The 283,293-nt window shown below is 31.7% G+C and overlaps 32 protein-coding genes, 2 long non-coding RNA genes, 3 other non-coding genes and 1 pseudogene across 53 annotated transcripts in view; 21 read left to right on the top strand and 17 right to left on the bottom strand.

Annotated features, from left to right (window-relative positions):
• The window catches only part of LOC114421808, a 2,112-nt gene extending 1,234 nt beyond the window's left edge, over positions 1–878 (bottom strand). For both annotated transcript variants that reach the window (XM_028387885.1, XM_028387886.1), the window contains exon 1: positions 596–878. In XM_028387885.1, the coding sequence (XP_028243686.1) occupies positions 596–625 (30 nt within the window). In that variant the 5' untranslated portion in view covers positions 626–878. The remainder of the gene's footprint in view (positions 1–595) is intronic.
• Positions 879–5,875: 4,997 nt separating this feature from the next.
• On the bottom strand, positions 5,876–10,213 carry LOC114421809 (protein LSD1-like). 2 transcript variants are annotated; one of them, XM_028387887.1, is made up of 7 exons: positions 9,870–10,213; positions 9,459–9,572; positions 9,115–9,228; positions 7,211–7,323; positions 6,620–6,700; positions 6,449–6,520; positions 5,876–6,329 (listed from the first exon to the last, which is right to left on the bottom strand). In XM_028387887.1, exons 2-7 carry the CDS (start codon positions 9,568–9,570, stop codon positions 6,288–6,290), a joined length of 534 nt encoding a protein of 177 aa, XP_028243688.1. In that variant the 5' UTR covers positions 9,571–9,572; positions 9,870–10,213; the 3' UTR covers positions 5,876–6,287. The 2 variants fall into 2 exon arrangements, with proteins under 2 accessions (XP_028243688.1, XP_028243689.1); XM_028387888.1 differs by having other exon boundaries at positions 7,217–7,323; positions 9,870–10,210.
• Positions 10,214–13,805: 3,592 nt separating this feature from the next.
• On the top strand, positions 13,806–15,075 carry LOC114424384 (CASP-like protein 1B1). The gene is made up of 3 exons (XM_028391224.1): positions 13,806–14,103; positions 14,225–14,348; positions 14,643–15,075. The coding sequence occupies exons 1-3, from the start codon at positions 13,868–13,870 to the stop codon at positions 14,865–14,867; spliced, it is 585 nt and encodes a 194-aa protein (XP_028247025.1). The 5' UTR covers positions 13,806–13,867; the 3' UTR covers positions 14,868–15,075.
• Positions 15,076–21,567: 6,492 nt separating this feature from the next.
• On the top strand, positions 21,568–30,056 carry LOC114423396 (lysine-specific demethylase JMJ18-like). 4 transcript variants are annotated; one of them, XM_028390143.1, is made up of 12 exons: positions 21,568–21,946; positions 22,086–22,172; positions 23,451–23,522; positions 23,685–23,762; positions 23,850–24,362; positions 24,449–24,670; positions 25,542–25,703; positions 26,262–26,630; positions 26,846–27,908; positions 28,007–28,110; positions 28,929–29,126; positions 29,334–30,056. In XM_028390143.1, the coding sequence occupies exons 2-12, from the start codon at positions 22,131–22,133 to the stop codon at positions 29,694–29,696; spliced, it is 3,186 nt and encodes a 1,061-aa protein (XP_028245944.1). In that variant the 5' UTR covers positions 21,568–21,946; positions 22,086–22,130; the 3' UTR covers positions 29,697–30,056. The 4 variants fall into 4 exon arrangements, with proteins under 4 accessions (XP_028245944.1, XP_028245943.1, XP_028245946.1 ...); XM_028390142.1 differs by having other exon boundaries at positions 21,568–22,048; positions 22,140–22,172; XM_028390145.1 differs by lacking the exon at positions 23,451–23,522.
• A 2,427-nt stretch (positions 30,057–32,483) lies between these two features.
• Positions 32,484–39,692, top strand: LOC114421806 (subtilisin-like protease SBT2.2). The gene is made up of 10 exons (XM_028387881.1): positions 32,484–33,081; positions 33,362–33,521; positions 33,693–34,090; positions 34,578–34,673; positions 35,635–35,707; positions 36,191–36,473; positions 37,269–37,600; positions 37,997–38,267; positions 38,460–38,741; positions 38,929–39,692. The coding sequence occupies exons 1-10, from the start codon at positions 32,855–32,857 to the stop codon at positions 39,336–39,338; spliced, it is 2,532 nt and encodes an 843-aa protein (XP_028243682.1). The 5' UTR covers positions 32,484–32,854; the 3' UTR covers positions 39,339–39,692.
• Positions 39,693–39,799: 107 nt separating this feature from the next.
• On the bottom strand, positions 39,800–43,508 carry LOC114421805 (putative receptor-like protein kinase At3g47110). The gene is made up of 2 exons (XM_028387880.1): positions 40,728–43,508; positions 39,800–40,565 (listed from the first exon to the last, which is right to left on the bottom strand). The coding sequence occupies exons 1-2, from the start codon at positions 43,381–43,383 to the stop codon at positions 40,168–40,170; spliced, it is 3,054 nt and encodes a 1,017-aa protein (XP_028243681.1). The 5' UTR covers positions 43,384–43,508; the 3' UTR covers positions 39,800–40,167.
• Positions 43,509–47,291: 3,783 nt separating this feature from the next.
• On the bottom strand, positions 47,292–51,243 carry LOC114424055 (putative receptor-like protein kinase At3g47110). Its single transcript, XM_028390921.1, has 2 exons — positions 48,420–51,243; positions 47,292–47,915 (listed from the first exon to the last, which is right to left on the bottom strand). The coding sequence occupies exons 1-2, from the start codon at positions 51,076–51,078 to the stop codon at positions 47,554–47,556; spliced, it is 3,021 nt and encodes a 1,006-aa protein (XP_028246722.1). The 5' UTR covers positions 51,079–51,243; the 3' UTR covers positions 47,292–47,553.
• A 797-nt stretch (positions 51,244–52,040) lies between these two features.
• LOC114421803 (suppressor of mec-8 and unc-52 protein homolog 1) lies at positions 52,041–60,215 on the bottom strand. The gene is made up of 16 exons (XM_028387877.1): positions 60,057–60,215; positions 59,672–59,882; positions 58,386–58,538; positions 58,008–58,056; positions 57,724–57,807; positions 57,105–57,208; positions 56,819–56,905; positions 56,695–56,748; positions 56,098–56,193; positions 54,816–54,943; positions 54,017–54,143; positions 53,877–53,936; positions 53,662–53,769; positions 53,244–53,344; positions 52,902–52,953; positions 52,041–52,282 (listed from the first exon to the last, which is right to left on the bottom strand). Exons 1-16 carry the CDS (start codon positions 60,083–60,085, stop codon positions 52,184–52,186), a joined length of 1,542 nt encoding a protein of 513 aa, XP_028243678.1. The 5' UTR covers positions 60,086–60,215; the 3' UTR covers positions 52,041–52,183.
• Positions 60,216–62,230: 2,015 nt separating this feature from the next.
• On the top strand, positions 62,231–64,240 carry LOC114421802 (annotated as a pseudogene).
• Positions 64,241–64,359: 119 nt separating this feature from the next.
• Positions 64,360–70,617, bottom strand: LOC114421801 (UDP-arabinose 4-epimerase 1-like). 2 transcript variants are annotated; one of them, XM_028387876.1, is made up of 11 exons: positions 70,290–70,617; positions 69,325–69,485; positions 68,793–68,917; positions 68,220–68,333; positions 68,017–68,124; positions 67,817–67,908; positions 67,209–67,350; positions 66,986–67,080; positions 66,545–66,674; positions 65,437–65,581; positions 64,360–64,819 (listed from the first exon to the last, which is right to left on the bottom strand). In XM_028387876.1, exons 2-11 carry the CDS (start codon positions 69,383–69,385, stop codon positions 64,581–64,583), a joined length of 1,251 nt encoding a protein of 416 aa, XP_028243677.1. In that variant the 5' UTR covers positions 69,386–69,485; positions 70,290–70,617; the 3' UTR covers positions 64,360–64,580. The 2 variants fall into 2 exon arrangements, with proteins under 2 accessions (XP_028243677.1, XP_028243676.1); XM_028387875.1 differs by having other exon boundaries at positions 70,403–70,617.
• A 6,469-nt stretch (positions 70,618–77,086) lies between these two features.
• Positions 77,087–80,925, bottom strand: LOC114422947 (partner of Y14 and mago-like). Its single transcript, XM_028389513.1, has 4 exons — positions 80,691–80,925; positions 80,499–80,612; positions 80,249–80,404; positions 77,087–77,529 (listed from the first exon to the last, which is right to left on the bottom strand). Exons 1-4 carry the CDS (start codon positions 80,865–80,867, stop codon positions 77,386–77,388), a joined length of 591 nt encoding a protein of 196 aa, XP_028245314.1. The 5' UTR covers positions 80,868–80,925; the 3' UTR covers positions 77,087–77,385.
• A 954-nt stretch (positions 80,926–81,879) lies between these two features.
• TRNAC-GCA lies at positions 81,880–81,951 on the top strand. The gene has a single exon. It is a non-coding gene; the product is annotated as a tRNA-Cys (tRNA).
• A 1,189-nt stretch (positions 81,952–83,140) lies between these two features.
• Positions 83,141–86,576, bottom strand: LOC114421671. Its single transcript, XR_003668564.1, has 3 exons — positions 86,400–86,576; positions 86,154–86,216; positions 83,141–83,624 (listed from the first exon to the last, which is right to left on the bottom strand). It is a non-coding gene; the product is annotated as an uncharacterized LOC114421671 (long non-coding RNA).
• A 7,482-nt stretch (positions 86,577–94,058) lies between these two features.
• LOC114423823 (basic blue protein-like) lies at positions 94,059–95,085 on the top strand. The gene is made up of 2 exons (XM_028390720.1): positions 94,059–94,296; positions 94,682–95,085. Exons 1-2 carry the CDS (start codon positions 94,131–94,133, stop codon positions 94,879–94,881), a joined length of 366 nt encoding a protein of 121 aa, XP_028246521.1. The 5' UTR covers positions 94,059–94,130; the 3' UTR covers positions 94,882–95,085.
• Positions 95,086–102,143: 7,058 nt separating this feature from the next.
• On the bottom strand, positions 102,144–103,938 carry LOC114424412 (thaumatin-like protein). Its single transcript, XM_028391251.1, has 3 exons — positions 103,772–103,938; positions 102,556–103,219; positions 102,144–102,478 (listed from the first exon to the last, which is right to left on the bottom strand). The coding sequence occupies exons 1-3, from the start codon at positions 103,833–103,835 to the stop codon at positions 102,337–102,339; spliced, it is 870 nt and encodes a 289-aa protein (XP_028247052.1). The 5' UTR covers positions 103,836–103,938; the 3' UTR covers positions 102,144–102,336.
• A 393-nt stretch (positions 103,939–104,331) lies between these two features.
• LOC114421164 lies at positions 104,332–106,864 on the bottom strand. Its single transcript, XR_003668500.1, has 3 exons — positions 106,459–106,864; positions 106,228–106,297; positions 104,332–105,144 (listed from the first exon to the last, which is right to left on the bottom strand). It is a non-coding gene; the product is annotated as an uncharacterized LOC114421164 (long non-coding RNA).
• A 1,434-nt stretch (positions 106,865–108,298) lies between these two features.
• Positions 108,299–111,043, top strand: LOC114424298 (F-box protein At1g10780-like). The gene is made up of 4 exons (XM_028391138.1): positions 108,299–108,405; positions 108,923–109,669; positions 110,252–110,532; positions 110,612–111,043. Exons 2-4 carry the CDS (start codon positions 108,925–108,927, stop codon positions 110,846–110,848), a joined length of 1,263 nt encoding a protein of 420 aa, XP_028246939.1. The 5' UTR covers positions 108,299–108,405; positions 108,923–108,924; the 3' UTR covers positions 110,849–111,043.
• Positions 111,044–113,306: 2,263 nt separating this feature from the next.
• LOC114421799 (transmembrane emp24 domain-containing protein p24delta3-like) lies at positions 113,307–116,366 on the bottom strand. Its single transcript, XM_028387872.1, has 4 exons — positions 116,079–116,366; positions 114,344–114,556; positions 113,795–113,871; positions 113,307–113,693 (listed from the first exon to the last, which is right to left on the bottom strand). The coding sequence occupies exons 1-4, from the start codon at positions 116,280–116,282 to the stop codon at positions 113,549–113,551; spliced, it is 639 nt and encodes a 212-aa protein (XP_028243673.1). The 5' UTR covers positions 116,283–116,366; the 3' UTR covers positions 113,307–113,548.
• An 8,363-nt stretch (positions 116,367–124,729) lies between these two features.
• On the bottom strand, positions 124,730–131,677 carry LOC114421796 (phosphatidylinositol 4-phosphate 5-kinase 7-like). 2 transcript variants are annotated; one of them, XM_028387869.1, is made up of 10 exons: positions 131,432–131,677; positions 130,416–130,588; positions 129,232–130,299; positions 128,878–129,045; positions 128,119–128,284; positions 127,103–127,213; positions 126,759–126,946; positions 125,939–126,093; positions 125,373–125,541; positions 124,730–125,137 (listed from the first exon to the last, which is right to left on the bottom strand). In XM_028387869.1, the coding sequence occupies exons 2-10, from the start codon at positions 130,430–130,432 to the stop codon at positions 124,849–124,851; spliced, it is 2,331 nt and encodes a 776-aa protein (XP_028243670.1). In that variant the 5' UTR covers positions 130,433–130,588; positions 131,432–131,677; the 3' UTR covers positions 124,730–124,848. The 2 variants fall into 2 exon arrangements, with proteins under 2 accessions (XP_028243670.1, XP_028243671.1); XM_028387870.1 differs by having other exon boundaries at positions 129,232–130,293; positions 131,432–131,670.
• Positions 131,678–139,272: 7,595 nt separating this feature from the next.
• On the top strand, positions 139,273–141,994 carry LOC114421795 (13S globulin seed storage protein 2-like). Its single transcript, XM_028387868.1, has 4 exons — positions 139,273–139,380; positions 140,112–140,322; positions 140,691–141,423; positions 141,598–141,994. The coding sequence occupies exons 2-4, from the start codon at positions 140,127–140,129 to the stop codon at positions 141,752–141,754; spliced, it is 1,086 nt and encodes a 361-aa protein (XP_028243669.1). The 5' UTR covers positions 139,273–139,380; positions 140,112–140,126; the 3' UTR covers positions 141,755–141,994.
• A 3,819-nt stretch (positions 141,995–145,813) lies between these two features.
• Positions 145,814–148,367, top strand: LOC114421794 (putative transferase At1g60990, chloroplastic). 5 transcript variants are annotated; one of them, XR_003668580.1, is made up of 5 exons: positions 145,814–146,062; positions 146,360–146,525; positions 146,629–146,686; positions 146,771–146,896; positions 147,015–148,366. XR_003668580.1 is itself a non-coding variant. In XM_028387867.1 (4 exons), exons 1-4 carry the CDS (start codon positions 145,973–145,975, stop codon positions 146,812–146,814), a joined length of 282 nt encoding a protein of 93 aa, XP_028243668.1. In that variant the 5' UTR covers positions 145,814–145,972; the 3' UTR covers positions 146,815–148,367. The 5 variants fall into 5 exon arrangements, 2 of the variants coding, with proteins under 2 accessions (XP_028243668.1, XP_028243667.1); XR_003668579.1 differs by having other exon boundaries at positions 146,771–148,366; XM_028387867.1 differs by having other exon boundaries at positions 146,436–146,525; positions 146,771–148,367.
• Positions 148,368–148,901: 534 nt separating this feature from the next.
• On the top strand, positions 148,902–152,953 carry LOC114421793 (probable receptor-like protein kinase At1g11050). Of its 2 annotated transcripts, none has more exons than XM_028387863.1 (2): positions 148,902–151,315; positions 152,503–152,953. In XM_028387863.1, the coding sequence occupies exon 1, from the start codon at positions 149,110–149,112 to the stop codon at positions 151,093–151,095; it is 1,986 nt and encodes a 661-aa protein (XP_028243664.1). In that variant the 5' UTR covers positions 148,902–149,109; the 3' UTR covers positions 151,096–151,315; positions 152,503–152,953. The 2 variants fall into 2 exon arrangements, with proteins under 2 accessions (XP_028243664.1, XP_028243665.1); XM_028387864.1 differs by lacking the exon at positions 152,503–152,953 and adding an exon at positions 151,664–152,298.
• Positions 152,954–153,712: 759 nt separating this feature from the next.
• On the top strand, positions 153,713–177,844 carry LOC114421792 (UDP-glucose:glycoprotein glucosyltransferase-like). The gene is made up of 37 exons (XM_028387862.1): positions 153,713–154,054; positions 154,747–155,193; positions 155,292–155,445; positions 156,111–156,282; positions 157,327–157,400; positions 158,177–158,273; positions 158,394–158,506; positions 158,614–158,729; positions 159,188–159,245; positions 159,723–159,875; positions 160,012–160,110; positions 160,212–160,349; positions 160,452–160,520; positions 161,187–161,275; positions 161,412–161,574; positions 162,498–162,632; positions 162,726–162,825; positions 162,915–163,009; positions 163,151–163,263; positions 163,402–163,612; positions 163,881–163,949; positions 164,135–164,280; positions 166,114–166,215; positions 166,341–166,488; positions 167,558–167,614; positions 167,706–167,836; positions 168,379–168,467; positions 169,646–169,989; positions 170,117–170,206; positions 170,565–170,629; positions 171,247–171,349; positions 171,476–171,634; positions 171,797–171,937; positions 172,066–172,109; positions 172,182–172,296; positions 176,958–177,110; positions 177,233–177,844. The coding sequence occupies exons 1-37, from the start codon at positions 153,900–153,902 to the stop codon at positions 177,407–177,409; spliced, it is 4,884 nt and encodes a 1,627-aa protein (XP_028243663.1). The 5' UTR covers positions 153,713–153,899; the 3' UTR covers positions 177,410–177,844.
• Positions 177,845–182,550: 4,706 nt separating this feature from the next.
• LOC114424363 lies at positions 182,551–183,942 on the top strand. Its single transcript, XM_028391207.1, has 2 exons — positions 182,551–182,984; positions 183,242–183,942. Exons 1-2 carry the CDS (start codon positions 182,619–182,621, stop codon positions 183,833–183,835), a joined length of 960 nt encoding a protein of 319 aa, XP_028247008.1. The 5' UTR covers positions 182,551–182,618; the 3' UTR covers positions 183,836–183,942.
• Positions 183,943–188,146: 4,204 nt separating this feature from the next.
• On the bottom strand, positions 188,147–191,652 carry LOC114424364 (serine/threonine-protein kinase SAPK7-like). The gene is made up of 9 exons (XM_028391208.1): positions 191,302–191,652; positions 190,681–190,758; positions 190,313–190,411; positions 189,836–189,889; positions 189,641–189,733; positions 189,456–189,548; positions 189,094–189,198; positions 188,705–188,803; positions 188,147–188,570 (listed from the first exon to the last, which is right to left on the bottom strand). The coding sequence occupies exons 1-9, from the start codon at positions 191,422–191,424 to the stop codon at positions 188,379–188,381; spliced, it is 936 nt and encodes a 311-aa protein (XP_028247009.1). The 5' UTR covers positions 191,425–191,652; the 3' UTR covers positions 188,147–188,378.
• Positions 191,653–195,076: 3,424 nt separating this feature from the next.
• On the top strand, positions 195,077–200,938 carry LOC114421787 (transmembrane 9 superfamily member 1-like). Of its 2 annotated transcripts, none has more exons than XM_028387858.1 (12): positions 195,077–195,348; positions 196,771–196,969; positions 197,054–197,158; positions 197,977–197,994; positions 198,095–198,192; positions 198,278–198,430; positions 198,560–198,685; positions 198,810–198,976; positions 199,188–199,282; positions 199,400–199,773; positions 199,998–200,271; positions 200,427–200,938. In XM_028387858.1, the coding sequence occupies exons 1-12, from the start codon at positions 195,262–195,264 to the stop codon at positions 200,492–200,494; spliced, it is 1,764 nt and encodes a 587-aa protein (XP_028243659.1). In that variant the 5' UTR covers positions 195,077–195,261; the 3' UTR covers positions 200,495–200,938. The 2 variants fall into 2 exon arrangements, with proteins under 2 accessions (XP_028243659.1, XP_028243658.1); XM_028387857.1 differs by having other exon boundaries at positions 198,560–198,694.
• A 529-nt stretch (positions 200,939–201,467) lies between these two features.
• Positions 201,468–202,207, top strand: LOC114421788 (ferredoxin-A-like). The gene has a single exon (XM_028387859.1). It carries the CDS (start codon positions 201,525–201,527, stop codon positions 201,957–201,959), a length of 435 nt encoding a protein of 144 aa, XP_028243660.1. The 5' UTR covers positions 201,468–201,524; the 3' UTR covers positions 201,960–202,207.
• Positions 202,208–203,775: 1,568 nt separating this feature from the next.
• Positions 203,776–213,704, top strand: LOC114422264 (phospholipase D delta-like). 2 transcript variants are annotated; one of them, XR_003668656.1, is made up of 11 exons: positions 203,776–204,344; positions 204,477–205,439; positions 205,911–206,027; positions 206,229–206,423; positions 206,723–207,001; positions 207,093–207,161; positions 207,297–207,447; positions 207,877–208,025; positions 208,644–208,814; positions 208,919–209,022; positions 211,967–212,080. XR_003668656.1 is itself a non-coding variant. In XM_028388537.1 (11 exons), exons 2-11 carry the CDS (start codon positions 204,489–204,491, stop codon positions 212,884–212,886), a joined length of 2,574 nt encoding a protein of 857 aa, XP_028244338.1. In that variant the 5' UTR covers positions 203,776–204,344; positions 204,477–204,488; the 3' UTR covers positions 212,887–213,704. The 2 variants fall into 2 exon arrangements, 1 of the variants encoding a protein (XP_028244338.1); XM_028388537.1 differs by lacking the exon at positions 208,919–209,022 and adding an exon at positions 212,593–213,704 and having other exon boundaries at positions 211,967–212,164.
• A 1,063-nt stretch (positions 213,705–214,767) lies between these two features.
• Positions 214,768–214,841, top strand: TRNAR-UCG. Its single transcript has one exon. It is a non-coding gene; the product is annotated as a tRNA-Arg (tRNA).
• Positions 214,842–218,931: 4,090 nt separating this feature from the next.
• LOC114421786 (magnesium transporter MRS2-4-like) lies at positions 218,932–221,920 on the top strand. The gene is made up of 4 exons (XM_028387856.1): positions 218,932–219,420; positions 219,595–220,037; positions 220,572–220,856; positions 221,406–221,920. Exons 1-4 carry the CDS (start codon positions 219,075–219,077, stop codon positions 221,682–221,684), a joined length of 1,353 nt encoding a protein of 450 aa, XP_028243657.1. The 5' UTR covers positions 218,932–219,074; the 3' UTR covers positions 221,685–221,920.
• A 1,410-nt stretch (positions 221,921–223,330) lies between these two features.
• Positions 223,331–223,403, top strand: TRNAF-GAA. Its single transcript has one exon. It is a non-coding gene; the product is annotated as a tRNA-Phe (tRNA).
• A 3,868-nt stretch (positions 223,404–227,271) lies between these two features.
• LOC114421785 (uncharacterized protein At4g06598-like) lies at positions 227,272–231,858 on the top strand. The gene is made up of 5 exons (XM_028387855.1): positions 227,272–227,428; positions 228,818–229,559; positions 230,050–230,125; positions 230,244–230,370; positions 231,180–231,858. The coding sequence occupies exons 2-5, from the start codon at positions 228,838–228,840 to the stop codon at positions 231,383–231,385; spliced, it is 1,131 nt and encodes a 376-aa protein (XP_028243656.1). The 5' UTR covers positions 227,272–227,428; positions 228,818–228,837; the 3' UTR covers positions 231,386–231,858.
• A 1,381-nt stretch (positions 231,859–233,239) lies between these two features.
• LOC114421784 (ubiquitin-like domain-containing CTD phosphatase) lies at positions 233,240–236,527 on the bottom strand. Its single transcript, XM_028387853.1, has 6 exons — positions 236,173–236,527; positions 235,929–236,073; positions 235,740–235,854; positions 235,316–235,379; positions 235,053–235,218; positions 233,240–233,958 (listed from the first exon to the last, which is right to left on the bottom strand). Exons 1-6 carry the CDS (start codon positions 236,427–236,429, stop codon positions 233,716–233,718), a joined length of 990 nt encoding a protein of 329 aa, XP_028243654.1. The 5' UTR covers positions 236,430–236,527; the 3' UTR covers positions 233,240–233,715.
• Positions 236,528–237,389: 862 nt separating this feature from the next.
• On the bottom strand, positions 237,390–241,650 carry LOC114421783 (zinc finger transcription factor YY1-like). 2 transcript variants are annotated; one of them, XM_028387851.1, is made up of 6 exons: positions 241,385–241,650; positions 240,854–240,912; positions 240,176–240,375; positions 239,250–239,339; positions 238,447–238,590; positions 237,390–238,118 (listed from the first exon to the last, which is right to left on the bottom strand). In XM_028387851.1, the coding sequence occupies exons 1-6, from the start codon at positions 241,468–241,470 to the stop codon at positions 237,579–237,581; spliced, it is 1,119 nt and encodes a 372-aa protein (XP_028243652.1). In that variant the 5' UTR covers positions 241,471–241,650; the 3' UTR covers positions 237,390–237,578. The 2 variants fall into 2 exon arrangements, with proteins under 2 accessions (XP_028243652.1, XP_028243653.1); XM_028387852.1 differs by having other exon boundaries at positions 237,390–238,115; positions 241,385–241,649.
• Positions 241,651–251,011: 9,361 nt separating this feature from the next.
• On the top strand, positions 251,012–256,260 carry LOC114421782 (guanosine nucleotide diphosphate dissociation inhibitor 2). Its single transcript, XM_028387850.1, has 13 exons — positions 251,012–251,297; positions 251,387–251,449; positions 251,553–251,636; positions 251,778–251,885; positions 251,989–252,161; positions 252,679–252,790; positions 252,910–252,990; positions 253,093–253,155; positions 253,702–253,803; positions 254,048–254,172; positions 254,967–255,177; positions 255,254–255,328; positions 255,936–256,260. Exons 1-13 carry the CDS (start codon positions 251,211–251,213, stop codon positions 255,984–255,986), a joined length of 1,335 nt encoding a protein of 444 aa, XP_028243651.1. The 5' UTR covers positions 251,012–251,210; the 3' UTR covers positions 255,987–256,260.
• Positions 256,261–257,414: 1,154 nt separating this feature from the next.
• Positions 257,415–264,429, bottom strand: LOC114421781 (acetolactate synthase small subunit 2, chloroplastic-like). The gene is made up of 12 exons (XM_028387849.1): positions 264,099–264,429; positions 263,778–263,991; positions 263,521–263,604; positions 263,344–263,412; positions 262,646–262,729; positions 262,361–262,513; positions 261,733–261,819; positions 261,007–261,111; positions 260,774–260,896; positions 259,569–259,721; positions 258,595–258,660; positions 257,415–257,815 (listed from the first exon to the last, which is right to left on the bottom strand). Exons 1-12 carry the CDS (start codon positions 264,299–264,301, stop codon positions 257,732–257,734), a joined length of 1,425 nt encoding a protein of 474 aa, XP_028243650.1. The 5' UTR covers positions 264,302–264,429; the 3' UTR covers positions 257,415–257,731.
• Positions 264,430–271,408: 6,979 nt separating this feature from the next.
• LOC114421780 (integrin-linked protein kinase 1-like) lies at positions 271,409–276,888 on the top strand. 2 transcript variants are annotated; one of them, XM_028387848.1, is made up of 12 exons: positions 271,412–272,306; positions 272,854–272,928; positions 273,032–273,136; positions 273,737–273,822; positions 274,070–274,190; positions 274,269–274,348; positions 274,588–274,650; positions 274,767–274,888; positions 275,388–275,473; positions 275,988–276,112; positions 276,195–276,326; positions 276,591–276,888. In XM_028387848.1, exons 1-12 carry the CDS (start codon positions 271,881–271,883, stop codon positions 276,595–276,597), a joined length of 1,428 nt encoding a protein of 475 aa, XP_028243649.1. In that variant the 5' UTR covers positions 271,412–271,880; the 3' UTR covers positions 276,598–276,888. The 2 variants fall into 2 exon arrangements, 1 of the variants encoding a protein (XP_028243649.1); XR_003668578.1 differs by lacking the exons at positions 276,195–276,326; positions 276,591–276,888 and adding an exon at positions 275,699–275,817 and having other exon boundaries at positions 271,409–272,306; positions 275,988–276,115.
• A 6,398-nt stretch (positions 276,889–283,286) lies between these two features.
• LOC114421790 (G-type lectin S-receptor-like serine/threonine-protein kinase CES101) overlaps positions 283,287–283,293 on the bottom strand; it is a 3,538-nt gene continuing 3,531 nt past the window's right edge. Inside the window, exon 7 of the mRNA XM_028387860.1 lies at positions 283,287–283,293. This exon is cut by the window's right edge and continues 369 nt beyond it. The gene's annotated coding sequence lies outside the window, so the exon portion shown is untranslated.

Below are 283,293 nucleotides of genomic sequence, written 5' to 3'. Positions count from 1 at the left end.
ACCTATTGAAGAGGTTTCGCATTAATGTTATAAACAACTATAAGAGTTGCATGAAAGCTAGCTTGTGCACTAGTAAATGAAGAATTTTTCCCTTTACGTTTTCTAAGTTAATTATGTGAGTTTGGAGACTTTTTTGTTTTGTTTTTTTGTTTTCCTTTTCAACTTTTTGAAGAGTGGCAGAGGAGTAGTTTAACACATCAACGTTTTGATTGATGCGAGCGAGCAAGTGAGGAAAAAGAAATGTTGGGTACAATGTTAAAAATATAAATAAAAAAGCTCATGATCAACAAATCAAGAAAAATTGTAGGGACATTAAAAATCATCCATACATGTCAAGGAGCTGCTAATTAAACCAATATAACAGAGAAGAATAAAAGGAAATGTCTGACTATAAATAAAGTTAATTACTTTTCATGAGTGGTGGAGAAAAATCAACCAAAGTTCATATTTTTACTAATTTATTTCCACCAAAGTGCATGCGTTCATTAAACATTTTCATTTTTTGTAGAATAAATAATAGTACTCACAAACACACACAGATGCTGCAAGCTAGGCTCATGCATAACCACATACAACATTTGGAAACATGACTTACCTTGGTGGGTGCATCAGAGTGAGAAGACATGATCAGTCCAAGAAAGAGGAGGTTCAGCAGGCACAGGGCAACTAAGAATCCGTTTCTACCTCAGCTCCTGAGATTTTTCACAAAGGCCACCAAGAAATTAAAGCACCATTCTAAGTGTTTTGTGCACGTGACACTCCTCTTATTCTTACTTCTTGTTAGTGTTATGTTACTATTACCTACCTACAAGACTCAATAAGGCTAAGAAGATAGCTTCTGAAGACTTTGGGGGTTAATTAAGTTTTAGTTACTCAACTTCTTCGGATTCTAATTTTTAGTCTCCTAAAATTTATTTAACAACTTTTAGTGCTATGTTAATTTTCTGCGAATATTTTTAGTCTCTTATTTTTTTTATATATATTTTTAGTCTTTGATTTATTTTTATTACTCAAATTTAATTCAAAATATATAAAAAATGAGAAACTAGAAATGAAAAAAATAAGGAATAATCTTAAACAATAAAATAAATGAGGGACTAAAATGAAGAAAAAGAATTAAAGGACTAAAAATGTTGATGAAAATTAATGGATGACTAAAGTTTATTTAAAAACTTTTGAACGACTAAAAATTAGAATTAAAAAAAGTTGAGACACTAAAAATTTAATTAATTTTTTTTCATACCTCCCTATTTACCAAGAAGAAACTTAGACACGGTTGCTCTTTGAATTATTTTTCAATTAAAATTACAGTTCAAATAGATAATTCACATAATAAAGATTTAGATTTAAAAAGTATACATTATTGAGATACAACTTAAAATTAGAAAACGCCACAAATAACGCTTAAATTAACTGCATTTAAGTTTTGTCTAATTTAATATGCACAGCAAGGCAAACAGTGGCAGTTTTCGTTTTTTAACCAAACGTGTATACTTGGCTTTTTACAAATGTGTGCCAAAACAGGCAAAGAATCAAGTATCGAATATTCGGGTTTCCTGCCAATATTTCTGAATGAAAAAGATGCTGCTTTATTTTAGATTTTTTTTTTTTTGGTGAAAGAAAAAATGCTGCTAAACCTGAAACAATTAATCGTTTTTTGAAATTCAAATAGATACTCTATACTAATTTTAGTATAAAATTATTTACAAAAAAATAACTAATGTCTTTAAGCACTAATTAAAAGATTAAAAAAAGCTCTATTTAAAAAGGATATTAATATATTTTTAGGTGTGATTTGTAATGTATCTCTAATATGTTTTTTTTTTAATGAAATGTCTTTATTTATTAATTTGTAACCAATACCTTAACAATGCTGGCTAGCAAGACTCAGAATTATTTTATATGAAAATTTCATGAACTTTTCAAAAATTCATATATAAATAGTTTCAAAAAGAAAAAAAAAGATAGTGTTGACTTTGTAATCATTCGATTTTTAATATTATTAATATACAAAAAATATAAAATTAAATTATATGTGTATGTTGCGTAATAAATATTTCATTAATTTTTTTACTTAAAATATAATAAACATTACATAATAAATATGACCAAATTAAGACACTTTGTAACACTAGATAAGATTATAAGAATATTAAATTGAATGAAGAAGAAAAAAAAGACAAAAATAGAAAGAAAAAAATTAAGTACCAAAGTATAAAATATATTAGTAAGTTAAAAAACAATTGACCGGACATCGTTGATTCCGGTTGAAAAAAAGATAAATCTAATAATTAAACATATTGAAATTGGGTTTAGTTGGTTTGATTTAAATTGTTAGATTTATCGGTTCAATCCTTGAATACGATCCCTATTTAATTACTTAATAATTATTATTTTGACACATAAGAATTATTACATATGAATCTTATGCACACGTTATAGCATTTATCTCGTTAGTAATTTATGTAATAATTTTCTTCTCATTTATGGAGATCAAATATTTTGTATTTTTTTCTAGTATATTTTGTCAAGCTTAGTGACTTTTTTCTCTCATTTACCTTTTATTATTATTGTAAAAAATGATTGTAAAGCATGGCTAAAATCAGGGTTCTACTTAACTTCAAATGCCATTCGTTCGTTTGTTTACCTTTCCTTGGATTTCGGGTTCTAGTGCCAACCTGAGTTAGCTAGCATTTTGGGGTATGTTAAAAAAAAACGATGTAAAAAGGCAGGGAAACGCCTTTAAAAAGCTGAGCTTAGTTCTCTCACTTAACCTTATAGAAGGCTGTTGGAAAATATTTTCTTATACTTTAAATTTTAAAGTAATTTTTTTTTTCTCAATCAGATATCCCATATCTTTTAAAAATTGTGTTTGAGCGATTCTTTAGATTTTCTATCGGTTTTGCACGTTGAAGATTTTATTAAGTTTGTTAGTAATTTGTTGCTACACGTTGGGGTTGTTCTGTGAGCAGCACTCCTCCTAAACTTTTCCTATATATAGTGTGTGTTGCTTGCTGTCAAATAGAAGGGAAGAAGCACTAGTAAAATCACGTATTCAGTTTTTCCTTCACAGATATTAAAAAAAAAAGCTTTTCTCTTTCAATATAAAATTACTCTGAACGGATTTATTTTTATAAATAATATTTTTGTTGTTGTGTTCTATTTATCTCTTTTCTGGACAATACTAAATGCACAACAACACAAGACTCGTGGCATAATTATAGTAATACCCTTAAAAAAAGTATCTTTTCCTCCTTATTCCCAACACACATCAGAACGGTCAAAATAAAACTCTATTATGATATGCAAAATGAATGCACGAACGACACGAGTCAGTGATTTAAGTTCAAAACAAGTTAGGTGCTTCTGCTAATTTTTATTTACTATTTATTTTGTGTTTGGTGCTTTTGCCTAATTCATGCTAAAATTATTTTGTAAGTAACTTAGTTCGCGTATTTGACTTGTTTAGGCGAATGTTTTTGACTTTTTTTAGTTCAAAATTATTGATTTCGTAAAACAATATACTAAGGCGTGGCTTCAAAAAATTTCAACCATGGATGGTGATTTTGACTTTTCACATTATAATTATAATTATAATTGATGTAAAAAAATAATTTTGTATATCAGTTATAATCTTAATCAATAAAAAAAGTTATTTTTCTACCTTAGTTATAACTACGTCTCATATAAAAAGTAATTGTTCTAAATCGATTATAATCACCCTTAATGACAAAAGTTAAAATAATTTAATAAATAATTTTTGAAACCACTTACTTGGTTAAATTAAAAAAGTTGTAATTATTTCACTGAATATATAATAGGTTTGTAATTTTGAATAATACAAATCAATTACTATATTAAGATTGATAGAAGTACTAATTATTAAAATCATACAATATCTCATTTAATTTACTCTTTTTTTTTTGTGAGTATCTCATTATTTAAGTGAAATTGTCACCAAACATCATCACTTTTGGAGTAGTGGGAGGGAGTGCCTGTGTTGCGGTCTGTTAGAAAACTTCAATTTATGCGGAAATGCTGAACTCTTGTATTCAATTTTGTTTAAAATAAATATAAAATAAAGTTTCCCTACATTATTTTAAATAAGTGATAATGCTTATTAAATACTCTATAACAATAATTTATTTTTAGATTGCATAATGTTACTAATGAATTAATTTAAATAATATATTAAAAGTTATCATCCAATAATTTAAGTTAAAATTAATTTTCTGTATATAAATAAATCTTAAAGACAGCTACGTCAATAAGGCAGGTGCCTGGTAACTTAACATTTTCCTTATTATCTCATATAATATCCAAATTTGAAATTGTTTTTCCTTCAAATGTTATGATACTCTGCTGATTTATTTCTTTCACGTTCATAATTAGAAAGCACCCATTTATCTTTATCTAAACTACACATTTGGAGAGCAAAATAAAAACTATCATACATTTGCTTAGACTTTTATATCTAATATATTTTTTAAGGTGATATCTAACATTGTTGGACTATATAGTCAGTAAAGGTATACTTAACTGTATTTGATATCTAAACTCTACATTTTTGGAAGATCTGTTTTCTGTTTAATGGATCCTTGTGCTACTTGAGCCTAAATTTGAGAGCACAAAAGTGCTACTTGAGCATCATCTCATAAAAAAAATAATTAATAATTAACCTGTATCTCTTATTTATGTTTGATTGAGTTTAAATTATAAGTATTATTTTGAATAAAATACATTCAATTCAAATAAATCATTGTTATTCAATATTTATGGGAATAAAATGAGCCTGAGTACGGACCATCTTTGATTGTAGAAAAAGGAAAAAGATAAAAAAGAAGTTTTTTTTTCTTCCATTTTTTGCTCTCCAACCCCTAAAATGTGAAAAAAAAGATATTTAAATGAAAGATATCACAACTATGGCTTAAACCGTTACTTACTAATAAGGCTACAAACTTTTTTTTATTCACCCAAAAAAAAGTTTTTTTAGGGGAAGGCTACAATTAGTTAATTAAGCACAGTTAATGAAATTTGATGGTTTTGTTTTAAACCAAGCTTCAGGAAATTTTTGATGATGTAAAAAAAGTTAAATGAGAAATTATAAGAGGGTTAAATGTAATTAATCCTAAAAAATAATTTCTCTTAACGAACAGTATATTTTAATTTTATGTAATAAGCAATAACAGGGGCAAGAACAAAAAAAAAAAATAACGGGGACAAAGAGCCACAAAGTTATCTTAGATATTCAACGACACAAGCAACGATGCGCTTGATACCCTAACATTTCATAAAAATACAAATTAACGGTTAACAAGTATAAAATCTTAAAGATTTGGTCACATTTCTAACATGATTAGCACAACTATCCGTTATTCTCTTTAAAATATATATATATATATATATATATATATATATATATATATATCCGTTATTGATTTAGCATGTGATGATTGAAACACAATTTCAAAGAAAAACCACGATCTATGAAATACCATTGACGTGTTTCTACAAAATGATTTCTCCTTAAAGTTCTTGAGTAGTTTCATCCCCTTCCAGTGCGGAACTTTCTAAAATTGATTAATTATACAAGGGAGTATCCTGAAATTCATATTATTTGATTTTCTATTTTTGGATAATTAAAAAATATTTTTCAAAAAGAATTGTCAGCCAACAGGTAGGATTTGAGCACAAATAATGGCAAATGTCCAACATTTTCCTGGAAATGTTTTTCAACAGCTTATTTTATTTTTTTACCTAAAAGTAACATGAGATAATTGGTATATATCAAACTTCTAAAGCAGCCTGTGTCTTATCCAAAATTTTCAAATGACTGGTAAAAATTTATCATATCAGTCATTTTATGAAGCAATGCTTGCACAAGATCAAATATTACAACAGATGTAACTAACAGATCACCAAGAAAAGCACAAGCTTCACAAGCCATGAAAGAAATAGTAGCATTTACTAGTCTAGGACTTGGAAGTCAACATATTTTATCCGAATGAACCAATTGACTTGGGTATGGGTACCAAGCAAAAAACAAAGTAGGCTCTGGCAATCACACAAAACAGGTTTTATGGCCTTTTCACGACTTGTCCGCCTCATATACATTCATACATACATGATATTCGTCCAACTCTTATATTGGAAAAATATTGATTTCAATTAAACCATTGCAGGCTGCAATATCATATATATATTCATATACACAAACAATATCTTCCTGTGACAGCAACTGTGGTGATGCGTCATGACGTGAACTGTACCTTTTATATGTGATGATGTTATTTCTTATCCGTTGTAACGCCAACAACAACATTGCTCACCTGTAACATGTCACATTTATTTTAAGGAAAACTTGCTATGCTCAGAAGCAATGGGGACTCATATATATGCACAAAGAAAATACAAGTCTGAACTAAAAATGAAAAGCAATAAGTATTACCAATTTCCCACTTGAATCAACAGACATTGGATTTTCTACCACTACCGTTTGACTTTGAGATTGGGGCATTGACTGCAGGTAATGAAATAAGATGATATAATCAGAACAGAAAACTGCCAATACATCCTTACTATGAATAATTACAAAATAAAAAATAAAAATAAAACATACTGTTGATGTAGAAGGTAATGTTCCAGCATTGTTTGTCCCATTGGGTCTATGAACAGGGATTGGAAGCCTTCCATTGTTTGTCTAGAAGACAGGAAAGAGGAGCAAAAGAGAGGAAAAGGTATAAAAATCAACTCTGAAAAATTAAACATACAAAATAGATACACACATATCATATTCACAAGAAAAAGAAGTTAATGACAATCTCAATTAATATTCAGTATATCATAAATTCATAACCCTTTACAGATGCATCCAATGTTGAATGAGATCCTAGTAAGTTAGCCAAGAGGTAGGGCATATAAGACACGTTATAGGTTCCAATCTTTAGACTGGATCCCAATCTCTGATAGCCAGCATGAGATTACTCAAATGGTCATGCTTGTGAAGAATAAACAGGACACAGATGGTAATAATAAGACTAATACCAGAATAGCCAAATATAAATATAAATATAAATTATCTATATATGAAAGCCTTTCCTATTAGAAAACACAGGTCAAATATAAATACCTACACACAACATACACTGACCCTAACAAATTTTTAGCCTAAAAAGCCAATGATCACATAGTTCTATCAATAAAAGCTTACACTGACATTAGTAATAAAGTGACAAAGAGCACATTTGACTGAGGGAGCTCCATAAGGATACATGAGTGTTGTCCGGCAGTTCCCACAATGGACATGAGCCACTTGATTAGATGCTTTACAATGCAGAACCAAAGCCCATCAACAGATAGTCAGTAAACAATTAATTGAATAATAAGCATAGATTATTAAAATATAACAAGGAATTCATCATTGGACTGACATGAGTATAAGAAAACAGAACCAATTAGAGCAACATTGACCGCAACATTTTGTAGCATAAGCAAGTACGATTATATGCATATAAAGAGTAAAAAGAACTGCATTTATCAATACAAATAGTCGCCAACAATAAAATGGACAGAATGAATTAACACTAAATTTGGACTAAATGCAAGTAACTAATATGCAATTCAAAATTATTAACATTTGAATTGGAATTCCAGAATGACAATGAAAAAATGATTATGAAAGTATATCCTTTAATCAAAGAAATAAAACTCAATGACAGATTAACAAGTAGCTGGCTATAAATTATAACAACTGTTTCCCATTTATACTAACAGTCATTTTTTAATCTCTGTGATTAAGATTGTTCTTCTCCAGGCTGTAAGCAAAAAGAAATGCAGCAAGGACAAATGTTAAGAATCAACATTTTCATTGATTGATCATTAAGGAAGAATTGATTAATGTGGCTGCTGCTGCTGCTGCTGTTTTTTTGTGTTGGGAGAGGGGGGGGGTCTGACACAAACCTGTATTCTATTTGATTTGCTGGAAAACGAATTCACAAAAAGAAAAGGTTCCAAATAGCAATAGAGTTGTGATCACAGCTATTACATATAGTATATACCCAACATTAGATGCCATTTTTAATCTAAAAATGTCCCAGAAACAAGTAGATGATGGCAAATATAAAACCCAACACCAGCAGTAAAAAACAGGATAAAAACAAAGGAATTCTGAATAGATGAAATAACAGGAACCCAAGTCAACAAACAATGGTGGATCTTGATCAAATATTGTGGGAAAGCCAACATAGTTAAATGATATACTCGAAAGAACTCTCAGTCACCCTCCATCTCAAAGCCAAAGTCTCTGGAAGGAAGGGAGATGGTTCAAAGGACCCGTGTTAGGTGAAATTAGGTTTGAGTTTGGGTGAAAATAGGTCTCAGATCAGAGTAAAGAAGTTGTCATGTTAGTATGAGTATATGAAAAACTTTTGGGCTGGACTTTATTTTCTTTTTGCCCAAACCATCAGCATGTCTTTGGTGTAAGACTATGACTTGAAAACTCATGAATGAGTTCAAAGGGAAGCCACCATAATGTTTGCCCAAACCCCGGCCATTGCTGTGAATACAGTAGATGCTACAAATCATCCAGTACCACAGATAGATAAGTTCCAAGGGAAACCACCATAACCATTTTGCCACTAGAGTAATGTTCTTAGAAACTAAACCACCAAAACTAAGATCTCATTCTTTTCTAGCCTTACAACAAACTCACAAATAGCCAGATGACCCTATTACAATCTCCAATCCCACGTGAAAGGAATTTCACATAATTTTTCAATCTTATCTTCCACTCTATAGGAATTTGAACAAAGAGATAGTAAATAGGGATAATAGATGAGGAAGACTGAATTGAGGTTAAATGGTCATGACCTCCCTCAAAAAGATAAATCTTCTTTCTAATAGTCAAGTTGGTAGCAATCTTCTTAAGTAGCAGGCCAGAAGCATCCCAAAGGATACACATGAAATAAAACAAAAAACAAAAATTTGGCAACACCATTCATTTTTAACCATATTCAACCACCAAGTAATCCAACAAAACATCACCACAATTATAAAATAGAAGATTTATATTAACAAGCAAATTAACATGTCAGGCAACATACTAACATGTAGTACCTGGTGGAACAAGGTTTACAGTGTGACAGCAGGAACATCTCACACTTGTAGCTCCACGTGTGTACATTAGCAATGTCCTACAACCTCCACAATAAAGTTGAGACATTTCCATCCCTGCAGGGCCATTATTATGGCAAAGGTCCTCAGAATAAACATCAAAATGGAGTCTGACTACATGTAAATATTAAATCCAGCAGGCAACATGATATTTTTTTAGCTTAGTCTCCCACATTTGTTCCAAATTGAATAATTTGCATATACTACTAAATAGATAAAGATGGGACACACACCGTAAGTTTCTCAAATCTTAAAATTTCAACAACAGAAACAGCCAATGAGCTTACCAGGTGGAGGAACAGAGGTAATTGTGTTGCACAATGCACAACAGACATTGGTTGCTCCTCTTGGGTAAAGCAGAAGGCTCCTACAACCATTGCACACAACTTGGCTCTGCATAGCTGCAAAGTTAAAGACCGTTCACTTTAATCAATAACCAATTGAACCAAAATTCCCACTAATTTGTTTTGCAAGCACAACAGCAGAATGCCTGATCCAAATCAAAAACATGTAGCACCTGATGCGCAGACAAATATGACCAACCCCAACATTCGAGAATCAACATGTTCAATAAAATATGCTCCAAAACCAAAACCAGACACATATGTTCCATAACCAAACAAAACACACCCAAAAAAAACCCAAACAGAAAATCAAAACAAATAAAATAATAGAAATAACAAAGGATCTGACAATACCTGTGGCTCCCGACCCTGCTGCAACAACTGATTCAGACAACCGAGTCAAATAACAACAGGAAGAAAAATACAACAAAAAACAAAATCTTAGTTGTTTTTGTTTCGGCGAAAACGAGGATGTCAAAGAGGGGAAAAGAAAACAGAAAAGATTGAGAGAGGAATGAAGAAATCTGTAGATATGTGTGTAATGAGGATTGAGATTAGATTCTCTTTAGGAAGAGGAAGAAGAAAACCAATCCAACCCTCTCTCTCTCTCTCTCTCTCCAATTTCTTCTACCAATGTTTCCTCATCATCTTCTCATCCCACACACACTTTCGGAAATTTCTTCAGCGACTATTAATCTACGTTTCTTTTTTTATTCATTTTTAAATCATCATAAAAGTATAAAACATTGATCGCTTTATTTTATTTTATGGTAAAATAAATATTAAAAACTAATCGGTTGAAAATTGAAATTGAATTCAGTGTTATTATTTTATTTTTCATTACATTAATGAAAACAAAAGTACAAAACTACCTCATAAAGTTAAGGTGTTGTTATTTTTTCCACAACATGTACTAATAAATTGGGATGTACAATTATTTTTAGTATAATTATCTGTGATAATTATAATTATACTTACAGAATTATGTAAAGTATATTATAAAAACAATATTATGTTATAATTTAAATTAATAAAGTTATGGTTAAATTTATGAAAATATTTTTTTATATTTTAGCATCAATACTTCATGTGAATGATATATAGGCATACGGAAATGACAATAGCATATTGTCAAAAGAAATAAAAGAACATAATCCATACATAAATCAAAATAAAAGGGGAAAAAAGAAAAAGAAAGGAATAGTAGTAAATGTTAAAAGAATAATTACGTACAAATCTTTAGTAAAATTGTAAAACTTCAAATAAAATAAGACAAATGATTAGTAAAAAGGTTTTATTAAAAAAACATTACCGATGTAATTTTATCATGATTTTAGTGCAGTTTTACATAATTTCCAATATTTTATTTATTACTTTTTTTGAAAATTATTTTTTACTTTCTTAATACGTATCCTAACGATATTCATGTAATAAGGATATATTGATTAATAAGTAGCTTCAAGATGTAAACTGAAAATCATAAAATATATATATATTTTACTTGTTCGTAACGCAAATGCAAAATGACCCTTGACAGCAATACGAAGTCGCCATTATTTTTAGTCTTATCACAATTCACAAACCTTGTTGTTTATTATAGAATGATAAACATTTAGAGTATTCAAAAATTTAATTTTTCAAACTGTTCGAAATTAGCAGACTGGTCTTAAAAAATCAAAAAAATCTTTAAAATCGTGTGTTGAAAAAAATGAACAAAATTAAGTTCAATTTTTTGTTTTGTTTTGATGTTCAAAATATAAATAAATTAAACAAAACCATAAATATAGTAAACTTGTATTAGTTTCTTATTCTACCTTAAAATAAACTTGAATTTGTTTTAACTTTGTTTTGACTGGGAAGTTGTTTTAACTTGTAATTTTTAATTTATATCAAGTTATGGTTTGTGATGAAATTTAGTATCTGAACAAGTTTTTTATATTTATTATATATATAATTTTTATGTAATAAGTATTTTTCCTTAAATGAAAAATTAACTAATAGAGGAATTTAAATTTACATACCGGTTAAAAATTCTAATCTTATGAAATTTCGTTAGTTTATTGATTAAAAAAATGAAGAATTCTCCCTTGAAAAAATTATTTAATCAAAATTATGAAATATTATATTTGAATAATTAAATGTGACTTTTCTTTGTAGTATATGTTTTTTTCTAAATGATCAAATGGAATAAATCTTAACTTCAAAATCAATCTAAGCCAAGTCGTAAACCGCGTTGAATTTGTTGATATATTTGTTTAATGATGATGATGGAGAAAATAATAATAATAATAAAATTTGTTGAATTTGTTAAGAATAAAGTGTTTTTTTTTTTTATACGACGAGTAATTCAGTGGAGATGATGCATTTGTTTAAAATGCTCCTTCGTTGTCAATAGCGTTAAGTTAAAAAATAATATTCTCAAAAATTGTGTTGAAATTTTAAAACTCACATTTACAGTAGTTTTTTTTTTTTTTTTTTTATCTTGTTTACGGTGGTATCTAAATTCTAAAGTATAAACAGGCATTATCCTCATAATAAAAAAATATATAAACAAACATAAGCCCCGAGGTTGACACAATAATATAAACATATGTTTGGTTCACATATGATAAACAATATATTTAAAAAAAAATCGTATTCAACAGGACCGTGTTTAGAAATTTTAGGGCCTAAAAAGGCAAAACTTTTACTTAATCTAATATTAATCATTAATTTTTACATTAATCTTCTAATTTTTTTTGAGTTTTTGAGTTACAAAACCATTATCAATATTTTATATAATCAATTATAATTTTAATATTTTATTCTCAATAAATAAGATGACAGTTCGTTTAATCTATCTTACAACATATTGATCTCAAATAAAATCTAAACAAATTGATATCCTCAAAATCAGAATCCCAGAATTTGATTATTTATCTTCTTTACTTAACTGTACATTTTACTTATTAGTTGCAGCCACACATTTTTATAATCTCTTAAATGCCTAACGTATATATGTATCATTACTGCTTAAAAAGTTAAGCCGTGACATACTGATGGACCTAAGCTACTTAAAAAAGGGAACTTGTGATTAAGCTTTAATTTTTAAGGGATGTAACTCAATTGCCTTATCACAAATACCCTGGTATTTAATTCTTTTTGTGTGCAAATTTTATTAAGATATCAATAATTATGTTCGTAAGAGAAATTAATATCTAATCAGTGAGCTGGTGATATCATAGTCTCTTACATAAAAAAAGAAAAGAAAAAAAAACTATAAACAAGTATAGTAAAATGGTAATAATTATTTATGAAACTTTTTTTATTCATGGTAATTTTTTATTCCTTTATTGAAATTTTTGTATATTCAATTAATATATTGATCTAGTAATAAAATAAATATCAATTAATTTTATTTATATCAAAATATTCTGCCTCTTAGTTAAATTTAATAAGATTTTAGGAAAATATCTTCAACGTAGTGTAGATAAAAATATTAAACATAAAAATAATTCTTACATTGTGGAGAGAATGAGACATGGGAAGAAATCCAGAGAGTTCAAATCGTAAAATAAAACACACCGTGATTTCAAAAACAAAAATAAAAAATAAAACACACCGTTAAAATTGTTTATCTTACCCTCCAATAAAGTGACTTGCTCATTTAGAGAAACCGGTATAATAATAATAATAATAATTAATAACACACCCACCCCACGCACATCTTCATTTATTCAATGTCAAAGTTAAATTAGGCAAAGTTAATATAAAGTTTGAACCTGTAGCAATATGTCAATTTATTCATGTTACATGCTTATCGATTATTATTATTATTATTATTATTATTATCATTATTATTATTATTATTACAAAATAGGCATTTTGTGTCATGAACTTGAAAGTTAACTTTATGTATAGTTTTTAGTGGAAGTTAAAATAAAATAGTACAGTAGTTTCTAATAATTGAGATAAAAATAAAAAAAAACATTAAATGAGATTATTTTTTTATAATAATTATAAATTATTATTGTTGTGTTTAACTTCATACACGTACGGGTGTGTGTATGGTATATATGAAACACTACTTTATTTTATTTTTTAAAAATAAACAATTAATAGTTAAATTGAAATTTTGGAGTTGCAGCTACTCACATATTTCTCACCAATTAACAACAACTGAATGTAAGTTGGTTCGACAACCTTAAGAATTTACAGACAGAACCCATATTTGGCTTCTTAGACTTAACAAATGATATGGTTGATCAATTTTGCTTTATCCTATCTATAATAACTCATCCCTCTCCTTAGACCATTTGCATCATCTCCAATCATTTTCTGACTACGGTAATTAACTGGTAAATACTTGCACAATGGCCTCAGAAAATGGAGACAAACTAGAACTTGCTTTCAGTGTTGTTCCTGATCCCAAGCCCAAGAAGGATTGGGTTAATTTGTCCCTTAGGGTGGTCGCATTTTTGGCCACAGCATCTGCTACGCTTGTTATGGCATTCAACAAACAAACCAAAAGCATGGTAGTTGCCACCATTGGCACTAACCCAGTAACAATCACTCTTACTGCAATGCTTCAGCACACTCCAGCTTTTATGTTAGTTCTACAAACCATGTCTAATTCTCCTTTTTGTTTTCGTTTACACTTTTTTAACATTGCTATATTTATTATACTATATTATTGACTTTCTTATATTGTGTTATTTATGGTGAGGCAGATTCTTCGTGATAGTCAATGCAATTGCCAGTTTCTATAACATGGTGGTGATAGGAGTGGAGATATTAGGACCACAATATGATTACAAAGAACTTCGTCTTGGACTGATTGCAATATTAGACGTGGTACTGAATGATCCTTAATTTTTGAGTCACCTTCACTTTTACAAATTCTTTTTATTTAAATTAAGAATTTAATTAGAATTTACGACTAATGTTAAATATAAAAATCTTTAAGTGGTTATCTAATCATATATAAAGTCAATTTTGGGCCTGATCCAGAGAGGTAATGGAAGCAGCCTAGCTTTTTATTTTAAAAGGTTCAATCAGTTGAAATTGAATAATAGGCTCTTTTAATATAATTTTACACTGTTTTCATAAATAAATTAAAATGACTAGTTTCATTCTTTTGGGGTGAAGATGACGATGGCTCTAGCAGCAACTGGAGATGGTGCAGCAACATTCATGGCAGAATTAGGAAGGAATGGTAATTCACATGCAAGGTGGGATAAGATATGTGACAAATTCGAAGCATACTGCAACCGAGGTGGTGTTGCCCTCATTGCCTCTTTCGTTGGCCTCATTCTCCTCCTCGTTGTTACAGTGATGTCTATCACCAAGATGCTCAAGCTAAATCGCATTTAGCACCTTCATGCTTAGAACTAATGCATGACATTCATATCCTGCTTTCTATATTCACCTGTTTTAGTTCATTATTCCAGTGTGTGATATATATGTATTTAGTTGTGTCAGGACCACAAATAAATGCGTTGATTACATGGACTTTCTTAGTTTTGTATAAAATTAATGTTAATATGTTGGTGGCATGAATCTCCTCTGACTTTTTTGCCAATTGTCTTGCTCTCCTCTCTCAACTGCATTGGCTGTTTTGAAATTAAGTTAATGTTTTTTCTTGTCCATTATAATTCACAACAGTGATAAACTAGCCAAAGTATCTCCTACAGGATGGGATTATATATATATATATATATAATAAATTAGCCAAATACTAAGAGAGGAAATTACCTTAAATGAAAATGATGGGATGTCTGGAGTGAGAGAAAAAAATTAATAAATTTGATTCTTAGTGATCTAGGACTTAGAATAACAAAATAATAACCAAAATTATCATAATAACTGATAAAAGAATAACAAAATGATACTAATATTACTATATATTATTAATAACAACTGTAATACTTAGTCTATCGTATATATAAAAAAAAAAACAATTCTAACACTCAGTAATAACAAAGATGGTTGTAGTTATTTTAAGAAGATTACGGTGTAAGATGAGATCGATCTCCATAAAATTCAAAGAAGATAGGATTAGAATAATTTAATTACGAGAAAACATTTCCGGAAAAGTTAATAAAGATGAAATAAAATTATAAATTTCAAATTCGAAAAGGGGATGTGAAAGTAAGATTTGATACAATGAGATGTGGTAAATCGCCTATATTTTAATTTACTCCAAGTATTTTTTATTGTTGTTCTAGATTAATTAGTAACGAATTAATGCATTTAATGAGTATATTGATAATATATGTTTAATTTTTTGTGGATAGAAAGAATTTGAATTGACGACCTCTCTGTATCCTTCTCTCTTGAATCACAAATCAACTTATAACTTCATAACTATTGTAATATTAGAAAATGATATTAAGAAATAAGAAAAAAAAAAGAAATTTCTTAGTAATATTTTTATGGATGTCAACTCTAATAAAACTGACTATAATTATATCATAGTTGCTGGATGCATGTCAGAGATATCTTGAGAACGTTTACACATCATCACATGTTTATGTGGATCATCATCACATGTTTATGTGGATGGAGTCGTTGTGACTCTAGGTTGTGATTAAGGTGAATTATGCAAAAACGTTTTTGACGAATCACTACAGTTTATCCATTATCAGTGTAGTATACTATCCCATACCCAACACCTACTACAAGTGACAATTAATTTGCATGTTAAGGGTCGATGGAGTACAAGCTCTTGATCTTACTGCTCGATTGTTAGAAAGTTCTCCCTGAATATTAGTATTTGTGCATTCATTTATTACATTTATTTATTTTTTATCTGTAATTTGATATATTTGTCTTAATTAATTATTTTGTTATGATTGTATGCTAGATTAAGTCCAGCATATGTTATATTAGTATATGGTACCTTCTCCAACCCCCCAAAACAAGTTTATGGTATCTTAACTAGATAGTAAGCTCTTTATTTGTGTGTGTTTTTTGTTTAGTATTTGTTATTTATTTTTCTCTCTTACTTAAATGTTTGTCAACATTAATATAATTAGGGGTGGGTAAGTAGATAAACTTGTTTCACATAAGGTCTGTCCACGTAACTTCGTATTGGCAACAGGTTGGACTAGTCTGTCTCGTACTCTTACACGGACTTAATGAATTGGTTTACCTTTGTGGTTAGACGGATTGGTCCGTAGGCCTAGTTTTTTAAAAAAATACCATTTTAACAAAAAAACAACACAATCAAATTAAGTTCAACACAAATGTAAATAAAATCTCAACAATTAGTCAATTACATCAATAAAATAAATAATGTCTTAATAAAAGAAAATCTAAATAATAAATCTAAAATATGAAACTTAAACATCTCCAACAACAAATAATTCCATATTTGAAGTAGTTTGAGTCTTCTCCCTCTTCATCTTCTTTTCCTAAAACTCAAAATAATAATAAATATTAGAATTAACTCAAGTTAAGTGATTAAAAGACATATTTACCTTACACATCAAATTCTAGTAACCAATTTTTAGTACATATTAAGGCTTCCATGTTTGTCGGCAAGAAGCCTAGTTTGATATTTGTTAAGCACCCATGAGCCAATACTAAATGTCGATTTTGAAGCCACAATTGTAATTTGGATACTTAAAAAATCACAAGCCAACAATGAAAGATCGGGAAACCGAGTTTGATTGACCTTCCAATATTGCAAAACACCAAGATTGGGATGATATTTATTTGGAAGATTTGACTCTTCCAAATATGTATCTAGTTGAGATTTACCCACTTGCGATATATCTTCATATTCAAATTGTATAAACTCCTACATTAATTCCACAAAAATAAAAAATAGTTAGTCAAAGTAAACAAGAATAAATGATTGATAGTTAAAAAAATTAAGTGAAACCTTGACTTATATACATAACATCAACTTTAAGCAATACTTCTAGTACTAGTAATAGCCATGATCTCTTCTGATGAACCTTGACTTAAACCAACATTGTTTGTTGTTTCTTTGGAATACATTTGAACATACTCATTATATAAAGTATACAACTTCAAGACCAAGTTTTGAATAACACTACTTCAAAAGTTTAATTTTAAAGCGTGAATCTAGAATGCACCCAAAGAAAAACACGTTGCTATAATGACTCCAATATTTATCAAACTTTGTTTTCTTATCAATTATCATGTTTCTAATCAACTCATCTTCATTACTTAAAATTTTGAAGTAACAAACATTCAATTTTCCACACTTGTATCAAATACATATTAGATGTTGGGTGAGAGGAACCATATTATTTAAAAACTTTTTTTCATGCTTTTTGCAATAAAAATAAACTCCTTGAGCTTTTGATGTAAAAGTGTCTGGCCTAACTTTTTCTTAAAAGGAGAAAAAAAGTTCGGTCAAACATACTCCATATTTATGAAAGAGAGACACGGGTGGTAAGTAGGCTTATACGGACCTGCAAATTAAACTCACATAATCTGCGGATTAAATAGGACAGACCCAAAATAATGCATAACTATGGATTGTTAAAAAAAAAATTGGTCCATTATGCATGCAGAAATCAGTCTACTAAAAAACATAATATTTTACTTTTTTATTCTACAGTTTTAATAAACAACTTTTTTTTAAGAAATTTCTATTTTGATCTATATTTTAATATTTTTATTTTAATAATTGAAGACATTATTAAAAATATTTACAGCACTCATGCCTATTTAACTAAATAAGGTAGGTTCCTTATTAAAAATTTTATTGCTTCAATTTAGTTATAATTAAAAAACTGAACATTTAATATTAATAATATATATTACGTCAAATAATTACCATTAGTCACACCCTACCGCCTGTCTTGTTTTTTTTTTCTTTCAACCATATCACTTCTATTGTTACCTCAGTTATGTTTTTTTTCTTCCAATTTTCATATAATATTTTTACTTTTTATTTACTTTCTCTTTAAATCTTTCCATCATATTACATCACATAATTTATTATTATTATTGGTACATATAGAAATAAATTATTAAAATAAAAACATATAAAAATATAGATTAAAGTAGAAAAATATTAGAATACTTAACAAAAATATATATTGGTGTGGGACTAAAGTACAAAAATACAAATTTAAGTAAAATAATTCATTACATTTTTTTATTTTTATTTTTGTCTTTCTTCATTTTCTTATACTAAAGCACAAAAATGCACTCATTATTTACTTTTAACATATTATATTGGTGTGAGACTTTAGCATATGTGGGCTGATACTTTGCCACTTCATTTTTTATGTAACTTTTTCTTTTCATGGGATAAATTACATTTTCGTTTAATTAATGACTATATGTTCAGTTATGTCAATTTTTTCATTAAAAATTTTATATATTGTTAATCGGACAAACATGCCCTTCTTTGGGTTTATAAGAGTTCCAAGGAGTCAACAAAAGGAGAAAGACAAGTACTGCTCTCAAATTTCACAAAATTCATCAGAGGTTAGTTTCTTCTCACCTTAGCTTCAAAAATATTTCAACTCTTAAAACATTTCATGTCGCACATATTTGATTTGTCTTAAGAAAACTGTCACTTTTTTGTTGTGATTGCGATCATCTTTTTGTGGTTTTTTTTCTTCCATGCATGACTAGATTTTAAATATTTATTAAATTTGATTTTCTGGCATGAAGTGAATCTTCATCTCCAAACAAGATCTACAAGTGAAGATAACATTATTGTTAAAAGAGATCTGCAAGGTCAAGGTATGATACTTCTGTACTACTTTAAGAATTGAATTAATCTTTGTTTTTTCTTTAAAAAATATCTTACACCATTTTATTGTTGATCTTGAATTGCTTCAAAGTAAAAAGGTGAATTATATATATATAATTTATTTATTTATTATGTTGTTGATTCTTGATTTCTTTTGGATATAACTATGAAATGATAGACATGCTTGTGAGGTTTGGGAGGATATTCCCAAATTTCTTTTAGGGTAATAAAGATGTATAATTATTTATATAAAATTTCTCTTTAACTCTTTTCAGTTATATTGCATGTATTTTAAATATATTTTTGTGTAAAAAATTAAATTTTTTATTATATAATTGATTGTTCGTTCATAAATATATTATTAAATGACCGATCGACTAGGATAAGACATTACAAGTTAAGAAAAGATATTAAAAGAAATTATATTTCACTTTTTTTTTGTCGTATGTCTAAGCACAAGATTTTCAAATTAAAAAATAGACATATGAAATTTCATCAATTCTTTTTTATTTGCAGAATCATTGTTTATGTATTTATTTGTGCAATAAAAAAGGGGATCAGAATTTAGCATGAAATATCAATATGAACTTTAAACTAGATCAAACTTATAAGAAGAGTGGATGATAAAACATAGTTTTTAATCGCAAGTGATTGTAGATTGAAGAAAAAACAGTCGAGGGGGATTATAATTTAGAATCCAAGCAGTTCAGTGCTAATTAATTAATGTGAATTCAAAATTGACCCTATTTGTAAGTAGTCTTTAGATTCTACGACGCACACGTACTTCACTTAATAGTCTTATGATGGACTCTCTACATCTGATTGGTGCTCCTTGGTCTCTATTTTCTATGGGGGGATGTAGTTGGTTTCCTCGACGACGTCATAACTAATATAGAATAGGTCAAAGAATCGAAGTAAAAAAACTGTTTTCTAATAGTATATAGAAGTTGAGGTTGATGCTGATGGTGTTGCAAAGGATCCCCTAAAGAGAGAGGTAAATACAAGCATGAAAAAGGGACATTAACTCGTATAAATGAAAAAGTTTTAAGAGCAAAAATGAAAAAGGTAAAAACAATTATAGAGATTGTAGGGGACATATTAAACTCATGTTTAGATAATCCTTTTGAATGTATTCTTACATGTTGATTGTACTTTTTCTTCTAAAAAAAAATACTTTTTATGTATTTTATTTTGAACATATTTGGGTGTGACGGTTATCCAAACTTGGTTTTATCTGGCGAAGCAAAAGAGAAATGCTGCAAACGAGACAGTGACCAAGAAAGCAAGCTAGCGAAACGTGCCATTCATTCAGTTAAAATACTGCGCCCACTAAACAGTAAACACCTTCTTCACCTTTAGATTACTTTATACAACTTAGACTGCCAGGAATTTCATCAAAAATAAATCTACTGACAACTTTTTAAATTTCTGAGTATTTTTATCAACAATAAATCTACTAACAAATTTTTAAATATTTTTTTATTATTAGATGATATGCTGAGCTGACCCATTCTTAGAAATGAGATATAGATTATTCATAGAAATTAGTATATATATCTTTTAACAAAAAAATATATTCTATTATTAAATATTTTTTTTGAAGAGATATCTATTATTAAATATTAAGAATATGCTATTAATACTTTTTATTTATTGAAGATGATACTTTTTATGTACTCTGATAATAATTTCTCTTAAAAAAAATGTACTCTGATAATAATAATAATGAGAAGTTATGAAAACGGTTTTATTTTTGGTGAGCCGAAGTTATGAAAACGTGTAATGCTATTTTTGTGAGTTACTATGATTAATTTTTTATTTTATATATTATTGATGATGGTTGATAACTTGATATAAAGGTAATAGAGCAGCAAAAAAAGTGATAAATTAAATTTTAGTAAGACTTAAATTTAAATCAGTGATAAGAATTAAGACAACTCATTGCGGGTATAAGATCGTTTATCTACATTTTACAAAATATTATCTTAGAAGTAGATAATTAAGTTATTAAAATATATAAACGACAACAAATTTTATTAGAGCAAAGGTGTTCCAAGTACAGACAGCAGTTCACTTTCTTTTGTGTCCCCTTATTTTCCCAACGATATTAAAAGATTTGTTTTTCTTTTTCAGAATGATAATAAAAGTAATTTTTATTATTAATATTATTGTCGTTTATTTGGTACAAATAATTTATTATCATTATTAATGGAATTAAAATCTTTTTGTAGTGTAGTGTAACTGTGCAAGTGTAACGACTGTTGTTGGGGCTTCACCTGGGACTTCGTATCCATCCCATTATTTTCAATAATTATTTATTTAATTTTGTTTCCCATTACACCTGTCAAAATATATTACATGGTTTATATGCCCACTCTATTCTTTTGTTTCTATTTTTATCTTACAAAAAAGTGCCTCTGCAGCTATTTGATTTCTTGGGCATTAGAATTTAGAATCCAAGATTTGTAGAATTTTTATTCTTTTGCAATTTCACAACAAATTTTGGGGGTTGCTACATTCATTCATTGGTAGTACATACATAGATACAATAAATAAAATAAAATATATGTATACATGCAATTGAATTTACATTTGGATTTTCGTTTGATTTGTGAAGCAATTTCCGTGGTTAATTCTTTTGTACGCAACTGCTGTTTTTCCTTCAGAACCTGGAAACAACTTCTCGGGAAGAATTTTGCTGCATTGAGTACGTTTGTGTTCTGCATTTGTTGTTTTTGGGGTCAGTTAGTTGGGTAATAGATAGATAAGTGGGAAACTGCTTTGTGGAATGTCTCTTTGGTCTGATAAGGTTAGTTACAATGGCCTCTGTTCTGTTCTTGTTGCAGGCTCAATAACTTATTCAATTGGGTTTATCTTTCATTTTTCATTGAATGAAACAGTTGAAATTGGCTGCAGAAACTCACGCCAAAGAGGTTGGTTCTTTCTTTTCTTTCTTTTCTTTCTTTTCTTTCTTTTTTTCTCATTTGGTGATTTAAACCTTGACAATGTGGTACGTGTCCTAGAGCGCTTCTTATTCATGTGCTGCTACTCTGTTCAGATTTTCCATCCTCTGTTATTGTGGATCATCACAAATTGCAGATCTTTTCCTTGTTTATGGAATTTGAAAACTGATGTTATTTTTTGTGTATCTTTTCCTTCCTTCGTTCCTTTGTTTCTTTTTAGTCTTTTCTCATTCTGCTTAAGACGTTGTGATTGTGTGTTTTCGCTTGTGATAGCTATTGTTGTGTCATATTTGATATTACTAGTTTAGTTCCCGTGCTAATTTCTGCTCCCCTGAAGGATGATGTTAATTTACTCAGGAATTGTAAACCCTTAATTTTTTTTACTGTAGGATGGTTTTTATATGTTATATGACTTCTTTTGTTTTCTGGGGTTTGGAAAGATTGGAAATTTCTCACCCTGGTGGTGGACTGGTTTGTTTAGCTTTTTGGAATGTTTTATGTCTAGCATTGGATCACCTAATCTTTTGTTGGTTCTCGTTTTGTATTGAATTGCATTTACATTATTTGGTTTCAAGAGCATTGCATGCACATTTGGAATTTGAAAATATTAATCTAATGCTCTATCAGTCTATCTTATTAAAGCTTAAAATAAGAGGAAGGTTTTTTTGATTGAGCTATAAAAATGTGATTCCCTTAAATCTAGTGAGTCTTTTTGTAACTGTTTGAAGCGTTTTTTTTTTGCACTGCTGTTTGAAGAGTTTTTATTCAAATATGATGTAAGTAACCTGAATGATGCCAAAGTACGAAAATCGTTTTGGTTTTACATTTGATACTGAAATTTTGCTTCGTGTTGTCTTTGAATTCTGAGAGCTATCTCCAACCTTGCATCACCTGATGAATCAATACTGTTAGTTGAGGATTCAATCAAACTTAAAATCTGTCTCATGGCATACACTGCTGATACCTTACCAGCATAAGCAAATGAAGGGCATCAATGTTGTATAACTTGTTTTAGAAGATTAGATGACACTAACTGCATGATTGATTCACTGTTCTGCCTTTACCAGAAACTCCGTAATTTTTACATGATTTATAGCTGGTGAAACAACATAAATGCTTGAAATTAAGCTGTTACAGTGTTTGAATCAATCCTTTGGAAAAGACATTTTGTGTTAAACTTTGATGTTTCTCCCTATCAATTTTTATCGAGTCAACAAATTTAGCATCCATACATGTGATACTTTGCAGGATAATCCTCTTAGGCATAAGCCAGAAATGGAAAACACACTTGAGTCTCCTGGCAGTTCACGGCATAGAAAGGTATTTAGCATGATCTACTGTGCTGTGAATGTGTCTTGGTATACTCAATGAAGTCAGATACTAATTTCAGTCTTTTAAACATATTTCCTATACATATCAGTTTGGAAATTCAAAAGAAAAATTGATTTAAAAATGACTATGCATATTGTTGTCATGTTGCAGATATCAGCCAGATGGGATCCAGTTGACGCATGCCGGCCTATAGTCGATGAAGCACCTGTGTTTTATCCAACTATTGAGGTACTTATAATTATCATTATCATAGTATTTTTGGCGGTGGTTATATTGTATTTTGAATTAACTTTTTGTTTATCCTCTTCTTATCAGGAGTTTGAAGACACACTTGGTTACATAGCTAAGATTCGCCCCCAAGCTGAACTTTATGGCATATGTAGGATTGTCCCTCCAGCTTGCTGGGTACCACCTTGCCCTCTTAAGGAGAAAGATTTATGGGAAAATGCAAAATTTCCCACTCGTATTCAGCAAATTGACTTGCTTCAGAACAGGGAGCCCATGAGAAAGAAAATTAGGGGAAGGAAACGAAAACATAGAAAACAGTCAAAGATGGGCATGGGTAGGAGAACTGCCAAATCAGGTTCTGAAGCTAATGTTGCTTCTGAGCCTGAGGAGAAGTTTGGATTCCAATCAGGGTCAGACTTCACACTTAAAGACTTTCAGCAATATGCTAGTGTTTTTAAAGATTGCTACTTTGGATTGAATGATGCCAATGAACATGAAAAAGTTAGTGATAATAGTCACCAGCAGAGATGGAAGCCCTCTGTGGAGGAAATTGAAGGCGAATACTGGCGAATAATAGAGCAACCAACTGATGAGGTTGAGGTACTAATTGTAGTTCATTGATATTGTTAGTCTTACTGTCACATAATTACGCAAAAAAATTATATACTATTCTGTTGTTTTTGAAGGTGTATTATGGAGCTGACTTGGAAACTGGATCACTTGGAAGTGGTTTTCCTAAGATATCATCCTTAACTAAGAACGAGTCAGATAGATATACCTTGTCTGGTTGGAATCTGAATAACTTCCCGCGACTGTCAGGTTCTGCATTATGTTTTGAAGGAAGTGATATCTCAGGAGTTGTAGTTCCATGGCTGTATGTTGGAATGTGCTTTTCCTCATTTTGCTGGGTAAGTGTTAGGAATCTTCTCTACTTTACTAATTGCAACTAGAGGTAGAACAGATGCACACAAGAACCAACACAAGACAATACACGCAGAGATAAAGGATTCACTATTATTGATAGTTCTTTCACTCTTTACACAAGGAAGAACACTCTCTTCTCTTACAACACTGAGACACTTCTCAGGTTCTCTCAATACAATCAATTCCTTCCCCCTTTCTCCTTCTCTAGAAAGCTGCTATATATTCGAAACTACTAACTAACTTGCCAGCTGGCAGAGTCTAACTAACTCCCAACAATCTAACTGTCACTCCTTCTCATCTTGTTCTTTCTACTGTACCTAGCAACGGCTTAGCTACAGTAGATGATTCCTCTTGCTTAATAGTAAGTAGTGAGAATTACATTTTCTTTCAGTCTAAACCTATGCAAGAAACAAAGTTTAAGGCATAACAAATGATATTACTAATTTCTTTATAATCACTTTCTATATCTGTCTGTGGAGTTATAGAGTTTATGTTTTTTTTTTCCTTCATGAAAGCTAAGTTAAAAATTTTAAAATCTGTCTGTTGTATAAAAAATATGATTTAATTAAAGGTTCAGCAAAGAAAATAAATGACTTGAACTAGTGTTAGGCATAGACTAGAATCCAGATAGGGGTTGCTACAAACTGCATAATTAATCATGTCTAATATAATAGAATTCTCAGTATGCTTGCACTCACAACATTTTTGGTTCCACTTCTTCATGTTGATTTGTTTGAAATATTGAGCTATAAAACAAGTAATAATGTCTTGAATTTTGCATTGCTTTTGTTTCAGATCTTCATACTTTCCTATAAAGACTAACACATTTTTCTTGTTTCTTTCTCCTTGGAACAGCATGTTGAGGACCATCACCTCTATTCACTTAATTATCTGCACTGGGGTGACCCAAAAGTATGGTATGGAATTCCTGGAAGCCATGCTCCAGGTCTGGAAGATGCAATGAGAAAGCACTTGCCTGATTTATTTGAAGAACAACCAAATCTACTCAATGAATTGGTATACTACTCGCAATTGTACTTTCCTCCTAAATTTCAGTTTTTTGGTTGCTTTCATTCTGTTTCAATATAGAGATTTCATAAACACAGAGATTCTAGTTGATGCTAAATGAGTATTTTGTTGGAAGTTTGCTAGGAACTTTTAATGCACTTGTGAAAGTTAAGAAACTAAAACCATGATGAAATTTTGAAATCTTTAGACTTCAGAGTGTTACTTCATGTTTATTTAGTTAAAGGTGTGATGCTTTGATTAGTTTAGTGAATGATACTTTTACATGTATGATGCATTTGTCAAGTTACCCTTAGTTCTTTACAAGTCCATTAAAGATTTTGAAATTATGGTATAGTTATCTGTTTTATGACCTTACTCTCATTATGTAGTATGCTGAACTTTAACAATTCTGTTTCTACCAAAGCGTCACTATCTTATCTCTCCAGAACTCTCTAGCACATCTGTTCATCTCTCATACAAGTGTTAGATATTTTAGTACTCTTTGTGTAATACAGAGTTTGGGAACTGTATTATGATTCTAGTGGTTATGATTTAATCTTTGAGCAGGTGACTCAGTTATCTCCTTCAGTTCTTAAATCCGAGGGGGTGCCTGTACATCGCACTGTCCAGCATTCAGGGGAATTTGTTGTTACCTTTCCAAGGGCATACCACTGTGGCTTCAATTGTGGCTTCAACTGTGCAGAGGCTGTGAATGTGGCTCCTGTTGACTGGCTTCTGCATGGCCAGAATGCTGCCGAGCTTTACAGTTCGCAGTGCCGTAAGACTTCATTGTCTCATGACAAGTTATTATTTGGATGTGCTCAGGAAGCCGTGCATGCCCTTGCAGATTTAACTCTTCATGGAAAAGAAGATCAAAAATATATAAAATGGAGAAGCGCTTGTGGGAAAGATGGAGTTCTTACCAAAGCAGTTAAGGTAATATTCTTGCATACTCTTTATCTTTGATCATAACCCATTCCACCTAGTGGGATAAGGCGTTGTTGTTGTTGTTGTATAACCCATTCCACATATTTAGAAAGCTTTATAACACTTTGGTTGGCATTTATTATTTAATTTTAGTTCCCATGCAGATATCTGTTCTTCATTTCATTATTTTTTTTTCCCCATTTTGTTACCCTTATTTTTTACAGATAAGGATAACTATGGAAAAGGAGAGGCTTGACTGTATTCCAACTCATTTAAAGATGCTGAAGATGGACAGTAAGTTTGATTTGTTTGAGGATAGAGAATGCTTTGCTTGCTTCTATGACTTGCACCTATCTGCCGTAGGTTGCAAGTGCTCTCCTGACTGTTATTCTTGTCTCAAACATTCAAATTTGTTTTGCTCATGTGAAATGAACAACAGATTTATTCTGTTTCGTTATACTATGGATGAACTAAGTACATTGGTTGAAGCATTAGAAGGAGAATCGCATGCTATTGAAGTGTGGGCAAATAGAAACACTGTAATGGTTTCTGCTGATGCTGAGGATGCTTGCATTTATAAACAAGATGTGGAGAGTGCCATTTGCCAAACCCAGAGTTACAAAGAAGGGAAAAACTCAACTTATTGTGCAGGAACTAATGATAAGTCAAATTCAACTATACCTAGCAGTTCTTACAGCCAAATTTCAGCAGAATTGGTTCACTCAGAGTTTCACCATGAAACTCTTAGTGCACCATCTGACACTAAAGATTGTCATAAAGATAGTTTGAATGAAAAAGATTTGGCCATGGACAATAAAATTATGGTGGGCACAGGAGGTTCTGTGGATTTGAATATTGATGTTATGTCTGGTGAACCTGAAAATTATTTTCTGCATGCTGCTGATTACCATCATAATAAGGGTGTTCCATATGTGGAAAAAGTCTGCTTTGCAGAGACCAGAAAAGAACAAGACAACATGGAACCTGGGGCTGATTGTATTGCTTCCTTGGAGAAAGAATTTTCATCTTGTTCAAGGGATGTTCAAAATTCTTGTACACTTGATGGCTATAAATTGTTTGGGGTGGATTTGCAGATGCATTCTGATTCAGGAGAGCAACTCAACAGTGTATCTAAAATGGGCGTTGTCGAAACCTCCAATACAAGTATATCTTTGACAAACCAAAGCTCCTTAATGAATAACTTTGGTATTTCTGTTGAGCCTGTAAATTTGGGCTCTGTTATGTGCGGAAAACTGTGGTGCAGTAAGCATGCAATATATCCAAAAGGTAAGCTGCATTGGTAGGATCTTTTATGGGCTTGTATTACACCTTCAATTATTTTTGTGGGAGTTTAACATTTCATTTGTTTTGGTAAATTTATGAAGGATTCAAGAGTCGTGTTAAGTTCTTTAGCATTCTTGATCCACCAAGAATTTGTAATTATGTTTCTGAAGTCTATGGTGCTGGATTTCTTGGGCCTATTTTCAAGGTATCACTCCTGATCTTGTTTCTGTTTCATGTTAAAATCATATTGACTATTTTCTGCAACTAGATATATGTACTACACAACCTATTTAATAATATAAAATAGGAGTTAAGGTGTACAGAGCAATTCACTTGCTCATTTACAAAAATCAAGGGTATCTCTCAGCAATCTTTTTTTTTTTCCTCTCTCAAGGGGCTGTAGGCTTGTAAGTTTTTTTTATCAAGTCTGCTGTTGGCTAAACTGCTAAAATATGGTGCATTTGGCTTAAACAAAATGATAAACATTTTCAGAGAAGACTTTTATCTACACAATGTTTGTGGGATAGGTTGCTTTCTTAGGTTTTTGTGTGGGTTTCAGTTGATGTTTTCTTTAAAGGGGGAAGGGGTTCTCTTTCTAGCTTGCACAAGGATTTGGGAGTTGAGATATTATATTTTCATTTATTTATTCTGTTTACTTAAATTATTTTAATCACCCTAGAAAATGTCTCTTTATGATGCAGTGGTACTCCGTTTTTAATAAAGTTATAGTTGTTGCATTTTATATTGTTGAGATAACTATTGTGCTGTCTTCTTTTTTGCCTTTTTTTTTTTCTTGGACATTTTCTGGAGAAACTCAGCTGCTGCTTAATTTTCCATTGAACAGAACAGTTTATGCTCAGTTGCTGTATGAAAATTCATGGAATCTGACAATCTAACATAATACTAATGGAACTAAGTGATAATTGATTTCTTGTTATTTTATTTATAATTTTATGGTATTTGCATGGACATATTCTTCCGTTGGAATTATATTTCTTCCTCATTCGCTAAAATATATTTCAGGTTACCATGGAAGAACGTCCAAATGAGGCTTTCACAAACACCTCAGCAGATAAGTGCTGGGAAACAGTTCTTGACAGACTAAATCATGAAATCAAGAGGCGAAGGAGTCGAGGTGAAATAGAACTTCCACCCTTGGAACTTCTGCAAAGCATTAACGGTCACAAAATGTTTGGATTCCTTTCACCATCCATTATTCAGGTAATGCAAACTCATGAATTTTTAAGCTATTCACACCCTTGTTTTGCTAAAATTAATATCACCGGTGTATTGTTTTCTAATATAGACTTATATTCATATACTTTGGAAATTGGATCTTATCTTTTACCAGTTTTGTTGAACTAGCTTAATGTAGCTAATCATGTTCTGACTTTTGATGTTTTAATCCATTCCGAAAAACTTTTCCAGGCCGTTGAAGCTGCAGATCCCAAACATCAATGCGTCGAGTACTGGAATCACAAAGAAGTTGTCTCTGAGTCTTCAGGCAGTGCTATTGATGACTGTAAGTTCAGTCATGGTTCAAGCAACTCCCTAGGTGATGTCAAGACCAAACTTTTTGGTGCCGGTTTGATAAAGCAGGAGCAAGATAGCATCATAGGAAATTGTGATTCTTTTGAAGAGATGAAATTGGTGCTACAAGGATTCTTGAAAAAGGCAAGTCCCAATGAATTAAGTGCCATGCATAAGTTATTCAGCTCTGATGCACTGTTCACTCAGTGGAGAACAGCATTTGTATCACTGATAGAGGAAATCCAGAAAGCTTGTGCATAAAGTATAACATCTTAGCTCTATCTGACTTTGGATAGTCATATTTCATATTAGCCCTTAGTGAGGTCCTTTCTTTCAGTGACCAATTGAACTGAAGATGATGCTGGGTGAAAGTCAAGATAAAATTTTGCTACTTGCTCAGTGTCAAAGAATGACTTGTTTAGAGATGGATAATGCCATTGACCCATTCCAACTTTCCTTTTGAGTTTATATTTACTTTTGATAGCTTTTAGGTTTTACATCTTTCGTACTTAGTGATCTCCATACTCTTCAATTATGTATATAAACAGAAAAACATTTATGTTACTGCTATAAATGATGACAAGAGTAGGAACAATACTTGGAGAGTTCGAAATTTGGAATAAGTTCCTTCTTGCTCAGAATATTGAGTATCTGATCTTAGTTTCAAGCAAACAGCATGCATAAATCTTTCAGTATATTATGCTGAAGTAGTAATTATTGATCAATCATAATTGGACCAGCATGCAGATAAAAAAAAAAAATTTGAACCAGCACGCTGGACAGGAAAGTGAAGGAAATATTGGGCCAGAGTCATGGGCTGGGCTGACAGAACATTAGTAGTAGGGAACTACTATTCTCATTACCAATAGTGCTATTCACACTACCATTCCTTGTGAAATCCTTCTTTTGCCCAAATCCCTACACACCTTCCCCTCAGACTTCTCTCCCGCGCCACCCCACCCCAGCCTCTCCTTTGGGTTGCGCCGCATCACCCATTCCACCCCATCCAGATCCAAGTCGCCGTGCCGCCCGTCCGCCCCACCCTCTCTCTCCCACGCCACCCTACCCCACCTTAGTAGTACTGGATTTGTGGACACGAAAAAAAAGCTTAAATTTTACATAAGAAATAAAGAGTATTGAATAAAGTGACTAGGAAGAGTATTAAATTTTACATAAGCTTAAATTTTACTTTTGACATTTTTAGATGAGGTTTTAAAAATATTTTAGAATGCAAAAAAAAAAAAAAGCAAACTACCTAAAGATTGTGATTTGAAGGAAGGTCCAAAACGTTTGAACTTTGAAGAATAGAGTAGAATCCTGAAATTTCGGAACTTGAAGAGATTGATACAAAATTGGAAGGAACAGAATCTCACACCCAAAAGCCTTTTCTTCTGGTATTGGGGACACATGCATGCACAAGGTCATCAATCGAAATAGAAAAGAAAGCCGTACTGGTAGTAGCTAGAATCGGGTTCTTTCGCCATTCGAAGAAGCTCTTCAACAGATATTTTTAAAAGATATATTGTTCCTAAAGTGCAGAGAAAGATGGAATGATATCATGGCCTATCACTTTGACCAATGTTACCCAAAAAGCTAGTGAGTTTATTATTAAGTAATAAATAAATAAATAAATAAAAACATATATTTTAAGAATTAATAAATTATGAGCATGATATATTTTATTTTATTTACAAAAACAAAAATAGACTAAGAGAAGAAACATCGATCCGTTTGCTAGACTAGAAAAATCATCAATTTCAGTGAACATTTATAGTAAAATTTACCTCTTGCTTATCAACAGAAACATTTTTAATAATCGAACTCAAGTTACAACTAACATGAGTACAAGACTTGATGAGATGCAATAGAGATTAGTTCTTAGTTTCTAAATGAGATACTTTATAGTTAGAAAAAAAGAGGCTTTTTTTTTGTTACAAAAAAATGATTAATGTAATGGGAAGAGATAAGAAAGTAATATTATATAAAAAAACATTATATAAATAATATAATTGTCTTAAAAATAATCTTTATTTCATCAATCTTATCAAGCACGGGCATACACGACTTTGTTGGTAATCCATATTTTATCAGTTTATTACTAGTGGTCATTGCAATTTGCACCTCAACTATATTTTATTCACAACCAAAAAGTTTCATATTAAAACAGAAATTTGTCAAAATGTGGCAGTCTACTAGCTTCAAGGTCTCAAATAGCCACCAAAGAAAAAAAAATGAGGCATGCGTGGGTCTCATAATAATAACTAATCAACAAAGCAAAAAAAGATTCCAAAACATTGCAATTTTAACTTAGAATGCTATGAGATAACACTTTTTGCACTGGGTGGAGGTGCACTATCACTATGACATGTGCGCAAAGGCACTTGCACTTGAAATGCCACCGAACCATTATGTATCCACTTTCTTTGGGGCACAGCCAAAAAGCAGTGCCTTAAATATTTGTAATGTTAGGTTGAAGTCTACACGTACATGCCCCACTCACACCTTCCCTTTATAAATGTTATCTAGACTAGATTTTTAGTATAGGAATATTCAATATTCCATTGGTCGGTAATACTAAACCTATACTATTGAATAAAATTGCGTAATCTCACAAAATCTCATAATACCGACTCAGTATGCAGTGGATTGTGTAATCTTACAAAAACTCAATATAATTTACACTAAGTTTTATTAATATATATTTTTATTTTTTTTAGAACACAGCTTTTTTTTTCATTGGAAGTAAATCCATTCAGAACATCAAAATTCTCTCTCCAATATGTAACTGTATATCCAAGATTTAAATCTAATACCTCTAATTAAACTTGAATAATCCAACGTCAATTGATCTATGCGCTGGGTGGTTATTAATATTCTCTCTTGAGTCTTCTAAATACTTTTTTTTTATCAAATGATATTAAATATATGAAGTCCATTTTTTATTTAATAGATTTCATTTCAAATTAGTTAAATCCATATAAATTTCAACAATTATAGAGGATGCATGTTAAGGCTTCTTGTTGAACAAATAATTCATGTATGTATTACTATTACTATGCTATACTACTATTAAAAGCGAATGGATTGTTACCTTAAGAATTGGAAACGTCAAAATCCACACTTTCACAGCATCCGAGATAGTTTCAGATTCTCCATACGTACTTGACCTGTTAATTCCGAACCAACCTGCTTTAATATCAGTGTTGAGTTGGCTCCACTTTACACTTCCACTTCAAGCTTCAGAAAGAACAAGCTGCAAAATCAGACACAGCTTTTGTGTATTTACTCAACTTTCATAAATATTAAAGGTCAACAAGTCTTGCAGTTGAAGATGGACTTTACGTGCTGCTGAACTGAACAGTATTTGTCAATCTTGTTCATTCTTGGAGGGGGCTTTGGCTTTGCATTCCAAAACACAAATGGAAAACATGCATTGGCCACAGCATATACATTTAGTGGTACTATTTTTCTTGGGAATGGTTCTAATACCTTCCTCGTGTCAAAGTGATGCAACTACAACTGTGTACATTGTTACTCTGAGACAAGCTCCTGCTTCTCACTATCATCAACATGAGTTGATCACAGTGGGCAACAACTCTAGACATGGTTCATCTGGGAGAAGAAGAACTAGAGTTCACAAACCAAGGTACCCCTCATATTTGTTTTGAATGTTAACAAACTGTGTTCAAAGTGTATTAATTGTTACATTCCTTTATAGCTGAGGCTGAGGCTGAGGCTTCTTGTTGAAGTTATGTATTTGTGCTATGATGATAAGATAAACATTTGTTAAAATGATTGACATAGTATCTACACAACTCGTGGACAAGTTGTTCGAAAACCTTATCATTATAGACTTATATTATTTGTTTGGTAATTCTAAATTCTGGTACTTTGTACCATGTATGGTCTTTTTTGGTTGTTTTCAGACATCAGAATGTTACAAAGCCAGATAGGAAACGTGGTTCATACTTTTCCCGAGTTCACGACTCGTTGTTGAATAAAGTGTTTAATGGGGAGAAATATCTGAAGCTCTATAGCTACCATTATTTGATTAATGGATTTGCTGTGCTGGTTACCCAACAACAGGTATAGTATGGTTTTACTTTTCAATTTTCAAGATCTTGATTATGTCCTTATTCTGTGAAGAAACACGTGCTTCATTGTTTGAGTTGTTTCCATTTGTGCGTAGTTTGGTGTTTGTGTCTGTTTTGATAAACTTCTTCAACCAACAAGTTCTTGATTTTCGAAATATTGAAGGCAGAAAAACTGTCAAGGAGAAGAGAAGTGTCCAATGTGGTTTTGGATTTTTCTGTGAGGACTGCAACCACACACACTCCACAATTTTTGGGTCTGCCACAGGGAGCTTGGTCGCAAGCAGGTGGGTTTGAAACTGCTGGAGAAGGAATCACCATTGGGTTTGTTGACACTGGCATTGATCCTACACATCCTAGTTTTGCTGACGATAAATCTGAACATCCATTCCCCGTTCCTGCTCATTTCTCTGGCATCTGCGAGGTTACTCCGGATTTTCCGTCCCGTTCTTGCAATAGGAAGCTTGTTGGGGCTAGACATTTTGCTGCTTCTGCTATAACCAGAGGAATATTTAACTCATCTCAGGACTATGCTTCTCCCTTTGATGGCGATGGCCACGGCACGTGAGTTTTTCGTGTTTCCAAATGAGTCTCGTGTTCAATTGTTGTTAACCACAATTGGTCATTTGGTCCATTCTCCTCCTCATTTTGTCCATATCATTATCAACAAATCTGTCTTTCTGTTACTTTGTTATCTTTCTGAAGTTTATTTCCCTCTGCTTGAACTTTGATGAATCATTTCTATCTAGCTTCTGTTTATGAGAATTTTGAACTCATCAATTAGTTTTTTCCCTGTCCTGTCCAGCTTCAATAGTTTTGAAAGAAAAAATATTGAAAAATGGTCTGGAATTGCTACTGGCCAATAAGGTTATAGGCAATGCTTTAAAGTTTAAAATGAAGCTATAGATTCATGTCAGCCTATCAATCCTGTTTCTTTCATTCACAAGTTCGAAATATGATAGTTATTTTAATTAAGTGTGCCACAAAACTAAAACTTCATTTTACTTGCTTTTTCACTGAATGTCCATTCTGATATATCCATAACATACAGGCATACAGCTTCTGTTGCAGCTGGAAACCATGGAATTCCAGTGGTCGTTGCTGGGCAATTTTTTGGAAATGCTAGTGGGATGGCTCCTCATTCACAGTAACTAATCTTGAACTTTATTCAAGTTAAAAACTCATGTGCCATTATTGTTTGTGTGTCATTTTGGAAAATAATTGAAGATGAGATGAAATGGACCAATAGACTTAAGAGTGAGAAAAAAAAAGAGAAAGTTGATGTCTAGCGATAGAAAGATATAATTTATCAGAGAAACGCTTAATGCCTTTTGCTTTGCAGAGAAGTGCTCAACTAGGTGCTAAAGCTGAGTATCTACATAGTTAAAGAGGGGTTCCTTGCATTAACATAGGCTAACATATCGATGCAGTTAAAAATATTAGATCTCTAGATATTTATTACCTTGCAAGGGTCTGTGGCTCTATGTATTAAGTCAGTGGTCTGTGCATCTAGAAGATTTTTCCAAGTCATATTTACGAGATCGATTAATTATCATAAGTTCAGGATGTTTTAGAAAATTTAGGGTCCTTAAATAAGACTTGCAATATGATTTTCAGAAGTAAGAGGAAAATATTTCATGTCTCTTAAAGTTACATGATTTTCTACAAGAAAACTGAGAAAATTCCTTCAATGGCTGGCCCAAGTTCAGAACAAAAATAGGTATCTGTCGTAGGAGATGGACCACTCCAATGTCCCTGTGTACATTACCTGCCATTCATAATTAAACTTTTCCCACATTCTGTCATATGCTCTACTTTATTTACTCTGTCTTGGTCTCTATCACTTATCTCTTTTTGTTCCCTGTGGAATGCTTCAATTCCATAGAAATGGTCTCCACATACAGTAACCGACAATTTATGTAAATTTATTTGGCAATTGAAAAGACTAAAGAAAATTATAGTAACGGTGTATGTAATTCTTTTTATTCAAGAACAAAATGAAGAGTGGATCTGTTCTAACCTGGATTTCTAATAACTACATGCAAGCATAATTATTTTTTATTCTATGTATGCAACATTTGAATGCATTCCATTTCAATCTTTTACAGCATTGCCATTTACAAGGCACTATACAAGAGATTTGGAGGATTTGCAGCGGATGTTGTTGCAGCTATTGACCAGGTATGTGTACGTACTTTTATATGCCATATATGTGTTAGCAATATTTGGTATTTGAGGTCAATTGTTGGCATTTGATATATTTTCTTATTTTTTTATCATCTTAAAGTTATGGCTTCCTTCCTCTAGTACGTGCCGAAGTGATTGCTTGATTAACTAAATAATTATTCTTATCCATTTTTCAACAGCCTGTTTATTGGCTTCAAATAATTCTGATTCATTGAAGAGCATGTAATATAGATTGTCTTAGGATTCTAAATTTTAACCTGTGTGTTGATCCAATATCATTTACTTTTCATTTGAAGTTTGTTAATGTATTTATTCATTCATTTATTTAAATTTTCATTGAGGGTATGCATGGTCTTGAATTGAAGAGTTACTGTAAAGTACTTTCCTTGCATGTCTTCCTTTCAAAATCTGCTTACTAAATTGTATCCACAATTTTACATTTACGGTATGGCTTATAGTATAATCAATTGTTTACAGGCAGCTCAGGATAGGGTTGACATAATATGCTTGTCAATCACTCCTAATAGGCGTCCTTCTGGTATTGCAACTTTCTTCAATCCAATAGATATGGCATTGCTATCAGCTGCGAAAGCTGGTATTTTTGTAGTGCAAGCTGCTGGCAATACTGGACCATCACCTATGAGCATGTCCTCCTTCAGTCCATGGATCTTTACTGTTGGTGCCACCTCTCATGATCGAGTTTATATCAACTCCCTATGTCTTGGAAATAATGTGACTATACCTGGTGTTGGACTTGCACGTAAAATTCTGTTGCTCTAATCCTGGTTAGCTATACATGACTTTGTTTTAGACAAACTTGGCCTTTTGGCCTTTGTGGTGCATTTGATCTTGAAATTACCAAAGAAGTGCAGATGGGAAAGTAATTACTTTATATATGGCTTATTATTTTATTCTTTTAACAAGAAAGTCACACTCTAGCATTAATACTCACATTGTCGTGCTTCTTCTGCACGACTTGCCTGGTTTGTAAAAAAGAAAGTCATGGAACTTTCTTATTAAAAAAAATAATAATAAAAGAAAGTCACTTTTTGAAGCCACACACTTCATATGCGACTTACCTCATGTGGGTAATTACTTTCTTATCTGAATTTGTAATTTCAAAACCAAATTGCACCATCGGAGTCAAAAAGGCCCTCTTATACTTAGGGGCTCCTATAGTGCTTCCCATGCATAAGTTTAGCTATGCTTCTGTATTCTTAATTTCTTATTACTTCTGTATTGTTGGATGAGAGTACACTAAGTAACTGTTTTTTTGCTAGATGATGAATCCCAACCAAGAACAAAGAAATCCCAGATCTAAAATGAACACTACTCTAATGAGAACAACTAGTTTTTGTTACCTTTAAGACCCTGATCATGTTAAATTCGGGAAGTTTTTTTTTTTTTGGAAGGAATTACATAGGGGAAGTTCCTCGATGAGTAATAAAATGATTCAATTGTTAATGTGTGCAAATATAATTTGCTATATCAGTATGCCTATTGAGATTTATTAATACCCTATTTTTTTTCATTTTTCTTTAATTACTTCCCCCAGCTGGCACATACGAGAACACATTGTTTAAATTGATTCATGCAAGACATGCTTTGAACAAAAACACAACAGTTACTGATGATATGTATATTGGTGAGTGTCAAGATTCAAGTAAGTTCAGTCAGGATTTGGTCCAGGGCAACCTCCTGATCTGTAGCTATTCAGTCCAATTTGTGCTTGGGCTCTCCACCATTCAGCAGGCCTTAGAAACAGCCATGAATCTTAGTGCAGTTGGTGTTGTTTTCTCCATGGATCCTTTTGTGACTTCTTTTCAGCTTAACCCAGTTCCAATGAAAATGCCTGGCATAATAATTCCATCTGCAAATGATTCCAAGGTGCATTGTTCCTTTTCTCCCTTGCACATGTATGCTGTCTTTTTCTTATTTTCATGGGCTTGTATTTTATTATATGGAAGGATAAAATTAGATACAATTTGTTACGTGCTGTTTGTACTGTTGTTCAATCAGAATTGGAGTTTCACTTGGTAATCAGAATAAACATTTGATGCAAACATTTAATTATGCAAATTACCGAGTTGAAACTCCAATTCCAATTGAAGAACTGTGCAAGCAACACTTACCTTTGTTTCTCTCTTTAAGTATTTAATATCTTCATGAAAACCATGGCGTGGATTTGACACATGGCAACAGTCAACTTATTTCTATTCCTTGCTTACATGTGTGTGGGAATGACACTGAGACCAACTATTCACTGTTTTCTTAACTGTACAGATATTACTGCAATACTACAATTCTTCACTGCAAATAGATGGGGATTCAAATAAAATTGTTAAATTTGGGGCTGTTGCTAGTATTGGTGGTGGATTAGAAGCGAACTGCAATAATGAGGCCCCAATGGTTGTGTATTACTCTGCCAGAGGACCAGATCCAGAGGACAGTCTTCCTCATGAAGCTGACATTATGAAACCCAATTTGGTAGCTCCTGGAAATTTTATATGGGCTGCTTGGAGTTCTGTTGCCACTGATTCTGTTGAATTTCTAGGTTTGTCAATACATAAGGAGTTTTTTTTTTTTTTTACTAGAAAACAAAACATAAACAAGTTTAAGGTGTTTATTTGGTCTGTTCAAAGTTAAACATAACATCTTTTTAAATTATAATATATACTAGGAAATTGGAGTATATTTGATTTATTAAGCATGTCAATATAGTGATATGTGAATATCGTTCTAACAGGTGAGAATTTTGCAATGATGTCTGGCACAAGCATGGCTGCACCTCATGTTGCTGGTCTTGCTGCACTAGTTAAGCAAAAGTTTCCCAACTTTAGTCCTGCAGCCATTGGATCTGCACTTTCCACTACAGCTTCTCTGTATGACAACAATAGGAGGCCGATAATGGCTCAGCGATCCTATCCCTCCATAGACCTTAACCTATCTCCAGCAACTCCCTTTGACATGGGAAGTGGTTTTGTGAATGCAACTGCAGCATTAAATCCAGGATTGCTTTTTGATTCTGGTAAGTCTCACTTGACTTAACTAATAAACTTTTAAATCATTATAATATCCATGCAAGTTTCAAATGTTTCAAAAATTCAGCAACGATGTCTCACTTAACTAGCTCAAATTTATGAAAGCAGCTGCTTGATTAATAAACAAACCTGATTTCAGAATTTTCAAGTGTGTTTACACATTTTTCTTTGTAGGTTATGATGATTACATGTCATTCCTATGTGGTATCAACGGTTCAACTCCTACAGTGCTAAACTACACTGGTCAAAATTGCTGGACTTATAATTCAACACTATATGGCCCTGATCTGAACTTGCCCTCAATCACAATAGCAAGGTTGAACCAATCTAGAGTAGTACAAAGAACAATCCAAAACATTGCTGGAAATGAAACTTACAATGTTGGTTGGAGTGCTCCATATGGAACTTCTATGAAAGTGTTTCCTAATCACTTCTCTCTTGCCAGTGGGGAGAGACTAGTCTTGTCTGTGATCTTCAATGCAACCAGCAACAGTTCTGCTGCCAGCTATGGGAGAATTGGGCTGTATGGTAATCAAGGTCATGTTGTCAACATTCCTGTGGCAGTCATTTTTAAAATCTTATAACCAGCTAATTAACAAGGTTAGTGTCTTTAATTTCTTCTTCAGTAATTCATTTTGATTTTGCTTTGTTTTCTTAAGCTAGTCTTTGTTTTATTGGCAATGTATTAAGCTATTTTTTCATTCGTTATAATTAATAGTGTAAAGCTACTTATTAGGTCGTATAGTCTGGTTGCATACCGGACACAAATGTATAATAATAAATTGTGCTACACTACTTATTAGGTCGTGTAGTCTGGTTGCATACCAGACACAAATATGTGAGATGGGTTATTTTTGTCCGGTATGCACTTAAACGACACCCAATCCAAGTTGTTAACAAGGACACTGCAAGTGATTAGTGATAATTCTGAATTCTTATATGCTTTGTTAAATAACTGTTGTTCCATCTTTATTTACCTTTAAATTGTAGGGATCATGCACCTCTAGAGCAATTTGAGAGTAAAATAAATAACTTGTTTATCATGCATAACCAATTATAAATGTGTTGGATATCAATTGTTGCTTTTTTTCATGGACCAAAAATGGGTCACACTCTTAATCACACTCTTTTAAGCACACTCCTCCTTATATTTCTCTGTTATTAATAGCCTATTTAAAGGTTGGCGGCAGAAATACATCTCAATTTCTACCATACATGACTAGAGCGATTCGTTGGCCTAAAATAGTAAAGTATTTGATCATTACATGGTCAACAAAAGTATTATTATATTATATATTCTTTGCGCTTATTTGTCAAACATGGCTGCAAAGTGTAAAGGATCGTACGGTGCCAACTCTCTCTGACTCTTTCCTATCTCTACACAGTTCACTTTGCTGAAACACGGACGTAAGACTAGGTATCTCTAGTACTAGTAAGTGTAGGACTCTCATCAGACTGATTCGAAAGAGAGTCCCTAGCAGCTTTTAGTTGACGAACAGCTTCTCTAATGCCAATGCGTTCATCTGGGTTGTCTGCAGTGCAAGATATGCCAACTCCAACAATTGCGTCCACACAACTGAGTTGTACATTTGATCCCTCAGAAGGGTCATCATAAAAAATGAGGGAAAGCAAGTGAGGGTCAATCACTTGCACTGTCTTGTTTTTCAATGATGATTGCACCCATCTTCTTATGCTTAGGCCTCCTGTGAAACACTCATCTGTTGGACTTTTACCACAGAACATTTCTAGTAACACTATACCATAACTGTATACATCACCAGCAGCAGATGGTTTCTCTCCCCATCCATACTCTGCATTAAACAAGTAACAGTACAAATTATGTATTAATTAAAATTTGTAATAAAATTAATTAAAAGGTTCTTAAAGAAAGAATAGATAAACAAATTGACATATGCATTAATTTATTATACTATTGTTTAATTAGAGAGGAAGGAATCTATGAGGATGCTAACCTGGAGGTATGTAACCAATTGAACCCCTTAGGACACGAGTGGAGCTTATGGAAACTTGACTAGTTGATCTTTGAATCAGCAACCTAGCCAGTCCAAAGTCTCCAACCTTTGCTGTCATATCTTCATCCAATAGAATGTTGCTAGGCTTCAAATCACAGTGCACTACTGGAATTTCACTATCATTGTGGAGGTAGTCCAATGCACAAGCAACATCTAGAGCAATGTTCAGTCTCTCCATAAGGTTTAACCCATTTCCCTTTTCATGCTTTCTCCTCCCCTTGATCCAATCATCCAAGCTACCATTGCACAGGTACTCGTACACCAGAGCCAGAAAATCATTGTTTTTAAAGTCAATACTAGAGCATGATGTGATCAGCTTAACCAGATTTCGATGCCTTGAGTTCTTCATGGCCTCACATTCTGCAAAGAAACTCTTTAAAGAGCCAGTTCTTAGAGTGTCAAGAACTTTCACTGCAACAGTAGCTCCATGACTTAGATGGCCTTTATAAACTGAGCCAAAGCTTCCAACTCCTAATAAGTTTTCCTGGCTGAACTCCTCAGTTGCCAAACGGAGCTCATCATAAGAGATCATTGGTGCATGAGGTTTCAGCTGTTCAGATGCTGCTGCTGCTACCTTCACTTTTTTGCTCTTCATATATATTAGTAAGCCTATTGTGAGACACAGTATTAATGCTACCACGATGGCTATGATGATGTAAAGTCTTACATTTCTTCTTCCTTGGCCATGAGTCACGCATGGGAAGTTCAAGCAGAGATTTTTATTGCCTTCTAAATTGACGGCAGAAAAGTTTTGGAAAACTCCACCACTAGGAATAGCTCCTTCTAAATCATTGTACGAGAGGTTTAAGAGCTTAAGCGCCTGTAAATTTTGAAGTTCAATAGGAATGGCTCCAGAGAGTTGGTTGGAGGACAGGTCCAAAGCCTCCAAGCCTCTCACATCTCCAAGAACCTTTGGAATGGGACCTGAAAGCTGATTCCTGGCCAAAGATAATTTTTCCAAGCTGAGACAATTGCTGAATGAGCTGGGGATGCCATCATACAATTGGTTGTTGGAAAAGTCAATGGAGGCCACACCACTCAATCTCCCAACTTCAGGTATTGGTCCACTCAAAAAGTTCATCGACAAGTTCAGAACATTGCTCAAAGTTGGGAGATTGAGGATTTCCATAGGTATGCTCCCATTGAGTTGGTTGCTGGATAAGTCCATGTAAAGCAGGTTTTGCAAATTCCCAAAACTGGTAGGTATTCTCCCCACAAGTTTATTTCTTGACAAATCAACCAGGTTTAACTTCAGGAGATTACCAAGTATGCTTGGAATACCTCCTGATATCTCATTCCCAGCCAGAGATAGCTCTTGTAGTTCCTCTAACTGGCCTAACTCTTGTGGGATTTCTCCTGAGATTGAATTGTAGCTTAAGTTTAACAACTTCAAGCCACTGAGACGACCAATGGAGGAGGGTATGCTTCCATTGAAACGATTCTGTCCCATGTATAGTGTTGAGAGATCCTTGGAGAGATTGCCAATGGTTTCTGGAATCACACCTTCCAGCATATTTCCATCAATTGCTAGAAAGTTCAGGTGAGTGCTGTTTGTCAAAGAAGTAATGAAGTTTAAACCTCTTACTCCTGAACTAACTATCCTGTTATAACCAATATTATACATTTTAAGAAATGGGAGATTTCCCAAACCCGGTGGCACTGTTCCTTCCAAATGGTTGGAAGCCATACGAATGACCTGAATGTTGGTGAGGTTGTGCAAAGACCCTGGAATTCCACCTGTGAAATAATTGAAGCATATATTGAACACTATGAGTTTTGGAAGTTTGTGACCAACATCCTGAGGAATCTCACCCCAGAAAGAGTTTGAAGCTAAGGCAAAGTTGACAAGGGAAGATAAGTTGAATATAGCAGGTGGAACAGTCCCATTGAGATTGTTGAGAATGAGATCAAGCTCAATCAAATCATGGAGCCTACCCAATTCACTGGGAATCCAGCCAGTGAGAAAGTTGGTGCCAAAACTGATATTTTTTAGAGAAGAAATGTTTCCTAGAGAAGCTGGTATTGCACCATAGAGGCTGTTCCTTCCTAGTTTCAAAGCCTGAAGCTTTTGCAAGCTGCTGATGTCTTCAGGAATCTTGCTGACAATCTTGTTTGAGGATAAATCAAGAACCTGAAGCTCATTCAAGTGGGTGATGTTTGAAGGAAGCTTTCCTTCTAACATGTTATAGCTCATATTTAGAACTTTAAGACTTAATAGGTTGCCAATTTGGTCAGGAATCACTCCTCTGAATTGGTTATTCTGCAATTGGAGAGACTGAAGAGAGGAAAGGTTACCAACATAAGGGCTTAAGTGACCTGAGAGTCCAAAGCCTGAAAGATCCAAGCCAGTTACTCTTTGGCCAAGCCTGTCACATAGAACACCAGTCCAATTGCAAGGAGATGAATTATGGTTCCAAGAAGATAAAGGGCTAAGAGTCTCATTACTCAGTTGAGACTTAAATGAGATCAAGGCTTCTCTGTCTGTGGTGATGCTTAAAGTGGCTGATGATACACCAATCAAAAGGTTGTGTAGCTCAAGAGGGAGGAAAATGAGTAATAAGGCAAAATGAACAAGAAAATGAGAGAACAAGGCCATAGTTGCTCCTTTAGTTTGGTGATGGTATAAAATTCTTATGAAGACATGTATTTATAATGGTCCGAATGCTTGCAGCTCTAGCAGCACATGCGATGCTGGTCTTTTCTCTCTCTCTCTCTCTCTCTCTCTCTTTTTAATACAATAACAACGTAATGAACCATTACGGCATTTGCTTCCTTCTTTGCTTTTCTCTTTATTTAATTGCAAATCCTTTTTAAAAGGATTATTTTGTACACTAATTTTTATACAAGAGAGAAATAAAATAAAATAAAAATAGTAAATGAATACAGTTTTTCTGCCATGTATAACCAAAATGTGTTTTTCATATCTCAGTTTGACCGCAGTTTCACAGCGAAAAAGATATGTTTGTACGTGAAAAAAAGTCTTATTTTGTTTTTAAACGACAAAAAATGTTATGAATTTTTTTTTTCCTTTTAAAAACGGTGGGAAAACCCACTACAAAGTCATTTGTCATTTATATCAACGAGGAAAGACAAAATTAAATGTATATCCGACTTAAGATCAATCAACCAGGACCCTGTAGATTTAAATCATGCATACTAGTCAGCTACTTGGTTAGTTTTTCTAAAAATATGCTTCCAAAAATAAACTCCTCCTTCCTGGTATAAGCATATATGCTTTGAACATGAAATAATAAATGTTCATTCACATACAATAAATAATCGTTTTAATATATTTTAAATATTGCATTGAGTATTACATAAGACTTTTTCTACTCATGGAAAGGATGATAACCACTCGTACATTAAAAAAATTAAGACATTTATATATTTCCTGCTAAATAACTTTGATATATTTTATATTAAATTAAATAAAGTGTCTAGTAATCTACTATTGGTGATAAGGTTGATTCATTTACCTAAGTTCATAATTTCCTTAAGAAGTTTTCTTCACCGGAATACCATACCCGTTCACGATTTTAATAATAATAATAATATAAAATTCTTATAACTTTTTTTCCTTTTACAAATCAAATTAGTTTTTAATATAAAAGTAAAAATGTACTTACTATTATTTGCTAGAAAGAGTGAAATGTCTACCTGAAATCCTGAACATGGATTTCGATGTCAAAAGTGAAAAATGAGTTCATTGTTGCGTATATTGAATTGTCAACAAGAAAAATGGTTTTTGTTTGATAATTCTTCTGACTTAGCTGAGAATACGGTCCAGCAGATTTATGCAACTATCATTTTTCTAACATGTACGCGGAACGTAAAAGTCTCACGCTAATGCATTTCACTAGTTTTTTGTGGTTGGGAAATAGTTTAGACTGATTCTTAACATATATTTTCTCCCTCGAGACCAACTTGCCCCTAAAGTATGCATTGATTAACTAGTTATTATTTTTTTTAGAATTAATTTTGAAAGAATACTAATATTTTATAAATTCATTTATATTTAAAATGGTGTGTTAAATAAGTTTAATTTAGAAGAAAAATATTATTTTAATAAATATGTTTTTAAAATTGTATAATCTACCTCACATTTACATTAATTCTATTAATTATGAATTAAAATTTTTTAATTCTTTCAAAATGATTCTACTTAAAATAAGGTAAGTTAATTTTGAGAACTCAAAGATAATGTGAATATGGACAATCGCAATAGTATGCAAGAAACAGTAAGCAATAGTATCCAAGGAACACTAAACTTCTTGGATTACATAAGGAAAAAGTCAAATGCCGAACCCAAATTTTAGGGTGGATAAGTGAATTTGAAGTTAAAAGGAAAAAAAATGATAAGAATTTAAAATTTGGAAAGTTATAACGATCAAAGAATGTTTTTATCTAAAAATTATAATGTATATAAAAACTATATAAATATTTTTATTTTATTTTACCCTTTCCAGTTCCAGCTAGTTTAACAATCAACTAGTATTTTACCATATGTATATGTATTGCACATAAATAAATATATGTAAATATAAAAATTATAATATAATTAAAATCTGTAATAAATAATTCTTTAACATATAAACTATATTTTAGATTTATGATAAATAATTTATATTATGATATATTATTATTTTGAATTATTGATAATTTCTTTTTAATTATCTGAATAAACTCGGTTCTAACTTAATAAAAAAACAAATTTAAGTTAGAACAGAAAATGTTGGGATCTAGCTATGCACATTATTGTTGTGAACTTGTAATTATGATCTACATATTTTAGGAGAGAAGAAAAAATAATAAATGTAATTTGCAATATGATAATGAAAAGAAAAAAATGAGAAGCATTTAGGAAAGAGATAAAAATAATAAACATAATAGATTATAATAACAAAAATTTAAGAAATATTAGTTAATGATGCAGGGAAAATAGTTGTTGTTAAATAGTAGTAATAAAATTAAAATCTACGTGACAAAATATTACTTAACAATATATAGATGCGGAAGCCTGAAAATGAGTTCACCGTTTGCATTCGTAAATTGCAACAGTTCAGAAGAACCATGTTCATATTTTACAAGTTTCTTCACTTGGACGGTTGGACCATGCAAGATATATATGTTGCAACTTGCAAGTGAACTCCACAGTCATTAATATTCAAACATGTGGACACTAAAATCCAGGACATTTCTTGCTGCATACATCAGATTATTCTTTCCGTACGTCATAGGAGTGTTGCCGTGTTGGAAGGGGTGCAGAAAGTTTTAGCCTAAAATCCGTACCAGTAGTAGCAGTTCCACTGGGTTTTTTTTTTTTTTAATGGTTTACACCAAAAGTGTTCAAGTCCCCAATGCAATGAATAAGTCTTCAGGATATATAATAAATTTCAACTCTTATATATTCGTCACTGTGTGCATCTAAAATCATTTATTTTTTATTTGCCCACTTTGAGAGAGAGAAAAAAATATTTATCCATCCAATTTAAAGATTTTATTCCTAAGTTAATAGTGTAGCCAAACATCTCCTTACCCTTATATGTTGAGTTGACAGTCATTGGTATGCAAATATCCTAATAAGGTATATCGAAGGATAAATACTTATTTATATATATGGACTGATCAAACTAACAATATAATTACTCAAATGCAGATTCAGTAGGCAACGCTAACTATATATAGTTCAATTTTAATTTAATATAGTGTTCTCATCATTCATCAATAGAAAAAACTATTCATGTGAAAAACTACTTAAGAAGCAAATTGAATAGCAAAAAACCATAATAGTAAATTTTTGAAGACACACCCTTAAAGGAGGAGGTGGCTTAAAAGATTGTATGCAGTCTTCAAGTAACGAGGAAAAAATACGTACGTCTCTTATGGACACCAGATAAACAAGGAGTGCACTTCAAGTACAATGCCAAGTAACAGACCTTGATTTTACAGTCACTTATAAAAATTGCATCGTTCGCATAAGATGTATGGCCACGGATCAGCTCTCTCAACATCTTTCTAGATTTGAGGACCTGAATTCTGTATTACAAAAAGAGCAACATTTTCACTCACCAGTTGCTAACATTTTATCAAAGCATTTCTTAATAAAATATAAAAAATACTGCAGTAATTATAAAGCATTCAAGATCGATTAAACAAGGAGCTGTGATCTAAATGAAAGAGCTGCACTCCAATATGTCTCGATCGATCACTTGATCGTGAAGACAATTGAAGATTTTGTTTGGTTCAACTTATTATAGCTCCACTGTTTTATTGAGTTGAAAGAAGAAATTCTACGAGTAATTGCCAAAAAAAAAAATTATCAAAATATTTTCTTATAGAAAAATTATAAAAAAGGAATAGTTTTATCAAATATAAATTCTTTTATAGAAAAATTAGAAAAAGAAAAGGATGTTACAGTTTTCAATAATAAGTATATATACCATAAAAAATCCACCATTATTCTTTACAGTCATACATAAGTTTAACAGGTGACAATTAGCCGCAAAAATGAACATTATACTATAATCTATTATTAATACCCTATTTAAAGGTTGGCGGCAGAAATGCGTGTCAATTCCTACCATACATGACATGAGTAGAGCGATTCTTTGGCCTAAAAAAATAAAGTGTTCGATCATTATTACATGGTCATATGATTATAATATACATTCATTGCTTATATTTCAACCCCAACGTTTCAACTTGTTATTAAAACATGGAAGAAAGACTTGGTATCTCGAGTAGGTGTAGGACTCACATCATCAGACTAATTCAAAAGAGAGTCCCTAGCAGCTTTTAGTCGACGAACAGCTTCTCTGATGCCAATGCGTTCATCTGGGTTGTTTGTAGTGCAAGCTATGCCAACTCCTACAATTGAATCCACACAATAAAGTTGCAGAATTGGCCCCTCTCCCTCAGAAGGGTCATCATTAAAAATGAGGGATAGTAACTGAGGGTCAATCACTTGCACTATCTTGTCTTTACATGATGATTGCACCCATCTTCTTATGCTTAGGTCTCCTGTGAAACACTCATCTGTTGGACTTTTACCAGAGAACATTTCTAGTAACACTATACCAAAACTATATACATCACCAGCTGCAGATGGTTTCTCTCCCCATCCATACTCTGCATTGACAAGTAACAGTCCTAATTACTTAAGAATGTTTAAAAATTTGTAATAAAATTAGGGTAAAATATATTTTCGATCCCTAATAAATATCTAGATTTTATGTTCCTTCATAATTATTTTTGCGTTGAGTTCCTAATAACACAATAATTTTATTATTGACCTTTACATATTTTTTTATTTCATGATAAATTAATGAATTTTATTTTGTTCCCTAATAATTGTTTTTATTTGTTATTGGTCTTTTTCAAAGAAACTAATAACGAATTAAATTTTTTTATTAGGGAACAAATACAAAGTTTGTAAATTTATAGGAACTAAAAAAAAGGTGAAAGACCAAAAATAAATTTTTTGTTTTTTCAAGAAGCAAAAGTGAAAATATAACTTAGTAGAAAACAACACCAAAATCTGGATATTTATTAGAGATCACACTCATATTTTAACCATAAAATTAAATGGTTCATAAAGAAAGAATAGAGAAACAAATTGGCATATGCATTAACCTGGAGGTATGTAACCAATTGAACCCCTAAGGACACGAGTGGAGCTTATGGAAACTTGACTAGTTGATCTTTGAATCAGCAACCTAGCCAATCCAAAGTCTCCAACCTTTGCTGTCATATCTTCATCCAATAGAATGTTGCTAGGCTTCAAATCACAGTGCACTACTGGAATTTCACTATCATTGTGGAGGTAGTCCAATGCACAAGCAACATCTAGAGCAATGTTCAGTCTTTCCATAAGGTTTAACCCATTTCCCTTTTCATGCTTTCTCCTCCCCTTGATCCAATCATCCAAGCTACCATTGCACAGGTACTCGTACACCAGAGCCAGAAAATCATTGTTTTTAAAGTCAATACTAGAGCATGATGTGATCAGCTTAACCAGATTTCGATGCCTTGAGTTCTTCATAGCCTCACATTCGGCAAAGAAACTCTTCAAAGAGCCAGTTCTTAGGGTGTCAAGAACTTTCACTGCAACGGTAGCTCCATGACTTAGATGGCCTTTATAAACTGAGCCAAAGCTTCCAACTCCTAATAGGTTTTCCTGGCTGAACTCCTCAGTTGCCAAAAGAAGCTCATCATAAGAGATCATTGGTGCATGAGGTTTAAGCTGTTCAAATTCTGCAACTGGTGCTACCTTCACCTTTTTGTTCTCGATATATAGTAATAAGCCAATAGTGAGACATAGTATCAATGTTACCGTGATGGCTATCATGATGTAAAGTCTTATATTTTTTCTTCCTTGGCCATGAGGCATGCATGAGAAATGCAAGCAGAGTTTTCTATTGCCTTCTAAATGGACAGCAGAGAGATTTTGGAAAACTCCAGCACCAGGAATGGCTCCTTCTATATCATTGTACGAGAGGTTTAAGAGCTTAAGCCCGTGTAAATTTTGAAGTTCAATAGGAATGGTTCCAGAGAGTTGGTTGGAGGACAGATCCAAAGTTTCCAAGCCTCTCACATCTCCAAGAGCCTTTGGAATGGGACCTGAAAGCTGATTCCGAGGCAAAAACAGTTTTTCCAAGCTGAGACAATTGCTGAATGAGCTGGGGATGCCACCATACAATTGGTTGTTAGAAAAGTCAATGGAGGCCACACTACTCAATCTGCCAACTTCAGGTATTGGTCCACTCAAAAAGTTCATCGACAAGTTCAGAACATTGCTCAAAGTTGGGAGATTGAGGATTTCCATAGGTATGCTTCCATTGAGTTGGTTGCTGGATAAGTCCATGTAAAGCAGGTTTTGCAAATTCCCAAAACTGGTAGGTATTCTCCCCACAAGTTTATTTCTTGACAAATCAACCAGGTTTAACTTCAGGAGATTACCAAGTATGCTTGGAATACCTCCTGATATCTCATTCCCAGCCAGAGATAGCTCTTGTAGTTCCTCTAACTGGCCTAACTCTTGTGGGATTTCTCCTGAGATTGAATTGTAGCTTAAGTTTAACAACTTCAAGCCACTGAGACGACCAATGGAGGAGGGTATGCTTCCATTGAAACGATTCTGTCCCATGTATAGTGTTGAGAGATCCTTGGAGAGATTGCCAATGGTTTCTGGAATCACACCTTCCAGCATATTTCCATCAATTGCTAGAAAGTTCAGGTGAGTGCTGTTTGTCAAAGAAGTAATGAAGTCTAAACCTCTAACACCTGAACTCACTATCCAGTTATACCGAATGTTATACGTGCAAAGAAATGGGAGATTTCCCAAACCAGGTGGCACTGATCCTTCCAAATGGTTGGAAGCCATACGAATGACCTGAATGTTGGTGAGGTTATGCAAAGACCCTGGAATTCTACCTGTGAAATAATTGAAGCAGATACAGAAAACTATGAGTTTTGGAAGTTTGTGACCAACATCCTGAGGAATCTCACCCCAGAAAGAGTTTGAAGCTAAGGCAAAGTTGACAAGGGAAGATAAGTTGTATATAGCAGGTGGAACAGTCCCATTGAGATGGTTGAGACTGAGATCAAGCTCAATCAAATCATGGAGCCTACCCAATTCACTGGGAATCCAGCCAGTGAGAAAGTTGGTGCCAAAGCTGATATTTTTTAGGGAAGAAATGTTTCCTAGAGATGCTGGTATTGCACCATAGAGGCTGTTCCTTCCTAGTTTCAAAGCCTGAAGCTTTTGCAAGCTGCTGATGTCTTCAGGAATCTTGCTGACAATCTTGTTTGAGGATAAATCAAGAACCTGAAGCTCATTCAAGTGGGTGATGTTTGAAGGAAGCTTTCCTTCTAACATGTTATAGCTCATATTTAGAACTTTAAGACTTAATAGGTTGCCAATTTGGTCAGGAATCACTCCTCTGAATTGGTTATTCTGCAATTGGAGAGACTGAAGAGAGGAAAGGTTACCAACATAAGGGCTTAAGTGACCTGAGAGTCCATAGCCTGAAAGATCCAAGCCAGTTACTCTTTGGCCAAGCCTGTCACATAGAACACCAGTCCAATTGCAAGGAGATGAATTATGGTTCCAAGAAGATAAAGGGCTAAGATTCTCATTACTCAGTTGAGACTTAAATGAGATCAAGGCTTCTCTGTCTGTGGTGATGCTTAAAGTGGCTGATGATACACCAATCAAAAGGTTGTGTAGCTCAAGAGGGAGGAAAATGAGTAATAAGGCAAAATGAACAAGAAAATGAGAGAACAAGGCCATAGTTGCTCCTTTAGTTTTGGTTATGGACTTATGGTATAAATTTCTTACCAAGGCATGAATTTGATTGTATAATCTCTAGTATGCATTAAATATTTTATACAATATCTAATGAATACTGTATTTCTTCCATGTATGACCAAAGTGTCATTTTCATATCTGTTTGACTTAGGTTTCCTTGCACGAAACATTTCACAGTGAAATATTATTTTCACAGCAAAAAGAAAAAAATAAGTTTGTAGGTGAAAAAGTCTTATTTTCATTTTACACGGGGAAAATGGTTATGAAATTATGTCTTAATATATGTTTAATGTTGCATTGAGGATTACACAAGACTTTTTCTACTCGATAAAAAGACAATAAGTTAATAACTACTTGCACATTAAAAAAAAATACATCTTTATTTTTTATATATATTAAAGATATCTCTAACCAATACTCAAAAACTAATTCATTTGATACGTAAAGAACATCAAAGCAAATTTAATTTCTACTAACAAAAATTTCCATTTACATGACTAAACATCAAATCCTGACAAGATGCTTAAGTACTATATATACATGATATATTTTTTTTGTGTCTAGACCACATATATCATTCACCAAAAAGAATCTTATTCAAGCCGTATTGATACATTATATACCAGTTAGTGCTGATTGTGTTAATAAAAGTATATTCTAGTTACTTTTCTTTCATATCTATTCTTTGATGTGTTTCCAGGTTTCTTTATACTGTTCGGATCCAATCCTTTTAGGGATCTATTCACAGTATTGGAAATATATACTTGTATCATTCCTTCATGTAAATCAAAATATACAGTATACAGTTTCAAGTACATTACAAATACTTAATTAAAAAAATCAATTATTTTTTTAGTTTACTACTGCATATAATACATGAAAAAAGTATATATAATTATGACTTTCCAGAAAAAAAAAAAGATAGTTAAAAATAAAATAAATACTGAAGTAAAAAATGTAAATAGTAAAATTATTTTACCCACAATACATGAAAATTAAACTCCTGAATATATACATTGCACAAACTACACAGATGTTCATTTATGTTAACAAGATAGAATAGAAATAGACTTGAAGCAGACAAGATTCATGGCTTCCACAACTTCATTGTGCAGTCTTCACTAAAAGTTGCAACAAGATTCCTATGGGGATGATGAGTGACACCTATAACTTCCTTCTCGTGGACCTGCCATTAGCCAGAGAGAATTTCATTATATCATAAATAAATTTATATATCAAGATAAAAACCGCAGTAGAAAATAAGCACATTGCCTGGGAACAGAATACGAGAAAATAAAATCCCATTTAACCATACGCAATCCAGAGGAGGGTTGAACAACAGAGAATGCATAACGTATTATCTAAAGAAATGGGCTTCAATGCATAAAAAACCACCATGACAAGCGGGCTGATTCCAGTTCTGGTTAGTATTTACAAAATTTTACACGTATCCCCATTTTTAACAAAAGATGCACCAAGATAAAGGTGGTAAAGAGTTGTTATTTGTACAACTCAAATAACAATATGTAAAACATTTTTTGTCTACCTGTCTTTTCATTATATCATTTATTGCATTTCATATTTCTCTCTCTCTCTCTTAGTTATACAAAATGTTATATATATTATTGGACAAATAACATTTCTGGGTGATATATAAAAGTACCAAAGAAAGACACACTAATTCAAAACATTTAATTCAATAATACATATATAAAAACAGTATTACAATATTGATGGAAATTGAGACCAATTTGAGACAAATTTATAGATCTGATCTAACTAGCTCAATATACAATTATACATACCTTCATTAGATGCTCCAATTTGCCAGATTGATAGCTGAAGCAGTATATATTCCTGCATTCATTTTGCACGTCCCATGAAGAATATAACAATTTTTGGAAAGACAATTGGAGAATTAGAAATATTATTTAGAAAAAAAAAAAGAAAATTACTGATTTGGAAAATGTGGTCAAACTCACTTATGGTACTGCAAAATTAGGCCAAGTAATATTGTGCTTAAGGAATATGGGAAAGATCAACAATAAAGCTTTTGTGATGAAGCAGTTTACAAAATGTACTTAAAATCTTTGTCTACCAGATTAAACGAAAGAGCTTTGTCATATTATATACATAAATTAGGATACCTATCTTCACCAACACAGTAAATCCATTCTCCTTTAGGTGAAACACAGGCTGCAACAAAGTCTCCGCCTTCTCTTTTACCAGATGAGAAGCTCTTCACAACCTATCAATTGACAGACAAATAATGAACTCAAGTCTCATACCTTGCAATCAGATCCTAACATGCTGTTACAACATTTCATTGTAAGAACAAAAGAAAAGAAATGAGAAAAAGTATAGCCCAAGGTTCTCCAATCCACATGTAAGTAAATGTCCACATTCGGTCAGCATGAATATGCAGAATTACATATATACTTATCCTTGTCAGAACAGACAATTCATTATGAAAGACAATGGCAACATCCATAATACTAATATCAAGACACTAATTAAATAAATACAAACAAAATAACTTCCAGTCATCCACTATTTTCGGTATACCTGTCCTTGAAGTGTCATGATATATATGGATGACGTTTTGTTACAAACAACAATGTGATCAGTATTCTTGGGGAAAATGTGAACAGAATTGACAGAAGCATCACCTCCCTAACAGTCCAACGAAATCATAAATTAGGAAAATGAACAAATTTGCTGGGATGACATCAGAAAATGGAATAGCAAAAACCCATCATAGTAAATTTTTGAAGACACACCCTTAAAGGAGGAGGTGGCTTAAAAGTTTGTATGCAGTCTGTAGTCTTCACATCCCAGACCTACAATAAGGAGGAGAAAATACATCTCTTATGAACACCAGATAAACAAGGAACTTCAAGTACAATGCCAAGTAACAGACCTTGATTGTACAGTCACTTGAGGCAGTAATAACACGACTCCCATCATTTGTAAAAATTGCATCATTCACATAAGATGTATGGCCACGGAACTCTTTCAACATCTTTCCAGATTTGAGGCCATGAATTCTGTATTACAAAAAGAGGAACATTTTCACTTAACAGTTGCTAACATTTTATCAAAGCATTTCACAATGTTAAGATATAAAACATGCTGCAGTAATAAAGCATTGAAGATTTGAACAAGGAGTTGTGCTCTAAATTAAAGAGCAGCACAGAAATGAGTAATTTCATTTGCATCCCCTCCAATATCTCTAATAAGAATCATCTCACAAGCTCTAGTGCCACTGTTTGGAAGAAGAATGAAGAAGAGGCTCTGACGAATTGGAAGTACAGGAAAAAGGATATGTCTCACTTGAAGACAATGAAATGATGATAATATCAAGGAAAAGGAGGATCATTCATGTGCTTTCAGCTAGCAGTCTAACCTTTCCAGATAGTTAGTACAGGACAATTATACTTGGTAGATTTATTTTAGCAATTGAAAAGAAATATATTGCAACCAGTAACCACCGTGCTTTCCTCTATTGGCCGCAATGTCAACCCCACATTTGTATGGTGGATTTGCTTGCTACTATATACCAATAATAATGCCAACTTCTAATCACCTGGTCATTCATGCTATGCTTGTTAACATGTTAAGAAAACCTTTCAAGCCTAAATTTCATGTCAGGTGGCTAATGGTCTATAAACGGTTATCTCTAACAAAAAGACGTTAAATAAGTAAAATTAAATGAAAACCTTGCTGTGCTGTCAAATGAAGTGCTTAATAACTGGCTTCCATCACGAGAGAAGGAAACACTTGTGACACCTTGAGAATGAGCACGTTCAAGACGCCGCAAGCACTGACCAGTCCTAATACGCCAGACCTAAAATGAAATGTGAAATATACAGTTTTTAAGTTTTACATATTAACAGTTGAGGTGAAAACATAAACATTTCCAAAACCAGCAAGTCAGCAACTACAACATCGACAAGAACTGAAGACAGCAAAAATTCAAGGAACCACAAGATAATGAGACAAAGTAGGACCATATGAAGTTATAAACACAAATCATAGAGTGAAATGGAATGCAAGATGGCCCAACATGCACAATAAATAATTTATACCACATTCATATAAATGCTCATTTTATAAAAAAAATAATAAATTTATAAAGATGCCCAAAACTAAAGACATATTCATCATTAAAAAATAAAAATCAGCCTATACACAATTACCAATAATCTAAGGCTTAATTTATAAGTCAATAACAACAGTAAAGCATAAGGGGAGAAAAAGACAGCACAACTATCACCCATGAAAAAAAAGAAGCCATGCAAGACATGAAGGTGGGACTGACTAAGGTATGAAAATAGAGGTGACAGAGCAAAGACCTGAGTACAGAAGCTCTGGCCACCAAAAAAAAGGACAGGTTTGGCTAATGGCCAGAAAACTCTCAGGTTGTTGGGTGGTACTTGGTAGCCAGAAAAGATGAGAGAAGAATATGGAGGTGCAAATACGGGGTGAGGGTGGCTGGCTTTTCTGTACAGATGAAGGGATTCTAATCCTAAAATCCTACTGTTGCAAAAAATGGTGTAAAATCACAAATCTCCCTAAAAAATGAGTGGCGAATGCTGAAAAAGGGTGGACAAAATACGTGATTACGCCACTGCCTAAAGTTGCAGCCACTTCACGATTTTGTCCATAAAATACCACCATCTAGATTGCAATCAGAGCAAAGCAAAAACACAATGCAACCACAACTTAAAGCTGCCAGAGGCCAATCTTCCCCACATCATCACTATACTATAGTTGCACAATTTGATGCTATTCACTATAAACACCGGTGCTTCATAGCCATTACAATCTAAAATTCACCAAATGAATTCTGTTCGGTGGCTCAGTTCTATTTCACAGAAATATCAAAGTTATATGTGCAGTTCACACCTTGAAAATATAAAAATGTACAAAATCAAGAATACAAGAATTTCTTCTAAAGGTTAGCTCATGCAGCCTTAAATGCAGACAAATATTACTCACTTTAATCTTTCCATCTTGAGACCCAGATGCAAGCATTTCTGAATCTCTGCTAAAGTCTACACAAAGCACAGCATCATCATGCATCATGAACACTTCCTGCAAGTTCATAGAATCAGAAAATTTCTAAGGCATAAATCGATAATATTTAAATTCTTAGACAGCATAAATCAAGCAAATATGTTCATAACTTCATACACTTACTGAACACAGTGAAGAAGAGACAGATCACCAAAACAAGTCATCACATCATGAAAGAAAAGGTAATCACATGAGTAAAAGGTGTAATCTGTGAATATATATATATATATATATATATTACAGAACCACAAATGTGTACTTAATGTTACAGTCAAAGTTGAAATAGTTTCCAAAATGACAACAGAGATCTGAGTGAAATGTCTTTTCTACAGCTTTGAATGCAGTTATAAATGTAAAGGTACCAGAGTAACAAAAGTGTTTGGTAACCTTGGGGCTAAGTAAATCTTATCAAGGAATATATCAGCCAAATATCTATTTCCAAATTCAACATCAACTATCACATACAAGACATTTATTTATTCTTGGCAGGTAAAGCCATTCAAATAAAAACTCACTCACATCAGCCTGGTACTGTAGATCTTTCTTCAGCTTTCCACTTATGTAATCCCACACCTAGATATATGTCCAAAAAATCAGGAAGAAAACAGCTGAAAATGAAACTTTTAAGTCCAACTATGTATACCTCAATAAACCCATCAACTGAGCATGATACAAGAAACTGCCCATCTGGTGAAAAGCAAGCACATTCTGCATGACTTTTTGTCCCAAACTAAACAAGCAGACACAAAACATAAGGGTCAGATTATGCAAGCCTTCAAAAATAATACGACAGGGAATAATGATGAATAACAAATTTCATATGAAAGAAAAATAGAGAAATGGTCAGATTAGGCAACCTTCAATGTGATTTGGCAGAATAAAACTAATCAAACTGTGAAACAATGCCATACTGAATATAGAAAGTTTACCTTTATCGTGTGAGAAAGAGTTGTTGGATACATGTCATCCACATCTTGTTTCATAGCAGCTGTTCCACGAAACAAATCAAACTGCGTTCCTGGAGGAAGTAACCCTGAGAAAGCCCAAAGGAAAGCATAGCTCAATCAAGATGCAAAGATATAAATTTTCCTATAAATAGCATCATGGCAACCAAACATGCCTTATAAGCACTACTTAGGCAGTTATGCCATATCACTAAGCAATGCAGGAATAAACAAAGCCACACACGCCCAGCACAAAGAAGGTGTTGGAGGCTTCAATGAAGGCAGACTTAGAGTGACCACAATTAAAGCAGCTTTCCAACAAGAAGTTTCTTTTCTGCTTATTATTAGAGAAATGAAAGATGCATCATGCATGCATATAACTGAAATATTCATTCCTAGCATCTACAAGTTGCAGAAATGAAGTAAAGGCTTTGTCCTGGCTCCTGAACCAAAAGAAAAAAAAAGAAATAACACAGTGAATTGCATTAACACAACAAAAGAACTTGTAAGCAGATGACCGCAGTGACGATAAATCTTAATATTCATATAAAAGTTGATCATGAAAGTAATTTAATGTGGCATCAACATGTTACCAAGAAATTACCTTGATGCTGCTGCCACTTTAAAGCCTGACCAATTAAAGCCATCAATCGGGATGGTGGCACTACAGTAACTTCTGCTGCAAGAGCTGAAAATGCAATGAAAGAGAAGTTCTTAAAGTAAAACCCCCCAAAAATAGATCAATAACAAACTGTATGTCTGGATCCCTAGCAATGGAAGAAGAAAACTTTCATTTCCAATCAAGAAACAGTTGTTCATTACAATTAAAAAACAAAAAATTAGTATCAAAACTAGATAGTAACTAATACAAAAGTAAAAGACAGAAACCTTGGGCTATTTGTGCACGTCGCTTCTCTTTTGTTGAGTCTTGATAAGCCTGTCACATAGGACATAAATCATAAACCCTTGTGCAAAGAAACAAAATGAGGTCCAAGAAATATCAATCCTGAGGACATGGCTAGAAATAAAACTTTGTAAGTCGTAATTCATTCTATAATACTTATTATTCCAAGAACATATAATAATAAGTGTTAATGATTTTTTTTAGTCCTTGAAAATTTTCCATCAGAGTTAAAGCTGAATGATGATACAATTGTAGCAGAGTGCAGAAACAAAATAGTAAAAAGGGAAACAAGCGACAAGCTGCAAAATTTAGACAACAATCACACATGAAATTGAAAAAAAATTACAGGATGTATTTCTAACCTCATTTGGATCAAAATAAGTTCTAACTAGGAGATGTTCAAGACGCAAATATCTTTCAGGCTGCTCTTGTTTCATTACACCCATCACCTGTGTTTGCCTTAAAATAGCACGTGCAGTATCCAGTTCTCGAAGTTCAATCATTTCTAATACAATCTGCAATCATGTTAAAATGCAAATATATTTGAAAGTTGAAACATTGCTAACTTGACTGAAACAGACAACATTATTAGAATGTTATACACGTCAAGTGTGACAGTACAAGACAAGAGTTTATGAATAGCAAAAAGTCAAACACTGCTGAACAACATTTTACTTGTATTCGCTCAGCTCAATACTCTTTTAGCCTGATTTGATAGCATCACTTTCACAGTGATGGGGGAAAAATTGATTCCTAGAGTAGCCTGCCTCATTTGGCAACTATCAAGCCTTCTCCAAGATAAGTGTAAATTTTAAGCTTACTCCATTGACAAGAATTGAATCCAGATGTGGGGCACACAAAATTATTTATATCTACACTTCAAAAATGATTATACTTTTCCATCTAACAAAATTCTTCTCAACTCACTCTTAAAATATCATTTCTGAAAACAAATCATATTTTTTTAACCTTAATTCTTCCAAAATCAATTCTTTCAGCAACAATTTCTATCAAAATCAATTCTACCGAAAGTAAAACATCCTTTTATTCCACCCATGAGGAGAGTGGAATTAATGACTTAAATCAGTCATTGAAGTCCTCAAGATTCTCTCTTTTTTTAAATAAGTTATTAACAAATTATATTTTAGCCAATTGTGTGTGTGTTGGGGGGGGGGGGGGGGGATCATACATGACACAATTCTACCAAAGTAGAGGAGGTTAAACAAATATTGAACAGCACATAATTTGAAAATAAAAAATGATTATGCACTTATAAGCTAATGAACCAGGATCAACAACTCAATATCTAAAGGGCACCATGTCAGCGGCTACTACTTGCTAACACTGATCAGCAACAGTGTTAGGTTAGGCAGATTGATTAAAAACAACATTCAGCACTTCCTATGTCAACTGCATCACTATTTTGACCGTTGCCAGCCTCTATTTCAACATTTTAGCCTATCCTATTGATTTCAACAACTCCACCCAACCTCATTGCCCAATTAAAATTTAAAGCTGTTCATATAAATGACTGGGTTTAAAAGGCGTCAAAAAGCCCATACCCAGCATTGAAGTTTGTGATAGAGTGAACATACACTAAACAGTGACAATCCATAAACCAAAGTGAGTCACACGCAACACAAAATACCTGCTCGTACAAATCCTCCAACTTATTCCTGGGAAGCTTGAGTTGAGAAACTTGAGGCAATATTGCATCCCACCTTCCACTATTAATATCAGCAACAAAGGTCTCAATGCTGTCAACGGTGTTCAGAGAAACCTGGCATTCGTTCTGCAGCATCTGAAAAGTCTGATGCAACGAATTTTCTTTGCAAAACTGAAGCACAATCTTGATGACACTGCGAAGGGCAAACTTTAATTCAAAAAGAGGGGAAAAGATCTACTGTGCGAAAGAACCATTAAACGAGTTCCAATTAGACATGAAAAATACAAAATTGAAACATGTGAGATTTAGTAAACGAAGAAAATTAAATTTTCCCGATTTTCAAGAGTTGCCAAATGAAACTACTTACTCTCGAGCTTCAATTTCGAGCGTAGACATTGCTGCTATGTCGATTGGAGTTGCAAGATGTGCGCGTAGGGTCTTAGTGCAGATTCAACGAAACTCTGTTATGTTATCCCTTGCAACGTTCTTCTCAGGCCATAATCGCGGTACCAACGTTCTTTTTATTGGAACAAGTGTACAAACAAATCCTCTTTGCTCCCACTTGTGGATTTAACTGGGTCGGGTCAAACCCAATGACCCACATGGGTAGGGTTTTTAGGCCTTGTTCTTGTCTACTGCTAGACGGGCCTCACTGCCTTAGTTGGGCTGGCCCTAGCTTCCTGATGCTTTTCTTTGAACCACAAACCCTAAACAAAAATACTACTTTTTATACAAGAGAAGTGTTATTAATATATTTATTAGCACTCTCTTTATTATTAATTATAATTTGTTGATAAGAATGGAGTTCGTTAAATAAGAAGCGAGACTTCACAATTTTTATCAATTGTTTTTACAGTAAGAAAATCAAATCATTTTCATTTCAATAAAATGATGAATACAATGAGGTACTTCAGTAAGATGAAAACATGAGAAAAAGTAATTGATTTTAGAGGGGGGGGGGTCCAATACTAACCATTATCTTAATAAAAACATGTCAAAAAATAAGATATCCAATTGAAAACCATGTAGCAAATACTTAACATAGTCGATACAACTAAATTATAGTATGGGATATTTTGTTAAGTTTATTATTGTTTTTCTTTCTTTTTTTGCTGACGTTTGTTTTTATTTTATAGTACTGTTATGCTGTTTCATACATTTTGATTAATAATCAGTATTGCCTTTATGTGTACTTGTAATAACTTTTTTAAAGGGCAAGACTATTATAATCACCTGATCACACAGTAACAGATTTCCTTGTTATAGTATGTATAAATTCCTATTTTCATTTTATATTTTAAAACTAAAAACTGAAATTCATTCCCACTCCAAACGGGCCTAAATCAACTTAAGGGAAGAATATCCACGAAATTAATTGATAACATTGATTTCAATAAATAAATAAAAAATTGACATTTATCAATAGACATTTGCCAAATGTCAAATCTACGCCCATTGTTTATACGAAGGGTGAGAGAAAAGATAATAACCAGCAAGAAATATAAAGAAATTATATACATGATGGCATGATGCCAACTAGAGAGATAGATAGGTACAATAAACAATTGCATGTAGTTAGAAAAGTCGCGATTTGTGGAAAAGTTTGTCTAGTGTTATCTTTGTCTAAATCATGATCTGGGGAGAAGCTTTGGAAATAAGAAATATAAAAAATAAAAAATATAAAACACACCAAAGACATTAATTAATTACTTGGCAACCTATATCTAAAAGCAGTTCAACGTGCACTTTCATCTAGAGTTGTGTAGTTTGAAATGGACCTTTCTTGCAATTTTTTATACTAATTATAATTATAATTATAATCACCTTGATTGCATATGTATTTTGTAAGGACGAAGACTAGGTGGCAAGTTTAATGTGTATAGCATGCACATATACATTATTAGATAAAAATTTTAAAAAAATGTAAGATCGAGAAAATGAAAAAGTACCATTAATTATAAGGCAGTACTATAACATTTTTGTTTACTATAACAAAAGGAATAGTAAAAATTACTGGTACAACTACAATGTCATGCTTTAAAAATTGTAGTAAAACAACATGATTATATATTTTTTTATAATATTGCATTCTAAAGAAAATATATGACATTAACAAAAAATAGTTATTTATTTATTGTTTACAATGACAACAATGATAAATCATTATAACAAACAATTCTTTATTCTTTGTCTCATTTTCCAAAGAAAAATAGATCCATGATAGTATATGATGTATTAATCCTCATATATATAAAATATTTTATCAGCATCTATTATATTCTTATCACATCATATATTATATATTATATTTACAAAAAAAATTATGACATAAACTAAAACTCTTCATTTTAAACCCTTCATCAACATTTCTCATTTCTCTTTATTTCTCTCTTTCTATTACATCATAAATTTTATTATATCTATAATTTTCTTTCACTCTCAAAGTGTAGGATAACATATGGGCCTGTATCAAACATTTTCCTCGCTCTATAAAAAGGGTGTTCAACAATCAACATTTCTATAATACCATCTAGCAATCTTTTAGAACTTTGTAGCCTGAAATGGATTTTTCCATGCAATCTTTGTTACTTACTTTGCTCACCTTGGTTGCATCTATCTTTGTTTTGCAGGAAAAAAAAAAAAAAAAAAAACTAGTGCTTGGTGGCACTAAAAGCTTGCCCCCAGGTAGCTTTGGTTGGCCCCTAGTGGGTGAAACATACCAATTTTTGTTCAACAAGATTGAACATTTCCTTCAAGAGAGGGTTCAAAAGCACTCCTCAAAGATCTTCCACACATACATACTAGGAGAGCCAACAATGGTTCTTTGTGGCCCTGGAGCAAACAAATTTGTCTCCACCAATGAGACAAAGCTTGTTAAAATTTGATACATGAAGACTCAGCGCAGATTCTTCAACATTCCTGATCAAACACATTCACCTATGCCAAAACCAACACAAGAAGCCGCTGCATCTGCTGCTCCAGTGAAGACCTTGGGGATTCTGAAACCAGAGGGAATATCTAGGTACATAGGGAACAAGATTGAATCAACCATGCACCAACATTTCACGACACACTGGGAAGGAAAAAAAGAAGTGAAGGTGTACCCTTTGGTGAAGGCCTTTACCCTTACACTTGTGTGTCAATTCTACTTAGGCCTTGATGAACCAAAATGCCAGAAAGTTTGAGGACTTGTATTTTGGGATCCATTCTGTTCCTGTGAATTTTACAGGCTCTATATACCATAGGGCACTCAAGGCTGCAGCTGCAATAAGGAAAAAAATCCAATTTCTGATCAAAGAGAAGATTGATGTTTTGTCCAAAGGGCAAGTTGTGGATGACCTAATATCACTCGTAGTTGGTGCTGAGCAAGGTGGAAAATATGTGCCAAGACTTGAAATAAGCAACATCATCATGGGGTTGATGAATTTCAGCCACATGCCAATAGCTATTACTCAAGCTTTCATGATCAAACACATTGGACAGAGGCCTGCTATCTACCAGAAAATCTTATCCGGTAATTTAAGATACTAATTGTATATATAACACTGGACAATTTAAATACAGCTTCTTAATTAGCTACTTTTAGTGCAGCTCTCTAATCAGAATTGGAGTTCCACCTTAATAACTTATAGTCTTATACTAACTTTTTGCCTAAATCTTTATTATGCAAATTGCTGAGGAGAAATTCTAATTTTAATATTAATCAGAAAACAATACCAAAAATAGCTAAGAAGCTGCATCTAAGTTTTGTCTGTGTAAAATATTGTAGCTGTTTTTAAGGTGGTGTCAGATAAAATAGGATTTTGGGTTTAAGCCAGGAGAGTACAGTTTGTGTTTTTGGCTTTTCTTTTTGGACTTAAAATGCAAGATTCTGAAATAAAATAAGGTTGACATACCACAGCCAAAATATAAGTGGCAATAAGGCCAAAACAGAATTATGTATGTTTAGTTTTCCTTTCTAAAATAGGCTATATATCTTGCTTCATTTTCTTTGAATCAGAGTATGCTGATATTAAAAAATCCAAAGGATCTAATGCAGCACTAGATTGGGACAGCAGACAGAAATTGAAATACACATGGGTTGTTGCACAAGAGACCATGAGACTCTACCCAACTGCACCAGGTGCATTGAGAGAGGCAATAACAGATATCACCTATGAAGGTTTTACTATTCCAAAGGGGTGGGAGGTACCTTGATTTAAAGATTGTTAAGATATTAATTGGTAAATGTAAATTAGCTTATAAATTAAATTTGTCACTAACTTCTTTATTTACATTTTCACAGATATTTTGCGCATTTATTGGAACAAATAAGAATCCCAAGTACTTTGATGAACCCGAAAGTTTTGATCCCTCAAGGTTTGAAGGGAATGTTCCTGTTCCATACACTTGGATACCCTTTGGAGCTGGACCAAGAACTTGGCCTGGAAAAGACTACGCACGGTTAGTGGTCCTCAATTTCATTCACATTCTCATAACCAAGTTCCACTTGGGAAATTATACTTTTTCTCAGTAATGTCCAATTGACCAAAAGAACCGAAAGGTCAACCCACCACCACCTGTTGATTCTATTAAGGCACAACAATTACTACACCACGCCCTTGACAAGGAAAGAATTCAAAGATGAAAAACCATATAAGTAATGTGATATAAATATCATCGAAGAGAAAAAGTATAATAGAGCCTCTGCATTATATTATTGAATCATATTATGCGGTCAATACATGTATCAAATGGACTACATGCTCCCTAAGAACAAATTCCCCAATGGAGTAAAAGAAGAAAAAAATAATATCAACCCCTATTCTAAGATATCATAGAAGTGCAGCTGAAATGGATGCTGCCGGGGTTTCTTCTAGTCTTCTGCTGCTATGTTAGAATTCTATGTAATTCAAAATAATGCATTTGAAACCCCGTAACCATCACGATGAGATTTCTGCCATCTCCATGCAACCTTCAAACTCTGTTGAAGATCAGTGTGCTTAGCAACCCAATTCAATTCACGTTTGATCTTTGATGGGTCACTGTACACCTCAGCATAATCGCCCGGACGACGCGGAAGGTAGTCCACTTTAATGTCCACCCCTGTGGCCTTTTTACAAGCTTCCACAAACTCCTTCACTGAACTACCTGATAAACATAACACCCCTTGAGAATCTTGACACAACTAAGAAATGTGCTATGTTATTTTACTGCAAAGGTATGTACAAGGTTGCTTGGTTTAAGAACATTTTCCATTTTTATTTTCTGTTTTTACTTTATTTCTTGTTCTCGGATGTTAATACAGAAAACAGTGAAAACAATGTTTTATTGTTTTAGGGGGCATTTACTTGTGCTTTTATTTCTTGTTTTTATTTTTCAATTACAAAAAACACATCTTGCTTTCAAAGATTTATATAAGAAACAAAGAACAACTTTATTTTTGTTTTCTCTACCTCCAGTACAAATCTTTGAAAACAGTAAACAGATTTAAAACAAGATGGTAAGATTTTTTATATCTGTAGGAATTGAACATGGTAGCAGGGAGTTTACAACACTCAGACACCATGTTCAACTAACAAGATTACAAGTTTTGTAATTAAAAAGTGAAAACAGAAAATAACCCCCCCCCCCCCCCTCCAATATTTTCACTTTTTCTGGTATAAATTTCAAAAGGCAGGAAATAAGTGAAAATAGAAAATATTTTTTCCCTCAAAATTACACAACCCCTAAAGTGCTATATTCATGATCAAAGTGTTTTAACATACCCTTTCCAGTGCCAACATTGTAGATCCCAACATTACTAGGTTGTGCCTTTTCCAGAGCTTTTACATGAGCATCAACCAGGTCAGTTACATCAATATAATCTCGTACACAAGTTCCATCAGCCGTCTTATAGTCTGTTCCTCTTACCTGCAAAGTGGCAGCACACAATGAGCACACTTGAAAGTACTACATGAAATGAAATTGATAAAATTGGACAAGTTTATGACATAATCATCTAGACCATTCGTTTGAGCAATTTGTAAATAAAGTATAAGAAATAAGTTATTATTGACTCTCAAGATTTCCATGGACTTGTATGGCCAAATTCTTTTCAGATTCTGTATAGGAGCTTACAAACCTTTTTCTACCAAGTTTTCAGCATAAATGAAATGCAATTGCAACAACCTCTAACGGTTAAAAACCCGCAGATGTATACTCCAACGTGTTGGCAGGAAACTTAGGACTAAGCCAATATCTTACATGAATACTAAAGCAGTTACAAATTAAACACAAAAGAAAAGTTTTTCACTTGCAAGAAAAATATGTACATTATTCCTGATGTTGGAAAATTCAGTTAAACACTTATATTCTAGACAAAATGTATGGAAAAGAAAAGTAGAAGATTTATCAAGAGTTTGATGGCTCTGAAAAATATTACGGCCTAAACTAGTTGTCCCAAATTGGTTCCTCTGAAAATGCATTATATATGCACTGGAATCTACTTAAGAAGAGTGATTTCCGATTATTGTAATGAAGTGTAAGGAAATAGAATGATACTAGGTTCTATTGTTTGGTATTTGAAATAGAATGGGATGGAATGGAACTTGAATGAATGCATTTGAATCCATTCCATCCTATACTCCTGATTCTTACCCTATAATTAGGGGGGCAGGGGAGGTGTGTTATGTGGGAGAAACTAGGGCTTACTTTTTTCCCCATTCGAAGACATCTAAAGTCTAAACAATGAAATAATAACTTTATTCCATTTAAGCCAATTTCACTCCATTCCATTGTATTTCACTTATCATTAAATATCCAAACGTAGCCTGACTTCTATTGAGAATTCCTTTTTAGCCACAAGCATAAATGAAAATATCAGTATCGGCATACCTTCAAACCAGGTACAATACCACGAGCAGCATCAAAGCAGGCACCTGATATTCGACCTTGCTCTCGCAGTTCAGGCCTAGGAGCCTCACCCAATCTTCCCTCAGGGTCTGATCCAATCACGTTGAAGTATCTGATGGTATCCCAAAGAAAAGTTATCAATAATTACCAGCATAGATAATTCTAAAATATCATCAACTTCCAATGATTGGCTATATTTCATCTATAGTTAAACCTCAAACTGTATATGTATCAATAGTCCAAACAACATGAGATGGATCATTTTGCAAGGTCTCCATATATTTCAGATATAGTAAGAATCACTTACAGCTTTTGCAACAAAGGGCAAATGGAACAAGATATAAAAATCTATTTAAAATGAAGGGAAATGTAAATCCAAAATGATCTCTTCTGCCATGTCTGAGTTTTTAGAAAAATACAAACCTCAGAATCATTACTGCCATGTCTGAGTTTTTAGATAAATCAAGAATGATCTCTTCTGCCATCTTCTTGGCTTTCCCGTATGGATTTATTGGGACCTGATATATAGAAACAGAACATTAATTTTACTAAATCTACTCAAGCAGTAAAGTCGATTCAGGATGCAATGAAAAACATAAAATGTTCTCAACCAGCCCCCATAATTCAACTATCCTTAGATTCCCACCTGCTTTGTTTCTTCTGTAATGGGCATCTTCTCAGGTTCCCCATATGTTGCACATGTACTGGAATATATCAATGTCTTCACATCATGTTTAGCCATAGACTCCAATACCAACACGGTGTTTGATGTAATATTGTGATAATACCTAGCAAACATGTGAATTAGAAATAAATTAAATTTACAAAAGTAAAAGCAAAGTTGATCAATCCAACCTTAAATTACCATTCTCATAACAACAATTTGTCCAACTCTCAACAAAATCATATCTAATTACAAAGAATAGCAATAGCAATAGCATAATGCATTTCATAGAGTAGCAATAGCAAATATAGGTGCACTCAAACCAAAAATATCCTCTAGATAAAGATGATTTTTGAATGGTCCAACTTATCTATTATTAGTTTGGTATGCATTGCAAACATTACGTCGATAAGAACAACTACGGTTTGTCTTTGACATTCTTATCCACAATATTGAACAGTTAATAGAAAAGTATATTATCTTGTATCACAGTTTGTGTGTCTCAAAGCATGACTTTATTGGCAAAGCCAAGACCATAATAGAAATCTCTGCGCCAGTTCAAATAATGTTTAAAATCTAGAAGTGCTTACTTAAGAGGATCAGCAGTGCTTTCTCCCACATATGCAACAGCAGCAAAGTGCATCACGGCATCAAATTTGTTCTCCAAAAATATTTTATTAACCTGATAACCAGTCAAATAAACAATCTTTCATGGACCTTCCCCACATATGCCAATAAAATAACAAAAGTGACACCAAAGTATTTCTTGTAACCAAGAGTGTAAGCATACAGATTGTGGATCTCCCAAGTCAGCATAAATAAATTGAAGCCTTCCAGGTTCTGGAAATAAGTCTTGAAGAACCTTGACGGCCCCCAAATTTCCACGTGACAGATTGTCCTGCCAGAAAAAAAAATGTTATGAGAAATGTAGCAACCACACTGATCAGTGCATTTTGCTTTAACAGAGAATCATCTTTTTATGAATTGACATACTACTATGGTGACACGATAGTTCTCCTTCAGAAGTCGTAGAGCAGCATGTGAACCAATATATCCTGCACCCCCTGTTACTAAAACATGAGTGACCCCAGGTTCACGAACAGAAAACTGAAAAAGGGGGGAGAAACAAGAAAAAAAACAAATTAGCAATAGCTAGATGCATAAAAGAGAAAAAAGTATGGTTGACTTAAATGCATAAGAAGATTGAGTGAGAGAAAGAAGAGAATTATAACTGAAAACTACTATGCAGTAGGTCACTCAAATCTCAATGGCCTAATAAATGTCTACAGTCTCTTTTTATCTTTTATGAACACACAAATCCACAATGAAATAAAATATGAAAGATTATAGCTGTCAAGAGAAACATTGTATTCATAAGTGTAACAGGATTTATACCTACATCTCCCAAGTCTAATTGTTAGGTACAAATGTATTATAACATCAACTACAATACACAATATAATATAACCTACAGATTCAAGTCATACAGCAAACATAACCCATGCACTAGCATATGTAGGTTGACCATGGTAATGGTGAATGGTGTTTTAATGGTATAGGGATTACCGGGCTAGGGGAATTCAAAGATGGAGATCGCTTGATCATGATTATGCACAGTGTTGTTAATGCAGCAGCAAGAAATACTTTCCCAACAAAATTGCCCTTCTTTTTTGAATCTGCATAATCCATGCCTAAAGGACAGAAAACAGAAACTACATTTTCAAACACCAATTACATGATAAGTGGGAAAAAAATAAAAACAAACACGAAAAAAATTACAGGACATTGACAATTAATAAATTCAGAAACACCTTATGTGTCAATTCATATACCTGCACCCAGTCTATCCTATAGTCAAGTGAACATGAAAAAAATTACAGGACATTGACAATTAATAAATTCAGAAACACCTTACGTGTCAATTCATATACCTGCACCCAGTCTATCCTATATTCAAGTGATACAAAAGGTAAAGCTTTTCAATCCCATTTTCAAATTGATTAATACTTTAAGCAACCAAGATTCATTCAAGGGAAAAAAAAAATAAGAAAGCTGGTCATACTACCATTCATGATCAAATTAGCAGACAGAATCATACCTCCCATTGTTGTAGCTCTGGCTGCCCTTGACTGACTTCTGGACCTTCCAAAATTTAGCATTTGCAAAATCCCTATTGTTTAGTGTGTTGAATGAGATTTTATTCCTTAATATCAATAATCAAATCAAGCTCCACTCCCCAGACAGATCTTGAGAGACATCCTGCAGTTAAAATCACACCATATGAGATATTTTCTCCTCTAGAATGCAAAACAACCCAAAGAAGTCAAAAATAAAAAGCCACCAGGCAAAAAATTTAAAAAAACAAAGGGTTGACACCAGAAAACACAGTAAAGTAAAAAAAAAAAAAAAGGATAAACATTAAAGCAAAAATAGCAAAAAGGAGGGGGGCAAATTAAGCCAATGAAAGAACTGAGAATTCAAATACCCACAACACTTTTTGCAAATGAAATTGAGCCACTCCAATTCACAAACAAATTCAAAACTGAAACATGGTGAACCATGGAGAAGACATCCAGAATTCCAAGATCCACATAAACAAGTACAAGAATAGAACGCCTCTAAAAAAAAAAAGTACAAGAAAAGAACAAACCAATAAAAAATTTAAAACACACACACAAAGCTAAAAGTCAGGCTCTGCATAACTCATTATTCATTCATAACACTGACAAAAGACATGCAAACCAAATTGCTCCGCAGAGCATTAAACGCGAATGAGAAAACAGGAGGCAAAACGAACCCCCCCAAGAGGACCGCATTCCCATTTAATAACCCAAAGAGAAAAAGCTACAAATTTTGAACAACCCCAGAAGACTCCACAGTTTCAAGATCCAACACATGACAAAAGCGAATAAAAAACCATCATTGACCGTTTCAGCTCAGCCACACTTCAAAACAACCCAACAAACTAAAATTCAGGATCACACGAAGTTCTCCATTCCAAGAAAACAAAAAACGAATTCTAAACTTCATCAGAGCCATACCCAAAACGGCAATCATAATTACCTCGATGAAAAAGCGACGGAAAAAAAAAACGATCTTTCACTGTTACCCACAAGATCTTAATAGAAAAGGAAAGAAAAATGAAGAACTAAAAAGAAGAAGGGGAAAATGTGTACCAGATGAGACGGTGGAGAGAAATAGTGGAAAATGGAATTATGTAGAAAATGGGAAGAGAGTTGCACACGAATATGGAAAGGTCCAAAATTGAAGGGTGGTCTTGAATGTTGATGGAGAGAGAGAGAGAGAGAGAGAGAGTGGCGGAGAGTTCTGTGCGTGCAGTCCATGTTGTCGAAACGTTAGAGGGAGAGAGAGACCCAACCCTGAATCAAAGGAACAGCATCATAGGACATTTTGTTGTTTTTTTATTTATTATTTAACTATATTTGTTTTTAAATATTGACTTTAATTTCTGTAGAAGATTTACAGTTAATTAAAATTGATAATAAGAATGATTTTTCAGATAAAGTGTACTAATTTGATTCTTAAATAAGTTATTAATTTAAGTAATATTAAATTTGATTTTTTAAAAGGGTGGGTACTGGTACTTGAATTGCAACAGCTTTTTGAGCGTCCAATAATGTGGTAGCACTTGTTGAGTACTATGCGCGAGGAACGCGGGACGGTCTTATGTAATTACAATCTGCATGGCATCATATCGGACAGCGTTTTTCCCCCTTTGGGACCTACGTGTCCCGTGAATCTCAACGTTCTATCTCCACCGGTTTCTTTTCACTGCATCTTTGTTCATTTCAAAACATTATGTTTGCTAACCATTTATTTAATAAAATATCTTATGATTAATTTTTATTATGTGAAAAATTCTTTTGGATAGGTGCAGCAAAATCAATTTATGACTTTGTGGATTAAATGATACTTGTGATTTTTTACTCAAGGAAAAAAATTATAATCATATTTGCTTGTTTGTTCATTTTTCCACTGATTATGAATATTAGTATCTCCATTAGATGAACCTACAAGGAAAAATAACTTATAAAAAATATGGAAGTTTGGATGAAGAAAAATATTTGTACATCATAAAAAATTCTAACTAATTGAAGATGAAAGATTTTGATAGTAGGCTTAAAGTATTATATTTGATTTTTTTTTTTTTTTGAAAGGGGCTTATATTTGAATTTTAGTGTGACTATTATATGAAAAAACAACATTTGTATTGTTTTTCTCCCTATTGTTTTTACTTCAAAATTGTGAATCCCTTTCATTTTATCTGCATATGAAAAAAAAAACACAATGGTATGGTTGTTGTTTGCTTATTATTATATACTTTATGCATTTTTATTATTTATGATAATGAATTATAATATATCTATATGCCATCATAAAGTAAATTTTATCTTGTGTTTGGTCTAATGAAAGGGATTGATTCCTCGTAATGTAAGAACTAAAGTTTGAATATTTGATAAGAGAAAATTATACTAAAGAAGTTAATTTCTTATAATGTAATGAACTAAATTTTAATTTTATATCTTTATATGAAGAAATCTTATGTAATGTTGATTTCATAGGTTTTTTAGATGTGATTGGTTGACAAATTTTTTTATATGTATATATTTTTAATTTTCTATATTATTCATACGAGACAATCTTAACAAAGATGTATAATCATAATGAACATCTCTCCTATAACAATTCAATTAAAGTGGTTTGTATTTTTAGAGGAAACGAGGTTATTGCATTTCATTTATAATCTTAGGAAAAATACAAGTTGAAATTTGATAAAATAATTGGAGACGATCATGAAACCTAGAAGCTTTTGCTAGATTATGAGCTACTTGGCTTGATTGTCTTCTCACAAAACTCACAATTGAGTTTGGAATTATAGATAACAAAGCTCTACATCTAGCAACTATTCTATGAAATTCCATAGAGCCATTTTGGTTTGAGCAAATGGTGTCAACAAGATATTTGCAATTGGATTCAAATACCACATTTGATGAATTGGTGTCGTGCGCCCATTTTAGTGCATGAAAAAAAGCCATAGCTTATGCTTTATGTGGTTGAGGTATGCCATCCATGAGCATAGTTTGTTCTTTTACAAATTCGCCATTGTGATCTCGAATACATATTCCAAGTCCGAATTGTTATTGGTCATAAAATATAGATGCGTCAATGTTGTATTTGTGATGACCTTGTTGTGGTCTTTGCCATGGTTGTATTCAAACATTGATAGAACTTCCATTGATAGAACTTCCATCACCAATTCTTCATTTGACTCCATCCTTTACCAATACCTATGAAGCAAAGATACTACGCCATGTATAACTTGGTCTATGCCCTAATTTGACATCCAAGAATCCTTTGTTAGGAAAGTATTTGGCTTTGAAGATTTTAGTAACTATAACATATGATCTTGAAATAAAATTCCAACCCTATTTCCCTAGCATGGAAAGGTTAAAACCATGGAGATTAAGAAAGCCCATACCTCCATTCTCCTTCCTCATAAAAAGTTTATCCCAGCTGAGCCAGTTAATGTGTCTTGTTGTTTCACCTTTTGAACTCCACCAAAAAGAGTTCATCATCCGCAACTTTATACAAATTATTAAAATAAACTTTTGCTACATCACGAAGACTAGAATGATCTGTTACTAGACCTCCATCATCTCGAGCCAGTGACACAATGAAGTTCAACTTTTTTCAAGTAGTTGTAAAGGAGTGAAAGAAGCGAGAATTAATGTCTTCGTCCTTTAACCAAGAGATTTTCGCTCTCTATTTCAAGTAGAGTTCTTCTTGGGAAATTAAATTATTTAACTTTTCCCTCATTTTAGAGTAGTGAAAGGCAGATTCTTCATCAAAAGGTTCTCGTAACCTTTCCATCTCCTTGCGGCATTCGTCCACTTGATTACGATAAATGGCCTTGATTTGGTTATCTCAATCATGCATGTGCTTCGATCAAGAGTCCAATTTGGTTGACATCACCATCAGGAATGTTGTTCCAACCTTCACCAGTTAATGTCTTCTAGAATTGGCATCTAGTTTTAGTTGGATGAGTGAGTGGTCAAACTTGGAGGCAAGTACGTTGATGAACTTGAATTTTGGAAATAGTTGTATCCATTCACATGTTGCTAATGCTTTGTCTAACTTCTCCTCAATAGCATATGCTTTACCTTTTCATCTTGCCCAAGTGTAGGTGTAACTTTTTATGGGGAGGTCATGGATGTTACAGTCAGAGACAACTTCTTGAAAACCTAGGATCAACCAGTTTGGATGATCTCTATTTTTATATTTTTCATCATATAACAATAGATCATTAATGTCCCCAAAATACACTATGGGAGAAAGGATTGTCCTTCCTATCCATAAATTCAATCCCTATTAAAATATTTTTAAATGACATATGATCATACATAGATATAAGGTAAAATATTCTTTTTGGTCTTAGGTCAAAGACCACGGGATCTCCCAACCCACTGGGTCAAAGACTAATCTCGTTTGCAATAAGTTACTGTCACTAGTCCAATAAAATTTTACACACGATGAGAATCGAATAAAAATTCTCCCGCTAAATAGCTCATCCTCACTCATTTAAATGTAATGAGATCTTATATCACTGTACGTCAACCCTTTGGATTAAGACAAAATACTTAAAATACAATCGAATATTATTATTACCCACAAATTACTAAAAATATGGTCATTAAAGCTAGACTTCTTACACTATGGACTATTATTTTGTTCCATTCCTCTATAGAGTTATTTAAAAGTTAGTTAATAAAATTAACGAGATTCTACAAAAGGAAAGACTAATAATGAGATTAATGATAAATGTCTACTTTAATATTCCTACTACAGACATACAAATTGAAATAAATTAACATATAAAGGATTTTATTATTTTTCTCCGATCGAAGTAAACAATAAGGTGCCTTCTAATTTTTAAAGTATCCCACGTGCCAAATACATTCAAATTTTTCAATCTTTATTTTCTGGACAACTAAAAATATCACGCTCTCCCACCTTTTTTTTAAAAAAATTAGTGTGCAAAATACAACACATGGCCAATTAATTTACAGTGTTTTTTATTCAACAAAATTAATGCAGAATATAACAGATACAGAGCTTATTATATAATTGCTAGTTCATTAATTACTCCAAAAACTAGGATGGGAATTTTTGTGTGCCATTGGTCCCCCACCGTCCAATCTGTGATGGTTCTCTCATCTCTTCATCCTATATATTCCTATTAGTTTTTTGTTGTCGGTTACATACACTTTCTCCACCTCCTTCTTATGTAGTATATGTAAAGCCTTCATTTATTAGTCATCTTCTAATCAAGTATCATTTACGTAAAAAAAAGTCAACAGAAAATTTAATATTACCACAAGAATGTTGGTGCCTCATTCTCAATTATGTAAAACTAAATTAGCTTAGAGTATCATTAAGTCATTAATCGATATTTAAATTCGATCCCCATAATTAAAATTTTAAATTCATCTTGTATATAAAAAAACGTCATTGTAAGGAAAAAATTTATTAAAAATGGTCAATCAGATTTTATATCAAAAATTAATTTTCAAAAAAATTGATAAATATTCTATATCAATATCATAATAATAAAAAAATAACCTTTTAAGTTTCCTCATATATATAAAGTAGAATAGTCATACATAAATGATTTTGATTCATTTTTGTTAAATCTAGACCCATTCATGTAAGAAATTATTAGATAACTCTGGATCCTCTATTCTATTTTGGACCACCTAATAATATGCAATAAATTAATAAGCTCGTTTACTAAATAAAACTTATGAAATCAAACCAACTTATAAGACAGTAAAACACTTCCTTTGTGACAGTAATAGATGGCATTTTATTGCACAAGGAAGAAGTTTAGTCGTACAACTTGCATTGTTGACATCGTCATGAACTTGGGTAAATAGTCAACTATATGGAGAAAACATTAGATGAAACGCTACCTGGTGCTTTCCTTGTCAAATTAGGTGAACTTTGAATTTTTAAGATCAAGCTTTCCACCAAACACAGTGTGGAATTCAAAAGCACAAAGAGACCAATTAAGAGAACAGCGTGTAGTTAAGAGACAACTCACTTTAATTTGCCCCATATGCATGTTTTGCCTATGAATCTACTTTACTTTAATATGCATATATATAGTGATAGCAAGGTGAGTTGAATCATTCGGATCAACTTTCCTAACCCGTCCTTTTTTTGGGTTAGATTGTATATTAGTCCATAGATTTACTTAAACCATCTCGCACAATATTTGGATGTGGCATGTTAAAATTCTACTAATTAGGCATTCCTAATGGGTCAAAAGTAGAGATTCTTCTCTGTTACAATCAATTGATTATCCTACTTTCAGATAAAAAATTTAAAATTAAAGAATTAAAAAGTAATTGACTAACGAAAACAAGTTTGTTTGTTTAAATAGAATAGCTTCAAAGTGGAAAAGACAAGTTTATATGAGAATTGGATGGAGGCACATTAGTTAATTTTAATGTTAAACATCACAATACACTGAATAGCCTCTTGAGCTGCATATGCTCATTATTATCTGTAAGTTATTAATCTGATACTTATTTCTTCAAAAAAAAAAATGTTACTTATCATTATTTACTTAAGTTTTACTGTTTTATTGCTACGTTAGTAAATGGGTTATCTCTGGTCTTGTTCATTTTTTAAAGTTCATGAGGATACTATAACCCATTAACCCAGGCCCAGCATGCCTTCGACTCAGCAGAGAAAAATAAAGGCTGTTGCTACACGCACCTAACACAATTGCTGGTACACCCAGCACAACAATGTGATTCCCGTTTTGCCCTTTCATAAAACTGATACAGATTGAACAATCCATAAGCAATCCATATAAGGCTTACACATTGGACAATCCGTAAGCCTCATTTACAATCCGTATGTACGGATTATAGATTTTTGTAGGATTCGAAAGTGACTTTCGCATTATTAACATGATGTTCTAACCAACTGAATTAATAGGTCAATTATGTTATAAAATAATTAATGTTGCTATATATAATACTAAAATTTATAATGCATATTTAATGCACATGTAAATTTACATTTGTAACAATTAATTTTAATTTAATAATTAATTTGTTTACATATAGATTACGAATCCATAAGTTTTCAGATTACAAATCTATAAACTAATTACAAATCCATAAACTTACTCTTACGGATTACGAATCCATAAGCTTATTCTTACAGATTACGAATCCATAAACTTACTCTTACGGATTACGAATCCATAAGCTTATTCTTACAGATTACGAATCCATAAGCTTACTCTTACGGATTATGAATTTGTTTATTAGCAGAGATAATTTTGAAAAAACGAAAAAGTATTGGATGTACAAGAAAAACACTAGGTGTACAAAGAAATTCTCTTCAGAATATTATACTAACCAGGAAAGAAGATTAGCAGGGCTGAATGGCCCTTTTTGGGTTTCATAAACTGCCCTCAAGACATTTCTTGCAGCTGGAAGATAGATAGAAATGTACAAGTGAGAAAAGGAAGCATAATCACCGATTCAAGGAGGGTTTAAAGGGAGCTTTGGGGGAAGAATATGGGGGGTTATTGCAAGTGAAAGAATGAGAAAAGAAAAGATGAAGTTATTATATTAGAAGTTAGAACCTCAGAAATTTACAATAGCAGCCTCCATTTTATTTACCAAAACGCTTAAGTTTTTTAAATTTCTACAAGCTTCCTATGTTTAATGGAAACGACTCAGAGCTCGTGCAATTTTTCAAGTAAATATTAAATACAGATTGCAACTTGTTTTTGAAAACAAATGAAGTTTAAAGTTTAGTTTAAATAATCTAGTACACAGACAGGTAAAATAAATCAATCCTTTTACAAGTTAAAATCAAGACATATTTTTCAACATTTGGAGAAAATAGATGAGAGAATTGTTTTACTTCTAAATTTTCCTTTCCTATAACTTGTTGAAAAGTTCATCCAAATTCAGCCTGACTTTATCTGACAAGTTGCACACAAAAGATGGTGATTACAGGAAAATCTTTGGTAAACCTGTTTCCATGGAATATATCTTTCAGGAAGACATGGATAAAACTACACAACTTTGTCATGCTATTTCGAATACTTTGTTCATGATACGGTTGTTTCACCCTTCTCATCCTCCAATAACTTTAACTCCCTACGCCAATCTTCTAATTTTGCTAGCTTTTCCAACTGCTCTGGCTTCAGATCTTGCTCTGCACTTTTCTGCTCCAATGCTTCTGAAAGTCGAATCTGAATTTAACAGTCAACATATTAAGCTAGGAAAATGTGAAAGCACTATTTGAGATAGTTCTTTAGCAAGACGGAGAATAAAAACACATCCACCATGTCATCCATTCAAATTCTCTAGATGATGGCCAAAACAATTTTACCTTTAATTATTGAACTAAGTTGCTTAACCTATCATAGTATTATATTTTCTAATTCTGATATTCGTTTCTCTAATCACAATCATTTTGTTTATAAACTTTCCAATTGTCCTTCAAGTGTTTACTCTGACACAATCTCCTTGGTAAAATGGATATAATTATTTGATATTCTGTACATTTCTCATTAATAAAGACACAAACATTTGTTTAATGAGACAAATCAAGCAAAGTCCTAAGTGCTTCCCAGAAGGATTGCGTTGATGTGGATGCATGTTATGAGAATTCTTCAACTAGACTAGCTAAAATATTAGCCACATAAAATCATAAACTACTAGATTTTATAATAGTAACAACTGATGGAAAAGTATCCAATGCTCCAAAAGAACAAACAGATTCCAAAGAATTCATTCGGAACAACAATACAACATTCACTTTTCCAGCAGCCTACCTATATCAATATTTTGTGCTGAATCACACCATCAACTACGAAATTAAATATCTCCTATATGTATTGATCAAGATTCATCTCAGTATCATACTGCAACTTACAACAAGAGAGATGATAGCAAGGATCCATCCTTATGGCCAAAACAAACGAAGCTACCTAAAAATGGGACTAGTGAAACCTTTGCATCACTAACATTGTGTTTGGTAGAGAAAGAAAATGAAAGGGAGGGGAGGGATTTTGATAAAAATCCTTGTTTGATTCAAAAGTTTGGAAGGGAGAGGAGAGAAAATGAGTGGGCAAATGTCTCTCCCCTCCACTATTTGCCTCCCATTTCCTCCTCCTCTTTTAAACCAAACAGTCAATATTCTGTAAGTTCTATTGGATCTTGGGTAACAAGTAATACAGGATGATGAAAAAGTCATGAACCGTAATGGGGGTAACTATGAAGGGGCCATGGATATCATGAATAACAGCCGACTATTATAGGAATTACAAACAACCCATTGATGCACCATAATAGTTAATAAGATTCCCTTGAAACCTCCCTTTTTGACATAACTTTTCCACAATTTTCAACTTCTTTTTGGATAAAAATAGCCTTGTAGGATCATTAGTATATGGAGAGCTTTTCTCATTGTCATTTGCATCCAAGAAACAAGTGAAGTTCCTTCTTATATTTGAGTGTTCTTTCTTATATATCTTGAGTTTTCTGAGCCAATAAGATTTAAAAGTTCATGTGTAAAAAAAAAAAGATTTAAAAGTTCATGGAACACCATTACTTGAATATCTTCTTTCCTTCATTTGTTAACGGATATTAAGAATATTATAGAAAGAAAGGAGAGATAAAGGATCCTATAAATAAGGAAAATGTAAACAGAAAGCTGCAGAGGCTACAAAATGCAACAAAACTCATCTTCTATCCAATAAATAAAAGAGAAAGAGAGAGAGAGAGACAGAGACAGAGAGAGCAAGGAAGCTCTCCAATCTAGCGGCATATCAGTTATAAATTCCCTCAAGACAGAAGTGAGTAGCAGACACAAAACAAATCCTATCACATAAGGTAATGAGACACCCTTGAAAATATGGGCAATCCATGCCAACCTATACCCATGAAATTAAGTCTAATACTCCTCATGGCTCATACATAAACAATACTAGATAGACAGCAGCACCATAACCTATGAAGCACAACCCAAACACTAGATATGACATGGACAAAACTAATGTTCAAAATACAGGACAACACACACACATAACAGTTTCAACTGTACCATTCTCTTCCAATTTTGTTTCTATACATTAAGCAGTAAACACAAACTACAAATTTATAGATTTTAAACTGCAAAAGATGAAGCTGCCTGGCCCTGTACTTATATCAGAATTCTATAGGATCCACCCACTATTTCAAGCACAGATCACATCAATCATATATTTAAAGATTTGTTTTTTTTATTAGAATTCTTAATTCTACTATTTGGTGTTGCAACAAGAAACATGTTAAGGACCTCCATTTTCTTCGCAATAAATAATTGTGGGACACATTAGCAGGATAAGTCATAGCACACTGAACGACCAGGGAACTAAAGGGCAGGAATGCTTCCTACATTTTTAGGACATTTTTGCCAAATGGAAATCTTTGTTTATCTTACACAAATTTAAGAAAAAGGAATTGGCTGTTTATGAGTATTTAAAAGAACATAAAGGTTGTAGCATAGGATACAAAGAGATAGAGAAACTCAAATAAGGGAAAATGCTTTGTGGACACTTCAATGTAGCAGGTGATATGTGATAAAAGATCTAACTAACATAGTATTGTTAAATGGTGCGCTATGGCCATCATGGCCTGGCGGTTTTTTTGTCAACTGCCATAGGAAATTTGTGAAGGAAGTCCCACTATGGCAGCGCCATAGGTGCCATGGGGTGCAATGGCATGTTTATATGACAGAATTTCGGCCTTCCGCCATCAGTCATTGATAAAACTTACTAACATGACATGGTATGATTGACAGATAACTATGTTTGTTGAATTCTCAGGTCTGTGTGTATGGAAAAACACATGAAATGAATGTCTCTCACGAATGCCGGCAATCACTTGTAATACAAAAAAGTATGAATGAAAGCATAAATTGTGCACCTTCTTTTTGAGAGCACGAATTCTTTTATCAATATCTTGAGCTTGGGGCGAATCTTGCACAGCGAGCCGATTTACCTGCGAGGTCAATGCCTCCAGAGATTCCTGCTTTCCACTATCTTCAACTTCACTCACATTCTTTTCCTTTTCAAGCGCAGCCTGCAATATCATAACACATATAATTCGCATCAATCAAGATTTACGAATTAAACTAAGTAGAGCAATAATTTGATATCAGCATCAGCATACACACCTGAATGCGCTTTTCCTTCTTTCTCTCGTTCCTCTTAACGGACTTGGTCTTGGGCTTGGAATCAGCGTCTGGTTCGTACCCGGGAGGCCCAGCGGAGCCCATCTCCTTTTTCAACTGAAGAAGAGTCAGAGAAAGAGAAAGAGAAAGAAATGAAAAAAAAAGAAGAAATTAGGGAAGGGAAAGGGAACGGACGAGTGCTCCTTTGGGTTGGTAAATGGCGACTTCGTCTTGAGGGGTGTAGCCGGCGCGGATTCGAATGGGCTTGCGGAGGGTTCCGTCGGGCCGTCTCGTTGGGCCCACGAGCCTCTCTCCTTCTTTGAGGCTTTTGCTCAGCTCCGCTATTTGCTTCTTCCTTTCGTCGTCGCTCATCTTTCTTATGCTATGCTGTGTCTCTGTGTCACTCACTTTAGCAGTTAAAGACCCAACTAATCAATGGCACCTTTCTTATATATTATTAGTCTGTCTGTCACGGCCCCCTTCTATACGCACCGTTTTCTATTATTTAATTAATGCTTTTGCCAAATGGACTCACTATTTTATTATAATTGCAAAATAGTCCCTGTATAAGTAACGTTAGTTATGCTATTCATTTTATTCGATCCCTGTAACTTTTTATTTAAGTTTCAATCTCTGTACTAGAAAACAATATGTTTGAGTCTCTGTCTATTTTTTTTTCCAGCTGTTTAACAACAGTCAAAAGCTTCTGTAACAATTTTGCAGTGCTAAAAAGTTTTTTTTTGTTACTTGTTCGTGGCATTGACTAAAACTTAACCTTTATGTAAGTATGGACTAAAAATTAATTACATTTTTTTGGTACAAAGAAGACAGCTAGAATTTAGTGTCGGAAATCTCAACATGCTTTGTGATGTGATTAAAATAGTAGATGTAAATGAAAAACACTTTCTGGCATAAGAGTTAATTTTTGAAATTGAGGTAAGTCAAAATTTAAATTTTAAGATAATATTAAAATTTATTTTAATAATTATTGTTGGATTTATTCAAGGTGAATCTTAACTATAGTGACAAATGGATATCTTTTAATAGGTGAAAAAAAAATGTTATTAAGATGTTATAATAATAAAAAATAGAAATAAATATAATTTGAAATGACTAAAAGTTTTAAAAAATTACAAAGATAAAAATAACAAAATTTAAATTGCAAAACTTAAAAATATATTTAAGTCAACACAAAAAGAATTTGAATGTGTATAAGTGTATTTTACATTTTTTTACTTTAAGAGAAGAAACACAAAATATTTTATATGCGTTCAACCCTTTAGATGGATTTTCACTAATCAAATCTAGCTACAATAAAAGTGCTATAATGCCCAAAAGTTTAAATAAATATTAATATTATTTTGTGTTTTTTGAGTAATAATAAGGGTCCATAGCTCAGTGGTAGAGCATTTGACTGCAGATCAAGAGGTCACCGGTTCGAACCCGGTTGGGCCCTTTTGTGTTTTCATATATTTTCCTTTTTTAGACACTATTTTTTATTATATTTTCATGAAAGTTTTTGGTACCATATGAAATTAATGATTGACATTTATAATTTTTTTATTATTTAGTTTATATTGTTACTAATGTTTTGAAACATATTATTATAAATAAAACATATCTTTGTGGTACATGGATGAGCACTCGTTGTGCATAATCTATTTGCATGTTCATTAATAAAATTATTTTCTTATAAAAATAGAATTATTTTCAATAAAATTGTTTAATTAGTTATAAAGTAATTTTTAAAATAGATTTATTTACTATTTCTATATAGAATTGCACCCAAAAAGATGAAAAATAGTTTATATGCTATATTATTGACATGTTACTGCATTTTAATGATTAATAAAATAAAAATAAAGGCAGTATAATAATTAATATATATAAAATAATTTTTAATGTATAATTATTTAATCAAGAAATGGATATACATCAGTTGTCGAGAACTAAAGTGAAAAACATGGCTTGTACATTTTATTAGGCGGTTTTTCAACCCTTCACTTTTTTAAGGTTATGAGGGTACTCTAGTTGAAAATGGTTGGGAAGATAGTTCTCAAGGCTTCCCCATTACCTGTATCTTCATCCACTTGCGTTGCACAACACTGGCTTGTCTTCAGGTCCATTACGCCAAAGTGCACTAACTGACTGAACCATATATATGTTGGTGACTACTCGAATAATTAGGAAGAAGATACTTTGAACAAAATAATTTGCATAAAATAAGATTGTTTTGCTTGCCTATTCTTAAGGGCTACTTGTGCCTACATTCATAGAGACATGATAGTTTAAAAGTGTCTTAATTTTAGATACATGACTTTTTGTAGAAACAATTTCTAGGGTGCGATTTTCTCCAACTTCTCTTTCGCTTAAATTCCTAATTCGCATTGCAATCTAATTTATAATGCAGAAAAGGAAAACATCTGCTGTAAGCTATTTTTGCCTTTGGTTTTTCTAAAACGCTTGTTTTAGAAACATGACAGTTTTTAAAACTTGATGGATTTTAATTGGATGTGAAACTAGTTTCTTAATAGTGTGGAATTGTTTTAGAAAACAGTTTTTAAAACTAAACATTGAGAATACGATCAACAGGCTCTAATTAACTCACATCCTTCGGTTCAAAGTTGATATATATAAGACAATCATTATTCCAAAGTCTGCCGATTTCATATTGGTCTACAGTACTTGTCAAATCATACATGACTTCGAATCATCTCATAAAACACAACACCCAGTTCAATACATATTTTAAGTCTTGAGCAAGGCTCACACAAAAGTTTGAATTCAAAAAGTTCAATATTCAAAAGCAATAAGCCATGTTTAGAGAAACTTACAGATTCTCAAACATTCATGAAGGATGCATAAATGAACCCTCCTATGCAGAAGCATCTTCTGGTTTAAGAAGAATGCATCCAAGCCCTATTTCGTTACTAGGTATGAAGTTATTGACGTTATCGATCAATAAGACCTCTTCCGATTCTTGGGATGACCCGTTTGAGTTCCCGTCATTTTTCCACATCATCAGAAGTTGTTCATGAAACCTCCGGATTGATGTTATATCCATCTGCACTACCCGTGTGCGTTTCCTTGATGGGGCATTAGGATACCATAAACATGGATTTTTTCCGCCTAACAAAAATTAATCACTGTTAGAAAAATACATATAAGAAGCATTCACACAAGTATCATTACTTGAATCTGTAACATAGCTTGAACCATGAAGATTATTGTCTCTACCCTCTAGATTTTTAAGGTTATCAAGGTACTCAGGTTTCAAATTGTTGGGAAGATAATTTCGAAGGCCAATGCTTCCCCGTTAGGTTTATCTTATTCCACATGCGTTGCACAACTCTTTTCGGTCATGTAGAAGGTTTGGCAAACCAAAAAATGCACACTACCCTACCCATAAACCAATTAAAAATTATTCTTAAATAGTTGATAAAAATTATCGATTATATATTTCTTTTGGTGCCTACAGAAATTCATTAAACGTGTATTTACACGATCACTAGCAAACATAGGTAGAGGTAAACACATAGGAAATATTTTTTATAAACAAAACAAGGGTATATAATATAATATATAAAATTAATATTTTTATACAAAATGAAAATTTCTCTTAATCTATTCTTATATATAAATATATAAAAGATATAAAGTGTTTTGGTGTACATATATTTTTTTTCTTTTTACCCCTATAACTACCTTTTTAAATATTTTTTTTATTTCTATAACTATTCTCTTCAATCAACTCACAAGTTACATCCCACTTACATCCTGAAAACTATCCAATATTATTTAACTTTTATTATCTTGTTCATTCTTTTTAATTTTCAAAAATTATAGAGAGGCACAAAGTGTTACTTTTTCCCCTAGTCATATATAATAGTTGTTCTCAACACATGTTCCTTCACCTTCGAAGCCACTGACAGAGGTAGTAGTATGCATTCCAAGATTTTCTTTTGGGAGAAGCTATTAGTATCACAAAATCCTCTATGACAAAGTTCTACAATGATGATGATAGTATTTTGCAGGAACTATGGTTGCCATAGAAGGATGTTGTGATTGTCAAACCCCTAGCAGGGAAGAATATTAACTTTCTTACAATGAGTGATTGTCTGAAGACAATTTGGAAACCTTATTGGGGGGTAGATGTAATTGACATTAGGCTAGATTTTTCTTTTTTATGGTCAACTTTGATTTAGCCGAGGATAGAGAAAATGTTATTGGTGATTATCCTTGAATGATTTTTTTTTATCACTATCTCATTGTGAGTTCATGGATGTCCGATTTCATATTATCCAAGATGAAGATCAATAACGCCCAAGTCTAGATAGCGTTTCCCTGTTTAAGCAAGAAATATTATGATGAATGTTTTGCTAGCATTGGCTATATATTGGTTGGCCAATGCGAGTGGATATAATCATCATTGGCACAGTTAGAGGGAAGTTTGCCATGGTGAGTATGGAAATTAATTTGTGCCATCTAATAGTGGGGTACGAAGTTTTTTTAATAGTGGGATATTTACAACAGCTGGTTTAATGTTGAATAGGAAGGTGCACTAAATTTGAAAATGTTGCAATCTATATGGTCATGTGATAAGTAGTTGTGCGCAACAGAAGATGAAGCAAGTTTCACTATTGGCGACTGCCTAAGGTGGAAGGGAGATAAATTTAAACGATCGAGGGAGCATGGGTTTGAATCCGCTGAATGGCAATCATGTTAATCAAGTTACTGAAGATCTGTATAGGGATTGGTTAATAGTAAAAAAAAAAAAAAGGGAAATCGGAATAATAAGGTTTCAAATCATATACTTAATGTTCCTATTATTGTGACTTGAAACCTTATTATGATTAGAGTGTTCTGTTAAATTTAGTATTGGCAGATCATAGACTTTCTTAGAGAGTTGTAATAACTCTATTTTAAGTTATTCAGAGTATTCATTGGTTGGATTGAGCTAAATTCTTTACCCAACCAGATCAAAGTTCTACATGTTGGATTCAATCAATTTTGTGTAATTTTATTGTCAAATTCAAACTGAACCAATCCCTTATAAACATGCACATTGATTTAAGTTGAGTTAATTGGATATAAATATTTAAAATTATTATTTATTTTATAAAATTATAAATTTTTAGAATACAGTTTATTTTTGCCAAGAGTTTTACATCACATATATGGAATTGCAGAACGGATCACATTAATTATCACAATAATTTGATATTAGTACAATAAATAACTAAATTTCAATTAAATAAAATAATTTATTTATAATGCTTTACAATTATAAAATTATATATATATATATATATATATATATATTAATTTAAATATGAACAGTAGATTTTAGTATAAGTATATAGGTATCTTATGAATAAGGATGTAATTATTGAAATTGCTACTTTCGTGTGAGATTTTGACTCTGAAATCGTGTAAGGTAGAGGCATCTTTAGGGCTTTGTATTTCTTAATTTAATAATAATAATAATAATAAACTTATTTATGTATCATGGGTGGGGTTGGATATCATTGATTTAAAAAATATAACTGATGAGTTTGAACAACTTTGAATTAGGTTTGATCTGAATCTTCACAATAGTTTTAAAAAAAAACAATGAGCAGGACACATTAAAATTCTAAACACAAGAAGAGGACTTACAATCAATTCCGCAATGGAAGCATGGACCTTTCCTTTTCGCCATATCCATGAATTTCCTTTTGTCTTACAAATAGAAATTTTAGTTATTAGAAAAGCAACTCTACAAAATCCTTGAAATGAATTACACAACTAAAATAACAACAAAAAATTGTTACAGAATTCAATTTGTAGGGAATTGGGATGAAGAGAACAAAACTTCAGTCAAATTAAATTGCATACATGCATAAGCTTCCAGAACTTTCTTACCTTTCTTTGTGTTTACCTTGTGAGCCTTTTTCACAATGTCAGCAACTTAGCTTCTTCCCCGTCTTTTTCTTTTTTCTTATTTTTGTGATGGCTTCTTCACCTTCTTTCTTGTCTTTCTTTTATGTTCAGGTGATACTTCTTCTATTTTTCTCTCCATTCGGTTTTTCTCTCTTCTCTTTAATTGTTTTGTTCTTATGCAATTGAATTGTGCTTACTGAAATTTAAATTCAATGAAAAGAGCGACTAGTTGCTTACGTGCCCTGTAAATGCTTATCTGCGTCATCATATATAGGTCCAAAACGATGCAAACGTTACTTTTGACAATACCCATGAACTTTTAATACTAGATTAAAAATATATATTATAAAATTAATAAAAAAAAGAAAATATTATAATATAAAGGAGAGGAAGAAAGGTGGGGTAGAGGATTAGAGCTCTAGTTTTTTTTTTATATTATTAAATGTTATATATATATATATAATATAATATAATATAATAACTTTTAACAATGTTATTAAATGTTAGGCGTTTAAATATAATATAATAAATATAAATAATACTATTAATTTTTATATGCATATATTGATTGAATTTACTAAACGTAATATTAATATATGTATATTAAACGTATAATTTGTTAAATGAATAGAAAAAAATTATTTGTAAGAATAAAGATAATATAAAAAAATTTATATCAACTCAAACATCCTTCTTAGTGAATTGAGTTATACTCTGATCATAATGTTAAATGAATCGATATGCATGTATAGGTGTGTGCATATATTCATCAATTTATATGTAGCAGTATTTAATATTAATATTATAAATTTTGTAATTATTAGTATTTAATAAGATTTAATTTCTAGCATTTCATAAGAAATAATTAATAATGTTTTACTAGTACTTAATATTTAATTTAATATTTATTATAGAATTTAATATTTACTAAATTAAATATTAAATATTTTCTTAAAAAGTATAAATTACATTAATAGACTATTAAATATTAATAGATATTTTTTGGTATAAAAATATTAATATATATATATATATTAAAACTAATAATAATGATAATATAATATTAAGGCTTAAATAAGCTTTTAATTTCTATAAAATAGGATTTTTTAATTTTAGTCCTTTATTTTTAGTTCATTAAAGATTTAATTTTTTTACTTTTATCTCCTATTATCAAATAATAAGTTAGGTGACGATGATGTTGGCAGTATGTCATAAAAAAGTCTACTAAAATAATCATAAATAATAATTTTTTTTATAATTGTGACTTTAAATCTTCATCTATTCAAAACATTTAAAGATGTTATATTAGTTGATGAGAGATTTTAAAATACAATTTACCAAAAGAATTGCATGTAACTACTTTGGCTCCATGATGAGATAGCAAGTCATGAATGGGATGCTAGAAACTATTATGAATGTTATTAATTGATAGCATAACCTAACCACTGTAAATGATTAAAATCAAAGACACTATTTCTATAGAGATAAAAAAAACTTTTTTCATTAGTAAAAATTGAAGACAAATACTAAAATGTTTACAATAACTCACATAATACCTTCAAATTGAGAACCTATTTCAGCTTTAATATTAAATTATTATTGAGAATTTTAATATTATATATTAAATTATATGCATTAATGTTTAATTATTATTACATATTGATTAATTTATTAGTATTTAATATTTAATTTAGTAGATACTATTAAATGCTAATAAATCTTAATATTAAGTATTAAATACTAAGAAATTATAAATTATATCTTATGAAATACTAAAAAAAATCATTATTTTTTAGCCATCATTATTTTAAAATAATTATTTTAAATTTATAAGTTAATGAAACACTAATGTTATTTTCGAAAAGAATGAAAGAATTTATCAAAATAATTTTTTTTTCGAAAACATAAAAAATCAAAATAAATTTTTTAAAACTTAATAGATCAAAATAAAAAATACTAAAATAAAAAATTCCAAAATTAATGTTTTGCCTATGAAAAATTAAAGTAATTTGCAATCCATAACCTCGCGCTAAATTTTTAATCACCAAAAAAATAAAAAGTTGTAGTAACAGAAAAATGACTTTTAAAGGTCAACCAAAATAATGATGACTTGTTCTTCTTTTCAAATCGTATGTATTTAATTTTTTTTCTTTAGCTGTTAATTTAATAATTAAGATCTCATCTTCACATTACTGAAGACTGTAATATCTGAGTAAATTGAGTCGTTTTTTATTATATAATATTGGCCAATATTCATGAATCGACGTATGGTTAGTAAGTTTATACGACATTTACTATACTGAAATTATATTACAATGTTTTTTCTTTCCCTAGATTTAGCAGAAGAGGAAAAACTTCATTGGGTTTTAGATCCTATATAAAAAAAATAGTCATATATTGTATTAGAAAGTAAACGATTCAAAAATTGTACTTTCATATAGCATTTTTATCATGGGATTGGGTGGTTTAAAAACAAGTATATGATAAGGAAAAAGAAAAGCTTTGTAGGGCCCATGACAATATAATACTATTTCCAGACTCCGGTCCAAGATATAGTAAACATTGGATAAATTATTAAGATCAACGTGATTAAATTAATTTGTATCATTTAATTAATACTACGATAAATTAAAATTTATTTTAAAAACACCCTTAAGTTTAAATTTTATAAGTCATGATCATATTTATTTGCTTGTACTCATAATCTAACGAGAGTATAAAAAAAAATAACCATAAGTTTTAAAATCAATCATTATTTCTTTAGGACCAAAAAATACAATTTGTTTCATATATATATATATATATATATATATATATATATATATATATATATATAAGAGCAGAGGTAGTTATAAATAAATAAAATCTTCAATGGATTAATTTTATTTTTATTGACTTTTTATTTATTTTTTAAAATGGATAAAATAAATAAATTTAAAGATAATTTTGCAAATTTAATTAACAATAACTATTTTATAATTATATACGTTTGACTATTGAATGAGTGTCTGGTATGCACCCATCTAACATCTTCTTTTCAATCTAGTTGTATTTTGTAAGTAATATATTATCACATCAATAATGGATAGAAATTTTTTGAGAGAATGAATTGACTTTCAATTGTTTTCTTTTTTCATCAAGCTCGTTTAATTTGGAGATGGGTAATTGTGCTGAACTTTGTAAGAGATAAACAAAACTTTATTATTTCAGTTGTCACTCCCTTTCCATGAATGCTTAATTGCATGTTTTTCATATATATCTTTTTTAATTGTTTCTTGTAATGTTATGCTTCATAGATGTTGAGGAACTAAGAAAATATGTGGGGACATGCAGTTTTTGGAAGGAGAGGTATCAGGATAACAGCTTCTTCTAAACTTGGTTAGACTTAGACAGTTATCCTGGTTCATATGGTTAAGTTGTGATGATGCGGGATACAATGTAATATTATGAGTGTAATATTCTTCTAACTAATTGTGTGTAATCCTATGTTACACATATCTGCATGCATGTAATATTTACTTTTCAAAATGACTCAAAATAATAACTATTTCAAATTCTGTCATTTCACATTGATATAATGCAATTTTCGATAAATTCATGTACATGATATGACTAGTGATTATTGAATCTAATCATCTCATAAAACCCAACATCAGAGTGAAGAGACATAAATATGAGGCTTCTCTGCAAGACTCATCATACAAATGATTGAATTCAAGAAGTCCAAAAAACAACAGAAGAAACTAGATCGAGATCATGCACCATCACCATAGCACGTTTTGAACATATTGATGAAGGATACACAAATTAAATGAATCCTTTATGTAGAAGTGTCATCTGGTATAACCAGAACACCTCCAAAGCCTATTTCATTACTAGGAATGAAGTTATTGATGTTATTGAACAATAAGATCTCTTCTCGAGTTGACTCATGAGTTTTCGTAATTTTTCCACATCGGTGATACCATTATATATCCTCTTGTACATCACCTTTGAACGTTTATTTGAAGGAATCTTAGGACTTCATAAGCATGCATTTCTCCTACCTAAGAAAGATTAGTAACCGTTAGAAATGTAAGAAGCAATAGCACATAATTTTTTTTCCAAAGAAGTTAATTGTATATTTAGACAATGAGATTTTTTCTACCCTTCAAATCTTTCCTCGAGGCTTCTCCATTTTTCGTATCTTGATCCACATGCCTTGCACAACATTGCTTATCTCCTGGGCCCATTATGCCAAAATGGTGACTGACTCAACTAATTGGGAAGATGTTTTTTTGAACAAAATAAATTATATAAAATGCTTATTCTTCTAAGGGCAACATGAGCCTATATTTATTGAGACATGATAGTTTTGAAGTGTGAGAGATAATGAAAGGTTGTATCATTTAATATATATAAAAAAATGTCTCTTTTCATCAAAAGTGATAAGATCTGATTCTTCATCAAAAGTCAGAATATGCTACTCATGAGGTGAATCTCTGGAAAAAGTTACATCCCTTTACCAAAAACATAAAATGATCCATAAATGTATGCATAAAGATAGACAATGAAAACATTATGTAATACACTTATTCTTAGAATTCAAATCAGTTTTCTTTGCTTTATGCATAAATATAATAAAATAACCTATTATTCTATAAATTATCATTGATGTTATGCTCGATGTAAATTTGCAAACCATGTCAATGAACTCTATTGTATCTTGAAGGGATTAGCAGATAATCTTATTGGATCCAATTAATCTCTATAAAGATTGGTACGTAGGAACAAATTAAAATAACTAAAGGATTATCACCATCAATAGTTTTACTTAAATATTTATGTGAGACATCATCACTAATTTGCACCAAAATGAAGTGTCTTAATTTTGCATACATAATTTTTTGAGAGATCAATGATTTCTAGGGCATGTTTTTTTTATTTGTCTACATCAAACTAAGTATAAAAAATTTTATAACAATTTAAGTACATATTCAGCTAACTAAACTAGATCCCTGATGGGATGCACTTTGTATATTGATTCAAATGGAAATAATAATAATAATAATAATAATAATAATAATAATAATAATAATAATAATAATTTGTGGAAAAAAACACATATACATGGTTTTTTTTTATGAATACATATACATGATATATTCGTAGTTTCTATTTGTTTTGAATTACATTTAAAAAATGAACACATATGTCCGAAATACGGATATGTGCCTATTTATTTCAAATTCATAATACATGTCTTTCCATACAGGGACACAGTAATTCTCAAGAATATGGATTGCTTATCATAAATCATATTTTGTGATATTCCATAAATGTTTTGGAAAAAAAATCATTTCCACCCTAAACATAAGTCAGTTAAAAATTTAAAACAATTGTTGAACAAATAAAAATTTTCAGTAATATATTTGTTTGCAACCATAACTAGAAATACACTTAATTAACTATCTTTCAAAAGCACCACCTCATAGCCATTCTTACCCATGAATTGCATACCACCCGGATCTAGCAATAACTCATAGATAAAATGCAAAATTGTCAGTAATATATTTGCTTGCAATCAATTGGGTGCCTACAGAGAATATTAAACGTGTATCTACAGTACCATTATAAACTATAGAAGCATAGACAAAATGCTAAATATTATAAACAAGACAAACAATAAAAATATATAAAGTTACATAGAATAAAAAAATTTAAATCTTGAAGAAATTTATATTTTAAAAATGAGTATAAGTTTATATAAACATATTAAAATTATGAAAAAATATATAATTATTTTATAATCATTTTTCATTATATATAAAATTACTTACGTATCGACATCACGTGATGAACTTTAAAATCTATACTTTATTTCATAAATGAACACTCTTATATCAAGAGAGAATGTAATTATATCAAGAAATTTTCATAAATATATACGTCAAAGTATTTTATCTAAAACATTTGTGCACCTGTTAATTTTTTTCTCAGATATTAATATTTTTGCATTAATATTTCATTAATAATTTATTAAAAAATGAATATTCTACATGAAATTCCTAATCCGTTTTTTTTTTCATCATGAATATGTCACTTGAATTGAATTTGATCTTATTTCATATCAATTCCATGTAGCAAATATTTTTCTTTTTTGTCAAAATGTACCAAATAGTTGAGTGTTACAATATTCTTAAGAACTGTGGATTGGGTTCAAAACATTATAATACAGTAATAGATTCAATTCAGCACAGAAGGAAGAATTATCTTTATTTTTTAAAATGAAAAAGATAGAAATTGTGCTGACATAGAGGTTTTGATTAAATTACACTAATTTTCTTTGAGGTTCGATGAAATTAGACAAATATTCCTTACTTTTTTTTTACTCTTATACTAATTCCTCTTAATTTTTGAAAAAATATACTGACATCCTTTTTATGCATTACCATAAAATCTAAGACTAATTCGAATTAAACTACCAAAAATCGAGATTGAGAAACAAGCACGGATCGTGTTTTGAATAACTAAAAACAATTATAAACGTTAAGCTAACCGTAATTAAGCCTCATACAATCATCGCCTAAAGTGTCGTGCATGTGTGCTTCTCTCGCCTTCCATTAGATCTATCGTTGGAGTAAAATTCACTCAAAGATATAAATAGTAAATAATAGTATTTTTAAAAAAGGGTTGTAAGTTGTTGAATTTTTGCAGGATTGAACCATCCTAAAATTCGTCCCCCCCCCCCCCTCCTATGGGGCCAGATTATGCTTATCGTTTTCCTACGAAACTTGAGACTTTATTAATTTCTGCCGAAATTGTGGACTGTAAATTACAAGTAGCTAGAATTTGGTCGTGGTCAATTATCATTGATTAAAGGTATAACATTTTACAGGAAAAAGGGTGAGAAGATGGCCATGGTGGCAGGTTGACACAATTTGTTTGGTATTCCGTCTTAGTAGGAAATGCGTTAGGCACTCCTCAAAATTTCATGGCATGAAAAGTTAAAACAAAATCAAGTCAATCCACTTACTGACAATTTGGAATTTAGTATAGTGGAGTTTTAACTTTAACCACTATATGACATTTTTTAATTAATATCAAAGTATAGCAATCCTTAGCAACTTGAATTAAGGCGGAAAACACGTACATAAAAAACTAGTATTACGCATCGTGTAGAAGACTTCATCAATTTCTGCCCATTTGTGACATGACCCTGGTTCTTCTATGATACAAGTAAACTGTAATGCAGTAGAGAATGTGGACCGTCTGATTTCAAACGTAAATTGAATTTATCAAAATGATTTATGAATCACGAGATCTTATCAGATGATTCTCATCATTTGATTGTGTGAATGTGTATTTTTTTCGACTACAGAAAATTCGAAAAATCTTCACCTTATATTTGCTTTGAATTCTCAACATAAATTTATCATTACATAAGAAGATAGATATTTCTTACCCATAACACACTAAAAAAAAATGTAGTCTTCTTCTTCTATAGATAAAAAGTAATGAGCCTTGGCAGACATGTGGCATGGTCGCAATTAATTTCTCGTAAACGAGTCGTCCAGCCATGGTATTTAGTAATTAACCAACCACCCATTAAGGGTGTGGGCCTTCTCTGATTCTTCCATTATAAAACCTTGGTTCTTAGACACCGAATCCACTCACCTCCAAAACATATCTCCTTCTTTACTTAGTTCAACTCAACCCAAGGAGATAATTAATATGGCTCTGGGAAGAGGCAGTGCAGTGGTTCTACTACTTTGCTTCTTGGTGCTTCAGTCTGAGATGGCTCGTGCTGCCACTTATAGAGTTGGAGATTCTAGGGGTTGGACCTTTAACACCGTTACCTGGCCCCAAGGAAAACGCTTTAGGGCAGGTGACACACTTGGTTAGTATCTTTCACTATTCTATCTTTGTAAAAGATTTATTAGATAAATTCTTCTTATTCTTTTACTTTATCAATCTGAACCACCAACACATTTATACTTCAATTCTGAGTTTAATAAATAAATGGTCAAAATATAATTTTTTTTCTCGTGTTATTTTTTGGTTTTAGCTTAATCTTGGCTTACATGATAAAAGCCTATCTAATCTAAAGTGACATTTGACAATTTGAGAAGTGTCAGTATACTGACTAATTATATATGTATATATACACAAGTCTCTTGCATATGTGAAGAGTGTGTTAGTGAAATTAATATAAGTCTCTTAATTAAATACGTATAAGATATGTGGTGATACATTAATTAATTATTTGTGTATGGGGGTGGCAGCGTTCAATTATAGTCCAGGGGCTCACAATGTGGTGGCGGTGAGCAAGGCTGGGTATGATAGCTGCAAGACTCCAAGAGGAGCCAAAGTGTATCGGTCAGGGAAGGATCAGATCAGACTTGCTAGGGGACAAAACTACTTCATCTGCAATTACGTTGGTCACTGCGAGTCTGGGATGAAAATTGCCATCAACGCTGCATGACTTTCTTCTCTACTCATACGCATCTATTCTAACGCAAACTGCACCCCTTTAGTGGGAATCAACTTGTCTCCTTTAAATAAATGGATAGATATAGGACGTGTGTGTTATTTAAGAAAAAGGGTAGCTATGTGTGCTCTCCTATGTATGTAACTTATTATCTATTGATGATTCAGAATAAATGTCGGCAGTATATCATATCTCTCAGAGCTTATCACGTTTAGTAAAATACAAATTAAATATTGCTTTGGCCACTTTCATTTTCATATACTACTAAAAAATAACCTAAATCATTTGGTAATATTTTAACGATTATAAATAATTATATCATTTTTTGGATATATTAGATAGAGAGTTTAAGTGTCATATATGGTTGATGTAAAAAAAAATTATAATCTCAATCAATTAAAATTAAATTTCATGACTTTTAAGATGATTATTATAAAAAATTAAAAACTTATCATATATAAAAACTTGTTATAATTAATAATATAAAAAAAAGTTTACACCATAAGGACTTCAATTAAATTGATCTATTAGAATTTATACTTATATAATTTTATCATATATTTTTTTTATAGGCTTAATGAACTTTAGTTTCTATAAAATAGGAGTTTTTGTTTTTAATTTTTTTTAATTTTAATTCTTGCAGGTAATATCTATTGTTAAGTGTAAAGGTGATGATGTTATCCTGATACCAAATCAACAAATAATAATGTCTTTCAAAGTATTATGTCATCATAATAATATCATTAATGACCAAAATTAAAAAAATGACATATATATTTGCATATACTCAAATATAACTATTTTCATACTACTTAATGATATCTCTTAAAAAATATTCTTTAATTAATTGAGATTTTATTTTTAATGACTCTTTTTTCTTTCTTGATATAAAGCTTCAATGAAGTGATGAAAAGTATTTTAAGATTTTTTTTCTAAATGTGATTAGTAGAATTGAATGATATTATCTAATCTTATTAATTAGTTTAAATATAATTAATTTTACTTATATTTAAGTTTAAATACTTTATATTTGAAACTTTTGTGGGCTAATAAATTAACCAACAAGCCCACCAATTCAACTCATTTAACTTGAAAGTTATATAAATCAAGTCACATAAACTCTCAATTAAACGGAGCACTGTTTTTCATACTCAAACCCACAAATTTTCAGATTTATACAATTAGCTTGTGAATTAAAGTCCGTATATCTAACTTCAATGATAACTAAATTAAAATCATTATGACTATAGGGCCGGGGTGTAATATTTTTGTCCCTAAATCAAAAGCATTATGACTCTGGCCCAATCCATGGCCTTGAGTCATCATTTTTTAGGCAGAAGTGCCCCAGCACTCTTCAACCACCCCATTACAATTGGCCAGCATCTTTGGCTATAAAACCATAATTCTTATTACAACAAGGTATCATTTTCTGCTTTATCAATCTTTGTTATTATAATATATTGCAATTAAAACCATGACCCTGGGAAGAGGTATATAGTGCTTCCTGCTTCACTTTGAGATGGCTCATTCAGCCACCTACACAGTTGGCGATGCAAATGGTTGGACCTTTAACAATAACCCAGAATTAGAAATTTGGGCTAACGTTTGGGCTTATTTGTAACTTTATTTTCAGTTATGGACTTTGCTTGGGATCTAGAGAAGCTTAACTATTCTTTTATAATTTTAAATTTGAGATGTGATAGATGCAGGACTATTTATTCAATAATTTGCATAACATTAGTTTGTGTTTATCTTTCTCCATCATTATAATATGACATGTACTGATTAATGTGAGAGATAGACACGGAAAAAAAATATTATTATATTGTTGTGTGAATTGTCATAGAAATAAAATTTATTTTTAAAATATAAAAGAATGAATTGAAATAAAAAAAAATCACGGATTAAAATTATATTTTATCCAAATTATTTTGTGGAAATTATATATGGCTTATGATTCATTGTCCTAATTTTTTGGTGAATTCAATTTTCAATACTATATAGCGTATATTTGGATATGCAATACATTGGGCAGAAATCAATATTTTAACATTTATGGTGAAACAACTCTTTATTGCTTTCAATTTTTTCAATAACTCTCCACCATGAAATTTGGAGCTGAGATCGATTCAACAAATTATCCAAAAACGCTCATAGTTTTGGGCAGATTGTAAGTCTTCTAATGAGACAATTCTAAAGATAGGAACAACTCAAACCATGCAGGAATGTTGACATTGCATTTTTACCTATGTGATGCATTGTACTTGCAGTTTTCAACTACAGCCCCAGGGCTCAGAGTGTGGTGGATGCCAATGCTGGTTTCGAGCACGATTAAGATAGACGACTGCCTAGAGCCTCATATATATTTAAAGGAACATCAAATTTTTTATTTAGTCTATATAAATATTAAAATTTTATATGATATTATAATTTAATAATGAGCGTGAACTTGAAGAAATGTTTCTATTAAATATTGGATTGTAAAATGTTATGCAAAGAAGGATAACATAAGTTATGAACATAAAAGAAAACAATAAAAATTAATTTTTTTCTAAAACATGATAATTCTCTAGACTGATCTTTGATGTTACAGGAAATTAACCAAAAAAATTATGTTTTCATAATTATTGAAATATTATCCACTTTGATTTATATCTAATGCTTAACTAAATCTTATCCATTGGCCTAAAAAAAATCTTATCCAATGCAACACAAATATAGTTTTTGAATGCACATACCATGGAACTGCATCAATTCCCATCCGGGTATTACTATTCTTTATAGTTAGTGCTTAAAAATAAGAGTTTGTTTTAAAAGCAGTTAAATTTGTTGTTGGGAAGTGAAACAATTAACTTCATTAGGGATATTTGAATATTTAATATCAGATGGTAATTATCTTAAAACAAACTAATAGTAACTACAATATTATGAATAAGTCAAAGTTGTTCAAGTTATTTTAGGACTTTTATTTTAATATTCAATTTGCAACTGTTAATATTAATCCTCCTTATGTTTAGGAATAAGTTAAGGGATATTGGTGCAAAATTATCTATACCAAAAGCAGTGTTTTACTTATGTCAGCAAGGTAGATTAATTAATTTTTTTGTTTTTAGATAATTTTATATAAATTATTAATTATTTATGTTATCGTTAATAACAACTTTTGGAGTAATATTAATTATTTATATTATCAGTACTTTAAATGATTTTGATTATAAACGAATTATTAATAAATTTTGCAAAAAAAAAAAAATTCAAGACAAATAATATTTCAATAATTACGTGGACTTAATTTTTTTTTTCCCAGACACAAAATCTAAAGACCAATCCTATCAATCAATTAATTAGGTAGTAGTACCTACCATATGTGAGTACAAGGAATTAAGGAAGGTGTACATCTAATGTTAACATCCTTCCCTTACTCCTCACTAGCTATTACTTTTAAAAGCAACGATCCCTGGTTATTAAAGGATAACAACATAATAAAATAAATTAAGAATTATCTTCTGTGAATGATATTTGTTTTTTTATTGAAAAATTAAAATTAATTTAATTTATGATATTATTGAATGAGTAATTTAAAACTATTTTATCATAAACATATGTTTAATAAATGAATTTTAATATATTTAATATATATATATTTGCACTAAACCAGAGATTATAGGTGAATGTCTCCTAAATCATTAGCCGTTCATAGTACATTATTAATGTTGGTTTAAGAAAAATTTTAGACACAGAGAACATTAAATACAATTTCTCCTGCTAGTAATGTTAAACAAATATTAATCGAATATAACTTCTTCCGCTAACTTATTGGATTTAAACTAATTTTAGTTTAAAAATATCATCCATAATAATTTTGAGTAAAATTATCTCTAGCAAATGGTATTGTGGTTTATACCATAAATAAATTAAAACGAATTTAATTTAAATTTATTTTGTAATATATTAAAATATAATTAATAAATTAATTTTTAACATATTAAATGATTAGATGTAAATTAATTTTTATTTTCCATCTTATGAAAAATCCTTGGTTGGTGGTGGTGGGTATGCATTTTGTAGATAAGTTAGGGCAGGAATTGTGATTCCATTTGAAAACACTACAACTCATAATGGTGGCCTCAAACACAGCATTGCAAAGTCTAAATTAATTATACCCTAATGCTTCTAGGAATCCAATGCTCCAACCGCTACAATGGGGTAATCCAGCAAAAAAACCTAAAATTCAGAAAGAAAAAAAATGCTACAATGGATGTCATCAAAATATTTCTGCCAGCTAGCCAATGGATTTTGAACAAGTGGAAGCGCACATGAAATTATCCTCAACACTTTAGGTTTAATTAGACTTGTAAAAAGGTGCAACTTACCATCAAGGTATCAAAGCCAAGACAAAAGTTTAGGACACTAACAAAAAGGGAAGTTAAATACTGAAAGTATTTACCTATTCACGTTCAAGTTCGAGTTTGGTGGTTGAGTTAAGTTAACACACTAACAAAATAAAATAATAGGTAATGATCAATAAATTACGCTTCAGAGTTAATATTGATTCCCACCCCCAAGATCCCCTTTTCTAGGAAAAATAAAATAAAAAACTAAGTACCTTTCAAAGCATGGTTATTTTCTTCATCGAGTATTCTTGCTTCCTTTTGTATACGCACAGCATTTTCATCAAAGAAAAGGGACGTGTTTCTGATAAGTAGGAATCTGCAAAATAAAAACCAATTAGACGACTGAGACATATATATAGATATAAGAAATTGCACAGTGCATATACACCCGAGACCAAAATTAAAGACAAACGTAAATATTTTGTATAACTCAATTAACATGTGCATGGTGCGGAAGAAGAGAATTGAGCCCACAAGGGGTTTCTCAGAGACAGATTCACAGAGCCCGTTTGGCCTACTGGCCACCTCCAACTGTCACCATTTAATATTAGTGGAGGTGGACAGAATGCCAAAATGGCTATGGAATAAGGCCTCCGAGAAACCCTAGAGGCTTTATAGGGCAAAGGAAATGGAAATTCGATCTGGCTGAGATTTGAAGAAGAGATCATGGCTAGCTAGGTTTTGACTAAGCAATGAGAGGAAGAAATAAGTTAATTTCTATGATGGGTTTTTAAATAAGAGTGGCTTTTGTAGAAAGAAGGAGCATAAGCGTGCATGGAGTTGTACTATCTATTGGAATATTTTGGCCCCTTGGGGGCTTCTGTTGTTTTCAAAGACTTTCAATCCCTTTGTTTTGTCTGTAGAAGTTTGCATATATATCTCTGCTTAGGGTTGTACATTTATGACAAGAATATCTGCTTCTCATTTGCAATAAGGACTTTTGTGCCCTGAGAGTGCTGCTAATTATCTTGCACATGGTTGAAGATAGTGAGGCTTTCTTTGACCATGGTTCTTAAGTTGCTATTTGCTTGCATTGTGATTTCACTATTCTTTTTGACTTGCTTCTAAAGGTGGATGCAAAATGGCTGGCCATGTCTCCCACTCAGTTTCTAATTATTTAATTTGTCAACTCACTGTTTATCAGTTTAACCTTTGGCATCTATTGTAGTGCATATTCCTAAAAGAAAACTGTATAGTTACATCGTCTACAACTACTAAATGGCTTGTTTGAATGATATTTGGTCAGTTTGGAGCCTGAACTTCTAGACATAATAAGCAAGTCTTAAGACTTAACGGTGGTTGGTATATTTCTGTCAAAAAAAAAAACAGTGGTTGGTATATAAAATAACCACACCATGGAAAGAACGCTCACATTCTCAAAAGATTACTTCGTATCATTAATTTACTGTTCCATAATTAAATTATTAGCAGTAAGTTTTTTCTTTCTTTCTTATTTTAAAAATTTCAAATAATCACTTTCTAGTTTCTATTACATAATCATTACACACTATAAAGGAGTGTAAAACATTCTCATTCGTACCAAATCATAAGCCTTTGCGTCTAATATTTTTATTTATTAAAAGGCAAAATAAGATTTTCACGTATGAACCCGCAACTGCAAGTAATCAAGCACAGTTGAGAAGATTATCTGTCTCAAATGTTATATGAAACCAAAAGAAATAAAGAATATAAATATAATCAATCAGAGTTTTGTTTATTAATTGGTTCCACATATCGAATGTAATTTTAAGAAATTAATAATTATAACGTATATTTCAAACCTGATTTCTTCCTTTCCATCGGTTTCCAAATAGGCTATATATGTATAGTAATCCGAGCTTCTGATGACTCGGTAGAAGTTTGTTCACAGGGATGATTGCTGTTATCTTCTGTTCGTGTGCTAGCTTTCCTCTCTTGGCTTTGTTGTATTGGTTTGATTTTGATATTGTGAGTGAATTTTTTTTATATTGTTACAATTATAAATCACTACTTTTAAAGTAATAACTACAAAAGTCAATAATTTTTAATTATTATATAGCAATCCATGATTAACTTATTCGAATTAAATTATTGTTGAATGGAATGCGCGAGATAGGTAGTTTTAGCAATTTGGTATGGTTGGGGAACAGCCTTTTGGATCTTTTTCCTGTTTGTGGCTTCCCTATTGCTTGAAACAACATTCAACGTTGTTCACTCTTTCTAAGGAAATCAGGGTTATAAATGGAACTATATATGCTATGTATTGAAACTTGAAAGTGTGACCCCAATGGAAGACAATAAAATGTACTAACAAATCTTGGTTCATTAAGTTGCTTCCCCACCCCGTGCCTTTTCTTTGCAATTGCAGGTCCCACATCCCATGGGAAAAGATGAGTGATGTTCCATTGCATTAAATTATTGCATTTCTTTTGAAGGCTGGTTTAAAGAGAGAGGTATCTTCCGTAAGCTTAATTAACTTCGTGAGTATGCTTCTTTTGTGTATGCAAATAGCTTTCACATACATCCATATGAGTATGCAAATTGAACTTTTTAGATTCTTTTTTGGGTTTAAGATTGTCTGATTGGCGTAGCCAACTGCATTCAATTGTCCAGTTGATTATTTCTGTTACAATTCTAGTTATTAGTTGCTTCTTTTTCAATATTGTTAGAGAAATGTTCTTAATCCTAAAACTTGCAATGTGCTACATTAGCATTAAATTATCATCAATTGTAACCATTTGTATTGGTTCCAGTTCTTGGCAGGGGATTGTGTTACGCCCTCAGCAACCAACGTAAGCATGAATCACTCACGAGTCACAACAAAAAGATTTTGTTGTTGTATTAGTTCAGTTGTCTCACTCAGATGATATTCTGAGGCCTAGCTAGGATTGAAAAAAAAATATAGATAAAAATTTGAACTTCCAAGGCAGAAAATTCTTTACATCATGTGTTAATGCTCGAGGACATCCTCATGTAATCAATGTTGTTAAAATGAATTAATGATTGTAACAAAGAGAATTTCAACAACAACAAAAAAAAATTGTAACAAAGAGAAGTTCTTCAATTGCATAATCGGCTAAGGTGTGATCCTTAAATTGAACCCGTATGTCAATGGGAGGAGCATCAGGACCCACCAGCTCTGAGGTATGGCTTTATAGGCTTTATTTGGTCGATTACATACAACCTGCTTGTCTTGATAGGAACAAGCTGTCTGATTCCTGCATTCAAGAAGAATAATCAGAAGAAATATCTTGTATAATTCTATGATGTGTTCCCATTTGGAGACTAAACCTACCTTGATCCACAGAATATCACAACAAAGTCTGCTTTTGAACAAGTTATTAGACTTGTTGGGTCATCAAGTGCAAAACTATATGCTGCAGGGCACACTTGTTTGAAGATCTTGGAGTAGTTTGAAGCCAAACATGTTGCAGGGTTTCCATAAGTCCCTCTGCAGCAATAATCATCAGTATTGAAGACATCACATGCACTCCGGCAAGCAATAACTTTGTCATTGTCCTTAGAAGCAAGCTCTGAAGGGCAGTTCTGCCTCAAATCTCCATCACAGCCAACAGTGCTGCAGTTCCCTGTGCCATTAATAGCTTTCACTACTATAGGCAAGTTGAAGCCATCCACAAGGCTAACATCATAGAAATCAGGTTCACCAAGGGTGAAGTCAGCACTTGTTGCTGGAGGGCTTCCAGGGCCAGTGCAGTTTATGCTGGTGCCACAGCCACCTGTTTTGCACTTTCCATTGCCGTTGTTGTCAAAGTCGCAGCCTGTTCTAGCCCATATCCTCCCACTCCATCCATCTGGAGCAGTATATACAGTTGTTTGTCCTGATTTCAATGCGAAGCCGTCGCCACTGTGGTTGTCACTGCGCGTTATGCCAGGCCATATTGTCTCCTTGCAGTAATTTACTAGAGTGAAAGTCTTATTGCTTCCACACAGTTCAGGTGCTGCCAACCAACACATCAAATTAGCAAGCATAAAAGTAAATTTCCATCTAAGAGAGCCAATTTGTTTGTTTTTTTTTTTTTAATTTTAAAAAACTGAAGGAGCTCTTTGTTTTAAGAACTTAGAATTTGGTTCAAAACTCAATGGCGAGAATTTAGTATGCATGGCAATGGCAGTGGATTACTAGTTACCAAATTGTGTTAGTGATGAACCAAGAAAACTATTCAGTAGAAATATTTTTTTTAGTATATTAATCCAAATAGGAATATTGACAGTTGGGAATAGAGGAAACTCTACACACAGGACCAGTCTCATTTGTGCAAAACCCAAAAAAACATGTAGACTTTAAAAGACAAAACATGTTTTTTTTTTGTTCTCTTATTAGAGTTGGAATTTTATCTCGGTAATCCACATAATAAAAATTTATATATATTGAAGGTCAACATAGGTTACTAGGTGAAACTTAAATTCCGAATAGAAAACAACACTAAAAACATTTAAGGAACTGTATCTAAGTTTTGTCCGGCTTTAAATAAAGCTTAAAAATGAATTACCTGAGGCAAAAATGACAATGAAGATGGAGGTGAGTTTCAGCAGTGCAATGTGTGGATTAGCCATCTGCTAATGCCCTCAGTCACTTTGTCTCTTAGTTATGTGACATTTGATGTGGTGTGAAGGGTTGTGTTATTTAAGAGTAAGATTGAAGAGGACAAAAGGAAGAATACGTGAGGAAGAGAGTTTGTGTACACTGACAGCCTAAACAAGCTTCCTTCCTTAATCAAGCAAAAAATACCTTGCCCGCTTATGTCACCCTGATATCCTAAAAAATCATATGTTCTGCACCTTTACGCACTTTTCACTGATCTTACAAGCCTTTCCTTTTTTTCTTTTCTTTTTTATTCTATTTTTCTCTTGTTTTATAAGAATCAAATTTGCAACGACGCTATTTATTCACCGAGATGTCTTATTATTTGTTGTAGAATTGAGAAAACGGAGGGAAAAGTTTTGTTTTGTTTTTTTTATGTAAATAAAGGGTTATTATGTTTTAAATCACTTACTTGGTCAGATAAAAATCGATTTTCAATCTCACATATGCTTTCCCTTTATTTTATTTTTTTGCTTTTCCTTTTTCAATTGTTTCGCTAAAATTATGGGAAAATAGTGTATACTGCAGAATCACAGAATAGACATGAAAAAGAAAACATTAAAAAATTACAATATTTAAAAAGTTGAATGTCCCTGATTTCATTAGCACAAACCTTGTCTAATGTCTTCCCTTGGTGATGCCTATCTTGGAAAGGAACTTTTCCAGTTGGAACTTAGAACATAGAATCTCAAAGCAAAGCATCCCAAAACTGTACACGCCATGGATCTATTTGTTTCCTTGGGCCATGACTCTATATGTGGTCCATTCTAAGGTTCCAAACCTTCAAAGTCCACAGAAAAATAAAAAATGCCTTATCACAAAGCTTGTACTGAACTTGGCAGGAGCGTTCCTTTTAGAGATTTTGATCTTTCTAAATTCCTCAAAAGGGAGTTTCTTTCTTCTCATACTTTGATGACTTTGACACTATATATCTTTTCATGGATTTTGTTGGAAAGAAACCATCTATGTCTTCCTTCCAAACTAGATCATAGCGATTGCAGAAGTTTAGATTAATGAGGTGTACTTCTTTCCAAATTTCCACTTGAAAAGTTTCATGTCTCCATATTCTTTCCTGTACTTGTTGATTTCATCTTGATCCCACCCTGATGTTTCTGATGCAGATTCTGTATGTTCAATTATAATGGGCATGTAACAAGTAACGACAAAGCAAAGTCTAATGTGTAAACTTCTTTGAAAATGATAGAGATCTCTCTCAAGGACTGTTCAAGAAACTTCCATTATTCTATTTCTTCTCTACAAATCTCAAGAGCCCATGAAAGACTGTAAAAAGAAAAAAAGAAAACACCATTATCAGCAATTGTGTTTAAGAGTAAAACAAAAAGAGCATCCCCGGCCTTGTTGGAGCTGTAAGGTTGCTAATGTGGAGATCAAGGAGATAATACTCAAGCCTAGCTCAAAGAATCTAAATAGTGAAATGAGAATTTGGTAAAAAAAATATATATAATGAGAATAAATATGGAATTTATTTATCAAAATAAATTAATAGCATTTTGATAGATAAAATAAAATTTTAAAAATAATTCATATAAAAAAAAATTAATTATCAGTACAAATTAAAATAATGATAAAAAAATAGATTATTAATTGAAATTGATATTGATATGAAATTTAAATAAATAATATAATGATTATTTATATATTTATTAATATATGATATAGATAGATATTGATTGGTATTGATTTTGATATGAAATTTAAATAAAAATATAATGATTGTTTTTATTTATTAATATGTAATTAATTAATTATTATCTTTTGAATCAATTAGTACTTAAGATAATATCAATAAAACTATTTTTCTTTTTATCGTAAACTTGAATTAAAAAAAAAAGACATTTTTTAGTAGAGAGTGACACGGGTGCTGATAGTCAGTCAATAATCATCTTTTATATAATATATATGATATAAATCTAATCATTATCTTCATAATCATAATCATAATAATTAAATTGTGTAATAATTTATATAAAATAATAATAGTGATACATTAAATAATTGAATGTAACTAAAAATTTAGTATATGATTTCTTTATACATAATTATCATATATGCACATATAAATATTGTTATTATTTTTAATTAAATAAATGATATATATCAATATAATGGACATAAATAAAAAATATTTTCATTTTTTATAATAATTTTAAAATTTGAAAAAAAGTTAAACATCTTTTTACTAGAGCGTTACATGTGTGCTGACTATGCATGGCAACAAGGACAGTTTTTGCTAACCCTGCCCTCATCCTTGAAAATCGACTAGGCAAGAAATTTGTCCCCCCACCCCCACCCCTTCCTGCCCTGTCCTCCAAATACACTTAAAATATCTTGTTAAAAATTTACCTAGAAACAACAGTAGTCATGACATACAAATCGACGGGACCATATATTGGTGCTTCAAGCCTTCAACTTTCTGCAGCAAAACATGACAAAGTATAATTTCTAAGAAAGTTCATCATATAATAACAAATCAGAACAGAACCTAAATCATGGAATTGGAAGATCAATAAAAAAAAAAATTAAATCATCTCAAATAAGCCTAAAGTGCGATTCAGAGTTGAGACGGGAAAGTACTTGTGCGGTGGGCTGGTGGCGGCGTGCAAGTAGGGGGGCACGCGAGCATCGTCACGGCGAGAAGTGAGACGATGGTACCAGTGTGTGAATGGCGATAACAATGCAGTGTGTTGTGTGTGGTGGCAGTGTGCTATTGACGAACAATGGTGCGTGATCGTGAGAGGGAACAAGTGAAGTGAAGGTTTTGTGTCGTAAGTGAGTGGTGTGAGAGAGAAACTATACGAGAACTAAGAATCAAAATGAGAGTGAGAAGTGAAAATAGGATTTTCTTCTTATAATAGTTGTACGAGCAGAGCAGATATCAGCATTACCAAAATCACCCTTGCCCTCACCCCCAAATTTAAGATGTGGAGAAAATCTGAATCTAGTTAACTCGATTTTTTTCCTGTCAAAATCGAGAAGAATTCAGGCGAGTGCCCACAAATATGGATCCGGGTCAGGTTGCCATGCCTAGCTAGTGCAAACACACATAATTAACAACTATATCTTATACTGTATATAAATATATGATATAGATATAATCATAAACATTTGTATTATAATAATAATAATAATAAAAAGATTAAATTGTATAAACATTTACATAAAATAATAACAAAATAAAAATAATGCATTAAATAAATAAATGTAATTAAAATTTTAGTGTTTGATTTCTTTATACATAATTATTATAAATATACATTTAAATGTTGTTAATATTTTTAATTAAATAAATGATACATATCAATATATTTGTCATGAATCAAAAATATTTTCCTTCCTTTCTTATTATAGTTTAAAACTTTGAAAAAAAATGAGACATCCTTTTTATCATTGCATAACATATGTGTTTGCGCAATCAACAACTATGTTTTATATAATACTGCTGTAAATAATACTGGTGTAATATTCCATGTCTCTCATGGATTTTAGGTTTACAAATTTCTATATTATTAAATATTTTAATGTATTTGTTATGTCTTTTTATTTTAAATATATTTAGACATATGTCTTTCTGCAGTGGTGAATCCAATTTTTTTTTATTAACGACGATAAGAAATAGTTTATAATATTATAACACAAAAAATATCACCAATAATCACAAAATATATAATATTACGACAAAAAAAATTTAAAATACTTATTCTTTTACAAATTACAATTATCTTTTATGCATTTTCATACTTTGAAAATGTTTTATGATTTTTTTTATTATCAATACAATAAAAAATTAAAGAGATAAAAAAGTAAGATTAATACTAATTTATTTTCTTTTTTTATTTCTTATGGGGTAATCTCTATTTTTCTATGGAAGAATTTTTTTTATTATACATATACAAATATAAAAAAAATTGTGGAGATAATTGTCTCCATATCCTATAACTTGGATCCACTAGTGTTTGTATATGTGCTTGTGTATGAGGATGCTGATGCTTACAAGTATACTCACGAGTCTGCTCTTAATACTATTTAAAAAAAAAATATTAAATGAGAAGATATGTTATGGATTAGTTTTATATCTAACAAGACACCAAAGATGTCTCTCTAGTCAATCAATTTCACATTCTAAATTAAATAATTAATACGGAAATTATTTAAAATGATGTTATCTCAAAAATTAACTTTAAATCCAAAATTAATTTCTCAGTACTTGTTGGATTTTCACGGATAAGAAAGAGTTCTTAGTGTAGAATGAAAAATATGAAAATTTACCTGAAATTAGGTTAAGATGTGTTTCAACATTGAAAGGCAGGCGCAGCAAATTATTGTTGTATTTTATGTACAGAAAATATTTAAAAAATATTGTGAGGATATGGTTTTCAAAATTCAAAATACCGATATAAAAAGTATGTCTTCCTCAAACTCCCGCTCCTTCTTCTTCTATCTCCATCTCCATCTCCAATCAAGAGAGAGAAAGAGAAAGGGATTTCAGCAATCCCATCCAGATCTTCCCATTTCCATCGTTAGGTAAGTTCTTCAATTCTCACTCCCTTCATTCTCTCCTCACACATCATTTCCTCTTTCATTCCTATCTATTGCTTAATTAAATCTTATCCTATGCAACGAAACCATATAGTTTTTGAATGCGCATATGCTGGGACTGCATAAATTTCCATCCGGGCATTTCTATTCTTTATAGTTAGTGCTTAAAAATAAGATTCTTTATAAGTGTTTAGCTTTTTTGTTACCATAGTTAATCTAGCGGCTAAAGTTGTAAAATTTACCGTTTAATCCATGTCTTGGATTTTCTGGATGTTTATTTTGAGATTGTTGTTTCAGATTTATGGACTCTTCCAAAACTGTGCTTGGTACATAACTGCGTAAAAGAATAATCTTTGTTGTTGTGTGTTGCTTTCGTTACCAAGATAAGACTTTTGCTGTTGTGCTTGTTTTCATCACTGCTTGGTGTTGATTTTGAAAGATGGTGTTAAATCTACGTACACATTTAACAATTATCTATTTGATTCTTCATTCTTGCTCCCAGCTATGGATTCTCTCCCTGATGCCATTCTCCAATGCATCTTGTCCCGAATCACTAATGCTCGTGACGTGTCATCTTGCAATTGTGTTTCCAAGCGATGGAAGGACTCCACCCCCTACGTCAGAACCCTCTACTTTCCTCGCAGCTCATTTGACACCCCTTCTTCTTCTTCTGAGGGTGCTGACAACATCATCAAAAGAATGGTGTCAAGAGTGGTGAAGTTAGAGGAGCTAATTGTGTATAACCCCTTTTCCTCTAATGGCCTTGCATCATGGCTCTCACTGGCCGGGCAAACTCTTCTTCAGCTCGAGCTCCGAATGGAAAACCTCGCCGACAATCAGGGCTTCCATGAAAGCCCTTCCAAATTGGACTATATTGGTGCTGCTAAGAATTTGGAGTCTCTGAAACTGTGGGGTGTGTTGATGGTTCGTTCCCCCAAATGGGATGTGTTTCCTAACCTCAGGAACCTCGAAATTATCGGTGCAAGGTTGGAGGACCCTGTGTTGAGTGTGGTGCTTTGCTCATGCCCGGTTCTCACCAGTTTGTTGCTGCTTGGATGTGAAGGGGTTAGATCGCTCTCTATCGAGTTGCCATGTTTGGAGCAGTGTAAGCTGGATTTTTATGGGAGGGGGGACTGTTCTCTCACTTTGACTTCCCCCAACATTGAGTCCCTTGAGGTACAAGGCTGTAGCTGGATTAGGGTCCCTGAAACCAAGCATTTGAGGAAACTTTCCATATCCAACAGTGCAGGTAGTTAACTCTACTTAAGTTTTTGGGATTCTTTGTTCATGACATGGTATGAGAGCCTTTGGGATTAAGTGCGTGTTTGGTTTGGTGCCACTAAAAAATGGATTCATGTTGCTTGAAGCTGGAAGAAGTAGCTTATGCTTGAAATTATGGACAGACGTACATATAAAACGCACAAGCAAACACACTAAGTGGTGTAGACAATAGATTTTGATCCTTGCTTTTTATTGACAGTTCAAGCCCAAGGGCTCTTCCTTGAGTGGTGTATTAATGAGAGAATATTTGGGAATGTTGGTTCATGACATTGTCCATCTCTTTTTGTGTCCTTGTTTTCAAGTAATCTCCAGAGTTTGTCTTTGGACAAAACTTAGATACATATTCATATATGTTTTTAGCATTTTATTTGATTTAGAATTAGAGTTTTATTTTGATAACCTATACCGATCTTTAATGCAAATTTTTATTACATGTATTATTGAGATGAAACACCAGTTTTGATTAGAGAATAATACCCAAAGCATTTATGCTTATCCCTTTTTTTTTTTTCAGTTTAACTTACTTTCCTTTCAATTTATTTGCTTTCAGGGAGAGTGTATATGGTTGATTTTGGAAAACTTTCAGCTCTGGAGTATCTGTGTATGAGAGGAATCCAGTGGTGCTGGGATGCCATATGCAAAATGCTGAAATTGGCAAGTGAGGTGAAACACCTCTATATGAAGGTTGAATTCACTGGGGACTATGATGCACTTCAACCCTTTCCAGAGATTGATTTTGTTGACTTCTTCAACAGTCATCAAAAGCTGCAAAAGTTTGACATTCATGGAGCCATGTTTGCAGCTCTTTGCCAGAAGAACAGTCTCAAACATGTAAGTTCATAATAATATTACCCTTCTGATTGAGGGTGTTGTTTAATATTTCAATTCATCTAATGAGGATATTTCACAGGTGGATTCAGGATTTGTGATTCCGTTTTTGGAGGAAGTGGTGATCACAGTGAGGTCACCTCTAAATGCTGAACAGAAAATGAGTACTCTTGAATCATTGCTCAAATACGGGAAAAGTCTTAAGAGAATGGTTATAAAGATTCTTGAGATGAAGAGCTGCCATAGTAGTGCTGATGATTTTTTTGACGAGATTTGCCGGTTCAGATATATGAATCATAGCATAGTTCGAATAGAATAAAGCTGAGAGGTTATTACTATTATTATTTCTTGATGCCTTCTTAGTTTCAGACACTTTTTCTATGGAGCTAATTATTTGTTAACATTTTCTCTGGTGTACGATTTTGTTGTATTGGTTTTGAACTTCACTGGAAAATTGACTCCCGTTTTAGTAAATTTGGAGAATAAATTTAGCATCCCTTTCATGATTCCAAAATATTGCAGTTGCTTTAAAGATCCTAATGATTTTTTTTTTTTATTTCTGTATAAAGGATTATGCATTATTATTACATTACACCATTTTCAATTATGGAAGCTAAGATGAACAGTTAACTGTTGATGTGAAATGTTGTACATGAATAGTGCATATTATATATTTTTTTTCTGTGCCAAAAAAAATATAGTAGCAGCTAGCAGGTAACGAGTTAAATATAAATCACTTTATTTCTTACGCTTCATTCACCTTTATTCTCCCCACCCCCCTATTATATTATTCATCATATTTCTTATTTCCTCTTTATTCTTTTCTTTTTATCTTAATTTTTTATATCTATATTACATATTTACATTTCATAAAGGATGCGAAAAAAGGACTCGCAATAAGCAAGGAGCTTATGGTGATTATTAAAGTTGTCTACGCATTCAGCATTCATTGTCTTTAATAAGAAAAATTAAATGAAATATGACAAATTAAAAATCCTGCTTGTTTTGTTTGGTGTTTCATATAAAGTGTTCATTTATTTTAAAATAAGATCAAATTAATTTTGAATTACTAAATTAATTAAATAGTGTTTTTAAATTAACTTGTATCATAACTTTTATAGTTTTATATTAAAATAAAATATAGACATGGTGTGAGAAATTAGCATAAAACACGGGCCCGTATAATTCGTGTCAAACAATGAATTGAATTGAATTGAATTGTATTGTATTGGATATCATCCCATACAAATTGAACTTATTGAATGATCTTGCATTAATAAATATTATGAAAATGACATAGGCTTCCTTAGTTATATTTAAAAAATATAGGTTCCTTTCAATTTTTTTTTATAAAAAAAGTAGGTTTAATTAATTTTTTGTTTCTCTGATTTATTATTGATTAAATGTAAATTTCGTTCTTATTTATTTTCAAATCCATAATTTAGTCTTCCTATGTGTTAATTGAGACATTTAATCTCTTACTTTAAAAATATATATTTTAATATTTTTATTTTTTAATTGAAATATTTTATTTCTCACTTGTTTTAAAATATGTGATTTTATTCATCATTTTTAGTTTTAGACTTGATTATGTACTTTTTAAATTCTTTTATTAATAAATTAAATTTATTAGCAATTAAATGATTTTAAAAAAATATTTGTTGTGTGGGATAAATAGACACACATAGGTTAATGCTTACAAATTATATAGATTAACATTTGAAATCCGTCATTAACTAAAATTACAAATATTTTAAAAATGAAAGATAAAATATCTCAATTAAAAAATAAGACTAAAATCATCAACTTTTTAAAAATAAAGGATTAAATACTTCAATTAAAAAATAAAAAGACTAAAATCACCAATTTTAAAAAATAAAATAAAATAACAAAAATTACATTTTAGCTTTTATTACGTAAGTGATTTGATTTTTTAGTTTTTTTTGTTCAATTTAATTCTTTAATTGTTAAAACTGATTCATTTTTTTTAAAATGCGTATTTTGTGGTGATTTTAAATCACTCTATAACGGTTTCAAATTGTCACAAAATATGATTTCTTATAATTTAAACTAAAAAATCAAATTGAATTAAAAAAAATAAAGGATTGAATTAAATTTAAAAAATAAATCAAAGACTAAAAAACTAATTTAACCAAAAATGTATAATATAATGATTGAATGATAAGTTTAACCCTATGCTAAATAAAAATTAGTCAATTAGATACTTATGATGCAAAATATTCATTCAAGACAAATTTCTATTGATTAATATACTTTTTCTTAAATACTGATGCTCACATTTGGAGCGTAAATTTTGTTTACCTAACATTATTTAACTTTAGGTTAAAAAAAAAAGCAAGAAAAGAACCACACTATTTCAGAGAATCTTTTAATGATCAAATGAGATACAAATTGCCTTGGTATGAATTTGTAAGTTCCTAACGTTGTTCTTACATGCCTCGAAGTATTTCCCTGCCAACTTTAACATCTTAATGTTTTTTTAATTTTCTATTAAAATAGAGTTTACCAGACTTTTAGATTAACACCAAAAAATAAAAATTCTATCACGTTTTTTTTTTTTGTAACATGGTCAACAACTTTTCAACGAGTAACTAAATGCACACTACATGAAACAATCAATACTATGAAGAAGAAATGCTAGGAACTCACTCCCTAAACACAACCATGATTGAACACAATCCTCCTTAATGAATTTAATTTTATCCTACCCTGTAGTCCCCAACACAAAGATGGTAGCTAACAAGAACAAACAGGTATGAAGATCCACTTTTACCCAAGTATCATCATTCACTAAAATTCTTCCCCTTTTATCTGCAGATTTTCATATCCCAATCATACAGGACAATTCATTGTAATAATCATCTGTGGAAAAGAGATTTTGGAAACTCTACTTGTGGTATCAACAATTTCTGTCTACACTTGTAAATAGTGTTTCATGAAAATTCTTTTTAAGTTATTATATGTTTGCAGTATCACTAATCAAATTAAATTAACTAATCTATATAAGCTTCTTCTTCTGGAAGTACCGCTTCAAATACCACAATTGCAAACCAGAAACTGCAATGCACATAGCCAAGGACATAATGCTAAACCATGCCACTCTGCCATTTGTTTTTTCACTCACAATCCTCATCTCAGCTTCCCTGAAACCCAAAAACCAAAAATTAAACATATGAAAAGTTTTTTTAAAAAAAAATTGAAATAAACTATTTATAGGGGGAGATATTGATGTGATTGGAATTACCTGCCCTTAAGATAGAGCAAATTCTCATGGATGGCCTCTACTGCTCCCTCTAGCTTTCTCAGCTCAAGCTCAACTCCCTAGGTATCAATCACGTGTAGAGACAAAAATAAGCAAAGAGAAGCATTCAAGAGAAAAAGGTTTAGGTATAGATTTCAATTCAGTTTTGGATCATCTCATGTTCTTATGTTATGAGAGAGAAAGATGCAAAAGTAACTATAGTAATACACCATTATTTGTGTAGGGTCCATTAAACATTCTATAGTGTCTTTTCCACTCATAACTTGAGGGGAACATCAAATAAGGAACATGAGAGGTTCCAAATCTTTTCAATTCACACGCAATTACTAAATGATTTCAGCTCACAGTGCAAAACTACTTCAAGCAAACTACAAACCTAAGAAGCTCTTAAAAACTATTTTAAAACAGTGCCTGAACTCATTTCTTATTATACCTTGAGCAAATGTCAGCCCTTGATAGGTAAAACACTTAAGTTCTATCTACCTATAGTATAGGGAGATTCAAAATTATACATATCTCTTGGAAGTTTACCTCAATCTTCTCTTTTCTAGCAACTGAATCCCAATCCTTAGCTGCAATTCCAATTTTCCAATCAAGGTTTACATTAACCTCACCAACTCCTTGACTAGGGCTATCCACCCAGAAGCATGCAAGGTAGTTCCCAGCCTCTTGAGTTGTAAATGCAATACTACCATGTGTTGTGTTCTCCTTGTGATGAAGATTGTTTCCATAAGGTGATGTCACCTAAAGTAAACAAATTACTATTAGAAACCAAGAGACAAGTAATAGACCTCTATAACAGCTGATATCAGAAGGTTGTCATTCAAGAGCCAACCAGAATTACATCTTGATAACACAAACACAAGCAAGTGTAAACAACAGAAATTAAACTATTAATACTCAGTAGAAATGCAAAATGTTTCCAAGTACATGTTTTTCACAATCACAACTATTCAACATTATTTCTGTTCGGACTTGAAATCTTGTATATGAATTATGAAGTTATCATGCAAGGGATCCATGCCCCAGGTAGCTGAGGTATTTGATAGAACATCAATTGATAAATTAGTGGTTTTTTATTACTGAGTGTCTGAATGACAGAATTCACACAATACGGCAAAGGGTTGCTGTTCCCCAGTCTTATGACTCCTATTGTATAGAGATTATTCTCTGTCCAAACTTACAGAACCACGGCACAGGTAACTCCCTACTACACCACACTACATACTTCAAACATGACAGTTATTGTTACACTTATATACCTAATGATACATAACTTCTCATGACAGTTATTATTGGTTCCCGTGAGTATTAAAACGTCTCCAACTCTGCCATCTTTGATCTTGACAACTACTCAACATAGCAAGAATACTACTCATGCTGTAAGACATTTCCACCATTATGTCTGCAAACCATATTTTAAGATGTTTTTGCCTAGCCATTACCACCACATCTACAGTGGCAAATTATTCAATGAGCTCAATGGCAATGAAATTGGACCTCCTGGCTCATGCTTGTAGACTGACCATCCAATTATAACCGACTCACCGTATCAGATCACCGTCTTGGGATTTAAAGAAAGAGCTCGTGGGTCTTGAACCCTCAGGTCCAATATGAAAAGATTCTAGATTCTCCCCACGGATGACTAAGGCACCATTCCCTCGTCACATGTGAGGGAAGTACCATGCACGCCACTCCCCGAAATGGGGGAACCGTTAGAGAACACACTCTCATTAAATAGCTGTGATCCATCCGGGTTACACCAGGTCACACATAGTAGATGCTCACTAGGGTTTAGGACTCCCTGGCATGTGTGTTCTCTAGCGCCAACACCTAGACCATTCAGGCTCCACAAGCATATACCAACAAATTCCGAGAAGTTTTAAGCAATAAAAATTACATTCACTGATAAATACATGTAAAAACAAAACAAAGTTATGAAAATTCATAACATTATTATCACGCGAAATTTCATGACCAACATAAGATAATAGGATAACAAATTCCCAAAGATAAGACCCAAAACTAACATAGAAAAAACAAATTTCCACAACATGGTCTTCCAGCTAATCAGTTAAGAAAGCAGCAGCTCGGCAAAGTGTCAAAAACATATTTTTTACCTTTGAAATTACCAACACACACTCACACAGTAATTTCCCCAAAGCAAATCCAGGAGAAAACAAATCCGTCAACACGCAAATCAAGGAAGCAAACAGACGAATGAGTAATTGAAGAAGGAGGCAGTAGAGAAATCGCAAAAGGGTACCTTGACGGCGATGGTGAGGTTGTGGGCGTGATCACTGGGGATAACGACGTAGTCGGCCAAAACGACGACGTTGTGTTGGATTTCATCGGAGACGCACTTAGTGCCAGTGGTGGGTAACGTCAGCCAGATAGCAAGGGCGGAAGGAACCAAATTGGTCGAGAAGAAGAGGAGTAGTAGCAAGGTTAACATAGCTCTGTTCCCCATAGCAGCCTCTCTCTCTCTCTCTCTCTCTGTGTGTACACAACACAACACAAAAACTAACAATCTTTTTCTTTCTCTCTATGGGCTGCACTCTTTGGATCTTTATCTAGGCGGCCTTCTCTATGATTTCAGTTTTTTTTTTTGTTTTTTTTTTTTTACAGTACAACTTAACCTTTTTTTTATTCATTCTAACTTATTTATTAGCAAATGTTAAATAGTGTTATTGGGACATTAGTTAAGTAATTAAAGTAAAAATATTTTCAGTAGAATACTTAAAATCGTGCTTCTCATTATTTTTTAACACCTTTTTATGATTTTTATAATAATATATTCTTATTTTAATTCATTAACCAATATCTTTAGAACATCAGATATTCATATTCTTATTTATTTATCAATCTTAGCCTACTTAACTTATTTTTTACTCCATTGTTTTACGAATTGTCCTTATTTGATTAATTTTCAAAACTACGATTATGAGCACAATTTGAAAATTCCAGTTTAACTAGTTTGTCTTGATTCCTATTTATTCATTTATACCTTGACTAATTTTTTTATTCCATTTGTTTTCTAAAGTTTTCCTATTGGACTAATTTCCAAAACTAGGATTATAAACAAAATTTGGAATATCCAATTTAACTTTTTCTTTCTTTCTTGATCCTTATTTATTTATTTATACCATTTTTTTTTCTATTTGACTAGTTTTTACTCCATTAATTTTCTAAAGTGTGCCTATTGGTCTAATTTTCAAAATTATGATTATAAACAAAATTTGAAAGAAAAATAAAGTATTGCAATGTAAAAAGGACCTATAACTATTTTTTTAGATAAAATTTAAGAAAAGAGGATAGTATTCCAATCCAAGACAGAAAAGTCCTCCCTCAAAGAACGCTTAAAAGAGTTCTTATAAATGTAAAAAAAGAAAAACATTTCCGCTCAAAGGGAATAATGTTCTAATCCAAGGAAAAAAAAAAAGACTTTGTCTTTATCTACTAGACTAATCTCTTGGATAAGGAGAATAATTTTATTTCCCCTATATAACCAAATAAATTATATCACTCCTTTTATATACTTATTATAATTCCATTCATGCTTTGACCCGATACATGAAGCGCTTTTTATTTTAGATATAATGTAAAGTATTAACTTAAGCACCATGTTTATATTAAATGTTTCATCAGTTTTATCCTGTAAAAAAAAGTTTCATCAGCTTTATTTTTATTAAATTAGGCAAAGTCTGTATCAATTGAAACAAGTCTTTAATTTCTACTTTGACAGGGAGTCAGGGGTTGAATCACACGTCTCTTTCTACTTTTCTAATTTCTGTGTCTCAATTTTTATGCATGTATACAATTTAGGCCAGAATAAAGCCCAACTTAGGAAACTGCAATGATCACCTAAGCAACATTCCAAAGTTTATCCTAGACGCAGTTTTAGTTCAAACTTTCGTGAGTACCACAATAATTGTTAATTAAAATAGCAACTGTATCTTACTTTTGTGTTTGCAGTTCATTTAACAAACATTTCAGAATCGTTGAATTTAAGTAAAAAAAAATTATATAGTTATTTAAAATAATAAAAATGTGAAGATCGACATCGTGAGAATTTATGAAAAATCATATAAAATAATTTTTAATAATTCATGAAAATTACTTACATTAAATTGCCCTTAGACAAGAAAACCATCCTTCTCACAAAGTCTGCTTTTAGAGAAAGTTTAACCTAATCTTATAGATGAGAAGAAAAAGAGTTCCAACGGCTCTCTAAGCCTTTTTCACGGTATAATAAAGTTGAGTTCACTAAGAGGGTATTTGGAAGGAATGATGAAAATAATATTAAAAAAAATGTATTTTTATGTGCATACTTTTTATACACTAATTTAATTAAAATTTTATTTTTATTTTTATCTTCTAAACGAAACACACCCTCAGACACATTATCTACTTCGAAATACAGTGAGGATATTTTGGAGCAACATGAAATTCTTTTTCCTTATATCACATCCAAACAGAAGAGCTAATAATAATTATATCCTATACTATCTAACTGGTTTCACTGTCCCACAAGAATTTTCACTCAGATATGGTCCAACATGGGTTAGGAACCACGTGGCCCTACGGCAAATTTCTGCCATGCATGGAAGTGTTTAGATACTTTGAAGAAGAGCTTGAGAGAATGTCAAAAGCTGAAACTGCTGAGAGTGGTAGAAGAATATATGGGAAGTGTAGTGGAAAATGCTGCTTCTTTTGTTGCTTCCAAGAGTTGTATTGAGTTTGAGGCTGCAGTTAATTCAGGCATTGCTTCCAGCAATGTTCATCCTTCTTAGCAACTCTCATGTGGAATTGGAAAGGTATTGGAGTTAGACAAATATGATACCTAGCATACTCTTTTAGAAATCACAACTTTTTATTTAATTAACTTCACTAATATATTTTTCATAGTTTCTAATAAATTTTAACTTATATAAAAAATTAAAAATAATGATTTTCTCAAATTTGAGACAAATAATAATATACATTAACTATATAATAATCAGAAATTAAAACCAAAGAGCAACACAATCATGGAAAATATAATAATATTTATTTAGAAAATAAAAAAAATTAATTAAATTTTGATTCTCTCAACATTTTTAAATCTCAATTTTTAGTTCTTCAAAAGTTTTCTTAACAAATTTTAGTTCTCAATTAATTTTCATCAGCATTTCTATTCTCTCAATTTTTTTTTCATTTTAGTCCTTATTTATCTTTATTGTTCAAGATTAATCCTTATTTTATTTATTTTTAATCTTTATTTTTATATATTTTGAATTAATTTTGAACAATAAAAAACAATGAGAAACAAAAAATGCTGATTGAAATCAATGGAGGACTAAAATTTGTTAAAAAAACACTTTTAAAGGACTAAAACTTGAAATTTGAAAAAATTGAGGCACTAAAAACTTAATTAACCCAACCAAAAATTAAACAATTTTTTATCAAAAACTTTATAAATTTTTGTCTGAATCAATGCAATTACTTCCTCGAATATTCTCAGACGAACGTGCACCTTAATAATAACGACATTAAAGGGGGAAATGCAACACCAGTAGTGTGAAAAATAACAAGCAAGTTATTTATGTATGAGAAAAATTAATATAAAAAAAATTGTTTACTCCTTCCAATCAATCGTAGAAATTTCATGTCCTTTACAACTGAAGAAGAGAAGAAACCAATGAAACATATATATTCTCTGGTTTTGAATTTCAGTGAAGAACAACATTGTTTGGTGCAGACCGCATATAGCAAATGGTAACATAGCTTAGGGCTTAGGAGCCATGTGTATAACCCTTATGTATGAATAATACTATAAGATCGATATATATATATAGTCTCGTCATTTTCACCGCAAAATCCTAATTGTGCATTGGCTTAGACGACCACTTGCTTCAATCAATATTTATGGCTGTGCATGCATTCGATTAATGCCCGGGCAATTTCTTGGCAGCTCTGTGCCTCGTCCTCTTCATCGGACGTGGAATCGCTGGTGATGCCGAAGAAATTCTTGATGAAGTTGACTTTATTGAATATCCTTTATGGTTTCGGTCAACTCCTCGTTGCTCAGCCCCGCCACCAACCGCGAGCATCAATGTAGGACTGCACCGCCTCCATCTCTTTCACACCACAAGGTTCCACTTCTAAGATACCTTCATCCACCTTCATCCATCGTTTTCACCTTAACCAGCGCTTATTCTTCTTCAATTCTTCTCCTCCCTCTCAGGGTGTATCATTCTCCAATTTCTCTCCCTCCGCGATCGCAATCTTCTTCAATTTTTTCTTTCAGGGTGGCTACAACCTTGTTCGATTCTTCTTCCACCGCGGTTGCGATTGCAACCTTTTTTGGTTCTTCTCCCTCTGCTGTATGCAGCATTGGCATATTGAATGATTTTGTTTCTTCTCCCATGAAAGAAAGAGAAAAAGAGTGAGAAGAGACTTTGAGAAGTAATTTGACTTTAGATTTGGGGTGATACATAGGTGCATTTACAAGGAGAGAAAGGTGGCCTGTTTAAAATTTGGTTAAGACTTAAGAATCTGATAAATGAAAGTTATAACTATTAATTTCTCAGTATTTGGAATATGAAAAATTACATTAAAAATATTTTAAAACCATCCGAAATTATCTTTTAAATCTTTAAACCTGGAGATTCTAACTATAGAATTTCAGTATATATATATATAAAAAAAATCTAACAATAGGAACAAAAATATGGTTTTAAAATTATTTTTTTTTACCTACATTACATTAGAGTACTTCAGTAATCTCCTTCAAAAGGTGCTACACTTTTGAAGTCAGATATTAAACCAACTAATTTAATAATATAATAAATGATAATGAAAAGTTTTTTATTTTATTTTGGTGAATAATGATAATGTGGAAGTTGTTTTCTATCTTTAGAAGCAAGTACTATTTCCACTTCCTCTTTTTACTAATCCACTCCCCTTTCAAATTTTTATTCCTAAACTATCCCACAAAAGACACTCCCTCATCTCTTCCTCCCTTCATATAATCCTCTTGTCTCATCTAATTCTCTTCTGAAAATAAGAAGAAGAAAAAAAGCACAATTCACTACACATATATACAATTTGACAAATTAATTGTCTACTCATTGTAGCATTTCTATGATTGTCGGACCTCTCTCCAGTGGCTTCCTCAGACTTGCTTCTTCAAATGCCAACGGAGGTGGAGGCTTTTCAAATGGTGAGGGCGAATGGGGCAGCAGAAGGCTCCGTTAGGTGGGGAGTGTCACCAAAATCGGAGGTAGGATTGGCATTAAAAGCAACAAACTTGTGGCTGTGTTATTCGGTTTGGTTCTGATCCCATTTATTTGATTTAGCAAATTTTTAAGAGACTATCATCACATTGTACTGACAGCCGGTAATGAGACAGTGCTTTACTTTTTCAGGTTTTTTTTTTTTTTTTCATTGGTATCATATGAAATGAAATTGAAAGCTTGATTAGTATCATCTAAAATGTCGAGGGTGATGTATCTTTGAGTTTGCATCATCATCTAGTTTTGCATTATTTTTCCTTTCTTGGGGTTGGGGTCCATCCCCCCTCCCCCTTCCTTAGATTTCTCTGAACAATGAGAAAATTAATTGGGGGTAGCTTGCCACTTTACCAAACAGACTACCCTCGGATGTTAGATTTCTGTCGCTGGACAATCGGTACCATACGGCACTACCATGAAGGCTGTGTCGTTGATCCTCATCTCAATGTCATCGGTGATAGGAGTTGCTTCCATTCATATTGACAATGGATCTGTGTTTAGCAATTAGCATGTCGCTAGCCGCTAGGTTAATTGTAATCTAAAATGCCGAGGGTGATGTATGTATGAAACCAGGTTTCAATAGTGCAGGGGTTTAACGGGTGGACTAATAATTAGTTTGGTTTTATTTAATATATATATATATTAAAAAACTTAAATTATATATGTATTTATTATATATATAAGTATATAACTAACATTATTTGATTAAGAGAAATTCATTCATACTTTAAAATTCAAAATAACAATTAATAATAATGAGACATTAAAATAACATTTTAGAGGTGATTAATTTTTATTTTTTTTTGCAAAACCAGTCAGGTCGGACTGGTCCAACTGGAATCTGGTGATCTTATCGGCTGAGTTTGATGGGATCATCCCAAGTCAATTGCATGATCAATACAATAGTAAAATCGACCAAGTTAGGCTATCGAATCCTGGTTGGATCAGTCCGACTAGCCAGACCGAATTGGGTTTCATAACACTGATGTTATGTATTAATTATATTTTTATCTTTTTATATATTAATTGTCAGTGAGGGTGTTTTTCTTTTCCGAAAGAGTTAAATAGGGGGAGTGTGTTTTGTTGGCATGATAGTTTGGGAAAAACCAATGAAAATGGAGAGTGTATTAGTAAAATAGGGGAGTGGATATAGCAATTATCTCTTTAGAATTCAACTTCTCTTTATACATACCTTAATGGGTCAAGGATCCATGGGCTTTACTCGTGATTATCATTTTGGTTAATTAATGCTTAGTTGTTTGTTACAAGATGACGACATGATTAATTTTATATTAGTATACTACTTGGATGTTTTAGGTCTTGCATGGTCAAGATGTTCTTAGCCGATGTAACCTTTATTATGATCCAAAGGGTTTTACTTTTGATTATCATTTTGGTTAATCAATGTTTAGTTGTTTGTTACAAGATGATCGTATGATTAATTTTATATTAATATACTACTTCAACTGATATAACTCTTATTATGATCCAAGGTAGTCTATGTTTTTTGTGGTGCGAGAGTATTTAGATACTCGATCATCTTGTAACTTATGAAGTATTTTTGTAATAACGACTTTAAAAGTCACATGAAATATTTTTTTTAAGTCACAACTTTTTTAAATGCATTAATTTTTATCATGATCAAAATATTAAGTTGGGCTAATATTTGTGAAATAATTAGTTATCATATTTTGGTTAGAAAGAAACATAATATAAAGAGATGAATATACTAGGTATTAAACAAATAGGAAAGACTAGATAAAGATAATTTCTATTTAAATTATTAACTAGCTAATTGAAATTGGTTGGAAGTGATTAATTAATGATCTTTAACTTGCTCAAACTATAGAAATATTATTACTAATTTTATAAATAAAATTAAAATAATTTTTTCTCAAATTTGAGACAAGGAAAAATATGAAATAATTAAAATCACAAAATAAAACCAAAAAGAGCACCACAAATATGGAAAAAAATAATATTTATTTACAAACCTAAATTCTAATAATATGTTGGAATTGTCCAACTTACTTCAAGTAAAAATGGGAATTAAACAACCTTAAATGATTGATGCAATTTTTTTGTTATTTCCATCATCTTTAAGTGCACAAAAAATTACATGAATCATCTATCATAAGACTATTAACCATTGACCCTCATTTTTATTTGAGATAAGTTAAACAAGTCCATTATTTTTTTTCTAAATCAATACAATTTATTTAAATCTTGGACCAACATGTGATAATATATATATATATATATATATATATATATATATATATATATATATATATATATTAAAAGAACATATTCTATTAATAACGATATTAAAGAATAACAAGTCGTTGGTTTGAATGATCTTAGACTCAATCTCTTTAAATAAGGTTTCACATTTGATTGTTGTGAAAAAAAAAAAGTTATTGAAATAAAAGATCCCAATAAAAGTGATAAAGATTATTCATTGGTAAAACTAAAAGGTACTCAGCATTATTGATAAAAAAAACCACATTAAAGAGAAAAATAAAGTCCATTATGAAAAATAACACAATTTATTTATATTAGCATATATTTAACAACGAAAAAAAGATTGTTTCCAATCAATCATAGAAATTTCATCTTCTTTACAACTGTGAAGAAGATAACCCAATGAACATAATTCGTTGGTTTCAGCGAAGAACAACGTTGTTAATTTGGTGCATATCAATTGGTAACATAGATTACGAGCCATGCGTATCCCTTATATATGTATCAATAATACTATGAAATAAACATTATAATCATAGATTTCTCAAAAAGAAAAAAAAAAACATTATAATCATAGTCTCATTAACTTGTCCAACTCGTTTCAATCAATCATCATCAACCTCTTCCAATGCCCGGGCATTTACTTGGCGGACCTGTGCCTCTTTCTCCGGCGGCCGGCGTGGAACCGCCGGTGATAGTGAAGAAATTGCTGACGACGAACTCGACACTCGTGTTCTTGATCATGTCTGTGATGGTATCCATCAGGAGGAAGTTTCTTGTGTTGAGGTTGAGCTGGTTTGCAGCAAGGAGCAGTTCCATCAACTCCTCGGTGGAGCGGAACGACGACGTCGCCGCCATGAGCATCAATGAAGAACTGCACCATCTCCATCTCTTTCGCAATAAAAGGTTCCATCTCGAAGATGACATTATCTGACGTTTTCAGTTTAACCTTCTTTAATTCTTCTTCTTCTCCCTCTGCGCTTGTAACATTATTAATCTTCAATTTTTCTCCCTCCTCCGTGATCGTAACCTTCTTCAATTTTTCTTCCACGGTGGTTACAACCTTGTTAAATCCTTCTTAAAGAATCTTGTTAACTAATAGTGCTTTCTTTAATTAATGGGGATTTATCAATTAATTCATTCTATAGTGCTTATGGTAACTAAAAATGCAAGAGATTTTTTTTTTTTTATTTAAAGACCACATGTATCATTTATTGAAAACAATCCAATTTTAGAATTATATATAGGCACGCGGTAAAGCTCTCTCTCCGACCTAATAAATTTTTTTAACTATTAAGTCTTTCAAATAAATTGCACTATATCAATTAATCATTTTAACTGTTTGATGATTAATCTCTTGACCGAGTAGCAGGCCTATTCTGTAATGAAAAAGAAAAAATCTGGAAAAAAAATATATATAACTAAACCGAGAGTTGGTAAAACAAAATATTCTTCCTTAAGAACAATTGATTACAAAGAAGTATTAAACAAAAAAAGAAAGGTAAAATATACATATATTCAAGAAGTCTCTGGCTCCGGGAAAACTTTTTTCTCCATGAAATTGATGAAACGTTCAGCATATGTCTTTGGTTCCACCACTGATATAGTCATAGGGTCATATTGCAGTGATTTGCAGGCATGCTCAAGTTTCTTTTTCACAGTGTATTCTTGCAATATATCAATTATGCCCATGTATAGCACCACATCATAAACCTCAAAAAGCTCTACTTCTGATTCCTCCACCTTATCCCCCTGAAGTTTGCGTGTTGCTTGAGCCGGCATGTTTACTCCTAATTGCACCCTCAGCCTGAGCAACAGTCCATTTCATATTAAGACATGTGTTATTACAATGCAACACAACAAAGCAAATGATTTCTCTTAATTAGGACTGTTATTAAAGAAAGCGACATTACGTAGTGAAAGAAACAGAATGCACAATAATTGCTACATGCAACTGTTTATGACCAAAGAAGATACTTGCAAAGGTGCTAGATTAATGAATATTGAAAAGGAAACAATCAGAATAATGTTATAGAGGATACCTTGCAGTACCAGGAAGTAAAAGATCAACTTGCTTGTCACCTATGGAGTATGCCCTCAATGTATTTCCTCTAATGTGGGGTCCAGGTGCAGTGTTCACAAAGCTAGGTTCATGAGCAACTAATAACAAGCCTTTAGGAATAATCAACTGCTCCCCTTGTTTGTGTGCATCTAGTAAAGCAAAGCAAGTCGAAAAGTGCTCAATCAAAAGAAAGAAACTGAGGCACAAATGCAAGAAAATAGAGAGAATAGAATCAGTTTGTAGTGAACTTGTACAGTTGAAATACAAACTTGAATATACCTGAATTTATAAAATAAAAAAAAATAAAAAAAACAAAAGTGCACTGTATGAACTTATGGCTAATAGGAAGGTGCTAGATAGTTCAGCTGGTCTGTTCTTTTTGAGTAATTGTATGGATACATGGAAGGATTAGTTAATAAATCATGCTACCTCCCATTTTATAAGCCATTCTAATGAATGCTATTGCTAGGTGCCTTCTATAATCACTAATTTTTGAAAGAAGAATCCCATATCATGTTCTAAAATAACATCAGAGGAGGTATTTACCATCTTCAGAGGGTAAGCTATGTGGAGGCTGCATTAGTCTGGGAGGTTCCACTAAGGCCTTTAAATTCTCCGGAGCTCTAAAATGTAATCCCAACAGAAGGCTGTAATCAATTATGTGCTGAGACTCCAAGAACATGCAGTCTAGAGAAATTTGTCTGCACCAGAAAAAAGAAGTTCGAGTCATAACTAGAAGCTAAGTTATTAATCCTTCAGTCACAAATCAGAAGTGTGCTGGTAATAGATAAATACTTCAGTGCATATACACTCTCAGAAGTGTGCTAGTATGAAAGTAAATGAATCATAACCCAGAGGTGTCCCAGTAATAGATCGTTAGGTGAAATCCATTTAGTAATTATTTAATACATGAATTATAACCAGATATTGTTATCAGTAAAAGCTATAATAGCTGGATCAAACAAGAAGCTTGATTCAAACTAGAGATAATCCATTATATCTTTGCATTACTTGGAAAGGTAAGCTATTTCAATTATGGTGAGTAGACCAGAATTTCATGCAAATAAGTCCCATAACCTTATGGTTTCAGGGAACCAATGAAGCATCCTATCACAACCATGATCAATATTGTGACTAGTATTATTAATCCACTAATAAAGTAAAAAAATTTGCTGCTAGATGCCATAAGCATTTCTTAGAGCAAAAACAGTTTAGCATTTCCTCTGAAATAGGCATTATATGCTTTAGAGGAACACGATTGTTATATTCTGGAAATTTGTCAACAAATACTCCCTACTTGTACAGAAAAATAAATTGTATACCAATCACTTTTAACAGAAGTTGCTCTTAAAAAGTAGGAACTCACTTGAATAGGGATTCTCGTAATTTTTTATCCATATGAAATTCATATTTTAGATCAAGATCTTTCAATGTTGTATTGCTATTAATTTTATCTTCTTTTGTATATCTTCCTTGAGTAGACCCCTTCAGATCATAACGACGGTGGATATGAAGTTCTGTGCAAAACATATTCCCCATGACCACAAATCGTACCTAATGAAAACAATAATCAATGAAGAAAGAGAAATATTTATACGAAAATAAAAACAACAACAACCAACCATTTTCTCACCAGGTGGGGTGGAAAACAAGGTTATTTATATGTGTAGTACTAATTTAAAAGAAGCTAGAGACAGGTATTTGTTATACCTTTTTCCCACCTCTTAGTGTTATTCGATGGAGACCAAAGAATTTTGTAATAAGAGTATTCTCATAACTTCCTACATGATGGTAATATTTAGGAAGCATATTGAGCATAACCTGCAAAAAGAAAAAGAAATATATGTACATAACCACGATGTTTGGAATTGTCATTTAATAGGGTAAATCAAATTCATTATTTACTGTGACTCTGAGAGATGGAAACATAAGCAACCATTGATTTCTCAGTAAAAGTGACATTTTAACTAACATAAGAACCACTTTTCATCATACAAGCCCATCTAAAACACATTCTTGATTAGCCCTTTTGGCATTGGATTTCATGAACTTTGCCTTTTAAAAATTGTCATCAGATTATAGGCACTAGAAGTATTATTGGTGTCAATGTGTTGGAAAAGTCTCCTAAACTGTGGTGACCCTAGATAGAGCGGGTGTGTTGAAACATGGACAAAAGGAGACATGTTGAAGTCCCACATCAACTAAAGATAGTGCCAAGATAAACTATATAAGTGGGGAGCAATCCTCACCTTACAAGCCAGATTTGTAGAGTTGAGTTAGACTCATAATCCATTTTCTGACATGGTATTAGCGTCAAATTACTCGCACTAGCAAGTCCTACTAGTGTGGATGGATTGTCAAAGATGGACTAGTTATAAGCAATCATCTTTTCTCCATATAACATAAAAATACTTCTCTGCAGAAAAATACCCACCCAAATGGCCTCAATTAGCCATTTTGGCATTGGAATTCATTAAACTTTGTCCTTAAAATTTATCATCAGATTAGTGGCGTTATCAAGTATTACTGGTATTTATGGGGTTTGGTAATGGGTAGTAGGTATCAATGAAATTGTATATCAATCTATTGTCTACATGCCATCTAATAGGCTTATGTATCCAACTGCAGAAAAGTCAAATCCATATACTTGTTGATGAATTCAACACAAGATGATTAATATAAAAATGTTTCCTGATCCATGAAGGAAGAAAAAGGTGATTGCAAACCTTTAGTTCATATTTTTTCAGTGTCTTTATCACGAATCTATCATCTTGAGAAAGAAAGAATATGCTGCCACTTTTTCCAGGTGAAGATATATCCCTTAGACCAGAATCACCACAAATGGACATCATGTACTCTGCAGCATCTAATTTGAACATCTCTCTCAAATTCCTGGAAATATATGCTTATGTAATTATGCAAAGAAAAGGAAAAAAAAAGGATGCTAGAAAGCTACATGTAATTAATAAACTGAGAGGCATACATTAATCAAGTACATGAAACCTTCAATTCATTAAATGGACAAAATGTTAATTTAAAAATATGGGGTTGTTTATGTTGAGTCTGCCAATGAATACATCTTGAAAGATCATGTGCTTCTAACCATAATCCTGACTAAGCACTCTAATAGTAATATGCCACTATAATCACAAATTCATATTAGCAAGAATTCATGTATAGTATTTTGATAATGACTATGCTCACATTTAAAGTTGGACATATTTCCTTCCTTCATTTATACCTAAGGAAATGGGTTGGACTAAACGTCAACATTGATACTCCAGTTTGGAAGTTCTTCATAGGAAATAAATTATGACGCACCAACAGTTTTAGCAAACACAACAAATAAAATTAAGAGGAGATAATGCTTTCATGCCTTACAAATTTGAAATAAGTCGATCCTACTGTAGCCATATAGAAAACCTTCCAATAAATATTGCTAAACATATAATAACTCTTCAGGTGTGCATGTAGTTAATAAATACCTGAAGACCATAGGGCAATAATCCTTCCAATAGAAGTCTATAGAACAATGTGGAGGAGTCAACTGTGAACCCTCCTTGGGGAAGTACATCCTTATCCTAGCTCGATCTCCAAAATCAGATGACCGAACTTCACGTGCAGGCACTGGTGTAATTTTTCCAACAGTGTACCTGAGAATTTGGCCAAATTTCTTTAAATCAAACCTTCATATGAAACAAAATACCAAATGGTCTTGTTTTTAAAATAACAATAAGTATAATGCAGAAAAAAGAATGGTGATATTACTGGTAACAATAGATACTATATACGTTGTTCCAAAATAAGATAGAAGGGTGATGTTAGATCATATAATTTACCTGATGCCAAGCTGCAAATTAAGCTTCAAATAATAGCTTCGGCTGCCTCCAAAAATATCAATCCATGAACCCTTCTTAACTTGCTTCACACTATACTTATTTTGACGTTTGTTTTTATGTGGCATTTCAGAATAATTCCTAATTCTCTCCATAATTAGAACTCCCTGCATGTATTCCCTTTCGTAAACCAAAGAGTTAACACTAGTTGCCTCAGATTGACTTTCATTAAAAGTCTGCGATAATGTGGGTGAAGAATCGCGACATATGCAACCTCCAGCAGGATCTTGAAGGATACAGTTAGCATCTAATGATGAAGTCCTGTGAGATATTTGACGAGAACTTTTTGATCTACCACTGACAGAAATCTTTTCAGAAAAACTACGTGTAAATTTTTGTTTTGGAGCTGTATGTTTTTCCATATTCAATAACAAACGACTATCATCGCTGTTAAGAGAGCACAACTTCTTTAGAGATGGTTGTTTACTACCAGCAGGATAGAATGTTCCTTTTCCATCCTTTAGGCCCTTACTCCATGTCCCAATATAAAGCCCCCCATCAGCAAATCTATAAACTCCAGATCCATGTTTAAGTCCATTTAACCAACAACCGTCAAAAATATCACCATTAGCCCACTTCATAACCCCTCTGCCATCTATTTTCCCACTTTTCCAATTCCCAATATATGTATTTCCATTCTCCCAAGAATACCTTCCGCAGCCTTCACGAATTCCTTCTTTCCATAAACCTTCATATACATCTGAATTGGAATACTCCTTTCGTCCAATCCCATGATGAGCATCCATCCTCCAGCCACCTGTATAAATGCAGCCAGTAGAATGTGTAAAGGTGCCATGACCATGAAGGTATCCCCCAGAGAATTCACCCTCATACTTTGCTCCTGTTGGCCATGTAATCAGTCCTTTCCCCGTCATTTTCCCATTTACCCAATCACCTTCATATACTGCTCCATCTGACCATGTGTACTTTCCTTTGCCATGGGGAAGCATGCCCTTGATTTTACCAATGTAGACATCCCCATTTGAAAATGACTTTTCTTCAAACCTACACCTTACAAGAGACAGAGATGTCATTGTACATTCAAGCAGAACAGAATGCAAAAACAACATAAAACACAGAACACAAGAGGATGAATGAAACAGAGAAGGAGTTTCTATGAATATTACCTTTCACTGTCCTCCATGACTTGCAGGTTTTCAGTTTTCACTTATTTATGTTGATAACTCCAAGAAAGGTTTCATTTCCTTTAAAAGGTTAAATGTGCCAATCATTGATATAATAAGGAAATTCATCTCTGCCTTCACCACCTTTATGACACTATTGTGCCGTTCAGTGAACTCTGAAACAGGTACAACCATCATAATGAGTTTAAAAATGTAATAGAAGAAAAAAGTCACACACTGAAAAACCTTTAGCAGGTTTCTGCATTGAAGAATGTTTTTCGGAATTTTCCCACAAAATACAAATAACAAGGGAAAAAAACACTCAGCTCCTGCTTATGATGTAGTACTTGTTTCAATGGGAACAAAAAGTATAAATTCATATACTAACTGCAGAGTTTGGCATAAAGAGGGAGGAATAATTTATCAATGAAATAAAGAGGGAGGTTAACAATACATAATTTGTTTGTTTACTCTCATAATTTGCTACAATTAAAACCACTCAACCTGCATATAAAAAACATATAACAATATAACCTATATGTTCTTTATTTTTAAATCTAATATCCGGTCAATGCAAACACTGCATATGCTGAATCATTGTAAATCCTATAAAACTTACACCTGAAAAGATATGCTCATTCTTCCTAGAGCAGTGACAAACAACCCAAGAATTTTTCTGTATTCCTTGTCAAATGAGCATAATTGACATCACATCATAACTCGGCAAAAAAAGAAAACAGCGCATACCCCCATTGGCGCACTATGAAATATGAATAAATTCCCCAATAACATACTATGAAGAATGAATGAATACTCCATTTGCATTCCACTAGCTGCATAAAACAAGTAACTGACTAAACCCATATTCTTCCAGAAATATTATCTGGGTCAGTTCAATAAAAGGGCATCCAATCCAACAGCAGAATCTGCCGTTTATGTGACTAATCCACAACACACAACAAAATCCTAGATTCATTTCCACCACAACAAAAAATCAATATAAGAATCACTGAACTAACCTTAGATTAGATATATTGAAGTGCCAACGATCAATATCCTTATCCTGTGATGTAAAGCAAAACAAACTGAAAGCAAGAAGAAGAAGAAGAAGAAGAAGAAGTAACCTCCCCAATAATCAAACAAAACTTAAGCTAAGCCCTTTTTCTTTGTAAAACAGTTCGAGACAAAGCTCACGAATCCTTGTCCAACTGCCTTAGCCGACAACTGCCCCACCACCCAAAAAAAAATTATTATTCTATAAAATAGTTGCAACTGATTATACCTCCAGCTACTATATATATACTATGGTCTAATAATGACACGTCATCATCTATTTCTCTCTCTTATGTGTGTGAGAGAACTGAAAACTGAAATATATATATAAAGGTTAACACCAAAAAATATGACTTTTGTTTTTCTGCTTTAATAACTAACCAAAACATAAGTAGTACTAACTAGTGGTGGGTGTGGTTGTCCTTGCCATGCAAAGAAGAAAGATGCCCCTTTTAACTCACCTTAAAGAGCATTGATACCCGAACCACGAAACAGTGTCAACCTCCCATCCAACACTTGCATTCGTGGAATTTTTTATTGTAATTTTTATTGACTCAACATTATTATTATTTAAAAAAACTTAAAATGAAAAAGAGGGAAGCAAAAATAAGCCTTAAACTCTCAGTGCACTCATTCTCCAACTTGTTCCCAATCGCTCCCACTACGAAGCTATGACATACTACTTCTAAAGGTTGTTCAGCTTGAGTCATTGGAGGTGGTAGACATGAAGCTCTTGTTGTGGCTACTTTTGTCTCTTCACTTGAGGGTATAATTGTTCTTTTATATATGAGGAGAAGAGTTTGACCTAATTTTGTAATTTGGAATTTCTACTATGAATTGTAATTTTATGTATACAAAATGAAATATATTTTATTTAAACACATGTTATATATCAAGGATTTGAATTTGTGTTATGAATAAGTTAATTAAGTTTATAATAAACAACGGTTAACTATTCCTTAGTAATAGTTAACTTCAATCATTCTAATATAATTACTCAAAAGTTATTTAAACAAGAATTTGTTAACTTTAATCATTAAAAAGTCATTTGAATAAGAATTTGTTTGTATAATGTATGAAGGATTGTCTGAACTTATATGAAAAAAGATGCGTCATATATTTTGAGAATAATTCACCGTTAAAAGGCTATTGCGTGGGCATCATTTCAAGTTTCGAATCTGTAACACCTGGCAGTTCCTTACTGTCTCGGAATCTTCTTCTTATTTTGTGTAAAAGGAGTACAAGAATGTGGCAAGTGATCGATCAACCGCGAATTCCGTGGCTTCGTTTCATCGAATAGTAATGTTGGATTTTAAGGAATTAAATATGTTTTTAGGAAATTGTATCCAGAAATATTATTCATGAGTATGTTGGATTGAAATTTAATAATTTCAGAAACAATTAAAAATTCAAAGTGGAAAAAGATTTGTGAAAAAACGAAATAGAGATAAGTAGTTATCACAACATAAAAAGGTTCCATTTTTTATGAAAATGTACGATTCGTATCTTTTATTAAGGGAATTAAAAATTATAAACGATTTATATTTCTAAGAATCAACAATATTTCGGAATGTTATATATAATATATATACTAAACATTAAAATGTGATATTCTCAATTTTATATCTCGAAACAAACATAATCTAAGTAATTTCAGTTATTGAAAAAAAAATGCACTGAGAATGTAATTGTCAAACCAATGAACAATCATGATAGATTTTGTAAAACTTTTTATATGGTTAGTACATAGAAGATTTTCTTAAAATGTTGTCTATTGATATTTTAATATATCCATGATTTATTATGACCATATACATAGCAATATTAATAACTGATATTACTTTAAAAAAATTATTCATTTTAGAGAAGCCAAATGTTAATTTTATAATATTATGTGTACACACAGCTGTCCGTGATGCAAAGTAGTACTAAAAGTATCTATCACGAAAAGGATAAAGGCCCACTCAACTATAGGGCGTTGAATAACACCCTGTTGCAGCGGAGTTTTCTTTCATTACACACCAAAAATATTATTTTAATATAAAGTTTAGAGTTGTTTAAGGAAAACTAGATATGTATTCCTTGGATTACTTATCCCGTTATTGAGTAAAAGTAAAGTAATTTTAAAATCCTTTCTAAAAAAAGTAATTTTAAAATTGCCATATTAAGTCAATTATTTATAAATCAATCCATCAAGCTTTAAAAAATGGTTTAATTGCTTACAAATAATTTTAAAACTCAAGTAATTCTGTGTGAAATTAAAGTTTATGTTGAATAAATTGAATTGAGTCAAACATAATTGAAATATCAACCTTTTTATTGTTGCTCGAGTTGATTCATGGGTATATATCTAAAATTTAAGGAAAAACTTTGTAAGTTTATAATTATGCACAATTATAAATTTTGCATACCGTAAAGTATAATATTTTGTGTATTAATGTAAAAAAATTATTTTATTTGTGTAACATTTTTTTCCTTAGAACAACATATAAGAAAAAAAATTTGCAAATCAAATTATACAATAAAAATGTATAATGATGAATTTATTTATTTTTAATGTTGTTCCGAAAAATACTTGATAACTATGATAATCTAATTCAAAACATTTAAATAAAGTGTAATGTTTAACCTGTCATTTTAGGTCAATAAGAAAGTCATTTATACTTGTCAATCAAGGCCATTATCCTTGATGATTACACGTTGACTATTATGACAAAATTAAAATGTTCTATCGTATCCCCCAAATGTAGGCATGCCATTATGTTTATCTAGCCTAATCCTTCATGGGTTGAGTTATCTTTACAGTATAAAAATATTCTTCTTAACCCGTATTTTTTTAGGATATTAGATAAATCCTAATATTATAAACGGTTGTCGCCCGAAGACATGATCCATGGGTTCCAACATGTGAGGATTGAATGACAATTCAATTTAGAAGTATATACAGTCCCCTAGTCTCTTAAACACAAAAGAATATAAGAATCGATTGTGTTTCAAATCAAGATCCTTTAACCTCAAGCAACATATGTTACTTAAGTAGTTAAACTATTGGTTTAATTGTTTGAAATTTTGAGTGATAAACTTCCTTCCGCTAGCTTGAATTTTTCTTTTTTTAAGATTAACTGAATTTTAGATTACCTTTCTCAACTATTGAGAGAGTTGTCCTTAATTAACTGGAGTGTAAAAATAAAAATCACATGACTATCAATCATTATATTAAAAGGCTGAACATTTTCTTAATGGATATATCGATGTCAATCCACCACTTGATAACACAGTGTAAAAAGAAATTACATCAGCAACGAAATATGTAAATGTCTTATTCTGAAACTTAAATATGGACATGCATGAGTCAACATGAATACAAAGTGAATTAATTATCACAGGAAACTTTAGCATACAAGAGACAACAATAGAAAATTGCGCATGGAGAGAGATTCTTGCCCAAAGTAAGAGGTAGGAAGAAGTGGGGCAGTGTTACCAAAGCCAGCCAAACATCTGGAACAAATAATTAACATGGTATTTTTAAATAGATTGATTCATTTAGTGCCCCAAACTTCAAGTTACGTCGGAACCAATATTATAATTGAGAAAAATAAAGTGGCTAATCATGCCTGAATCGCCTTGGGACAACATTTTATATATGATCATATAATTAATTTATTGCTTGCTGATTCAGAAAGTTAGCTAGCAATCATATATAAACGTCTTTCTTTATCAATGCACAATACAACAACCGCCAACATAGCATCCTATTCTTCCACAATAGACAACTTTGATCGGATGCAAAGTTAACAAAAATATCTTTAACTAATTGATCACTAATTAACTATCATAACAAAGTGTATGTATGTGTCATCTTATTCTTTCACAATATATATAACTTTAATAAGATGCATAGATAACAACTATTTTTAAATCATTCGCTAATTAAAAATTGTAAAGTGATAAAAAATATATTTGATTAATTCACTAATTAATAATTTCATATATACCTAAAGAATTTATTCCTCGGGCCAAAGAAACCTCTGCTGAACTGACGTTATGAGATTATTTGATATTTTATACGTGTTTTTTTTTTAAAGAATATTTTATTCGTGTTAGTTTTGGTTTAATCTTTAAAACAACATTTAAGAAAAAAAAACTGGGTATATTATTCCCGTCGTATGAAGTAGACGTGGTTTGTCGTAGACCTTATCTTTCGGGCACATGATAGATTTAGATCCAACTGTTTCGTGTAATCAACTATTCTCTTAAGTCTTAAACAACGATGCTTATTGTTATTGGGCTTGAAACATTACGTGAGTAATGTAAACCATAGAGCATAGGACCAGCTTAAATCGTAAGTGTAGATTAAAGTCGATACTGGGTAAAAGGTTGATGAAATAATATCTCTATAACTGGTGGAAATATACATCGATTAAGAGCAAATTAATTTATTTATTCTGTCGTAAATAGAATAATATTGCTTAAAGGCTTATTTTATAGTAAGGTTTCCAAACAACACAACGGGCCTATTAGGCCCAAATGTTAGTGGGCCTATATATGTAAGTAGGCCGGACCGCCGGAGTAGTACGCTTTTGAACATGAATATTTGTTATTTTTAAGAAATGAACATTACTTGTGTAATAATAATAATAATAATAACAATAAAGCTTCTGTATTATATTACTAGATAGGTTTTTTACTCTTCTGAATAATTTATAAAATAAAATAATATGCAAAAAAGTTTAAAGTATTATAATAAGAATAAAGCTTGTGTATTATAACACGATCTGGCGAAGCCACCTGTTGACCTCCCCTCCGACAATAATAATAATCAAGAGTGACAACGTACGTGCTCGTCTTTGTCACTGGTGGAGGTGAACCTGTCACCCATTGTATGCGATTTATTGGAATGAAGGGTGTGACACAGAAGTCGTGTTATTGTGTATGGTCAACACTTTGGTACCCAGGTATCATGAAATTAAATGACGACGTGTATGTAATCATGAGACATGTTTTAAGATGTGTAAAACTAAAAAATAGGTACCCAGGTATCAAACGGATAATAATATCAATATCAAATCACCAGTACAAATTCAATTATCTTTTTTTAAATAATTTAAGATAAAAATTATAATATTTGACTCAGACCCGTACAGATTTGTGAATTGAAAATGCACGTGTTTGCCAGGCAGATCAAAAAGGCCAAATTAGAAAAAACAAACAATTGATTAGCGTTATTCCGCATAATTAAGTGATAATAATTCAAATTGGTTTTTACATCCAAAACTCACCTTATGATTATATATAGATATTTTATATTTAGACAAGATGTGAAACTGTGGAAGATTTTTCTGCTTCGTTTTAACTTGACTGCTAGTTTTCAATTCAAACTCTAAATACAAAAGGGTGTACAGCCTAGTTAGTACCACTAATTTAAATTTTAACCATTTAAAAGGAAAAAAAAAAGTTATTCTTATTTTTGTAACAAAAAGAAATGAGATGATATATATACGATGAAACGATTCATTCACAACCATTGCCAGTTGTTGCACTTCCTAAATTTCCCCATATGGAACCAACATTTTGACAATTCTTCTTTCTCGATCTTCTCTGTGCTGTTGACATGCATTTTTTAGTCACTGTTTCTTAGTTAAACCTCGCCCACGACTCATTTGATTTTACCATATCTAGCAGAAGAAACAATGTTGTCTTGAGAAAGAAAAAACAAAGGTTTTGGAGCAATGAACTACATCTGATGATAGTGATACCAAAGGACAGAGGAAAAAACTTAAATGAATTGTATGCAATTTCTAATCTTATTAAATGAATCTTATATTATATATGCATGATGGCGGGGAATAGGAGTATATGCATGAAGATTAGGTTGAATTCTCATTATTACGCTATCACCATTGAACATGATATATATGATTACGTCCTATATATGAGTGAAATAGATAAGTAAAGGACCACTTAGGATGGCCCCAATATCTGTTTGTTGTGATTATTTACTATCACTTGATCTCAACACAGTTGTACCATTAAAGTCGATCTATCGTAGTAGTAAAAAATTATTAGAAGAACAGTAAGCAATCATTTTTTACAAAAAAGTTTAGAAAAGTGGGTTTGGTGCTCACTAAAGTCACAGTAGGATTTACAGCTCATTGAATATTTACAAAGCTAAATATATACAAATTATCTATTAACGACTCAAGTCTCATAAACATCGAGATTTAACATCATCACATTTTATAAGATGTAAGTCATATCCTTATCAACCTTAATTTATTAGTTTATAAACAATTATTATGGTTTTAATTCTTTATATTAATGTGTTTTGAGCGCTCTTATTTATTTTTATATTGCTAATAAACATTTCTGGGGTAGATTAAGATGGAAAGAGGAGATAGAAAGAAAAGAGAAAAGATATATAAGTGATAAATATGATAAATAATATAATAAAAAAGAAAAGAAAATAGCAATCTGAAAATCAGATGAAAGAGCAAATGAGTGCATATTTATAATTTTTTATAATGATCGAGTAAATCAAAGTAGATTATTATTAATTTGATTTATAATATATTATTATTAATTTGATTTATATTATATTGCCATCGATCTGCATGTTTCTTTTTGTTTAATTTTAGGAAATTAAATGTTTTTCAAACTCTTTTCGAAAAGCTGCTGGATAAAAAACTATTTTTCCAACATAAATTAATCATAATTCAAAACACACACATATCTATTAAAAACTGAAAAGTAAATATAGTTTACCTAAAATTCTACTTCATTTAAAACAACCTTTTTCTATAAAATCTCCAACTGTAGGAAGAAAAATAATGACGGTTGTGTAAGAAAAAAGGAAAGGTGATGATGATTTTCTATTTTCACTTGGAGCGAGAGAATAATATTCAAGCTATCATAATTAGATCATGACTCGTTATCAGTAGTTATTTACTCCTAACTTTAATTACAACAATGAAATAAAAACTTTTTTTTTACAAGATAACGAAATAAAAACTGAAAAACTGGGTTATGATATATGGATATTTATTTGTCACAAACAATTATTTTACATTTTTTGTTTTTATATTTTTTTCTTCTCATACCAAACAAATTAGATGACGTGTTGATGCACCTTTATCCATAAAATTTACCGAATTAGGTTATATCTCAAACATTTAATTAAAAGTAAATGTTAAAAAGATTAGAAAACCTATTATAGGAAGTCACGGACGGAGCACTTTGGATAGATCCAGATTGTAAGTTCCAATAATTGTTGTCATTTCTTACTATCCCTGTCTCAAAATACTTGTGCTCTGAAAGTCTGTCGGAGTAATACTAAACAATTATGGCTTGTAATATATATGGCTTTTGGTCTTGAATAATAATAAAAAAATGTTATCTAAAAAAATAATTAAAAACACAATTATGGCCTAGTTTTTTAAGGCATGTTCCACGTTCCCTCATTTATTATTTTTATAAGAATTAATTATATCTTTTATCTTTAAAATTCTTATAAATTTCACTTTTAATTCTTAAAAAAATAGCATTTTTTCATATATTTGTAGTAATAATATTAATGGATGATATAATAAGTTAACAGTTTTGTAATTTATTGCATCATTGAAGAATTTGATAAGAAAATCATATATAATTTTATTTTTTATAAAATTGCTTCTTTAATTAGGTCAGCAAATAACCTGAGACGAGTTGATAAGAGATTAAAAATATAATTTATAAAGAAAAAAATACTATTATTTCACAACAGAAAATGAATATAGAGTAAAAGTATAAGGATACCAAATAAGAAAATAAGACCATCACCGTGCCACCATCATTCTAAACTCTATAAATAGCCCTCATTTTCTGTCTTTTGACGCATATCAGTTTCCAGTTCCTTCCATTCCTTTCTTCCGGATCACAGGTATGTATTTTAATTTCTACGTACGTCTCCTCGAATCTTCCGTTTTTCTTTCTTTCTTCACAAGATCACGTACGAAATATTTCTACACACTACTCTATCACTTACATTACACGCTGCAGCTTTTCTGATAGTAGGATGAACTAGCTAGATATATATGAAATTCCTAATTAATTTGATACATGGAAATGCAAACAAACTAGCTCGATCGATCACGAGATCAATACCGAAAAAGAATGAATGTCCTGATAGCTAGTCAAGGATATTCTTACCTTAATGACTTGCATGTGTAACTTAAAAATATCAAGTGTTTTGAAATTGTTTGTGGTGTGTTGAAGTGGTTTTTGGATCACTGCGGATTATATATATATTCACAATGATTAATATTTGTCAAATCCAGTTGATCATTTTTAATATAATATTTATTCTCAATTATTTATTTATTTTCATTCACACAGTACTCCAATTTGAGATTTTTCATTAAAAAAATGTTTCAATCGAACCAACGAAGCATATATGGTGTGTTGAATTGGTTTATATTTAGTACTAAGATGATTAAATAAGAAGAAACGCAAAGTGAAAATTTAAAATATGCATTCTTAGTATTGAATGAGTTATTTGAGAAAACTTATCAAAACAAATTAAAGCTATAGATACACTTTTACTCTATCCTTTTATAATTAATTTGTTGACTAAGGCACATATTTTATTTGAAATGCTTTTCACGAGCAAAGGGAAAATAAAAAACAATGGAGTTGGACTTGACACCAAAGACAGCAGAAGTGTTGTTTGAGGGAGATGGTGGAGGTTACTACACTTGGTGGAGTTCTAAAGTGCCACTGCTGGCCAAGACCAATGTTGGTGCTGGTCGGTTAGTGCTTCAGCCTCAGGGCTTTGCTATTCCTCATTATTCAGATATATCCAAAGTAGGTTATGTGCTTCAAGGTCAGAGCCTAATCTTATAGTAGTACTATTTTTTTTTCCCTTTCTATAACTAGACTTCTTAGTCTCCCTATATATATCATGCTACTATAAAATCAATTTTTTCATTTTTTTTATTTAATTTTCATGTACTAATACTACCAATATAAAGGGTAAATTAATAATAAAAAAACATAATTTTTAAATTAACCACCATATGCGAAAGTATGGAAGAACATCATTGTGTGTAAAGAAATTATTTTTATATTTGATCTCACATGATGATCAGTCAATTACTAAGGTATAATTTTACTGTGACTCGTCTTCTTATAAAGTAATTATCATAAGAATAAAAAATCTGACCTTATATAACAATTTATGTTTAAACACAGGGAACGATGGCGTAGCTGGGATGGCCCTCCGCAACAGTACTACTAGAGAAGAGGTGGTTGTGAAGCTTAAGAAGGGAGATGTTATACCAGTACCTATTGGAAGTGTCTCGTGGTGGTTCAACGATGGGGACTCAGATCTTGTCATTGTTTTTCTTGGAGAAACTTCAAAGGCTCTTATTCCTGGCGAAATTAGTTATTTCTTTCTAACCGGGCTTCAAGGAGTTATAGGAGGCTTCTCTAATGAGCTCACAAGCAAAATATATGGTTTGGACAAAGATGGGGTGGAAAAGCTCACAAAAAGCCAAAGTGGGGTTGTGATCATCAAATTAGACAAAAGCCAATCTTTGCCTAAGCCCCAAATGGAAATAACCAAAAAGCTAGTCTATAATATAGATGTTGCACACCCCGAAAATGTTGTGGAAAATGCTGGAATAGTCAAAACCTTAACGGAGCAAGATTTTCCTTTTATTGGGGATGTTGGGTTAAGTGTGATTAGAGTGAAACTTGAACCGGGTGCTATTAAGGCACCATCATACCCAATCAACCCTACGGTTCAGTTGATTTACATTGCTAGAGGAAGTGGCAAGATTGAAATTGTGGACTTTAGTGGGAAGTGTGCATTAGAGACTCAAGTTGAGGCTGGTCATTTGCTTGTTGTGCCACAATTCTTTGTGGTTGCACAAATTGCTGGGGAAGAAGGAATTGAGAGTTACTCTATCGTGACAACTACAAAGTAAGTTGTTGGGATTTTAAATCCTAGTCTAATGTTAATTAAATCCATGCAAGAATCCAAGAAGTAACACGTACGTGACATTTAATAACATGAAAAATAGTTGATAATGTTTTTAAAAGTATGAGACAGTATGCGTGCATAGAAAAATAATTAATTGCATTATTTGCTTTGCAGGCCTTTATTTGAAGAGTTGGGTGGAAGGGCATCAATTTGGAGCGCCTTGTCACCATCTGTGCAACAAGCATCTCTTCACGTGGATTCAGAATTTCAAAGCCTCTTCATATCCAAGATCAAGGAAACCACAAATCTCATTCCTCCCACTACTAATTAGTCACTTTGTTTATGCATATATTTATGTATTTTCAATGTATGATGTTGAGTGTTTACTTACCCTTGAGTTGCTTTTGGAGAAAAAGTCTGTGTTGCGATCAACCAGAAATGTTAAAATAAACCAAGTGTGACAACCTATTTCCAATAATTTCATAAAATATGAGTTTTATGTGCTAATAAAGTTGTATATGGATTGGATATACTTTTGGCCCAAATAATTTATCTCCATTTGATATCTATATTTTTAAAGTTTAACTTTTAATTCTTATACTTTTAATGTTTAGATTTTTATGGTAAGTCTTAAACTAGCAAAATAAATAGGTTTTATTCTCTAAATTCGACACGTGTTCAACTTCCAAAATTATTTCGTCCTGTTCACGAATATTATAATATAAGTGTTTTGATTTTTATTTTTATCCAACATCATTGCATCGTTGTCAAAAACATTTCTTCTAGTCTAGAAACATTTTAATCGTTTTGAGGCTACTCAGTGTTTCGAACATTAATTTAATTACTATCTGATCGATAATTAGATCACGCGGGGTCCAAAAACATCAATCATTCAACATGATAAATAGCTATTGTCTCAATCAAAGGAACAATTGTGATTGAAAATATTTAATGGGCCACTCAAGACATATATGAATATTTTCCATGAACTTAATTAAACAATTGTCGCCAAAGTATTTCCTTCATATAAATACAAAAATAATACAAGGAGACATAAATTCCATCCCTCGAGTGTGGAATTCTTAAAATTTTTAGAATTTAAGTTTAAACTTAACTCAATTCCAAAACTAATTATTCCTCATTTGTATATTCTAACTTTTATTTTTATCTTTCTTTAGCCAATGTGTGTGAGATGAGTTTTTTCCAATAAATCAACATCGAGTTAAGAATTCTTCATGCAGAAAGATAAATTTACAATTTTCGTGTATAATCCATTTATGTATATACCTGTGATGTGGAGGAGAAAAAATATAACGAAGAAGACTTTCCTCAACCCGTCTTTCTATTTGAAGATAAGTAATCCAAGAAAGAAACTAAGAAAAATCAGCAAACTCAGCGATAAGGGGGATTTAATTAGATGCATCAACGACCTGGCCGAGACATCAAAACCGAGATATCACTTTTTCTTGTTATATAAATACCAACGAAACAAACACCAATTAAACAAAATATATATGGAACTACGTACGAAACATGTAGATCAACTACCACTGATTATTTTAACTTCAAACAGTGGTCTTCAGTTCGAGTTTTGTATGCATTCGAGCTAAACAACTCCATATATATGTAAGATATCTCTTAAGTCTTATATGGCTAAGCTAAAAGGAAAAAGTCTTTGATTCTCCCAATGTTAAAATAGTGTTCTTCATTGTAATATTCGATCACGTATCATTCTCGATAACGTATTGGTATATCTTTGACTCTTTCTCAGGTAGAGAATTCATTATTGCACTCATGCTCGAGAAATTATTATAAAATAGGAAATGATGCATGCATATCTTTTTTCTATAAACAATAATTTGATATTGATTTATTTTTCATTGTTACACTATACATTATATATCATATTATATTTTTTAAATCATATTATTAATATGAAATATCTATTGATTTATTTAGTAATTAATCTCTATTAATTTTTTTTACTATAGATTAAATCTAATATCACTGGACCAATAACTTATGGATATATTATATTATATTTAATCCACTAAAATTGTTTAGTAAAGAAGTTTGGATAGTATGTATTAGATATTAGATTTTAATCTCGAGGCTACCATTATACACGAGAGAGAAAAAAAATCACATTTCATTTACTATGACCCTTTTTTTATTTCTTAATTTCTTAGTATTTGATGAGCATAAGTGTACAACAAACATTATTTTTATGAAACTTACCTAAATGAATAAAATATTTCCTCCTACAAACATGATTAAAATAGAGACATAAAATATTTGAAAAAGTAAATATAAACATGATTAAAATAGAGACATAAAATATTTCACCAGTAAAATCATCAACATATCAGATTTTTTCTATTATTAAATCTTCAGTAGCTGACAAATTTTTCACTCTTTGTTTTGATGGGTTTTTTTTAAGAGATTTGATACATTATAAATAATGTCATATTCAGAAATCAGAACAATCAACAATTATTCACAACTAAAAATTAAATATAAGCAAATTGATCTTATTATAAAATTGACAAGCTAACCTGTTTTGGATTTGGTCCTGGATTGAGTTGAGTATGGGCCTAATACTCTTTCTAATGTAGACACCTTAAGGGTCTGCATGTGTGACTCGAGGGGAGGAAGTGGAAATAGAAGTAATGGATAAAATTGGATTTATTTGGTACAATAGAAATAGAAAGGAGATAATTAAAAAATGAGTGGATTCCGCCAATAGTTTTCCATTATATTTCTTACGTATTTGCATTCATTTCTTTGTTAATACTTCATTTTTTTGTTAATACATTTTATTATATTACCTAATTTTTGTTTATATACATACATACCAACTCTGATATTCAACTGTGCAGCATGGCATAATCGAATATGGACATGACATATCGAATTGGAGCTGGAGTTGTGGCTTGGACAAAATCGAATGTGATTACCATATTCGATTAGTTGAAAACCATATGTACATGTATAGAAGATAGTGTTGAAAAGATCATTTTTAAGCTTTGTTCAATGACTCTTTATTTACAAATAGTCTTAGTTTTGTGAATAAATGTAATAACATATCTCAAATAATTTTTAAGATTTTCACATGGAGTCTGTTTGCGCCTTTAAACTCTACAACCAGATCAACGAGGTTCTCACAACGCTTGAGTGTCCGTGCAAATTCACACTCCCGGATCTTCTCATGCCGGATCCTCACCGAATTGACCTTTTCCTCAACTCTCTTCTCAATTTCTATCTCGATAGGTCACTCTCTTAACCTATTCGATTAATTGCCTCGCTAAAGAGAAAACTTAGTAATTATCAATTTTTTCGATTTCAAGGACGAGAATGAACTGTGTCTCAGAAATTATGGAGGAAGTGAACGCTCTGGAGGTGCAACGGATGGAGTTGGAGGAGAATATAATATTGCAGGTTTGTATTGGAATCTCAATGTCAATTTAAAGGATTATATGATAGAATAATTATGTTCTGTATTTCATGCTTTGCTAGGACATATATAGAGTTACAACAAAATCTCTTAAGATTGAATTATTGATTCTTCAAATAAAACTCTTAAGATTACGTCTAAACTAAAAATAAATTGATTTACATTATCACAGACTAATAATACGGGATAATATAATAATTGCATATAATTCCACACATCATGATATCGTTACCCCCCTTAAGTTGGAGCATGGAAATTATATATCCCCAATTTGCACAATTGCTGCAATATTGTCAGTGAGATACTCGTCGGGAATGAAATGTCAATCCACTTCGATGTGTTTGGTGCGCTCATGAAAAATCGGGTTCTTGATAATATGAAGAGCTGCTTGATTGTCACAATGAGATAGGGCTGAGAATGAAAGATACTAAGACTATGGAGAAGACTTTTAACCATTTCAATTTTCCTATCACATCCAGATACGGTTTGTCGTTTCTTAGTTTTTCATGAAATTGAAGAAGATCCAAGTAAAATAAACCATCCAATAAGGGACCTACGAATTAAAGGATATACAACCCAATTAGAGTCACACCATTCAGATAATTGCATGTTACAATCCTTATGCAACAAAACATCCTGTAGAGGAGTTGGTGACACTCACAACTTTAAACTCTCCTCAAAATCAAGAATGATATCTTAATCTCTTTCTTTTTAGCCAATTTATTAATAATAAATGAGTTTAATTATTACATGAAAAAAGTTATAAGATCAAGTATCAACTAATAAAAAAATTATTATTAGTATGATTCTTTAAATAATTATTAAAAAGCCAATCAACTTAGTTTGTAATTGGATGTATTTTCTTATAATAAAAAAATGCAGTAGAAAAAGGTTATTATATTATAAAATGTGTTACCGCATTCCCGACACCTTATAAGAAAAATAAACTCAAATCCTGAAGAGATTCTGTTATGTTGTTCATTATCTAATCCAAAACGACAACAACGGTGGTGCCAGTGGCAGCAGCAGCTTCAGCTATGATGGCGCCTCTCTCTATTGACCGGAAACGGTGCGTTTTGGTCCCACCATCATCTCATGAAGGAGAAGAAGCTAATATCCAAATCAATTCGCGCTCAGTCCTCACCTTTCGACCTCTCTCCTCCTCCCATCGACCATGATTTCCTGGTAACTTTCCAACACTTCTAAATAAGGAGTGGACCTACTCAATTTTTGTGATTTTCATTAAATTTTAGCCAAGATTAGAGAGTGTATTAAAAAGAGTGCGCTAGAGAATGTATTGTCAGCATTTCTCACGTGTATATGTATGTTACTTCCAAAGTAGTAGACTTTCAACTGCAATACCAAAACATAGTAATTCTTTTTTTCCTAATTGTTTTCCTCTTTTGCTGAAAGCTTAAAGACCTGCATAGTCTTTTATTATAATCGTGAACAAATTCTCTCAAATATATTTGTAATCTGTAGGTTGATAAGCAGCCTGTAACTTTAGGGGTTGGAAACATCATTTCTGAAGATGGTTTTTCATTACTGATGTCTCCAGGAGCTGCTCCATCCATTTGGAAAGCTATTCTTTCTCAAGGAGCAATCCCAATGGGTTCTAATGCATGGAATAAACTACGGTTTATTCGAGGTACTGAATTGTTTAGATTATGTGCATATTTCTATGTCTCTGTCATTGGTTTTTACAGTTGAATACTATAGCTTACTAACTTATTGTTTCTGTCGTAATTTAGGAGTTAGTCTACTATAGCATACTAACCTGTCTATGGAACTCGGTTTCTCTAAATAAGGGTGTGTAATTAGTCTTTTGCCACTACCCATCTGCATAAAATGTTGAAACTTGCTGAATAATCAATCTGATTATGAGTTTTTCAGGTTGTTACAAAGGACAGGAGACTATATCTAGGCTCATAACATGATGGAATCAAGCAGAGGTTATGGGGATCTCATCTTTCTGCTGCTGCAGAACCTGGCAGCATTATTACAGTTGATGAGAAAAAGGTGCTATACAATTTCTTTTGAAAAATATTCACTACTTTTTTCTTCGATCCTTATGTATTTGTTAAAGAGAAAGATGGAAATTTGCAGTGTAATACCCAGTTGAAACTAACGATGACAGGAACATGGTGAAAACTCCAGTTACAATGTTTGTCTGGAGAAACCCATCTTGTCAAAATAATGGATAACTAATAGTGGTTCCCTGAGTCAGTAGCCTAGTGCTTGTGATGTTGGGTTGCGTTCTGTAATCCTAATATTCTCCTTGAATGAGTTGGAAGAAAGTTGATGGTTGGAAAGTTAACCAGCTACACATCTGGAAGGAAGCAATCTGAACACTTTGGATTAGGTTACATCAAGAGGCGAGCTGCTTCGGAAGGAGACACTGTAATTGTCCGTGACAACATCAAGGGAACAGTGGTGGAAGCACCTTTTCTTTCGCAGCTGCGCCCACCATCTGCTAGTTGAGCTTCCTGTGTGGTAGCACTTATTGGTGTTGTTGAAAAAGCACATGCATAATAACTAGTAAATTAGTTAAACTGTTAGTGAAGGTGCTTGTTATCTTGATCATGTTTGCGGTGAATAGCATGTGGTCAATAGCATCAATCTTGGATGAGATTACATCTTTTTTCTGTTCTTCCTTTCTTCTTGGAGGTTGCATCTTGTTCCAAGGTACTCTCGAATGACCTTTCTACAGTCCTACCAAAAGAATTAGAATGAAGCAGCCTTAGTCCATTCAATATAGGAGTCTCTATAACTTTCCCAATTTGTGACCATGTCTTCTAAACCAACGGTGTTTCCTTTCGCCAATCTGGCTAATTTTCTCAATTTGACCAATTAAGACTACTGCAGCAGCCATTTGACGCACAATTTGATCCTTATCTCTTCATTCTCTAGAAATTGGAATGTTATCTTGTTGAATTAGAATACAAAATTTTGCTACGTTATTCATAGTAGAGCTTTGAAACAAACCTCCAACTAATTCAAAATATTACGATTAGTCTTGGGATGACCAGAGGCTTGCTTGCCTGAATACCAATCTTAGAAGTCACATGTGGACCTAAGTCATTTGTTATAAACGACCGATAACCAAATATTTGTTAACAAAATTAACTTTGTTATCAAGACACTGGTTTTATAGAATGAAATTAATTTCATGTCTGTCAAAATGTTTCTTTATGACAAATTTATATCAGTGAAGGTACTTTATTTTTAAATTTCTTAACGAGCTGTTAGAATTTAATTGAAAAGACGCCGAAAGAGACATTAAAAAAACTTGATTCTTAAGCTTTATACGTTGAAAAAGGATGTTTAACTTTTCAACTACTCGGTTTGATGAACTTCAATTTCATTCAAAGATATATCAAGCACATTAGCAGTGAAATGCGACTTGTTAATTTATGAACAACCTTTTTTCTTTTTCTTTTCTCTTTTTATGGAACCTTTTTTAATTTAGATACATATGAACAAGTGAACAACCTTTTATATTGTTAATAAATTAGTAAATGTATATATTAAGCACGACAGCAGTGAAATGCTGACTTTTCCCCTAAAAAATACAAAAGAAAAGTAAAGAACGAAGGGGGTTGTTGTATATAAAAAATCCATGGGTTATTCTTCATGCCATGTTTGACAAATCTAAAGAATCTTTCACGTGCTGCGTCTTGGTTGAAAACTGTATGCGGACAAATAGAACATGGTAAAATAAATAATGTAATTTTAGTGCTTATTATATAAAGTTTATAAGAATTTTTTAATGATTTACTTTTATTATATACACACAAGAATAAATGTAATTCGAGTGCTTATTATACTATTGAGTTGTAATTTTTTTATATAGTTTCTTTATTCGAATCAAAAGAAGACTTGACTCTTAGAATTGGGGTCACCAGCCTGACGTTTTGTGTTTGACTCACGGTCCCATTAAAAACCTGTGATATGGATTAATAAATACATCACACCTAACGTTATTAGAATTTTCTTGACACTTTTTCTTTTGAACAGTAAAACCATGCCCCTCTTGGCTTCTTCTCCACCCAAAGCAAGCCATAATAAAGACTTCTCATATCTTATCGTTTGGTTTGGTGATCTCAAACTACTTCTTGCATTTCTCTCTTCTTTTTGTGCCTCAGAATTTGTCATAACTTCCTTTGGTTTTAGGCACCAACATGGTCTTTGTTTTTGTCATATTGTTCTTAGCATCAACAAATAAGTGAGTTATGCCACAAAATGTTGGTTTAATAAAAAACAAAGTTTCCAACTTTACCAAACTAATAAATATTATGGAGTCCATTTTTGTGATTCTTCTGATCTTTATGGTGGCATCAAATCCATGCTCTGCGGCGCCTTCTCCTTCTCCCTCTGCCTCTCCCACCATTTCCACTACCAACAGTTCCACATGCCCAGTGTCCATGAATTATGTGCAAACAGTCCCTTGGAACAGCTCTTCCTGCCAAAACTTCCAACCCTTGGCATCACAATACCAAACAAAAACAAGTCCTTGTTGCCAAACTCTGCTATCCCTCTTTGGAATAGCACTTTCACAAAACCTCAAAAAAAGCTCTCTTTTCCAACTCCCTAACCTCCCTACCTCCAGCTCTTGTCTTCAACACTTCCAATCCAACCTCACATCTCTCTCACTTCCCAACAACCTTGTCTCCTCCTGCTTTGATCCATCTCAATTTGTCATCTCTCCAAACATCTGTGCTGGTATTCAAAATATTGAAGATTGGCACACTAGGCTTGGTCCTACACCAGAGCTCAACACTGCCTGTGGACCAGACCTCACTGACCCTAACCAATGCAGAACGTGTGTGGCTGAGGGGGACAAGGTTCAGCAGAGGCTTCTTTCTATTGATGGTAATGATTCACATTCCCTAGATTGCTTTTACTTCGCAACACTTTACCTGGCTGGAGTTGTCAATGAGCTTGGCCCTGAAAGCAAAGGTGTTATGTCTTGCATTTTGATTCTGTTGCTTAATTCACAAGTTGATTCAAGGGATGGCCATTATGCTCTTGTGTTGGGGTTAATTTTAGCTTCACTTGCATTCCTGGTAATCATATTAGGATTAGGATTTTATTGTTGGTACACAAAGAAAAGAAAAGTGGAAAATTTGCTAGCCTATGCTGATCTACAGGAACAAAGCTTCAGCCTAAGGCTGAGGCCAAATGCAGTGTTAACTTGGTTTGAATTTGAGGACCTTATGAGGGCCACCGACAATTTTTCACCTCAGAACTTCATTGGAAGAGGTGGGTTTGGGTTGGTTTACAAGGGCATTCTACCTGATGGCTCAATGGTTGCTGTGAAAAGGCTTGAAGAATCAGATTCTCAAGGTGATGCTTTGTTCTGCAGTGAGGTGGAGATTGTTAGCAACTTGAAGCACCGAAATCTGGTACCGCTAAAAGGGTGTTGTGTGGTTGATGAGGGGAATGAGAATCACAATTTTGAGTACAGAAGAAGGTATCTAGTTCATGAATATATGCCAAATGGTAGCCTTGAAGACCATCTCTTTCCAACCAAACTAGACAATCAAAATACAAAAAAGTCCCTTACTTGGTCTCAAAGGAAAAGCATAATCTTGGATGTGGCAAATGCTTTGGTTTATTTGCACTTTGGAGTTCAACCTGCAGTTTTTCACAGAGATATCAAAGCCACCAATATACTACTTGATGCAGATATGAGAGCAAGGGTTGGAGATTTTGGGCTAGCCAGACAGAGCAGTGAAAGTAGGTCACAGCTAAATACTAGAGTAGCAGGAACTCGCGGATACGTGGCACCTGAATATGCACTTTATGGTCAGCTAACTGAGAAGAGTGATGTCTATAGCTTTGGTGTGGTTATTCTTGAGATAATGTGTGGAAGAAAAGCCCTTGAATTGTCTCCATCAGGAACACCAATTTTCTTGATCACAGATTGTGTTTGGTCATTGATGAAATCTGGAAACATAGGAGAGGCTTTGGATGCTTCTATGTTAGGAGATGAAAATTGTGCTAGAAACATAATGGAGAGGTTTTTGCTGGTTGGAATTCTTTGTTCTCATGTAACGGTTGCTTCAAGGCCAACAATTTTGAATGCTTTGAAGATGTTAGAAGGGGATATTGAGGTCCCACCAATTCCAGATAGGCCACTGAGTCATGGGAACTATGTGTTGTACAGTGGTGATTGCTCTGGGATGAGCTCAGGATGTGGATTTGTGAGCTCATGAAAAGTTGAATGATTCATAAAATCCATCCTTGATGAGTTGGACAAGAAAATGCGGATCATTCATGAGGGAGAAGCTGGAGGATGTGAAGTGCAAGATACCAAGAGCCATGCCCTTTGGGACAAGAGTGCACCTCTTGTTGGAAGGTCTTGCTTGTGGGATATGTACGACAGATATTTGCCTGGAGGAGATTAAGGGGATTAAAGAAAAGAGTTAGACCAAGGTACAGCTCTATGGATATGCAGTTATAATTTTTTATTTGTAAGTTAGTAGAGCTACTAAACTGATTGTATCTATTAAAAATTGTAAAATTCAAATAAAAATGATCTTTCCTCCCTTCCAAAATATATACAGTTCAAGAATAGTTAAAAAAACAATTTGATTCATGTATAAGAGTAGAAGTTCTAGGATCAACCTTGTAATAAATGTTAAGGATAGGATTCCAAGTCTTATGAGTGTGTTGTATGCCTACTCGTGTTTTTCACTACCAGGTTACATTAGATCTTAAGATCTTATGGTGCTTATGTACACTCGTTAAATGCATATGAGAAGATACAAAACTTTTATGCAGACACTCGATGCTTACTAAAGCAGCCACGTGCAATTACATGATAGGATCATCAGATAATATCATCCGTGTAACAGACCCAGAGCAGGATCCATATGCCACTGCTGGAACAAAACCACAAAGTCCTTTTGATACGCCTTTAACCACAACCAAATGAAGAACATCATCTGCTGCCACAATAGCTCCAAATCAAACATTTTATCCTAAAAAATCATAGCTTTTCTTTGCTGCCAGATCTTTCACCAGAATTTGATGTTGTCCTGCAGCACATAGGCATTTTGAACAAAAGTGTTCCTTTTGAGATTGTGGGAGAACAGAGCTATGGCCAAAAAGATTATACCATCTCTTCCAAATAAGTTTAGATGCTTTACATGAGAAAAACAAATGTGATGCAGTTTCTTCTGACCCTTGGCAGAAAGGGCATGATATAAGTTATTTTCCTGCACTTGAATATTTCTTCTATTAAGGTTTACCTTAGTTGGTAGTCTGTTATGAAATTACCTTGGCCGGGATTTTGATATTCCACAAACTTTTGAAAATGTCCAGCTGCAATCTATGTAATGCCAAATATGTAGATTTAACTCCTGGCTTCCACTATGCAATCTATGTAATGCCAAATATGTAGATTTAACTCTGAATTTCAGTGAAGGAGGTTTTAGTATTATCGTTTTAGTATTCTCGTAAATGAACTAGTAATCAAGGATAAAATGTAGTTCAAGGTTGTTGGAGGAATCAGTTAGTTTGAACTTCCAATATGCCCTAGGGCTTTAATAATTAACAAGCACCACAATTGGATGAATAAATATATTTTAAATACTGATATTTTTATTTTGAATGTGCAGGATACATATTGACTATTATTTGACTAAATGCTCTCATATCATCCTACAAGTTTTTCAGCTTAAGACCATACACAAGCATTCTCTTATAAGAGTATCGTCCTAAGAGTCTAAGACCATCTTGAAGAATTCAAGTATTGACAGGGTCATTGTCATACCAAATAGAGACAAAAGGGCACATAAATCAAGACTTAAAAGAGAGAAATTGTCTTGAGCTCGACACCTAACACTAAAAGACAAGATGAGACAAGTTGGACTTTTGGAAATGTAAATCATAGGAATGGAAAGTTCTGCTTAATACGTGTTCTTGCCATACAAATGTACTATAAAGCATCTTTTTCAGTCTGCAATCCTAGCACAATGGATGAATCATTTATTGTAGTAACATTCTGAAGTGCTTTAGACTAAATTTCCCCTCAACATCTATCAAGCATAATTTAAATTCTTTCTTATATTCTTTTCTTTTTCTTGTCTTTACAATTGATATAAAAGTTGAGCATGTAATAGTATCGAGAATAAACATTCAAGCTACAAGATATAAATTGCTAACTTTTGTAATAATTATTATAAAAATCATATAGTATAATTTTTATTTAGTTGATGATATAGAAATCTTTAAGATAAAAGTAGTATCAAAATTAAACTCAAATTTTGATCAAGTTCTTGTACTTAACCAAATCCAGTAAAAAAAATCCAATTAAAAGTTATTTATAAGCTCAAATTCCTATTTTTTTTCTTCAAATATATGAACTTATTTTAAAAACTCTAAATAGTGAAGAAACTCACATATTATTATTATATAAAACTATAATACTACATTTTTCTGAATAACTTCTAATCCTATATTATCTTTTAAAACTTTTCATTTTTAATAGTTTATCAAAGCCGCTAAAGATATTAAAAAACTTCTTTTTGTTTTTTAGTAGCCAAAATGTGATTATTATCTGAAAAAAGTAGCAAAGATGTGATCACATTAATTATTAACCAGCGTGCCGTGCCCGTGCCTTGCACGGTAAAAAAAAAAAAAGAAACAGTAAATAAAAACAGAAAGAGAAAGAGTAAAAAGAAATTATATTGATAATACTGTCCAATCAAAACGTAACATATACTAGACAATTTATATATATATTTAGGTATAATTTTAGAAAGAACCTTTCAAAAAAAAAAATATTAATTATAATTTTAGAAACAACCTATGTAACATCAACATGGGATCGCTGCAGTAGTACTAACGTAGTGCAGTCGTCGCCTTTGGTCGTCTCTTCCCAAAAAAACCTGCGAGTCCTCGAAGTGAACACAAAGATCGAAACTTTCGAAGCTCCTCTGACTTCCTCAGCTGTCGGACGTGCAAACGGGGCATCAATTCTGAACCCACATCCATTCTCGCTCCACAAATTCAAATGGGGTGCCTTTGGAGATCTCGATGTCGAGTTCTCATTGTGTTTATGTTGTTGAATATTGGTTCAGCCTTTGCTGACACTCCTCAGAGACCCAAGAATGTTCAAACTTCACTCCGTGCTAAGTGGTCTGGAACCCCCCTGCTTTTGGAAGCTGGGTATGTCCTTCTTCTTCCTTTTTCAAACATTTTTTTGTGTTTTTGTAATGTGGGGTGGTGGTGTTTGTTAGTCTTGTTGAAATTGTTTTGAAGTACACGAATGCATGTAAATGCGTGTGAAAATGGTCCAACTCAATTTTAGTAGTGTGTGTGTGTGTTGGGGGGGGGGGGGGATTTTGAAGCATTATGTGATCTTCTCAAGTGTTTTATGGTGGGAAGAGATTGTTTAGATGACAAAAAGTTCATTAGATTTTTAAGTTTGGCACATGGTGCAGATCTTATGATTCATATAGAAGGATGTTGTTCTAGTGGCATGTGGAGAAATCTTGATTGAAGTTCTTAGTTCAGAAGCATGGTCTGGAAATATTCAGCTGAACTGAAAATCATGGAATTTTTTCTTTTCTTTTCATCACGTGGTTAATTATGAGGATGAGCATGAAATACTTTAGTTGCGTCATTCCCTCTTGCTGTCATGTACAACATGTATTGCTTGTTACTTCATATGCAGCATCCTACTGCAGCTTTTATTGTCTTCTACATTATCATACACTATTTTTCTTCTTTTAAATTTGTCTACAATTTTTAGCCAGTTGTAAAACTTCCATGCAGTGGAACATGTTTGTGGAAGCGGTAATACTTTAGCTTATCTACTTTCAATCTTGTTATAACTTCAATTTGTTGTTTGGAAACAGTGAATTATTATCTAACGAGAAAAAGGACCTTTTCTGGGACTTCATTGAGATTTGGCTAAATACTGAGAAGGATGCTGTTAGCTCTCGAACAGCTAAAGATTGCCTGAAGAAAATTTTGGAATGTGGGCGCCCTCTTCTAAGGGAACCATTAAAATCATTATTTGAATTGTCTCTTATGCTGAGATCAGCATCCCCTAGGCTGGTGCTCTACCAGCAATTAGCGGAGGAATCTCTCACATCTTTTCCCCTAGGTGATGAAAATTATTCAGATAATGAGACTGAGGAAAAGTTGCAAACAGAAAAGAAGATTGAAAGGAGAAAAGTAGATCCCCTGCATGGTGTAATCCTGAAAAGCCATGGAGGAAAATGTTGTTGGGTAGATACTGGTGAACACTTGTTTCTGGATTTTTATGAATTACTGGCGTGGCTTCAGGACTCTGCTGAGCAGTGAGTACTTTGTTACCATTAGTGTCCTTCTGTTTTTTTTTTTATAAAAATTTTCCAATGTTGTTTACTTGTTGTCAATTGTAAACTTTTGCCTTCAGGGTAGGTGATTCGTTTCAGAGACCTGAAATATTTGATTTTGATCACGTCTATTATGAGTTAAGCGTTGGAAGTCCAGTTGCTATCCTTTACGGTGCAATTGGAACCAATTGTTTTAAGGAGTTTCATGTTGCTTTAGTTAAAGCTGCCAAAGAGGTACATTCTTTAACTTTTATTTCTCGTTTTGGTATTAACTATTAGGATCTTGCTAACCAATGCCCTTTAAGTTATTCTAAATGCTTCTATTTACTTAAAAAAGCATGTGTGAAATGATTTTTGTATTCCCAATCTAATAAAAGCTCTTGTTTCCTATAAAAAAAATTTTATTTTTGTTTTCTTAACTGAGCATTTGCCTAGCTATTAAGAAATATTATATGATGTAGTTTCTGTTGTACAAGCCTCCAAAATGGATTCTTTCAACTATCAAATGATGTCAATATAATCCTTTTTTGGTAAAACCCCAGGAGATTTCAATGGAGAGAAGAATGTGAAAAAAATGTGTAAAACTGATAAAAGTAATGTAAATTATTTGAATTGCACCTGAATTATGAGATGTCCATCTTCTATGTTATATAGTCTCCTAGATATTATATATCTCTTCAAGTCAAGTTTAGATTGATATGTTATTTTTATAGTTGTATGCAACACTGATGTTTTTTGAAGATTTGATAATAGGCATGGAGTTTTGAAATGATGAAATCATTAAACAGATTTTTATTGTGGTCCCATATATTAAGATTGGAATATGGAAAAAAACCGTAATGCTTATCTAATATATTTCCCATGCAACTATATTAATATGTTGACTGTATAATTTTTAGGGGAAAGTTAAGTATGTTGTACGGCCAGTGTTGCCTGCTGGATGTGAATTAAATATCAATCATTGTGGTTCTGTTGGTGCTGGTGAATCAGTGAACTTGGGTGGTTATGGTGTGGAACTTGCACTGAAGAATATGGAATATAAGGCCATGGATGACAGTATGGTAAAAAAAGGTTAGAATGATTGACATGTTGAGTGAAGGCATCTAGTTCTCTTTAACTTTGCATATTGAATCACCTGTAGAAGAAAGTTAGTACATGGAATTGTGATTGCCTGATCATCCTTTCCAATTTTTTACTCTTTGTAATATTTAAAATGTCATATTTTTAGAGAAATTATAAAAAAAAATTTAGAGAAATTATAAAAGTGTTATTTCTTTAATTTTATTTGACTTCATGACCTCCATGCTTGCATTGCTATTCCTAGAATTTGATGATTTTGTTAATCCTTGTTAGGACCCAATTGCAAGGTATGGGGCAATTGGATCCTAACAATCCTCTTCATGTAAGTTTCTTTTACTTGCAATTTCTGTTTTTTTATTTCTGATGTCAATTGAAGATTTGAATTAAGAAACTTGTGACATACTTGAGTGATTAGCACTAGCAGATTTAATACGTGTGCACACACACAAACACTTTTGAATTAATTAATTGCATATTACATTTACAAGAAGAATAAACACAAGTGCAACTACTTAAGTACTTGAATTAAAGCACCATGCATGAATCTAAAAATTACATGAATCTAAGCTTTAAATGCAGCTATTCCCAATAGATTTCTTGCAGTTTCCAACAATTTCCTTTCATTCATTTTGCATGGTAATATGTACTAATTCTCAAGGTCTAATTCTGCTGTTTAAAGAATTTTTCCTTACCCTTTATGGTCTTTCTATCTGGTTGAGTTAGTTAGCGTTGGCCTTCTCCAACCTTACCTCAATGCATTGATTCATAAGTTTAACATTCCTTAAAGATTTTCCATCTTGTTTTTCTACAATGAGTTTCAGGTTTGAAGATTTTATTAATTATAACAGTATAACTTCAAAATAGATAATTGTAAAGTACATTTTCTTAGTGTTAAATTTTTTCAGGATTCACAAATTCTTTGGTGTTTTGTATATCGCTAATCCAATTAAAATGGTTGGATATTTATATACATCAAGAGTAGATTAATTGTGATTAAATGATTGATTCTCTCATTAACACAGCTGGGGATTGCAGGTGTGACTTTGGAGGATCCTCGAACTGAAGATCTTAGCCAGGAAGTCAGAGGATTCATATTCTCTAAAATTCTGGTTTGTAAACTCATATTTGTTTTTGGACATACATGTGATAACAAGAATTTTGTAATTTTCAATAAATTTAAACCAATGCTGATGAACTGATATGAAAAGAGAAATTACAATTGGCCAAAGAGTCTCTGATTACAGTCTGATATATATAGGCACAAAGACTCTAACTAGCTAGTGACAGTTGCTGACAACTGTACTAACTAACTGGCAGCTGTATTAACTAACTAAGGGTTAACTCTAACTAGTAGAGTTAACTTACAGAGATATAGCAGAGTATACACTCACAACCAATAATAGAAGATGAGTTAAAAAGAGTGCGCTAGAGATTGTGTTGCTAGCATTTATCTTTTTATAAAATAGTGTTAAATATGATAATATTATGTGCTTTGTGAGATCTAAAGTAAAGTTGTGTCCATTTATCTTCTCACTGCCTTTCAGCTTGATATATTTACCATAGGATATTATTTAAAGTCTTTTTATTGATTAATATGAAAGTTTTTGGTAGGATGAATGAATCTAAGATCCTTTGGCATTGCCCACTTTTTGCATGCTTATGATGTTATGAACATAAAAGAGTGCATACTTTTGAATCAGAAATTTATTTCCTGGTCTCTTTTGTGGGATTAATTTTTTTTTTTTTTGCTTCCATATGGTTGTCAACTCATATTTTTTGCTTCGGAAAATTTCATGACATTATAAAAGTATATTCATTGCCCGACCACAAAATTATCCAGACACTAGTGTTACCAATAAATTTACCTGTTTTTGTTTACTCACAGGTGCGTAAACCCGAGTTAGCATCTGAGGTCATGGCTTTTCGGGATTATCTATTGTCATCAACTGTATCAGACACACTTGATGTTTGGGAATTAAAGGGTATTTAAAATATTTTTCTCTTTTCCTTTGATAATTGGAAAGATTGGAAGCTGGATCCTATTGTAGTTGGCTTCGATGAACTGCTTTCTAAGTTTTCCCCCCTCTTTCCGATTGTAACAGATCTAGGACATCAAACTGTACAGAGAATTGTCCGTGCTTCTGATCCTCTGCAGTCAATGCAGGAAATAAATCAAAATTTCCCTAGCGTAGTTTCTTCCTTGTCTCGCATGAAGGTACATATTCTTGTTAATTGTCATTTATGTTAGGCACTCTCATATTTTTAGACATTTTCCTTGGAAAAAAATGTCTATTATTCTTATGGAACTGCTTCTCATGACAGCTTGAGGATTCTGTTCGAGATGAAATAATGGCAAACCAGCGGATGGTCCCACCTGGAAAGTCTTTAATGGCTCTAAATGGTGCTTTAGTCAATGTTGAAGATGTTGACCTCTATCTGTAATAACTTTTTTCCTACTGATTTCTATACATTATCTTGTGTTATTTCATGTTTGCACCTCATTATAGCTAGAGTTAGTATTATTCAATCCCCTCCAGCACATTAAGAATTTGTTGTCTCATATTGATGGTTCTTTTGATGTTTAATTAGTTAGCACTTGGCACAAGATTGGAAGAATCAAACCCAGGTCTATTTATATACCTAGGGTTTGGTATTGTTTTTATTTGAATTAAGCCTATTTAAAGTATCTTACTTATCGTATGGAATTCCTTTTTTATGTTGAATTAAAGTCATTTCCGATATATATTTGTATATGCTTTGTCAACTAATTGTTATTATTGTTTGGGAGAATTGTTTTTAGGTTCTAAGAATGTAATATTTAGCAGTTGTTTGATCCTGGTTTGGCTGTGCTGAAATTTTTGAATTTCTGATACTATTTTCTTGTTATTCTTTATAGGTTGTTTGACTTGATCCATCAGGATCTCTTGTTGGCTGATCAATTCTCAAAATTGAAGGTGAAAGCCATCTAATTTTCATTTTGTCATATTTTTTCTACTGCACGAATTTCTGTTTAACTGATTCACTGACCTAGTATTAATGGATAGATGAAAAATAGTCATCTGATGCATATTACCTAATGTTGTTTTCAAAAGTAACACTGGATGGTCTCCTAAGAAAACAATTTGTATTGAAAGGATGGAAAATGAGTGAGAGGTGAAGAAGTTAACAGTATTTTTTCCGTAGAAAAAATGGCATGATTACCTGTTTAGTTTAAGAAAATGTTTTGGTTTTCATTTCCTATTTTCATAAATAATTACCAAGGTGGCATTTTGCAATTATTTATGGAAACATAAATGTTTTGTCAAACTGGACAATCCCTTAATTTTTTTTTAAACTTCTATTAATTGCTACTATTTTTTTCTCTTTATAAAACTCAGTTGTGATATGTACATACACCTGAGCTGTATTGTTGATATTCTCACTATTTGCAGATTCCTCAAGGCACTTTGAAGAAATTGCTCTCAACTTCACCTCCTTCAGAGTCCAGTATACCTCGAGTTGATTTTCGTTCTAGCCATGTTCATTATCTCAACAACTTGGAAGAAGATGCTAAATATAAACAGTGGAGGAACAATTTGGATGAGGTGAATTAGTGTGTTTGGATTAGCTTTATTTTTTGTATTAAAAAATATTATAATCAAAGTGTTCAAGAGATTTTTCTGGCTGAAAAACGGTAAAAATTTAGCCCAACCTAACATATTTTACATTTGTTTTGCTTAGATCTTGATGCCAGTCTTCCCTGGGCAGCTACGTTACATCCGTAAAAACCTTTTCCATGCTGTCTTTGTTCTTGACCCAGCAACCCGTTGTGGTCTGGAGGCAAGTTTTTATTTCCTCAAGCTTAACATTTTCACATTATTCATTGTATATGTTTCCAAGCGAAATCTTAGTCACATGCTTTATTGTTTGGAATTTTGCAGTCCATTGATATGATCATATCATTGTATGAAAATGATTTTCCTGTGAGATTTGGGATTGTGTTGTATTCTTCGAAGTTTGTCACACAGTTAGAAAATCATGCTACAAAAGAGCACAGCGATGAAGATATTTCTACTATGGTAATTTTACTTTTTGTTGTTCAGGAATGTGTGATAAATGTCATAAAAATCTTTCTATATGTTTTATTGGCAAGTTTATGACACTTTTTTTTTTCTTTTCAGATCATATGTCTCTTCAGTTATATCAATGAGAATTATGGTGCTGAGATGGCTTACCAGTTTTTGAGAAATGTATGAGTGTGATACTTAGTCATTAGTGTCATCTTCAGTTCACTGTCTTTCCATGACCTTACTGACCTCTGCTTAAAAACTTTATATGCCAGAAGCACATGACTGAAATCCAAAATTAGGAAAGAAAAGTGGCAGATGCAGTTAATATGCTATGTTGAATTTTCATTTTACTCCACCCATCTTAAAACTAACTACATATCTATTTGATATCATTAAAGTTCAAAATTTGAACCTTCCAAGTCGCTTGATTTGACTCAACTTTGAATTGTCAACCATATGACTCAGTAGTCTTTTTTTCTTTTTAAATTCTCCCCTTGTCTATCACTATGCAAATTTGTAGATAATCACTTTCCTATGAATTCAATTATTTATTAAAAAAAATCATGAACCTAGTGTGCAAACATTTGACAACCTCTTAAGTGACTTCATCTCTTCCTCATTAACATGACAATAAAGGAAAAAATAAATCTCAAAGGTTTGTTTACAGGTTTTTATTTATATTGATAAAAATAAAAATATTTATGCTGCCAGAATTAGCATACATGATTAGAAAATGCTATTTTATCTTAGATTTTAATGAAATACATTTTAGCAGTTGTTTTGTGACATTTAAAACTAATCTTATTTTCAATTCAATTAAAGGAACTATATTGTACATTTTTGTAGGTTAACAAATTACACATTGAGTCAGATGGCGATGCTGACGAAGCTCTTGAAACGCACCATGTTGAAGGAGTGTTTGTGGAAACAATATTGTGAGTTTATAGTCCTTTTTGTTGATTAGTATGCTTCTGACATTTGACTAATGTAGTGCTTCATTTTTTTTTAGCAGTAACGATATGTTATAGTTTATTTTTAGACATGAATTAAATATTCTCTGTATTTCTATAGATCAAAGGTAAAATCCCCACCTCAAGAGATATTACTAAAGCTGTATAAGGATCAAAAGTTGAAGGAATTGTCACAAGAAAGCTCTAAGTTTGTATTTAAGCTTGGTTTGTCTAAGCTTCAATGTTCATTTTTGATGAATGGCCTTATTATTGATCCCACTGAGGTAATGATTTTTTGAACATTTTTCATTGCCTTATAATCTTATTTTTTCCTTTTTTTGTACTTTTTCTACAATTTTGCTCTCAATTCACAATATTTTATTTTCTACAAGGTGGTTGGCAAAGACATAATAAGTGTTGAGAGAAAGAAAAAATGAAAATATGTAATGAATTGCTGTGTATTAAAGAGCAAATTATAGAGTCAGAGTCTAATAAGTACAAGGATTTATAGTTACGTGACTACCATAATTAGATGATATGACTAATTACATAATCAACCTATAATCACTCTGTTTACATTAATTCTGAGAGAATTCAGAGAAAGAGAAAAATATTTTTGTAACTGAAAATAAACTGTATCATTGCTTCTTGTAAAAGTCAGTTACAACTGATAGAAGCTAACTATGGGCTAGTTGATAAGCTGGCCCAGACCACTAACTGAAGCCCAAAACAGAAAAAAAAATAAAAAATAAAAGTACAGTGCAAGCATGAGAGTTGATCTCTAATACTACTTTCTGTAATATCTAACAGTAATATTGTGGGCTTCTTTGTAAAATGAGTTCTTTCTCTTTTTTTTTTTTTTGTATGTACTTTTTCTTAATGATGGCAACCCAAAACAAAATAACATAAATAGCACAGGGTACACTTTATGGAGTAACATGCAGATGAGTCTCTTACAATGCACAAAGAAACTCAGCTATCTATGAATTTGTAAAATCCCCTTCACATACTTATCATTGGTTGGCTATCCAAACTGTTGTAGTATGCCTTTGTGTGTTGTTTAACTTTGGATATACTGCATGTGCTCAACTTTAGTTTCAGGTGCCTAATTTTTCTTTGTCATGTATGACAGTGATGTATTAATCAGAGTGATAGTAGAATAAATTTTTCCTCTACTTATTTCTATGCAATTTGTGTTTACTTCCAGGAAGCTCTTATAGATGCCTTGAGTGATGAGACTCAAAGAATACAGGAACAAGTATATTATGGACAAATGATGTCTGACACTGATGTATTAGCTAAGTTTCTATCAGAAGCTGGTATACAACGTTATAATCCTAAGGTATAGTAATTTAATAATTCAATAATGTTAAATTTTGGGAACCTTTATAATGATACACACTAATCAGTTTCTAATGCTAATCCTTTGGTGTAGATTATTTCTGACAGCAAACCTAGGTTCATACCTCTGTCAATGTTTACTCTTGGGGAGGAATCTGTACTAAATGACATTGTCTACTTGCATTCTCCTGGAAGTAAGTTGTTTAAACATTAGAATCTTTAAGTTCTTTTGTACAGTCTGTTTCTTTTGTCATCACATGTGGATTGTTTTGATCCAAACCAGCAATTGATGATACAAAGGCTGTGACGCATCTTCTTGCTGTTGATATCACTTCAAGGAATGGGATGAAATTACTTCAACAAGGCATACATTATCTGGTTAATACCAATATGCATTTCTTTTAAATATTCTTGGTTCTTTTAAAATTAATTTTCCTAATGCCTATTATGAGTTGGACCAACTTATTCGATGCTTTTAAGCATATTTGATGTTTTTGTTATTTGAACATAATGCTACAGATAGAAGGATCCAAAAATGCTCGTGTAGGTCTTCTGTTTAATGCCAATCCAAGTCCTAATTTGTTTAGCCTCCTATTTGTTAAGGTCTTTGAAATCACTGCATCCTTATATAGGTATTTGTTTGGATTTGCTTTTAATTCAAAAGCTGGTTGAATTTTAATAGATTGTTTGATTTCTATTCTCTGATGTCAATTCCTTTACAAAGTTGAAGCACCATTTTTATATCAAATGTTTGAACGCATGGTGTGCAGTCATAAGACAAACGTATTGGACTTCTTGGATCAGCTATGCTCACTATATGAGAAGAATTACATCCTTTCACCTGCTATGGAAGCTGAGAGCACTGAAGCATTTGTTGATATGGTTTGCGAGCTTAGTAAAGCTAATGGGTTACCGTCTAAGGGCTATAGGTTTGCCCTCCCAGAATTTCCTGCTGGTGAAGTGAGAAAACATTTTACTAAGGTACTTCTAGTTTATCTTACTATTTGGACATTTACTTTTAGTTCTTAACAACCCTGACACCCTCCCCTGTGCCTCATACTTTTACTTTTTCTATTTGATACTAATACTTGAAGGAAATGGTTCCCCACTGCTTTTATTTTCCATTTCTGTTCCTCTTTTATGCATTTCATTTTAATTTGCACTAGGTTAAACAATTTCTGAGTTTTTCACTATTATTATTTGTCTGTTAATCATGATAACTTGTATTTATTAATCGTCTTGTTATCAGGTGCAGAATTCTTTGTATAGGGTGCTTGGGCTTGAATCTGGTGTCAATGCTGTCTTCACTAATGGAAGGGTAATATTGTTTTGGTGTCTTCAGCTATTTCATAGTATAACTGATTTCTGATGAATAATTGTTTTCATTGCTTGTTTACAAATATATCTTTGTTCTTCTCTCTCAAAATTTGCCGATGGATTTTCATCAATGCTTAAATTTCCTTATTAATCTTGTGTTCTTTCCTTAATATCTATCTTTAATAGGTAACTTATCCAATTGACAAAAGCACATTTTTGACTGCTGATCTGCATCTTCTGGAATCAATAGAATTTAAACAAAGGACAAAGCACATTGTGGAAATTATTGAAGAGGTGGAATGGCGTGATGTTGACCCCGACACTATAACAAGGTTTCTTGAACTTTGCTGTTTCTGTTTGGCACACCTTTGATTTTTGATTGATTTCTCCATAGATAATTACATATATCGCCTTCCTATGACATGCTTTCTTTTAACTAAAAGATGTTGGAGGGAGGGTCTGGAAAATCAAAGCCTAAAAGTGAGGTGTTACATGATGTAGTTGGCACAATGCAAGTGCACAGATCGTGCAAACAATAAAGTGATGAGATGAGTATAGTTTCCCAATGATTGATTGAGAAACCATTGCTAGCTATAGACCAATTTCTGCAGAATTTATATTCAAGCAAATGAATATGGGAATCAATTGAATAGAAAGTAAGTTTAGAAACAAAAAAAAATAAAGAATTAGAAAGTGCATAGGTCAAGTTTTGGGAGGATGGATGGAGGGAGGATTGAGTATCACTTAAGCAGAAATACCCTACACTCTTCACTATTTCGAAGCAGCAAAATCAATTTATTCAGCGTATGGATAGCTTATCAGATGAAGGTTGGGAGTGGGATCTCAAATGGAGACGCGAACTTTTTGACAGTGAGCTGGATATGGCGGTGAGGTTTCTGGAAGATTTACAAGGTATCAGCATTCATCCGGAAAGACGAGATAAGTGGATTTGGAAGGAGGATGTCTCGGGTATATACACGGCTAGGAACGGGTAAAGGTTGCTCATGGCAAATCGAATTAATGAAAATCAGGATGGTGCTTTTACAGAGCTGTGGAAGGTCAAGGTCCCTAGTAAAGTTGCCCTCTTTGTGTGGAGACTCATCAGGGACAGATTACCCACTAAAACCAATTTGCGCAAGAGGAATGTGGAAATACATGATCCTACATGCCCATTTTGCAAAAATAAAGAAGAGGATGCAGCACACCTCTTTTTTAGTTGCAGCAAAATCATGCCACTTTGGTGGGAATCATTATCGTGGACCAATACCTCAGCCCCGTTTCCAGCGAACCCCCGTATGCACTTCCTCCAACAAGTGCTTCGAAATGGAAATGACACTAGCTATAAAAAATGGCAGTGCTGGTGGACTTCCTTGACATGGAGTATCTGGCAGCATAGGAATAAGATTGTTTTTGAAGAGGAAAGGTTTAATGACAGTAAGATCTTGGAGGATGCCATATTCCTCTGCTAGACCTGGTTAAAAAATCTGGTTAAAGGTTTTGACATGCCTTTTAATCACTGGTCCAGCAATATGAAGGAGGCTTTTACGGGATGAGGGGGGGATAATAATAATAGTGGGGGTAATGGTGACATTAGCAGATTGCTGGTACTATGGTTTCTTAATTCATGTTGTAAACTATGTATTAGGTCACCATAGTCTTACCTAAATCAGTCTCTCTGTAATCATTCAGTACAACTTGTACTGTTAGATATATAATACTATTATACTTTTGCTGATTAAAAAAAAAAGAAAGTGCATAGGTGATAGGTAACATGAAGCATGTTGGGAATCAGAATATAATATTCTGAATTCATTGTAATAAATGTAGTTTATAGACATAATCTCTGATATAGAGGAATCTGAATATCCTCTATTTATGTGTAATTAATACTATAAGCATAAATAAACTCTCATCAATGATGTATTCGGACAAGTGATTTCAATACATAGCGAACTCCCATAATGTGTATTATGTGATGTGCAAGCTCATCTATTCTTACATTTTTCTGCTACTACCGATTTATTGAGTTCTTGGGAAGTTTTGAAGAATGTTGGGTGTGTCATAAGTCCTCTGATTTGTAGTAACTTTAAACAGATTTTTTGTTCAATCACTTCTGTTTGCTGAATATTTAACAATTCATTAATGTTGTCTTATGTTGTTTGCAGCAAATTCATTAGTGATATTGTCATGGCCTTATCATCTTCAATGGCCAAGCGGGATCGGAATTCTGAAAGTGCTCGTTTTGAGATTCTGAATGATCAGCATAGGTTATTTTAATCTGTTACAATGCACTGAAACATTTTTTCCCCTTATGATTTAGTCATTTCTGGATTGCTCATTTATATGTATTATATGATGTCAGTATTTCTTTTTCCATCATTTTTCTGTGCAGTGCCATTATTCTAAATAATGAAAATTCAAGTATTCATATTGATGCGGTTCTTGATCCTTTAAGTCCAACCAGCCAGAGGTTGTCTGGAATTCTTCGAGTTTTGTGGAAATACATTCAGCCCAGCATGAGGATTGTACTGAATCCAGTGGTTGGTTCAAATCTATCTATAGTTCTGTAAACATAAATAATTATTTAATAATTGTCTTTCTATTCTTTTTAGGCATTTGGAATAACAAAAAAGATTGACATTTTTTTTTCTCTCTCATTGTGATTGGATGCGACAAGCCAAAGCATTGCCCTTGTGTTGTTGAACTGTGAACTTCCCCCTAATTTGGCTTTCATAAGGCCTTCTGTTATTCAGTCTTATGTTTGGGCTTTTTATTTTTGAGACAGAATATATGATTACTGTTAAAGAGAAAGAGCAGAGGCATATTGAGACTGAAACCGTGTGTTTGAATACAGCACGGATATGAGTTTATATAGGCTTATTGCACTAATTACAAATAAATGGAGAATATTTGGTTTCCTCTAAATCAGTGATTATGTGCCTATAAACTGTATTTATTACAATGAATGCAGATTGTCAATACTGATTCTCAACAATTACAAAGAATCAGGAGGTTAAGATCCTTCTTATAATAAAAAGGTAATACAGACAACAGAGAACAAAGAAAGCAAATGTACCCAATCTTTCAGAAACCATGTCAGCTTTCCACCAAGTAGAAACCAATTGTCTGATTGTATCCCAAAGTAGCTGCTTATCTAAAGAAATCTCCTTGATGCAATAGTTACACTTCAACCAAATGTGCATGTATCAGTCCATTCACATTATGATCAATAGGCTTGTAGGAGTTAATTCATCTATCCCTCATCTGTTCTACTATAATAATTTTTAGCTTGTAACCTGCCAAGAGCCAACTCTCCCAAATGCCTTAACTGGTTAGGTGAAGGCTCTTGATTAGTTTGATATCCATGATCCATCACACTCCCTCTTGCAAGATCCATTAATGTGAAGGCCCAATCTATCTTGTATTGAAATTTAGCTTTTATTTAGAAGAATGGAGCTACAAGGATTCAACTCCTGATTTCTAGTGATAGTCTTATGCGGGATTTTCTACAAGATATATTTCTTTTAATTTACCTCCAGCAAAATGTGTTGCTAAGTTCTTTATACATTTGCTAATTCGTATTGAATGCTGTTTTTCATCTTATGACAGAGTTCTCTTGCTGATCTTCCTCTGAAGAGCTACTACAGATATGTAGTACCAACAATGGTATTTCTTATTCTTTTAACTCTTAACTCTCTAAGATAATTCCAGACACGATATTTGATGTTAAGTTTCACAGGGTTTCTGACTCTTTCAGGATGATTTTAGCAACACTGACTCTGCAATAAATGGTCCAAAAGCATTCTTTGCAAACATGCCGTTGTCTAAGACTCTCACCATGAATCTTGATGTTCCTGAGTCTTGGCTTGTTGAGCCTGTTATTGCATTGTATGTAATATTTTAGGCTTTGTTAATATACTGATTCTTTTATCATTTTTTTGTTTGCTATTCTTTAATGTAACTGGAGAAGAGTAAATGATTCAGAATAAGTTACACTGGTCTTCCTCATTTCAAATTTATAGTAACCAACTAATGTAACCTATTCATGAAGTAGCTGTTAGACTTATTGAACCATTCTAATGTCAATGTTTATATGTTAGTCCAAATGTACCCTTGTCTTTGTTAATAAAGAAGCATGTTATAAATTTGAATTAATACCGTAAAAATGGTGAGAACATTTAAAAAGAATAAAGGTTTTTGCATCTAAACTTGAATGAGTCTCATTCTCATAATTAGTGACAGACACCAACTCTGGTAGATGAATAATCAAGTTAAATTGTTGAATTAAATTATAAACTTGAATGCTTTGTATTTTTCTGTCAAGTGAAGGCATTCCCTTTCAACTCTATGTAATACATTTCTGAGCTTATATATGCAATGACTACTTTTGTGAATTTTAATAGTCCTTAGTAATATCTCTTATGCTGCAGCCATGACCTGGATAACATTCTTCTTGAGAACCTTGGCAACACAAGGACATTGCAAGCAGTTTTTGAGCTTGAAGCTCTTGTCCTCACTGGTAAGATTGCATTTTGTTTATGAGAAATACAAGCTGGTGACTCCTAGTGTTTGTGATATTATTGTTACTAAATAATCATCGTTACTTGTTAGAATGCTAGGCTACATCTATTTGTGTAGTAGTCTGGGTTCATTAGCATAATTAACACTTTTTTTTTTAAGAAAAAAAGTTATAGAAGAACTTTTTCTTTAATAGACCCTCCGTAAAAAAAACAAAAAAGAACTGCCAAGAGATAACAACAAAAAAAAATGAAACATGGTTTCCCAACCTTAACAGTCCTGAAATTGACACCACTTTTAAAAGTTCCTGTGCTTTACAACTAGTAGAATTCAAATGCCTAATCTTATCCCAAAGAATCTGCTTGTCCAAAGGGATCCCTTAAAAGACAAATAATGCTCCAGCATAATCATCAAAGTGTAGCATAGATTGCTCATTACCATAAAAATTTGGCTTCTTTACTTCTACCATAACGATTAAAGCTAGTCAACAAAATCTAATCCATGGACATAGGGCACACCCTACACACTTGAAATGTGAAACAAACAATTTCATGAAGAAACAGATGCAGAACACTGTAAGAACTAAGAAAATGAGGAACCTACTTTGCTCATTACATGGCAGGGAAAATTAATATAGCCATTTGTGCCTGTGAACCTGCGGTATGTCACTGGTTTAATTTCTATTGAATACTTCTGTGCAATTAAGATGTTTAATATGTGTAGCTATGTCTATAGCATTAGCTTCTAATTTCTCCTTGATTAGCTCTTGTACATGGACTGTTTGCATACAAAACACAACAACAACAACAAAGCCTTTTCCCACTAGGTGGGATTGGCTAAAGCCTAAAGGGATCATACGATGCCATAAATTACTGTCATATGTTTAAGTGTAAATATGGACCATTTACCTCTAAATCTCTCTTAATGGTTTGACTTGATAGTTTTTCTTGGTCTCCTTCTACCTCTAACTAATGAAGTATCTTCCATCTGGTTAAACATCTTTATTGGTGCTTCTACGGGTCTTCACTAAACATGCCCAAACCAACTAAGAGAGGCTCTATCAATTTTCCTACAATTTCTCTAATTATCATATTCCTAATTCTGTCTTCTCTTCTATGTTAACAATCATTAATGAGCACAGTGTACTAATCTATTGTCACTCTTGTCAAATCTAATCAGGTCATTTTTCTGAGAAAGATCATGACCCTCCTCGGGGACTTCAGCTGATCCTTGGGACGAAAACTACACCCCATTTAGTTGATACCCTTGTGATGGACAACCTGGGATATTGGCAAATGAAAGTCTCACCTGGAGTTTGGTACTTGCAGCTTGCTCCTGGAAGAAGTTCCGAGCTTTACATTTTAAAGGAAGATAGTGAAGGAAATTATGATAAAAAATCATCAAAACTCATTACTATTAATGATTTTCGGGGTAAAGTATTTCATATGGAAGTAGTGAAAAAAAAGGGCAAGGAGCATGAGAAATTACTCCTTCTTGATGACAATGCACAAGATAATAAGAAAGTGAGTGCTTTCTATTAAAAATTGTTCTTTAAAAACATACGTTTTGAAGTAGAAAATGATAAGCACTATTATTGAAAGGAAAAAGCTAGTGCAATCCATAATAGATATCTTCATGAGATTTTTGTAGGGAAGTGGCTTGAATTCCAACTTCTTAAAATGGGCTTCTGGTTTCATTGGCAGCAACAAATCATCCAAAAAGGCTGAAAAAAGTCCACAAGTAAGTCTTTTATTTACTTGTCTGTTAGTTTTCCGCCCGTCTATTTTACAAAAATCATCATTTATTATATTTCCTTGAAAAACTTATTACTTTTCAGTATGTTAAATTACTGATTATATAAAAAGATTTTATCTGATTGATGTTGCTTTTATGCTTCGAAGCTTTAATTGATATAATGATTTGGCATTTTTACATTGGAATGCACAATTTCTCCGTTCAATATGGTTTAATGTGTTTCTAGACACACCCTAACAGATGGAACATTATTAAGTGTTCACCTTGTGCTTTGTCCTTCCATTTTTATTTTTGTATCTATCATTTCCAAAGTTGTAACAGATTGAACCTTTTTTCCATATAGGAGAAAGGAAAGGGTGGACGACATGGAAAAACTATTAATATCTTTTCTATTGCTTCTGGGCACCTGTAAGTGGTTCTCTTATTATAAGTTGTTCTTATAATTTTCCTTTCGTGTCTTTCCCTTTTAGTTTTGCCTTTTAACATATTTCTGTTCAAGTTCAATCCTTTATTTCAAATTTAAACAACGATTACTATTTGTAATGTATCATGTTGGAAAAATTGCCTTGTACAGAAGAAAATATCATTTATTGATGTTTTATGCTTCATGGAATGGGACCAATCATGTATGTTGATTCAGATTCCGTGGAATGGGATTTGGGGTTCCATTGCAGAATACAATTTTGGGTTCACGTGCCTTTAATTAATAGAAAATTTAGGGACGTTAATTTCAGTTTTACTGACCTCAATCTTTCAAACAAATGTTATACACTTCCAAATGCATGCTAACTATTAAACTCCATACTTGGAGGAGCTATAAGGTAGGTTGGGTGGTAAAAGGAGAAGGGAGGGAGGGAAAGGTCCTGGGTTCGATTCCCCTTGCTAACAAAAAACTAACATTTGCCTATAAAAAAAACTCCATACTTGGATTCTATAATATTTTTTCATATTTAGTTGGAGCCTGGTGGATTTTACTTGTCATCAGGAATGCAATCTTCACTTTGTGCTTCTTGTCAATTTGCCAGATATGAACGCTTTATGAAGATTATGATTCTAAGTGTTCTAAAGAATACTCATCGTCCTGTTAAATTCTGGTTCATAAAGAACTACCTCTCTCCTCCTTTTAAGGTTATATATCCACCCAAGTTATATGCTTACATTTTAATTCATTTATATATTGGAACGTTAAATGGTTAAAGTAGAATGATGAGTTTGCCTGACATCCTGAACTGTTTTGGTTGACTTAACATACAGGACTTGATTCCACACATGGCCCTAGAGTATGGTTTTGAATATGAACTAGTCACATACAAGTGGCCCACATGGTTGCATAAGCAGAAAGAAAAGCAGCGAAGAATTTGGGCATATAAAATCTTATTCCTAGATGTCATTTTCCCCCTTTCTTTGGAGAAGGTACCACAGTTTCTTCTTCTTCTGCATCAAGTTCCATGCTTTTTGTTTTTGTCTTTTGCACTATTAATTTCAATGTCACACTACACAATGCTGTGACAAAGATAATGAAGAATTAAAATCCCTTACAGGAAAATCTGTCTAAAATCTACCAATATTATGCAGGTCATTTTTGTGGATGCTGATCAAGTTGTTAGGGCAGACATGGGAGTACTCTATGACATGGATATAAGAGGAAAACCCCTGGCATATACCCCATTTTGTGATAATAATAAGGAGATGGATGGATATAGGTTTTGGAGACAAGTAAATGTCACTGTTGAAATTCTAATTATTGTTCAATTCCAATCCCCATGATACTCCTGATTTTCGTCATGCCCATGTAATTTTAATGCAGCATTGGCAATAAATAACCTTTTCTCCTTGTGTCATAGGGTTTCTGGAAGGATCATTTGCGGGGAAAACCATACCATATTAGGTTAGTGGCTACTTTTTATATTCTATTGCCAAATATAATTTCAATGCTTACTGTTTCAATTTCTGTTTTCAGTGCTTTATATGTTGTTGATCTGAAGAAGTTCCGAGAGACTGCAGCTGGAGATAATCTTAGAGTTATATATGAAACACTAAGCAAGGATCCAAATAGTCTAGCCAACTTGGATCAGGTAAGAGGTTTAAGTTTAATAGTTCCTTTAACCTGCAAATGAATCCTTACTTAAAAGAGCTTGTTGTTAAGCAAGTTTGACTGGTTTTTGTAGTCCCAATATAAAACGAAAACCCAGTACATTTTAAATGACTACTTTATATCAAAACTTTTTGAATATGCAACAACAATGAGTTGAAATTTTCAAGAATATAAATAGAATCCTTTCACAAGGATCTAAAATTTCGTCCCAGTTCTATAGGAGAATTTTAGGAGGTATTTGTCTTTCACTCGGACAAAATGATGAGTCGGGTATCGATACTTGTACAAGTGTTTACTATACTGAAATGTTGTGTGTAATTATCATACACACTGATTTATTTATAATCATAGGTACAATATAATTAAGGAAACAGAAATCCCTACATATCTGTACAGATATACCTAATTTCCCTATTTGCACTCAATCATATCAAATCATATATTTAACATTCCCCCTCAAGCTGGAGCATATATGTCATATTCAAACAAGCTTGTTACAAATATAATCAATGTGAGACCGCTTGAGATTTAGTGAACACATCTGCCACTTGGTCACTAGAGCTGACAAAGTCGGTGGTGATTTCTCCTAAGTGTACTTTCTCTCTCCCAAAATGACAATCTAGCTCTATGTGTTGACTGTTCATGGAAAACCGGATTTGATGCAATGTGAAGAGCGGCTTGATTATCACAAATAAGCTTAGTGCCTTGGGTGTCTCCAAATAAGAACACAATAGCCAGAGGTAGATCTTCTGTCTGTTGGTGATCCTGCCTAATCAGTATCAGAGTAACAAATGATTTTAGAATTGCCTTTGTCCTCATCTAATAGTCCGTTTTTCCGGTGAATTCTTGATATATCGAAGGATACATGTGACAGCATGCCAGTGACTATCACAAGGTGCATTGAGGAATTGGCTTATCACACTTACGGCAAATGCAATGTCTAGCCTGGTGACAGTGAGGTAGTTGAATCTGCCAACGAGTCTGCGATATCTTTTCGGGTCTTCCAGTAGTTCCCCCTGATCCAGAAGAAGCTTGAGGTTTGGATCCATGTCACATGGACGGCAGTCAACCATATCAGAATTTCCAGAGCATATTTCCTCTGGGAAATGACAATAACCGAAGTGCATTGAGCAACCTTAATGCCCAAGAAATATTTTAGCGGACCAAGATCCTTCATCTGAAATTGACTCTGAAGGTGATATTTGAGTTGGCGGATACCATCAGAGTCATCAACATTGTATCTCACACTTACAGGTCTGCTTCTTCCTACCTTCCTGTGTATGATTGTTTATGCCACTCATAAAGAGAGCGATGTTTCCATGATTATCAGCACAGATAACAACACTTTGAGAACTTTCTGATAAGGGTCATGATATTGTCACAATCATCACATTACTGGTTGTCAAGGTAATCCACATCACTAATGTATTCAGCAATAATTGTCATATCCTTGATTAGGTCATCAGCCCTCAACAGTATAACCTTCACATGAATCATAAACAACCATAAGGGGAGGGAATTCACCTCTTTTAGACATAGCAATGCAGTGTTCTATGGTGATCACTGAATTCCTTGGAAATAATCTTTATGCCACTGTTTTTTAGTGTGGCTTGATTCACAGATCTAGGAGCCTTTCCAGGCAAGTATGTCAGGTGATCACTGAATTCCATATTTAATGCTGTTAAAGCAGAAGCAAGGTCTCGGCAGGATCTTTTGTAGGAACAAATGGTAACAATCTCCTCTGTTTCTCATGTAATATCAGAGATTGTGAATGTTTCCGACACTTCTTCGCATCTCGAGAAGGACGCATGTCATTAGCATCACCATAACTTCTCCAAATCCCGAAGAAATCAATTATCTTCAAGAGAAAGTTCTCAAAGTCTTGCTATCTGAGCTGATAAGTGTGTAAACATCACTCACTTTATCAGTGGCATTGACAATCATATACAGGAAGGTAGGAAGAAGCAGAAGTGTGAATGTGTGAGATACAATGTTGATGGTTAATGCAAGGTTTTTTTTTTTTGTTGCTACTTATTAGATTTGAGAGAGTTTAAAGAGAGAGAATTCATAGAGGAAATTGTATTATTGAGAAAAAAATCAAATTGTACAAACAGTTTCACCTAGGGTATTTATAGATTTTAATACAGAGCAGCTAAGTCTAACTAACTTATGTTAGTTAGAAATGGCATATAAACCAGAACAGAGTGCATAGCTAAACTACTGCTGTACAAATATTGAAAAATAAGAAAATACATAGGAGTAAAACTATACTCCAATAACTAGTGATATTTCTAAGGGAGAGGCTTTATTATGATTATAATGGTCATGAGTATCAATACCTGACTCGTCATTTTTGTCTAAGTGAAAGACATAGGTACCTCCTAAAGTCCTCCTATAAATCTGGGACACAATTTTACAATTTGAGTTTGGACCTAATTTAATCCCTCAAAACCGACTTGTGAGATGAGGGTTGCACCCCCACTTATATACATTACTTTTTGCTTTATCATTAGTTAATGTGAGATCTCCAATGCACACCCCTCATCAAGGACTAGATATCTCGAGTGTGAAGCTTGCAGAGCTAGACATCTGCGGATGGTCTGTTAATGGTTTGATAGCGGGTGACTAGGCAGGTCTAACAATAAAGGCTAGGATACACTCAATATCATTTAACAATTGGATTTGGGTCTAACTTAACCCCACAAAACCAACTTGTGAGGTAAGGGTTGTCCCCCACTTATATACATTGCTTTGGCCTTATCACTAGTCGATGTGGTATCTCCAACACTTAGAATTTGGATTTAAGGTCTAACTCAATCCTGTAAAACTTGCTTGCAAGGTGAGGATTACCCAAACCTTATAAGCAATACTTAGGCCTTGTCTCTATGGAATTTGAAGCCCGTAGGTAGCCTTTTTTGGCTTAGGGGTGACTAAAATTAAGACAACTTTCCAACGCCTCCCTCACACCTAAGGTTATGCAGGTGGTCCAGCAATGAATCTAGGATAAACTCTTATATCATCTTAAAATTTTCGCTTAAGGCCTAAATCAACCCTACAGCCGGCTTATATAGTAAAGACTGGCGAAGCTTTATAAACACTACTTAGGCACTAACTCTAGTCAATATAGGATCTCAATCCCCTAAGAGCTGCATCCTCTCTACAATGTTAAACTTAGCCTTTCTGGTCAGCCCCTCTGTAGGTAGTCCTTTTTGGCGTAGGGATGACCACAATTAAGGTGACTTTCCAACAACTTCATAAGATGAAGGCATAAGGAACCACCATCTCTAAACCTTATCAAAGTGAATTCTTAAAGAACACGTAGCCTCTCTGCAATCCATTAACCAAAAATGAAAGGAAAATTTGGGGGCAACTTTATGATATGCTCTTTGAATCTGTCTTTGGTGTCTATTGATGAGTGATCATATTATAAATTTATAACAGGTTGTATAATTTATTTAGAGAATATTTAATTTGATTATTTCAGTATGTTTATACCCATTGATCAAGATGGTATTTCCGTATTTGTTGGAAACACTGATCACTGTCGGAAAAAATTTACAAGACTGCTCATGTACAGCATGTTCTTGTTAGCAAGGCTTACTATATGTTTGGCGGCTTTGTTATGGCTTAAAAGTTACTTTCAAGTTAAAGCCAAAAATAAAACTTGACAAAAAAAAAAGTTGTTCGGAAACCTAAAAAAATAAAGTTGTTCGGAAACCTAAAAAAAAAAAGGTGTTCAGAAGTTTTTATTTTTCTCACTTAAAAGCTCTTTTAAAGTTAAAAGTTGTATGGTAATTTTTTAAAAAATAATTAAATTAATTATCAAAGTATATTTATAAAAAAAAGTGTTAAATTAATTTAATTCATATTTAATGATAATAAAAGTAAATTAAAATAAATATTTAAAAAAATAATTTTAAAAAAATTGAAATTACTTAAATTAATAAAATTTTATTTTAGTGATAATTTGCAAACAAAAGTACAAGTTATGGAAACTTTCTCAGCAACAAAAAATATATTGTTAGAAAAGCATCGATATTCCACATAAAAGCTGCAGGGGCACGCTCATATAAGAAAGGAGGAACTGAATTTATTTTAGAAAAAGAAATACATGAAAGACCGGTAGATGGGATTCGAAGGAAGGTTGTTGCTAGAAAAGCTCCGCACAAGCTATAAAAAAGCTACTCCATGGAGCTCCTTATTTTCATCTTTTAGTCTTAAAAATAAGCTACTTATAATTTTAAGGACTTTTATATAAAGTGTGTTTGGCCCAGCTTTTACTTTTAAGGAGAAAAAAAGGCAAAAATAAGCTGGGCCAAACACTACCTTAGTGTTGAATCCATATCATTTTTGTGCTAGTTGGAATCTGGTCCTTCCTTCTTACCATTTGAAATTTGAAAAATTATTTCAGAATTTTTGAAAAAGAGCCAATTACATAAATTTTATGAATGGATAAAATTGGATCTTTGGGACTGTAAAATCAAGTTACTGGTTTCGTAGTATATTTCGTATTATTTTTTATGAAGATTAATCTTTATGTAGTTCCAATTTATTTCCCATTAACCTTCTGTCTTTTGAATGCATGTTTTTGTTATTGGTTTGAGGTGCCTTTTTGCTAAAATTTGCCCCTAAATGGTCTAGGATCTTCCTAATTATGCTCAGCATACCGTGCCTATTTTCTCTTTGCCACAAGAGTGGCTATGGTGTGAATCATGGTGTGGTAATGCTACAAAATACAAGGCAAAAACCATTGATCTGTGCAACAATCCCATGACAAAAGAACCCAAACTGCAGGTAAATGTTTTGCTGTTTTATGTTGTGTTCATGGAAACTTGTTTCACATCGCAGCTTATGTTTTTGCACTCCTCTTTGTCTTCTATGTCCATTTTTTTACTACTTTTATCTCGGAACATTAGGGTGCTAGACGAATAGTTTCTGAGTGGCCAGACCTGGATTTTGAGGCAAGAAGATTCACAGCACGAATCTTGGGTGATGATCAAGAATCAGAATCAATACAACCCCCTAATCAATCCAAGGACTTGAATAGTGAAGGTTCATCGAATGAGGACAGGGAATCCAGGGCTGAGTTATGAACTAGAGACAGATGTTGTGCAAGTTGAAATTTATCCAAGAAATCTATGATCCTTGCAGCAGTTAGTCACTGTCTAATATATCGGCATCCATATCCAAACACGTATATGATAACTTCTGCGAGTGCAATGAAGATTTGTAGTCTCAGCTGGCCAATTCCAAGGTCTCAAAAGGAGATCTTGATTAGAGGAAAATTTTAGTGAATTTGAATCCTACCTTAAAATTTTTTACTGTGGACATAGTAACCTATCAGGTCATCTAAATTCATTAATGTTATATACCAGCAATCAACCCCTCACCTTTTTTTTTCAGGACAATTGTTTAATACAATGGGGAAGAATGCTGGATTTTGTGAATGTCAAATATTACAGTGATAGTGTTAACTTGTTACAAGTTTTCTTTCAGCATCAACATAATTTTTGGTGATTATTCATGTGTCTCTCACACTGTGGGTGCTTGAACTTGCTGGTAATAGACCGGAACATAAGAAAACCACGTTACTTTTATGAGAAATTTTGAGAAGTAAATTTTGCTAAGCTGGTGAAACTAATGTGCAGATTAATGGGTGTTTAATTTTGACTTGCGGCTTCATTTTATAAAATTTCGCTACCACCAGCAATGTTTTACGTTTTATTGAGGAAGAATAACTTTGTTTACATAAGAAAATGTTAAATTGTTTGCATTTTTATCAGGAAAAAAAAAGCCTGATATTATATATTCTTCCTACTTTGGTGTGTCAATAACTAACCGCGGCTCTTGAAATTTTTTGACTGAATTCTGCCAAATTTCTATGGTTTTATTTTATCATTTTGTATAACTATGAAGCATTTTTCTGTAAGCAATTGTCTATGATATCTATTTATACAATTATGCACCTACAAGAATTTGTGGACCTCTCATTCAGTCAATTATTATCATTTTTTTACAGTAAGTCAATTGTTATCACATAACCACATCATATTATCTATAATTATATTTTAATTTAATTTGAAGGTCGATGAAAAGGTTTCACCTTATCATTTAATATGCTACTATTATATTCCTTCAAAAGAAAAACTGAAGTCTAATAATTAGCTCTCAATCTTTTCTTTCTGTGACCTGTGTATCTGTCTAGATGTCATAATCCTTCCGAATTCTTTTTCATTCATGCTCAAAACAATATAGTGCTGATGGACTTGTGCAAATTTTCCTATGAAAGTAGTTTTATTTCTACTATTCACTCACTCATTCCTTTTTCTATACTTTCGCACAGTTTAAAGTACTTTAACTTATATTCATAATTTTATTCATAAAGAAATTACGTATGAGGTGAAAACAGACCCAATATAACTGTAGCATTCATAATGAAACAATATAATCTTTTGAAGAATAACCAAAATTGATTGTTGTTTATTCAGATTTCATAGTATAAAAAAAAAAAAAAACTTTTTCCACTTACTGTAAGACAAGAGTAACTTTAATAAATCTTTGTACATACTAAATATTATTAATTCAATCATTAAATTACATTTTTTTTTATTGAATAGGTCAAATCTATAAATTTTAATATCATTTAAAAATTATCCGATACTTCATTATATAAATTTAGTGTAATGTATGCTTTTAAAAATATAAATGAATGTTGACTATACAACAACATATCTGGTGAAAAAGTCATGTTTATACAAAAGTGAGAAGAAGAATAAATCTGAATTATATAATTTATAATGATTAAGATTTAATGTCATGTGATAAAGTTAAAAAAAGTTATGATTTTTTTAAAGAAAAATTCACGTGATTTATATACTTTGATCTTGGTAATTTATAATCAAACTTAATAGTAAATATTTATCATTCTCACTTTTATATATATACATATATATAAGGTTCTCTTACTATCGAAAACGTGTGTATCTAATGTTGTTAAATGATGTGCGCATGAACTATGGAAAGTGACCATTACAAGAATAAGAAATACCTAGCAACAGACCTCACAACAATGTCAAAGAAAAGAAATCATATATAAGATCTAGACAAGTCAATTGTGTGGACACCAACAAAAACAAATCTACATATGAATGTTGTTATAGATCATCTAAATAAAATGAATATGGTCTTAATTTATGTGTCAAATCGAATCAATTATACGTAGAACTAACCACACACCTAGGACGACGATGAGTCAATATCAGAAATAACATCACTAAGATACTTGAATACTCTCAACGAAAAAGAGATTATAATTAAATGAGGGAAATATTCTTAATACAGGACCAATATCTATGAATATTTGATTTGGTTTCCTGCACCCTTAAAATCAGTTAAACTGTGGGAAAAAGCAATATATACAAGTGTTGTCCTTTCAAATAGATTAGTTTGATATTGCTTTGGTGCATTTTCCTTTCGTTAAAACTGAGCCATTCAAATGGCTATTCTTAATGTGTGCAATGATTTGGTGAAAATAAATCTACACAACAAAAAATCAGAGAAAATTGAAGTCAACCTTGATTGTTATTGCAAGTGTGAACGTCAATAGCAAGAACATAATGCGAACATAATAGTCATTACAAAAATATTACATATATTAACAAAAAAAAAAGTTGCTTGTCAAAAACAAAGACAAAGTTATTAATCTTAACACCATTAATATATGGTTCTGTACTAAATACACCATTAATATAATATTTATTTACCAGAAAATAAAATATAAATATAGATATTATATTGTGGGTGTATATAGTTGTATTATACTGTGGTATATAGTATTCCAATTGAGGAGGTTTTATCCCTTCTTTTAGGCGATGAGTTAGGCATTGTCGGTATTCGTAAGGGATGGTTTGTTTTGTTCTTGTTTTCACTGAATAAAAAAAAGCTACTGTCGTATATATTAATTTTTAATTTTAATTAATTAAAAATTATATTAATGGAATAAGCTTAACGGTCAATATTTTTATTAGTATATTACATTAGACATTTGTTTGTTGTGAAATATAAAGGACCAAAAAAGCCACAAAGATTAATAAGTTTAATTTGAGGATCACCGTTGAAATATTCCTTCTTATTCTTCTTTACAAGATAATATATTATAACAATAGATTTAAGGTTTAAATATTTTTAAAGTTTACCGTTATTTTTTGTCCTTAATAAATAAATAAAAAATTAAATTTTTGATATATTATAATTTTTATTTTGAGTCATTATTATCAGTTTGTAATGATTTGACATCATTATAATTATGGATAATATTTTGAAGATCAGTTTATAAGATGATACGATATTAGATGATGAGGATTTAAAATAAAATTTTTAATATATATCAAAAATTTAAAATAATAAAAAATTTATTAGAAATTTAAAATAAAATTCAATCATTTATCACCTTCAACATATTTAAGTCTAGATTTAAAATTTAAAATTAAACTGGATTGATGGAACCTTTGTATGAATTGGTCAGCTGATCGGTCCACATAATCTACACAAGAAGACCAGAGCCTCAAAGATCCAGTTAAATTAAAAACTGAATGAAATGATCAAGGAACTAGAAAGATGGATAAAGACTTATAATTTATTTAAAAAAATCAAATGGTGAGCTTGATTTTAATCTAAAGCTCACAATGATGTTGCGGTAGCAGTGTTGTACAAACATGAGCACATCTAATTACTTGTTGGTTCCATTGCATATTGACCTCCAAACATATGAAACAGTGAAGGAAGAAACCCATACGAACGTGATAATTTGTTGCTGGTGTTTAACGCAGCAACGTACGTGGACAAGTGTGAATGTGAATTCTTGAAGGGAAGAAATAAGAAAAATATTTTATGGACACTCGTGTTATGTTGTAATATACTTAGAGAGAGAAATATAGGTATTATAGAATTTTTTTTTCAAAAAAAAAAAAAAGATAGAGAAAAATAAAAGATATTATTGAAGTGTTTAAAATAAATAAATATGTATAAATTGTCACTGCTCAAGAAATAATAATAAGGATGAAGAGACTATTGGTTTCTTTAAGTAGACGAGGGATGCTGCAAAGGGCAAACTAAACTAAACTTATTTACGCGTTGGAGTCTATGCTGGTAGCTACCATTACTATACTCATCTCCGATGAATTACATTGTTGCCCAACTTATGACATTAATTCCTTCCTCCATCGACAAGAAAATACTTTGTGCTCATGCATCCCATTTTTGGGTGTACATTCACCATTTTCCGGAAATTTAATGCTTAGAATAATATATGTTGGGAGCTGAAGGAGAAAGAAGAATCTCCTATATATCTCCATTGTTATGTGCACATTACTGCCATCGCACAGAACCCTATTATTCATTTCTCTTTTGAGAAAAACCAAAATGGACTACCAAAACGAAAAGATGCTGCGTGCTAGTGCAGAGGAGGTTAAAACATGGGCCGAGAAGTAAGAGAAAATAAAAAAATTTAAAAGAAGCCTAAGGGAAGCACTTTAGACGCAAAAGCTAGCGAGCCAAATCAAATTAGAAGAATGAGAACCAGAATCTTAGTCAAAGTAGTCAATCTTGTATAATATCCAACAAGTAGAAGTAGCACAATCCAATCTCATACTGAAATGGAATAACAAAAGAAGTTGAAAAACCATTAAGTACGAGAAATTGGGGTGGGGGTGGGGGAACTATTTGTATAGTTTCCATAATGCATTAAAAATCCACAGTACTATTTATTCTTAAGACTATTTTCTTTTTCATTTTCCTCTTTCTCTCTCTTAGCATTTGTTCAATAGGAATAAAAAGTAATAACAGCATATTCCCAATCATCCTCTCCACTCTATAGGAAACAGCCATAATTGCACCCAACAGTAACTTTCACCATAAAAAAAAAGTTAGAATCATCCGAGAGCATTTACGATACATAGTTTTATCTTAATTTCATGGATTTTATAATTTCGCATAAACTTAAATATTTTATATAAAATTTATTTCAATGTTAAAATTATTAAAATAAATGTTTAAATTAATTCTGTAGGTCTTATAATGCTTTAAAAATATATTATTTATAATATAATCTTGTTAATCAATAATGTTTATATAAGCAACTTCATATTATGTGATTAAATAATATTAATTAAAGTTAAGTAACTTATGTAAGCACCTCATTAGAGGTGCTATGATATCCACTTTCTTGATTGCTTCATCTCTTTTCAACTTAGTCTTCCAATTATATAAATCTATCAATCTCCATCAACTTCCCTTCAACCTTTCATGATGAGTAGTTCTTCATGCACAAACTCCTCTGTCAATGGCTTCTACAACTTCCTCACTCAAGGACTCAATGAGCTTCACCAATCCTTCCTCTCCCATGACTTCATGTCAATCCAATTCATTTCAGAGGTCTTCTCATCCCTCCAATCCTTCCATTCCCAGTTAACCATTTTGGTCCAAAGGCTTTGCTTGTCAGTTGGAGGAAAATGGCTGAATGAATACATGGATGAAAGCTCAAGGCTTTGGGATATCTGCCATGTACTCAAATCTGCCATTTCTGGAATAGAGAACTATTCTTCAACTGGCTCCAATATAGCTTCCTCAGTTGATGGCTACCATAATTTGACTCCAGAGCTTTCACATCAGGTTGGTAGTATATACACACCTCAAATTCTGTTCCAAATTACTTTTAGTCAAAAGTTTAGTGTTTTACAAAACTAAATCAACTTTATTTAATTAACAAGTCTAATAGCGTGTTTGATTGCACGTTTCAGATGTGATTTTTCATGGTTAATCAGAAGCTAATAGTTATAGCTTTCATTGAGCTAAATTGATGTGATTTTTCGGTTTTTTGATGAGTTTCCAAACATACACTAAATTCTTCTAGCACACATATATTGCAGGTTATTAGGGCCATAAATATTTGTCAAAGGGAGAGTCTAGGATTGGTAGAGGAAAACAAAAGCTTGATGGAAACAAGAACGCAGGCATTGTCTCAATGTCTAAACCAAAACATGTGTATGGAATCAAAGTTAAACGAGTTCAACGGCTTCCGAGGTGTTCTTTGTGCAATGAGGAGTGTTAGCTCATTGCTTCTAATGATTTTGCTGTGTGGGGTTGCATATTGTTGGTCTTCCTCATGCTTTGACCAACAAGGGTATGAAGGACACATGGTTTTTGGATCAGGTTTTGTTGTTTCTATGGCAAGATTGCAGCAGAAAGTTGCACAGGAGATTGACCAGAATAATGGCCAGCAAGGGATTCTGCTTCTTGAATTCCAACAAGCAAAGATTTCCATGGAGGAATTGAAAGTGGAGTTAGAGAGAATGGTGGGTTATGATGCACAACATGAGATCCAAGCAAAAGTTGACAACTTGAAACGTTGCTTTGGATTGTTGAGATGTGGGGTTGAGACTATAACAGGGCAACTTGATGATTTCTTTGATGAAATTGTGGAAGGAAGGAAGAAGTTGTTGAATATGTGTAGTCATAAGTAGATGTATATAATTTGGTTTAATGAAGCCAAAGCAAATGTGGAAAAATACTGGAGAGCAAAATGAAGCTCTTTAAGGGGAAATAAAAAAGGAAAAATTATGTTGAAAAATGGAAGCAATGTCATAATTTTTTTCTGGTCTTCCCTTTTTTCATTATTTGCTGAGTTGATAGTCAATTGATTTACAAGCTGGCTTTGGTGTTGAGGCCTTGAAGAAGCTTTTCCAATTAAAACCAAAGAAAAGAGAAGAAAAATTGCAAAAGAAGAGAATGTGATGCTTGCTTTGAAGTAAAGCAATATTACTCTTGTCATACATGAGAAACCAGAATTTTAAGATGCCAATGCATTCAAGTATAAGAGAAACAAACGTCTTTCTATACAGAGTAGTAGTACTCTTTTCCTGTATTAGGTACATGGGAAAGAAATACAAAAAAAAAAAATTGATGCTTTTCCTTTAGCAATGGAGTCAAGTAGAATCTTTTGTCAAGGATAACTAGGGATCAATATGCTTCTACTATCTATCTGTTAGAGAATTTCCACTCAATATCCCAATATTGAATAAAAAAATTATATCCTGTAATATTGTCAATGTATTGAACTGATTCATCTTCATTTTATATTAGATATAAAAAAAATGTTAGAAAATAAGAGGAGATAAAATATTAAAGAGATCTTTGTTAATGGATCATGACTCAATTAGATAAGTAAATATAACACTTGTTTACTTAAAATCTTAAGGCATCATGTATATATATTTTTGTTACTTCATATGTTGTTCTAACCAATATGAAACTTTTTACTCTCACTTACATTCTACCATAATGCAAATTTTATCAATAAAAATCAATTAAATGTAAGAAAATTTTGGACCAATAGACTATAGTGCACCGCACGTTCATGTACTCAAACCATTCACTCTTTACTTGTAAAACCAGTTACCCGAATTTACATGCTCTTCTGCAGGTTAAAGAAAATTCTGTTTGTTAGATTTCATTCTTAAAGATCATAACTCGAATGTTTATGTTGCTATATTGTATTATTATCTTTAATTGGATTGTCTTTAAAGAAGAGAAACAAAACTATGCAGGGAAAATAACCTAGCCTTTCTGCAAAGGTTAACGGTATCTGGCATGGTTAAGACTTAAGTAAGACACAAAAGATAAAAACTTTCTCCAAGAATGACACCCCTACAAAGCCTAAAAAATATACTATGTGAAATAAAGCTCTCCAGTCCCAAGGGTGGTTGATAACTCAACAACAAGAACAGATCTTCCTCTGTTAAAGTTAAATTGATTGTCTGGGAAAAGAAGAAAGTAGATATGATAATGATTTATAACATAGAAAATAGGATTGTGCTGCCTACTTACTGGACAAAGGGAGAACCTTAGACAACAAATTTATATTTTAATGAAATAGCAAACTTTCTTTTTCACCTAGTTTGACAATCTCTTTTCACCTTCTTTTTGGATATCTAATTTTCTACTATTTCTCGATTAATTTCCTTACTTTTAAGTAAGGATGGCCTAGTGCTAATTTAATTTAATAACGTGACGGCGGGGGAAATCTAGTTTTCATATGCATTTATCATGTTTGAGGTGAACGGTTGGGGAATGAAAGAAATTTCTTCTCTAGATTTACCTTTTTTAAAGTGTAGGTTTACTTTAGAAAGAAAAAATCCCGACATCTTAATCAAAAAGAACGAGTCCTTATTATCGTCCACCTTGATATGGGATGAATTACTAACAAAAGTATGAGATGATTAGTAAATAAAATTATTTTTTAAATAAATGATTATAAATTCGATCTTGATTCAATGTGTATAAAAAATATTTGTTATAAAATATTAATTTCTTAAATGGATCTCCATAATTTGAGACAGAAGAAAGATAAGAACAAAAGATAAAAGGTGGACAGAAAAAAAAAAACAAATATGATAAATGATATTATATAAAAAGAAGAGAAAAAAATATGGGAAAAAATGGTGCGGGAATGAAATGGAAGAGAAATTGAATGCATATTTATAATTTTTTTTAAAATATTAAGTTTTAATATTGCATACATATAATAAAAATATTATAATTTTCTTTAATTTTTCATTCATAATTAAGATAGTTTTGTAGACATTAATTTTAATATATATTTTTTATCTTTAAAAATTAAATACAATATAAAATGACTTATAATACTCACACATATTATTCAATCAATTGAGTTAAATTTTTGGATAAATTTCAACAGCACCCACACTCTCTATAGATAGATGAAGAAAAAAAAATTAAAAATATCGTGCGTTTAATAAAATAGAGTGTAAAACACTAAAATATTGAAGCAAAGGGTGTGTGGGCTCTATTTTTTCAAATGCAACCACAATCAATACATGACTGAACAAAATGGTTATTGGATGCATGGTTGTTATAATATATTCCATTATCAATCAATTAGAAATATCTAATATATGACTTTTAAATAGATATTACATTATAAGATTACAAGAGCTAATAATCTTTTAATGCATAGTGAGTTTAAAAAAAATCTTATAATGCATATAGCAATCAATAATTAAGAATATGTTAGATTCCTATATATTGAAAACTACACATAGTGGGAATTCCAATGCACTTTAACATAGAAATAATAAAGGGGATGCTTCTCCAAAACTATGGAGTATAGTGAAAAACTACATTATAAATATATTTTAATTTTTTTTATAACTATCCCACCTTTAATAACTTAATAACCTCCTGTTTTTAAAGGCCATAATTTATTTCTCGTAATCAAACTTTAGTAATGTAATGCTGGAAAATCCAAACAGAAAAGTAAATTAACTTGTTTAAATCAACCACGAAACAAATGAACATAGTTTAGTATTTTAGCCCCAAGGATTAGGATGTTAATTAACGAGCTAGGCTTTCAATTTCGTTCGAGTGCGTCAAATAGTTTACTTAGTATAGTGTTTGCAATGAACATGATGATCTAAAGTCAAATCCTACCATATATATCTCAACATTTAGCAGGCAAAGATTTTGTTACGGGATTATAGTTAATCTTTTCCTAATTATTGCTAGCATGAAGCAAAGAGAACTCTCGTGTGTACAGTGAATTTTTTTTTTTGCTCCTTACAGAAATTCGAATTTAGAAAGCTATATAATAACTGAAGGTCTAATTATAATATTTAAAAATTGCATAAACGACTAAAAAGAATAAACTTGGGTTAAAGATAATCAAATATGAAGCATGGAAGAATAGATATGACATATTCTCTTATCAGTTATCACAAAGAGATCCAAGCATAATCCTCTTAATGTCGACTCCAAGATTCATTTGTAAATAATACGCTTGTCTTTATCAATAAGGGTCACTATCAAAGTCACGTTCGTGGCAGCTCCATTGAAAATAAAATGTAAAAAGTGCTTCATTTGCGTTGCAAAATTAGGAGCATTGGTGATCACTTTTCGTGAAAATACATTGTATTTGCCAAAGGAAGTTGACGTTACAGATGTCCTAACATAGTGTACCACCACCTCCCTTGTGTTTTTTTATGTTTCTCCCTTTTTATTTCTTGCCGTGAATTGAGATTAATCTTGACCACGTAATTACAATTTACGGCTTCTATGAAAAGAAAATTAATGTGTGACTAAATCACATACATTGATATATGGTAAGAATGATGAACACGTATATATAGTTGGACTAGCATTGCTGTCTAACATGGAGAAATATGCATGAATCTGAGAATAATGAGTTCAGGGGACAAAAGCAAGGTCATACTGTACATTTTGTTCCAAGCCAATTAAATTTTATGTTTAGACTTAAATTAATTGAATTTATCATCAAATACGTGTATCAATTGACGTGAAGTTATTTCAACTTAATCATATAAATTATCTTTAATAAAAAATAATGTGATTTAGAGAAAAGAGAAAAAAACTAAATTATTTTATAATTTTTTACCCTACTTAATCTAATCTGTAAGCTTTTTTCAAAAACAAAAAATCTAATCTTTAAGCTTTAGGTCAAGTCAGGTTATTGCTCGAACCTTCATCCACCTCTACTAATTCTTATACATGCAATGAGCAATTTTTAAGGTGTTGATTAAAAATTGAAAATCAATTTAGTTATATTTTGTAATTTCATGAAATTGTTCTGAAATTGTAATTAGCTCACTTCCAATCTGTGTTCATGTAATCATGTGTCATATTCATATCATAGCTCATTGCTTTGAAGACTGAACATAACATCATATTTAGAGGGGAGAAAACGAAGACCTCATACTTACAAATCACAATGCTGTCACAACTACAAACCTTGTACCACATCAACAAAAATGCACAGTTAAACTTTATGTCATAAAACTAAATTTGATACATAGATACAGGCAAAACATTCGCCTTAAGTTAGGGGGGAAAAGTGAGCCAAAAATCTAATTAAGCATTATTTTTTCTTACATACATTAATAGTTTGTGTTTCCTTGACTCACTTCTCATAAATGATTTCATGTACCTAATTAAGCATTATTTTTTCTTACATTAATTTCCAATCAATCTCCACTATAGATATGGACTGGAAGTTGCAGTTGTAGTTTTGGCCTCGTTGACAATGTTCATGATCTCTTCTATACTTTGAAGAGGATATTTTGTATTTTCTTCATTGTAGTAGACATCTTGAGCCCCGTCTCTCAATTCCTTAGGCAAGTTCTTTAAAAACCAAGGATGTGACTTGATTTCCTTCATGGTGATTCTCTGCAACATAATTATAAGGCAGAGTTACAATAACATACACCAAGTAATATCATGCTACAGTTATAACTTATAAGTGTTTTATTTTATAATGCTCCCTCCAAAAAATAATTAAATGACTATGTCCATATACATACCATTGCTGGATTTGCCACAAAAATGCGAGATATCAGATTTTTACTGTCTTGAGATATGTAAACTCTTTCAGGGAACTTGTATTGAACAGCCATAACTCGCTGGATAAAAAAAAATATACATAGGGAGTCAGAAAGAGTAGAAAAGACATGATGAATCTATCAACAGAGCTAGTTCAAAAATAAAAGTAAAATAACATATGTACTAATAGTGTAAAGAGATTAGAGATTTCAGTGTCTTCTCATTACAAATTACGACAAGTCCGTTGATTTCTCTAATGATTATTTTAAGTCATACTTATAATAATTTCTAATTAGTTGATACTTGACAGTGTAAAAACTTTTAAACTGATGGTATGTAAAAGTTATACTTAAAAATTAAAGCAAATTACTTTTATGGTTTTCTGGAAATTTTCGGTATCCTTTATGTCCTCAAATGGCAATGCTCCTACCAACATTGTATAAAGTATCACTCCACAGGACCATACATCTGCCAACTGAACAGGAACAAAACAGTAACACATCAGCCAAAAAATGAACAAAACTGGTATATATAATACCAAGAAAACTCATAAATTCAGAGTTAACTCTAAGGCATTTTAAGTGCTTCATAATATTCACTAAAATATGTTATTTCTATTTCACTCTAACTAGGAGATGATACTGTGTGCTAAGTGACTGCTGAACAATTGAATCAGTCTATAATAAAACATGAATCTTCTATTCTTTTTCATGTTAGAAACTGTAATATTACCTTTCCATCGTAATCTTTCCCGGAAAGAACCTCTGGTGCAATATAGGCTGGAGTTCCAATCACTGAATGGGGTCTCGAATGAAGTAGGTATGACTAGAAAAATTATCAAATAATGTGCATTTAAATTTAATTGGTTATTTGTTTAAAGCATCCATGGTTGGTATATATGAATTTCTCAATTGAACCTTAGAATAGCCGAAATCACAAATTTTAAGGCGATTAGCAGGGCTTCCATCCAATAAAGTATTCTCCAACTTCAAGTCTCGATGACATATTTCCTACAAAAGAAGGCAAAAAAATCATATTACTACCAACAGTCCAACACACACTGAAAACAAATTACAATTCGTTCTCAGAGTAATGTGTATTTCATTAATTACCTTGTCGTGGCAATAACTAACTCCTGAAATCAACTGCTGGAAGAAATATCGAGCCTGAAATATTTATAAGTCACAAGAAGAATGAGAAACAAATATGTCCTCATCATATTACGAACAGTAGCCACGACTTATGAACATTGGAATTTATTTATTGTATTATACTACTACTTTTATAGAAGAGAAATGCTTTGAAATTATCTAATTAATCCAATGTGTAAAACCTTTTTATACTCACAGAACATACCCATTAAACTCATTTTTTTAATCACTGAGTTATATACTTAATAAATAACTAAAAATTATTGAAAATCATAATGAAAATGCATTGATAATATGAAATAATATATATTTTAATAAAGAAATATTTTTATATTTTAAACATAACTTTTAAGATAATGATTAATAAAAATCCTTTTTAATAAATAATTAAAGTCCTTCCCTAGAAAGAGTGAGAAAGCAATCTCAAAGCATATATACCTCGTCTTCACGTATTCTTCCGTTGCAAACTCGGTTATACAGCTCTCCACCCGCTGCATACTCCATAACTATTGCAAGATGCGTTGGAGTCAAAGCCACCTGCAAAGTTCAAATTCCATATTAACAACGAGTGGTTAATGTACATTTAATATTATATACTATTGAATATTTCTTTTTTGAAGGAAACAATAATTGAATATTTCTAATCTGCATTATTGATTTCATTAAAAAATTTAACTTATTCAATATTTTACTTTTCACTTATACTATTTGTAATCTTACCCAGTGCGGCAGTACTATTATTTTATAATAATAGAAGTCTAGCAAATACTTTCAACGAAAAAAAGAGAGTAAAAAACAGACCATACCTCCTTGAACTGAACAATATTCGGATGACGAAGAGATCTAAGGTTTATGATTTCCCTTGCCACCTTCTCATCAATAATCTGCAAAAAGTATTAAATTTGCTTTAAAAAACACAAGGTTTATTAAAGTGAATGGATATTTGCATTTTTAAAAGCAAGAGATCTGAGGTGCGGTTTGTTTTACGAATTATTTCTTTAATTTTGAAAATATATTTTTTCAAAAATATAACACGAAAATATTTTTTTTGGATATTTTACAAGAATATGGGATGTATATGAGAATAGTTATTTATTACTTCATTATAAACATTAATAAACAATAAAAACGAGAATAATTTTTTCTAACTCATATTTTTAAAGATAAATAAATAATAAATTATTGATCTAAGTGACACTGAATTCGATCTTTTAAATAAGGTTTAGGGATTTGAGTATTGTGGATAAAAAAAAGTGATTAAAAATAAGAAAGTTTACTAAAAATGATTAATAGAATTCTAAAGAAAATCAATAGATATTACATAAAAATTCAAAAAACATAGGGCTCCTAGGGTTTATGATTTTCCCTTGCCACCGTCAAATCATTGGGAAAACAAAATACAAGTGTATACATAAGTAGCAACGTACCCTGTCTTCCCGTGGGATGTATTTGACGGCAACGAGATCCTTAGTTTCTTTGCAACGCATAAGTCTTACGACCGCGTCTCTCCCAATCCCTATCTCCTCATTCACTATCTCGTACTTCTCCATACACACACACACCTTCGTTTGTGTTTGTTCTTCAAAGTTCAAACACCATAATTAATCAGCCACTAACTACTAACTAGGCACTTGCGCAAGCCAATGATCGATCAAACCCTAATCGATGGATAGATACATAACCAAGCTGTTAAGTGATCAGAGAACGCGCGGGAGGAAAATCACTCTCACTTGCGCGCCTTAATTAGAGAGATACTTTTCAATTTAAGCCTTCCAAAGTGTGAATATAAATAGAAATATTATCTTTATTATTAGACAATGATATAACTTTATTGAAGAGGTGAGATTTTTTTAATTGAGACAAAATTATAAAGCTAAATTATTTAAAAACAGTTAAAAATATATATATAAAGAGAAAGAGGTAGGATCATACAAGAATAGTCATTTCAAAGTGAAATTAATAATGATCACCGTTAGATTAAACTAGATCTAACTTAAACATATTTTTAATTCAAATAAAAATATCATTTAACAATAAAATCTCTAAAAAATTAACTAAATAACAAATCAATATCTAAAAAAAATATAATTTATCACAATTTTTTTAAAGAGGTGACATTTTGTAATTGATTGACATCAATACTAATTATATCCTTAAAAATTATTTCAAATTCTAATAATTTTTTAAAATATTTTTATTACTTAAAATTATAAAATTTTAAATCTCACGCAGAAAATAATAATTTAAAAGTTTTCATGCCCATTTTCTTTATCTCTCTTATTTCACTCCTCACTTTTCATGTCTCTCTTCTCTCACTCGCCCTCTCTCTCTCCATTCATAGTTTCATACTATCAATCTATTATAATTTAATTATTTTTAGCAGGAAATGACCTTTGAGGCATTTAATGGCTACTTATATAGAATTTGCACTTAGTTTTAGAATATGATTGAATGCAACGTAAATTATTCCAGAAAAAAAATGGTTAGTTTATTTTAAAATTTTGGTGCATAATTCATTTTGAAAAATTTTAAAAATATAAGCAAGTAAAAAAATATTTAAAAAATATATATATACTGCTGATATAAAAAAATTGTATTATCAAATAATTTGAAATCACTCCAAAAGTAATAAGACAGTATTAAAAATCTTTGTAACATATTTAAATTAAATGGAAAAATCAATTATTTCTTTAGAAGTTAAAAATATTTTTCAATTATAAAACAAATTATATCGTAAGCACACTTTTTTTAATTAACAAACGCAACTAATGTAAAAAAAAATATATATATTTATGGATCGAAGCGACTTTTGAGGCATTAAATGGCTATTAAGTAGTAAATGAGGCTGTGTGTAACCAACAATGGACTTCATTGTTACCCCCACGTGTATCCTTCCTTACAACTATTCTTGCATTATGAGCCAAGTCCAACGAACTCTACTTCTAATAAGATTTAATACAAAAAAACTTAACAATTTTTTCAACAATAGATATTTTAGGATGGTTTGGATTCCTCATAGTCGTACACCCCTTTTAATAGTAGTCATTTATCACTTAATTGGATGCATCAAAAATAAAATAAACAAGGTCGTGTAACCTATTTTTTTTCCTAACGAACAACCAAATGAGTTATAATGTAAAAAAAAAAAGTGCATCTTCAATTTGCATAATAATAGCAACGTTTTTCAACTCAAAGGATTAATAACTTTGTTACATATAACATTGAATAAGAAGCATAGTCTTATTATGGTGTGTATTTTTTTTTTTTTTTGGCATATATGTCATGAATAGACACTAATAATAGTTGTTGCATCGAGATATTACAAGACTTTAAGTCAATTGGTTTTAGATTTTTCATTGATACAAACTTAATAGCATTTGAATAATACTCTTGTGCCACTTTTATGCCACACAAAACACTTACAAAAGCTTATTTAATTTTTTTTCTTTTCTGACAATGTATGACAAGTTAGAGGTAAAGAATTTCCCTCTAATTGTCAAACTAGCTCCTCTCATATTTCCATTACAACCAAATCTAGTTTAGCATTCACGTGATCCTTAATCTTGCATTGTATTAAACCTTCCGAGTATATAGTGAGAGATTTATGCGCTTTCCTCTTTTTTTTTTTTGTGTAGTCAATACATATGTATATCTTATACCTGTATTTATTATTTATACCAATACATATGTTTTTGCTGAGAAAAATAAAATAATATATATATATATATATATATATATATATATATATATATATATATATATATATATATATTACCACATACATTTTTCTGTATATTTTCAAAGTTAAAAAAGTGTTACCATATTTATGTTTGCTTGACGTTTAAGTAATGCAATGACACCAAAGAATGAATTAATAGACTTTTACATTGACATTTAATACGAATTATTTTCATAGATTTTTATCTTAATTAGTTTTATGCATTAATTCATGAAAACGAAGTTAGCATATCCCATAACCTTTCAGCTCAATGAAATAATCATATTATTCCTATGTATAAATAATGTTCAACTTTTTTAAGTTGCTCTGAAAAATACAAATCGTATACTTAAAAGATATTATTATTTGGTGTTCTCAGTACATTGATTAAGAAATAAAAAAAAAATGTGTAAATCATAAGAGAGTATATAAAATATTATGGAGGACACAATTTTTTATTTCTCAATAAAAATATTTATATATTAAGTTACTTAATAATACTCTTAAGATCCAGGTTACTATTTGTTATACTTAAATAGTTTCTTTGATTAACTAAAAATCCCTTGAAAGTTGAAACTTACCTAAACCATTTATTTTAAGACAGAGTAATTAACAGAAATTATATTAATTAAATAAATTAAAATTACTTTATTATATTCTTTCAATAAATGAAAATAATATAAAATGATAAAAAAAAAGTTTTAATTTGATTTAAATTTAAAAATAATAGTATATTTATAATAATAATAATACTATTTTAAAAACAGTATGATTTTAAGTTTTATAATAAACATGATTTAAGTTAAATTTATATTATAAAATAACCTATTCATAATAGCACAGATTTAAATTTAAAAAATCGTAAAATCTTAAAAATCTAATTTCATTCGCCATGCAAGAGAGAAGAGACAAAGTATAAAAATGAGTTAATTGAAAAAAATAAAAGAAGTATAAGCTTCATTCTTTAAATTAAATATTAAAATTTATAATATAAAAAAATTACTATATCAAGAAAATGTTGTTTTCCTCTGAAGGTAGAGATCACTTTCCTTCCCCAAAAAATATAATTTGGACCCATGACATGATGTCTGTTGTTTTATCCTTGCACCCCGCATTTGTTTTGTTTATTTTACAAAAACATCCTTGATGGAAATTAATTTCGGTTTGTCAAGATATTTAACGAAAACTAGTTTCTATCAAATTGGTGACATGTTGTGGAAGAAGAAGTAATGAAAGTGCAAAGATGCACGTGAAGAAGGAAGAGCAATGCTTGGAGAAGATGAAGAGGGTGCCTGCAGAGTGAGAGAGGTGGAGTACGAATTTAAAAAAAAAAAAAAGGTTTGTGAGTCATGGGCCAAAATTTGAGTCTCGTACGAAGCGGATCATAGAAAGTGAGAAATAGCCCAAGATGTAACTTCACCGTCTCAGTCACAGAACACAGTTTCACTCTATTACCCAAAAAACCGTAATAATAATAATGAAATGAAAGAAATTCCACTCATCGTCGTCATTCATTTCATTTCATTTGAGTGTAGTCCTAACGTAACCTTATTTTCTCATTCGTCGTCGACAACGTAAATTACCATTATAGTCCGTTCGTGCTTCCTCTGTTCTTCTTCTTGTTGTTGTGTTGTTCTGTTCTCTTTCTCTCTCTTCAAGCATCACCGCCATGTTCTTCGAATCCCGATCCCTCCTCTTCCCGCTCCTTTTCTCTCTCTTCCTTTCTTCCGCCTTCGCTTCAGACTCAGATCACAAGGTAATTCCTCATTCCCCAAACCCCTTTCTCTTTTTTCGATTCGATCTACTCTCTCTTTGCTGCATTAGGATTTGGATCTGCCTACCGCGTGCCTTTTCAGCTCTTACCTGCACTCAATTTCAATCTCTTAGCTTCGGATTTTCTTATTCCGGTTTTAATCTTGCAATCGTTGGGTTTTCCTAGTGTTAGATCTCAACTGGGTTTTTGCTTGTGCTCTCACCTAGGTGTCTCTGCAATGTGGGTGTTTTGCTGTTCATTGCTTGGCTTTTTTCCTTGCTAATTAATTAGATTCAATTTGACTTCTTTTTCCCCTGTTTCTAGTTCATGATCTTGGATCATCTGTTGTTTTTTTTTTTTTAAGGTTAAAATAATTAATGCTGGATTGCTGGGCTAGTTTTGGATTTGGAATTAAGCTGCTTCAGGGGTTTTGAAATACCGAGATGATGCTGTAATGTGAGTTGTAACTTGTTAGGGGGGAAGTGGGAAGAGCTTTACATTGTGATTAGGCTTTGGTGTGCATCAATTTTCAATGAAGCCATAGAAGGATCCATTAGGAGATGTGTGAAACGAAGGTTGACCGAAATTGGACAGAACAGAAAAGAATTTTTTTTGTTGTTTACAAGTCTTTGGTTATAATTGTGATGTCAGCATGGAAGCTAGATAGGTTTTTTTGTTGTAGACCATGCTATCTATCTGCAATTTTTTCAGTATTGTGAAGAATGAAGACTGATGTGGAGCATTGCAGCCCTATTTGTGTACCCCATTTTTTAGATAAGAAGTTTTTTAAAACAACAAGTTTAATAGTTGCTAGTCATATCTGCTGTTTTTCAGAACTGGAAAGGTTCCGATGAAAAAAATTGTCTTGTAAATAATTGAGTAATGTATGTACTATGTAGGATTCTCTGGGTGAGGTTGTAAATCAAATTCTACCCTAACATAAGAAGTTTTAATGGTTGATTAGTTTGATTGAGAGTACTTAAGTAATGTTTAAGATCAGGGCATCATCTTATGAATTGTGTTTTTTTTACTCTAATAATGTTATCTGGATCTCTGAACAAATTATTTTCTAACATAAATTTGAGATTGAATTGATGTGGACACCCATTACTTGTTTGCTAGAAGGTTTAAAATATTGAGCTTTAAGCTTTGCCAATGTGTAGTGTCTTAATATTTCTCCCAGAAGACTATCATAGATTATATAATTGATTATCATTCAGTGAACTGAAAATCTGAAATCAAATTATAAATCTTGTCAATAACTTAGTATATGTTCTTTTTTATCCCAACCCCTATACTATAACTGTTGTCCCAGAATTTTTCCCCACTGAATTAGTGAAACAGATTAAATATGTATATTTCATTTGTAGTGCCAAGTGGTGAACAACTTCTGTTTTTAAAAGAATGTATTTTATTTTGTTTCAGTATCAACACGATGAACCAGTTAACCTTTGGGTGAACAAAGTTGGTCCTTATAACAATCCACAAGAAACATACAACTATTACAGCCTCCCATTTTGTCATCCATCTAGTAGTGCTAGTGCTGCACACAAATGGGGTGGTCTTGGTGAGGTCCTGGGTGGCAATGAGCTCATCGATAGCCAAATTGAAATAAAGTTCCAAAGTATGAAGGTTTCTGTTGTACTATGTATTTCATAGAAGAGCCGTCAGTTGACAAACTGGCTTTAATGGATACTATTGTTTTCAGGAAATGTGGATAAGACTGTCTTTTGCCAGATAGATCTCGATGAAGCAAAGGTGAAACAGTTCAAGGATGCAATAGAGAATAATTACTGGTTTGAATTCTTCATGGGTATGTTTTGCTTTGTTTCTTTCACTTATTACTATGACAACTTATAGAATGATTGTACTTTCAAGAAATGTAGGAAGGTTGCAGAAAATTATTTCCTTGGCCATTACAGTAACATGAAGAATAAAATAAACACAAAATGAAAATGTATAGCGGAAGCAACCAGAGAACATCTAAAAATATATGGAAATTTCCAAAATATCTTGTGCTTATTCTATATAAAAATTATTATAAAAATTAGATCATATATATTATGGTATATAAATTATTATTAGTATCTAGCAAAAGGGTAATATTGTCATTTACATATATATTTTATACCATTTCCTAATCCACCTCAAACATAGCAAAGGGTAGCATAAATATCATCTAATAGATTATTTGGTGCACATCCAAACATTGAATAATATAAAAGCTTATTATGGTCTTAGCCTATCCTATTCTTATCCAATTCTTATATTTTATCTTGTCTACTGAACAAGCCCTTACAGTTTTTTGTAAGCATTCTAGAATACTTTATTGAGTGTTAATTTCCATATTATAGTCACTATTACAACTGAAAGTATTAAATTAAGAACTCTGTATGAAGTACTTTCTTAAGTATTTTTCAATAACTTAGTGTTAATTAATCATCGATATTATACTGTCTTGATTGTCATAATGTTGTGAGGATTTGTTCCAAAGGATGCTCTTCCTTGTATGTTTGCAATTAAATAATTTAATAATTATTGAATTCTCTTTCCTTTTTTAACTGAATTACTTACTAGCATCTGTTCTTATTTCTTTTGGTCTGCTATGTGACGCACTAAACACAAGTTCAGATGATCTACCTTTGTGGGGTATGTTCAGAACTGCCTCTTCTCCTTTCTCTTTATTTGATATGATTTTGTACTTCACATGTTAGTCATTTATCTAAGACATTTCTTTTTTCATTTTAAGGATATGTTGGTGAGTTACATCCTGATAAGAACAGTGATAATGGCAAGCATGTCATTTATACACACAAAAACATTATTGTTAAATACAACAATGATCAGGTTAGAAGTTATTTAAATATCTTATGCTATCTTAAGACAGGTTATGGATCCTTCAAGTTTCATATTAAGGTTTGTTTCCTTGCAGATTATTCATGTTAATCTCACTCAGGATATCCCAAAGCCTTTGGAAGTGGGAAAACATTTGGACATGACATATTCTATCAAATGGGATTCTACCAATGTCACTTTTGGGCGTCGCTTTGATGTCTACCTGGATCATCCTTTCTTTGAGCATCAGGTACAACTTTGCTTTTAAAATTGAAATGGTGTTGTTTATGGTTTGGTGAATTGCTATGTATTCATCCATGTTGGTCCTACCATATCTCTGTCACTGAGTATTTTGCTCCTTTGTTTTCTTTTTCCCTAGATTCATTGGTTCTCCATTTTTAACTCTTTCATGATGGTCATCTTCCTTACTGGATTGGTGTCAATGATATTGATGCGAACTCTGAGAAATGACTATGCAAAGTATGCTCGGGAAGATGATGATTTGGAAAGTCTGGTGATGGTTTCATGACTTTTATCTTTAATAATTTGTGGAATATGAACCTTTCTTCCTAGAGAAATCATTGTGGTTCTAATTGTCGAATATTTGGTCATTTCTTCCATGCTTACAGGAGAGAGATGTTAGTGAAGAATCTGGCTGGAAACTTGTGCATGGTGATGTTTTTCGACCGCCTCGCAACTTAGTTATTCTTTCAGCTGTTGTTGGCACAGGTGCTCAGCTTGCGTTGCTGGTTCTTCTTGTCGTCTTGTTGGCTATTGTTGGGATGTTGTATGTTGGGTATGTGCGTAACCTTCAACTGACTGAAACATAAGTCTGAATAATGAATTCATTGGATTCTAGTTGTGTACTAATGTTACTTTAGTAATAAGCATGTAGCAGTGCTTGCATAGTTGGCTATTTCTACTTCATACTAGTTGGAACACTTTGTGTTGTTTGTTCCTTTCTCTCTTGTTGATTGTCATGTAAGTTCCTTCATTGCTTGTCTCAGGCGAGGAGCCATCATCACTACTTTCATTGTGTGTTATGCTCTCACATCTTTTATTTCTGGTTATGTGAGTGGGGGGATGTACTCACGAAATGGGGGTAAGAATCTTCTTTAATTTTCTGTATTTTCGCTCCTAGTATGTTTGGGTGGCTTTGTCTCAGTCTTCTCCTTTTGGTTTTGAATGATTATGTAACTATTTTTTATCTGTTTGTTAGGTAAACACTGGATTAAATCCATGATTCTTACTGCTTCTCTGTTCCCATTCATGTGCTTTGGAATTGGATTTATCTTAAACACAATCGCTATATTCTATGGGTCTCTAGCAGCAATTCCATTTGGCACAATGGTGGTTGTATTTGTCATTTGGGCTTTCATCTCTTTCCCTCTAGCACTTCTTGGCACAGTTGTTGGAAGAAACTGGAGTGGTGCTCTGAATAATCCCTGTCGCGTAAAGACTATTCCTCGTCCCATTCCTGAAAAGAAGTGGTACCTTACACCCTCTGTGGTTTCTCTGATGGGAGGACTGCTACCCTTTGGCAGCATATTCATTGAAATGTATTTTGTATTCACTTCCTTCTGGAATTACAAGGTGAATCACAGCACTACTATGACTTGTTTCTGTGATGAAGTTTCTTTTTTACTTATTGGTCTGGTTATAAAAGTTATTCGCGTGTCATAAGAGCAGAGCATTATCAAGGAAAAAAATAATCCTTGAAACTGCTCTTTTTAAGTAAAAAATGTGTATATTTCAGTGGAAGCTGTGTGAACCTGCACATTTGGCTTATATATTTTTTCTTCCTTTGTGGCATACAGGTGTACTATGTGTATGGCTTTATGCTGCTAGTCTTTGTGATTCTTATCATCGTTACCATTTGTGTGACAATTGTGGGGACATACTTTTTGTTAAATGCTGAGAACTACCACTGGCAATGGACTTCTTTCTTTTCAGCTGCCTCAACAGCTGTTTATGTTTATTTGTACTCAATATACTACTTCTATGTGAAGACGAAGATGTCAGGCTTCTTCCAGACCAGCTTTTATTTTGGATACACTTTGATGTTTTCTCTTGGACTAGGAATTCTATGTGGTAAGTCGTCTTCAATTTGATTTAGATTTTCACCCTGCTTATGTGATTGAATATCTTATCGTGTGCCAATTAAGCCCCACTTCTTCCTATTGTCCTGCATAAAGCCTTGTGTCCTTATCTCCTGAATCGGGTTATAATGTTTCTTTAATGTGCAGGAGCTGTGGGTTTTCTTGGTTCAAATTTGTTCGTGAGGAGGATCTACAGAAATATCAAGTGCGATTAAGGTTTTGAGTCAGACCTGAGCACTTCCATAGGTTTGTTGCTGAAGACAATAAATTTTTGGAGGAAGCCTCTGGTCATGTGTGGGGAAACCTAACAATGTTTACAGGTGAATCCACAGGGTTTTGAGAATGAGGATGTATTATTTTTCTATATTGGGGAAGCCCTGAGATTTTTTTTCCCCGGCTGTAATTGATTGTCTTTATAATTTTAGATAAGTAGTACAATATTCAACTCTTGTGATTACCGTTTCATCCCCTTATAAAATAGGGGTCCATTGAAGAACTGGTGCCCAATTCCCAATTCCCCAACATGGGTTTCAACTATCAATATAAGTAAAGAGGGGGATCAAGTCTCGGAAATGAATTTTGTATGAAGATCTGAATATCATTCTTATCTGCTTCCTTTACACTCCTTTTAAATGATAAATAATTTTTGTAGTGTCTTTACCGTTTAGTTTATTATTATAAGATTATCAATGGTTCGATATCGTTGCTGCTGTGACAACCATGAGTTGCTATCTGAACTTTGTGGCGCTCGTTTCATGTGTACGTAATTCCCTGCCAGTAACTGAAGTGGAGTTTTGAAAACCATTCAAATAGATAGACCTCTTGCATTACATCCAATGGCTATAAACTTGTTCAAGTCAGAACCATACAAAATATTTGTTCCATATTGGACATTATTGGTACGAAATTATTATTGTTTGGAATAATAATTAATCTTTGTTAGAAATTATAAGTTAATATAAGATGAGTATTTTATTTTTTTCAACATGATCTATTTTATAATTGGAATTTGAATGTTGGTAATATTGAACATTTAGGATAAGAGGGTGGTGCCAACCACAATCTGAGTGGTGATAAAGGAGATAATAAAGCAACGCGTACAATGCTGCCACGTGGCAGATAGGGTTGGATGATACTTCACGTCGTTACGTGTTGCAAGCACACTATTTCCACAAGCCCACACCCTCAATAAGTTGTCACCAACACAAACAATAGTGCATAGCGTTTTTCATTGTGCATTATTCAATGGCCACCACAGCAGCTCTATCCGGAACCATGGTGAGCACCTCCTTCATGAGGAAGCAACCTATGACGACCAAGAGCCTAAAGACATTCCCCAACGCTCTTTTTGGTCTGAAAGGTGGACGAGGTGGTCGTGTAACTTGCATGGCCTCGTACAAGGTGAAGCTCATAACCCCAGAAGGAGAAGTGGAGTTTGAATGCCCAGATGATGTTTTCATTGTTGACAAGGCTGAGGAAGAAGGCATTGAACTTCCCTACTCGTGCAGGGCTGGTTCTTGCGTTTCATGTGTTGGGAAAATTGTGAAAGGTGACGTGGACCAGTCAGATGGTAGCTTCCTTGATGATGAACAAATAGAAAGTGGATGGGTTCTCACCTGTGTTGCTCTACCTAGGTCAGACGTTGTCATTGAGACACACAAGGATGGAGAGATCGAATGATCGATATATATCATAATGTAATCTTGTCCATTGCTCTTCTAATGCCATCTATCTATGTCGTGTTTTGATTTTGTTAGAGTGATTTGGCATTGGCTAGTTAGCTAGCTGAAATCATCGCGAGTTTATTAATTACTTTTGTCATGTTTGTGGAAACAAGTGAAATTGTTGCACTTTAATTAATTAGTTTGGTAATGCTTACTGTTTATGCACATGTTGTCTAAGACAATAATAGTTCTTCTTCATCTTTTTCTTTCCTCTTTGATGGGTCGGGGCTGAATAAGAGTTTAATTTTGATTTTGGCAACTGGCAAGTAACATGACAAGCCCCATTGTAATGTTTGTGCACGGGTTTTGACAGTAATTCAACAAAATATGGGTGAAACATATATGTGATAATTATTACTCTCTTTCTCACTGGATACATTCAATTATCTAATTTATTCTTCATCACTATGACATTGATAAGAATGTGACAACCTAAATTTATATTTTTTTTAATTATATTTTTTTATTCACAAAATTTAAACTCAAGATGTTATTGAAGAAAATAAAGTTTCAGAATAAATGTTTTAAGTTTATAATTTTTTTTTCAAACTTATCATTATTGTTAATATTTTTATCTCTTTTAATTATTTATTAATATATTCTCTTTTCTTTTGATAAAAATAATTAATATAAAAAATATTATAAATTCAGTCTTATAAAAAATAACTAATATTAATTCAAATTTGAGTATATAAATAAGAAATAAGAAAGTGGTAAAAGAAGTGATAGAACACTTTTTAATATATTATTTCAATTAATTCACATCTTCCGTCAATATGCGTGAACCATACTCATAATATTTCTTTGGTCTCCTTTTATTGTTATAAAATCATTTCAATAATTTATTCTTTTAAAAAATTAATTAATTTAGTTTTTTTATAAAAGTTAATTTAGTTAGTGATATTAAATTTTTCCACATTTTTTAACAAACAAATATATATATATATATATATATATATATATATATATATTAAAAAAATTAGACATGACTATATATCAGATTTCTTTGCTAACTTGTCAATGAGTTGTCACCATTGTTAGTTCATCAAGTTATTACGACTAAAATAAGAAAAAAGTCTTTAAGGATTTAAAATCAAAACAAAAATATTTAAATGATTAAAATAAATGAAAAAAAAAATTTAGAGACCAAAAGGTTATCTAAGCCACTCAAAAATTATATAACTTTTTTTAGAAATAATTGGGAATGTTCATGAACAAAATTGATTGATTGATTTTAAAAAGAAAAATCATTTGATCGTTTGACTTTTTTATTTCATCATTGGATGGATATAGTTTAAAATTTAAATCTGAGTTTATATAATCCAATTTAAACTTTAAAGTAATTTGGATTAAATCAAATCCATTAGTTTTTAGATTAATAAATATGTACAAATGAAATTGTTTCAACTTAATGAAAGATCTGATATTTATTTAGATAATATTATTTAAATATTTAGAGAGAAATAACTTTATTATCAATTTTGATATGAAAGACTAAAAGGTATTTAAATCTAAGAGTTAAAAGAAGTTAAGAATTAATTCAATACAATTAAAAACATAAATGATTAAACGTATATTTAGCTTATTTAAAAGTCGTACGTAAATAGGCAAGATTATTTTATCACAGTTTTTTTTAAAATCTCAATCCAATCTATTTTCTTTCAATTTCTGTTTATTTCATCTCTGCTTTATTTTTTTCTTATCTCTTTTTTTTATTAAATTAAATAATTTATTACCCTATTTTTATTTTCTTCCCATCTCTCTTGCTCTTCCATTCACTCCAAAATGGAGTAAACGTTCATATTTTTTCCTCGGGTATAGGAGAGAGATAACTAGGAGAGGGCACGAAGTTCCTTGGTTCCATGCAAAATGTCTCCAATTTCTCAATCTCTCCATCATCTTCCACCTCACCAATCTCTTTCTTTTTATATTTTTTTATAATTATTTTCTCCCATGCATGTTTTTCGTTTGGAATTTGCCAATTCAGGAAATGAAAAAAAAAAACAAGAGAGATGGGTTCCAAACTTGTAATTCCACGAGATTTGCCACCATTTTCGGCCTAAGAAACCTCTCTCCTGCTTCTTGCGGACGTGATGTTGGACCATGCTCTCTGAACTGCAACATTGTTATATGCATGAATCCATCTATGCACAAATTTCTTTTCTTTAATTTCCCCTTTTTTTACTTTTATTTCTTGTCATTAACTTCTTCTCCAGGTAATCGTTTTTCTTCTCCTCTCTTTGTCAAAGAGACTGGAACCTGAGAATTTGTTGAAGGGGCATGTTTGCCTTGTTACAACGAAAAGATGATGATGTGAGATAACTGAAAGGATCATAATAAGGTGATCAACAACATTCATATTACATTTTTTTAAACCATTTTCCATAATGTGTTTTGCATCTAGAATTTTTTTTATTTTAGCCCCTGAAAAAATAAAGTGTTCTAATTTAAAAAACATGCATTTTTTTTTTAGTTCTCAGTTGAAATGGATTGTCATGGTGGTATTTGCCAAAGCTCTCCAAACCGGGAGCATGAAGGCCTTAATGAACATGTTTTCTTGCATGGTGACTTGGATCTGTTGATAGTAGAAGCCAAGTCTCTTCCAAATTTAGATTTATCCACTGAAGCAGTTAGAAAATGCATCACTATGGGAAACATGTGCCATCCTCCATTTATAAAAGGACTTAAGACACACTCAGGAAAAGACAAGATGATAACTAGTGACCCTTATGTTTCGGTATGCATTGCTGGTGCTACCATAGCTCAGACTAGAGTCATTGCTAACTGTGAGAACCCTTTGTGGGATGAGCAATTCATTGTGCCTGTTGCTCACCCTGCACAAAAACTAGAGTTCCTTGTGAAGGACAACGATCTTCTTGGTGCTGAACTCATTGGAGTTGTGGAGATACCTGTTCAGAAGATAATTGCTGGAAACACTATTAATGATTGGTTTCCCATTATTGGTCAGTATGGAAACTGCTTAAAACCTTATCCTGAATTGCATATTTCTGTTCAGTATAGGCAAATTGGAGTGAACCGTTCAGAGAGTATCAGTAGTGGGGATGGAAAAGCTTTAGGAGTTCCTAAAACATATTTCCCTCTCAGGAAAGGAGGGAGTGTGACTCTATATCAAGATGCACATTTACCAGATGGTATGCTACCTGAAATTCCACTTGAGGGTGGAAAAGTGTTTCAGCAGAATAAATGTTGGGAGGACATATGCCATGCAATTTTGGAAGCTCATCACCTCATATACATTATAGGATGGTCAGTTTATCACCCAGTGAGGCTTGTCAGAGAGGCAACAAAACCATTGCCTTCGGGGGGCGAGCTTTCGCTTGGAGAGCTGTTGAAGTACAAGTCACAAGAAGGGCTCCGAGTGGTTATGCTGATTTGGGATGACAGAACTTCACATGACAAGTTTCTGTTGAAAACAGTAATTCTCATTACCCTGATCAGAAAAATAAACATGATGTCTATTGATTTCCTCATCAAATTCTAGGAAAGTTAGTTTTTTCTTTGTCCTGAATCAGTTGTTCTGCTTTCCAAATAAATCTAACTCATGAGACATTAAATTCATGATACTACTTTCATACCATAAAGTAATACAAGTAAAGGTCCTATTTAGGATAAAATTGGGTGGGTTCTGAAGTAAAAGATTGTGGTGATGTATCTTCTTTATGGGGGTGGATTTGCTTAGACTGTCTTGTATATGCACCATTTACATTCAGTAATGAGATGCTAGGCTTTTACGATTCCTAAAATATAAGTTTTAGCAGATATTTCCTTCATGGATTATTGTAATGTAGATATGGTTGCATAACAACTTTGTACTTACTCCTGCATCACAAGGATTTAGAGATAAGGTACATTATGATATTTGATTTTCTTGATTTCACTATTGCAGGATGGTGTCATGCAGACTCATGATGAAGAAACTAAAAAGTTTTTCAAACATTCTACTGTTCATTGTGTGCTATCTCCACGTTATGCAAGCAATAAGCTCAGTATTTTCAAGCAACAGGCACGGAGTTCTTAGTCTGAGTTTAGAATTATGTCGGATAAAGATACTAGCTATTTCACATCACCATCACTGTCATTATTTCTTAACTGGAAGACTTGCATTAAGTAATAGTCATAGATATAATGAAGTCTAGTTGTGTACTTTTTTCCTTTTTAGGTAAAACTTAAAACAATACTAATTTGATTGAATAATTTGGTCCAGGTTGTGGGAACCCTCTTTACACATCACCAGAAATGTGTGCTTGTAGACAGTCTAGGTTCCGGCAATAATCGAAAAATAACAGCTTTCATGGGTGGTTTGGATCTATGTGATGGTAGATATGATACACCTGAGCATCGGCTCTTTCGTGATCTAGATACAGTCTTTCATAATGATTTTCATAATCCTACATTTCAAGTAAGTGTTTATTGTAAACATTGAAGAATTCACAAGAGTACATCATGCCTTCTCTTTTATATTTGATCAACTTCATTTTGCTATATGGTGATTTGGCCTTATCAGAGTGTTCATATGTCATTGTAAAATCAATTATGTCAATGTTTATCTTCTATACACATAGTATATGCTATGGTTTGATATTCACGGTTTGGATGGGTGAAATAGAGAAGGAAAATAAATGCACACATCAGCACAAAATAAAGGAGGAAAAAAATATCACAAGGGAACTTGCTGAAATTGAGTGCTATATGAAACAGTTAAATTCAAATTCGTGTTCACCAAGGCAGCCATGGCATGACTTACACTGCAAAATTGAAGGTCCAGCAGCATATGATATATTGACCAATTTTGAACAAAGATGGAGGAAGGCCAAAAAATGGCGCGACTTCAGGCTCAAAAAGGTGACAAATTGGCATGATGATGCTTTGCTAAGGCTAGACCGGATTTCATGGATTGTCAAACCTTCTCCTTGTTCCAACGGCGATAAATCTGTCCATGTAACCGATGAAAAAGATCCTGAGAGTTGGAATGTGCAGGTATGGAAATATGTTGATAGAATCTGTGATGTACACGTGCCCCTGATAAAATCAAGTAAAGATTATGAACTAGAATTTACATTTAATACAGATATTTAGGTCCATAGATTCAGGATCCGTGAAGGGATTTCCAAAGGATGTTGACAAAGCTAAGTCTCAGGTGAGAACAAGGTTGCACGTGATGCCCCTTTATACTATTAGGTTCTTGTTATTTTCATTAACTTCACATTCAGGTGTGGTTTCAAGTGATATTGAGATAAATTAATCCTTAACTTTCAATATTAATTTGTTTCAGAATCTTTTGTGTGGAAAAAATTTGAAAGTAGATCAAAGCATCCATACTGCTTATGTGAGAGCAATAAGATCGGCTGAGCGCTTTGTATATATTGAGAATCAGTATTTTTTGGGCTCCTCCTATCATTGGCCTTCATATAAAAATAATGCAGGTAGATAAACTTAATTTTCCAATATCTTCAACTTTATAAGGCATTTGCTAGATACACTTGTTTTTTTTTTCAGTACAAGCAAGTCAATAAAGTCTACGGTTCATGTGCTAGATAAAAGGAGGATATAAAGGCATAAGTTTACAACCTTGCATTCATTTCCATGTTAGATTTCTTAATCTTAATAGTTTATTAGGTAAATATGGTGCACAAAAAGGTGTTTTGAAGGGCTTATTTTTTGTAATATTGTTTTCAAAATGCCTGCATACATTATACAAATTCATATTTCTTGCTAGCATTTTAAGGGAACTATATCACTCTCCTGATCCTAAGTTTCGTTAGCATTTGAATATTAAGGCAATTTGTGATGTACACAATGCTGTAGTTTTTACAAATCACTGCAAGTGTAAGGTTTATTTCTTATCTTAACAGGTGCAAACCACCTGGTTCCCATGGAGTTGGCTTTGAAAATTGCCGGTAAGATCGGTGCAAATGAACGCTTTTGTGTATATATAGTTATACCAATGTGGCCAGAGGGTGTTCCAACAAGTGCTGCTGTTCAAGAAATATTGTTCTGGCAGGTCAGACCAATTTCTATTCTGAATATTCCCTTGTTAAAATTGGCTGATTAACATTTTCAGTACTTTACATGTGAGTCTGTCTAAATTAGTGAGTCTGTCTAAATTAGGAAGTCAGTTTGGTAGAACATGTTTCTTCCACAAACTTATATTTATTACCTGGTAATGGATATTCTTTAAGGAAAATGAGTGCAATGTAGTTAACGAAAATGTTCTATTAATCCACAATCACTACAAACTTAAAGTCACATGCAACAGACTTATTGTCATTAAATCAGTTTTTAGTTCAAATTATATTGGCATACAGTTGTTTTATTCTTTCACCTTCAATTGGTTGAAGAAGATAAACTCACAAAGCATAGGTGGAAGGATGAATTCGGGATTTGATCTTCCCAATATTTAATGCATGTCCATGAGTTACACAGATTTAGGGATGTTCATTGTATCAATGTTTAAGACTCTTATTGTCTGTGATGTAGGTCACATTAGCTGAACCACAATAATATATGTATGCGTATTCTTTTCTTTTTTTTATCTCTGCATTTTTCGTTTATTCTTTGGCATAACATGATTGAAGAGTACTTATCACAACCTTTGTATTTTGAAATTGGATGACTATAGGGACAGACAATGTCTATGATGTACAAGATTATAGCTGATGCCCTTGAAAAAGCTGGTCTCTCCGATAAGTATCATCCACAAGATTATCTCAATTTTTACTGTCTTGGAAAGAGAGAACCACAGTCCACAAATATTTCACCAACACCAAATCCATCTGAAAACCGCGCTTTGGTATGCTAAACTACCCTTGTGTTTCCTCATTGCATGCAGTTTGAAATATTAATTGAAACAACACTTAGAATTTCTTGACGTGCTCATTGTGAAAACACAAGCAGTTAATTCTTGTCACACTTCATCATTCATAAAAAATAGTTACTGCAGCAGTTGAATTCTACTAATGGACAAGAACCTCGCTGGTAGTTTGTGCCTGCTTTACTAGGTATGAGGCTTGAGCTCAGAATGTCAGAAAATAAATCCTGAAGAAAGTTATTATTTATTGGTGTACAACGTTGTTTTCTAAATTATAATAAATAAATTTCTTTGAATAGACAAATTATATTTAAAATTTAAAATTAACCATCTAAATTATGATATAAAACTGTTTTTAAGTTTTAATAAAACAAGCCAAATTCAAATTACAAATAAGATAAAAAGATGACAAATTGAGAGGAATAAACATTAAGAAAATCAAATAAATCGGGTTCAAGAAAGTATATCCAAATAGGAAATATTAGAAACATATTTCAGTATTTTCCCTAAATAAGTCAATCAATCCCTAAGATTGAGTTTCCTAATTAATTTACAATCCGCCAGTATATTAATGCATGGAAGCATAAACGCTTCCATCATCTCCTTTCCAATGGCTTCTGCTTCCGATCCTCCAGAACAATCCCTGAGCAACAACACGTCGTCGTTTCAGTTTCCCGCCAACGCCAGCCTAACCCCGGAGAAGTTCAACGGCAAAAACTACTTGTCATGGGAAGGCTACGTAAACCTGTGGTTCAAAGGCCAAGGTCTCCACGACAACTTAACGATGAAACCCAACGAAATCCCCGAGAACGAAAGGAACCAATGGATGAGAATCGATAACCAACTCGTTCCTCTCTTGTGGCAATCCATTGATCCCAATTTATTGGTCCACTTTCGTTCTCTTAGAACGTGCTTCGATGTCTGGAACCAGGTCCGGAGCTTCTACTCGACCAACTTGCGACGATTTTACGATGTTGTCGTGGAGCTTCTGACGCTGCGAATGAGGGACCGCGACTTGCTCGGTTACCTCAACAAGGCGCTGGGGGTTGTTCAGGAGGTTAGGTTTTTTCTTGGCGGGAAGGCGCTGCAGGAAGTGCCGGAGAAGTTTGACACGTTTCTTATGTGCTTCGTGCTTCAGGGTCTCAGCAAGGATTTTGATGCCGTGAGAAACCAGATACTGTTGGGCTCTCAAGTCACCACCACGGAGGGTCTTTATAACCGTTTAATGCCATTTCTTCTCTTTAAGAAATACTAATCCTAGCCTAGCTGTTCATTTACCTCATTACCTCATTATGTCACTGGGGAAACCATTGGAGTGGATGGTTTTTTTTTATCTTATCAAATTAGGGTCCTTGTTCATAAAAATTCTTCTAGTATCATTTTATTCTCTACATGTCACATTCTCATCAATTAGTAACTGCAATATTCAATCTCTACAAAACTTCAATTGTTTTAAATTATTTCTCTTTTTGAAATGGAATATTTACTGAATTACCATGAATAGGACCCAACCATATTATGTATTTATATAAGATTCTTCTATTTCATTCATTCTTAAGCAACTTCGAGAGAGTTTAATTGATCAATGATTTTTGTTTTTGTTTGTTTCCGGATATTTGGAATTCTTTCTTGGGCATTTAGTTGAGGAGAAGTTTTTTCATATCCGATAATCATGATTATTTAGATAATTTTTTGGAAATCAGAGAATTATATAATATTTTCTGTTTATTTTAATTATATTTAATAAAAGTATCATGACATTTTTTTACAATACTAAAAGAGAAATTAATTTGCAAAATAAGATTCTTACATTCTCCTCTCAAAAAGTTAGTGAGAAATTAGTTAAAAAAATATTTTTGGAAAACATTCTTCCCAAAAAATATTATTTTTTAAGTAGATACTCAACATGGGAAACTAGGATTTTCAACCTAAGATTTCCAGGAAATTACAAATTTATCCCCTACCAAATGCCTCACGGTATTGGTATTTTGTTACTTTTGAAAAGATTATTTTGAAATGTTTGCTTCTTTCATAATTTTCATGCTGAAGTAAAGTGCTCAATTTGGTTAGGTGTTGCTCTGGGACTACCTAATAGTAATTTCTTTGAATTACTACCTAACGATTCTTCCTGTAAATAACTCAAACCAATCCCTAGGATTGAGTTTATCCCTAATTTGTAATTGGATTGTGTATTAATGCATGGAGCTATGAGTATCTCTAGGGTTCTCTCTCGAGCTAATTCAAACTAATCAATTGTTAGCATTACAGCAGTCACGTTGCTACATGTAAGTATTAAGATTTCCTCATACAGCATGATTAATGGGTCTGTCTTACCCATTACCATTACCCACGTATGATTGGACAAAGCACCAATAGGAATTACAACATAGTCCTAGTTTGAATTCCTTGATTGAATTCCAAGCACCAAATCTTGATGAATCCTTAACAAGTCCTGGAAATCACATGTCTGGGAGGTTAAGTGCATCTAAACATAGCAGTGAAGAAAATTAGCATATAATGTGAGGTTCTTATATAAATGGTTTTTATGTTAGCCAAAATACATATGTGATGAGTAATGAGTAATATGGCTCCTTCTCGTTAAGCAGGAATGAAGTTGGTGGAGATTAAAGTCCCGGCCTTCATATCTATATATCTGTGTGAAAAGTTAACTCAAAATATAAACAAAATATTGGTAAAAAAAAATATAAACAAAATAGACATAATCAAGATTGCCAGGTTAGAGAGTAAGTTAAATTTATAATATTTTTATTGGTCTTCTGGATCAAATTCCATAGATGGAAACAACGACTTCAAGGAAGAAATAAAAGAAAATCATTATACTTGTTTTCCTTCTGATTTTACCATTTTCAACACTTCACACATATATATTTCATGAGTTTGTATTAGTTTTGTCAATGAAATACATGCCTAGTGCCAGATGATCTGGATTATCTGCCAAATAAATATTTACTTAGTTTTGAGAAAATTATAAAAGTGTGTCAGCATTAATGGCCATTACATATTTACATTTGAGAAGTAATCAGTTGGTGCATGCAGTTCCATTTACAGACTTTTTCTGTTTATGTGCTGATAGTTTATGATCTTATTGTTATTTTTCCCCTTTCTTTAATCAGGTATCAGTTAAAAAATTCAGACGTTTTATGATTTATGTCCATGCCAAAGGAATGGTAATTGATGACGAATACGTAATTATTGGATCAGCAAATATTAACCAGAGATCCTTAGATGGTTCGAGGGACACAGAAATAGCTATGGGTGCTTATCAACCAAATTATACATGGACAGAAAAGAATGCTCATCCACGTGGCCAGGTTTGAAGCTCCAGCTACGTTTTGTTAATGAGCTAGAATAGTTGTACTAGCTAGGAAATGAGCATACTAATCTAAGATAAAAGTAAATATATATTGCTTAGCTTGTTTTATTTATATAGCACATATTGCAAACACACGAAATAATTAGACAGACCAAAAAGAAGTTAATTAACTAAATATTTGTGTGTATGAAAGTATAATCTTGAAGTTCAAATCTTTGTATCTGACCACATATGACATAGCCAACCCACCATTAAATAGTTTATATCTTTTGGATAAAGCATGTATACTACTTTATCAGAATAAATCATTGTAAGCATAATTGATGACATAAACTCAGATCTGTGAATAGGTCTTGGTTATGTAATTTAATCTTTTTTCTCTCAGTAATTGGCAATTTCCTCAAATTAAAGACTGTGTTGGTGTAGGTGTATGGATACAGAATGTCACTGTGGGCTGAGCACCTTGCTGATCTTGATCATTGTTTTACTGAACCTCACAACCTGGAATGTGTGAGACATGTCAACAAAATTGCCAAACAAAACTGGGACATATATGTGTCTGAGGAAGGGAATCGGATGAGGGGACACTTGATGCAATATCCAGTTAAGATCAGCAAGGATGGAAAAGTTAGTGCACTTGATGATTATGAATCCTTTCCTGATGTTGGTGGCAAAGTTCTTGGATCACCAAATTCACTTCCGGATGCACTAACCACCTGATTAACTGTTATGAACCAATATCCCCCCGACAGCTCAACATTCTCTAACAGATTCTGTTAGAGGGAATCCACCAGGTGCTTGATGATTCTGCTTTTGGGTCGTTGATTGGTGCCCTTAGTGGTCCTTTTGCTGGTTTGTTTTCTCCCTCCTAACATTAACCAAAGGAAGTCTTAGAAAATCCGCCTACAGATGTAACATTATGAAATGGTCCTAACTCCTAATGCATCTAAATAATTACCTTTTGTATGTAAATTTCTGTATTTGATAGTGAGTGCATAAATCTCTTTTAATATATATATATATATATATATATAGGTGTGAGAATGGGGCGGGTTGGGTACTATATATAGTACTTGTATCCGCATCCATCCCATTAAATCATTAATGGGTACTGTATTACAGTCAGAGAACAATCAAGAGGAAGATGGAGCTTGGAAAATATAGATGATGTGGTCACATTCTGCATGAGTGCTCTAATTTCTTAATTGAGTCTGCTTTTGACGTACTTGGTTGATAATGTGGTAGCATATGCACATAATGCCAAGGGTAAGCAGAGCACTAGATTCAGTTGATGCATGAAGTGTATTTTTTGGATCATGGTTTTCCCTTTCACGTGTAGCAATTTCAATTCAGTTGCTACTTTGGTGGCTTTTTAATATACGGGATGAAGATGAGGTTAATGGAAAGAGTTGGGAACTTATGATACATTGATTATGCATAACATATGGTTCTTGTATTTCTGTAGTCTAGATATGATTCTCATTCATTTTGAAGAACTTGAAGCGGTTAAGTTAGGATTTAATCTTTTTCGCGTTTCCTATCTAATGTTCAAAATTCAAGGGCAGCAATGTTATTTTACATGAACGAGAATTTTTTCTATATGTTTCGTTTAACCAAGGAATTATTATATATTATATTATACATTATATATTTTTTATAAATAAAAAAACCTATTGATACCATTCTGATTCTATTCTTGCCCTAAGATTGGAACAAAATTCTTATCATATCTTAGTATACTTTATCATAAATGTCACTGTATCTTAACATATTTCGATTATATCATATCATATCATATCTTCTGAGATTACTGGAACAAGATATGATAAAATCACGATCAAATAAAGGCCTATATAATGCTCTCTAGACCAAGGAATAATAAGGCAGAATATATTTGATGCTATACGTAAACAACCTCTAACATAACTGAGGAAACCCTATTCTTAAACATAATCTGAACTTTAACGTTATTTTGACCTATTATTATTCCAGTTCCACTTATTTTCATTATTTTAATTGCAAAATAATTATGTGTTTTATTTAGGAAATAATTATATTACAGTTAATATCTGAAACGATTTAAATATAAATTTAAACTAGTATTGTATATATAAAATATTAGAATTCATTGTATACAATAAGAGATTTAAACCGGTGAAAATAAAGTTTGTTTATGAGCATTACAGTGTATTAAATTTAGTTTAATAGAAAGATGGATATACATGCACATAGAGCGCCATTTTTTGTTTTTTTTTTCTTTTTAGGGAAGACAGAGCCTCAATTAATGATTATGAAATTAAAATGTTTTAATCTAACCACACCACTTTTCAACCTATGCTATGATATGTTAATTTAAGCATCAAAGATGTTAACTTAAATGTTTATTTGAGATCCTCCATTCTTTTTATTTTTTTTATATATATCACCCACCATTATTTGATTCTTTCTTTGACTCTCTTTTTTTACTCCCTCACCTCAATCATAATTTTACCAAAATTCAAGGGTCAAGGGTCATAATTTAGCCCCTACGCAGAGAATTGCAGTTCTTGTATTGTTATGTTATTTGTTAAATTAAAAATCTTACCCATAATTGAATCAAAGGACCGCATAGCGCAGTGGATTAGCGCGTCTGACTTCGGATCAGAAGGTCGTGGGTTCGACTCCCACTGTGGTCGACTTTTTTTACTTATTATAATTTTAAGATAATTTTTTAACAAATTTAATATAAAATTGGTTGTTTTCTTCTGATGTAAAAAAAAAAAAAAACAAATAAAGATAATGTAGAGATATAGATATGTAAAAAAAATAATGATTATGAATTGTGTGCATGCAATTATTTTATCATAAATACTAATTTTTAAGATGAATATTATAAAATTTAATAAATTGTAAATTTTTTAATATAAATTTTTTAATAAATCTATAACAATATATAAAGGGATATTTTCTTTTGGTGATTATTTTTACTTGCTTAATTTTATCCAATCAAGAAATTTCCCGGTAATATTCTTCCTAACTGCTTATGTATAATTGAAACAAATAGAATGCGAAGAGTGGTACAATAATGAGTAATCATACACTATTAAAGAAGTAGGGTAACCACACAATCATTCTCTAAATCACGCTCCATTATTTGTATTGTTTCATCTAGGTTAACATTTTGGTCTATCATTTCATCTCTCTCACTTTATCATTTTTTCGCTTCTTCATTTTTTCATTATATTCCCATAACATATGGAGTCATTCTCAGTATATTTTTTTTTTCAATTCATAAAGGTTTTTCATGCTGAATTCTGGAATGAAGATCCTATGTAAGTATTATTGTAGTCATGTCAACATCTCCCTTATTTTGCTATTCTTTTTCTTCTATAGTTTTATTGATCCATGTCATCAAGGTGCTTAACATTATTAAACTTTATATGAAAAACCCTCGGGTGTGAATAAGGTATTCACATAAAGCTTATACCTTGACTTTTATATTTTCCTCCGTGTGTACATGGTATTTAAGTATGAAATCTGCAAACATAAAGTTTATATTATGACTTTTGTTCTACTGTATTAAATATTACAGATCCATGTTCATCCTTTTCAATTGAACTAAAGTTTTAGGATTTTTTATTTACATTGCGATTCACCAAATTAAATATGACATTTAGATTTACTATTTATTCACGTTACTAGGCTTTTTATATATATCTTATAGTCTACTAATCTTTGGTTTTGTTTATATGAACTATCGGTTTTTCAAACTCAAAAGCTATCAATCAAGGCAAAAGAAGCTTCTTAGAATTCAAACACCATGAAATCATACCTGCAATTCAAAAAAAAATGTTTATTCTTCCATAAGAGTATGAATGTTGAACATTTAGGAAGAAGAGTATGCACATAAATGTCCTTTTCTAAAATTTTATTTTCCTGACTTTCCAGTATAATTAATTTCATTTTTCTTTTAACTTCACACTTCTTGGTGATAGATTAATGCAAGAGGAAGCTTGAAAAAGAAAGCTTGCTACAATCAGATAATGTTAATTGGACTTTTTAAAAGGGATCAACCATTATATTTAACAAGAGTATAACATAAATTAAAAGTGGTTTACGTATTTCTATTTTGAATCCATTGCATATGGCTTACCAAATTCTGAATTGTGACCATATATCATTTATGATGATTGCTTCTCTACACAAAAAAGAATGTAATGTTTGATTTCAATCTCCATCTCTTGGCACCTTTAATAAAATGAATTAAAAGGTTATGAAATTTAGAACAAAATATTTATTTATTTAACTTTCGTTACATTTAACAAGACAACGTAACATAATAACTACAGAAATCAAATTTCATTTTATATTATACTTTTTGTATTGTTTTAATAACTTTTATTTTATTAATTTCTCTTCATCTATTTAATTATATATATATATATATATATATATATATATATATATATATATATATATTCAATTTATAAGACTGTAATTGCAAATTGTTTGATGGGATAAAGAAGTTTTTGGTCTCACTGTTTTTTAAGGTCAATCACATAAACTACTAAACTACTGTTTGATAATTGTCATTTTTTTAAAATTTTTAAATTCCAATCTATCCTGCTACTTTCTCGGCTTTTCTAAATAAACATCTATCATTTAAAATTGTCATTTTTTTATTTTAAAATTCTAAAATATCCCCATTATTCTCTTTATTTATTTAAAACAGAGAAGAGGTTTTCTTTGGTTTCTTTCTTTCTTTCAATAATGTTTTTCTTCTAATACAGCCTGTCAATTAATGTGAACTACTATATTTCAAGGATCAATCACTTTTCAAGGATAAATATCGTAAATCATGATATTTAAAAATATTCTTTTTTTCTAATTTAAAATTCCAAGTTACCCCACTACTCCCTTCTTGACAAATTACTATTTTTTTTTATTTTAAAATTACAAATTACCTCTCTGCTCTCTAATTAGCATTTGTAAACAGAGCATATCATTGAAAAAGCATAACATTTTTCTTAGTTTCTTTAGGTGTAGTCATCTATGTCATTGAAGATGCTCATGTATATTTTATCTTCACCGAGATATGTGCTTCCTCAAAATGATGCTTGGCCGAAATCACATAATCAATTAGAGGGAGGCAAAACAAAATGAATGAATGTACGGTTCAAACTTATTTTATGGTTAAAGGACGAATTTTACTGATTTCCATCCATGAGCTATAACTCATTCACGTATGTGAGAGAGCATAAAACTAGACAATTTAATTGTCATCAACCTTCTCTACATAATAGGTAAACCATTAGAGTTAACACTGTCAGAGTTAGCACTATCAAACAGTGTTGCACATTATTGTGACTTTCTCCCTTTTAATTGGAATACATTATATCTATTGTTGCAAAAAAAACATGATGCTCATTGCAACCAAAAAATGAATAATTGGATACTCTGTCATGATAATATTTTATGTTCCATGTTTTAGTGTGCACATTTAAGAGATATACTCATATACAAGTGTACGTAGAAAGTGCAAAAAAAAATCCCAATACACCTTTACGATTCATTCACCATTGCAACAATCATGATTAGTTTTTCATTTATTTATTGATTCTAATGTTTTTCATGTGAAACCAGGCATATATTATTTTGTTATTAGTGTTGTGTTTTCTAAAATTCTCAAAGGAAAGATACCTTAGTTTCATTCCATGTGGGAATTCTAATCTGTCCTTCATTTTTTATTCAAAATTTATGCAAACCAATATGAAATTACAATAAATTTAGTTGCCTCAACAACCATAATTTGGAAAAGGGTGGACGATTCTAATATTTCCTTCTCTTTGTTCTGTTTTTTTCCATCTATTTAATCTTATATTATTTATTCATTTAAAACATAACTTTTCTTCTTCAAAATTTATGCAAACCAATATGAAATTACAAACAATTTAATTACCTCAACAACCATGTTTTGTAAAGAGTGAACACGCATTATAAGAATGGATTTAAGATAAGATTATCAAAGAAAATTGACTCAGTTTTTGCTTCATTTTGGTATTTTAATATTTCCTTCACTTATAATTATTGTTTTTATAACTTTTGTTTTATTCCTCCTCGTCTATTTATTTTAAACATTTATTAACACCTCTCAATTTCATTTTTTTACAAAATAAAAAATCTCTCAATTTTTTAATAATAAAATTCCAAACAAACCCACTACACACTATAAAATAAAACCATCTCACACTATTCTCTTCTGTTTATCTTTTATTAAACAACTACTTTTATAAAAAAAAAAAACTATCATTTTTTGAATTTTAAAAGTTTAAACTACCTCACTTTTCTCTTCAGTTTTTAAACTGTCCAATAATTTTAATTTTAAAACCTAAAATTAAAAAAAATCAAAAAATTGTTATGGGATTGATATTTACTAATTTCTTGACCAGATACAATAGTTTTTTTCCCAACTTTTAAAAGATCAACAATGTAAACTAACCAAAAAATCCAATGTAAACTAACCAAAAAATCCGATGTAAACTAAACTATTGTTATTTTTAAAAAATATTTTTTTAATTTAAGATTTAAAAAATGCTACACATAAACGATGCAGCACATGTGTTTCCTAGTTTAATATAAAATTGGTTGTTTTCTTCTGATTGTAAAAAGAATAGAAATAAAAAAGCAGTTATTAATAACAGTTTATTTTATTTCCATCCCCGTTGACTTTTGAATTGGTTTTGATCCGTGGGTCGATAATTAAAGCGTTATTGGTCCTCAGCATATAAAGAAATATGAAGTATGCGAGAGAGAGGAGTGTCTTGTTCTCGTTTATGGAGGATCAAAGCGGAGAAGCTGAAGGACAAGAACAACAAATACAACCTTCACTCTTTCATCATTTCATTATTTAATAACAATTATTATTCTCAATGGGCAAGACTCCTTTCTCCTTTCGTCGCTCCGCCTCTCGCCGCCGCCCCAAGAAGACCGCCGCCCCGCCCCCTCCTCCCTCTCCGCCGCAACATCCCTACGCGGCCGGATTCGCCGCCTCACCCGACGACAACAACCGTCTCATCGCCGCCGCCGCCGGCAGCAGCGCCTTGACGAAGGCGAAGAAGAAGACCGGCAACGTCCGCTTGTGGATGAGGTTTGACCGGTCCGGCCGGTCAGAACTGGTGGAGTTGGAGAAGAACGCCATCGTCCGCCACGCAGCGATTCCCGCTAGAGACTTGCGAATTTTGGGGCCCGTCTTCTCCCACTCCTCCAACATCCTCGGTATTCCAATCCCCCCCCCCCCCCCCTTTCATCCTTTTTCAATTTCATCGTGTTCTCAAAATTAGGGTTTCTCTAAATGAATTGAATCACGTGTTTTAAAATGTTCACCATCAGTATTATGATTATGGTGAAGAATAGAATTATATGTGTCTTTTTAATTATTATTTTTTGCAGCTAGAGAGAAAGCAATGGTGGTTAATTTGGAGTTTATAAAGGCAATTGTGACTGCTGAAGAAGTGTTATTGCTTGACCCTCTTCGGCAGGAGGTTCTTCCCTTTGTTGAGCAACTCAGGCAACAGCTTCCTGGCAAAAGTCAACCTAAACTTCTCGGCGGCACGGAAGAGCAGGAAGGCGAAATGCATGTCTCTAATGGAAGACAATGGTTGCCTACACCGGAGGCAGCCGATGGTTTGCAGTCTGAGCTTCCGTTTGAGTTTCAAGTTCTGGAGATTGCTTTGGAGGCTGTGTGTACTTATCTGGACTCGAATGTGGCGGACCTTGAGCGAGGTGCTTACCCTGTGTTGGATGAATTGGCTAGGAATGTTAGCACCAAGAATCTTGAGCATGTGCGGAGTTTGAAGAGTAATCTTACGCGGTTGCTGGCACGAGTGCAGAAGGTATGTTTTTGCACAAGTACCGTGTGGTTCTTCCTCTGATGTGGATAGTTAATTCGTTACTTATAGATGACTGTGGAAAATTGAAATTGAGAATAGAAGGATTAACCTTTGGGAAAAGGGATGTACTAGTCTGATTTCGTTCTAACTGATGTAGTTTGTTGGACTGGTCAAGACACCAGTTAATAGCCCATGAGATGTGCAAGCTAATAAAAATGCCAACAGATTCTTTTACAGTTATTGTGCATTGAGATGGTTGAAGATTTTTCAGAGAAGTAACATGTCATTGGACTGCAATCTGCATCCAATTCTGCAGTCTTTGAATAAAGAATGAAAAGTTATTTCTTGCCTAACTCTGTAATTGTTGAGTTTCCTTTGTTACATTGTTCAATAGTCATTTATTATGCTCTTAGATTGAGGGTTTTGTTCACTATTATAGATCGAAAAATTATTGCAGGCTATTTTACCTTGTATGCGATGATGCATCCCTCATCTTTGAGATATCATACTTAAGAAGTCTATGACCCTCTTTCACAGGTGCGAGATGAAATTGAACATCTGTTAGATGACAATGAAGATATGGCACAACTATATTTGACAAGGAAGTGGTTGCAGAATCAACAATTTGAGGAGGCTCATTTGGGTGCCACAACCTCAAATAACTTTCCTAATACCTCACGTTCTGTTCGTCAACTTGGTTCTATCAGAAGTGAAAGTCTTGTGACCAGCCATTATGAGGATGATAACAATGTGGAGGACTTGGAGATGTTGCTTGATGCATATTTCATGCAGTTGGATGGAACTCGTAACAAAATATTATCAGTATGTATTCTAACACCATATTCTGGTCAAATAATGTGTCTGTCAAATTTTGAAGATTGAAACTGTCGTTTTCTATTTGGATTCTATCATCTATCTAATTTATATCACACTCTTGTGCTTTTAGATGATAAATTTCATATATTTCATTTGCATACGTGACTCAACCACATAAACTTTGTTGTGACTTGTGATACTTATGTGGTCCTTTTGTTCAATTATGGGTAACATTTTTTATTTAACAACTAACATAACAATACAAGAACTGCAATTCTCTGCGTAGGGATGTTGGTTTTCATTTCTTGATTATAACTAAATGGTAGAAAGTCTATAATTTTAATGTTGAGGGGGAAGGAAGTTAGTATATGTTTCATGGACCAAAATATTGGGCTTTGGGGAGCATTTGTGTTGTTGAAATGTCAGCTGATTTTGGTTATTGTTTCTGGAATGCCAAATATTGTGATAATTTGACTGAAATTTTGAATGCTGTTTTAATTTATTGTTCTTTAGAAGTGGTAAGGGTCTTACTTCTTTATGGTTGCTGGTTTGCAGGTTAGGGAGTATATTGACGACACTGAAGACTATGTCAACATCCAACTTGATAACCACCGAAATGAACTTATTCAGCTGCAGTTGACGTTGACTATTGCATCATTTGCTATTGCTATTGAAACTTTGATTGCTGGTGCATTTGGTATGAACATTCCTTGTAACTTATATAACATTGATGGAGTATTTTGGCCCTTCGTTTGGACCACGTCTGCGGCTTGCGTATTACTTTTCTTGCTTATTTTAGCATATGCAAGATGGAAGAAGTTGCTGGGATCATAAGGCAAGGCTGTTGTGTGACAATTGGCAATTTGAATCTCCGCAGCGAGTGATCTGAAGAACAGACACAAATGTGTCACCGGAGAAGTGGCTTAGGAAGCAACTATCTTAATTTCTGACAAAAATTGTAATAGTTGATGTATAGGATGTTCCAACATTGCTTTTAGCATCATATATTTTATAGCCGATACTATTCACAGCATCTTTTTTAATTTACAAAGTTTATGGTGTCATGTGCATGCCTCACAAAAAAAAAAATGGTGTCATGTGCATGCGTGTGTGTTGGCCATTTTGTTTTTGGTCCGTGTGTGCATGGCAATCGAAGTTGCACAAGGAAAAAGGACATTGTGGGGGCTTGATTTATATGAATAGCCAACCACATCGTACAAGAGGGTTCACTTTTTAAGCAGACAAATCGACAACTATCAAGAAATTTGGGATCTTCTCAATTCTAATGAGGAAAATTTTTGTACTTTTGGTAGAGTAGTCGTTGTATATGTCTGTCTCAATACTTCTAGTCTGCATTGAATTTTTACAAAACATTACAATAATCTCTAATATTATGCATGAAATAAATTGTTAATATTTTTTGTGATGGGAATTTAACTGATATTTGATATTAAAAAAAAAGAATTGAAATGTATTTTATATTAGAAATGCTTCTTAAATTTTGCAAATAATAAATAAATAGAAATATTCAAAAAAAATCCGACAATAAAAAGGAGTATATGTTATGTATAATCTAATTTTCCCAATCTCATAAAAATATCTTATATTTCTAGGACACATATCATGGGTGAGCACTGAGCATGACTCAACCGGCCTGTTAACCTGGCTTGATGTATTTTAAGAATGTGTTAGATTTGATGTCTTACATTGTCAAAAGGTACTCCCTCTCATCCAATTATGAGGTTTGATTAATTTATTTATTATGATTAAAAAATAATTAATTTAATTGATAACATTAAATTGTTTTTTCAAATCTATCAACAAAACTACTAACAAGTATAAATGAGTTATATTTCTATTATTGTCATTTTAAGATTGATTTCAATTTAGGATATTTTTGTGAAAAAATAGTTAATGCATCAGATACTTTTAGATTGAACCTTATAAAAATATCAAATCACACTTTTAATTTGAATCTGATATTAAATATTTTTTAAACAAATGTGTATTAATATTAATAATAATAAATTCATATAATACATACAATTTTGTATAACGTATTATATAATATTTATAATGATAATTTTTATTTTAAAATATACTTAATTTAAGTTTTATTTTTTTTATTCTATAATTTAATTGTACATAATATTAAAATCAATATTTATATATATATATATATATATATATATATATTGTTAAAATGTCGAGTTAAGCCGTTCTTCTCACATATATTTCAGATCTTAATCGCACCATATCAACTTAAATAAATAGTTCTATAAAAAATTCAAATTGCTTTTAAGTTTTAATAAAAGATACCTGAGGTTTATACCAAAATACCCATGAAAGCGTGATAACTCCATTAACGTCTGTGTGGGCAATGAATATCGACTTTACGGTTTGTTTTCATTATTGTATTTCTCTTTAGGACAACGATAAAGATATTTTATTTATAAGCAAGCTGATAAATATTTTAACAAGCGGGGATAGCTCAGTTGGGAGAGCGTCAGACTGAAGATCTGAAGGTCGCGTGTTCGATCCACGCTCACCGCATAGAAAAATTATAGTATTCTTTTGTTACAAAATCATATAAATCATTCTTCTTCCCCACTCTTCAATCTTTTATATAACTTTATGCAACATTTTTTTTTATATTCCATTTAATTATTTTTTGCATTAGTCCTTATCATTACTAAATTATCGTCAACTGCTGAGATGGTTAATAGAAGGCCACTTCAACACATTAGGATGTAATGAGATGTTATTTTTCTTAATTTTTTTTAGTCTCTCTAAATATTTTTCTTTTAATTTTATATGTAAGTATTATAAATGAAAAATAATAACTAAGTATTAACAAAACATTTTTAAGCTAATTCATTCCACAAAACTCAAAGTAGTTAGAGTTTAATATACATGTTTTAAATATAAAAAACAAACAATTCAATTTCTCAAAAACTCATACTTTTTTTTGTGAATATAAACTTAAATATTGTTATAAATCACACAGGCGCTTCAGATTTTCAAAGAAGAAAAAAAAAAAGAAGAATGAAAACTCTATAAAAAATAAAAAGAAACCATTAACGTATGTTTCGTTTCGCTGCTCTGTGAAAGAAACAACATATATGTATATGAACAAAGCAAGCAAATTACATTAAATATAAGACACAAATATTATTGTCTTGTTATCATTTTCTTTCTTTAATTTCCTTTTGTACTATTTCTTTATTCGGTTAAGAGAAGAAAATCATCATGTGACATCCAGCATACATTTTGCAGGCAACTGTACAAAATCTAACTTCTTCTCCGTAGTTCAAAATCTAGCGAATCATATAAATTTTATTATTGATAATCATATTAGTAATAATATATTACAAATACATTTTCAAACGAGTATTGTGTATTTAAACTCTTAATAATGTATTTATTTTTAAATAATAAGGTTCAATTTATTTTAATTTTTGGTGTAACTGATTTTATTAAAATATTTTTTAAAATGTGATTTTATTACGAAAATTATTATTTCAATAAAGTAGAATTACTTTAAAAATAAATACTATGCCTATTAAACTCAACATTTCACTTTTATCAAAATCAGTTACACCTACTACAGAATCAGTTTTATTTACCGTAAATCCAAAATCCATGATAATAATAAAAAAAAAAATCAAAATCAACCCGACATCTATTATACAAAATTAATTTTATGCAGTACAATCGATTTTAAATCACGGTGGCCTCTAAAGTATTAACCAAAACAAGTACCGACTAGATTCGATAATAAAAAAGAAAAGTTTTCCATTAATTACATTTATGTATTATCTTTCCTTATCACAAAGTTAATATTATTATTATTCCTTATTAAATTTTTTAATAATATTATTATTCCTTATTAAATTAGTTCTAATTGATTAGACTTTTGAAACGTTTATAAGTTTTTTTTAACCCACTTAAAAATAAGATTTTTAACTGAAATTAGTACACAAGTTTAATTTAGTAATTTAATTTTCATAAATTATTTTATGAAACTAAGATGCTTGATGTAGCTTGTAAAAAATAAGTTATATTATAAGCTACTTATAGTATATATAAAAATATTTTTTTTCCTCTCAATTATATCCTCACCAATTTATTTAAAATTCTATTTTATTATTTTATTTAATTAAAAACATTTTTAACTAATTTAACATTTTCACAAAAATTAGATGGCATGTTATTTTTTAGATATTATGAAACATGAAATTTAATCTTTTTTTATTATTTTGTTTAATGTTAATCTATTTATTTTAATAAATTAATATATTGGTTATTTTTTATTAAAAATTGCTCACTAAACAAAACTTGATAAAAATAAAAATTATAAAGAATAAAAAAAATTATTTTAAAATAATAATATTAATAAAATAATATTTGGAAAATTTGATTTTAAGAGATATAATTTTATATAATTTAATTATACTTTTTAGTTAAAACCAGGAACAAATTCAGTGGAGGCGGGCAGTGGCTATAGCTAAGTAGCTAGCTCCTCTTTCTCTCATAAGTTCTCATATATATATATAATATAATATATTTATTAGAAATAAGACATTTAAATAATTAAAAATATAAGAAATAGCCACTCCTAAATAAGCTTTTAGACTCGTCCCTGTTAGAATTTAATTGTATATATTTATATAGGGCTAATTGGCTATAACTTAAATTTATTAGTTAAATCCAAACAACCTCATAAATATAAACTTACACACATATGAGATAGATTAGTTAGTAATTAATTTTTCCATAGATATGTTTTTATTTGATATAAATATAATTTTGTTTTAGTTATATTGTTTGCAAAAACTGTTTTTTAATAGTTTTTACTATTACTTAATATGATTTTTTTATATAAAAAACTAGCATAATAAATAATATTTATAAATATTTTTTTAAAGTTAAAATAGTGGTTATATTTTTTTATGTATGAAAATCAAAGACCATTTAATAAACATCTACAACAATTTATGCATGATACTCAAATAACTAAACTAAAATAAAACTATATTTATAAATTATGCATAAGTCATAAATGGTTATTGTAATTAATGTGACCATTTATATTCCCTGTCATGACAACAGATAGACACGGTTAATGTGAAGTTTCGTGACGGCCTCTATATTACTAGTCATGACATCAATCACGATTACTTGGATCAAGTTTTTTTTTTTGTTATAATAATTGAGTTTAATATTTGTCCATGCTCAGTATAAAAAAAAATATTGTAAAATTAATAAATTTAAAATACAAAATAATTTATGATAAATTAATAAATTATAGTATAAAAGATATTTAGATTGTTAATACATATACCTATTAATTATTCACAATAAAAATTATTATCTAATTCAATAAAAATTGGAAAGACTTAGTGAAAAAATTATATCTTGATATAAGTATACCATTTTTTAATTACTAGTAATAGAGATGAACTAAAATGAGTTTTAAACAATTCCTGAGACAAAATAAAAGAAGATAATAGTAAGACTTAAACAAAATTTAAAATTAATTAAGAGATGAAAAACTTGTTTTTTGTTCAACCACTACGCTTTTTTAGCATAAAATATTTACATTTTTTTGTATTAGTTGATTATTAAATAGAATAAAATATATACGGTTAATTTTTTTCAATGCTTACATTGTTCCATTTTTATTTTTATTTTTGTTTCTAAATTAAACTGAATCTGCCATAGTCATTATTTTAAAAAACTACTAGCTAAAAAATTAAAACGTGCATTTCCATTCAAATAGGATGCCAGGTCTCACCTCAACATTTATGCGATGAAAAATTTAGAACTAAGTTAATCTACAAAAAAAATACGTTTTTTCCATAAAAATAGTAAGAAATAAGACATGTGAGCCACCACACTCTCTTTCAAAAGAATGTAAAAAAAATACATTTTTTCCATATATATATATATATATATATATATATATATATAATTAACATTTCTCTAAAGCTTTATATGATAATATATAAACAGCATTTCCATATGTCATTTAGATGAGCATTTAAAAATCAATAGTTTTAATCATAAACATTAACATTATTAAAATTTTGGCATCAAGAAGGGTGACCCAATGTGAGTGAACTAAGGAAAAGTCAATTTATTTTCACTCCAATTTCCAATATCTTGTTACTGGAATCTTTCCATGTTATGGATTTTTTTTTTATATAATAACGAATTTATGGTTCTATTTTGCCATATCTTTAGACAAGTTGGACAGCGATACAACAAGGAGTATTATTTTAAGTTGTTGGTAGGCCAAGGTTGTTGTTTTTTTGGGAATAACCGAAACTTAAAGGGGTGAAAACGTTAAATAGCAAAAGTTTTAGGAACAGTATTTACTTATCATGGTTTTACATTTCAGCCCCATTTCCCAGCTTCAACAAGAAGACAGAGAGAAGAGAAACAAAGAAAGAAAGAAAGAGAGGGAGGTGGTTGAAGAAACGAACCCTAAGAGAGAGAGAGAAAAAAAATCTTTGCTTTGATTTCAAGCTCCTTTACCATTGCATTTCGGGATCTCGAATCTTCAATCTGCAAAGGTTTTCTTTTCCTCCTTCTTTCCTTTTGGTGTTGTCATAATTTTTTTGTTTGCCTGCGAAAACGAATCTGTTTCAATTTTCATTCCCAATTCGTTCGATCAGCTTGAAATCATTGCGTTGTTGATGCCACAGTGTCGCACATTGCACCGTGTTCGGGTTTTTAAATGCTAATTTTGAATTCTGTCTTGATCCTTTTTTCCTCTTGTTTTCTGAATGCGAGTTTTGGGCAGATTCTTTGGGAAAGGTTGAAAAGTGAAGTTTCTATCTTTGTTTTTCTCCCCCACGTCTGGGTCCTGAGGGAATGAAAGTATAAAACGGAAAGTTTGGAAATTGGGTGCTGCGTTTTATTTTTCTTATTTTTTTTAATTTATTGTGGTTAAGTTTTTCTTTGTGGATATGATTTTCTTTCCCCTGGCGAGTTTCATTTGGCTTCCAAGTTTTGAAGTTTTGTTTCTGACTTTTTTTTTTTTTTTTTTAAATGATGTTATTGAGTATTCTGTTACATTGCTAGTTTACTGTTGCGTTGCCAGGCTTGTTAGATGCATGTGTTTAGGTTTGATTATTTTTATTGAAGAAAATTTAGCTGGTAATTTGTTCATCAGTATGGCACTGATTTTAACTTAAAGCATTGGTAAATATTATGTCATTTATGTGTGATGGGATTGCTATTGTGCTTGGTACTATTTCATACGAGTTGTGCATTGCTTATGATAAAAATGTAATGGACAATCTTGGTGTGATGCTCCTGTACTGTGAGGGAAGGATTGATAATGTTGATCAACTATCTGAAATGATCAATAATATATATGTAAAATGAAAATTTGAGATTGTTTGTGAGATCGGTGGACAAATTTCAGAATTGTATTTGGGCTAATAAAAGAAAGAGATAGATCCTTAAAGCTGCCAACCTGTTGTGGACTTTTATTCAATGAAATATATAGTATCAGGGAGATCCGAGATATTTAGTTTTTAGGCTTTTTTCTCGATGAAGTATGCAGATAGATTTACTCATTTTATGGTTATTGAGATTACTGAGATGCTTTATTTTTTTCCAAAGTTTCCTTGGTTACATTACATGTGGATTCTGTGATACTAGTGCAGTTGCTCTTTTGGTGCTGTGAGTATATTTGCATATAAACCAAATTTCAATTTTTTTAACATTTTCAAGGATACTATGCTAGTGGTTTATAGGATCTTTTTACTGAGTAACATTTATTTGTGGTTTATTTTTTATAATTGAGAGCATGTGCATATCAGATCATCGTTGTTGAATCATGGATTTTATGTTTAAATTTTTCATTAGAAGATCCTTCTAAAATTTTCTCTGTTGTCTTTATCTTTTAATTTATTCACATGACCACATTCTTTGGTAATTTATAAATTTGACAGGTATTTTTGATTCTGCTTCTATGGCAAATTCAAAGGGCTCATCGAGTTTCAGAAATTTTATGTATCCTGGAAAGCATCCTCTACTTCCTCCTAAAAGTCCGTTTCCTAGTGTTTCCCAAGCATATGCTGATTATGTCCCAAATCCCGCTGTTGGTTTAAAGGCTGGTAACAGACCGAGAGATGGAAACACACACCACCAACGTACTTCATCTGAGAGCCTAGTTATAGAGGAGCAGCCTTCATGGCTTGATGATCTCCTTAATGAGCCAGAGACACCTGTCCGAAGAGGTGGACATCGACGTTCATCAAGTGATTCTTTTGCGTACATAGACACTGTTAATGCATCTAACCTCAATTATGCTAGTCAGGACGAATATAAATATAAGAATATGATGTCTATTCCACCTTGGTCACCTCAAGATTTTGACTGCAGCAAAGATGCTCGTCATGTGCCTGTTTATGCAGAAATGAACTCCACAAAACAGAAAAATAGGTCATGGGACTCTTTTTCAAATGCCATGACAAATCCAGTTGGTGTTCCCTCAGGCAAAGACAGTGCTGCTTTTCAGAGTTCAGGATTGCAATGTACACCACATGAAGCAGATGCTCTTCCACCAGCTGCAAGTGAAAAGCATGATTCAGTAGAATTGGGTTTACAGGATGCAAAATCCTTTCCTGAAAAAAAGGACATTTCACATGCAAAGTCATCTGCCTCTGAAACTGATACAAAACGTGCTAAACAGTATGCAGCTATTTTCTTGTTTTTATGGATATTACAGTGATTGCTTGATTTTATGCCACTAATATCTAACTTGGGGGATGCTAGTTCTGAATTGTTTCTTGTAGCAAACCCATGAAGTAATGTCATGCCCATTATTGACCCTTTTAAGCCTTTACCAAATAGGCTGGATATTATTATAATATCAAATCTAGACTATACTGATATATACTACCTGCGTGCCATATGGCATCTTAATCTTAATAATATACATAGAAGGAAAAAAGATACAAGTTATATAACAATTATTTGTGGCACAAAGTGATGTCTGTGTTACTATAGCTGGTATACTAACTCTCATGTAGAAAAAGCAGTTAAACCATGCTTCTCATTATATGATGAATGTAGTGTGTTTTTTCTCTTTTTGTTTTCTATTTAATTTCCAGAAGTTTTTTTGAAACCAATCAATTCATATATGGAAAGGAAAATAAATTCTGAAACACTTGTAATGCAGGCAATTTGCTCAACGTTCACGGGTCCGGAAACTTCAATACATAGCGGAGCTGGAAAGGAATGTACAAGCTTTACAGGTAGGTTTCTGCACAAGGCAATATCCTGCATGTTTGCAGAATGACATAGTATGAAAGTGTACGTAAATATGTAAGAAACTCGAAAGTTCTTATTCTGTTTCTTTCTATGTCAACATAGGCAGAAGGGTCTGAAGTCTCAGCCGAGCTTGAGTTTCTTAACCAGCAGAATCTTATCCTGAGTATGGAGAATAAAGCACTCAAGCAACGTCTAGAAAATATAGCACAAGAGCAGCTTATCAAATATTGTAAGTTTCTACTATATGTGCATTGGCCATTTTCAAGTAACACAAGGTTTTTTTTTTTACTTGGAAATGTCAATCTCGGTACTGCATATTTCAAGGAAATTGTGTATAGATGCGTAGATACCTCAGCTGGTGAAATCCTTATGAATTTATGATATATTGTATTGTATAGATTAATAGAAAAGGAACACATTAGGTTTATCTAAGTTTTTTATTATATCAATAAGTGGCAAGGAAGTAGAAAGTTCAGGTTCTATTTTCTCTGTGCTAGAGCATGATTGCTAGAGAATTACTGTAATGAGATTAAGGAAAGCGAGGTTTGATCTTTTAAGGGTTGTATTCAAGTAATTTGGGGAAAAATCACAACTGTAGCTCGACGACTTCAAAACCATGGGGAAAAATCCATTCTTTTGTACCTTTTTATATTAGAAGAATCTAGCAATATAGGATAGTGATGGAACTTAGGAATTAATATTTTGACTTCAAGAAATATGGTGGGGCTCAGTTGACCACCTAAGCTACCGTGTGGCATGTGGGGAGCAGACTTTTCCTGCATTGCAGGGTTCAAATTCCCCTGGAAACACATGGCCAGAGCCGTGCTACCAAATATTCGGATGAGTGAATGGGGATTTGTCTGGCTCCCAGAAAGGTGGGGGGACACCTTGTGGGAGACCAAGAAAACATGAATTGAAATCCTTGCCCCTTGAGTTCTCTTTAGGCCCCATGAGTTCTTTTTTTAAAGCATGATTAGTTTCATTAGATGTCACAGGAACATGTTTTGTACACTAAAATCTATGCAATGTGAAATTCAGTGGAGCAGGAAGTACTGGAAAGAGAGATTGGAAGATTACGTGCATTGTATCAACAGCAGCAACAACCACCACAGACACAGCCACAACAGCAACCATCTGGTAGTCACAGACGCTCGAACAGTAGAGAACTCGAATCTCAGTTTGCAAACCTTTCTCTAAAACACAAGGACACCAATTCAGGGCAAGACCCTGCTCTCAGAATTTAGATTTGCAGTAGCTGTAGCCTTGTTCGGCCTCTACATTCAACCGGTGTTGCCACACCCGCGATAGAATTGTTTCCTTCCCTTCCCATGCATGGGATTGTGCAGAGATTTCCATCCTATGCCCTCTCTCTGCCTGCCAGCTTTGCTGATTTCATCCTTCTCTTAGTCTTTCCGTTTTCTATTTACTTATATTATTACCATTTAATGTGCACCTGGTGGTCATTGCCGAAATCTTATTCTATTTGTCAGTTGACCTACCAGAGGTGGTAACCAACATTTCCAAGCTTTCAACCCCCCACTGTATTTTCAGTGAATATGTAGCTGTATACCCCCTCTTGTGAATCTCCACTATTGTGGAATTTGGCCCAGTGCAAATAGCAAATATCTCAGGGCCATTTGAATGTGCCTTATTTGTATGGATAATGTTTAGCTAATGCTTGTAATGTTATTTTAATGAAGTTAATGTTTTCTTAACATCTTGTTTGGTAGCAATGAGAAAATTGATCTAGGACATTATTTAAGTCATTGATTTCTACAAGTTTCGCTTTCACTTGTAGGTCTAGTTAAAGGTTATTTATTGCTTTTAAATTTTGTAGGGTCCTACAAGTCAAAGCGATTTAACTTTTCATTTGATGAGCTAATATGTTGTTATATTAAATCGCATCTTAGAAGATATGTACTTTATGGGCTTTTGCCACTATCCTTGGTGAAGGGTATTCGGCCCATACTCGGCATCAGGGTAGGATTCATACCGTGGGATTCGGGCAACACGTTCGTGGTTCATGCTAACGTGTATATATTGAACACCGTTTTACTTGCGGGTTGTGTTGAATTAAAGGCAAAGTGTGATTGACATAGTCAATAACTAAAGGGTGATGCTAGGTGCATCTAGTATTTTAAGTAAATGGATAAAAATGTCTTTTACTCAAGATGATTTGTATGAATCATACGGATCAATCACAAACTCACTTGAAAGTAATTTTGAAATTAACAATAAATGTTGGGTGTACAAGCAATAGAGTTGATGCACCTAACATTACCCATAATTAAACCGATAGTATCCAGATAAACCTCCAAAATCAGAAGTTAAAAAATCAATATCTAAAATAGATGAGTTGGTTGATGGTTAGTGTTTATTTTAATTTTAATTTTAAAAAAATTACTTCGAACAAAAATCAATACTTCCAAAATTTAATGAAACAAAAAACTATAATTAGCTTAAACATATTTTTTATTTACAAAAAGTAAAAATTTATAAAAATATATAATATCTTATTTTATGACATTTTATATTTATGGTTAAATTAGTTTATTGTTCTTTAATTTATTTTTTAGATTCAATTTAATCCTCTAATTTTTTTAGAGTTTAATTTGATCTATTAATTTTTAAAAATAATTCAATTGGATCCTACTGAATCATCAGTTTTAGGATATTACACTAAGACATTATCCTTTCTGACAGTTGCAATCAAATAAAATTAGTTATAAAAATTAAAGAATCAAATTAAACGTAAAATAAAAAATTTAAAAATAAATTAAATCTAAATAATAAATTAGAGAATAAAAAACTAATTTAACTTATAATTATCAACTAATTCAAAGACTAATTTTATCAAAGACTTCTAGGTTAATGTACTAACTTATAATTTTTTTTTATTTTTAACTAATCCGATACTTTTGCTTAGTAAACCCATAACAAATCATTGAGTTATTTAAACGAACAGAACCATACTCTCTTTTTTTCAGTCACTTTAAGACGAACCAAATTGGATCTTTCCTATGTTCTCTCTACAATATTTCTCTTATAATCCAAATGGAGTTTCACACAAAAATTGCCCTACGTAGAACTTCGAAGAGGATCACTAACAAAAGACAATAAAATATATCATGAAGCATAAAATCCAAGAACAACTTCAAGTTTCATTACATGATAGGCCGAAAAACACTAGAGAAGGAGATTGAACTTCCATGTTCAATTGATCACTTTGGAGAATAGTTACAGCCATAGGTGTCACACAAATTATCCATCTTTATACCCTTTCCCAACAAATTATGAAAGGATAGAATATTTTTCATTCATCAAATCAAATTCTGTTCAGGAATTGCTGGATAGAAATTGCATAAGCAATATTAGTCCTCTTAGATAACTCCATACAGCTGCTACAAGAAGTCCTTTCCTTTTGTCATTCACCCCGTCCAAAGATATAATTACTTGATATAAAAAACTGAAATCCTCTGGCTGAACAATGTCCTCATAAAACTGCATATTTTTGTAAGTCTAGAAGCTGCATCTTGCTTACCAGATTCCAGTTATTGCATTCAATTATTATTTATCAGTGCCTACGCCTTTTAGTGTTGTCCTCTGTGAATAACTCCCAATTATTATGTTCGAGGTTGCTCAAGTCATCAAGCTCTGCAATGGCTAGTAAGTACTGGGTAAGTTTCACAAGCTCCTGATCACTATCTCGGTTGGCATGAGCCTTCCTGAATGGTTTAATTGTCAAACCATTCTGTGGGTTCATCACAAAATTTCTTCTAAGGTCATCAAACATGATAGTATTTGAAGCATTGTAGAACTGAAATAGAATAAGAAACCACCATCAAGACAACTAGATCATGGGCATGGTTGACTGATGCATAAAATTCAAACAGTACAGAAATAAATGAAAACCAGATATAGATTAAAACAATTTAGAATGTCAAATAGTTTCTTTTTGCAATTTTATCTTACTAGAATCAATAACTCCATAACCTGCCTATGTTTATCTCACTTATGGCTTATGATTATACTCACAAACATGAACATCTTTTTAGTTTTTCAGGAAGACTAAGTTACAGCAATAGTCCTTTTGTTGGGTTTTTTGGACTCTCTTCCTATGTGGAGTAAAGGCTCAAATGAGAAAATTCATTTTGTCTCACTTGTTTAAGTGGAGAGCAGTCGGATTAGGGTGTAAGAGAAAGGCTCATTTGTGAGGAAAAAATAATTACAAAACATTGAGAGAGAAAGGAGAGGAAAAGTCATTGTGATTTTTGCACACCCACCAGAGAGCGTTTTTCAGATTGCAACTGCGAATTCGTTCACCGTTGGATCGGACTGATTTTTGGACAGTAAGTTCTACACAGGTGATACTTCAAATTGTCCGGTTGAATTGTCAAAACGATATCTGGAGTGGGAGATGAGTGCTTTGCATTTCCTGCTCTGCATTTGGTGTTTTCTATCTTCTTGTTTCTCTATTGTAAGCATTGGTGCTTGATTTTGGTTTGACTGTTTTCGGTGTACTTGTTGGAGACTCTCTTATACCTTTATTGATTATAGTGAAGTTATTTTTTTGGTTTAGACGACCGTGATTTTTATCCTTACATTGAGAGGTTTTCCACGTTAAATAAATTGTCTCTTCTGTGCTTTGAATTTTTATTTTACGCTCTATATTTTATTGGTGTTCATGATAGGTTCTTGCAAGTTTACGGGAATTAATTTCTGTTGCCTATTCCTCTATTATTGAATTTGTTATTGTTTGGCCTGTTTTCCCCACCACATTTTTGGGTTTCCTTTCTCTCCGCTATTCATCGGTAGACGGGGGAGTGTATGATTGAACAAATATGCTAACATAATTCTATTAACTTTCCATTAAGAAAATAAATGGCGTGTTATTTTATTGCATAATATTACCTCAGGGAACTTAGCCCAGATCAAACCAAGAGGCTTGCAATCAAAGACCCCACGAGAAGAAGTCTGAACCGTGATCATTGCCATGTGGTCAAGAAGTGCGGTGATTTTGTAGTTAGGATTGTCCAACACCCCAAGTTGTTCCATCTTGACTTTAATCCACTTCATGCTGCAGGAAGGCATTTATTCCATTACATAGATACCTTGAACCTCTTGTCCCAAAAGAATAAGAATCAGGCAGGACAGATATAGTAAAATGACAGTACCTGGTTGCCGACCATATCATAATGTCATACTCAGAATAAACTGAAGTAAGAAACTCGTGAAGGTCTGCAAAAGGGAGAGATAAAAAAGGGACAAGTTAGAAACAAGCGAAAGGAAAGAAATAATATCGAGTTTAACTGTCTGCGAAAATTCTTGTACTATCAACCAAGTTCTCATACATAAGACCTGTAATGACAGCGTAAAAAGACATTTATAATATCAACGCCTTTCAAATAAATTCAATAATAATAGATTAGTTCATCCGCATTGATCAATTTAATTCCAAAAATTAGAAAAATTTCATTTTAATCACTAAAATTACAAAACTAAGGACTAAAGATGCCAAGATTCGATAATTTCAGTGATTAAAAATGGCATTTTTGAATGGAAATGCTAAGAGAGAGGGAAGGGGGGAAATGAAATTACAGGGTCTCATGAGTTGAAGAGGGTTCTCAGCAGTGGAGCGGTGATCAAAGAGAGTGTAATCAATATCCAGAACAAGCAGTTTCTTCCCTTGGCGACAGGAATTTTGAAGCTCAATCTGTAGATAGGTATTGTTTGTTACAAAAGAAACAAAAAAAAAACAAAATGAAAATGCGGAGAAAGAAGAAGAACCTTGAAGTGATGAATGCGTCTATTCAACTTCAGCTTGTTGACTTCCATATCTTTGATGTCAACAGCTTCGTCCTTGGGAAGCTCCAAATCATCGAGGATCTCAGGGGACTCCACGGGATCCACGAGCAAGTCCTCTTCCGTAGTACTGCAATTCATTCATTCATTCGACTGAGTAATGATGTAATGAAAGAAAACCCTAAAAGTAAAAGTGTGAAACGAAACGAGAGAGAGCGTAGTGGCGTACCCGATCATGGTCATCTTGAGAGAGGAGTTGAGGGGGAGCTGGGAGAGGAAGAGAGAGTCGTCGTTGAGTTTGGAACCGAGTTTGGGGTACAAGAGCTTTTGCCGAAGGGGTAAGACGTTGGTTAGCTCGCAGATTCGGCGCTTGAGTTCGCCCACGGTGTCGTCGGCGCAGACTCTGACGGTGTACTCGTTGCCGATCCATTTCACTTTCAGCGTCAGTTCCTCCCACGACGCCGAAGCCGTAGCCGTAGTAGCCATGCCTCCTCCGTCACTCACCCACGCTCTTCCTTCCTTCCTTTGCAGCAACAACAACAAACAAAACAAAACTTACTCCGTAGATTTGGATAAAAATCTCTTTCTCACTTTCTTCTGATATTTATTCACATTATGATTTCTCTTTCTTTTTTTTTCTTGATTTGCTTTCAAATTATTCTAAGATGTTTAATTTCATCCCTAAATTTTTAAAAGATTTATCTTATTTTTTTATGTATTAATTTAATCATTTTGACTGTTTTTATTTACAAAAACTTAGGAATCACATTGATAATTAAGTTTATTTTTAACTAATTAAGTTTTAATTTTCTAGATGAACTAGAGAACTAATATTCAATTAGGTCTTACTCGCACTTAAAACTTATTTATCTATTAAATACTAGTATTAATGAGTGACAACTTATATAAAGAAAATTCTTAAATTTTGTATAATTAAAACATAAAACATTTAATAGATAATTAATAGCTTTCTCTTTCATTTCATATTTTCATTTTCTTTTCATATCTCTATTTATTTTGCTACGACATCACTTATGCTTTTTAATATTAAAATATTTATTATTTTTATTTTTTAAATTAAATAAATAAAACTTAAATTTGCACAATAGTCATATTTGAAAGATCAAAAGTTCAAGTAACAATGCAGTAATAATATATAAAAAAATATTATTATATATAGCATGTTGAAATCGGCATTGTAAGTACAATACTAAATCTATCCATTTGTATCGTTCTTTTGGACTTTTATAAGAATGAGTAACGATTAAGAATTAAAATCTTTTAAAAGATTGGTGTTGTGACCTTTTAAACATTTAAAAACGAACCTAATGATATAATATTTTGAAGTATAGCTGTGACAGGATGACAGAATTATACCTCCATTCAAAGGTTTATCCAAAGTCTTCAAAATTCAGTCAGAATCTTGCGGTGTCAACGGATGACAACTGAACCAAGAGCATTTTAAATCGCATTTTATTTATATAAATTCTTCCTAATGCTTGTAACAGCCAACACACAGTTTGACAAGATGTCATTTCCAAAGCCAAATAAAAAAGCGACAACCCAAAAAACAATTGTAGAAGAGAAATATACTTCTTGAAAAAGGTAAGTTCCATAGAGGATGCCATAACTGATTCAGTCTTCATATTCTGTTTCTTCATCATCATCTTCATTGTTTCCTCCTGCATATCTCCAACCATCTTCAACATTGTCACGATCCTCTTCTGTTTCTTCACTATCTTCTTCATCGAAAGGTTCATCTTTCACGGGCCAAGAATTTTTATTTACAGTTAAAGTGGGAGTGGAGACTTTGCGTTTTGCAATTTTGGAAGGAGGCAACTTGAGGTTTGGTTTTGGCTTACTCTGCTTCTGAATTTTACCATTTGACCGTTTCGCAACATAGGCATCATGGTCACTTGCTTCATCCATTTCATTGCCAACATTAGCCTGAGCATGCTCTGCATTTTCATCAGCCATAAGCCCCGGGTGCTCCCTCTTCAAATGGAGTCTAAGCTTGTATTCATGGATGTATGCCTTTTCACACCCATCATAGGGACATGCATAGGGACGGTCAGATGATGCAGAACCGTATGCCCCTCCAGATGGTTTAGAAGTTTTTGTTTGCTTCTCTGGAGGTGGAGTAGTGTACTTTGCCACATCCAAGGGTGCATTCTGCTAGATAAGGTTGAAATTCCAAATCAAACGGTTATTCAAGAAATGTTAACAGTTTCAAAAATTTGTGAATCACATCCACTGGAGTAATTCATCAGTTTCGAATTAGAGACATCTTTATAAAGAAATTCACAATATACATGAGAAAAATAATACATATTTGTACTGAGATATACTAACAAACCAAATGAAACTATTGCAGAAACACCAAATGGATGGATTAAAAGAACAGAGATGCTTTACATGATAACGTGCATCATTAATTAATAGACTGAGTGGTAAAAAAATAAGGAAAGTGTACCAGCTACACAAATAGGAAACACTACCCAACCTTTTCATGATGAGATGCAATGTGATTCTTTAGCTTGTATTCATGAGCATATCTCTTTCCACAATCTGGATATGGGCAGATATGATAGTTCTCTTGAGAATGTGTTTTCATGTGAGACCTTAAGTTGAAATCCAGGGAGAAGGCCTGCAGCAGATTGACAAATTTGGTCACTAAGATGTTGTGATTACAAACATACACTCATAAAGACATTATCCAAACTCCAAAGCGAAAGACTGAAATAGTGGATAAAATTGAAGATAATATCATACATAAACTAATTTATCCACTCAAAAGTGTTCTCTCTATCTCTCTCTCTCTATCTATCTATCTATCTATCTATATATATATATATATATATAGAGAGAGAGAGAGAGAGATTCATGAAAATAACAACAATGATTTAATCACAATATAGTCAACTATAAAACAGCATTTGGTCTATATTGATTCAACTTGAAAATTTTACAAATTCGTTGGTTACCCTCTATATCAACAATTTAATGACTATGTACAAATAGGTCTCACAATCAAGAACTCAAGCTTTGCTGCTTGAATATCCCTGGTAATTGCAAATTTCCATTGAGAAAACATTCCGACCAAAACAGATTCAGAGTGGACAGTAAAAGACTGAAGTCATGATTGTCTTTGTGATAGGAAGAAATAGATGGCAAGCATCAAGCTAAATGGAATGTCACAAATCCAAATATGTAAACCATAAAGAACAACACAGAACATGTAACACCAACTAGGGAAAGGAAGCCATCATAGAAAACAACAAACCCTTAATTGGATCGGACCATCACCTTACCACAGCCTTCATGAGGACACACAAAATCCCTCTCCCCTGTATGAATGAGAAAATGTCTTTTCAACTTTGAGCTATCCAGAAATTTCTGCAATGTAAACAAAATACTTTCAGCACTGCTAAATAGACCTGCCATTAGAGTAAACCACAGCAAGCTATCGCATCTTGATACATGGCATTAAATAAATAAATAAATAAAGTGTAATTAACAAAAATATAAACCAATTAGAAAAGGGTCTAATGATTTGTTTTAATTAAGTATGCTCCAAACATGCAACATAAATGCCAATACTTAAATAAAAAGCAGTTCTTAGATCACTTTACCTAACCCTGCCCCCCAGAGTTGCATTGTAAACATTATATAGTCCCATGAAATTTCCTTTCCATGTTATATGATAAGCACCCAAGTACTTGGGGAACCCACCCTTAAAAGGTAGTTGTTAAGGGGGGAGAACCAAATACTCAAATACTCCACTGAGAATCCCATACTACTCGATGTGGGACTTAGGCACCCCATAATACCCAAGTCCCTATAATGATACTTATTGGACATACACATTGGAAAAATAAGCATCATTTATTAAAATGGAATGACACACCCAGGAGATCCAGACAGAAGCTAGAAGATGAAATAAAGAGGGAATGATAGACATGTAATATCTCAATCTAAAAGCAAACACATGCAAAAACCTATATTCATGGCATGAAAGAAAAATAGAGTTTACGAAGCGAGGGCTCAACACAATGTTGCATTAAAGCTATAGGCTACTCACTGGATAAGAGACTGGTAAAAAAAGTGTAATTTGATCTGCTTTTCCAGCATGTAGTAATGTAAATTATCATTTCACAACTTGGCAATACAATGGCATATATATAATAAATGCTGGTGTATGGGTGTGCATCTGTAAGTATTAAAATCACTACCTTTCCACATCCATCGTAGTGACAAACATATTGCCTCTCTCCATGGATGTGAGAATGTTTCCTCAACGCACCAGCATCTATGAATGTCTTTCCACAGCCATCATAGCTGCAAAGAAAAAGTACTTCAGTAGTTGGCTCTGGTTCTGGCTCTGGCACTGAAGGCTCTTTCACCTTTTCTTTCAAGGTCTTCAAGGTATCCTCTTAGGAAAGTAATACAAAGAGAAATGTAAGATACAAAACATGATATATTAACATCATCATATGATACAGTGGTCTCTTAACAAAGCACCTAAACGTCAATTTTTTGCATGTTTTACAACTATATTGTTTATTGAATTAGTATTAAGTATTAAAAAAGATACTATAACTCCTATCTCACCAGAAGTAAAAACTGTTACCTGCTCTCACCCAACTTCAGCAAAAAACAGCCAAACAACTGATTATCTCATGTCAACAATGCATACTAGCCATTAGGTTAAACCATGTTAAATTTTGTCTTAAATCTTGCTTCACCTTATTTTCTACCAAGTTTTGTATCATTATAAAAGCTAAACAAAACATTAGCATCAATTAATTTTAAAAAAAATAAAATACACAGATGCAAACAGACACAGAATGGCCAAATGGGGGCAGGAATGAGCAAAGATGTAAGCTTGCTGGATAGTAAAAAAGACCAACCTGTTACCCATTTTAAGATCATGCACTTCCCTCCCGTCGTCACAAGATCTTGGGGAACCCTGGCAGCAATATTGATCTGATTATTAGCATAACACTTAAACCAAATGAAATATGAAAAGAATGGAAACTGCACATGACCAGCTAAAACATTATAATCTGATCTCTCCATCTATAACAGCAACATGGAAGGACTAACCTTAAACACACTCTATCCTTTCATTCACATTCCTAAACCGAGAAAATTACAAAACGTTTATAAAAACAATAAGAATGATAGCAAGGTCCCATGATAATCCCTGATTATAATTTCATTCCACTCATTCCAAAAAAAAGAAAAAAACTCAATTAATGAGAAAGCTTGGTATAAACATAAAAACCAAGCAGTTTCTCAAAGTTAATTCAATAAGCACAGTAATTAACAATAACATAGAAATTGAGCCTCGTTACAAACAAGACAATTTTCCGCGATACTGAAATCCCTAAAACATAGGTGTATGTAAATTATGAGAGGCGTGAAGAAATTAGGAATACCATTCTTTGACCCATTTAACTGGGGGAGCCTTGGACTTGAGGATGGGGCGCCTCTCGAAGTAGCTGTTACTGTAGTGAATCTCCATCTCCGCTACGCTCTTTCCTTCGCAAATTCTGAGAACCTATTTCGCGTTTTAGGGTTTGGTGTGTTTCAGGGACGGATTTTCTCGCCAACCGTACTTGGATTTGGATCCTCTCTTCCTCTTCACTTACACGATATCGCTAGCGGCTTAATGGGAGAAGACACTGTTTTTATTTTAAGATTGAATTACTCAATTCGTTCATATGGTTTTATTAGTTTTAGTTATTATAATTTTAAATTTTAAAGTGATTTTTTTAACTTTTATAGTTTATATTTTTATTTTTTTATTTTTATAATTTAAAAGTAATTTTTTTATTTCTTATAATTTATATTTTAATTCTCTTTTAGTTATTATAATTTTTAAACTATAAGAATTAAAAAAAAATATAAATAATAAAATAAAATAAAATCACTTTTAAATCATATGAACTGAAACGTGAAATTATGGAACTTAATTTAACTTTATTTTAAATAAATAAATACTAATAAAGTCTAGGGGTTTTTTTACAATAAGGTAAGTAGACGTTTGTTTTATTGATTATTTTGTTATACTTGAGAATACAAAAACAAAAGAAATTAATTCATGTTTTTTAAAAGGTCATAAAAATGAATTTTGTTAATTAGTATTCCTAGGAGATTAAGCTACGAAACTAAAAAGTATTAGTTAAAGAATTAAAAAAATTTACTCCTTTATATTCTTAACCAATGTCAGAAGAATATAGCTAGCGTTGACCTTAAAAAATATTAATCTTGAATATATTTTATTTTCGAAAAAAATATGATCTGGAGTTCTACTAGCATGTAGTCCCGAAGAGAAAAATTATTTTTATAAGACATGAATATCTCTTCATGCATATATACTCTCTTATTAATCACTACTACTCTCTCATTTTGTTCATGATATATGCTTAATTTTTTTTAATCCCGCAATTTTTTTCATGTCAATTAATGTTTTCGCAATTTGATTTACTATTAATTTCATTCCTATATCTTAGGATAATTTTTCTTTTTCCTCCAATGCTCATTTTTAACAAAATCTTGTTGTTCCTCTTTTAATTTAATTGTCGAACACATGGAGAGGGAGTAAAGGGTGTATCGAGAGTTTTTGTAATAATAATATTTTAGTAATTATAATATATATTCCTTGGAAAAATAAATCAACCAAACACATATTTTAATCATTTATAAGAATATAAAAATAAGGGGAATGTATTAGATTCGGATTTCAAAAAAAAATAAAAATCTTATAGTATAAATAAGTCTTATAGTATATAATTAAGACTTTTAAAATTTCATAAGGAAGACAATAAAATTTGGTGATATACAAATAATATTTTTTATAACAAATAAAAAGTCTTTGGATATTCAAAAATATATAAATTTTAATGGGTTGTTTTTTTAGAAGGATTTTGAGAGATTTCATTGGATTTTTTAAGTATAAAATATCTATCAAACAATTTTACTCAAATCATTAAATTTTGTTTGACTTTTTTCTTTTTTCTTTCTATTTGTTACTAGACTTTTTTTTTCTCATCACACATATCATTTTCTCTCTTTAATATTTTTCAAGATACATGTATCATATAATTTCTCTCTTTTTTAAAAAATAAAAAAATGTCAAATATACTTTTTCTCTGTGCACTTTTCCCTTTATTTTTAAAATTAAATTAATGTTTGTCTTATTTGTTAAGCCTAATCATGTTTTCTTTATATTGATTATGTTAATCACATGTTCAACACAATGTTTTCGTAATTGTCACTCTTAATTTTGTCATACAAAAAACTCACTAACCCTATGCTAATTGTTCACCTTCACTGCTCCTTACTAGTGTATCTCATTTAAACATGCTGTTAGATTTATCATGAATTGTAGTAATTAAAAAAAATCAGAAATCAACACATAATTTTAAATCTATTGTTCAAATCCAAATGTGAGGATGAGAAGTTATTATTACAAGAAATGTTAGTATAAGAGGACAAAACGTTAGAATTCATATAGCTATTAAAAAATTATATTGGTTTTACTTTCTTATTATTTTTTTCACTAACTCTTGTAATTTTAAATGTTTTTAAAATTTCATAGAATCCTTTCAAATTTTATAAATATATAAGGTCCTTAGGGAGTGTATTGGATTAGGATTTCAAATGATTTAAAAATATATATTTTTTTTATAAAAATCTTGTGGTATTCAATTAACACTTTTAAGAATGTTTAAGGAAAAACAACAAAATCTGATGGTATTCAATTATGGTTTTTCTTATAACTTATAAAATGTCTTTTGATATTTAAAAAAATACAAATTTCGATAAATTGTTTTTTAAAAAAGATTTATGTGAATTTTATTGGAATTCTTGATATATAACATCTATCAAACAATCTCATCCAAACCCTTGAGATTTTGTTAGACTTTTTTTTTATTGGTTATCAAACTTTCTTTTCTCTCACCACACATGCTCTCTTCTCTTCCTAATATTCTTGAGATTGAGATGTGTGTGTCATATATATTTCTTATATTTATTTGTAATAAAAAAATGTTAAATATTTCCCACTACACTTTTATCTTTGTTTTCTAAATTAAATGAATGTTTATATTATATGTTAAAACTAATTATGTTTTTCTCATATTGATTATATTCAATACACGTTCAGCGTAATATTTCCATAACTGTTGCCCTTAATTTTGTCATCCAGGTAACTCATAATTCTCTTGTAAATTTTCTAACCTTACGACTCTTGTCTAATATACACTTATTATTATATCACATTTAAATATGTCATTAGATTTATCATGAAATAATTGTAATAATTTAAAAAATGAGAAAATCAATATATAATTTTAAATCTATTATTCAAATTCATTGGTGATAATGAAAAAATGTTATTACAAGAAAGGTTAGTATAAGATAACATAAAACTAAAATCAATATAGCTATTAAAAGATTTAAAAAAATATTGGGTTTATTTTTTATCCAAAATTTTTAATTTCTTATTTTTTTTTCACTGACTCTTGTAATTTTTAATGTGTTTTTAAAAATTCACAAAATAATTTCAAATTTTATAAATCTATAAAATCCTTTCAAATTCCTTTATTTCTTATGATATAAACCTATTAACATCTAAACTATCATAAAAGTCTTGTAAATAAATCTGACAAGTTATAACATTTCTACATAATGTTTAAAATTTATAAGATTTTTTTATGCTAAAATAGTATTTTAAAATCTCAATATACAATACACCCTCCCTTAAATTTGTATGATATAAATCCATTAAAATTCAAACTATCATAAAATTCTTGTAAAAAAATCTAATAAGTCATAATATTTTTAGATAATCTTTAAAATTTATAAAACCTTTTTATGCTAAAATAGTCTTTAAAATCTTAATTCAATACATCCCTCTAAGAGGTTAATGGTCATGCATTGATGATGTAAAATAATTTTACACTGTCATTCAATCATAAACGGTCGATATAACTTTTAAAGTCAATATCATAAAAATCAACAATTTTATTATATATAATGAATATGATTAGATGATGGTGTAAAAATTTTTATACGATCAATATATAATATTTTTTTTTCTAAAAATAATCCTAATTAATCATTTTTTTAATAATACCTAAGAATAACATCACAATGTTATATTGTCATAAAAAAAAATATTTCCTACACTGGAAAAAATATCAATGAAACAAACACACCCTTATGGATTTGTCCCACTATAAAAAAAAAAAATTGACGTTAACTCTTATTTAAAAAAAAACATTTGATGGAGTTAGTTAGTTTTAAATTGTTGAAATGTGTACTAAAATATTTTTTTAAATTTATCGTAGATTTTGCATTAAAGTATTAGTAAATAAAGCATGTATTGGTAATGTAAGATGTCTTTTATATTATTGTTTAATTACACATTGTGGTATATAATAGATTTATTGATTTTAATAATTATTATTTTAAAATTTATATTTATTATAATTTCTATTTAATTAATAATGTAAAAAAACACAGTAGCAGTGTATAGAAATTAAAGTATACTAAAATATATACTTAGTAGAAGAAATTATTTTTTAAGGTTATATATATATATAATTGACAATTAGTTTCATGTTTTTGTTGATTATTATTCATATTTAATTCCTCTAACTGATGAGTTTTATCTTTTTATTATTTTGTTTGAATTTTATAATTTGATATCAACTTCTCTATTTTTAGTTTACTTAAATCAATAATTATTAAATAAGGGAGTGTGGGTGCTATAAACTTTCTTTTGATATCGTGTTTAACTCATTCAAATTTAAAAAATTATTATTATTATTTTACTCAAATTCTTTTATGTGAAACAACACTTTAAAGTTTAAACCCATAAAATTCTTTGATGTAATAAGTAACCCATCCAAATCGTGCTTAAAGAATAACTGACTTATTATCATTTGTTTGTGTAACTTCACACGGGTAACCATTTTACTATTTTACTATTCTTTATAAAAACATCAGCATCCCCTTATGCACAACAATAGATAAATAATCCTACTCTATCTTTCCTGCAACATAACTACATATCACCATTCCCTCCCATATAACCGTACATTATCTTTCCTCCCACATAACCGCATATCTTCCCTCAAATGAAACATGATATATTCTTTTAAATTTCCTCTCACTTTTAATTTAATTATTTTCTCCTATCTCTATCATAAAAATATATATAGTTTTTTTATCAGTAACAACTTCCACACTTCATCTCGCATAACTCCCATTTTTATCCATCTTTCCTCTCATAAAATTAGAATTATAAAACAGTATTATTATATTAGTTATTTTTTCATTCATTTATACTTTTATCTAATGAACTTTGCGATTTCTAACATTACTTTATTAGATTGATACAAATGCAGTCATCCACGTTTAATCCAAGAGACTGGTTTTTCAATATAGATGTGTTTTTATTTTTTTATTTTTTTTTAAAGCATTTTTTTCTGGTGCAAGTACACGGTTTTGAAGCATTTTTATTTGGTTTTATTATTGTTGGATTAAACATGGTAGGTACTTCAACTTTAATCTCTTTCCTCAACTTTCTCTTTCTTTGTTTTCATAGTTTTATTGGTCTCCTACCTTAGTTCTAACCCAGGTCAATTTTGTGTTTAGATGTACATATGGAACAATATAGATAGGTTGGGTTGAACTGATAAGCATCCTAAGACCCGAAGATCTACTACATCTATCTTTGGGATATTGTACTTAAATTTTTTTCTCTTGCCATTTGAACCACCATCTCTCTTTGCATCTTATCATGTTGGACTTACTGTTCCCAAATTTTTAATTTGGATTTAAGGTATTTTGTTTTACTCCCCAAAAGGAGAATTTGATTAGTCTCTATCTCATCTATTTGGACATTGCAAGGAATGGTGAAAATATCCTAAGCAAAAGCATGTCTAAACAACGAAAACAATCACGTTGAAAAAAATGAAAGGTGTGTGCAACTTTGTTCTATATTTAAAAAATAAAATAATTTTTTTTTGCATTCTGAATTAAAGTGAAAGAAAGAAATGCATATTGGTTTGTTAAAGAAAACAAATGTTCCAAAGAGTCTTTCAATGGAGATAAAACAACATGGATCTTGATGGGCTATAGAAGAAGAAAGTTGGAATTAGAATGATTTATAGAAAAAATAAAGATGTGTCACTATACTCTTTTTATTATTAGTTTAATTAGTTTTTCTTTTTACATTCTATTTTTGTTTGACACACCTATATGTAGTATTAAATAATATCAAAATTAGTATCACCTTATTTGCTTTGACTTGACATGTTATTAGTATCCAAAATAAACCTTTGAAATGCAACTTAATTTTAAACCAACTTTTAAGAATGGATTTTTTAATTTTTATTTAAAAATGAAAATCATGATTTTAATTTTAAAACTGAATCAGGATAAAAAAACTACCTCGATCCAGTTTTCAAATTTTAAAATTTCCTTTTAAAAAAAGTAAATAAGTTTTGAAAATGCATACTGATAATTGTTGAAGTGAATAATCCACCATTTTGATTAAATGAAAAATATTTTTAAAATAAAAAGTAAATTTAAAGTATTGAATTCTTTTTAAAATTATGATATTTTTTTAGAATAAATTTAGAAAAATAAAAGCAGAATTATTTTTTTTATTATTTTGATTTATTTTTAAAAAAATAAATTTTATAAAACTAAAAGCAGAAAAAAACTCTGAAAATGCCACATAATTATAAACCTATTTTTAAAAATGAATTTTTATAATTTTAAAATCAACAGTAACTAATAATTTAAAAAGTAAAATTTTTTATTTTAAAAATTCTCATATTCCGAGAAAAGAAAAGAAAAACAAATCTTCATATAAAAAGTAATAGCAAAATAGAAATATGGATACACAGGCCCAACAATGTTTTTGCTAGTTTTTATAAATTACCTAGACTAACTAAAAATATGTGTAAATAAAATAAATTTGAGCATAAGTATTAATATTACATTAAAAAAACTAAAGTGATACTTATTAGTAGAAAAAAAAGATTAATATTATATTAAAAAGTTAAAATGACAGTTTATTTTTTTAAAAAAACTTATTATTTTTATACAAAATTTATTATAAGATAAAGATAATAAGCAAATAGAATTTATGTTAAATTAGAAGTTTGGTCTCTTAGTTTTCCAAATCCATAATTCTGATCTCTTGACTTTTAATTATAACATTTGATTCCATAATTTTATAGCTAACAATTGTGATGGTTATAGATATTAAATTAACTATAAATTAAATAAAATTATTAATCATTAAAAAAACAATATTAATTCTGTTATGATATTATTGTCGTTAGAGTCGCGTGACAAAAAAAAGGCAGAAGATGTATTTGTGAAAAAATGACAAACATTTGTGAAAAATTAGGATTAGTATTTTTTTTTTATTTTTTTAATAATTAATCGTTTTAATTAATTTATAATTAATTTAATAAATTAATTATTCATAATTTTTTATTAATAATCTATCGAAAAGATAAAAATTATTAATTTATAAAACTAATAAGACTAAATGTTACGATTAATCTCCAGAGAGAGCAAAATGATGACTTAAAAAAATTAACAACCAAAATTGTAATTTACTGTACAGAATACTGCGTGATAGTGTGTTATAATACAGTTATTGTGCGTAATATGAGGCTGTGAAAATTTGCATTATGATTTTTGGGTTGTTGGATAGTAACATGTTTGTTCTCTTGATCGTTGGTTCGATATGTACTGCTATTATCCGTGGAGATGTCTCATGACATATATTTCATGTAATCCATTGAATATTGTGTTTGGTGGGTTTTACATCTATTGATTGTGATTTACTACTGTGAGACTATCAATGCTTGGAATTGATTTTTATTATTATGCAAATCCTAGCTAGAACTGCCTGTCTCTTTCTAGTACTATAATTCATATATCTCAACCATTTTTTTTTTCTTTTTTCCTTCTGAATGTGAGATTCTTGTTGAAGTATTCAAGAATAATTTTTCATGCTCAACAACAATGACGAATCACTTTTCTCTTTTCTTTTTCCTTTTTTTTTTTTTCATTTTTGAGGTCAAAGTGGTAGTGAGGCTCATTTGTTTTCTTTCCTAGATGAAACACTAATCATCTGTTTGGATTAAAGAAAAGAAAATGAGAAAGGAAAGAAAAAAATTAAAATTAAAATTAAGAGAAAAGAAAATTTAAAATTCTTGTCTCTACCGGTCAACTTTTTCTTCTAATTTATTTTCTTTTTCTCTTCAATAAAAAATACATTAATGTTCATGTTTTTCTTTCTTTTTATTTTCTTTCCTTTCATTCAAACATATAATAACATTCTTTTTTCATTAGATACAACTATCTTTAGGAAACTAGTAAATATATATTTAGATACTTGTGATGTATTGCTCAAAATGTATTTTAAATAAACCACTATATTTCATTTAGATTTTGTAAGTTAAGTCTAGATTTAATCATGATTAAGTTAAGCTAAATAACCCAAATTTAATTTATGCTCGTAAGTTAAAGTTGAACCCTTATATTTCATCTAATAAATTTAGGTAAAGTTAATTGCGGACTGCCCACCAAAAGCTTTATGAGTTCGAACAAAAAGTTGATATTCAAGTTAGACTTCTAAAATGCGACTCAAACCCAAATAATGTTGCCTGGGAAAAGGTTTTTTGTAGGCCAAGTTTAATTTGGATTATGATTGAATTGAGGTAAAAAAAAATACATTTAATTTGTGTTGAAAAATTTATAGATCGATCCCTTATAATTTTGCTTTTTTATTTGCTCTAAGGTTATTCATTACATGAGTGCATGTTTAGATTAAAATTGGGAGATTTTTAAGATGCTTTATTTATTTATTTTGAAAGTAATGCTGTTTTCTTTTTTACTTTATTTATTATAATTTATTACTGTATATTGGAATTCATAAAAATGTTTTTCTAAACTTTAATCCAAAAATATAATAACTTAGGTTGATTTTCTTTTGTTTGGAAAAATATCAATAGATTGTGCAAGATATGATTCCATGTAGCTGGTTGACACTTCACTCCTACATATCATTACTTGCTTAAAAAGCAACTTAAGATACTCTAAACTAAAGAAGGGAACAAATGTACTTTGTTAGAACCCTTAACAACGAAGTTCACATTATTATTACTTAAAGAAATCAACACTTGTTCTTTTACTTGTAAAGCTTCCAGATGTATTTTTTTGGGTACTTAACTATAAAAAAAGGTAGAATACTAATTCTCGTTAACCGAGTTTTCAGATCAATTCAAGAAATGATTAGGACTGTCGTAGATTTGTTTATTTGTTTATTGTCCATGAAAGCGACAGAGGTTGAATGGGTATATATTTCCATAAATTTTGAAGACTGTTTATAAAATAGAAGGATAAGTAAAACAAAAAAAAAGCAATAAAAAAATTTGTATAACTTGTCTGGATAATTTGTTTACCCAAAATATATAAATCACAATTGCCGTCTCAATAAAAAGTTTTAGTAACTGTGATTTTTAAAATAACTATTATAAAATTTATAAATCTATCACACATTATCATCTTCTTTAATTTTTTTTCCTAACAGCGTTATGTTAATATGAATGGAACAGATAGCTTTTTAAGGTAAAATATTGTATTTGAGTATTTAATTATTAATTATACAAATCCCTAATTTATATTGAAAATTTTGGCTGACTGACTCAGTGAGCTTTTTCATTCCAATTTTTTATTTACAAGATTTAAATTGAGGACTTTATTTAAGAATTTAAATTCATTTTCAATCAAACATTTTATTTTGTTGACAGAAGTTTCGCTCAAACTAATATATGTTAATCTTCACATTTATAATAATCGGTAGCTACTAAGTGCATAAGATTAATTGATGGTGTTGTTTTAGGCTTCTAGCTTAATTAATGGTCAAAAAGTGAATTTTGTGTCCTATAGTATTTATCGTTTTTTACCTGGCTTGAAAATAAAAAGGAGTAAAATATATATGCGGTGATGAGCGAAATTAAGGTGTCGCGTGATACCATTTAATTTCACAGCGATTAATTATTTATAGTTAAGTGTGGAGTGCAGTGCAGGTCAAGGCCTGAGATTCGGTTCTTTACTTGTTGGGTTGTTCTGATCTTCTCTCATAGCAATCAAATCACACTCCCATCTTCTCATCTCGTAAACCCTAAACCCCGTTTTCAGTGACATCGAGATCGATCGAACATGGATGAGGAGTACGATGTGATCGTGTTGGGCACGGGTCTCAAGGAGTGCATTCTCAGCGGTCTTCTCTCCGTCGATGGCCTCAAGGTACGTACTCATCACTTTCCTATTTCTTTCATTTTCTTTTCTATAGATCCAATTCTCTCATGCTAATTCCTATTTCTTGTTCGATTCAGGTTCTGCACATGGACAGGAATGACTATTACGGAGGAGAATCCACTTCGCTCAATCTTATTCAGGTCTTTTTTCATATTTTCTTTCTTATCTTTCATTTCTGCAAAAGAAATAAAATAAAATAAATATTTGTCTGCGAAATGATGATTTCTCTGTCCTCTTCTTCAGCTTTGGAAGAGATTCAGGGGAGATGACAAGCCTCCTCCACATTTGGGAGCTAGCAGGGACTATAACATCGATATGAACCCTAAGGTCTTATAATTTATTTCACTATTTTTATTTTAGTATGCTAAATCGTGATGGATATTTGATATATATACTTACTTGATGTAGCGTAGTGGTATGATTCTTCTCAATTTGTGTGACATTATTTGTTCATTTGTTTTCTTCTAGTTTATTATGGCTAATGGCAATTTGGTGCGGGTTCTCATACATACTGATGTTACTAAGTATCTCTCTTTCAAAGCTGTGGATGGGAGCTTTGTGTTTAATAAAGGAAAGGTATGTTTGTGTGTTGGTGTTACTCGTTTATTTTAACGGAAGGTTTCTTTTGGTTTAGATGTTAGATGTCTTAATTAATTGTTTTGCTTGTGGGTTGGTGCAGGTTCATAAGGTGCCCGCAAATGACATGGAGGCCTTGAAGTCTCCACTTATGGGGCTATTTGAAAAACGCCGAGCACGCAAGTTTTTCATTTATGTGCAAAATTACAATGAGAGTGATCCCAAGACCCATGAAGGGATGGACTTGACAAGAGTGACTACTAAAGAGTTGATAGCGTATGTGTACACTTGTTTTCTTGCCGTGTTCATTATTTATGCAGATTTTAACGTCTCAGGCTCAGCATTTGCATTGCTTTCATACTCTGCATAAATATTTTGAAATTGGTTTAGGAGTAATTACTGTGGCCTTTTCCATGTCCTTATCGATAAGGTCATGAAATTTTGATTTATTTATATTTTTATGGATTTGCCTGAACTGCTACATGAATCAGTCATGTAAAGTTGGCAGTAAAGGTAAGTATATGGTTTATGGTCTGTTTTGTAGTTCTTATATTATATTATCATATAGAGTCAATATGTGCTTATTCGTCCAAATTCTTAGCATGTGATGATTTGCTCTTATTTGGCATCTTTTTTGTGTGAATATGTAATCTAATTACACACCAAATTTATTTTGCATGCCAGGATGGTCATATGTTTCTCTATATTAACGTATAGATCTCTTCATCCCTGTAATGATAAGAAACAGGAGTATTTTAAAGATTCTTTTTCTTTTTTTATTGATCTGTGACAGAAAATACGGTCTTGATGATAACACTATAGACTTCATTGGTCATGCTTTGGCGCTTCATAGTGATGATCGCTACTTGGCTGAGCCAGCACTGGACACTGTGAAGAGAATGAAGGTAAGTTTACTGGGTTATTATGCACTTGTAATTTATTCTCAGTCGTGGATTCTTCTTAATTGAAAATTTCTTCTGTTCCATTTGGTTCCCATTAGCTATATTTTGTTTCCTACTTGTAGTTATATGCAGAGTCTCTTGCACGCTTTCAAGGAGGGTCACCTTACATATATCCTTTGTATGGTTTAGGAGAGCTTCCCCAGGTATCCCACTTTCCACATGTCTACCCATCTGCTTCATCTCTTTTCTGGAATGTACTGTTGGAATTTGTTTTGCTAAAGGTTCGTTAATTTTCTTTTGTTCAGGCATTTGCACGGCTTAGTGCTGTTTATGGTGGGACATATATGTTGAATAAGCCTGAGTGCAAGGTATATACTCTATTATTATACATACATACACACATCTCTCTGTCTATATCTCTCAATTGACACTAGTGTAAGACTTGGCACTCTTGCACAATTACAACTTTAATAGTTTTTTTTTATTAATCCAGTCTTCAGACTATCATCATTATTTAGATCTTGAATGCCATATTTTTGAAAAATTTGAAGAAAATCATGTTGTCAAATTGTCATCAAGTAGTTGATGTTTTAGTTTCTTTGAAAAATATATTAAATGCTAGTTTGAAGACACTTTTATTGAGTGGAAAACAATATTTGATTATGTGAAAATTATGAGTGCTAACTTTGAAAAATTTATTCATTTGTGTATGATTGATTATGAATTTGATATACACCACTGTCAGTAGATCCTAACCCAGTATATATAGCCTCTTAAATTATTGAACTTGTGCTTATTTCCATCCCTATTTTTGTACTATAATTGCTATGCGATTTTGATTTGTTTTGAAGTTTAAACAGCATGGTGATATACATTCTTACTTGTGGAATTTTTATTTTTTGCTTGAATGCCAGGTAGAATTTGATGAGGAAGGAAAGGTTGTTGGTGTCACATCTGAAGGGGAAACTGCAAAGTGCAAAAAAGTTGTTTGTGATCCATCATATTTGCCCGGCAAGGTATTAGAAACCAACCTCTAGTTTGACTATTTGCAACCAGTTCAGGTGATGGTGACAGCGAAAAATTGTTTGCTTATAAAGTCTAGGAGCCATGCTATGTAAAAAGTTTTGTTTCTGAAGGATGTTTAACTACTGTTGATAAAAAAAAATTAGTGGCTAATGGTGAACTGATATTAATTTCTTAAATGACTCTTGATGGGAAACTGCATCCTTCTTTAAAACAAAATTGTAATCATTTCAACAGGTGAGGAAGGTAGGTAGGGTTGCAAGAGCAATAGCCATAATGAGTCACCCAATCCCCAGCACTGATGATTCCCATTCGGTGCAAATTATTTTACCACAGAAACAGTTGGGTCGGAAGTCAGACATGTAAGTTTACATGCAGCATATTAAAAATATATGTATTTAGTTAAATTTGTAGAATATGTTACAATACAGATATAGCATGGGCAGTGGTTTCTTAACTGAAGTTAAAGTGTTCTGTTTCATCTGAATTATCAAACAGTTCCAGCATGAAATAAGTTTGCTTCTATTTTATTTATTTTGGAAATTGCTTATAAAATAATTTAAAAAATTTAATGAAATACAGGTAAAATCACTGAACCGTCAAGCTGACGAGTGAAAAATATTAGTATGCTTCTATTTTATTTGTAACAATTTGAGAGCTTAACAAGCTTTAGCTTACAGAGTTTTAGAATATTTGGATTCTTATGTTCAGAGTTTCATGATCTTAACAGTCCTATTGGGCCAGGGTTCTACTATTTGTATTGCATTACTACTAAATTGACCTAGACTATTGGTATAAAATATAAATGACCATTAGGTATGTGTTATGTTTTACATATCAATATCAATCTCCTGTCATGTTGTCCTTTGGTTCTCTTTTCCTCCTTTCTCAGCTATATATATTTTCACCAACTATAAATGTATGATGTTAAAACTTCTTATTAAACATAGTAAACAATACCATAAACATCATGATCTGGTTAGGCCTGTTAATTTTGCAATCATTCACAATACAAAAGATATAATAAAATTCTAAAATGATTTGATATTTAAAACTTGGAAAAATTTCTATAATGTTTTTAGCATGTGATGTCCAATCAATTATAAATCGTGTATTCCTCTTTAAATTGAATGCTCTATTCTGTTCTGCTGGGCAGGTACCTATTTTGTTGTTCATATACTCACAATGTTGCTCCAAAGGGAAAATTTATTGCATTTGTATCAACCGAGGCAGAGACAGATCAGCCAGCAATTGAACTAAAACCTGGAATTGACCTTCTAGGACCTGTTGATGAGATATTTTTTGATATCTATGACAGATATGAACCGGTCAATGAACCCACTTTGGACAACTGCTTTGTATCAACAGTGAGTTTACTCTGGTATTAATATTTGTGCTATATGTTGATAGGTTGACAATACCGTATTTAAAACTTTTTGACAGAGTTATGATGCTACTACTCACTTTGAGTCGACCGTGGATGATGTTCTCAACATGTATACATTGATAACTGGAAAGGTAAGTGTTATGCCTTGGTTACCACTTGTTTCCACTTCTTGAATTAATTTTTGAGCCACAGATAGTGACTGAGATTGTTCTACAGTAATACTGTATTTTATAATATCATATCACATATTTATAAGTCTACATACTGTAGGAATCGGTTATTCTTAGGGCCCTAATTCCTATATGGGAAAATAGTTGCTTAGCTACAACTAAATGCTATTAGTTGAACCATGTTGGCCATTAGTTTCACACTGGCTTTGGATTTTGATATGGCTTTTGGTTCTTGTAAATCAATTTTCTGCAAAAAAAAAATGTTTTTTGTATTTCAGTTAATAAAATGAGAACAAAGTGACATTTTGGTAATTGAAAGTGAAAATAAGAAATGAAAACAGAACATTTTCTCAAAGTAGAAACATCCTTAGATTCCCTTCTTCCCCACTCCCAAAAGCTAAAAATGGCTTAGATCAATTTTATTTAATCATTTTAGAATGAGTTGGATTTCTTATGGGTGGACTAGCAACCTGTTTGGGCATGGGAAATCTTGATTGACGATTGATGATATTCTCTGATAACTTTCTTCTTGGTAATTGGGTAATATTGTACTCATAATTTTGAACAGGTTATTGACCTGAGTGTGGATCTTAGTGCTGCTAGTGCTGCAGAAGAGTAAAGAAAACTCGGTGATGTCCTTCCTTCATGATCTGTTGCTGATGGGATCCGTAATGGACTTGATAATGAATGTTATTAACGTTTATAATAAATTGATATAAAATATTTCTTTTTTTTTAAACAAGATTTGTGTGGCTGGGGAACTTTTTCCCGTCCAGAAGCTCTGTTGTGCGTAACATTTTTATATGTAGACATACATTGCCTTCTGATGCAGTGGATTTAGTTTGGTAATGTAGTGTTCTTTTCATATTGTTAATTGCACGGCCCTTCAACCATTTCATCCCCCTGGCAATTCGTGTTTGGATACTTTTTTTTCATTAGTTGAAATTCATGTGGGTTTTATTAATCTAGGAATGAAATTTACCAAATAAAGAATGAGACTCATTTTGTGGGATTTAATTGAATTTCATTTGATGAAAGAGTGTTGGCATTTCTTTGTAAGAATTTTTCTTAAATATTTTACACATGTTTGTGACATTAGATAAATTTCAGTAAGTTATAAATTCTTCCAAATGGTTTTTTTTTTTAAACTTTGAATAGGATCACTCTGTATTTGTAATAGTGGTTTGTATAAATATGAATTTTAACAAATTAAAAATTTAAATTTAAAAAGTTATGAACTGTTTTTTAAAATAAATCATATATTAAGTTATTAATTTAATTCACTTGTACATATTTTTTAACACATCATGCAAGCTATTAACCTCATTTAATTTTCAAATACGTAAAAAATTAATAAATAACAAGGCTTTAATAACCTTATAGTCTTAATAAAATAAAATTTTATTTTGGTCATTTGAAGATTTTTGTTTTGATTTTAGTCATTTTACTTGATAGCAAATACTAAAACTAAATTTAAAATCTTAAAAGGTCTAAATAACAACTTCAAGAACTAGCCAAAAGATTATTTAAGTTTAATAATATTAAAAAATAAAAATAATAAACATTAAAGTGCTATATTACTTTTACTTTTTTTAGTGAAAATGTGTATTGTTTTAACTTTACATTTAATTATTATTTTATTATAATTATATTTTTAGTAATTTAACTTATTGTTTTTTTTTGTCTGTTATTATCATTCTTTTTTGTAAATTTAATTTTTTTCATTATTTATTTTCTTGAATTTTAATAAGTCAATAATAAGTCATTAATCTTATTGATTAAATAATGACGAAAAATTACTCTAAAGGACTATCCTTGATGTAAATTGATCCCACGTCTAATACAAAATATATTTATATTATTACACGCAATCTAATATTTGACCCAGGATTACATTAAAATACCGTGTGAACAAAAGCACAATAAAATAGTGCAATGTTGGCAACTTGGTATTATCATAAGAAATCAATACGAGAAAATATTACTATATGTTTAAAAACATCACAATTGGATAAGCAATAAAATTAATGTCCTAATGCAAGCAACATAGGATTCGACAGCATTAATATAAGGAATTTAATTTTGAACAGACAACATCCAAGTAAGAAACATAAATATTTTGACAAGCAAAAAATTTGTCCCTACACAAAATAGTAAACTGTAATTCCACCAAAAAATGAAGCAAAGTTGAGGAGAGGAAAACCTTTTTTTTTAATCTCAGATGTCATCCCAAGCCTATATTAATCACAGAAGGACTTATTAACATTATAGTTCAGAAGGCAAGAATCCGTAGGCAAAGTTTAAGAGAAAGTACAAGCTCTAAAATCCTAAGATTTTGATGGTTCTTCGACCCAGGTGAAGTGATTACAAAGGATAAGAGTATCCACGCAAGTACTTGGAGTCCACACCTGACTCACGGACTAGAGCAATTCGCCCAGTTCGTGCCACCTGAAACAATAAGAAACATCAGAAAAACTGGATTAGAAGTGGAGAGTGCTGGTGCAATAGGGTGCATGAGCAAAAACAAGGCTGAACCAGCCAGTTGTCCGATAACATGTTTAGAACTGCAGAAGCCTTGAACTGGTGATAACTGGCCGGATCAGCACTAAACTGTTGATCCAGCACAGGCTTGGTAAATGACAGTGTTTAACAGTCTTTTCTTTAGTCCACCAGAGGATGAACAATAGGAGTATATCACATGCTATACTGGCCACCGTGCATGCTATATTTTTCCTTTTTTCTGATGTATTTTGTTATTTTTATATTTTAATAAAATACATATACTTCAAATTCTGGTTGAAATGCAATTCTTAACCCTCTCCTTTGACTGTTATACTCCCTAATTTGGTTTTTAAAATAATGGCTACTGGTGTGCTTTGTAGATGATAAAAAATGAACATCAACGTGTAAGAATGACATGCCAACTGCGTGTGTAGGGGGCTCATCCTCTACAGAGCATCAAAAGAAAACAAGGCCATCTAGCCAAGACCATCAAAACTGACTTCTTTCCTCTGGTATGAATATTCTGACCCGTGAAACAAAGGAAAACCTCAGAACAAAATAATAGCAACTGAGTAAACAATCTTGGACAGAATCAGGAGATACATTTGAGGAAGCAAATGCACCAAATTCGGTTCTGGAGATTTATGGAATAAGGAATTTAAACAAGTCAACTGTCTCAGCAAAATATCTACTATGGTAAGTGAAAGAAAACTTATAAAACATACCTCACAAATGCCATATGGTTCTAACAATCTCTGCAATGCAACCATCTTGTCCAAATCTCCAGTAAGCTGGTTCAAGATCATATCAATTAGATAAAAATTGAAAATAATAAAGGATCTGCCAATCTGAAGTCATCATGGCAGACATTTCCAAACTAGCAAATACTTTGAAGCAAATAAATAAACATAAAAATCAAATATCCGATTTTCTGTCATCAGCATAACCTTATTAAGAAAAAAGCAGTAACCTGCTGTTTTAATAACCATAAGCCTAGTCGGAAGGAAGAAATAATGAACTTAGAAGAAAAGCAAAGAAATTTGCACCAATATGGTGTCATCAGTTGTTAATTTCTACTATTTTTTAGGAAACATGTCATCTCAGTGCCCCACTTTTGTCATTAATATTAATGTGGAAGAAGGATAAATAGAGTTACTTACAAAGGTTAGGATACAATTCTTATTTAAATCTACAATTATATTTGTTAAGATGAGAAGAAAAGCAATTCTATTGCTGATAGCTTATCATCTCAATGAAAAAAAATAGATGTGGAAAGCTGCAGACAAAGTGCATCACAGGATTCTTAGAATGTTAGGATGCTGGATAAATAGCTTTTGTTATCTATTTTCATGACCGAGAAAAATCTTTATGATAAACTGAGGACCAGTTGGGGCTCTAGTACCCTGCCCAATTGGTGGTGGTTTCGTTGAATGTTGGAACAAAACTTGATGCATGATCCAACAGATATTAAACTGGCAACAATGCAGGATCCAATGAACTTGTAGCAAAGTAACAATGTAACATTTAGCTAATTTAAATTGGTTTTAATGTAAATTTTAATTACACTATTGTCACTAAATTCAACATTCTCTCTACAGTATAGCTGTATCCAGTATCCACCATGTTTATGAGTATCAATATAAGTTGACATTAAATAAGATGCCATATCACTTGGTTGAAAAGTCTACATAAAATTCACCTCCAGAGTTATTGTGTGACCAGATACATCAACGGCTTTAGCCCGGAAAATGCTAGCAATATCAAGGACATCACGCCGTGCAGCAGCATTTACAGCAATCTTTATTAGCATCAATTCTCGCTCAGCAAATGGCAAGTGGGTGATATCACGAACCTGAACAAATATCAGTAATCAGTTTAAATACAGAAGAATGCAATGGCCAGATTTTTTAAACATTTAAAATGGTAAAATATTTATGCACTCTGTATCAATCTCATTCGCAAGTAAGAGATTTGATAAGAAAGAAAAAGAAGATAGGAAGATAAGGATTTACGCTTCAAGTAAGAGATTTGATAGAAAGTTTTTTGATAGGAATTCCAGAACTATACTATAGAGGAATGTCAGGGCACCCAAAAACTAGTAAGGATTCTAAAAATAAGACTAGTGCAAAATCTCAAGTTTCAGAATACTCTTTTTATTATTCACATAATAATAGGAAACAGAATCTGCTAATATTTAACTCTGCATTTAGGTCCCAACAAAGGCTTTCAAGAAAATGTCCTGTGCTAGTCATGTCAAGGTGCACAAACAAAAAAAGAAAGGAATTTAATGTGGTTTGTACGGTAAACTAAAGGCAAAAACAAGAGGGAAAGTCACTATGATCAATGAAGATTTCAAGGATTACATACTCAATGTTGAAATCTGTAGCTTAGAGAAATAACCTAACAACTTTGACAAATTCCTTAACCTAATACACCTAAATCCTTACTGTACCTGCAATTTAGTACACTCTGATATAACTACTGATTTTACAACATAATAGGATTATAACATGGAATTACAGTTTCAGGCTAATCAAGCATTAGCCTGTTCCTCCTCCACTTCAACAGTTTCAACACAAATTGCAAAAAAAAAAAACTTAGTTGGGTTACATTGTGGACTACTCAGGTTCACATGTTGGGCTACGCCTGATATGTCAAATTCTGTATCCACTAGGACACTGGTGGGAGATCTACACTTAGTTTTTTTTTTTCAGAAACATTTTTATTTGATACTTCTCTCAGGAAACTGGCAAAAGTATGTGAATATTTCTCCAAAAAAAAACATAAACAGGCACTCAAAGTGCTACAGGACACTGCAAACAGAAACACTAAAAAAATATATTACTCAAAGCAAATAATTTATGTATAGGATATGATGCATTTTTTTTCAAAGAGATTTTGAACCTCATGTAGCTCTACTAGCTTATAGAGTTGCTGCACCAACTTGCTAATTGACTCATCTGTCCCAGGAACCACAGTCGTAAGTCGAGAAAGTCCTTCAACTTCTGCATGTCCTACAGCTAAACTCTGGAAATAACAAAGCAGATTCAAGAAGATGAGAAAACAGAGAAACCAAAAAGGATTGGACTTGTGTGCTTGCAATTTGTACACAAATATTATAAAATAAAAAAGCAAACCTGAATGTTATAGCCTCTTCTAGCAAAAACTCCTGTAACAATGTTTAGAACTCCAGGAGCATCGTTCACCAGCATGGATAAAGTGTGTGATCGAATTCCACTAGTCTGAAGGCATTATCCCACCAACAGTAAGACATGTCATTCAGAAAATTGATGAATATTACATGCTAATGTACAATAAACATAGTAGTGAAGGCACAGGAGAGGGAGAATGGTACCTCTCTGATACCATGTTTGAATTTTGGGGATTTAGGTATTAAGGGAGGAAGAAAGATAAAAGAGAATGAAACACTGATTGATATTAACTGAGATGTATTTATAATGTATTCATGTGTTGATATGTTCATAAAACCTAAAAGTACCAAGCCTTATTTATATTAATCATAATCATAACCATAATCAATTAAGGAAACATATTATGATAAAATAAAGAAATATGGTAACTAATCCTATTAGGTAATAAGGAAATTGGGAAACTATTCTCAGATATGATAAAATATTTTTTTGGATATTTCCATATATTTTATAACAAATATATTCAAATATACCAAAACCTCAAATAGAAACGACATCACTATTTAAATCAAACTCTAAAGGGGAAACATCAAACAAAAAAACACTAACAGAAACTGCAAATGAAGATAGTATACGTATATCTACAATGCATTAGAAGGAAACAAGAAAAGGGATACATTTAACGACAATAAGCAACGACAAACCACTTACATCTTCTTCATTGAGGACACCCCAGTGAGCATCAAGTACTTGATTGACTGTAAAACCATCTGGTGGCTCTATAGGATAAACATCTCCCTTCACACAAGCAAACATGTCAAAAGAAGAGGTCAGACTATATTTGAATTTACTAATGAGCAAATAAATCAAAGAACAGAAGGGAGGGAAAATATCAAACACGTAATGGAGTGCATTTATGCCAACGTTAGCTTCATTCTTTGCAATAGTTACTGATTTGTTCTTCTTTAGTCAATCATTGAAATTCTATAAACCAAAATATTAGAACAATTGATGTTAAGAAAAGAGCGAAAGACAACATAAATCTAACAAGAATATAATCCAAAGCACATGGGACAAACGGTGTTCAGTAGAAAAGACCATTAGCTGTAATATCATTAGGGTTTGAGATATGCATAAGTGTTAAAACCATTTTGCAATATTTGTCTAGCGTAATTTTACTTTAGGAAACTAAGCTTGTTTGTGATTTCTAAATTTAACACTTTTGATAGGATATGTCAATTATTTAATTTCAAGCTACTTCATTTAAATTTTCAAATTGAAGTGTTCAAACAAAGGTTTAAAAGGATATGGTACAGTTAAAGAGTAAATAAGATCATACCCCCACAGGTGTATCAGGTTTGGCAACAGGTTTCATATTTTTTGCTCCCACCATGGCATTCACAGGTGTTCTTCCTTCAAGATCTGGATAAGAAGCAGCTGAATACCGCCAAAATGGAGCAGATGCACCCATCTTTTCCCTTCTTAATGCAATCTAAGTATAGTTACATCATCCAATAATAACGAATTAGTAAACTTTGCACAGCCTTACAATATAATGCTCAACAAAGTGGACAAGATACAAAAGTTAAGGAAATTTGTTGGGTACTCAATTGAACTTTCCAACCTTTCCAGTTCTGGCTATCTCTTTAATTCCAAACTTGCTGAAATTTCTTTGAACCGCAGCCATCTTCCCTGGATCTCCAGTGACCTGTCACATTAGCAGGAAAAATTCACTCAAAATTATGACCTGATTTTATCTCCAAGAATATCTAATGACAAATTGCAAGTAATGATGGTAATGATTGTGACTAAGTAATAGGTAGATAGAAAAGAAAATAATCAAAATATGAAAGAAACACTAGCACAAATAAGGTTAAAAATATCTACCCAGCTCATATCAGCACACTATTTATTCCTGATATCATTTAAAGAGGAGCAAAATCCTATTTGTGTAAAAATGAAAGACTCCTATCAAGAACAAAATAATAGCATAAAAACAGCCAGTCCAACAAGTTAACCACAATACAGTCATACTCCAACCTTAGTGACCAAATTATACCATTACTATTTATGCAATGAAAGGAAAGAGTATATGAATACATATAGTATGTTCCCAAAATGAGCTGTTTACAAGGCACTGTACCACTCTCATAACACATTTCACCTCCAATAGTAAATAATTATCTTAATGAAACAACAATGATATTTTTTCCCCACTTTACAAGTACAATCCAATTGATTGTGAGTACATATGAATACAGAGCATGCACTAAAACATGGAAATTAAAAAATAAAACATATTTAAAGGTGTCCAGCAATAACCTCAATTGTCACCGAATGTTGCGAGATATCCACAATCTTAGCTCTGAAGATGTCCACCAACCACTTCAACTGAGAATATTCCAGCAAAAATAAACAAATCGAACAAAATAAAACAGGCACATAACATAACAGATGCATGCATGCGTAAACAACAACCACAAACCACCAAGCAGGTACCTCCGCATGGTGCTTCGGATCCGCATGCACTTTTATGAGCATCAGTTCACGTTCCACCTGCGGTTCCCTCGAAAGATCCTCTACCTAGCAAGCAAATAACACAAACAGCATCAACCAGTCAGTGCACGTTTCCTTCAAATTCATTCTCTCAAAAGTTTCACTATCAAACACTTTCTTCAAATAGCATCTCACAAAAGCACACAATAAAAATGCTAGTTATACGGAATTAGCATGTTACAAAAAAAAAAACGGTGAACCTTTAAGACATTGACGAGCTTCTGAAGCTGCTCCATGACTTGGCGCAGCACCTTATCAGTCCCTGACACGACGATGGTGAAGAGCGCCCTGTCCTCATTGAGGCCAACGGCGAGCGACTCGATGTTGTATCCTCTCCTCGCGAACACGCCAGCAATCCGGTTTATCATTCCGCTCTCATCGCCGACGAACACGGAAATCGTGTGTCGCCGAACCCTGCATTGTCAATGGTAGTAATCATCAATTAGTAACGAATCGGAACAGAACAGTAACTAACCGGACGCAGAGGACTGAGTGAAAGGGAACAGAATAGGAAGACGTGCTTTGAGCGAGCAGGGGAGGGAGGAGAGGGAGGGCCGTTGGTGGAGACGGTGGCGGAGGAGGTGGCGGAGGAGACGAAGAGAGTGAGTTTATCGGCGCGGAAGGTGAGAGGTGTGGAGATGGGAGGCGGTTTGGGAGAGAAGAGAGGTTTGGGATTGGGAGAACGGAATTTGAGGGTTTGGATTGGAGATAGAATGGTTGCCATTCGGAGAGTGAAAGCAATGGTGGTGGTGGTGGCGGCGGCGGCACCGGGAGTGTGAGTGTGAGTGTGAGTGTGTCTGTGAGCGTAAGTCGTGCTTTCGTCTACTACTACTTTCACTGCACTGTGGCGGCGATTTTTATTTCGTTTTTTTTTTTTGGAAATGTTAGAAAAAGATTTTGTTAATGCAATTACTTCATGTCATAATGTTTATAAAGCTTTAATTACGTGAAATTTTATCACAAATTTAATGGGAATTGATTTATAAATAAGTTTTACTTATTTTGTTCTCCCTAAAAAAATATTATTTTTTTCCTGATCACGAGTCTCTGATGAACATATTAGGTTAGAAATTAATTTTGATTCGCGATAAATCCAAATTTAAATGATGATGCAAAACACAAGGTAACTTATAATTTATATTGTCGTTGATTTAAAAAATTGTACACACAAAAAATCATACATAATTATCTCCAATTAATTATTCTCTACTTATAAAATACAACGAAACCTTACAAGTCAAACTCAGTTTAAATTAGTTTATTCAGTATGTAACACTTTCCTTTATTTATAAATATTGGATTTTGTTAATTCAAGTCTTGAACTGAGAATTTATTTCAAGAAAACAAGTTCATAAATTTTTTTTATAAAATTTCAAAATATTTATTATTTTACAAATTAATTTTAATTTAAGTTAATATGAGTGCCAAAAACATATTTCTAAAATAAGTGTATCCGTTCCCAAATTTAATTATTAAGTTATTACAATTAGTTAAAAATACTACTTTATAAGAATCGTAAGTTATTTCTATTAAAAAAAAAAGAATTGTAAGTTATTTTCGTAAGTTGGAATAAATTTGGTAAAAATTATTTTTGAATACCTTTTAAGTGCCATAAATTAAAAATTACAACCCCTATCCCCAATTACATTTATAAATGTATAACGTGGAAATAAAAATTAAACTCTAACCCTATCATGCTGCTTCTTCCTTGTCACCATAGATTCAAAGCAGGGGGTTGTCGGAAATTTTGTAGCAACGGTGAGCAAATTATTCAAAGTTGTTGGAGTGAATTTTGGCAATTTGAAAGTTTGAAGCTGGAGTTTGGTAGTGGCAATGGCAAAGGAAGTGACAACTGAGGACCACTCATGTTCACTTGTTCAAGTATCATATTGGACTTTCCAATGACATTTATAGTGAATTAGTGACACATGTGCCTTTGCTTCTTTTTATTTTTTTTTATTTTTTATGGTAGCTTCCTCTTCTTTTTTACTGAAAAGTTCAGGTGAGTTTTTATGTTAGCATAATTTTTACTCATCAACTTTTATTAGTTGTTAATCTTTTATTTTAATGCTATTTTAGTATGAACACTCAATTGTATTTGAGTAAATAAAAAATTAAATTAATAATTTGTTCCTTATAATTTTAGGAATCTTAGTTTGAAAGTGTTTTTTAGTCTTATAGTTTAGATTTTAATTCTTATTTAGTCATCTAATTTAAAAGTAATTTTTTTAATCTTTATCATTTGCATTTTAATTTTTTTTTGGTCTCTATAGTTTAAAAGTGATATTTTTAGTTTTTATATTTTATATTTTAATTCTATTTTAGTGCTTATCATCAAATATGAGTAATATTATCAATTACAATTAATTATAAAAATATTAATAAGTAATTCGTAATTAATTTATCGTAAGATAATTTGTAATAAAAAAATAGTTGATAATTTATAACTAATTTGTAATTATATATATTGTAATAAGGACTAAAAGGTAACTCAAATATAAATTATAAGAACTAAAAATATTACTTTCAAATTATAAGAACTAAAAGATAATTAAAATATAAATTATAAGGATTAAAAAATATACCTAGATTTTAAGTTGAATTGTTATGCTTATATTAAAGAAGAAAGTTGTTATGGGGTAGACCCAACAAAAAAAAAGGAACCAAATACAAGGTAGATAATTTTAGACTAAATGATTTATTTGATTATTTATCTTTTTTTATTCAATTTTATTTTTTATCTTTTAAAAAATTTAATTTAATTATTTATATTATTTTTTGTTTGAATTTAGTTTTTATGTTTTAAAAAGTTTAATTTGATGTTTTATCTTATATTTTAGTTCAAATTTAGTCATTTATCTTAATTTTTTTTTCAATTTGATCATTTAGTCTATTTAAGATGAACATTGTTAATCATTTAAAAATGAATTTTTCTTATAAAACATTTTAAAAGATAAAAGATGAAAAAAAAATAACATGACCAAAATAAATTCTTATAAAATAAAGGAGTAAACTGAATAAAAAAAATAAGATAAATGATCAAATTAAACTTTTTAAAAGATAAGAAATAAAACTCAATAAAAATATAAGATAAAAAATCAAATAGATCATTTGGTCATGATTTTATAATAAAATATACATTAACTATTTATTTATAAGAAAAAAATCCAAAATTTAATAAAATGAAATTTGACAAACACCTTGTACAACTCAATATTTCTTTTTATTATATTATGCTGTTGGTATGAAATATTTATCGACTTTATCAATAATTAATTTTTATTGAAAAATCTAATTATTCATCTTTATTAGGTCTTATTTTTCAATCACTTTTTTTTTTATTATTCAAGGCTCAAATTTAATATCTTGTTTGAGTCCACTGGTATTCAGACCAATAATTTATTAATGTACAACTTAATATTTAATTTATTTTTTCTAAAATCAAAGTCCTCAAATAAAAACAATTAATTTAACATTATACATTAAAAAAATGGAGGTACCGTGTTCCACCTCCGGTTACGAGTGTGGGAGGAATGTTTACAGGATGACTTTTTTTTTTTTTTTACTAAAATAGATTATTTGGTAAAAACATGTTTCACAAAACTATTTATCTAACATAGTTTTGTAAAATACCCACTTTCATAGATTAGTTTTGCAAAATAATTTATTTTGGTAAGAAAAAATTGTTTAGGAATTATTGTGGTTTCTTGTGCCTCTAATATTGACTTTTGTTCAGTTGTGTATGCAAAACCAGGGCAATTTCCAATGGGATTGTTATAACATGGAATTATAAGGATGAATTGATGGTTGAAGGGAGAATGAGAGTTAAAGGAAGAAGGAGGAGGGAATTTCCCCATTAGTAATATCAACTACTAACATTTAGCTGATTAAAAAACCATAGAACCGTGACTTCAAACAATTTACCGTGGAGTTGGATTCTCAGATGGCCAAACCAATGTGAGTAAAGTTGTTTTTTAACAACCATATGACACTAATGGCGGAGAAATGATTACGCTGAATATATTATTCATTGCTATGTTTTTAAATTGCCAGACAACAAAAAAGGTCAAGTATCCAAATATGCATTTCTGGCAGTGTCTTTTTGGGGACACATACAATTAATTCATCAAAACAAGTTGATTAAAGGCAAAAATAGTAGAAAGTTTTTTTTTACCAATTTGAGAAGAAAGTTTAAGTGAGATTATTGGTCAAGTATGATATTTATATCATATCATTACACATCTCACTAAAAAATCATACAAAATCTATTAAAAATTTGTATGTTCTTTTAATATTAGAAGATTTTTTTAAATTATAAAAATTTTCAATAGAATATTATCAAATTTTGACACTTCAAAAAATCATGATTATCTTGATGAAATACTACGGTATTTATTTATATTATTTAAAAAACCAGCAAAAAATTATATTATTTAAAACCTTTGGTCGGATACCAAAACTTTTTTATGACAAAAAATCTTTTAAAATCTTTAAAAATCTCAATTCAATTCATACCTTTAGTCTTTTTAAATAGTATAAGTTTTTATCATTTTTTTTAATATTCTGTTATTCAGAGACACGTATAAACACTTGTTGACAAGACGAGTAGCAAATTGATAAAAAAAATTAAGAAATAAGAAAATTATGAAGATTAAATTATACAATTTAAAAATGAAAGATGAGAGGAGAAATTCATAATATTTAAATATTTTTTTAAATTCATGTTTAAGGAATTAGTTTACTCAATATCTTTTTGACATTGGAATGAGATAATATTCCTGTACAATTTTATTTGTAAATTCAATTATGCATGACTTTAACTAAACTATGTTCCACAAAAAAAATATGCACTATCATTATAAAACAACTGAAACAAACAAAATATTATGTTATGAAATGAAACATCAAACATTCAAGAGAGAAAAAGTTTACGCTGACACCTTGAATTAATGCGTGTTGTGTGTTACATTTCAATTGGATAACATGCATGACTAAAGAATCCATCTAGCATAACTTAAGTGACACTCGCACAAAATGACATTTGCATATGTTTCCATCTTCTCTTGTCTCTTGCAAAAAAGAAAGGAATTGAAACCTTCAAACTCTTTAATGATTTAGTAGGGGGTGGCCTACAAGGACTATCGTGTGGCTATCTTTCTATATTTTAGGTGAGAAGTGATTATTTTTTTAGGTGAGTAGTGATTAATGTAGGCCACATTTAGATTAGAGGTATTGCACAGATAGAAGGAATAATATAGTATGATTGATAAATAATTATATATTTTAACAATGTAGTTTAAAAAAATGGTTTAAAAGGTTCGTGTATATATATATTGGTGAAAAATGTAACTTAAATGGATATTTGTAACTTAAAATATTATTCTTTAATTTTAGTTGTGAGATACCGTAAGCACTAAACAATATTTAATAAAAAGCAGGTAAAAAAGAAGAGAAAGATAGTCACGTATAGAATAAATGAATAGAAAAATAATTAAGTGAACAATGGAATAAAAAAAAAGAAGCAAATGGTTAAGGAATAAAAATAGTTTTTTCTCCATAAAAAATGTTTTTTTTTTCGTTAAAAATTGATATTAATACACATTTACTATGTTTTTCAATATATTTCTAATATAAATTCCAATAAAAAAAATTAAATTCCTCAACAAGTATTCCAAAGACATTGGTCGCCATTCAACAAGATTCAATAAAACCAAAAACAAAAAACAAACTAGAATATCAATATGTACAATAATTATTACTTTTAGACACACCTTGATCTGTAATCCTAAACCAAGTGATGGAGTAATGTATAATCCATCAAACAATCTAGACTGACACTCCAATCGTTCCAGATTATGGCACTTCAAAAATAAACATTTTAAAGCATATGTTATTTTATAAAATCAATGCTAAATTATTTTTTTTCTAAAACTATAATTTTTTTAAAAAAATTATTATTTTTCAAAAAAAAATATAATTTTGACTTAAATAAAAAATTTATGAGACACTTGCTAGTTGAAATATAAAAGATACATTTTATAATTGTTTTTCTTAAGTTGATCATAGCCATACGACATATAGGTAAGGGAAGACTTTGAATCCAGATGTAGTTTTTTTTAAAGGAAATCCATATGTAGTTAGTCGTTTTATAACTAATTTGTCTTATCAGCATTCCCTGCGATGAATTCTTTCATTGTAAGTTTGAAAGCGTGTTTAATTATAGTTCTATTAGAGACTTATTGTTATATTTGCAGCAAGTTAATTGTGAATTTAAATTACAGTTTCATGTGCTTTATCAATCAATTAAAATTTAATTACTTTAAAATATATTTTTAAAATAATGTTACAAAATCAACAAATACAGAACAATACATAATTAAATGAAATGTAAAACATCTCTGTAATTGTTAGTACATTATAATTGAATTCTTAAAATTATAAAAAAGTATATTATTTACGGAGTTTATTTTAATAGTCAGTGTAAAAGTGTGTATATTTTTAACTGATTAAAAATAAATTATAATATGAATTTTAAGGTAGTTATATTGAAAGTTAATAAATTTATTATATATAATTATCATGTGATTAAATTTGAAAATATCTTTACTATCCAGTAAATGTAAATGCATGTATTAAATATATTTGAGATCTTTGATATATATCTAATTTTTATTTTAAATGTTTGATATATTAAATTTTTTATTTTAATTTCCATTTAACTGACTTGATATCATCTTAATAACTCTATTAATATATATTAATTATCAAAATGATATCATGTTATCACTTTGACTAACAAAGATCTAAACTAAAACTTTCAATACATCGAAGATTCAGAAAAATAATATTTTTATCAAGAACTAAAAAAAATCAAATATATATCAAAACCTAAATGTTATATTTAAACATTATTATATTATGAAAAAAAATAATTATACACCAATAACATGAAAATTTTGTCATATATAATAAATTTATTAAATTTTTAAATAATTATTTTAAAACTATTCAAATGATTTGTGATTAAATTTAAAGTTTTTAAATCAGCATTTATATACGAAGTTACGAACTGATCGAATTATTTAATTTTTTTTGTCAAGTTGGCTGGAATGAGTCAAACTGCGGGAATCATGGAGTCAGAATTATTTAAATTTTTTTGTCAAGTTATCTGGAATGAGTCAAACTGCGTGATCGAATTATTAAATTTTGAAAGATGTACCCATCTTTTATAATCGTTAATAAAATCAGTATCTTACCATAAAAAAAAGCACTTTCTTATTAAAGGTTTTCTGTACTATATAAAATTTAAACTCAAAGTCTTACTGTAAAATATCATGCATGCTAACATGCATCGCTTAATGTAAATAATTCCATTAATAAATTAGTCAATCCAACTTGTGAATGAACAATAATAAAAAAAATCCAATTTGTGTGTCTTTTATTAAAGAAAAATACAGGAGAGATAACGTAAGAAATGGTGGAAGAAGTAAATAAATAAATAAAAAATCTCCCAAAATGAGAATCAATATTGCTACTACATAGTGTAATAAACTTCTATAGTCAATTGAAGACAAATCGTATGAGTTATTTTATAATTAAATTGCGGGATCCTAACGGGTTGCTTGACTTCAAAGTTTAGGATTGAAATCGTGTTTAAAAATAAACAAATGGACAGTCAATATTGGAAGTTTATATTCAAATTTTTTTAGCAAGTTGCTACTAGCATCAAATTTAAGAGAAATTATCAAACATTTATTAATGTTTAACTAAATAATTTTCCCACGAGCCTTATCCTTTAAAAACAATTTTATTTGAAGGAAAATGAAACATTAAACACCTGTTTTTAGGAAAGTAGCTTCTTCCATTAGACCTGTATGCTAACGCAATTATGAATGTTTTAGTTTTATGTTTTAGGGTAGGGAAAATTTCATTTTTCAGAAAAAAGAAAAACTCTGGAAAGCAATGAAAGGAGTCTCCGTAAGTCAACCGAAGCCATGGACGCACCAGCTGGTATAATTGAGAAGCAGTCAAAGAAGAAAAGAGATCCGCGCCATCTTTATCGCAATCGCGTTTAAGCCAAAAATAAAAATGAAAAGGAATTCCTATTCTTATTCTCATTCTCGGCGTTAATATTTTCCCTCCATCCCTGGCGCGATTCATTTTCTCTTTGGAATAAGAGAACAGAACCGAACCTGCAAAGGGTTGGTTCCATTCCAACATGTAGAGCACGCTCTTTGTTCTTTTCATTTCTGCCAAGTTTTTTGTTGTTGCGTTGCCAAATCCTTTCTCCTCGGGGCGCCGCCATGGAAAGCATTGCCGCGCAGCTGAAGCGCGGCATCTCCCGGCAGTTCTCGTCGGGGTCGCTGCGGAGGAACCTCTCGCGCCAGTTCACTCGCCAAGCCTCTCTTGATCCCCGGCGTAACAACCAGCGCTTCAGCATCGGCCGCCAGTCCTCTCTCGATCCTATTCGCCGTAGCCCCGGCCCCGTCCAGCCCGAGCTCACCGTGCCCGAGAACCTGGACTCCACCATGCAGCTCCTCTTCATGGCCTGCCGCGGCGACGCCAAGGGAGTCGATGATTTGCTCAACGAAGGCATCGACGTCAACAGCATCGACCTCGACGGCCGCACCGCCCTCCACGTCGCCGCCTGCGAAGGCCACGTCGAAGTCGCCAGGCTCCTCCTCACCCGCAAGGCCAACCTCGACGCTCGCGATCGCTGGGGCAGCACCGTAATTTCACTCTCTCCTCTCCTCGCCATATTAATTTACTATTATCTTATCTTTTTATTAAAAAATTTTAGTCACGAATAATAATTTTGTTAATTTTATAATAATAATAATTATTTAAAGAGAAAATAGTTTTACAACTCTGTATGCTGAAAGTATAAGGAGCGTTTATATTCATGATGACAGTATACACCTATAACGTATGAGTATAAGGAGCGTTTATACCGTCATTCAATTAGAAATAATGTTAAGTATAACTTATTTTTAAGTTTTAAGGTAGTTTACAGAAAAATCATTAACTCATACCTATGATTACCATAAAAATCATCCGACCTTTGATTGGTTGATTATATAAAAAGTGTATGATGATTAAACTCTATTATTATTAAGATGAGTTTAATTGTAAAGATTAAACAAATCAAAAGATGATTTTTAAGATAGTTATTATAAAATTCAATAAACTTTAACATACAAATCTTTGAGATTGGATGAGAGTGCAAAATTGATTTGATTTTCTGTGTTAAGTGGTGATGGATGTGTGGATGTGCAGGCGGCCGCCGATGCCAAATATTATGGAAATACAGAAATTTATTACATGTTGAAGGCTCGGGGAGCGAAAGTGCCGGTATTGTTCTATCGTTATTTGTTTGTCATGGATCAATAAGTAAGTGTAAATATGTTGGATTCAATTTAGGGACTTACTGATTAATTATCTTTGACGTGGTTAGAAAACCAGGAAGACTCCAATGACTGTTGCAAATCCTCGTGAAGTTCCGGAATATGAACTCAACCCGTTAGAGCTACAGGTTCGGAAGAGTGATGGTATTTCAAAGGTATGTTTCTCTTTCTTTCACTTGGTTACATTTGATTTGGTTATTCAATAGTTATGGCTTTTTTTGGCTTATTAGATAGCTTGGATTCCACCTGGACATGCTATTTTGTTTTGTTCATGGAAATTAAGGCATGTTGATACTTGCAACTGGCACAACTATTCTCACTCTGAGGGAGCATTGTTGCTTTCAAATTGGTCAACTGAGATACTGTGCTATAACATTTTTCTTTAGTAATGTAATTTGCATGACTAGTAATGTGTCATGTGATGTTTTCTACTGTGCATTAAATATTTGCATTGCCATATTTCGCGACCTATGCACTGGGCTTCCTTTGATGACCAATCTTATTATTTTTTTCCCCCAAATCTTTCATTTTTCCTTTTATATTTTGTTGTTTGGGTTTTATTTCAAGTGAGTACCAGCAAAATGGTAATTATTAGTATCTAATGTGCTGATGCTTCATGTGTAATAAAAGTTGGTGATACTTGTGGGAATTGAGTTCATGAATCTATAAACATCCAACATTATTAAGCTGAATGATGATGCATGTTAAACTTTCTTGTTTAGTTCTTCATTGTTGTTTGGTCAATCTGTTTTCAGGGAACATACCAAGTAGCTAAATGGAATGGCACCAAGGTTGCAGTGAAGATACTTGATAAGGACAGTTATTCAGATCCTGATACCATGTATGTATACAACTTAGCAATTGAAAATGTTTGTGTGAGTTTCTGTATGATATGCTTCTTGCCAATCAACCGGGTTGTTTGATGCCGGTTGGCTATGATATAAGTTCCTGTCTGAGTAACTGCATATATCACTACTTTTCACTTTGATTTCTGGTCAAGTTGATGATGGTCTAAATTGGTGTTTGTTTCTATACTTTATTTACTCAACATTGGCTCTAAATTTTGACCTTTTCAATAATTCACCCAGAAATGCTTTCAAACATGAACTCACATTATTAGAAAGGGTGCGGCATCCGAATGTGGTCCAGTTTGTTGGAGCTGTCACCCAGAATATACCCATGATGATTGTGAGAGAGTACCATTCTAAGGTAGGCTTACCCTCTCTGTTCCTCTGTATCTTTGCAAAGTACTCACCTTTCTTTGCATATATCAATGTTGATTTTCAGGGTGACCTGGCAAGCTATCTTCAAAAGAAAGGGCGCTTGTCTCCATCAAAAGTTCTACGGTTTTGTCATGATATTGCTAGGCAAGTAACCATTTTCAAGGGACTATGCTGTACGAAATCTCTGTGAACACACCTTTGAAAAACTTTCATGTCTTTTTCTTACTTCTATTATATCTTTCTTATATGGTCATTGATTTCTGAAAGTCGCCTTGGTCATTTTCTTGGCTTGCTAAGCTTACAATGTACCAAATGATTATAAATTTATTGGAGATTCTACCAGATTGTTTATATAAGATATCTTGATAATTTTTTGTTATCAGGGGCATGAACTATCTTCACGAATGCAAACCAGATCCGGTTATTCACTGTGATTTAAAGCCAAAGTAAGACCACTTAATACAATTTGAAGTTTATTTATGACTATGAGTGCGTTTTGAATTATATTTTTTCTCATGGGATTACTGTTCCTTTAATATATGAAATTTTGGTAAGGTGCCAGAAATATTTTGCTGGATAGTGGAGGGCAATTGAAGATAGCTGGATTTGGCACTGTGAGATTTTCACTAATTTCACCTGATGAAGCACAGCTGGTACAGCCTGAGCCTAACATTGATCTTTCAAGTAAGTTTTTGGGTATTTCCAAAAATAAAATCTTGGATTTTGTCTCCTTCCAAGTTGATTTGAAGGTTTTTATTTTCCAGTGTCCCATTTTCTTGCGTTAAGATTCAGCTTAATTGTAACTGGTTCAACTTATAAGTTTTGCGAATGCAATAGGAGTTTCCGTTTCAAGGATGAATTAAGTATATATACAAATTAACTGCCTTTGCGTTTTAAAGATTCATTGACAAATTACTCAACACTTGTAGAGTAATTTTCTCCATTGATAGCTCAATACTTGTTCTGTCTTTAAATTGATAGCTTGATGGTCCCTCCCCTGGCCCTTCAATGCAAATTGCTTGAAAATCCATACTTGAAAAAAATAAGTAAAGAAATGAACAAGCATTACAAGAAAGATTGTGATATATATTATTATATGTCAATCTAATAAAAAATTTGAAGATTAGAATTGCTAAAAGTATCTTTCATGGTTCAATTAATGATTTGGCTGTATTCATTGCAGGCTTGTATGTGGCACCGGAGATTTACAAAGATGAAGTTTTTGATAGAAGTGTGGATGCATATTCTTTTGGTCTCATTTTATACGAGGTACCATATTTTTGCATCATCCATGATAATGTTAATCTGTTATGATGTTTCATATATCAGATTAATTAGCTTTCAAATTAGTTTTTTCTTTGTGAGATTCTTGTTTTTATTGCTTTGGGTCAGCTTCTTGTTGCCTTCAGAACGTGAGTTTAAGTTACACTGAACAGTGATGCCTAGGCTAATGCTCTAAAGTGGAAAATGTTATGTCCTAACTATTAGCTATAGTTTTTAGCCAAGTCGTAAGCACTCAATCTACAGAGCTGAGATCACGAGTTGATGCTGAGAAGGGCATGGGCAGGGGGGGAAGGATGAGGAATTTGACAACATTGTCTTGACATTTCTTCGTATGTTTTATCACATTGTAGTTCCCTAAGATTACTGATGCACTTCAATTTCCATGAAAAACACTCTGTAGCTTTTCCAAAATCGTTTAGATTTTTTAAATTTATCACTCTAATCTTCATATATTAGTTGAAATTCAACATTTTTTTAAATATTATCTTTATGGACCCAGATGATAGAGGGTACACAGCCCTTCCATCCGAAGTCCTCAGAGGAGGCAGTTAGACTGATGTGCTTAGAAGGGAAAAGACCAGCATTCAAGATCAAAACAAAACATTATCCTCCGGAGTTGAAAGAGTTAGTCTATTTTAAAGTTAAAATTATGTCTTCAAGCTTCAGTTTAATTTTAAAAATGGTCTAACTATCATGGTGTATGCAGGTTGATTGAGGAATGTTGGGATCCAACACCTGTTGTGAGGCCAACATTTTCTCAGGTCATTGTACGGTTGGACAAAATTGTTGCAAATTGCTCAAAACAAGGATGGTGGAAAGATACTTTTAAACTCCCTTGGTATGGTTCCTTGACGGATATCCTTATAAAATTTTAGATTCTTTGGTTGAATTCAAAACGGTGAAGTGTAATACCTTGAAATGCTAAAATCAACCATCCCTTGTGGTTTGTGTCTGGGATAGGGATGTTTTACCTCGGGCCATTTTAGTCCGATTTGAGCAATGCTAGTTGCAAAAAGACTGATATTACTGTTCTACTTGTTGATGAAACTTCTTTGCTGTTTTCTAAACTTGGCTTTACCATGATTCATTTCAATGTGTGTAGGAAATAAATAACAAGGTACATACCACGTGGCAAGGAAGACATCAAGTCCAGGGTTGCATCCTCAAAACCAATTTGGGAGCTTCATGTTGGTGTACTGTTAATAGCCATTGCAATTAATAATTTTGGAATTCGAATAATATTAACTTGTGCGTGGAAATGAATATGCATGGTTCGTCCTATGTTCCCTATCCACTAGAGGGCCTGGAACAGCTCCTCTCTGTACAAAGTACCATAAACGACATATAACATTTATTCTCAGAAATTTTCTAATAAAAATGTGTTTCTATACTTATGGATAGACTACCATGTGCTTCTATTCGTGTCTTTTTCCACGATATTGTGTGGCTTATATCGATTCCCCACTCCCCCCTTAAACAATGCTGTGACATATGGAATCTGGTTTTTGGTCCCTAAATAGTCAAACTTGATGCTGTTTGCTGTGGCACTCGCTGAACGTTTAGCATTGTGTTTGGTCAAAGCTGATATGATTAAACTAATTTAAAATGTGTGAAATTAACCATTTAACTAATGGATAAATGTAAATTAGTAATAAATAGGAACATTCAATTCCTTAGTGAGAACTTAACCATTTAGCTATATATTTTCAAACTAATTTAAAATGTGTGAAATTAACCATTTAACTAATGGATAAATGTAAATTAGTAATAAATATGAACATTCAATTCGTTGGTGAGAACTTAACCATTTAGTTATATATTTTTAAACTAATTATAAATTATATAAAGACAACTTCAACTCGCGTGAACAACAAATGATGGGTAGTAAAATGAATAATACCATGAATAATATGAGAAGTCTAATTCAAGTTAGTTTAAGGTATGAGGGTTATCCCTCACTTATATATTCTAATGTGGGATTTTGATATTTTCCAACATTACCAACAATATTTAATTTACATCATGACATTTTGATATAATATTTCATTAAATGCACCAATCATTAAAATATTAAATCATAACCAACAATATTTGAATAATTTGAATAGACTATCTTTATTACTTTTAAATAAAGAATAAGTAAATTGGCCTAGAAATAAAAATTAAGTTCCATCTAATAAAATTGTGAGCTCAACAGAGAAAGTCTTGCCTATACACTGTCCTAAAACTTACGAGGTAGCACAGCCAATGAAAGTTTGCCAGCGTATTAAAATACTTTAAAAATTATCATTAATTAATAAATTAACATAAAATAACAAAAGCTGCACTTCTTATCTCTGGATTGCTTTTCTTCTCCCTAACCCTTTTCAAGTTTCACGCGGATTACTACCAGCGATTTCCCTTGGTGTGGATCTTCACCTGATCTGAAATTTTTCATTCCTTTTCTGGACATACTGAACAATTTGGTCTTCCTAAACTGTTTTTAAATGAATTTCTTTTTGTTGGTTCATTTTGCCAAGATGATTTGTGAAGAGGGAATGAGTAGTATAGAAGGTAATACAAAAATGTTGTCATATCATAGTGTTAGAATAGAAATTTGTGTCCTTTGGTTTTGGTAGAGCTAGGATTGGGGGCTTTCTTGATGAAAATGTTATAAATATAAGTATGCCATGAAAAATCTCAATGGTACTGATATGAAGTCCTTGCCAATGGTGATGTTGGGACATCAACAACATACCCCTTCTTGAAAATTCCATACAAAATGTGTAGCATATGCCGCATGGGAAGCCCACCAATTCGTGTTTAGTCAATTTGCAGTCCCTCACCCTTGCTCAGTAACCCAGAAGAGAGGGAGAAGGAAGCATATCAAATTCCAGAGTGAAAAAAAATGCAGCTTTTGTTACTTTATTTTAATTTATCAACCAATAACCTTTTATTGGCTGTGACTACCACGTCAATTTGAGCCTAGTGCCTAGGCAAGACTTTCTCTAGAACAAGGCTTATTACAAAGACACAGCTAGCCTTCAAACAAATGTTTTCTTTTTCTTCAAGGCCAGAAATAGAACCAAAGCACATATCATGCTGACAGCGCCTATCGCTGCAATAATTATCCACATCCACGGATCCCTGCATTTGCATACGGCATTTACAGGTAAGCGGTTATGTAAATGTGAGTCTTTGTCGGATGGTTTAATTTGTTTGTTTGTTTTTTTTTTTTTTTTAAATAAATAGTCATCTAAATTAAATATAAAATAAAAATGTGATTCAATTTAAATATTATATTAAATCTAAATCAAATCAAATCAATTTTTTATCATTTGATTTAATTTGGTTTCACAGTTTTTTTATTTTTTAATTCATTATCATAAATTAAAGTTTTTCAATTAAAGTTATATCATTATTATCCTATATTACTTTTAAAATAAATTTTATTTATTTTTAACATTTTTAAGTTAAAAATTACTATTTTCTATATATCTTAATTATAAAACAAATGAAAAGATTATTCAATATTTATCGTGGATTTGTCCGATTTAGTTTATTTTTTTTAACAAAATTAAAAAACTAACCAAACCAAAAAAAAGATACGATTTTTTTTTATATTTTATATTTTTATGATTTTTTATTTTTTTAATGGATTTTACGATTTACAAACTGTTTTGATTTGGTTTTAAAAGTTCCTAATTGCATATCTATAGCTTTTACTTATTATGTGACAAATTAAGTTAAACATTATAAAAATACATGGATACTAAAGTACAAACACTTATTTAATAAATCAAACATGGAAGTGGTGAAATCAGAGTGGAGGTTACGTTTGTGATGGGTGTTGTTTACCAAGTAAAACTCATCCCCCCACGTGCAAAATCAACACCTTTCATTGAATTCCCATCCAAGAATGGGTCATAACTCGATTGTTTTCGAGGTTTAAATTGACGTAACCTTCCTTGAGTTCAAATGCATAACCAGGATGCCTGCATGCATGTGGGTATTTCCTCCATCTGTGTTGTAACCATAACACGTATCAGCCCTTCCAATAACTTCTTTGTTCTTATCTATCAACCGCGCCCAGTTTTCATTACCATGCCGCAATAGGAAGACATGCAATAAGTTCAGGGTGCATCCTCAAAACCAATTTGTCAGCTTCATGTTGGTGTACTGTTAATAGCTATTGCAATTAATTATTTTGGAATTTGAATAATACTAACTTGTGCTTGGATAATTAATTTGGGCGTGAAAATGAATTTTCATGGTTCCACCTTTTTTCCCTGTCCCCTAGGACACTCCTCTCTGTAAAATGTACCATAAACAACATATAACATTTATTGTCAGAAATTTTCTAATAAAAATGTGTTTCTAACTTATGGAAACGACATATAACCCTTCTATTAGCGTCTTTTTGCACGATGTTAATTGGGTGACTTATATCGACCCCTCACAAAAAATGCTGTAACTTATATGGAATCTGGTTTTTGGTCCCTCAATAGTTAGGTCCTTTATACGTAAAAATTTCAATGATAAGAAATTATTAAGAAACAAACTTTAAGTCTCTTAGATTCAAGATTACTAATATATAGTTTTTATAAGTAAAGTTTTTGTAAAGGTTATGGAAACTAAATAGAAAAAGTTGCAGATTTCAAGCTAGAGTACATGTGCTCAAAGAAAAACTTAAAATTCTCAAACAAAATTTGAAGTGGTTGAACAAGACTTGTTTTGGGAATTTAGAAAATAGAATTGATAAAGCAAAAAAAACACACGAGTCTTTCTCATGAAGAAATTCAAAAAAGATTATTGGTATGGGTTAACAACTAGAAAAGTTTGATATAAAGACGGAACTTAGAGATGGAAACAAAACATCTATATTTCCGTGTCTGTCCTTATCTAACGTTTTCAGAGACGGAAGCTAGAAACCAAAAAATTCATTCAGATGATGTCACAAATCCGTCTCTAAGTCCGTCTCTGGTTATCAATTATAGGAAATTAAATATCCTAATATGTTAGAGACGGATATTAAAAATTCTAATATGTTCTTAATAGTTTTAAGCCAGTTTTATGAAGCTAGGTTCGACCCAAATTAAACCTAAATTCTAGTATCTAAAGTTGAATAGTTTAAGAATTTATCATATTATTATCTTATCACGATCTTGTTTAATTTTATTTAACAATTTAACTCTCATGTCTTATCTTGTGGCCTTTAGAATGTTGTACAAACATAAACAAAAGAGAGAGCACATCGTGAACACATCAAACTATGCATATAAGTGGAAATCAAAACACACAGATGGAGACTCTCATAACAAGGTATTACAACAGTTCAAACAAACTCCTAACTAACTATTATTTAATCATACATGCATACTCATAGCACTGACCATTAATTAATACTATATGCCATTAAAGTATCTCTAGTCAAGGTTTCAAATTGCGATTACTGTTGTAATATACTCCCTTGACGTTGCAAAACCTTTGATCATAGCCTAACAGTTCAACCTTTAGTTGGAGGCTTCTTTGCTGCATAGGTGTTTGTTGTTGCCACGTTTGGTGGTTTTGGTTTATGTATATGTGGCGCGGAGTATCGAGTAATTTTTGGAGGAGGATGAGGCCTTGGGTGTACTGAACCGTGTACTGGACCATGGGAAAGGGACGAGACTGCCAAAACCAATGCTATCAACAACACTAGCATGTATTTGGGAGACATTTTCAAGCTCTCACGAATTTCAATATGGTTCACAAACAACAGCTTAGGGGCCTTTTATAATGTCCTCATCATACATTAATTATCTGTCTTTTATAATGTCTTTTTTGTCTTTGGGTCACAAAGGACATTTGTCCTTCAACTTATTAAAAATTTTACACAGTAAAAATTAAACACAATTTTTCTCATGTAAACATAATAAAATCTTTATGTAACTGCACCAACCTTTTGGGTTACACTAATTGTCTCTTATTTAATTAGTTTTATCAATTAAATCCAATAATTCATAATATTAGAGAAAACGACTAAGATGCATGAAATATTACTGTGATAGTTCTTTTCAGGTGACCCTCCTTCATAGAAAAAATAGAGTTAAAAAAATAGATTTGAATAAAGTGTTGTGTTTTTTAGTGACCATTCTTAATAATTGTCTTTATAAATGATTTTTTGATGACAATTATATGTTATAGTCATAAATAATTTTGTTTAAACAATATAATATTAGTACTTAATTCATAATTGATATTGAATAATTGAATAATTACAGCAGTAACTTTAAAAAGGAATAGCAGTAAAAAAATTAATTGCCACTTAAAATATAATTATATTTGGTGTAGTGTAACTTTTCTTTTTAAAGTTTTAGAGTTCCTTTCTCTAACAACGCGTTCCATGATGCGAGTTTTTCATTAATTATGGATAAGCTCTTCTTTCTGAAGAGAAGGAAAGATCTCTCTTATTAAATTAATTGAAAGAACTGAAGAATAGTGATAATTTGATTACTAGCTGGTTCTTACATTGATGATAAGATTAGATAATATTAGGTATATAAAAGAGTAGCGCATTAACAGCAGAAAGCCATCGAATTTTAATAATTAAATCTTTCTTTTAAAAATAATTGCCCACAAAAGCCTTTGGTGGTATAGGGACCTACTTCTTTCGTTTCTTGTCCTTTTTGAGCAATCAATTTTTGAGTTTCCTTCTCATAAAAAAGGAGTCTTGCTAGCTCAGTTGGTAATTACAATACTTTGTATACTTTTTATATGTAAAATAATTCGAAAAATATCAACCTATTAAATGTTATTATTGTTATTATATATTTTGTTGTTGTTGATCGTTCGTCTTATAATAATTTGAATGATTAATATCATTAAAATATAATGTTACATATTTTACGAATAAACATTGGTACAAAATCTAGTTATTCATGTAAAATGGAAGATGTTACGCATCATGTTAATGAAATTATCTATAGAATGACTGGCCTTTTACAAATGCAAAAATAATTGAATCATATCGAATTCAATAATTTGTTTCATAAAAAAATACACTGCGCAATGTCACAAATTTCATAACTAACAAGCAAAATGCATGTTAAAATACAAGCAAACATTATCAGAAATTTGAGGGAGATATCAAACATGATAAGCATTATATATTAAATAAAAGTTTGTTGTCAAATCATTAAAAGTATATAAAAATTGATTAGAAAATAGAAGCGTGTCGGAATCCATTATAAATTAATGATATAGAATTAAGAGTCTTAGTCTTTCATATTATTAAGGAGTGTTTGTTAGGAGAATTATTTTAAGGTTTTTAGGAATCTTTAGTTGAGATTTGAGAATGTTAAATTCTTATGTTTGATATGATAATTTAAAAATAATTTCAAGCATCTCATTTTTTTGGAATTTTAATTGTTTTTTAATATATTTTTTTTCATTATAATAATTGCATTGTGGCCTCACATGCATGTTTAAATATTATTCCAACGATTCCCCACAGTGTAGGTAACCTTATAAAATGTGTTTAACCTTATGAAAATAATAACTTATACTAAAACAAGTTATAGCTAAGAGCACAAAAAATCTTTAAATAGAGACTAATTTAGAGATTGAAAAAGTCTTTTTTTTTTAGGGGAAAAGATTGAAGTCTATTTACTTTGCTCGAAAGATTCTAACTAAATAAACCCTTGACTTGTGTCACTCAATGCCCTGCTCCCCATCACATATGTAGTACGACTTGAAAATCTGACATCTAATGCTTAGTAATTAAAAAAAATGTTGTTTCGTTATCCTAATTATATATATAAGTAAAGGAATCTATTTAAAGGAAA

Source organism: Glycine soja, chromosome 8, assembly GCF_004193775.1.
Source record: "Glycine soja cultivar W05 chromosome 8, ASM419377v2, whole genome shotgun sequence".
In the NCBI taxonomy this organism is placed as follows: domain Eukaryota; kingdom Viridiplantae; phylum Streptophyta; class Magnoliopsida; order Fabales; family Fabaceae; genus Glycine; species Glycine soja.
The sequence above is the reverse complement of the archived record's forward strand: the minus strand, read 5'-3'. Positions and strand labels throughout refer to the sequence as shown.

Excerpts from the sequence above, each read along its gene's own strand:
- LOC114421792 (XM_028387862.1), top strand. The coding sequence starts at position 153,900 with ATGGGGTGCCTTTGGAGATCTCGATGTCGAGTTCTCATTGTGTTTATG. Across the intron at positions 158,274-158,393 it reads TGATGTTTGGGAATTAAAGG|ATCTAGGACATCAAACTGTA; the intron begins GTATTTAAAATA and ends CGATTGTAACAG. Across the intron at positions 166,489-167,557 it reads GGATTGTACTGAATCCAGTG|AGTTCTCTTGCTGATCTTCC; the intron begins GTTGGTTCAAAT and ends ATCTTATGACAG.
- LOC114424055 (XM_028390921.1), bottom strand. The coding sequence starts at position 51,078 with ATGGCCTTGTTCTCTCATTTTCTTGTTCATTTTGCCTTATTACTCATT. Across the intron at positions 47,916-48,419 it reads AATTGGTTACATACCTCCAG|AGTATGGATGGGGAGAGAAA; the intron begins GTTAATGCATAT and ends TTGTCAATGCAG.
- LOC114421780 (XM_028387848.1), top strand. The coding sequence starts at position 271,881 with ATGGAAAGCATTGCCGCGCAGCTGAAGCGCGGCATCTCCCGGCAGTTC. Across the intron at positions 273,823-274,069 it reads TATTCAGATCCTGATACCAT|AAATGCTTTCAAACATGAAC; the intron begins GTATGTATACAA and ends TAATTCACCCAG. Across the intron at positions 274,191-274,268 it reads TGAGAGAGTACCATTCTAAG|GGTGACCTGGCAAGCTATCT; the intron begins GTAGGCTTACCC and ends GTTGATTTTCAG.
- LOC114421806 (XM_028387881.1), top strand. The coding sequence starts at position 32,855 with ATGGAAAACATGCATTGGCCACAGCATATACATTTAGTGGTACTATTT. Across the intron at positions 36,474-37,268 it reads ACCTGGTGTTGGACTTGCAC|CTGGCACATACGAGAACACA; the intron begins GTAAAATTCTGT and ends TACTTCCCCCAG. Across the intron at positions 38,268-38,459 it reads TGATTCTGTTGAATTTCTAG|GTGAGAATTTTGCAATGATG; the intron begins GTTTGTCAATAC and ends TCGTTCTAACAG.
- LOC114424384 (XM_028391224.1), top strand. The coding sequence starts at position 13,868 with ATGGCCTCAGAAAATGGAGACAAACTAGAACTTGCTTTCAGTGTTGTT. Across the intron at positions 14,104-14,224 it reads CAGCACACTCCAGCTTTTAT|ATTCTTCGTGATAGTCAATG; the intron begins GTTAGTTCTACA and ends ATGGTGAGGCAG. Across the intron at positions 14,349-14,642 it reads TGATTGCAATATTAGACGTG|ATGACGATGGCTCTAGCAGC; the intron begins GTACTGAATGAT and ends TTTGGGGTGAAG.
- LOC114424412 (XM_028391251.1), bottom strand. The coding sequence starts at position 103,835 with ATGGCTAATCCACACATTGCACTGCTGAAACTCACCTCCATCTTCATT. Across the intron at positions 103,220-103,771 it reads CATTGTCATTTTTGCCTCAG|CACCTGAACTGTGTGGAAGC; the intron begins GTAATTCATTTT and ends GTTGGTTGGCAG. Across the intron at positions 102,479-102,555 it reads GTGATATTCTGTGGATCAAG|GAATCAGACAGCTTGTTCCT; the intron begins GTAGGTTTAGTC and ends TCTTGAATGCAG.
- LOC114421781 (XM_028387849.1), bottom strand. The coding sequence starts at position 264,301 with ATGGCAACCATTCTATCTCCAATCCAAACCCTCAAATTCCGTTCTCCC. Across the intron at positions 262,514-262,645 it reads AGATAGCCAGAACTGGAAAG|ATTGCATTAAGAAGGGAAAA; the intron begins GTTGGAAAGTTC and ends AACTATACTTAG. Across the intron at positions 260,897-261,006 it reads GAAGAGGCTATAACATTCAG|AGTTTAGCTGTAGGACATGC; the intron begins GTTTGCTTTTTT and ends TGTTATTTCCAG.
- LOC114421786 (XM_028387856.1), top strand. The coding sequence starts at position 219,075 with ATGGGCAAGACTCCTTTCTCCTTTCGTCGCTCCGCCTCTCGCCGCCGC. Across the intron at positions 220,038-220,571 it reads TGCTGGCACGAGTGCAGAAG|GTGCGAGATGAAATTGAACA; the intron begins GTATGTTTTTGC and ends CCTCTTTCACAG. Across the intron at positions 220,857-221,405 it reads CTCGTAACAAAATATTATCA|GTTAGGGAGTATATTGACGA; the intron begins GTATGTATTCTA and ends GCTGGTTTGCAG.
- LOC114424363 (XM_028391207.1), top strand. The coding sequence starts at position 182,619 with ATGATGAGTAGTTCTTCATGCACAAACTCCTCTGTCAATGGCTTCTAC. Across the intron at positions 182,985-183,241 it reads CTCCAGAGCTTTCACATCAG|GTTATTAGGGCCATAAATAT; the intron begins GTTGGTAGTATA and ends CATATATTGCAG.
- LOC114421796 (XM_028387869.1), bottom strand. Across the intron at positions 127,214-128,118 it reads TGAAAAAATATGAACTAAAG|GTTATGCTCAATATGCTTCC; the intron begins GTTTGCAATCAC and ends TTCTTTTTGCAG. Across the intron at positions 125,542-125,938 it reads TAGCTTACCCTCTGAAGATG|ATGCACACAAACAAGGGGAG; the intron begins GTAAATACCTCC and ends TTGCTTTACTAG.
- LOC114421785 (XM_028387855.1), top strand. The coding sequence starts at position 228,838 with ATGGCAAATTCAAAGGGCTCATCGAGTTTCAGAAATTTTATGTATCCT. Across the intron at positions 230,126-230,243 it reads GGAATGTACAAGCTTTACAG|GCAGAAGGGTCTGAAGTCTC; the intron begins GTAGGTTTCTGC and ends ATGTCAACATAG. Across the intron at positions 230,371-231,179 it reads AGAGCAGCTTATCAAATATT|TGGAGCAGGAAGTACTGGAA; the intron begins GTAAGTTTCTAC and ends TGTGAAATTCAG.
- LOC114421801 (XM_028387876.1), bottom strand. The coding sequence starts at position 69,385 with ATGCTAAATTTTGGAAGGTCCAGAAGTCAGTCAAGGGCAGCCAGAGCT. Across the intron at positions 65,582-66,544 it reads GTATTGTACCTGGTTTGAAG|GTAAGAGGAACAGACTATAA; the intron begins GTATGCCGATAC and ends GCCACTTTGCAG. Across the intron at positions 64,820-65,436 it reads CAATGTTGGCACTGGAAAGG|GTAGTTCAGTGAAGGAGTTT; the intron begins GTATGTTAAAAC and ends TATGTTTATCAG.
- LOC114422264 (XM_028388537.1), top strand. The coding sequence starts at position 204,489 with ATGGATTGTCATGGTGGTATTTGCCAAAGCTCTCCAAACCGGGAGCAT. Across the intron at positions 207,448-207,876 it reads TTCATATAAAAATAATGCAG|GTGCAAACCACCTGGTTCCC; the intron begins GTAGATAAACTT and ends TTATCTTAACAG. Across the intron at positions 208,815-211,966 it reads CATCTGAAAACCGCGCTTTG|GTATCAGTTAAAAAATTCAG; the intron begins GTATGCTAAACT and ends TTCTTTAATCAG.
- LOC114421805 (XM_028387880.1), bottom strand. The coding sequence starts at position 43,383 with ATGGCCTTGTTCTCTCATTTTCTTGTTCATTTTGCCTTATTACTCATT. Across the intron at positions 40,566-40,727 it reads AATTGGTTACATACCTCCAG|AGTATGGATGGGGAGAGAAA; the intron begins GTTAGCATCCTC and ends TGTTTAATGCAG.
- LOC114424298 (XM_028391138.1), top strand. The coding sequence starts at position 108,925 with ATGGATTCTCTCCCTGATGCCATTCTCCAATGCATCTTGTCCCGAATC. Across the intron at positions 109,670-110,251 it reads TTCCATATCCAACAGTGCAG|GGAGAGTGTATATGGTTGAT; the intron begins GTAGTTAACTCT and ends ATTTGCTTTCAG. Across the intron at positions 110,533-110,611 it reads AGAAGAACAGTCTCAAACAT|GTGGATTCAGGATTTGTGAT; the intron begins GTAAGTTCATAA and ends GATATTTCACAG.
- LOC114421784 (XM_028387853.1), bottom strand. The coding sequence starts at position 236,429 with ATGGCTACTACGGCTACGGCTTCGGCGTCGTGGGAGGAACTGACGCTG. Across the intron at positions 235,855-235,928 it reads GACGCATTCATCACTTCAAG|ATTGAGCTTCAAAATTCCTG; the intron begins GTTCTTCTTCTT and ends ACCTATCTACAG. Across the intron at positions 233,959-235,052 it reads TCTGGGCTAAGTTCCCTGAG|TTCTACAATGCTTCAAATAC; the intron begins GTAATATTATGC and ends ATTCTATTTCAG.
- LOC114421788 (XM_028387859.1), top strand. The coding sequence starts at position 201,525 with ATGGCCACCACAGCAGCTCTATCCGGAACCATGGTGAGCACCTCCTTC.
- LOC114421783 (XM_028387851.1), bottom strand. The coding sequence starts at position 241,470 with ATGGAGATTCACTACAGTAACAGCTACTTCGAGAGGCGCCCCATCCTC. Across the intron at positions 238,591-239,249 it reads CTCATGAAGGCTGTGGTAAG|GCCTTCTCCCTGGATTTCAA; the intron begins GTGATGGTCCGA and ends AATCTGCTGCAG. Across the intron at positions 238,119-238,446 it reads TTGCATCTCATCATGAAAAG|CAGAATGCACCCTTGGATGT; the intron begins GTTGGGTAGTGT and ends AACCTTATCTAG.
- LOC114421803 (XM_028387877.1), bottom strand. The coding sequence starts at position 60,085 with ATGTCTACGCTCGAAATTGAAGCTCGAGA. Across the intron at positions 54,944-56,097 it reads CTCAAGATGGAAAGATTAAA|GTCTGGCGTATTAGGACTGG; the intron begins GTGAGTAATATT and ends ATTTCATTTTAG. Across the intron at positions 52,283-52,901 it reads AATTGGAGCATCTAATGAAG|GTCCACGAGAAGGAAGTTAT; the intron begins GTATGTATAATT and ends GGCTAATGGCAG.
- LOC114421795 (XM_028387868.1), top strand. The coding sequence starts at position 140,127 with ATGGAGTTGGACTTGACACCAAAGACAGCAGAAGTGTTGTTTGAGGGA. Across the intron at positions 140,323-140,690 it reads AGTAGGTTATGTGCTTCAAG|GGAACGATGGCGTAGCTGGG; the intron begins GTCAGAGCCTAA and ends GTTTAAACACAG. Across the intron at positions 141,424-141,597 it reads TCTATCGTGACAACTACAAA|GCCTTTATTTGAAGAGTTGG; the intron begins GTAAGTTGTTGG and ends TTTGCTTTGCAG.
- LOC114423396 (XM_028390142.1), top strand. The coding sequence starts at position 22,028 with ATGTCTCTTTGGTCTGATAAG. Across the intron at positions 22,049-22,139 it reads TGTCTCTTTGGTCTGATAAG|TTGAAATTGGCTGCAGAAAC; the intron begins GTTAGTTACAAT and ends TGAATGAAACAG. Across the intron at positions 24,363-24,448 it reads AACCAACTGATGAGGTTGAG|GTGTATTATGGAGCTGACTT; the intron begins GTACTAATTGTA and ends TTGTTTTTGAAG.
- LOC114421793 (XM_028387863.1), top strand. The coding sequence starts at position 149,110 with ATGCCACAAAATGTTGGTTTAATAAAAAACAAAGTTTCCAACTTTACC.
- LOC114423823 (XM_028390720.1), top strand. The coding sequence starts at position 94,131 with ATGGCTCTGGGAAGAGGCAGTGCAGTGGTTCTACTACTTTGCTTCTTG. Across the intron at positions 94,297-94,681 it reads TAGGGCAGGTGACACACTTG|CGTTCAATTATAGTCCAGGG; the intron begins GTTAGTATCTTT and ends TGGGGGTGGCAG.
- LOC114422947 (XM_028389513.1), bottom strand. The coding sequence starts at position 80,867 with ATGAGCGACGACGAAAGGAAGAAGCAAATAGCGGAGCTGAGCAAAAGC. Across the intron at positions 80,613-80,690 it reads ACCAACCCAAAGGAGCACTC|TTGAAAAAGGAGATGGGCTC; the intron begins GTCCGTTCCCTT and ends ACTCTTCTTCAG. Across the intron at positions 80,405-80,498 it reads AGAAGGAAAAGCGCATTCAG|GCTGCGCTTGAAAAGGAAAA; the intron begins GTGTGTATGCTG and ends ATGATATTGCAG.
- LOC114421809 (XM_028387887.1), bottom strand. The coding sequence starts at position 9,570 with ATGCAGAGCCAAGTTGTGTGCAATGGTTGTAGGAGCCTTCTGCTTTAC. Across the intron at positions 9,229-9,458 it reads TACCTCTGTTCCTCCACCTG|GGATGGAAATGTCTCAACTT; the intron begins GTAAGCTCATTG and ends ATGGCCCTGCAG. Across the intron at positions 6,330-6,448 it reads TTGATTCAAGTGGGAAATTG|GTGAGCAATGTTGTTGTTGG; the intron begins GTAATACTTATT and ends GACATGTTACAG.
- LOC114421794 (XM_028387866.1), top strand. The coding sequence starts at position 145,973 with ATGAAGGAGAAGAAGCTAATATCCAAATCAATTCGCGCTCAGTCCTCA. Across the intron at positions 146,063-146,359 it reads CCATCGACCATGATTTCCTG|GTTGATAAGCAGCCTGTAAC; the intron begins GTAACTTTCCAA and ends TGTAATCTGTAG. Across the intron at positions 146,526-146,770 it reads TAAACTACGGTTTATTCGAG|GTTGTTACAAAGGACAGGAG; the intron begins GTACTGAATTGT and ends TGAGTTTTTCAG.
- LOC114424364 (XM_028391208.1), bottom strand. The coding sequence starts at position 191,424 with ATGGAGAAGTACGAGATAGTGAATGAGGAGATAGGGATTGGGAGAGAC. Across the intron at positions 189,549-189,640 it reads GTGATTTCGGCTATTCTAAG|TCATACCTACTTCATTCGAG; the intron begins GTTCAATTGAGA and ends TAATTTTTCTAG. Across the intron at positions 189,199-189,455 it reads GGAAAGATTACGATGGAAAG|TTGGCAGATGTATGGTCCTG; the intron begins GTAATATTACAG and ends GTTCCTGTTCAG.
- LOC114421782 (XM_028387850.1), top strand. The coding sequence starts at position 251,211 with ATGGATGAGGAGTACGATGTGATCGTGTTGGGCACGGGTCTCAAGGAG. Across the intron at positions 251,886-251,988 it reads TTGTGTTTAATAAAGGAAAG|GTTCATAAGGTGCCCGCAAA; the intron begins GTATGTTTGTGT and ends GGGTTGGTGCAG. Across the intron at positions 255,178-255,253 it reads ACAACTGCTTTGTATCAACA|AGTTATGATGCTACTACTCA; the intron begins GTGAGTTTACTC and ends ACTTTTTGACAG.
- LOC114421787 (XM_028387857.1), top strand. The coding sequence starts at position 195,262 with ATGTTCTTCGAATCCCGATCCCTCCTCTTCCCGCTCCTTTTCTCTCTC. Across the intron at positions 195,349-196,770 it reads CTTCAGACTCAGATCACAAG|TATCAACACGATGAACCAGT; the intron begins GTAATTCCTCAT and ends ATTTTGTTTCAG. Across the intron at positions 198,193-198,277 it reads TTAAATACAACAATGATCAG|ATTATTCATGTTAATCTCAC; the intron begins GTTAGAAGTTAT and ends GTTTCCTTGCAG.
- LOC114421799 (XM_028387872.1), bottom strand. The coding sequence starts at position 116,282 with ATGGGGAACAGAGCTATGTTAACCTTGCTACTACTCCTCTTCTTCTCG. Across the intron at positions 113,872-114,343 it reads CTAGAAAAGAGAAGATTGAG|GGAGTTGAGCTTGAGCTGAG; the intron begins GTAAACTTCCAA and ends ATTGATACCTAG. Across the intron at positions 113,694-113,794 it reads TTGCTCTATCTTAAGGGCAG|GGAAGCTGAGATGAGGATTG; the intron begins GTAATTCCAATC and ends TTTGGGTTTCAG.